The sequence below is a fragment of the Melopsittacus undulatus genome, chromosome 6 (assembly GCF_012275295.1).
Source record: "Melopsittacus undulatus isolate bMelUnd1 chromosome 6, bMelUnd1.mat.Z, whole genome shotgun sequence".
Classification (NCBI taxonomy): Eukaryota; Metazoa; Chordata; class Aves; order Psittaciformes; family Psittaculidae; genus Melopsittacus; species Melopsittacus undulatus.
This window is the reverse complement of record NC_047532.1, coordinates 21020847-21309204: the sequence shown is the minus strand read 5'-3', so window position 1 is coordinate 21309204 and position 288358 is coordinate 21020847. Positions and strand designations below refer to the sequence as shown.

The 288358-nt window shown below is 38.0% G+C and overlaps 1 protein-coding gene and 1 long non-coding RNA gene across 2 annotated transcripts; one reads left to right on the top strand and one right to left on the bottom strand.

The window, feature by feature from the left end:
* Positions 1-52023: 52023 nt before the first annotated feature.
* On the bottom strand, positions 52024-276943 carry ST6GALNAC3 (ST6 N-acetylgalactosaminide alpha-2,6-sialyltransferase 3). Its single transcript, XM_005151244.2, has 5 exons — positions 276781-276943; positions 172942-173136; positions 123099-123508; positions 54482-54589; positions 52024-52238 (listed from the first exon to the last, which is right to left on the bottom strand). The coding sequence occupies exons 1-5, from the start codon at positions 276796-276798 to the stop codon at positions 52052-52054; spliced, it is 918 nt and encodes a 305-aa protein (XP_005151301.2). The 5' UTR covers positions 276799-276943; the 3' UTR covers positions 52024-52051.
* LOC115946854 (uncharacterized) lies at positions 276113-278492 on the top strand. The gene is made up of 3 exons (XR_004080870.2): positions 276113-276196; positions 276995-277078; positions 278215-278492. It is a non-coding gene; the product is annotated as an uncharacterized lncRNA (long non-coding RNA).
* Positions 278493-288358: the final 9866 nt, after the last annotated feature.

Sequence of the window (288358 nt, the reverse complement as noted above, 5' to 3'; positions counted from 1 at the left end):
CAATTAGATTCATAGAAAGATCAGGGCCCCTCTCTTAGGTGATTCCCACAGCTGCATTTGTAGTAATGATCCTGCTTCTTAGACATCATTGAGAATTTTCTCTGAGCTCCATCCTTCGTTATATACCTTATTTATCTGGATCTACAATTCACACTGCTAACAAGAATCCTGTGCCAGTGGAAGTAAGACCAGCTGGAATTTCTGCACACAGAATTATATATTTAGCTTGTGAAATATTCTACTCATTTGAAGCAAAAGCTGCAAATGGCCCTTTCATTGGAAGAGAACCAAGTTCATACTCTTATCAGGTGAGCTCACCTACTTCAACTGGAAATACAGAACATTCTACCAAATAAATGAGAAATGGAATTTTAAATCTATGTGTTACACCCCTTTCATTCCTCCATTAGTGATCCTGCCTTATGAGACAGAGGTACACACCATGTATTTTGGTATCCATTATGTCTTTAATTACTGCATACTAACAGTGTCAGGTGCTTTGTAAACAAATAAGGGGACAAGGCATAACAATCCAAACCACTTACAAGTGTTGAAATGATCCCTAGTAAAGCAGCCAGAGGTGCTAAGCAGAGATTGGCCAGAGACAACAAAACAGAGCCCAGTTTCTGCCACAGAGATTTTCAGAAAAGAATGGACTTTCCATGAGTAGGCAAATATTTGATATCACTGCCATTTTAGTCTGGTTAGCAGGGTGCATACAGCCTGTTGGGCCACTCTTGCTGTGAGTAAAACATTGGCAAATACTTCTTTGCCTTCAAGGTTTAGTCTTTTGTAAACGAAGCATTGAGCTAAGTAACAGATGCAGGAATTAAATGGAGGCTGAGAGAATGTATACAAAATATTTAAACAAGAAAAGCACTACTGTTTTAATTAATGCACATTATTCTTTATTTCTATGACAGGAATCACCTCCCAGTATTTCCATTGTTTTTACCACAATATGCTGTTTCAAAAATACTGTTTGTATTTGTTTTTAAAACCTAAATCAAACTATAAATATGTGTATGTTTAAGTAATTTGCTGAACTTTAGTCCATATTTATTGAATTTTTTTAAATTATACAAAATTATTAAATTATTATTTTTCTTTTTAATAACTAACTTCCATTGTCATTTTGTAAAAGCTCACAGAACTTACTGGAGGACATTTTCCTGGAAAAACCTAAACATAGAAACAGATTAGGTACATGTGTATTCTGTACTTCAACAAACACCTTTGATAGAGAAAACAGGTGAAAACAAAACAGAGATAAAGAATTTGTGCCTTGGCAGACAGATGTGCATTACCTTATACTTTATTATTAATACTCATATTGTGCCCTGGGTTAGTCACACAATACATCCAGAAAAATTTAAAAGGCATAACTTATCAGAGTCTTTTAGTCTAAGAGATTTCAATGAGTTATATTAAATTGACAATGTCAAAATCCAGAGATTGCTCCCCATCTCTGACGAAGTTATCAAAATCAGATGAAAGCAAGCTGTGCTACAATTGTTAGGCAGGAAGCCCATCCAGGTTTTCTGCCATACTTGCTGATGAAACAACAGCTATAGCATGTAGAGAACATTTGAATATTTCCATGTGTTATACTAGTAATAGCTTTCCCTGTAGAGAAGTGTCTCTTGCTTCCTGCTACCAGCAATGCTAGCTCCCTAAAATGTGACAAATGGACTGCGTTCAAAGTTGACTAATTGGAATCTCAGTAGTGTGGACGTGACTTTTATTGCTTAAAGCTATGACAGTTCATCTGTTCTCAAGGGTAATTTAAATAGAAAGCACAGACTATTCTTTTGTCATCCATTGCTATATGCTCACAAGTGCTTGCTGTCACAATTGTCAATATACTCAAAAAGAGAATTATTGTGAAAATAGTTTCTATGCATTCTTGAAGAATCTGACCTGATTCAATAAAAGGCCCACAAACATGAAGATAAAACAGGTTGCTTAAACAGCTTCTATAATATTGTTCTTGAAGCCTAAAAACAAGATAATATTGTGCCTAATTTTGGAAAGTTTAGGATTTTGGATTGTCAGAAGTATGCAGTAATTTCCATTTATTTTGGATTCTTAAAATAAATACCATTTTGCAAAAATACAAGTTGTAAGATACAGAGGAGCCACGCTTAATTACTCCATTTTATACCATATTTTCTCCTAAAATGTGTGATAAATGTTGTCAATAACTGATCGTTTAGATTGATTTTAGACTAAGCTGAATGTTCACTCCCCTGACTGCTTTCAGATGGGAAAGTCTAATGGCAAATTAGCAGACAGCACAGTCATCTGGATTATGCCTGTTCCACATGCCAAGGAATCCTCATTAACATTTGAGAGAAGCATATTTACAATCTTTACAGCCTGATAAACACTGAAAAAACTCACCCCAGTAATCTTGCTCCTGTTCTCACTTCAGTTAAGCAGTATACTTAGTACATAGCTTATTTAAGAGGTAAGCAAGCAACATCTTCAATTTAAAGGCTCCAAATGACTGCAGTTCATTTGTTCACATCAGACTTAAAGCAAGATGATGTAGGAAGCAGCTGTAGGAGTCATACAGACAACATCTGGACTTCAGATAGTCTGGTCAGTAATAAACTAATGGTACTAGATTCATGGTTATAAGCAACTAAAATGAAAATGTGAACTGGCATTTTCTTCCTGTAGCTTATATGGACTTCCCTGTAAAATCTCAGATGCAGTGTGTTAAATTCTGAGTGTCCAGAAAATTGGAAAAAAACCCAAACTCCTTTTTTTTTAAATGTAATTTTTACATCCATTTTAAGTGCTTTAAAAATTTGGTTATAGCAGACTTCCTGACACTTTGGAAGATGGGATAAACACGCAAGATACTCTTATGTTCAAACTGAGCTCCCAACTAAAGAGACTTTACAAATCCTTTTTCATAAATACATTTTAATCCAATGCTGTGGCAAATCACTGCTGAATGTATTAAAAATTCCAGTAACCACTTACATATGCAAGTTCTTTTTCATATGACTCATCACTATCAATATATCTCAGAAATGAAAGAGAAGAAAAAAGACTGAATTGATTTGTAATTCATAAGTCAGTCAGAAATAACTTTTTTTTAAAACAGGTTTTGAAACGGTAAAATCTGTCATAGTCTCAAACCAAAAAGCCTTCACCTCGTTCTAAAAAGAATAAGTAAAATAAACCTAAAAATTCTTATTTTAGAGGAGTATCTTGGCAAGCAGTGAATAAATAAAATAACCTTATTTTACCTTCTCTTCTCTATTTCAAGGCAGCAACTTCCACTTTATGTTCAGCCACCTCTGACTGCAGGACTAGTCAAAACCATATCAATCCAGCGATTTGACAAAAAGGGTACAGCAGTATGTCCTCCACTTTTTCTGAGCTGGCTTGCAGTAATCTGAACTACTATTAGGACTGAATGTAATCTAAACCATAGCAAAGCAGATCTCTTACTCTGCTTTCACATCAGATGAAACTAAGATTAAAGACCAGTTTCACTTCTAGAGTGAAGCCCAACTTCCCTTAGCATCTCCCAAGAAGCCAAACCACTGGTAATAAAAGGGCTATGAGAAGCAAAGCACTGTATCTAGGCTATTTGAGAGTATGTTTGAGTCAGATGCATAAGGAGTATTGCAAAAGTGAGCTGGCAAAGCTGCTGGGGATTATTATAACCCTTGTGCATCTATGCTGATTAAATTCTGTAAGGCATTCATGTTTGCAGAAAGCTCAGCCCTGTATGTGTATGTATATGTGTATGTATGTATCTGTACATATGCAGGGATTCATCCCAGAGATCACTGGCATAAAATACAAGTTTATATTAATTGTCCACTCTCTTATAACATAAGCACTCATTTACACCAACAATGCCAAGATCTAAAATACAGGTACTTCAAAGTCTTGGATCTGATTCTAACTTCCACTAAGGTAACTATATGCTTTTGACCAAGTTCTGGGGCTGTAAATGGTGTGTAAATCTCAGCTAAGCAGATATTTTTAAAGATTCCTTTTCATTGCTCAACAGGTGTCCAAAACTTCATGTGAATTAGAATCAGGCCCCACCAAAAAACCAGGACAGTACATACTGAGATGACTAATGACAATGGCTTCAATGAATGTCAACATATATATGAAGATAAATTTATAATGTAATTAAAACAGTTTAGAAATTCAGATAGTGAAACACTCTATTTGCAGTTTAATTCACACTAAACCAGATTAAATAGTGTTATTTTTCTCTTCTCAAGCAAAACCTTGCTGGTATTTTTTGAAGTGTCTACATAATCATCTTTTTTTTGTATATTTCATGAAAATAACAGAGGAGTAAGGCCATTTATTAACTGGAACCTGACAGCATGTAGACATGTGGTGTTATTTGCATAATAATTCAATTTAACTTCTGTGGAACTACAGACACAAGCAAGTGACTTATGTCTTTAAAAGTTTGTAAGATCAACCTGGGTTGTTTATTTTTTTCCTCCTTCAGTATTGTTAAATTTGGCCTTTTGCAAATACACATGAGTACTGGACTATGTAAATTTAAATGAAGAACTGATGCTCCTTCACATACTGGGTTTTACTGTAAACTAATCTTTACTAACTTATAAAACTTCAAGAAAGAATGACCCTCAGATCAGTATTTTCATTACATTAGAAATTAAGAAAAGAGAAACAAATCAATTCTAAAAAGAAAGTAAGAATATGTACACTCAGTTAAATGCCACTGTAGCAATTTGATAAAGTAATGTAAAAGGCTGTGTTTCTGTTTGTAGAAGTGACTATTCTGCAAGTAATTTTTACTAGTTTTGCTATTATTTTGTTATTTATTCTCTAGAATTTAGATTAGAAGATTTAAATTTTTATTCTTTTACACTGTCTTAAAGAAAGTTACACGTGTGTTTCCTGCAATGGAGATACACATAGTACAAAGGAATTCCATTTTGCTTTTTTATTTAACTAATACTATCACAGAAACTTTTTAGCTCTGGATGAAAAATCACATCTCACTGACTTTACTAAATGTCAAGAACTGTTAGGTTAATATAACAGTTTTTTAGCTGCTTGCATTTATTCTCCCGTGTATAGCTTTCACTACCCCTATTTGCCTTCATTTGATCATAACACTAGTAATAAAACTTCACTTCACCTAAATAAAACGGAGTCAAAGCATCTCATTTCATATATTTCTATTTTATTTTAAATAGACACTGATTACTGATCTGAAAACACACTGTCTTATACTGTTGTACCTTTCTGCCTCATTTTTCCATTTATACCCATTGTTGACTGTGATGGAATTATACTAGCAAAACAATATGATCTCAGCCTTGAGAAGATGTCTCTCTGCTAGGTCAAACAATTTGCCATAATGAAAATTGCAAATAGAAAATAAGTACATTCACTAAACAGTCAAGAACACTGGCCTTTCTTCTCCATGCCTCACGATAACAAATTGGCCTTGCCAACTTCCATCACAAAAACATTTTCATCTGTAGAAGATCTTATAATTCTTGCTCTGAGTGATTGCTTTTAGATGACACATAGCAATAAATATGAACTTTATTTAGTAGCCAGTGCTTCTGAAAGCTGCAAGCCAACTAGAGCAGCAGAATATTGAATACATAAAACTGCTATTAAGGAAGGTTAAGGCTGTGTCATAAACTATCTAAAATGTTATTATTATTTCAAGCTCAAGCTGATATGTGTGTGTACTGTGGGAGAAAGAAAAGAATAAAACAGTAAGAGTGAAAGCATAGTAACAGTCAGAAAAAGTTGCCATAATAATGACTTTGGGATGACTTCAACACAAACAAGAGTAGATCCACTGTGGTTACACAGTCTACACCAATGACACCATATCAAAGTTGCTCAAGACCTAGCTAACAGTCTAGAAGATGCAAGAATTGGCCTCATTTGCAATGAATATAATGTGAACAAGAACCATAATCACAGAACTGAATGTTAAACTACATTTCTTCTTTTCTGTCTCTATTACTAATGATTTTATGGCTGGAATAATAGTTGATGGTGTCCATACAGAACAGAAAACATAAAAGACCTATTAAGTCCATAAATACATAATTCAGTTGTATTAACAAGTAAAGCTTGTATTAACAAATACAACTTTACGATTCAACTAAAAGAATGCCTCTCCCACTCCACAGCAGCCAGTCTTTTCAGCGATCATTGGCTTTTAAAGATTTAAAAATGGTGTTGAGCAACCATCACTGTCATAGGAGCGTGTTCCCAGACCACTGCTGTGAGCAGTTTCATTTGCCCCCATGAAAGTAGGTTCATCTCTGCCTTTTAATACTGACTTCAGCACTTGCTGTTAGGAAAATATGCATTGTTTACCTCTTCAACAAAGTCAAGGAGAAGCCTTTTCCACAGACACAAGCCTTTATACTTTCAAATAGTTTGGCCAAAATGCAGCTTACCCTAGACATTTTTTTTTTTTTTGTATTTAAATATTGTGAAATTCTAAATCCCCATCCAGGACTCAAACCGCAAAGACACAGCACTATGATCCTCACCTCAGGTAACACTTTACCTTCACATTAAGGTTATGAACGGTACTACTCTTTCAGTGAAATTTTCCCTCTGAACTATACACTTGTGTCTTAAACAACAGGGACTTTTTAAGTGTGAAAAAACAATGCAAAAGCCTTGCCGCACTTTTCGGGTTATGCCACAAGCTAATCCACCGACCTCATAAGCCTACCTACCATTTCTTATAGGTGTTAGCACAAGCCTAAAGAATGTGGGCAACTTCAGGAGCTGCACAGCCAGCCAGGAGGAGTTTCAGGGTGTGCAGCGTTTTGTTGACAGAACTGCTGAATTCGACATACATCTGACTGTTGTGAGTTAAGAAAACAGCATGAGTAATTCCACACAGGATTGGGAAAAGTGCTATCCCTTTTTTTTTGAGCATTCATAGCCATTTTCTGATAGAGTAACATGTAAAGTTTGCTGTTCTCAAAAGATATCAACAAGAGAAACTTTTAACAGCTGCACAGCTTTCTGGGCTTTCAGCACAGAGGAGGCACCATTCTGGAGTGCACAGCTGGAGGAAGGAAGCCTCAAATTTTGACCTTTAAGCAGAGTCAGCTATGCCTGCACGCAGCTTTCTTGATCAGGACCTATATTCTCAGCTTGTTTGCTTTTCTGCTTTGCTCCAGATTTTTATTTCAATTTCATTCCTTGTCACTTGTGAGAATATCTGATGGTGAAACACAGCAAAAGAAAAGCCAGTACTCAAAGGCTGGGTTTTCAAGAATGGATTACTTGTAAAAAAAAAAAAATAATCCAAAGACATTGATCAGATGACTGCAGTTAACATTACACAATTAATGAAGACCACAATGAAAGCCTTCTATACCAAGTTATTTAATCTATATCCATTGTATGAAACATTATACTCACAGGGAGAAAAAAAAAAGTCTCCTTTTCCTTAGCTGGCTTTGGTGATTAATATAACTTAAAAGACTCTCATGGGCTTTATTCAGTCACTTCATTAACCTCTGGAGTCCAAGCAGAATGAGCATGTTGCACTCAGAGTTCCTATATATACCTTGGTGAGGTAGCTACTATGCCTAGAAACCTCTCCAGAAAAACAGAATCAGAGCTGAACTCCTTGTCCACTGGAATTTATTATGATGCTTCAGGAGTATTTGTGATTTAATCAGCCTTTTCCAGAAATCTCCACTGGAAGATACGCATTCACCCAATTTGCTTCATCCACTCATCCAGAAAATTTACATGGTAACTATAACTCACAAAGATTTTGTAAGCATTGTCTTTTCAATTTTACAGCATAAGAAATGTTCAGATTTCAGTTCAAAAATAATGTTGCATGCACTTCTTTGTTTCCTCACTGCTGGCTGGAATAAAGCCTAATGGAGTAACCTATGGCCTTTCTACAACCATGGAGCTTTTTCAGCATGTCTTGCTTAATAGCTGTGGCTGGTCCTGCAGCTAAATCAGATCCTACTCTGTTGTTCATCTTCTCCAGACAATATTTCTTGGATCTTTTTTAGTCTTCAAATGAGTCTTCAAATTAGCAATTTATCCAAATTTTCTCTTTGGCAGATTTCCACTGATCCAAATTCAAAATGCTTCCTGCAGTCTGCCCCTATCAAACAACTTTGTCATCTACCTTGTTCCTGTCATCTTTCCCTCTTAATAAGCTTCTCATTAACTCTCAGCAGCTACCTGTGTTAAGGGGAAAATATGCTAAAACCTATTTTAGCAATTTGGCTTACTCATTCGTGTTGTCAATTAAAACACAGTAATTTTACCTTCACTGTATCTTTGAAACTATATAATTTACCAATCAGTCATAAATACAAGTTACTTGGTTAATATTGATGGTCATTGGCTCAAAAACTGAAAGATCACGGAAAGAATCAGTCTACAGAACAGATGATTTCTGCATAATAGTGCTGTTGTAGCTATGATGGTTTGTAGATATAAGAGAGATGATCATCATACTTCTAGCTACTGTAATGAAAAATGTAAAAGGGAATTATTTCTAGCCCATGTGAAATGTAAACTAGATTTATCAACTAAGTTATACGGCATGCAGAATGACTTACAATTTTTATGTGAATTGTACATAAAATCGTACATGAATCTGGTTGAAATACTAAAAATTCACCCTCTGATAATCTGCTGTGAAACTCTGAACTCTGTTACAGTTTGGATCATGAATAAAGAGTATGTTTAATTTTACTTCTACCCAATTCCCAAAAGGGTTGAAAATAGGGTAAAGTTAACTAAATATTTTCTGACACTTATTTGCTTAACACCAATCACATTTTTTTTTTCCATTTTACTATCTGATAGTTTTGTTTGTGCTTTTTTTTCCATCTCTGCTTTTGCATATCCTTGAGTTTTACAATCCAGGGATCCCAGAAAACAAAGCCAGTTCTGGAGCTGTAAAACTGACATTTACAGTAGAAGTTTGCTATACCTACTTTGCTCAAGAAGCTCTCTCCCACAAGAGAACAGAACATCTGAATGGCATTTTCAACACCTTGGCATATCTAGTATAACTGTAAGCTAGTGCCAGACACTGAAAGAATTAATTACCCAGTACCTCAGTACTGAAAACATGATTATAACAAGCAGATAAATGTCATGTACACAAGCATAATGTGGTAACAACTTTCTACTTTGATAATGATGTAGATTTGAACTGCAGTCTAGAAGCAGAGATGTTTGCCTTCCTCTGTGAAAAGTCTACCTCCATGCAGGGGGGAAGCAATTTTTTTTGTGTGTGTTTTATGACCTCTTTCTGTTTCTATCCTCAGTATATGTTCTACAATATGAGAAGGAATTTGGAAAAAGTACTTTAAAGGTACTTAAATAAAACTATTTTCTGTACATCAAATATCTTTATCACCATATAATTTTATTTTTCTTATAATGTATAAGGTAGAAAATATGACATCCTTCATATCCTGATATGAAATGCTGCAATTTTAGGTTAATCACTGAAAGAAAATATAGCTTGGTAATGAGGTTAAGAATGAAAATGTGCTATATAAAAAAACCCTTATGTGATATACATTTCAAATGCAGTTTTAATCAACCCCTTATGGAGGAGTGTGAAATGTAAGTAATAAAAATTACATACAGCTCATGAGAGTTTTAAAATGACATGAAATTATTTTCTAAAAAAAGGCTGGATAGTCTCACAAATAGTGTTATTGGGCATGAGGTATCAACTTCCCCAGGAAATTGATTCTGGCTGACAATTGTTGGTACCAGTGATTTCCAAAACAACTTCTCCATGTTTGTCAGCAAAATAAACTCACACAAGTGTTAGTATAGGTGTCTTAGAACTTACTTTTTCAGTGTCATTATAAAAAGGCTAATTGAGATCAGACAGCACACACAAATTACATAGATCACGAGTGTCTTGTGAAAGAAAGAGGATTATAAATTATTATAGGCAGAGTGATAATTTTAAGGGTTTGTACTTATTTTAATAAAGTTTACATATCAGTTCCAATTGTAACATTTGAAATCAACAAGTCCCTCTCACAAAAATAAGCAAACCCTAGCATACTTATGAACAAATGTCAAGTAATGGAGCAAAGGGTATTAAATAGATCATTTTATTACCATGACTGTAGCTAACACTAGGAGCTGGGCTTCTTTTCTGACAGAGAAAAAGCCCAACAAATTTAACATGACAAAAGATAAATCAGTGCTCTCAAAAAGCTATTAAGCTGTAAGTGTTAATTTCCCCTTAGTTAAATCTTTGCTCCATCACCTTGTTATATATGAAACATTTCATAAAAGTGAAAAAATGGTGCTTTAGAAATACTGAAGTCACAGTTTTATGTCTTCTTGAATAGGTCAGGTTCTTAAACTTTCAGTAAAGGGTAGCTAAATGCAGCTCGCTTTGAAAAAGCTAAAAAAAGACGACACAGTGCAGTGAAGAGAATCTGTGAAAAATCAAGAATACAGACGTATCTCAAATAGATCTCATTGACTTTTAGAAACACTTTGAACAACAGCTGTAGCCACTGGGGTGCTGTAATGACATACCCCATTATATAATGTAACACTAAGTAAATGTAGGAGTGGAAATTTAACAATTGGACGCTTAATGGCTGCAATTATGGCAAAAGAATAATGAACCTATTAGACAGAAGAACTGGCAATTACTCTAAAGCTTATTGCAATACAGCTGTGAAAAAAGTAATACAGAAGCATGCTTAAAAATGGTTATTAAAGGGGGATAATGCATTCTGTTTACCTTGACAGAAGCAATTTTTCTTCTGAAATGAAATGGAGCTTTTTGGCTATCAGACATGGGAGCTCAGATGTGATGGATCCTGCTATTTAAAGGCAATGTATTTTTAGATATGCTTTTCTAGGTATAAATGATGTCTACACTAAGACTATAATGGCTAGATTTATCAGCCAACAAACAGACAGAGGAAGATGTTTAAGAACACACATGAATGAAAAAAAAAGCATGCAAAAATTGAAGGTACCCTCTGAGCAGTACAAGTAGCTACTCTTCATGAATGGACATGTTAAATGTTAGTTGTCTCCTATCAAGACAGATGAGGTGTGAGACCCATTAGCCAGCTTACAGAATTCCCATGTTGGGATTTAGATATAATTTATTTGGTTTGCTTAATTTTCAGCTGTACACATCCCAGAAAGGGTATAAGCAAACAGAAAGAAGTGTGGTATAGATTAAACAAGGAAAATTGTAGAAGAATTACGGCACCATATAATTTTTTAAATTTCAGCTTTCTTTAGACAGCCAGAGTCAACAAATAGGGGTAGAAAGGCCATGAAAGTCTTAGTAACTGATACAGGATGTGTTGCTTCTCCACATAATTGGCAATCTGACATAAATTTAGAGGACAGCTGTGTCAACCTTGTCCAGGTCAATGATTTATCTGGTGACTATGTCAAGCATTGTGGAAAGCTAAATGTTTCACACCAAGTCATGGCAGTCCTCCTAAAACACACGTCTCAAGGCTGACTAATAATCAATCTGTGTTCATCAGCTCTCTACTTGATTCAGGGTTTCATAAGGCATCTATTAAACACAATGCAGCTCAAAACTGAAACATGGATCTAAATTTGGATGGCAATGACTGCAACTACAGAAAGGGCCTCAGGGCCCATATCTTGTCATTTGATGCAGATGGTTAGAAAGAAATAAAAACTTGCCCTTAAAAGGCACTAAAAATAGGATCAACAAATGGAGAAACAGAGCCTTAGAAGAAAAAATATGGCGCCTTATGAATGGCTTTGTAAGGCCAGGAACCAAAGTAATCTAAAAGTTATGCAGTAGCAAAATTCTCATCAAGGGATTTGCTCTAAGCTTGCTTACAACACAGAAATTACTATGCACAAAAATAGGTTTAATCTTGGCTTTAAACAGCACGACTGGCAGTCTGTGTGTATTTGGTTCAGGTTCTGGGATTGGCTTTGGCTGCTTTATGCAGCCACGGCTGCTCAAAGCAGCTGGAAAACTGCAATGAGGGGCTATAAAAGTGTTCCAGTTTGCTCTAAATTATTCAATAGGTCATTTAGGCCCAAGGCCAGTACATGAACATGGGTACAGAAAAGCGGCTTTGAACTATGGCTGTCAGTTTCCTGGTATGGGAATTAGTTTTGAGAATGAAAGGGATGATGTCGAAATTTGACCTACTGACTTAAAAAGGTTTCTGTTTAAGAGCAACATGAAATGAGAAATCAAGCTATTCATAATGTGTATCAAATATCGACCTTGTACTGTGGTACTTTTTTGTTACATACTTTGGCTACTCTATGGAGCTAACTCATTAGTATACACGTTCCCTGCACACCTGCCTCAGAAAACGTTAGTTCCTGAAATAAGCCCCCAGTCACTGCAAGAGCAGCAGGACTAGCAGCCTAGAAGAAACACACATTTGATTCTTAGGAATGGGAATCCTACAGGCTATGGCAAAGCACATTACAGAGACAGAAGCAGAGAAGACAACTAAGGAGTTCTGAGGTAAACACAACCTCGTATTTCACATCCAGAGTCAGAATTCCATTGCTTCTGGAATGCAGGCTTTTTATTTATTTTTTAAAGACATAAATATATATACTCACAGATGACTTGTGGGTGCTATAGTGTGAAAATGCATTATAATAATTCCCTGAAAAAGATACTCTTTTTACTTTGACGTATAACATTAAGTTAGTGACACTTACCCCATCACTCCTTAAGCATGTCTGCCAGACAAAATGTCATGATACTATAAATGATGTCTCTTTTTCCACATATGCTTCCATCATGTTTCCCTCTTCTTTGCACAAGACACTGCTGTAGAGGTTTTAGACCGTACTTACCCTAGAAGTGTAGTGACTACATTACCATGCAAATTATACTTGCATCTTTCAATGTGCATGGCTGTTTTACTGGTGTCTAAATTATTAGTCTTCAGATTTCAATGTATTAGTGGTGTCTCTGGCTGGAAAGGTAGTGCTCCCACACATTTAACCCAAGAGTGACTAAAAACGTACCTTTCAAAGAACAGTCTGTTTTATTAGTGTTAATGAATGCATCAGACACTAGTAACAAAGAGAAAATCCAAGAAAGCCAGCATGAAAGAAAGTGGAAAACCCATGCCATGAAAAACTGCCATTAAAGCAGGATGTTATCTTCAGTTGTCATCTGCTGAGAATGTATTTGTTCAAGTAATAAGCAAACATATCCTCAGGTTCTGAGCTTTGAAACGATACTACAGAAAATCACATTGCTACTAGAATCAAGTTTAGGCCATTATTTGGTTTATGGCAAATAGACCAAATGGTATTAGTTAACTTTCTCTGGAAGGAATGATTCATTGCAGGAGAGGCAGTGTTTCAAAGACCTCCCTTCAAACTTAGCTCCTCAGAGATGATGTGTATTGCATGAGACTAGAGAATAATAGAGACTGTCTTTCAAGAAGCATTAACATGCAGTGCCATCTTTTAAATGTTCTAATTGCTGTTATTCAGCATTCGTATGAGTAAGACAGTCTGTTTATATAAAATTTCCCTTTCTTGTTAACTTCCTTGTTCCTCAGAATTTGCTGAGAGGAGTTTGTGCTTTTTCTCTACAAGCTGTACTCATCTGGGTGCCCCTGTGCTCATTCTCCTTCGGGGACAAAGCCCTTGCTCTTATACTTCCTGAAATATCTTAAAATATGTGTGCTTTTTGCAGCATGGTTATCTTTCAAATATTACAGAAAGTCACAATTAAAAGAATCTAGATATGATACAGAAGGATAATGTTCATTTGAACATTATCTGGTTCATTTGAAACTTCTTGAATGTGGTGATATAATTTCCTCAGGATAATGATTATTCTATACAGCTTCCTTTTTGGCTTTCCCCCTCCCCCCCCCCCCCTTTTTTTTTTTATTCTCATGCTACATCAGACCTTTTTAAATGAACTATAGGTATTCCTGGTTCATTTAGCTCCATCTGTCCACTTCAAATATGGTCTTATCACATGGTAGACTATCTACAAGTGTCTTCTTTCTACAGCAAACTTTTAAATTAAATATGTTAGCAGAGTATGAGAGCTTGCTAACCAAGGATTTGCCTTGTTTTCCTGAGAGGTTCCTCTCGAAGGAAAATTCTCTTGTCACAAAAAATTGCACAAATTCTGCTTACAATGTCAGGACACGTCAACTTGGTGCAGCAAAATACAGAACAGGTCTTTGTATTAGTGGCAATCCAAGGCTGGTGGCAGCCCCATATAGATGTAGTAGCTTGGATCTGGAAACAGAATCATGTTGATCAACTGGTTCTGTGGCCAAGTAAGAATTCTTGCTGTGGTACTGAGAGGATGAAGTGTTTTGGATTTAAGCTGCTTTGTGTACACCTATGTTGGTGTTTCTAAGCTGTATGGTAGAAACTCTACAACCTAAGAAGTATCTGTCAACATGGCTAAACATGCATCCAAACATGTATCTGTGAAGATCACAGCACATAGTGAAGTAATACTTTAAATGGGCTAACTGGAATAGCCACATCATTCTTGCCATTACCTATTCAGTAAGATGAGTGGGAAACATCAGCTCAAGTGGCTCTGTGTGACAGACACTCACAGATCTGGTCCATAATAAGCCAAACACACCCTGACACCAGACTACAGCATCAAGTTCTTAAATGGAACGACTTGTAAACTCCTGAATTCTGACTACTTGGTGGAAATAAATATGAATAATTAGATCACATGTCTTTAATGATTGTCTGGGTTTTTTTTTAGACAGTAAAATATAACTCTATGCACTGTTACATTTCTTGAAAGTGCAACTAAGCTGTATTATTTATAAGACAAGTACATTACTTGCTTAGCTTTTGGAAATCTGTGCTTTAGAACTGGTCTGACATCTTCATAGTTAGCACTGAGATGTTGATGTTTTAAAGAAAAAAAACAAATCATGCCTCCCGAAGACTCACAAACTTGAAGTACATCTGCAAACATCAGAAAATGTTTAGAAAGTTTGGGTAAACTCAAATTTCACGAGAATTGTTTATCCCTAATTTGCATGCATGAGTCATGTAATTGTCAATGAGTTATGAAATAGGAAAGCAGGTGGTAATGTCTGCACACTGGGTTATGGGAAGAGTGTTCTGAGGCAGGATGTGTTTCAGTCTGCAGGAGAATTACTGTGACAGAGTGAATTCTTTTTGGTTACCGGACAGACAGAATAGATCTGAAAAAGCAGTTTAGCAGGCCAGGAAGATAAATGCTCTGGCTATGTTAGAAAGTCTGCTATAAGAAAAGAAAGATGATTTCTTGGATGACAGATGTGAAAATATTGCAGGCTCAAAAAACACAAAGCACTCTGAGGGCTTCTATTATAACTAGCTCATCCACAGATAAGACAGTAAGGAAGATCAGAGAGAGACATTTGCAATGGGGGGGGGGGAGGGGAAGTCACACCCTCTTAATTCTGCCCAATGGCCTCATTAAAAAAAAAAAGAAAAATAAAAAATTCACCACGTTGTTATAAAATAGAGATCCACTGTCTGTGTTCCTTCACTCTGGCACAGGCTGTCATATTGCATGACATTTGCATATTCACATCAAATTTATACTGCTGCAGATCTTTCTAAGCAGCATTATACTACAAAAAGTAACATACTAAATATCCAGTAATAGAGCATCCTGTGGACTAGAAAGAAGGAAAAGTCTATATTCCTCCAAAATATTGTTTTGGAAAGTCTTAGACTACATAACTATTTTGCACTTCTGGATTTTTTTCTAACCACTAGCTTTTACATGCTGCTTTTTTGGCTGCTAAAAGAACAAAAAGGTTGAGACCAATGAGGTGGGAGTTCAGCTTCTCTAGTTCATCTGAGGATCAGTTCAGAAATTAGCCGCAGCATGATAGCTAGGCATGGATAAACACATGATGTAGTTGTAAATCCTGGGAAAGCACTGCATAGTATTTATAGTGTAAAATTCTCCACCTGTCATAAAGCAGGCAATCCTTTAGGCTTGTTGACAGAAATATATGTCAGATTACATTGGACAGAATTAAAGTTCTCTTAATTGCTAGATCACTGCAGCAGAGTAATGAAATTTAGGAGTAGCATTGCTAATTGCAAAAACATTCAGAAGTATTCTGACACTGAGATCAGCATTCCTGACTTGTCCATTTTGAAAGATGATAGCTCTGTACCGAAAGCTAAAAGCAAACATTTTGTCACTGGCTTGTTGCATGACAAGCCCCATTTAGGACTAAACCATCCGTACTGTGCCAGGAGATAGAAACCACGCAAAACACTACAAACTTAAGGGTCATCATGGGATCTCAACTATATACATCTCTTCCTCGCTGCAATACAGCTTCCTAGTAGTTAAGTCTTTGAATGGACTCTGGAAAGAAACCTGCACGGGAAAGAAGTGAAATTCTCCAGTGGCTTACTCTGAAAGCTGCAGTTTGTCTACCTGAACACTTAGCTTGGGGAGCTGCCTGAAAAGTGAAAGCCATTTTATTGCAACTAGTACACAGAACTAGCTGGAAGAAGAAAAGGCAGGAGGTATCTATTTGGACCAAGGGTACTAAGCAGAATGAGAATCAAAGGTGAAACAAGATCTATCAATGAGAATTTTCTTAGTTTCAGACTTCCAGGGCTCTAAGGTCTTTGAGAAAAAATGTCCCTAGGATTAAGACATGCTTGATTAAGACATGCTTTGCTAAGCATGTTTTTGTCATTATTACCTCAATACCAGTCCATGAACATACTGAAGCTGCCAGGCTCTCTGATGCTGTCTTGTCTTCCAGTGCATTAACAGATCAGTGCAAAGCAAATTAATTAAGTCCCATCTTTCCTTTATATGTTATGTCTGCTAGTGAACAGGTTAACAAAGCAATTCATATCCAGCAATGAAAAGCCTAACAGATTCTAGCACTTGAGAAATGTCAAGTAAATTTGTGCGCATATGTGCATATTTCTAGACACTGCAATACCTTCAGGCTTGAAAAATAAGTAGGATCACAACAGCAACAGGCTTTAGGCAAACAGACAGAAACCCCACACTCCCATGGTGGTTATAAATCTCCAGTTCCATACCTGCCAAATTGAGTATCATCCTTCTGACATCATTTGCTTAATTTATGCATACATTCATCTGGGAAGTATAAGCCTGAACCTATAAAATAATTTGTATGAAGTGAGAATTCAAAGCACCAAATTACTAACCATGGATGTTCAGTCATCTGCTTTGAGCCTTTATTTCAAGTTTCTTCATGGACAGACTTCTGTGACCAATATGCATGTGTAAAAGCTACTGTAACTGTGTCTGCAGCAAGAGCAGCACTTGGCAAATAAAGCATTCCTTGAGACAGGGTGGTTATAAAATTGCATACAGCTCTATAGTTTTCTTCTCTTAACTACTGCTTAGAAATAGTCCTCTTTGATTGTCATTAAGAAATTAATTTAGCCAATTACGGTACTTGTTGCTGGTTTATATTACATTTTGCAGATTTCCAGTTTAGTGCCACTAAAATGTAAACTTCCTCTCCTTCAATACATTAAGCTAATGTACTACCACATTAATGTAATCAGATGATCACAGCACTTCCTACCATATGCAATTTACTTTTATAGTGATCAGAGCAGAAGTCATCAAGCTTCAGTTTTGCTGTCCACTGTAATAACAATCTCCTTGCTATGTAGTTTTTAGTTCATTATTACAGTGCAGTCACACTTTCCATAAAAAGAGCTGGTGGCTATGAGAAAATATAACCTGCTGAATACAAAAGGAAAGTTAGCTTTTATGAAAAATGTGTATTTGACATATTAGGGAGAGGTCATTTCTTTCACTATACAAGCAAATACAGTAAGGACAAACAGACTGGTTCTCAGTGTGCAAGACCTTCTCCATGTGAAGATTTTCTCCCCTCAACAATACTAATAGCTGTTGTGATAATGTATATAACTTCCTGAAAACCTTGACTTATCTGTATTCTGAGATCATCACAGCAACAGTTTTTCACTACATGTGTATACAAAACTGAAACTCCTGGGATCTTAAAATTAGTTCTATTTTTTCTGTACATCATGATAAAATGGAACTGTTGGAACAAGTCCAGAGGAGGCCACGAGGATGATCAGGAGACTGGAGCACCTCCCGTATGAAGACAGGCTGAGAAAGTTGGGGCTGTTCAGCCTGGAGAAGAGAAGGCTGCATGGAGACCTCATAGCAGCCTTCCAGTATCTGAAGGGGGCCTATAGGGATGCTAGTGAGGGATTATTCATTAGGGACTGTAGGGATAGGACAAGGGGTAATGGGTTGAAACTTAAACAGCAGAAGTTTAGACTGGATATAAGGAAGAAATTCTTTACTGTTAGGGTGGTGAGGTACTGGAATAGGTTGCCCAGGGAGGTAGTGAATGTTCCATCCCTGGAAGTGTTCAAGACCAGGTTGGATGAAGCCTTGGGTGAGACGGTTTAGTGTGAGGTGTCCCTGCCCATGGCAGGGGAGTTGGAACTTTATGATCTTAAGGTCCTTTCCCACCCTAACTATTCTATGATTCTATGTTTATGCACCTTTAAAACACAATCAGCTCCTGCATGAAGACACAGGTGTGCAACACTGAAAGGGCATCACAGATATCTGATACTGGAAATTAAGAAGTTTTCCTTGTTAGAATTAGCAGAAGGAATTAGGTTTGAATGTGAGGATTACAAGAATTGAAAATTTCATATTTTTCAAAGCTATGGATGAGGTCACATGCGAGAGAAAGTCCAAAAGAGGGCTCACTGCGTATCAGCAACTTGTTCAGTAGTGGAGTCAAAACAGGTACTAGCTCCAAGAACCTTTAGGCATCTAGGCTTGGTTTGGACGCACATACTTCTCGCAGTAACAGTGATGGAGCAGTGCAAACAGGAAATGCATAATAAACTTGCATAGTTTGTAAAACTCATAAGCTTATCTTACAAGCTGGTTACATGATATATTCTCTTTGAAAATGTTAGAGATAAACTTGTGCCAGCCGCAGTCCATCAATTTTATGAAACTATATTTAATGAATGCAGCAGATTCCCATAGCACAGGAATAACTACAAAACCATCATGAATAATGAACATAATGAAAGAAATCTACCTCCAAGCACAGAACAAACTACTGACTGCATCATCAGATTAAAAAAAAAGTGACTTAAAGAGTTATTTGCAAATATCATTCTGTAAACAAATTTGAATATAAAAGCCACACAGAGTTTGTTATTCTTCAAATCTGTATAAAGAATTTGTCATCTCTGAAATGGCAATCCTTTCAAAGTACAAAGGCAAATGTTCTGAAGGTGCCAGTTTGAAGTACCAGAAATACCAGAACTAGGGCAGAATACAGCTGAGCATAAATTCCCGCTAAAAGTTATCCTCAAGTGAGTGATCACCAGGGAGTAAAATGCTTGTGCCTCCACTTCATAGAGATACTCAGGAACAATAGTGCACTTATCACTAATCAGTACCATTGCCACTGTACTCCAGAAAATTGTGTTTACAGAGGCTTATTGCTTCCTTTATTTTACTGTCCCCAAGTGTAAGACAGACATGGATCAAAAATGGTGCTCATCTTTCCCCAAAGAGAAATAAAAATACACAAAGAAAATCCCCAAATCACTTACCTCCCCATTCAGACAACAGTTGGAAAAAAAAATTAAAAAAAAGGATTTTGTTTTTTTCAGTTACTGCATACCATACTCAGGCCATTATCACATATTGAAAGATTAGTCAGCTGACAGTGTGGTCACCTCACAGAGCTGGCTCAGTTTGGCCCTTTTTAGCCATGTTCAGTCTGAGCCTAAGAAAGGCAAGGTCTGAGATTGAACCTGCCAGTGTTAAACCTTCTTGGGAAAATGTAGATCTATCATCTTGCTGCATTTATCATCTCTTTGCCTGCCTCCTCAGCTCCTCATTAAAGGGGAAAATTAACTCACAGCAAGGAGGAGGGTGAAACAAACATCCAAAATGGGATGACAGCTTCCAAAATACTTTACAGATAGCAGAGATGCAGCTGCCACAGCAGAGATGGAGTGATAGTAACACTTGAACTCCCTTCTGACAGCTGCTTAGCTCCACCTTAGTGTAAATGCAAATAACCACCAGAACAGGGCAGGTGAAAGCAATCTGGATTTGTCTCCTTTGTCTTCTGAACTAAACCTGAGCTGCACTTCAGTGAGAATCTGGGATTTAGAAGTTCCTCCCTGCTGTACTATGGCACAATAAACTGCAATTTTTTAATGTTAAAAAAAATGGTAAACAAAACAGTAAAGACTTGCCCTAAAAATACTGGCTATAAATGTATTGATGTCCTTGAAGATAATTAATAAAAACCTGGCAAAACCAGAAGAGAAGTATGCATGGTCCTGTCTGATATGAAGTTTAGACATGTGGAACACAGAGTTTTAAAGAGGGTAGTTACATCTCAGCTGAGTTTCTTGACTCAACTGATGCATTTATGCTTCTTTATACTCCAAAAGTACATATACTCTGGATAGTGTAGTGATACCCCAATTACAGACAGAAGAGTCTTCAGTTGGTTATAGACATAGTAAGGGAAAAAACCCCTGACTTTGTTTATTTGGAAGTTACTGTCTCCTGTGCAGAAATATCAAGAGGAAGGTATGAATTTATGACACCATGACAGAATGGAAAAACTGCTCAAGAAGGTGAAGAAATATAAAGAAGTAGGAGGCAAGATACACTAAATGAGCGATGAGCGTGCCAACTTGAATGCAGAAATCTTGTTTACGTTTTTAGGGTGACTAAGATGTGTTTTAAGGGATCTCAGAACTAATCAGAGGCTTATTCATGCAAAGCAGTGTTAGGCATGGAGCCTAGTCTCAGTAACTCTGCCTTTCAGTGGCTTTTTTAATGTTTCAGGAAGCCAATTAAAAAACACAATTATAAGCAATCTGGTTATGTCACTGCATTTCCTGGATGGTAAGTCTGTAAAACGGTGCTTGGACTTTGTATAATTGGGCGTACAGATGTCTCCCGGAGGAACCATAATGTACATAGAAGAGATACATGGGTTTTTGTTTGGGTTCATTTGGAATGAGAAGACATAGCCCTACTGCAAAGCATATTTGTGAATCTGGGAAAAAATAAATGAGGTTGTTGCCATCTGGCTCTTTCAAAATGATCCCTATAGAGATCTGTCTCTGTCTATTTATACTATATCCATTGTCATCATATCTGACTGTCCTGCGAGACTGCACTCTGAAACAAGGGGAACAGAAAATCACAAAATGGAATTTATAAACCTTTAGAATTAGTTTTAAGCAATGTTAAGTTCAATGGCTTTGTAACAGTAGCAGTGGAAAATTACTGAGGTGCATAATACATAGAAAAAATAGAGTACAGATAGAGAACATACTGGCACAAGATAAATCATTATAGTTGATGTGGTCTTAAGAAAAACAGTCTAGAAAAACAGGACACAGGGATAAGGAGTATCTGGGAATAGCAGGTGTCCAGGATAGGCTGTGGGTAAACTAACTGATAAGTAGGAGGATAGGGGGATTATTATGTCTCTGGTGCTAGTGAACCAATTAAACTGGTATGAGCATCTACTGCGCGTGCTTCAAAGGCTGCCAGAAGTGATGAAGATTGTTGGAAGAAGTAAACGACCCTCAGAGACCACCACCACAGTTCTGTACGCATGCGGGGAGCTTTCTGGAAAATGATGTAATCCATACGTAGCCTCATGAATATGTATGTATGCCCAGGGACTATATAAGGATGGCTTGTGTAGTAATAGAGAGACACACGTTAGGAGGAGTTATCCCCCGTGTCTCCCGGCGCCGCAATAAAGAATACCTGCTTGTCAGCTTGAAAACTTTGTTGGCAAGTTTGTTCCTGGAGTTTTCTCCGAATCAATTTGGCACCCCAGATGGGACCCTCTCTGCTCGGCTGCAGGACCCGCTGAGGACAGGGCTCCCTAGGGCCCTCGGGAGTTTTTCCCGGAGGGACCCCTCGACTCATTCGGATCACTGCGGGAGCAGACAAGGACCATCTTCATAAAAGGTATTCTTTTCTTTTCTATAGTCTGTAAGGTGCAGGGGGCATCTTGCATAAAGACTGCATTGGTAATTGGGTTGGTTTGGTATGCGTACGCAAGGTTTGGAAGCCTTCCGTAAATCGAGATAAGAAATCTCGTAGGTAAAGGCGTATACCCGGCTGCTAGCGTCCGTTTGGTATACACTCACAAGAAGCAGGGGGCTTCTTGTGGTTTGGGTCCTGCAAGATGCAGGGGGTGTCTCGTGGAAATGGTTTTGGATCTTGTTGTGGCTTGTGACATTAAGGATTTTGGTCTTGTGATTTTGGTATTGGTGACAGGATATTATAACTGTGTTATTAACTGTGGTTTGTTTGATAGAATTTTAGTCTCTGTCTGTTTCAAGTGTTGTAACTGTGTGGAGTGTGTCTGTGGGATCCCGTGTGTGTGTGAGTGAGAGATTAATAATGGAAAATCAGCAGAGTGAAGAGATCATGCAAAAGAGTCCTTTAGGGTGCATTTTGGCACACTGGAAAGAACTGGGAGGGTCTCCTGGGGGTTCGCTAAATAAGAAAATGTTGTCCAGCTGTTTTGAAAAATTTTGTAACCGATGGTGGCCTTTGTATACTTTGGAAGATCAGGAAAAATGTTCTAAAAATGGAACCTGAACTATAATACATTGTTACAATTAATGTTGTTTTGAGGCTGCAAGAAAAATTGCATGAAGTAATGTATGCCGATATGTTCTTCACTTTAAGAGACCACGTGGAGTGACAGACGCAATGCAAAATTAATATGGCTCCACCAGATCCCTTAATTTTGGCTTTGGAAAAGGACAGGGAAAAACTGAAAGTTAAGATGGAGAGATGTTGTTCAGCCCGTGATACTGGGGAAAGATGTTTAAAGTTAAAAAACAGTAATCAGGAAGATAGGCTGTAAAATTATCTATCACAGGTACCTCCAAGGAGCACCCTCTGCATCTCTCCTCTGATATTCGTAAGGAGCGAGAGATCACTGTCACTGGCACCAAGCGGCAGATGCACATTCCGAGTTCAGAAAGGGTTAAACCAGCAGTGCTGTTGCAGAGGTATCTGCAGCCCCTGCAGAGCAGGGTGAGCAACTGTAAGGAAAAAAAAAAAGGAAAACCAAGGGGGAAAGGAGGGGAGCTCGCGCAGCTCCTGTGTTTGAGCGTGGGATGCTGGGTGCTGGGGCAGGCAAACAAGTGGGAACAGACATGTGCACGGACGGGACTGAGGGGTTGTTGAATAAATGTGGACAGGAGGAAGCATGGAGAGCGTATAGGAATCAGGAACGAGTAGAAAAGAAAAAGCCGGGTCGTGCTATAGCCACGGCTGCGGTGGTTGCTTTGAAACTGCGGGGGGAGAGTTCGGACGCTGGAAGCGAGACTGCCCTGGGGGGGGTAGTGCCATAGTGTGGCTCCAGCGACTGAATTGGAACCAGACTGACAGGGACCTGGGGAATCTACCCTGGCAGATCCACTGGTTAAATTAAAAGTAGAAACTAAAGGAAATAAAGTGGAATTCTAGTGGATAGAGGAGCAACTTATTTGGTGTTAAATCTGAGAGAAAGGAATTTGTTACAGATGTGGGAGCTACTGGCCACCAAGAAAAACAGAAAAAAAAAACCAAAAAAACAACTCACAAACAACCCGAGGCATCTTTCTGAAACCCTTAAAGTACAAATTGGGAAAAAATAGGAATGCATAAATTTTTATGCATGCCAAATTCTCTAAAATATTTCTTAGGGTGAGAAGCAACATTTAAAGAAGGCAGAATGGAATTTAGAGTTAAAAACAAACAGTTAATTGCAGTTTTGAGTTTATCTTTAATTCAACAGAAAAGCAAACACGAGAACCTCCCTGAAATAGAAGAAATCCTTAATCAGGTATGTCTGGGAGTATGGGCATCTGAAATTCCAGGTAAGGTGAAAAACGCTTTGCCTGTTAAAGTGGAAATAAAAAGGGGGGCCTGCCCAATTAGAATAAAACAATATCCCTGAAAATTAGAAGATCAAAGGGAATTTTTTAAAAAAAAGGTCATTGATAAATTTTAAAATATACATTATTAATTGAATGTGAATTGGAATATAATATTCTGGACAGTAAAGAAATAGAATGATAAAAGTTGTAGATTGATTCAAGATCTCAGAGCAGTCAACAAAACTGCAGAGGATGTTTGTCCAGTAGTAGCTAATTTGTATGAATTATTGACTAAATTGAATAATAATCAAAAATGTTTTGCCATCTTGGATTTAAAGGATGCTTTCTTTTGCTTACCATTGGCCAAAGAAAGCCAAAATTTATTTGCTTTTAAATGGGAAAATACTGACACAGGAAGGGAAACTCAGTTAACTTAGACAGTATTACCTAAAGGATTTAAAACAGTCCAGCAATTTCTGGAAATCAGCACGAGAACTAGGATCATGGAAGCCACCTGCTCAGATGGGGACTCTGTTACAATATGTGGATGACCTATTAATTGCTACAGAAATAAAGGAAGAATGTATCCAGTGGACAGTGAAATTATTAACTTTTCTGGGACTGAATGGTTATTGGGTATCCGGGCAAAAGGCCCAACTAATCCAAACCCTAGTTTCCTACCTAGGATATGAAATAACAGGAGGACAGAGAGAACTTGGAGCTTCTAGAAAAGAAGCCATCTGTCAGACTCCACAACCATCAACTGGCAAGGAGCTCCGGACATTACTGGGAATGACTGGATGGTGCAGACTTTGGATCCATGATTACGGTGTTCTGGTAAGACCACTATATGAACTGTTGAAGGGAAATCCTCCCTCTTTAGAATGGACTAATTCAGCAGAGAGGGATTTTAGAAATTTAAAAACAGAGCTAATGAGAGCTGCAGCTTTGTGACTTCTGGATGTAACTAAATCCTTTTGGCTATATTCCTATGAAGAACAGGGAATAGCCTTGGGTGTCCTTGCTCGAAATCTAGGACCCTATAGAAGGGTAGTGACGTTTTTCAAAACAGCTGGATGAAGCAAGCAAAGGATGGCCCAGATGCCTAAGGGCTGTGGCAGCAGTTGTCATGAATATTGAAGAAGCTCGCAAATTCACCTTGGGACAAAAATTACTGTGCTAATGTCCCCTGTTGTATCAGCAGTCCTGGAACAGAAAGTAGCCCACTGGTTATCTCCTTCATGTTTTTTTAAATACCAGGCCACCCTTGTGGAACAAGATGATATAGAAAGTGTGGTCACTAATGTTGTCAATCCAGCATCCTTTTGCAGGAACAATTGACAGAACCACTAACACAAGACTGCTTGGCCACCATAGAGACTGTATATTTGAGCCGACCAGACTTGAAAGAAAAACCTCTGGAAGATGCTGATTCTTGGTTTACTGATGGTAGTAGCTTCATGAAGAATGGTAAATTAAAGGCAGGATATGCCATTAACACCACTTCACAGGTAACAGGGGCTAAACCTTTACCCTCGAACACTTCTGCCCAGAAGGCAGAAATAATAGCATTAATGAGAGCCCTGGAATTGGCTAAAGACAAAAGGATAAATATTTGGACTGATTATGTACATGGTGCTATCTAAAAAGAATGAGGACTTTTGAACAAACATGCTGCAGAAATTCTACAATTACTGGAGGCTGTTCTGCTACCTGAAGAAGCAGCTGTTATGTACTGTAAAGGACATCAACAAGGTGACTCTGATCAGGAAATTGGAAATAATTTGGCCAATTCTGAAGCCAAACAAGCAGTTGAACAATCACAAATCATGTCCTTAATCCGTGATGGCAAACTAACAATTGAAAAATCTAAACCTAGGTATTCAAAAGGGGATAAAAATTGATTGAGGATCTAAAAGGACAGGAAAATAAAGAGCATTGGGTTCAGATACCTGATGGGCGAATTGTAATCTCCTATAACCAACTCTGGAAGTTAGTTCAGGGAGAACATAATAAAACTCATTGGGGTAGCAACTCTTTATATAAATATTTAGACAAACAAATTGTAGGAAGAAGTCTATACAACACAGTTCAATCAGTGACAAAACAATGTCAGCTATGTATTAAGGATAAGCATAAAACTGAAAATAGAAATCAAATTGGGACAATTGTAAGAGGAAGTTTCCTGGGACAGCAGTGGCAAATAGATTTTTCTGAATTATCAAGAAAAGGGGGTTATCAATATTTGTTGGAGTTAACAGATACTTTTTCTGGCTGGCCAGAAGCATTCCCTTGTAGGATAAATAATGCAAGACAACTCATTAAAACATTATTTAATGAGATAATACCTTGCTTTGGAGTACCAGCAGCAATTTCTTCCAACTGAGGTTTGCAGTTTAGTGCAAAATTGTTATGAGAAATAAGCAAAAATTGGAAATTGATTGGCAAGTACATGCTCCATACAGGCCTCAGGCCAGTGGGCATGTAGAAAAGATAAACCATCTGATCAAACAACAAATTAGGAAAATATGTCAGGAAATGAAATTATATTGGCACCAAGGTTTACCACTGGCTCTATTAAGAATTCGAACTAAACCTCGGTGGAAAGAAGAGGTTAGCCCGTTTGTAATTTTATATGAAAGACCATAACAGTCCCAAGTTAAAGGAGAAAGTCTGCAGGAAGTGGGGGAAGGCTATCTCTGACAGTTTTTGGTCAATGGGAACCAATTTTTTTGGGAAAAGAATTGGAAGAGATAAATAAGAGAGTAGCAGGGACAAGAGCAAGAGGTTTGGATTATCTGATTCACCCCTTCAGATCTAGAGACTGGGTTTATGTTAAGAATTTTTCAGGAGATCCTCTACAGGACAACTGGAGTGGACTGTACCAGATATTACTGACCACCTTTACAGCAGTGAAGATAAAGGAACAACTTGCTTGGATACATTATTCAAGAATAAAGAAAGCACCAGAACCAGAGAAGACGTGGCAGATGGAACCTTCAGTACTCTTACGTATGAAATTGCGTCGGTGATAATTTGGACTCATATGATAACTGGTGCATAAGCTTGAGACCAGAATTTATACCTGAAATTAATGCAAAATGTTACTGAAGTTTTAATCGTAGTGACTGTCGGGTGTGTGCACAGTTGCCTAAATCAAGAGAAAGCCTGGAACTCCCATTAATTAGAGTTCCAATTCCTAACACTGTTTCATGGACAAATCTGTGGGTGAACACTAGCAATTTGTATTCAAGTGAAAGGTTAAAGTTTGGAATAGTTAATCCTAATCCAGATAATAAATATTACACCTGTGCACAAAGATGTATTACACCAGGAACCAGGGTAGGAGACTATACTTGCTTAAATGCCACAGATGTAGGTCACCGTTCAAATTGCAATTACACTATTAATATAGATGGTATCGTAGTTCAGTGGTGGCCCGTTCCTAAAGGGAAAGGATGGTATTGGTTATGTGGAGAAAATGCTTATAAAACTTTACCCCCAACTGGAAGGGGGCATGCACCTTAGGTGCTATAATACCCAATTTTGCTATTATCAACAGGTATCCTTCCGGAACCTGGATTAGAAGTTTTGTTAAACGGATTAAGCAAAGGTTTAACCCTATTATTGAACGGCACACTGCATTTCATAGTTTTGCGAGAGGGCTAATTCCATCTTTGGGAGTAAGCGAATTAGAGAAAGCAATTGTAAATATCTCAGCAACCATAGAGGAAATGGAAAGTAAAGATATTGATATAATGCAGGCAGAACAACAAAACATAACGAGCCTATCTAAAGTGGTATAAAACCGAATGGCTCCAGACATGTTATTGGCATCAGAAGGAGGAGTTTGTTCCATAATCAATGAAAACTGTTGTTCCTACATAGACCAAAGTGGCAGAATTGAAACATATCTGGAGGAAATTTGGAAACAAACTAAGATATTTCATGGGATGGCCATGGATGACACCTCCTATGGTTTCGAAGAAATATGGAAAAACTACATGGTTACCTAATCTCTCCTGGTTGAGGCAACTGATGGCAAGAATATGGATGCTAATTATTTTAATATTGTTTACTTGTGGTATGATACAATGTTCCCTCTGGTGTTGTAAACTATGATAAATTATGAAGATTGGAAAAGGAATGAAATTAGGCACCGAGTAGAAATGGGAAATTATTTTAAAGGACTTTTGATGGTAATGGTAATATATAAGATGTTGCAAAAGAATTTGCAAAAGGACAGAAAAAGGGGGGAATTGAAACAAGGGGAACAGAAAATCACAAAATGGAATTTATAAACCTTTAGAATTAGTTTTAAGCAATGTTAAGTTCAATGGCTTTGTAACAGTAGCAGTGGAAAATTACTGAGGTGCATAATACATAGAAAAAATAGAGTACAGATAGAGAACATACTGGCACAAGATAAATCATTATAGTTGATGTGGTCTTAAGAAAAACAGTCTAGAAAAACAGGACACAGGGATAAGGAGTATCTGGGAATAGCAGGTGTCCAGGATAGGCTGTGGGTAAACTAACTGATAAGTAGGAGGATAGGGGGATTATTATGTCTCTGGTGCTAGTGAACCAATTAAACTGGTATGAGCATCTACTGCGCGTGCTTCAAAGGCTGCCAGAAGTGATGAAGATTGTTGGAAGAAGTAAACGACCCTCAGAGACCACCACCACAGTTCTGTACGCATGCGGGGAGCTTTCTGGAAAATGATGTAATCCATACGTAGCCTCATGAATATGTATGTATGCCCAGGGACTATATAAGGATGGCTTGTGTAGTAATAGAGAGACACACGTTAGGAGGAGTTATCCCCCGTGTCTCCCGGCGCCGCAATAAAGAATACCTGCTTGTCAGCTTGAAAACTTTGTTGGCAAGTTTGTTCCTGGAGTTTTCTCCGAATCAACTCAGGGCAAGAAACATGGAGAATGATACTTTGAAATTATGGAGATGATTCTCAGTGAAAATTGGCATAGCAAGATCAGTGAATGAAGTATCTAGTTTATGCCAAATGAGTATCTGCCCTTATGAATGAGCTGCCTGTTGTTAAAAGATTTTAGAAATACACTTGTCATGGCTGTTCTTGGTGTGCTCATCCTGTCTCAGAGATCAGGAATAAGGTAAAATGGATTTTTGCTTTCCTCTTCTGATAAGCATTTCTATGTTTGTACAAATGTAGCCCCATTCATGCTAGTATTCATGGACCCTCTCTAATATGTATTTGTGTGTGAATACATTTACGTAAGAAAAGCTTATATATCCACCTATGACATTCTAAGAATCACTGCTAAGAGAAGCTTGGAGGGGTCCTGAAGAGAGAACAATTAAAGATATATAACTGTAAATTAAATACAACTACTATGTAGCTAACAATGAGGGTGGGTAGATAGTATTCGCTATTTCATATCTTAATTCATGATTTCAAAAAGAATACCATGCTGCTCTAAAAGCTCTTCCATTTGTAGCTCTTGCCTGTGTATCTCCAACTGCTCTTACCCTTTATGCAACTGTCTTTCCTTTTTATAAGCCAATAAGCCCCCTAACAGGCCCTACCAAGGCTCAATTTCTGATTAAAAAAATTGTGGGCATCCACTCAAGGAAAAGGCACAATACCCCGGGTTTTAAGCATCCATTTACACCATTCAAGTGTTAATTATTCACAGTAAAATTCCATGAAGAAGCCACAAGAAAATGTGTTAACAATATCTTAACAACAAAGGTACTAACAAAAGACACCCTATCTGGGGTAAGGAGCTGGTTTCAGCAATTAAAACGGGCTACATTCAGCCAATGGATTTCTCCTTTACTCACTTCATAAACCACCTAAATCATAGAATCATAGAATAGTTAGGATTGGAAAGGACCTCAAGATCATCTAGTTCCAACCCCCCTGCCATGGGCAGGGACACCTCACACTAAACAATATCACCCAAGGCTTCATAATAAAGCTCTTTAAAATACTTGATCAGCCAAGGGGAAAACCCCACAGAAACTCCACTGACTTTTTTGGTACAGTAGAAGAAATGCTGTAAATATCACATGTTTATAAGTGAGTGTTCTATCAGTCTTTGTAAACTGCACCACTAAGCTTCAAAAAACCCCAAACAACCCAACCTCAAGAAAACCCCCACCATCAACCCTGACGTAATCTTTAAAGCTAAAAAAGTGTTCTGAAATGTTGTTCTTTCTTATCAAATCCAACCTAACACAAGGCAGGGGACACTGACAGTTGCATTACTCACATATAACATACTTCTCCCAGTACTAACACCAGGAAAAGGGTCTCTCTGCTTAATAATTTCTGAAGGCTTTCAAACTGGCTTTCTGTTTATTACCACAGACTTAGCATTACAGCTGCTTAGGTATGTAAATACAGCATAAAAGTTGCTAGATGTTCAAGTACAAAAGAGCATCTACAGCAAAGCAACACTGAACAGCTTAATTCTCTCCTTTTTAACTCAACTGAGAGCAGTAAGGGGCAGTTCAGTGCTGATTTCCACAACATGCCTTAAACCACTGCTCACTGCTGGCCCAGGACCACTGCTAGTTGTTTCGACAAAACACTACTATGGAAATCCTTGCTAAGATACAGGAGCTTTCATTGGGGTGAAGGACTGGTGGGAATGCACCATTCATCCACCAGGATTTTCACCCTAATCACAGCTGCCAATTGAAAAAACAAACACCAGACAAACAAAACCTAGTTCAGGGAGTATGAAATAAGAGAACAGCAATAGCTGGCTGATACAGGTGAACACCAGGTTAGTGTTAAAATCTTCACAGGACCTACTCTTGGAAAGGCTGTGAAATGTGAACCTTTATCTGAGCCTGGATATGTACTTACATAAAAAGTCTCTAGTATATTCATTTTTCTTCAGCATTTTGCTCTGCATAACTTTTCTAGAGAAGCCTGGTAGCAGATTCTCTACCTTTCAGCCACCTCTCAGAAGAGCTTCTTCTACTTTCTATTCTTTAGGGATCACTTCTGTATTTTTTCTTCTAATCACATCTAGCTCCTTTGCTGGAGGTTGATTTTCCTTTCACATTTATTTCCTCAAGGGAAATATAATTTTTCCAACTACACCTTTTGTTCTTTGCTCTTCAAGTCACACAACTATCATTCTACATCTCCCTGTAAAAAACTTTCAATTTTATATAATCACTCAGAGATCAAAATAGAGAATGTGTTTCCTGATGGTTTTTTAGTGGTTTTGATAGCTATATAATGAGAAGAGGCTTTGCACTATACTTCTTGTGTCCTAGTTGGATATTATTTGTACTTAGATCTTGACACAAGCAGAGCTTGAAAATAATTTTCATCAATATTTGTAGTAAAAAGAGGAGACATTTGAAATGATAATATTTAGATTCTATTAATGTGCAATTGACCAGCTTGCAGACAGTAGAACAGAGGCTCAGGAAGAAATTACCTAAGATCCCTGTAGGACTCAACATTCAGGCCTGATTCTCCATGTGGCTTCAACAGAGCAATGCTGATGTACTCCCACACAGTCTGGGCTTGTCCTCTGCAGTGCTGCTGCACACAGTACTCTTTTTAACATGCTTGCCTTTGTCTAACTAAAGCTTATTTTCCTTATATTCAACCAACTCTATTAAAAAAAATAAAAATCTGTGTTTTAAAGCTCTAAAATGCAACCAATGGACTCTGTGTCAGCCTCTTGGTTTGATGCTTTTTGGTTCAGTCTCTATGTGCAAACTGAAAGACCTTCAATACCTATTTCCTTTCTGATTCATCTCCCACAGATGCATAATATTCCCTGGAAACTCTTCCAGAGATGAATGTGCTGAAGTTTCACTGTGTAGGGGTAAAATACTATATTATGTAATGCTGAATTTTAGTCCCATATCAGAAACTTTCATCTGGAGATATTACAGAACCCAAAATGCAATATTCCAACTTCTGTATTCAAGCATTAAGTATTTAACTGCCAAATAAATGCTTTGTCAGCTGGACCCCTGGGACCTCCAGTGATATCTGGAGCTCACCAGATAATTCTCCGAGTATTCTTTTTATTGGGAATTTCTGGGGGAAATAGCTCAAGCTGGACTGTGCCTATATAAAAGCAGCAGTCTGAAAGTAAAGCAGTGCTTGCATCCTACATGCCTAGATGAAACATCTTCATGGGTTTATTGTCCAACATTCTGCAGTAACAGAGAGGAGTGGCAGGCAAAGCCTGGAAATTAATAAGATGCTTTCATGCATGTATCTACGGGGAGTCTTCATTAACACTAAAGTTGAACCTCTTTAGAGATGGTTAGACAGTTTGCATGGTGCTCCTCCTGGCCCATTACTGATGGTATTTTATTAGCATTGACACCAAGATTTTACTTACAGATAAGAGTTTATGACAGCACAAGTGCTTGTATGAAAGGACTGCACTTCATTAGAATGTATTTTCTGACTCCGTGTATTCTTCATTAACTTTTAAACATTTTACTAATTAGATTTTACTTTGTGAAATGGACACTAAGTAGGATGGCTTTTATTCTGGCTCCTACTCAGTGAAGAAATTATGGGATTGCAGGCAGCAAATGTTAATTGAATATACAGCTATTGCTGAGTTTTGCTGCTGCCTTTCTCTTCCTGCTGCCCTTTTCCCGACTGAAGGCTGCCATTATTTTTTCATTCCTTTGACCTCAATAAGGGCAGCTCAGAAAGGTCAGGCTGCTCTTTTATTTCCTCTCCTCCAGATCAACTGTCAGTCCAGACTTCTCCAAATATCTTTCCATAGTTTCCTATTACACATCTCCCTGTACACTTTTATTGTCACCTCTGGTTTATTGGGCTAGTACTAATACATCAAAATTTAGGTGCCTCCAGGCACCTAGGCAACCTCTTAAAAAACAAATTATTTAAGGCTTGCCATATGATCAGATAGGAGCAAGAAAGACACCTAAAGTAAAATGTGATACAACCTTCCAATAGTTTCACCAAAATTCGTTTGCTGCCTGCCCTCAGCCTGTCTGTCTCTGTGACCAAAGGGGAAACAAGCAATCTTGTTCTGAAAGTTCAGAAAGATGTCCATAGGAATGGTGAGCCACTGCCTCCACCTTTCCTTTTTGTTTAATCCTAATGACCCATTGCAGTCGAAGCTTACATGATCATAGACACTGCTTGCTTGCAAGTCTGTCTGCCTCTGCTTATTAACTTTGTTTTTTACTGGGTATAATTTAAAACTAAGTTCACAGAAAAACTGAAGTCTCAAATATAGCACAAGTTTCATGAAGCTCATGAAGCTCAGCAGCCAACTAATAGGAAGAGATTCCCTACTAGCACTTTGTATGTAGGAAAGGCAGGAGCAGTTTAAACTGTCTCTCATTTGCCCAGAGTTTGTAAGGAAGTAGCAAACAGGGGAGTCAGTACACATTAACTGCACCAGAAATCTACACATAACTATAATCAGCCAAAACATACTTTCTTTTGACCATCAGATGGGGCAGAGGTTGGCAAAGAATATGGGAAGGAGCTCTGAAGCTATCTTCAGAAGTTACTCCAGTAGAAAGTGCATCTGGGGACACAATGGATAGGGAAAGTGTGGAAAAAGACAAGTGGACACAGAGATGCCACAGAGTAGAAGGATTTTAAGGGACATGGGGGAGTTTAATCAGTGGAGAAATGCAGACTGCTAATCAGACTTCATTACTCCCAAAACTAGTAATAGGCTTGTGGCTTACATCCCATCACTGGCAGTAAGTACAGAAACCATATTGACAAGAGCTTCTTCTAAGGATTCACACTGACTATTTAGCATTCTATATCAAAGACAACATCTTAAAATGAATCTGGAAGACAATGGCATGAGTGGCCTTATGGGGTAACAAGAAACTTCAGCTTTTATGTATATCAGTGAAAGGAGATGCAGTCACATAACCTTCAAAAGCTCAGGCAAGTCTAGTTATTTCATTATAAATGAGTGTATCAGCTCTTGCTCTGTTCAGGTGTCAACATTTTTAGGTAGAGATAATATACAGAATTTTGAAGTAAAACTTTTACTGTGTTATCTTTCCAAACAGCCTGATTCCAGTATTCATTCTGTGCCCTGAAAGCATAGGGGTTCCAGAGGACACTTGACCAGGCCTAATAAAAGCATTTGTAAAACTGTCCATAGAAATCTCTGCATATGAAATCAAGCTGATCCTGGACAGAAATGGCAATGCCTTTATTAAGTCAAGCATTTTCTTATTGAGAGATTTTAGTACTCTCATTAACATTAATAGCACGAGAGCAATGTCTTGTTCAGAGGAAATACAGCAAAAGAAGAAAGAATGCTCCAGAGAGGAAAATTTCCATGGGTCTTAAAGATCCTTGGCACAAGATGCAAATGAGAGTGACTTCTGTGTCTCTGAAAAGTTACATTGCTTTGCCGACAGAAGAAACACGTCTGACTCTGAGTCAATTAAATATCGCCCCCAGTCTTGATTCCTATAGCCAATGAGTTTGATGTTAGCTATTCCTCATGCATTCGAAGCTATGAACAAACTGGTTTTGTATAATTTGGATGTGAGCAGCACTGCTTTGGAAAATCCAAAGCAAGGATGTTGTATGAATTTCTCATGTATCTGAATACAATTTGCTTACTTGTTCAACAGAAACATATATCTGGAATAAAATTCAGGAAAAGTTACAGACTTTTCATATCCCAGCTCACATGCATTTTCAGGCAAAATATTATTGAGTTAAATTAGACAAGTAAATGTGGATCACCAAAGTAAGAAGGCAATCTTTATCTATCCTGAATGATCTTTTGGTTTCCAGATGTTTTAAATCTTTAATACTGGAAAAACCCAGCATACTGGCAACTGGGCATACTGGGTTCTGATGGCATCTAAGCTAGTGTTAGTGCCCACTGTACCCATATCAAACATGACTTTAGGAATACTCAAAGGTGTGGCATGGGAGGAATTAAACTTACTCTTTCATGTTGTTATAGCTTTATAGCTACTACCTTCTATCTAGTTAGTAGGTAGACTGATCAAATGAAGAGTGTTTAAATACTTGGTGTCTTGTCATCCTGGGGCCTTCAACTGTTTTAAATGGTAGATTATTTTCAGACAGTTGCCACTGTTCAATTATGCATTTTTGTTTTGTGATGCATATAATCAGCCACCATATCCACAAATACAAGATTTCCCTGTAGAAACAGTTTTAAAGATAGGACTTCTATTGCTTTCATGCCATATCAAAACAGGGACAAGCAGAATGTTTTCAGCAACAACTGTCTTACAAAATATACTTAAGAAATAAAGGTTCAATCCTGCCACTCTCAGAAATTTTAGGATTTACTGCTACTGATAGAACAGTTAAGGCAGTATGCTAAATCCAGATCACTCCACATTCCAGGCAGAAAACTGTTTTGAGGGAAAAACCAGGGAGGTTATCAAACTCCAGAATAAAAAGGTAAGACACGCAAACCATTTACTCAAGAAGAAACATTTCTTTAATTTAAACTTTATCAACATTATTAACCATTTCTGTGACCAAAGCAGGAAGAAAAACCTTTATCCAGGGCTAAAAAACTCTCTTCCTAAATACTAAAAGAACCTCTTCACAATCAGGAGGAATGGACAGTTTTGCAGGTGTCCATTGCAGCACCTGCATACCCAAGCCTGTGACAGAGTCCATCAGCACTTACTGCAGACAGAATGGTTGCAAGCCTTCTCTGGGAGACAACTGACCTGCACATACCTCCTCTTGGCCCTGACAAATCTTCTGTGTTTTAGGTGAAGTAAAAAGAAGAGTTGCAGGAAGTTCACCTACATGTGCCCCATGCATTCCACCAGAAGCTTACGTTCTTTTGATATATTAAAACCAGAAATACTTTAAGTCTCTGACAGACTGCAAGATAATTGTTGATATGGAGATGTATAGTGATGTTACATCACTAAGTGCAAACCATCGGCCTTTAGCACGCTGGAGGCAGTCAAAATAGTATCTTAAGATTCCAAGCCTCACAAAATGTAAAACAGAAGAACACCAAAACACAGATCTAAGCTTTGTTTGTACATATGCTTCTATTAATATTGTGTAGGAATATTCCCACAGGACAATGAGTATGGCAAAGCTCTGCTTATACATCACTGCCCAGAGGATACAGACAGTTTTTACATTTCAAATCTTTGTTTTGCTTAACTTCAAAGTTATTTCTAGAGCCCGCCTGTGAGAATCAAGATATCATTAAGCTGGGTGCTGAACAGACAGCTGGTGGCCTGATTCAGGCCTGAAGATTTTCCCTTCCCAGACAAGATTTATGCGGCCAACTTTAACAATAACTTTTCATGCAATTCTTTTTGATTAGAAGTGTGCTTGGAAAATAGTCCATTAAAACTGAATGAAAGGTCAAGTCACCATTTGGGTAATTACATTGTTTTCAAGAGTGATCAGAGAGAGCTATGGTAACACACTGTGGATTAGTATCTGCCACCATATGGCACTTCAGAATGACAAATAGAAACAACGCATATACTTTGTTAAAGAAGCAAATGGTAAGCAATTTTATAAATGGCTTTACAAAATCAACCCTTCATATTAAATACAGGAAACTCGTGGGATATTTTGTTGTGTGCATCACTGTTAAGTACTGACATATCTGAGACCATCCAAACCTGGGTAATTCTCTTGTTACATCTGACTATTTGAAACTATTCCATTTGCATTATCTAAGAAATCTTTAAAGCATCTCTACCCTAAGGAAACACTTGAGTTGCTTAAATACATGCTTAAAAGGCAAAGCAAAGACATCAAAGTACCAAGGTTGAGTACTTAGTCCCATTGAGAACAGAAAACCAAATGAAATCCTAGAAATCTAAATGACACACAATTTTCATATCAGAAAGGCTTACAGAAGAAACCCCAAGCTTTTCCTCTCCCTACTGCTTCCCCTTCCCACAAGCCATGAGAGAGGCTTAAAAACTTGGAACACAAAAAGATACAAAGGTATTTTTCTCTTACCTCCTGCTTTTGAGCTGCTGAAACATACACAGGTCAGCTCAGAGGTGCTTCTGCAAGATGAACTGCATTTTTAGATGGGGGGGGGGGGTTGAGGGTTGGTTTTTTTGTTGCTGGTTGGTTTTTTTTTTCTTTTCTTTTTAAAGACAGTTCTTGTGTGAACCAGCTCTTCAGGAAACAAATCACAACATGATGCGAATATGATGTCTTCAAGAGCTCAGAGCCATGCGCATCGGTGTGCCTTGAACAGGCCTGGACAACACCCACCTGGAACCCTTGAGCTCCTGCTGCTGGGAGATGTTAAGCAGAGATGGAAGCACTCCAGCACACAACTCTGAAGGACAAGTAATGATGTCTCCTAAGACACCATGTCCCTGGCACTATCCTCCCCAGCTGTGCCCAGGCCAAGAAAGCTCTTCCAGGATAACTCTTGTCCTGTAGCCTCTCCAGACAGAGCTCTGGGGTGGAAATGACTGCCTGGAACTTTCCAGAACAACCTCTGCTGCCCCCGAGACTGTCAACACACCTGGACAGCCCCAGGGCCATGGCAACTGCCAATCCCGTGCCTCCCTTCAAGAGTGACACTTCTCTACTCCAATGAAAACTGGTGTCTGGCAGGGAAGGTCCCTCCCCAGTGTCAACTGGGCAAGGTGCAAGGGTGTGGCTGGGCTGTGAGGCTGCTTTCTGCCTTACCCTCTCCACTCTCAGCTTCACCTCTCAAATTCGGATGAAGTAACTGACATACACAGAAAGTTCCCCCCAGAACTCAAACAGCTGCTTCAATCAAAAACCTATGAGAACAAATGGTGTGAACAATCGCATGGAAATCATGCAGTCTCTCTCCTACCTTATCATTCCAATTACATTCTCCTAATCTACAAAATTGAAAGGTAATGAGCAGTATTTCCTTAAAACACATTAAATAACACTGTCAAAATGCAAATTTATTCATTAAGTATAAATGAGTGTGTTAAATATTCATGAATTGTTGCTTGCAGTATATAATTAATCCCATGGTCTGTGTGTCCAAAAGCATTTAGGAGATAAAGAGTTGTGAAGACAGTGCTGTAGAATGATAACATTTAAAGCATGTTTTTAAAAGCAGAGGTCACAAGCCCTCTGGATCCTAAATTATTACCAGTGCTTATAATTCATTGTAATACCTCTTCATTATGTACACATGCTTTCATGATTCAAGGTTTGCATCTTCAACCCTTGCTGTCTAATAATCTATTCAAGGAAAGAAATACTTGAGAGCGGAAGGTGCCATTAAATTATCCCATTCACTACTGATGCACTCAACACGGTACTATCCAGATTTTAAAATTCCCAAGGATTGCAAATCTGCCCTTGAAAAATTACGCAGTTTGACTTTCTGGCCCTCCTTTCTCTGAAAAAAAAGTGCATTCTGACACGAATTTGAACCATCACTGGGGCTGGTTGCATTTCATATAATCATAGAATAGTTAGGATTGGAAAGGACCTCAAGATCATCTAGTTCCAACTCCCCTGCCATGGGCAGGGACACGCCACACTAAACCATATCACCCAAGGCTTCATCCAACCTGGTCTTGAACACTTCCAGGGATGGAACATTCACTACCTCCCTGGGCAACCCATTCCAGTGCCTCACCACCCTAACAGTAAAGAATTTCTTCCTTATATACAGTCTAAACTTCTGCTGTTTAAGTTTCAACCCGTTACCCCTTGTCCTATCACTACAGCCCCTAATGAAGAGTCCCTCCCCAGCATCCCTGTAGGCCCCCTTCAGATACTGGAAGGCTGCTATGAGGTCTCCACGCAGCCTTCTCTTCTCCAGGCTGAACAGCCCCAACTTTCTCAGCCTGTCTTCATACGGGAGGTGCTCCAGTCTCCTGATTATCCTCGTGGCCTCCTCTGGACTTGTTCTAACAGTACCATGTCCTTTCTATGTTGAGGACACCAGAACTGCACACAATACTCCAAGTGAGGTCTCACGAGAGCAGAGTAGAGGGGCAGGATCACCTCCTTTGCCCTGCTGGTCACGCTCCTTTTGATGCAGCCCAGGATACGGTTGGCTTTCTGCGCTGTGAGTGCACACTGCTGGCTCATGTTCATTTTCTCATTGTCTAACACCCCCAAGTCCTTCTCCGCAGGACTACCATGAATTTCAAATGTCATGAAAGATAAAACAAAGTCTTTAGCACCAGAAAAATACTGGTGTCTTTCTCTGTGCTTTATAGTCATTTGTGGATACACAAAGTCTTCGAAGGTTGATGTAGGAACTCCCATTGATGCCAATAACAAGTATGGCACGTAAATCACTGGGATGTTATAGCTCAATGTCCTTAACTTAAATATTCACTCTTTTCTCCTGTGTTTCTGAAATTCTCACTGCTTCCTTTCATGTAATCAAAAATACTTTCAGAAACTCGTTGCCAGTCTACTTCATACTTTGTTTTTGAGAAGAATCTTTGAGGTACTGATGAAAAGAACTGATTTTTTTCAAGATAGCTTGAAGAAATAACAGCAAATAAAATCATTACAGTGTTTGTTGTAATTCCTTCCACAATGACTTGATGATCTCAAGTTGCTTACTGTACACAGCTTTCATCTGGCTGTTCAAGTATGAACTCTGCAGTCTTGCTTCCTGCCACAACACTTCCAGAAAAACAGTCCATGGCAGTGACTTATCTATGATGTTTTAGTGTATCAGCTTTCTACCATGTTGTTTTGTGTGTGTATGTATGCAAATTAAGCATCACAATACAAAAAGTGATTCACAGTTCCAAGTAACTCAACCTGTTGTTCACAGTCAAAGAAACTAGACATTTAAGATCTGTGAGGCTATGCTCTGTCAATTCTTAAAATGTTTTCCTTGCAAAAATCTAAGAAATTGTATGACATTTCTGTGCAGACATGTTTTGCTCATTCAAAGCCAGCAAAAGTATCTCTGCATGGCATTGGCTTGTACTGTACCATGTGGACATATCCTGCAAACTTTGGTGCTGAAGAATTTTCAGTTTCTATATGGTATCTTCAGGGAATACATTTGCTTAGCTCTCTTCCTAGTTCTGCAGAACTAATACATAGTACAAGGAAGCAATCAGACTTTTTGCTAGGTGACATCACCATATATCAAGTGTCTTTCATCAATCAAGGCTCTAAGTTGATGAAGCAATGCAACTTGTAGTGCGTCAGGACAATGAACAGAACATCTTTTCTGAAGTGATGACAAAAAAAGGCAATGTGAGACCAAATGGATTTGATTAGTCTTATTTCAAGGCCTGAGCAGTAGGGCTTGATGAAATACAAGCACTGTAAGAATGGGTTTGAAGGAAAAGTTGATCATAGAATGCAGGATAATGTTTCATAATTTCTATTAAAGTCATCAAACCCCATGGCCAGGCAACTGCAATCCAAACACTGTTGACACTTGGTTTACAAGACATTTGTGATAAATGCTTTTGTTGTAATTAAAAAGCTGTGCAAGTTTACCCAGATGTGCTGTAACCAGTAACTTATCTCTTGTACCAAGATGAGGACAGACCTCACCTGTCAAAGACAATTAATTTAGATAGCTCTCCTCTGGGCAGAAGAGTTGATTGGAAATTCTCTTGCAGAATGTTCTGCTTTTTTCCAGTGAAGACTCCTAGTTGATTGTCATTTAAATGCCCCATAGAAAGATGGACATTTTGATCAATCTTCTAACAAAACAAGCCAGTTCTTAATGATTTTTTTTTTGACAGTTCTTCTGCTCAATTTACATACTGTGTCAGAACCTAGACTCTGTAGTTCCCAGATTCTGCCAATCCAGGAGAGAGATGGGAGCTGCTAGCCGAGGGACTAGACTGCCTATGGAGCTCTGGTTTCTCTGTGCAACAATAAAAAGAAGGGCCCAAGCAGATGTGTTAGAACAGCCTACATTTTAATCTGAAAACAGACAGCATTCCCCCATCTCTGATTCACTCCTGCCCAAATTTCAGAATCCCCCAGAAGCAGAAGTGCTTTTCAAAAACGGACAGTTAGGGATCATAGCCAAACCAATCTGGGAAAAAGCTGGAGATACAAAAATCATCAGAAAGACCATTTTGCAAAGGAAAAGTAGGTAACAGTCCAGTGTTCCTGCACAGCCTGGACTCGAGGTATGTTTTTAATATCGAACAGTCCAGTGTCAGAGAGCAAGGATCATCAGTGATTACACATTAAACATTAGTGACTCTGCTTCACAGGTGATTGTCTCACAGATTTTAGACAAGTTAAAGGAACCCTGAATGTTGCTTAAAGAGAATGTCTGGATGATTCTCAAGGATGCTTGCCTGGCAAATGTAGGAAGACAGGAAAAAAGATTCTGAACATGAAGCATCTGTCTTTTGATGCTGGTGAAAGGGTGGCACAGTTTGAGTGGTCTCCTGTTCAGTACAAAGGCAAACAACCTGCTAGGGAAGAGGCTGAAAATGAATTCTAAAAGGGATTTGATGTAAAGAAACCCAAATACAACCAAGCAGAAAAGAAGGTGAGTTGTCAGTCAGCATGAAATCAAGACAGCAAACCCAAAACTGGTCAAGGATATAAAAGTAGTAGATTTTCTACAAAGCATACTAAAGAGTCTGGGTAAAAAAAGGAAAGTAATCAGAATTGTCTATTTATAAATTCAGTTTAGCTGGTATTACTCGTAGGAGACAGGAAGAACTGCATAACTGGAACATTAAAATCAATGCTTATAACCTATTTTGGAAAGATCAAGCAGAGAGAAGGGGAAAAAAGAGTGGAACTCTATGGTAAAAAAGATATAGTCTGTTTTCAGGACACTGGCAGCTCAGAAGCAAATGATCTTGAATGCAATGGATCAATACTCTAAAGAATAAAACACTAGATGGGATAGTAGCTGTTGCTGCAAATCACCAAATCATAGAAGAGAGTAGAATGACTGGATGCCTTTGTACCTTCTCTAATGTCTAGGAGCGAAAAAGGTGTGCTATCATCTGAGATTTCAGTCTGCCTGACACATGCCTAAAGTTTCATGACACTGGTACTAAAACCTCTGCAGAATTTCTGAACATCACACACAAACATTTTTTAACCCCAAAAGGGAAGCTCAAAAAATGAGAATTTTATGTGAGATCTCATTTCACAAATAATGAAGAGATCATAGGACTTGATAAGAGAACTAAATATTAGTGGATATGATAATAGCTTGATTGCTCTTTATGGGTGTAAAGACAATGAAACCCAAGCAGTAATACGGATAGTGCAATCTTTTTATCAAACTGAAAATTCTTGTAAAGGAAAATCAGCTATGAGCGAGAACTGGTCAATAATTAGAAAATACAAACACTCTATTTGATAGCTGCAAAATTAGGAAAGCTGTATGTGTTAAAAAATATCTAGCTTAGGGGGGTAATGAAAGCCTCTACATAACTGTAAATCATTGAAATGAAGGAAAAAGTTGATAATGTTGAATATAGAGTAGAAGTAAGGAATTACATAAATAATTCTTCCAATAATTGCAGCCAACAAGAAATTTATGACCAGAAAATTAAGGACAATATTTTTCAAATACATTAGGAATCCTGACAATGGTACCAGTTCTTTATCAGACTGAAGTGGAAGATTTGCTAAGAGTAATGAAGACAAGAAAGAAGTCTTCAATAAATACTTGTATTTGGTATTTAAGGAAAAGACAGACAATTGGTGATGTTCTATGAGGATGATGAACTACCAGGCAACAACAACAACAAATCAACAAAGAAAAATATTAAATGGAAGCTACTGAAGTAAAAAAAATATTTGCATAGGAAACTTCAGATAATTACTGTCCAGGAGTTGTTAAAGAGCTGACAGGAATCTGTTGTTAGTACTGCTCTTTGCCAAGTCTTGGAACAATTGGGAAAGTTCCAGGAAGATGGAAGAAAACTTATGTTGTGTTAATATTTAAGAAGGATAAACTTAATGACCTAGATAATTACAGTCCTGTCAGTCTGAAATTGATCTGAAGCAAAGTAATGGAATGGCTGACAGGGGACTCAATTACTAAATAATTAAAGAGGAGAAATATGGTAAATGCCAATCTAAGTACGATATGGAAAATAGATACTGTCAAACACATTCGCTGACTCTTTTTCCAATTGCAACTAAAAGTGAAACACAACACTGTTGATATACTTTGATTCTATATGACACTTGATGTGGAACTCATGACATTTCTGTTAAGAAACCATAATAATACAAAATTGACATGTTGCACATTAAATGAATGGAAAACTGGTTAACTGACATTTCAAAACATGAATTTAAATGAAGAATGATCACAGAACAGGAATTCTGCTGGGATAGCTCCCTGGGCATTCTCTAGTTAACATTTTTATCAACAATTTGGAAGAAAATCCAAATGTTTACAGAAGACTCAGTCATTAAGGTAGAAGTTGGTAATAAAAAGATCACTGAGACCCATTGACAAGGATTATGGGGTGATCTGGTGCAAATTAATAAAATAAGATCTAAATGTAAAGCCACAGGAACAAAAACTTCAGGAGGATAGGCTGGCTATTCTATAATGGTTTGAAAAGGTCTAAGGGGGGTAATTCAATAATTAAACCACTTTTTATCTGGAGTATCTGGGGAAGTGTTCAAGGCCAAGTTAGACAGAACCTTGGGCAACATGGTCTATTATGATGCGTTCCTGCCCATGGCAGGGGAGTTGGAACTAGATCATCTTGAGGTCCTTTTCAACCCTATGATTCTATGAAAAAGAATTGACTAAATTTGCATTCACAACCCATGTCAATACTATTAAGTATGAATGTATTTCAAGAGTAACATACTCCACTGTCCTGAATTCAAAGAAGATGAAGTGAACCCATATTACATCATGCTATTAATACGCAGTCACAGCTTATGGTGTAATGGTTCTGAAGGGAACATTACAGTGTATTTGGAGAGTATGTCTGAAAAATAACACACAAGTTCTTAACAAGCTCCTTGGCAGCATGTAAGATTTTAAGGACCCTCAAAGCTGAGCATGTGATTGGCATTTTTTCCCTTCATTAGTTTTAAGTCTTATCACAGAAATTCTTTTTTCATTCCCCTTGTTGTGGTGGTTGACAAAATAGCCCACTTAAAGGAAAAAAAACTCTGTGCCATGAGTACCTGAGTAACCAGAATCTGCCCCCAAATTAGTAGCAGTTGCTGCATTATATATGCCAATGCTGACAAACACACCTGGAATCTCCAGTCCTTTTATGAACCCAGTTAATCTATATATGTTTAATTCAGCACACACTGACCAAGTTAAAGTTTACACATTGAAGCCTGTTGCTTTTTGATGATGTTATAAACTTAGACAGCTCATGAAGCATGTGCTGGATGTCCAGTCCAAGGGGTTACAATGACAGGATTTCAGAGAGTGCTATGCTCTGAGATACTGCTTGAGGGATGTACCCTTTATGGATAGGATCTAATGTACCTTTCCCACAAATCTCCATTTCTGTGTGCATGAGTGAGTGCAACATGTATTAACACACAGAAATAAAAACATGGGTTACTGTAAGTGTAGATTTTGTGGCTGAGTTTACCCAACATTACTTGGTATGTTAAGGACAGATGCCTTAAAATGTCTTTAAAGTCAATTAAGAAATAATTTATGTATAGTTTATATTTGTGTGCAGAAGATTTTGATAATTTCTAGAACAGAGATCTTTGTTTCTTTAAGTGAACTACCAGGTATTGTTATAGTGGCATAGACACAAACAAAAATAAAAGTGTTTAGCACAAAATTGTGTATAAACTATCTCAGATGATTGAAAATTGTGTATATTTATTCATATTTCAAAATAACCCAGGCACAATTTTGCAAGTACACAGAAGCATATTCTCCAAATGGGAGCAAAACCAGAGAAGCATATAGAAGAAAACACATGGCAGAACATCTGAAATAAGTATAAATAGTATGAAAGTTGTCTAAGTCTACAGTGATATCTACTATGAGTACACTTGTCAGCATTACAAAAAGGCAACCAAATAATAAAAGCAATAAATAGCATAGCATGAACTTTCTAAATAACTTTATGTTAGCAGCATATAGTAGCAACTGTTCAAGAACAGAAGAATCCTTGTACACTGTATATAAATCCACATATGTACGCTTATATGGATACAACTGGAAGGCCCCAAGAACAAAAATACCCCAGTAAAATGATCAAGGTAATTTTTATGTGTGATACAGTACATAAAAAACAATGCATGCATTGTTCCAGCATGTTAATGATAAAAATCACATCCACAGGTGGAATCAGAGTTAACTCTTCACCAAACTAAGCACTTTCCATGCTGTACCCATGCTGGATTATGCTGTCCTATACCACATTCCTTCTTTATGGACCTCTGGATGCTAACTTTAGGAGGACTCAGAAGTTGTTGATCCCCATGATCTGACAGTAGGAATCAGATCTCAGATTTGAAAGAAAAATACCTATGAAAAAAAAAAATACCCACACAAAACCTGAGTGAAAGGGGGACACATGACAACAAAGGGCTTCTATTCAGCCAAAAGACGGATTAAGAGGAATGTCACTTTTCTGTGGGGCAGCCAATACAGTGAGCTCACTTAGCAAGCTATAGTTTGCATGATGGGGTGGTCCCGAGGGTATGAACTAGACTCCTTTTGGATGAAACTAAAAAATGTGCTCCAGTTCCTAGTGTCATTGAACCCATGACCCAGACTAAAGACTGTGCATGGCATGGAGATCAGGTCGTTAGCACCAACTTCTTTAGGCTGCACATCTGATCCAGCTGAGCCAATTCCACACAGACATAGGCTTCAGAAATCTACAGAATAAACATGAATTCACAAGTACTACAACCTATATTTACCATATAAATTAGTTTTACTTGTTCTTGCTTGCCACTATTGGGAAAAAGACACTATTTCTTTATAGATGTGTGTGCATGTGCCTATGTATGAGGAAGGGATAGATGAACAGCCAAAGGAGTAGTGAGCACTCACTTTTCTTTTTTCCTTTGTCCATCCTCAGAAATACTATTTTCAGCAGCAACAATATGAAAAAAACTACAGGCATCTTTGCCAATCTTCTGCCATTCCTGTTAAGAAGATACTCCTATAAATGTCAAAAATTGGTGATGTCTGCCTACCAACATCCTGACACTATCTGTGTCAATAAAATCATTCCCAATGTTTCTCTCAGACATGAGATTCACTTATAACAGAACATAAAGTTTGTGACTGTTAGCACTAGAGCAGGTTCACAAAAGCAAGCTTAACTATTTCTACTATTCCAGTGAAAAATACCAAGTTTACTAAATATTTCCTGACTGGTTTCAGCAATTTATTTCCTGTCTGCTGCTAATGGCACTTACAGAGCTCCAGCAAAGTGCTCCATGCAACACGTGATATGAGATAAAGAAAAAGCACTACTTAAGCTGCTTAAACTAGGTTTGCACACAATTATAGTGTGAGAATAAAATGTGTAACATGCCATCATGCATAGTACATGGTAAGAGCATGCATTAGTTCAAGTTTACAGTCTCTTTCTGGCCAGTAAATCAGAACAACAGTGGCAGATGCTGACAGCTGCTTATCTTGAGGAATTCCCAGATATAGCAGCAAGTGATGCAAAAAAAGGCGCAAAATCAGCTATTTAAGACACCCATAGAACAGTCACTCTTGGTGAGTTAATCATACAGACAATAAAAAAACCCAGGGATATCTTTCCCACCACATTCAAAGAAACTGAATTCAGCACTTGGAGTGAGAGTGTGCTCCAAGCAAGGTTATGCTGCTGACTTGAGGGAGCATTCCTGCTCTGACACACATCACATTTTGCCCCCAGGTTAGTATCACCAATCCCCTGGCCTCACTGAAGGGGAGGATGAGCAGACTTTGTGCAGAAAACAGGCTCCATAAATCCACTGGAGTATGCACTCACCCCATGGGGCTGGAAAGGGCCCAAAGCTGTGGCTGGGTGAGGAACCTGTGAAAGATGGGGAGCAGGTCTGGGTATACCACACAGATTGTTCCAGCTTCTGCAGAAGCCCTGTCTTTCAGTTAGGAGAGACCCTCTGCCCCTTTCTGGAGGGTTTGCCTAGGAGACTCTAATCCAGAATGAAAACATGAGACTTCTGTAGATAATGCAATAAAAGGTTTTCAAAGACCTTACTTTTCTCTGTGTCACTGGCTATACATCACAGCAAGAGCTGGATAAACACACATGAATCTGGTGTTTGGCTATTTACCATATAATTCTTCAACCCCCCGTCGTTGTCACATTGCTGTGCATCTTCTTAGGAAAGACTGAACAGAATGAGACACATCTGCTGAAAATTAAACACTTTCTTCTCAAAAGAACTATTCCTAGTCAAGAAAAACAGACCTATTTTAGTAAATACATTACTCTGTTGTATGTAGTACTTCCCAATACCCAGAAACAGCTCCTGTGTAATCCTTTGGCACTCAGAGTTTCACTGTTCTGGGCACCCTAAGCTTCATCACAAACAAACCGCCAAGAAAAAGTCATCAAAATAAAGTGCTTCTGATTTTCTGCTTCCTAATGGTGACATCCAGTTATAATTTATGAATGAAACTTGTTTAATTCTTACATGCTTGGAAATGTCCTCTAGTTGAGCAGCTGGGTTCTGCTGCCAGGTATCTTTGTGTGGGCTTCTACTTTTGTCCAGCCCGCAAGCAGGTAAATAAAGACCGTCTGCATCAGCACTCCAAGTGTGGGATGGGCTTCTATTTATTAACTATGCAGTGCATTATGTGCATATGGTATTTCTGAGACAAAATGCTCCTTACCTTAGTATCCAGGAGTGCAAAGGTTTTACTCAAATGGGTGCTGTATTCATAAACTTGTTAAAATAATTTCCATTAGTTTTGAATTGAGTTCTCAGAGACACCTACATCAGTGAGCCTTCAGTTAATTTGTGTCAGGCTGACTTCTTCATCCGTGGTGTTGTCTATATAGAAATCCTTAACAACACAGAATTTATCTCTACTTTGGCCTGTAAAGCGCATTTTTTCCCCATGTAATTCCTACTAGAGAGGTAAGACAATAATTCTACAGAGGAGCTAAAGGTATTAGAAGAATCAGAATACTTTGGTAAAGTATTTCTAGGAGAGAACAATGAATACTCCTCTCCTAAAGCACTTTAGGGGCATTTTTTAGAAGTTGGAACACCATCTGCTCCTAAGTAGAACTCTTACTCGGTCCTTCCTACTTACTGATGTAACTGATACAAGCAGTCTGCAGATGGAGCCTCCCAACACAGATGGAAAGGGAATTTGGCTGGATACAGAGACTATGTTTTCTTTCTGTGAACGTGCCTCAATATAAGCTAAGGGATGCAATAGAGATATCTAGTGGGGTTGAAAAGGTTGGGAAAATGTGTGCTATATCTGTTTGGAAAAACAAAGAACAGGTTTTTATGTTACACAGTTAATTACTTGCAAATTAGTAATTACCAATCAATAAGATGTGTCTTTTTTTCTTTTCCCCTTGGGAAAAATTCTGCTCCTATTTAAAACTCTTTTTCCTTGAAAAAAAACCAAAACAGAATGTAATTCACATAAAATATAAAGTGTATTAAAATTTAAACATTTATTAAAACCAAGCCTACAGCAAGCCAAACAATAAATGCCTTTTTTTTTTTCTTCAAGAAGTGTATTTTAAATAACTAATTAAATAATTAAAGAAAACATTTGGTGACTACTTAGGTGACTGATGGCAAAAAAAAAGCTCACCAAATTATTTGAGAGTATTCTGCTATTAGTAGCAATGTGAAGATCTATTTTGAAAACCTCAGGTAAACTCCCTGCTTATTCTATACACAGGAGTAGTAGATTAAAATAGGACTGCTTGAATGAAAAAGCAATTAGGATCTGATTACATTCAGGTAAACTGTAGTAGGCTTTATTTTAAAGAATTAATAAATGACTCTCAGCTGATGTCTAAACTGCTCTCAGGTCATCAAAATCTCTTACTGCCCAGCCAAGTACTGAGATTCCTTCTTCATTGTAACAGTGCTGATTTTTAACAGATTTCAACTAAGTAATTTCTTTGTAGAGTTTTCTTTAACACTGTGGTCACAGTTCCTTACCCATATAATAAAAATCATGCAAATATGTGTTTAGTTTATGCTAAAGACAGGCTCATTTAAATAAGGGAACTGATGTTCATTTACTCTAGTGTGAATGAAGCCTGCTGCAATGTTTCTAAAAGTGGATCTGCTCTAACTGCAAATCCAAGCAGAGAGCAACACTTTTACTATGCTCTGTGGCAACTGCACTCTAATGATGTTCTCAATTTTGCTGTACACTTAGCTGTTCTTAGAGCTGTAGTTGTCTTAGCCAGCCTTTGCATGAGATATTGTTTCATACAGCGTGCAAGCACTCTACAAGGAACTTCAGTATGAAGCACATATTTTACAAGAGTTTTATGGTGATCTGGCAAGTCTTAATTATCTTAAAAACTTTTGCAGGATTAAAAACTGCCTTTCATATGAAAACAACTTGCTGGGATGAAAGACTGTACTTCATGAGGATGCTTCTCATGTAAATGTGCCCAGCCCAACTGCACTTCCATGTGCAGCACTTTCATTGTAGTTTTTTATTAACCCAATGACCTTCTAAATGCGAGCTGAGTTTGACTGATATTCTCCTTCTCAGCTCCTCTTCCCACAAAGGAATTATAGGTTTTCCCAGGCTGCTCTGGGCAATACGTGTGGAACATTGTCTGTGGTTCTGCATGTCCTGCATTCTTCAAATCCTGCATTACAATATTTTTTATTAGCTTTCCATCTATACAGCCATCCATCTGGACTGAAAAGTTGCATATGCATATGGTGCTAAATCTAGCTCACTGTCTTTTGCTGCTGCAACTCTTCATCCATCCATGAGCCTTCCTCCTCTTGATTTTATCCCATGCTATATTAGCCTACAATTGATTTTAAACTCCAGGGACAAGAAGCAGCCAGTTCAAATTATTTGTATAATATAGCAGTGCCTGTAGCCTTCAGACACTTTGGGCACCTCTCCTGCAAGGCATTATACAAATACATTGCAAATGAGAATATCTGTCTCAAGAGCTTACAGGAAAGTCAGTCAAGACAGGGAGTAGAAAATACTGTTTTCCTTTTCCAAACAGAAAGGTGAGACATCAAGTCACTCAAGAAGTATGGGACGGAGCCTGCATTTAAATATAGATGTTTACACAGGATCATGGTCCCAGTCTGTCTGACAGCCAGCATGAACACTTACAGCGCTAAAGTAGGCAGTGAAAGCTGAGCTATATTGAAAATAAAATCAGAAATCTGCATTTACAGTAGGAAATAGAAGAGGCGAGAGAGATGATACCCTGGCATCACCTACCAACAGCAAGAAGAAACCAGTGATCAGGAGGAGGAACACTGGTGAAGAGATCTCCTCATCCTAAGAGTTGCAGCTGCTGCTGAGAGAATACATATGCCATGAACATAAAAAATATAGATTTATATATACAAATATACAATAGGAAATAGTATACAAATACTTACATGTAAAAATAGCTTTTAACTTTCCCCTTTTCATGATTTACAAAAGTATACAAAGTTTCCTGTTGGTTAATGTTTAAGTAGTGTGAGTAAACCCTGTGTGTCATGTTTCACACATAATTCTTTCAAGTGTTCACAGTATTGGCTATTACAGTGTTGAATCTGACATTCCAGATGTTAAAATATTCATAGGACACATTCTAAACTTAAAGCATTAATTTAAATACAGTTTAAATAAAACTTACATGTATAGTTGAATTATGGTCATATTACAAATGAGTCTGCTGCAGTTGAAAACATTCCATGAAAGTAAGCTTAGAAATACATATTTCAACTAGAGATGAGTACATTTTAAAATTCTTGAACTACCTCTTGATGTGCAGATAATACTGCAAGGGGGTGAGGTTTTTCAACTCCATTTGAAGCAATGCAAGCTGAGAGAACCCAGTATTACAAATTATGCTCAGCAGGAAAGCAGATGCACAGAGCAATTCGTCATCAGATCCAGACACACTGTCACTTTCTTCAAATTCCCAACAGACAAGAACAAATGACAGGTACCATTGTTTTTGTGTTAAGAATAAATGCTCTGTAGCATTCTTCATCAGGAAAGTGCTTTATGGATTTAAATTAATCCTCACAACTCCCTTGTGAGGTAGATAGGTACTATCCCTGCTTTTAAAGATGGAGAAACTTGAAATTTTAAATAAATGATGATGACTGCCTAGGAAATACTGTCAAAATACAGGTATTTGGATGTTGGAGCTACTCAAAGACACAACTGGAGTAGATGGAGATGTTTGTGAGAGAACACTAGCCAGCTTGGGTATCGACAGTAGGGCTGGTAAAACACCCAAAGGTTCAGCATGGACTGCAAAACACAATCTTTGCTAAGCGCCATGCTGCTGGAGCTAAACTGCGGGACAACAGCCTCCAAAAGTAAAAATCACATAATCCTATCAGGTGCAGCCTGACCAGGGTGGAAGAAAGCTGTATTTCAGAAGTTATGAATTAATTGTGAGCTTTAGAGAAAACAGCATCTTCTCATTCAAGAGTTGTGTACAGTTCAAGAACCATGTTTAGCTCATCTCTAATTTTACCATATGTGCAGGTGCTTACATGTGTTCAGGTGTTTTTTTTAAATTAATTCACTCATAGACTTTGGAGGTCTGTATTTTACCTCATATTTCTTTTGTGGAAAATTTCTACCAATACCAGCTGTAAATATGAATTTTAATTACGTAAGGTGATGAATAAGTTTTAAAGGACCATCACGCCTCCTGTGTGCACCTGCATATACAGGAAATCTCATTTGTCTTTAATTGCTACTGCCTTGAAATTAAATCCAGTTAAAGTATAAAGTGCATTTTGTGGAATACAACCCTAAGAAATAACAAACAATGTGTTTGCCTCCCACAGATGATTAATTTGCTTAACAGCTGAACCATCACCCTCTTTGTCTTCTGGTTTTTAGTTTAGTGTTACCTAGGCTGAGAAAGGCCAGCCAGATGTAAGCAAAATTGTAAACTGAGACATTTTTGTAATATGCTGTTAAGGGAGTGTTAAGAAAACCAGTATCAAGACACTGTCCAAGTGGGGTGTGTAAATATTATTGTGTGTTTCTTGGCCCATTTAGCAAATACTTTCTTTTCCGTGATAAACCTATGGCCTCCATATGGAGCATTTTCATGCAGAAAATATTCCTCGCATTCATCTCTTCCTGGCTCGTAATAGTGATAGGGAACTTTACGAAAGCCTTCTGACCTAGAATAAAAAAAAACAAACAAACAAGAATTATTTCCAATAATATATATATATTTCCAATCAGTATATATATTAATATATACTGCTTCTCAATACAGGATATAAGCATCCTGGCTTGTATCAGAAATAGTGTGTCTAGCGGGACTAGGGAAGTGGTTGTCGTATTTCACTCAGCACTGGTGAGGCTGCACCTTAAATAATGTGCTTAGTTTTGGGTCCCTCACTACAAGAAAGACATTGAGGTGCTCTGCCTGTGTCCAAAGAGGGGCAGCAAAGGTAGCGAAAGGTCTAGAGAACAAGTCTCTACCACCAAAGACTCTTCCTCATACAGGAACGGCTGAGGGAACTGGGGTTGTTTAGCCTGGAGAAAAGGAAGCTCACGGGAGACCTGATTGTGCTCAACAATTGCCTGAAGGAGGTTATAGCAAGGTGGGTGTCAGTCTCTACTCCCAAGTAACAAGTGACAGGTTGAGAGGAAATGGCCTCAAGTTACGCCAGGGGAGGGTTAGACTGTATATTAGGAAAAATTTCTTCACCAAAAGAGTTTTTAAGCACTGGAAGAGTGGAACAGGCTGCCCAGGGAAGTGGTGGAGTCACCATCCCTGAAGGCATTTAAAAGATGTGTAGATGTGGCACTTAGGGACATGTTTAGTGGTGGACTTGGCAGTGCCAGGTTAACAGTTGGACTCAGTGATCTTAAAGGTCTTTTTCAACCTAAGTGATACTGTGAATTATCGGAAGTCCTTTCTATGTGTCAGCACCTGAGCTCCTTCACAAAATTATATAAGGGCTTTCATTAGAACATGGTTTCAATTATTTTTTCCTACAGAAAATGAAGGTAACTGTATATCTCAACTGTATATACACCGGTCTTATCAGCTAGTAAGAAGCCGATGGGCTGACTCTTATGGGTACCGCACATTTTTTTTTAACCAGTGAGAACTCAGTCCATAAGGCTCCATCCCTTATCATACTGTTCTCATTGGATAGCCCCAGCTCTTGAAACTGGTTCTTGAACTGGCTGAATAAGACAGTTATAAGAATATATATAATTGCAGCTCTACGGAAACCCGTCATTCTCTGCTGCCTACAGACTGGAGTGCTATGATGCTGTTTACTGGTTTTGCATCAGTGCTATGCAATGCCAGCTTGGCTGAACTCTGCGAGGACAACTTTAGTCCTGTCACCCCTCATCTCAGGGAGACTAATGTGTTTTCATAAACAAAGAACAACATATGTTCGTTCCATCTGGATGACTCAATCAGTGAGATCTGCAAGTTCTAAAAAGTCAGTCTCTAATGTTAAGATACCCTAATTAAATAGATGTGACTCAAATCTCAAATTCTTTTTGTTAGGGTCTGCCAGGAATGAGTCCCACACTGGAGTAACAGAGAATGAGGGGTGAGGGTCTGCACAAGGACTGTAGGAGTTGAGGACCCACCAAACTGATTACATGCAAGACTTGAACCAGTCTAGGTACAGAATAATAGATCTGTACTAATATCATGCACTGTTTATGACATTCCCTAGTTTTCTGAATAGGGAATAGTTACATTTTGTATTTTTATACCATATACTGTAGATTAAAACATTTAACTTGGACTTTTAAAGACTGTGTTTAGTTACACTTCTGACAACAGGATTAATCAATTGTCACTGTAAGGTCACCAGCAGTAGTTGGTTGGAATTTATGTCAGTTTACTGCGATAAAGGTTACAGGACTTGTTTTATTATCTAATTAGAAACATGCTACTGCTCAAAACAAGTAATGTATAACCTAGAAAGTTCAAGCAGGTTTCTCAATTGTGGTGAAACGTAATTTCAGGTAACTATCCTGGGCTAACCAGTTTCTTTCATTTCTAAGTATATTTGGTATTCAGAGAACCAACATATTAATATTTTCTCTATAGATTTGTTTTAGCAGTAGAAGTAAGTACTAGAAAAGTAGAAGTAAGTCAGAAAAGTATGAACATACTCTGTTTCCATGTAATTCAGGAACTGCAAGAGATCTTTGATTAAAAATAGCTCCTTATGACAACCAATGTTTGATTTTGTAAATGTTTTTATCAACAGTAAATGCCATATCAGGACTAAATATGTTGACAATACTGTCATATCAATGCCAAACAGTGGGAAATGACTGCCTGATCCATTCTAGGGATTCATGATATTAAAATAAATTGTGAAATTTTGACAAGACATCAGAATTGTAGATGCATGAAAATAATTTCCTGTGATCTTACTTGCAGTAGGTGTCATTTATCATCCCATAGACGTGAATTCCATAGCAGGCATCCATAGCCAAAATTAAGGTAAACCAACCCGTACTGAGATATGAACCTGACTGGACCCTGTAAAAATATAAAATACACAAAACTATTGCAATGAGAAATTAGCAACACTTTGCCAAAGAAGTATGATCTATTGTCTGGGACAAAAGGCATAAACCAACTTGACAATCTGTCAAAACAATACAACTATATTGAATTATTTATAGATATGCTCTCATTCTTCCCAGCTTGGGGCCTCAAGCAGTTGTCCACAAAAGAGATACCATATTAAATATCTGAAGCCAAACAAAGCATCTCCCATAAAACAGAAAATAATCTGGTTTTACATGTGAAGGATAGCAATTAGTAGAGTGTGTAAAATGAGGCAAATTTCACTGGAAAGCAGACTACTGGCAGAGTCTGTGCTGTGTGCATGTGAGTATGCACCAGCCTCTTCCACAAGTAAAACCTTAATTTGCAGTGGACTATTCTCAGTGTGAAAATTCATGCAACAATTAAACTTTTAAGGACATTTGGACAGAAAACCATTAAATACAAGACTCTGAAAAACATTACTCTGTGCATATCCCTTTACATAAGTTTGTGTTATCATTCTTTAAGATAACACAGCAGAGAGAAAAACACATGAGGACAGTGCCCAGATTGATAGCCTTTAATCAAATAACTAGGTGCATGAAATCATTCCTAAAGTATTACCTGGATGAGTGACAACAAATGATGAGTAAGGATTTGGCTCTCACACTGACTATGCGAGCAAGTATATGTTCTGTTAATTACAGATCAAATCCCATTCAGTCTACTGACACAAATGTTCCCAGTGGGGAACTGGAAGACAACAAAACTACTCATGTAACCTGGGCAAGCAAGACTTACTGCCTTAAAATCTCATAAATAATAAGAACACACTTTTCTCTCATTGCTTATGAACTGGTTAAGTCCAGCTTTGTGCATATATTGCTTTCAGTTTGATTGAAATAAATGAAAATAATTGTCTTAAAATTATACATAACTTGTCAAATTTCCAAAGAAATATATCACAGAAGTCATAAAGTCATCTTAATAGAGCCCCAACTTTGGCTCAGTTTGAGAGAGCTGAGTGAGTTAATAGGAAGGGGTAATTTAGCTTTATGCCACATCTTTTAGCTCTTGTTTTTTTGGGTACAGCAGGGAGCAGTCTGTTCTCCATCATAAGTCAAAGTAGTGTAAGGTTTGCACACAGTTAAGTTTTGTTGCAAAAGAACTCCCAAGCAGACCTATGTATGAATCTGTTATCCCCATCAACAAAATCTTCTAAAAACATTTTCATCATGGGGTAGGAATAAAGCTTTCATGTGGAAAACACACTATCATACAGCAACTTATGCAGCCTATAAAACCCGACTATCCTGTGAGACAGAAGAAACAACCTCAAGTGTTTCTTGCTGTTTCAGAGCAAGAATGTAGTATAGTCTCAAGCCTCTCAGGTAAATCTCCCAGTTAGCGGCTTTTGGCTCAGATTCTGTGTTACTTCCTTGCTCTTTCTTGTTGAAGTTTGACTAAGTACTAATTAGGATGACTGGTGAAAAAGTAGTTGTACAACCTTCATAATGACATTACCTGCCACATACACGACTGAGATTCAGATTCCTTCTCTGATCGATACGTTTTATTATGGATAGTAGAAAAACTCCAAGGGATTTGCTTTCCTAAGGAAACTCCAGTACGCACCAGTTTAAACAATTTTTACTTTTTATTTTTAATTGAAAAACAATTACCTCATCTCTCAGAGAGTTTTATTGTACTCAAGAACACTGAAAGTAGTTTAGCCTACAACTTTTCTTTCTTGCCCATGTCTGTCTCCCTTCATGGGTTAGCTGGTGTAAACTGTTATCCCTACCTCTCCTGAAATGTCCTTTTCTTTGGGAAACTCCTAAATTAAACTGCTTTTGTAAAGGACCATTCTGGAAATAATAAATAAAGGGTTAACTTAGTACTGAAGAATGAAAAGTGAAAACAAAAGACAGGATGTCAAATACCCATGTTTCATTAAGTGAACACCAGTTATAATTGTGCTTCTTTACTTGACACTTTTATAGCCACAAAACTGTACATCTGTTTATCTGTCCTGTTATGATCTTCATTTCTTCAAACAGAATTTTCTGTTACTGTCTAGCAAAGAGAATTCCCAATCCAGTTCACGTTATCTCTTGTAACATTCTGCCATGATAAAAAGCTTCTAACTTGCTTTCTGCTCTCACACCAGAAGAACACTAGCCTTGAGCTTTTAAAGCCATTTAGAATCATAATAATCATTCATAAGAACAATATGAAGATTAGGAACCTCCAGATAATAGAGGTTTATTGGAGAGTACTGTATTGACAGTAGTGTCTGAAATTTGCTATACTCAGGAGGAAAAAGGAATTTTAAAAAAAGAATTAATCAATATTTCATGTCTTGTTTTAACACCATTGGACCTTAGTCCTCTCATCTATATACTACACTATCAGGATAAATAAAAACTGCAGAGTGAGTTCCCAGATATATTCCCTTGGAGATGAAGTACATGACAGAATACAGATTATATGCTTTAAAACAAAGCACATTCCTCCCATTTTTTCCTCTGAAGATAAGTAGGGAGGCAAGGGAATATACTTAAGCAGTGGGGAATCTGGATGATTTGGTAACACCTTAGAATTCAATCTGATACCATAAACATACTTTCAACATTCTAATGAAAACAATATTAGAAATATGAAAACAATTTTAGCTGTCCCCAAAAAGTCATACATCTCTGCATACCTTTTAAAATATTATCCCATAAAACTGTAGGGCAAAGCTATGTCTCAGCCCTTGCTATTATGCTAACACTGTGCACCCAATTTATTTCTCTACAGGAGAGCTTTACATGTTTGGGCAGGACTTTTTGAGACTCATTAGAAAGAGTTTCTCTTGTTACTGTAATTGAATTCAGATTTCAAATTTTACACACTGAAAGGAATCCTCCTTATGTGTAGCATAAGACTATGTCACTGCACAAATCTGAGGGAAGGAGGATGTTAATCCCGAAATAGGGAAAACAAGTTTGTTAAATGGCATCCATAGAACTACTATAGGCAAATTTATTGTGATATATGTCCATACAGCAAATCCAAAATTGTTCCCTATAGCTCACAGTGACTTTTTCTTATACTCTAAAATTAATGGGGCACCAGATCTAGGCAGGAAATTGTCTCAACAGCTCAGGAGAGAATAATGCACTGTTTTTCAAAAAATGCATTTTTAAGATGTCTTTTTCTTTCACAACATGATTTACAGCTGGATGCAGCAATAAAAAGGCAATGCTCACAAAAAATTACTTTGTCTGTTTATCTTGAAAATGAAAGCTTATTTTGAATACTTCCTACATTATTAAGATTCTTGAAGAAATGTTAGAGTTGGGATGTAATTCATTCTGCTAAATACCATCCAGCATTTCAGAAAAGTACACATCCATATGCTTAACCTTCAACATATGAAAAGACCAATGGAATCAACATTATTCGGATACTTGAAAAAAAGTATATGCTTACCTATCTTGCTCTTAGGGAAGGTTTAAGTGCTTAAAATGTCATTATTTCAATTCAGAACGTAAAAGTAAGCTCCAAGATTAATATTTATTTGCAAGTTTCAAGTCTCAAAACATAGAATTTGCATTTTTAGAAATGCTTTCCATAAACTGCAGTAGAAAGAACTGATTACAGTTTCTCATAACTCCTCAAAAAAAGAAAATCGCCTTCTATATTTTAGAAGATAGTAAAAAATGCATTTAGGAATGCTAGAATTGTAATGTGTGATACATAAAGCTTTAATTAAAAATTAATTAAAAATAAAAGCAATTTAGACAGGGTTCATTAATCTTAGCTTTCCAATATTCAACAAAAAGCATAAGAAATTGATATAAAGAAGATGGAATAGAGAATGCCTTATAAAAATATTGGTGACTGAAATTAATCTTCTTTGACATCTATAACCATGCTTTGATGTAGGCTAAATGAAGGAAAATCTAGTTCCTTCTCTCATCAGAGGAAAGTGGAGGAACATCAAATATTTTTTTAATGATCAAGGGTAGGTGAGTTCAAATTGGTTAAAATTTTTATTGTCACTGGAGTTCTGATTTTACCACAGAATTCTAGGAAGTTCTTTTCTTTCTTCTGTTGTTTCAGGATTTTTTATGTGCACAATCAATTCTAGCTCTATGGTTCAATGCACTGTAATTTCCAGTGGGGACTTCAGTGGTAGAAAAATAAAAAACTGAAAAAAAGAGAAGTTTGTTATCCCGAGATGATGTGTAGACCAGCAATTTGGTGTCATTCTGATTGCAGAAAAGAATTTTGAAGCCTTTTTTTTCAATTCTTTTGGGAGAAATTAGGGAGCACAGAAGGTCAATTAGGAGTGTTAATTAAGATGAAAAACTAAGAGTTGTAGGACTTCAAGAAGCTATGAAGTAATAAAGAGCTTGCCAAAAGCGTTAAGTAGACCCTTTTTTGCTTAATTTCAAAATACTGCAGTAAAATAAAATTCAACAATGACAGATTGAAATGACAGGATTCTCCAGGGCAATTAGTTGAGAAAAAAATTATCTTTTCATAAAGGCTGTTTATAGATTCTAATCCTCAGATGACCCTCCTACCAAACTACTGAATCAGAAGCAGCTTTATTTGCTTTTATTTTTATTGTCAGGCCCCTTGATTAATAAGTAAGTATAAATAAGGGTGCTGGTCAGAACAAACTAAGAGACCTGTAATGCACAGAGTGGAGGCTTCATAATATGAGATGTCCTTCTGACATGCTAAAAGGTTTTTACAAATGATTCAAAATAAATAGCAATATTTTCAAGAACTGTGCCAAGCTTAGCTTAAACTGTGTTCAGGTAGACATGTCACTGGTACTTATCTGCAGAGCATCAAGATACTGTCAATCTGGGAAGGGGTTTTGCCTGGCTTTCTGCCACTTGCCCTGTGTCAGCCTTGACTGTGACTGACCCTCGGGAATGAGGGTGGAAGATACATGTTCCCTTTGCACTCTCTTGTCAAAGAAAACCAACTCTTCTCCCTGGTTACTGTAGGTTTTTGCATTGCCAAATAATGGTGTGTTTCCTTACAGCTAAAGATATAGAAAATTGATCTACCAGCACAAACTGGTGATCAGTTACTTAATTCTACTTGCTATATCTTCTTAATCTTCTTAATATTCTAGCCAAATCAATGTTACTATTGTCCTTATGTTGACTGAGATTTCTTTTTTTTTCTGAGGAAGCATCTCTGAATATAGGTAATATTTCTTTGAAAAATTAGATGCCCACCTAAGTCACAGGTTAAGTCTATGCTTTCCTCTTTGTATCAAAAATAGAATTGCAAATGACAGATTAGAATGAGCTGACAGGAAAATGCCCCTACTTCTGAGGGAATGGCAAGGTCCATTTTCCTACCATCTCTATTTTGAGGAGCACATACATTTCTCATGCCAGAAAGCTGTTATCTTGAGAGGAAAAAAGGAAGGAAAACATTTGTACAGGTGAAGAGTAAGAATCTAAATGTTGAAGAGTATTACCTCTAGCCTAGGTTTAATTCTGTTTTCTGTACAACTCAGTGCTTTGTTGCTAATAGTTTCATTATGTACTTTCTGGGGAAAAAAAGAAAAAGGCAAAACCGCACAAGAGCAATGAAGATGCAAGCACAGAGAATTGATTTCACCTGGTAAAACTGGTTGCTATTCCTGCACTCTAAAGATACCTGTTAGGCAGTTTTTTATCATAATTATTCATTCTTCATACGTGTGTGCATGCACGCATGTGCTTGCTTTGCATTCCATACTGATGCAGGACATCTAATAATAAACACCCATGTCCCTCTAGCAGTGAGCAGACCGTCTCACACATTCAAAAGCCCACACCATGCTTCAGGTCATTTTGAAAAGTGAAACATTTATATATAGACAGATGTTTTATTATCCGTCATATATAGCTTTATGCAAAGCTTAAACAAATGGAATGCATTATGAATAGCACAAACCACATTCCATATTCAGGCAGTGGCTCTGCCCAGCAAGATGTACCTGGGAATGGAGAAGTGTTGCTAGCCAAGACTCTTGATAGATCATCCTTACTGCGAGTTCTGAAAATAAAGTGTGGTCAGGTGGCATACCACCCAATTAATCTCCAGAAATACAGGTTTCCTATCTATATTAATACTGCACCAGTAGAACACACAGAACAAGTGCCTGTTTCAATTGGATTTGCTACAAACCCACAGTAAAGGCTACTCTTAGGTCACAAAATAGCTCATGAGAATCTGCCCTCACAATTTGATTTAAAAAGAGATGCAACAACTAATAAATCCTATGTCAAAATGGCCTTGGCAAAAAGATAGGCAGGGCACTTCTGAATGATCACAAAAGAGAACAGAGAAATTGTGGCTTTAATGTATGCAACTGCACCTAATTAAAAAAAAAAGTACAACTATTTGACTTACTATTTACCATTTTTGGCAAAACAATATTAGAACTAAGGAAGAATCTGTTACTGCAATTACTGAAATCTATGCGGCATCTGCTTGGGCATATAATTTATGCATCTAGTTCCAATCTTTGTGTTGTTTATATGTATTTTTTATGCCTTTATTTTCTTTCTCTGCTCTATTCAATATACACATGGAAATCTGGAACAAAGAGAGAGAGTCAAAAAAAAAAGGCAGCTTAAAGAAATTGACTTCTGCTGCCCAGGTTTCTGTAGTTTCCTTATTTCTGATTCCTTGACCTGACTTTGATGCATCTCAGCTCAGTCGTGAACTCAGGCAACAAGAGAAGAAAGTTATTTCATCCAGACAGAGAAGGCTCCTTCAGATGCCTTTGCTGCTAAGCTCAGAGAAGAAAAGAATTCCTGTTTATCAAGAGTAATCATAGAGATCCAAGTTGCTGCAAAGCACAAAGAAAAGAAACAAGACTAAATAATTATAATTGTAAACTCTGCCTTCCTGATGATATATATACATATATATGTATTATTTTGAGGTTACATTCATGCAGAAAAGCCTGTGCTAATCTTTTCAAGTTGAATGGCTTCCCCTCTAGAGAACAGAGTTGCTAGCTAAATTTTTTACTGCTACTGGGCTTCTGGAGCTCTCACTGACTCTTCAAATACAAATTGTGCACTTGGTGAAAGCTGTTTACAGAACAGTAAATCCCAAACCCAATCTTTTTTTCTTCCCCACTCTCTTCCCTCTTTCCAGAAATACATATTCTTGGTTTGTCTTGAACCAAGAATTCTTTACTTCCCTTTCTTAAGTACAAATGGTGGTCTGAGGCACAGCCCATGCTATTGCATGTGCTCAAGTTATTAGTTAAAGATGCCTTTTGCAAATGGTGCCCTGGCTGCGGTTGTCAACTGGAATCTAAAGTCATGCAGTTTATGCATGATTACTAATAACCTTGACCAACGAGAGGTGTACTGTGCAGAAAAACAAGCATGTGACTCCACACATATGCTTGGATTTCCCTGGTGAGCAAATGAATGTTTAAAACAGAAAGGGATCCACACAATTGTCAACTACCACAACCATGCAATTATGACTGGAATGAAAGGAAGCTAAAGTCACATAAGCACATCTGAGGGCTAAGCTGCTGGTATCTTCATATGGCCATTTTTCTCTTCAAAAATGACCTGGGTAAAAGTCATTCCACCCTTACAAAGACTGAATTTATCAGGAAACGCAACTCTTGTGGTCTATGCCAGCATAGCACTTGCTCCACAGTACTACTTATGCTTGCAGTAATAGATGGAAATGGGAGGTAATGCCAAATCTACTTTCCCTGTACAGTACTTAAGTCTGCAAGTTAGTTGTGAGAGCATGGTGCATGCCTATCCCACCATTTTCCACTTTCTAAAATTTACTGTAATCCCCGATGGCTGTGACAAAGGGAGTGGCAGCTGAAACCTTGACAAAGGTTTCATGACTTGTGCTGCTGGCCTCTATAGGGCAGTTTTATGTGCACTTCCCTTCACCAGCAGCTGCATCCAGTTTGCTAAGCACTGATTCAGCATTTTCCCACAGGATGAAAGGTAGTAGAGAAGGATTTAGATTATCATCCTTTGTAACCAAAAATGAATCAAAACTCAAAAGTGTGCCAAGTGGAAGAAAAAGAGACAACTTTTTTCCCATATCTACTTTTAAATCAATACTTGTTGTCTGGGATCTGCACATTTTTCTAAAGGGAGGATGCAAACTAAACAGAGCTGCAGTTAATCCAGGATCCCCAAAGAGATTTAATTAAGCAGACTTTCCCACCCTTTTATTATTAAAGGGCACATACTACTCCTAGCTGCATCTTTCAGTGAAATCTGTTGTAGGTGAATACAAAAATTTCTTGATTAGCTCTTGTCAAGACAAGATACTGAAGGGATTTCATCTAACCTTGGCTGAAAGCAGCTCACATTTTTCAAAGCAATATTTTATATTAGTTTGAGGGGGGTTTTATGTTTAAAACAAAAAATGTGAAACAACTTTATAAAGGTGCACATTGTATGCAATGTTGGGTTGTGAGCAAAGGCTTTTGTAAAGGTATTTTACTTTACTGCTATGGTGAAAATGAAAGAACAGCTATCACAAGATTGTACCTTAACTCTTTCTTTTGAGTGGGGAGAACACTGGACCAGATACTCAGCTCCCATAAACCACACTGATGTAGATCAGATGATATCCTTTAAAATTTTTGACAGTCTGCAGTCACTGTGTAAGTTCAATCACTAGCTCTTTGATGTTAACATGGAAGTACAATGTTACAGTTTTCTCCATTTATACATTTTCTACATTTCACATTTATCTGAGAACTTTGCTCTTCATCAGGATGGATGCTCATCCAAAAAAGCTTATGGAGAGCCAACCATTATATTAATGGGAAGTTTCATGTCTGAAAGGAAAATATTCACTGAGAAAAGAGAACTCAAACCCATAGATAAGGCCTCTATCAGGGCATATCCCTCTATCAACTTGTTTCTCACCAACTATGGTATTCATAAGAGTATTTCCAAGTAGTCTAAAATTAATTCCGAATTTGTTGCTAGATTACTGACCGATTACTTGCATTACAGTAACATGTGCAAGGCAGTATATACTCACATGTGAAAATCCCTGACTCAAAGAGCTTAACTATCAAATAATAAAGAAAAACAGATTTTTTGGAGAACGTACATATTCTTATACCTAGTTCTCACCAGGAAATGACACACACTAAGATTTCCTTCCTTATATTTAAGGTATGTAAATAAGTAGCAATTTAACATGCACGCAAAAGTCTCTCCACCAAGTGTAGCAGGTAGGATGGAATGAAAAAAATTGCAAGCCCTGGTAGTACTGCTCCATAGAACTTCCTACACTGCTACATTGGGTTATAAAGCCACATTCTCTGGAATTTAATCCCAAGCCAAAGTGCTCTTCTCGACACTTCCTATTTGCACAAACCAGAATTTCCTTTTAGATATGGAACGTCAATATTTTTAGCAAAAATTAATGAAATCTTAAATCCAGACAAATTATTCTGATGTGGAAAAAATAAGAAAAATGAGGTAAAAATAGAATTTGCGTGGTTCTGAATTTCATTCAAGTGCAAGAGGCCATAATGTAACCCATCAGTCCAGCGTTGAAGATGACTGCTAATTACCACAGATGTTGCCTTCCATTTTACTACTGTAACTTTCTCAGATTAACTTTTCCTGAAAGTAAAAAGGAACAAAATATTTCTCTTCCCTTTCCTTTTTTTTTTGACATACAAATTATCGAAGCACACATATAGGTTTCATATTACCATCTAGTATCAATATTAGGGTCTTGCTTACTCTCTCTATTCCACCCAAATGTCTCTTGTCTTTCACTGGTTTCATAATTAACTCACTCTGTCCAACTATCTGGAAAGAATCAAATGATCCTAGCCTCTGAGCTACTAAACCTTCGCTTACCTTTTCCATCACTCTGTTTACATAATAGCTGGCTTTCTGATGGGTACCTCTCACTGTTGTATATTGTGGGCAGAAGAGGTTGAGGTCCAGTTAAAGCCTCATTTGAAATATAGGGTCTTAAATCCTCAGGACATGCAAGATTAGCTTTCGTTTTTCCCCTTCTGCTCACCAGAAACTGCCATGTTTATGCAGCAGGGTCTTCTGAAGGCCCTATGCCTGCAGCCACTGACAAAATATTTACACTGAAGGCAGCACCTTGATTGCAGACAGACATATTCAGCATGACAGACAAAGAATGGTGCATTTTTCTCTCTCAGATGGCAGCCTTTAGAAAAAAGCATGATACAGCAAGCAAGGTAGTAAAGCAGAAGACTGCCACAGACAAGCTCCGAGGAACAGGATCTATAGTTCAGAGTAGATTCTTTTCTAGCCTACTGCACACTTCCTTCAACATGGGACAATTTCAAAGTATTCCCATATTAATTGAATAGACTGCAGGAGGATAAATGTACAAATGAAAGCTGGGAGAAAAGTGTTCATGCTTATTAGAATGACGGTGAAATGCCCTAAAGGATAATTTTTACAGCTTTCCTATCAACTGAAGTAGCAAATTGGTTACTTTTCTGAGTCTTTCATAGTCAAGCTTTTTTGAGAATAGTAAACTAGAATGATTGAACTAATCATCTAACCAGCTCACTACCAGAGTAAGCTAAGGCCTAGTTATCAACTATGGTGAAGAATTCAGCTTCAGGAATTTGACATTTCCAGTGAACCAAAGTTATTAAAACACATTCATGAAGTAGGACTGTAGTCTTTTGCTCTATAAATAAATACTCTGATTTTTCTTCCACATATTATATCGCTATTAGTGACAACATCTTTTCAGTGGCTCCCAGGATTGGCTAGTTAAGATTTGGATATGTTGCCAATGAAGCTCTGCAGGCAAGCAGCTCTTTAGAAGGCAGCATACATCCGAGGATGCTGTTGCTGCTCCCTAGACTTCAAAGATCAGAACATCACAGTTAACTGAATTCTTATCTGTGAAACATGCAGACATTAAAACAAGCTAATTAATGACAATTAGAAACTACAGCCCACTTGTTACAATGTAGATGGCTCAAGACTATGTCTTTTTGGCACTAAACTGTAAAATTTAAAACTGCCAAGAGTGTGGTATATAGTTACATTACAGAGAACCACAGGTAACACCAGTAGCTACATTGCTTGGAGGAAAACCAGATTAAAAATTAAGAGTTCAATCACATACAGTACCAGAGATAGTGTCACAATTAGCTTTACAAAACAACATCATTCTGTATGAGGCTTTTTCTTTGCCTCTTCATGCTATTGGCCTGATAAGCCCTTGCCAACAAAGACATTATACTAATTACAATTAGTTCTACAAAGTGTGGGACAACTAAAATGATTTATTGATTTTTTCCTCACAAAATAAACCTTATTTTGAATTCCAAATATAGGGTAAGAAAAATAAAGCTGAAGTCCCATATGATGTTTATTCCAAGCATGTATGAATGTGGAGATATTTATAAAGACACTCAATCCATTTAAAACTTTAATCTTACAGTAGTTCTTTGGGAAAAAAAACCCCAGTGCAGAGTGTGTTTTATGCAATTAAATTCCTTTTCCCCTGAACAGAGACATTTAAGGTACAAAGCCAAGCTCTGAATTGTTTTCGAGAATCTTAGAGATAAAAGGATAGTCCAACAATAATTAAGAAAAAAAAATAAATCCAGACCAACAAATAAAAATGTGCATAATGTTTTCACGCAATATTAACGCAGCCGTATGTTTGCATTTGATAGAATCTAATATCCACATGCAATCTGAAAAGCAGAAAGAACCTGAAGCTGTGTTAAATATCTTTCTGCATTTTATATCAAAGCATGGAAATAATAAAGGAATGCTTTTGCTTCAGCTCTTTGAGAACTCAGTCTTAAGCATTTTTACAAGAACTTCCTTTGTCCTCCATCCTGCAACATCATGAGTACCCCTTGAAACATACTGAGATTTTGCTCATCGTGTGAATATCCTCAGTTTTGAAACGCATTTCCATGAAGGATGTGCCTGAACTGAGAATCTGAGCAGAATACAGCACTTGATCCTTCATGGGGACCTTCCTCACAAGTCTGTATCTTAAATTCCTTTGAAGTTCCAAAAAAAACCACCAACCAACCTAGACTTACTAAAAAATGAATAGCTGATCCAGTTTGATGTTCTCCCAGTCCTTTTTATATGTCCCATCTCCAGAGCTGCAACCCACTCGAGCACTTAGATGTAACCCTTCTGTAATACACACAATGAATATATACAAGTAAATAGGCTTTGGTGCAACAGCCCCACTCACAAACCAGCAGGTTTACTTCCTGATCTTTACAGTGCCTTTTGCCACTACACTAGCCATTCTGTCCTCAGTCTTGAAAAGAGAAGGCATAGAACTTATGGTCTTTGAGTCAGCCTTATTCGATTAGGTCCACTTCCTATGGCTTGTTCAGTCTCGCTTATCAGACACACTGGAAAATATTCCCAATAATAAGCCATAAGAAATCTGTCTTCATATCTGGTGTCAGGCTACATATAACAGAAATGTTTTCTTTTTAGTTTTAAAGTTTTGCTTCATTCAACAAGCCGACTGCTGGCTGACACACAATCTAACCTAAAGGCTATGGATCAGCAGATAAATGCAGAAATTCTATTAGTTTTCAGAACTGAGGTTTACGCATTTCATTTCACATGAAATCAAAATCCTACACGTGAATAGGTAAAGCACAGAGTAAAGATCCTTTCTTAAAACCATCCATTGCCTATTACATGAGTATGAAGAAGAAAGCAGTTTCTGCATCTTGTAGATACTGAATATCTTGTGCTCAATGACTCTGGCAAGGGTGGTAAATAGCAGACATGAAAGAGATCCATTTTGAAGAAAAATTAAAACCATGACGAACATTGTATTGGGCAATGTGAAATCCTTCAAAGGTACAAAGACAGGCATATAGAGATATGCTTGGTATTAACAAAACCTCTCCAAGCTTGTATAAATTGGACTTCCTCAGCTAAATCCAAATTTAAAAGTCATAGACAAACTTGTCTATGCTTTAGAGGTTTGAATATATCTTGTTTTCCAAAATGGAAAAGAAAAAAAAAAGAAAATAATCCTCAAAGAGATCTCATTTCTTCATTCCTTCTATAAGTGTACATCCTCTCATTTCTTTATTCCTTCTATAAGTGTACATCCTTTTAACACACAACCAGATTTCCTACCCAGCTTTACATATAAATAGAAGAGATTTATGAATGATTGATATCTGACTTCATTTTATCATTTTCTCTAAAAAGGTATTTTCACTGGGAGTTCTCAGAGCACTTGCATCCACATTTTGACAAAGACTGAATCCCCATGTTAATAGCAGTGAGTATAACTCACTTTTGGGGTGGTCAGGCAGAACTTTACTGAAGTCACTGGAATCACTTCTGCTAGATTTGAATTTCTCTGTGAGACTGTATACTTCTCTGGTATAGAGGATGAAGTACCTTCTGGAGATGAGGCTTCCTAGTAGGGGACCCACCCTAAATCTATGGAAAAGACACATCTAGATTCTAACTTTGTGGCTCAGACATTTCTTTATTATATATATAATTTCTGCGTATATACACAATGATTGTCTTCGAGCATGAAAATCAATTGTGATTACACTAATAGTGGTTTCTTTCTTTTGTTATTGCATGTCTCGCACTATGCCTTCAATTAAGGAATTTGTTCTATGGTTTTGCTATTCATTCAGGAAAAAATACAGCTAAAAAGCGTGACTTTTTCTTCTTTGAAAATCAGCCTTAATATTTGTCTTTAAACACTAAAGACTCAGCTTGCCGGGCTCTCTCTTTCTCAATATACAAGCCTACTCACATCTTTCATTTGTGTTTATTTGTATTTAATCTGTATTTTCCTCTAACAATAGATTTGATAACCTCTTGTTTCATTTTGCACTGATGATCACAAGTGAGTTGGTATTCTTTATCAGAGCTCTTAACTATTACAGTATTCATTCCTCACATATGGATTTCCCATGCATTTTCTCCAAGAGAGGTAGAACTGTAGCTGTTACACAAAACTGAGAAGAAACAGAAGTCTGCACAGTGTGAGATTTCACCTTACATGTTCAGTCATATCAAGAAACATTATGTCAGTTGGCTTAGAGTAAAAGCAAATGGAAACATCAAGATGTAATGTTCAGGTCCAGCTCTTAGTTAAGTCAAAGAAGCCAATTAAATCACAGCTTACAAAGGAATATAAAAATAGTAATGATCATTCTGTCTTATCTCACAGAGGGTGATAACAGAAATGCTGGTTTATCTTGCCCTTCTGACAGCTGTGTGCATGATTTTGCATAAGAACTTTTGACAAAGAAACAGTGCTCTGTACTGTCCAGTCAAAGTCTGACCTCCATGGTGCTTAGAAAATTAACATTCTGTTGGGATATATTAAAATCAGAACTGCATAAAGCTAATTTAAATATAGCATCTTAGCTGGCACCATTGCTCATGTAGTACCTTTCATCCCAAAAGGTTCTTGGTAGACTATATACACTGACAAATGCAGCCACTTGTGGGGGAATATGGAGGTGTTTAACAGCATGGCAATAGTAAAGGATAATTTAGGATGAGGATGAAGAACAGTATATCAGGTGAACTCCCCAACAGCACGGGAGGTGATTCTTCAACTCTGGCAAGAGAGGAATACTGATATGGAGCAGTCTCCTAATGCATTCTTGTATGACTCATCTAAGTATTGACCAGATCTGACTACGTTTAACTTAGAATCATAGAATAAAACAAAAACTTGTTTGATCTGATGAGATCAGATTGTGTGGCTGCAAGTTTGTGATAAAAAGCCAGTGGTAGAAAGAAACTGCAGATCTCTGAAAAGCAAAGCCAGAAAACCCACAACCCTGAACTATTCATATGGAAATTATTCAGTATAAACAGGTAATTTCTTCTTCAACTGCTCACATAATAGTTTATATTCATCTATCATTATGAAAACTACATGGATACACAGATTATTATCATGTGAAACAATGCAGACATCTTACATCTCCTCATAGGTTTACTAGCATTGCTTGGGGCTTTGCTATTTTAGAGTAATGTCATTATCCTTTATGCTCTGTAGTGTTGTCCACCATTGTGCAGTATTTATTATTGTATACTTTGTTATGCACTACATCTGCAGATGTATATAATGTACACAGATGAAGCTAACCAATCTATTGGTACCATAGATGTACATTGCACTTAGATATATCACTGCTATTCCTTATGCTTACAAGACAAAGCAAACGAGTTATCTCTTGTATACTAGAGGATCTCTCTTTGTAAACGTTGAATGATTTTAGTGGCAACATTATGACTTTGTTTTCCTTCAATTTGGTCCTAAAAGGATGTAAGAAATAAAAATTTACTGGTAGGGGGAAGGAATATAAATTAAATTATTTTATGAAGAGCATTGCTAAAATGACTCAGACAATAAATTTTCACAATTGTTCAGGAACAAAAGCTTCTGTAAGTACCTGAAAACAGCAACACAGGTGGAGGAAGAACAGAGAACATCTTCAAATGAGATCATTCAGGTTTGTCATTTACTTGTACAAGCAGAACCAGAAAGCTGCTCTTCAAATAGGGCGTCACTTCTAGGAGCCTTGAGTGATGCTTTGCTCTTGTTCTACCTTTGTTTTTTTATCTGGTTTCTTTAAGTCCATGCAAAGGGTCATTAACCATTTGAAATAATGTTTTCACACACTGTGGAATGAGTTGCCTGTTTCTAACTCAAAAACTGCAATGCAGACTAGATACTCTCCATAACATTTAAACAGAGTTTATAGAGGATGTAAGAAGCAGCTGGAGTGGAAGTGTTTTGTACAAAGCAGTGTTTGAAAAGACGTTAGATATTATCTCCCCCATTCCTCAAATACCATAGTAAATGAATACATAAGAAACCTTATTTCTCCCAGGAAGGATTTTTTAACTTACTTTCATAGACATTTCTGGAGTTTTCCTTTAAGAGAGTCTGGAATGAAGGCACAGCACATACAAAATTATCTCCTCTTGATAACTTATTTCAATACTGCATAAATTGTATGAAATGCAATTCTGTATTGAGTGAATGTGTGAAAATTAACCATAGAAAAAATGCATTTTATACTGCAATCCAGCACAGAAATATACATTGCCAACTTGCTCATTTCTAACAGTTTAATACTGCAAGTAAACAAGACCTCACAGCATTAGGCAAGATACAAAAGAACAAATACTACCAATAAGCAGAAAAGCTAAGACTCAGGTGGACAAAGCTAGCTCTATACAGGTCAGCTAAATCTATGCTGAGCTTATGTACCACTCATGCTCATGCTCAGCAGCCTTTTAGGCACTGCCTGAATAGCGCTGTGAGATAGGTGGTGTTACAGCTCCAGCTGTTTATCATCACCAAACAACTGAAGGTTATTGATCCCACAGTTCTGGCAGCACATGGCGCAGGTCTCTAACCTACTCCAAACACAATAACCAGACTAGACTAACTCATGTACATTGGAAGCATAACAGCAGACAGATGACTTTGCACTGGCCAGTTAGGAAGCAGCTGTGTCTCAAAGCAGTCCAGCCAGGAATACGCACTTTGAACCTTCAGGAATATGCATTCATCACCCTTGATAGAGCAGCTTCCTAGAATTTTCTATTAACAGGAAATTGGGAAAAAAGCGTGAGGAGAGAAAAATATCTGATATTTTGATTATGGACAAGTAAATGGCTTCAAAAAGACTTTGTGCCTATAAAGATAAGTACTGGAACAACATATTTTTCAAGCCTGGATTGAAGCATGCCTAGTATACATATACAAAGATCATTGTTGTAATGGTAATTGCTGCTCCAGGAGTCCACTCCAGGAGACTGAGTAGTAGGCACAGGTGTGATCAAATATAATTCAATTCACCTCTTTGTATATTTTACCTGGCACTACATTGATATTTACCTGAACAGTGGTTATAAAGCCCCAGAATTCAAATATTATACAATGCAACAGAGTATTGCCAACTTCAGACAAGACCACTAGTAAAGCACTCCTTCCTAAGCAAGTAACATTGAAAGCTTTTCCATATTTGTGTTAGGTTCTTAACTTTGTTCAAAAATAATCATGAAAAGAGGCAGAAAAGATATTTGACAGAGTGGTTAGGAGAAGGCTTACATTATGGATTTTCATTTAGCAGCAGCAGATAGATGAGTTGAATGCACTTTCTAGAAAATACTCTATCCTTTTTTTTCCTCCTATTTGTAAAAAAAAGAAGTTTCAATCCAAATTTTTTTTTTAAAATGCCTTAAAAGTGAAGTTTTAAAATTACTTGTGTTCTTTGTTATTGCTTTTGAGTTTTGGTCTGTAAATTAAGTAGGCATTCTGACTTTTAAACAGACACACAGAGAAGCTATGCGGGATATCTAAACGTCTGCTCTTGCTCCCATTGAAACTGCCATCAGTACTCTCACTGTCTTCAGAGTCACAGTATCAAACCCAGAAGAAGCAGCAAATTTACAGAAGATAAATCTAGTTCTCGATAAGTTGCATCAACAACTCATAGTAGTCTACAGGACAACAGGAAGACGATGTGCTTGGCAAACACAAGTAACAGAAAGCAATAGTTAATTTGGCATATCCCACAAGGGGTACACAATTGGTCCAAGTTCTTGAATGTGGCCCGTAAAGGTAGGTAACGTGACAGTAACAATGCAATTGTTATGGAAGATCAATCAGAGGGCCATTTAAAAAATAAAAATCTCTAGCTGTTTCTGCTCCTGAATCTGAAACAGACGTGATAAACCTGAGGACTCCTTGTTAGGAAAAACATATTCAACAAATTATCATGAGTAACTAAGGGGGTTATATGTTTAGTTTTTGTAGACAAAGAAAAACCTTAAAAGCTTGAATGTGTGGAGAACTTTTCAAAATGCAGTTTCAAACAAGATTAAACCCCAGTAAATCCTCTTTCACTGTGGCTCACTGTGCTGACTGTCCTTTCACTGAACACAGGCTTGAAATATGGGGAAGTTGGTTTCTCAGACTGCCATCCTTCATTGGCTCAAATTCTCCCAGAGGTTTGTTTTCTCAGCCAACCCTGCACATTCCTCCCACTAACAAGTGTAACCCTGCTACAAAACAGACATAAAAATTATTGCCATGCCACAGAATCCAGGCTCCTATAAACAGGAAACAGACAAGAGCCAGATATTGTTCAACCACATCTCACAGAGTAGTGCAGGATTCACATCAATAAATTGACCTGGTGTTCCTAGTGGTTTTGTATTTCTTGTTCTCCATCTTTTCCAAAATATTCTTTTCAATAAAGTTTGACTGAATCTTCAAAAATTTCAATGAACTGCTCTGGAAAGAGCAAGCAATCAACTTTGAAGCCAAAGGAAAATAACAATTTTTCATTACAGAATTTATATTTCACTCAGAAAGGGTGTCTGAATTTTAACCTATATGTCATCCACAAATGAGCTTGAGCCTCACCTGAAATAAACAAAATCTTGCTGAAAAAAAAGCAACCTACCAATAGCCTTTTCCCCAAGTTCTAACAAAAGACAGAATTATTTGGAAGGGAAACAGTGCAAGTATTGCAAATACTGCAAATATTTTTTTTTGTATGAAGCAAGAATTATTTTACAACTTTCATGGGAGGAACTGTGAAACCCATTTTCTTTTCCCTCAAAGAAAAGTAAAAATCTTCTGAAAGTTTGCAATTGTTATACTCCAAAATATGTATTAGGCACAGAGATAAACTTTCCTAAGAAAACAGTAAGGAAAAATCCAGTCAAAAGTTTCTAATCATGAAAATGTACAACATTGAACTTCTGGTTTCTTCTGGAATAAACATTAGTATCACAGTGAGTAAAAGGATGAAACCCAGCAATTAATTAATTATTTGTAAGGTCAGAGGAATAAAATCCTCAAAAAAACAGATACATTCCCATGGATTTTGCTGAGCCACTTTACGCCTTCTCAGGCCTCTGTCAAGAAAAGCTCAGTTGAACTAATCTGTGCTTATACCTTGGCATCTCCATTGAAACATGTCTCCCCACTGTGGAGTTATTACTTGCTGCCTATGACACTAAGTCTCAGAAACAGGCTAGACTTGATCCTGAATGGAGGTGTGGCTGATGCGTCTTTCATAAGCCAAAGAAATCTATACACTGGGTGTCTCAGGAGACTAATAGTCCAACTTCCTTTGGAGTAGTTTCCTCTTCTCTCTGGCTTTCAGAGCACTTCTTTTCCTAATACAGTAACTATAGAGAAGAAAAGGGACCATCAATAAAAGTTCAGAGTCATAAAATTAACTTTGTGTGACAAAACTAAAAGGAAAGTAAAATGTATTTGCTTATGTTCGTTTACTCTGAAACCAGAGCTTAAATATTCACTACTAGTTGTGAATTCATCTTTAACTGTGAAAGCACAGCCTTCCTGATTGGGTCTCAAAGGCTTTTGCCACACAAAGCCATATCTTCATAGACTGAGCATCCTAAAATCTCACAGTGAATGCTCAGCAGCAAACAAATGAAACAACTTGTCACAGGATAAAAGCAGCTGTAAAAAAGCCTTCATGTTAAAAATTTGCTGTCAGCTGACAACTCCATTCTTTCTTCCTATAGCTTGTAATACCCAGAATTTATCACTATTTACCAACACCACTCTCTCAGGTCGCAGATCTTGGACCAGCTACAATTACCACCCACTCCATATTCATGGAATACATCTCCTTCTCATACCATCTGTTCTTTGTCCTGGACTAATAATGATATATAAGCCTACCTGCTCTGAACGCTGCTCCTAGTTATCTTACTATAGGATCCATCAGAACTACAACTTTGAGGCTGTGCATGTTGTCTCTCAACACCCAGTGGTTACTGGAGCAGAAAGGCAAGTTTTAGGATTAGTACTGCTTCTTATGCTGTTATCACTCCTTGTTCAGTGTTGGAGGAGAGATTCTCTCTGATTTCTTACCACTACTATCCTTTAAAGCTATATTTGGTGCAAACAAACCTAGTTGATACTGGCCGCTGTTGGATAACACAGGGTCGTGTTTTGAAATTGGACCTTGAAAGGACTCTTAAGATTTCCCTCTGAAAATTAGGCTTTGATTGGTCTACTGGGGAGTAAGCCTGGTTATCAATGCTAACACATGCATTTTAGATTCTTAAAGAAGCCTGACAGGTGCCAGACACAGAAATTATCATTTTCCTCTGTGAGTCTGGCTCCATTACACACATGTTCAGATCCCATTTTTGTTAGCCAAAGTCCTGTTTAAAAAATCATTTTACAGGTTTTAAGAAGCCTGTAATGATTTATTCAGAATTTTCCCCTTTTATTTCTGTCAGATATTAATAGAACAGAAAAGAAAAATGTTCCTCTGGTTTAAAGAACACATTTTCCTCTATATCTGCTTCTGCTTACGTGAGAGGGGGAAAAAGCTGTGATAATCTACAGTACAAGCAGAAGAGGTGACAAGGGAAAACTTATCTTTTAAAATGCTTTCCTGTTTTACTTCAAGTGAAACAGGCAGTTAATATGCTAGAGGCTGTTTTCTGTGCAGCCTGGAACACTAAAAAGAAGCAGCATGCTAAATAACATGTATACAGCCGGCATCATAACACAGCAGCTTAGTTACTGTAGGAAAATCTGTGACAACCTGAGCTGGATGGACAGGAATAAAGATTTAATCAGCTTTTTAGTAAAAAGTTAAATACCAGTGAGAATTTTTCTTACTATCTGTCCAATATTAAGAACACTAAATAATTTGAAAAATGACAGCAATGGTAATATATGCAGCAAATCACACAAGACTTTACCCTTGCAAACAAAGTTCAGGAGCATTTTTGTTCACAGGAAAAGCATCTCAGTTTGAATTTGTATGATAAGTAAATATTCCCACTTCTCTGCTGGTTTGGAAGAGAGGTTAATAGAGGTGAAACATTCAACTACCATCTCTAACATACACATTTTTTGTGCAAGAAATCGCTATTCCTGATTCATGATCTTATCAGCCTGGATGTAAGATCTGCAAAATGGAGAAAGGTTCACAAAATTTAAAAATTACTTTTAGAGCAAAATAGAATTATATATTTATGTTTCTGGTCTGAAAGTAAGCTAGGGCAGTCATTTCATTGAATAAACAAAGATGAAGTCACCACCTCTCTCTGCTATGGTCAAAATAGGGATTTGCAGACCTTGCCCACTGAGACTTGGATCTTCAGACTTATCCAGGCTGGTAAGATTCAATCCAAAAAATAGCAACATTTAAGTAGATTCTATTTCTGTTCTGCTTGAATTAACTGTCTGAAAGATTCATTACTTACATTGTTCAAGGCTCTGAACAAATCTGAATTAACTTCAGTGGTTCATTTTCTTAGGACAGAGTTAGTTTGTACACAAGTGTAATCTGAGTTTTACCAGGGATTTAGGCCAGCTTGATATGCACAGGACAAAAAAAAATCCTGAGGTAATTGAATATGTTAGAACCTGATTCCCGTAATTCACATTAAACCCACATGTATAGAGTACTGTAGCTTGAAAATTTTTTGATGTTAATAGCACAAGTGATAAAATATGGGTCTAATCAAAATTACTCAGCATTGCACATTAAACCCTGCAGTACCCAATTACTCATTGCTGTTTCTGGTGAGAAATGTGATATTCAAGGGTGTAACATAACCTGCAGCCATAAATAACACATATATTAAAAAGAACAGGTTGATGGCAGGGCTACTAAAAGCTGTTCTTTTACTGCATGATCTTAGCTTTGAACCCATCTGTAGTAGTAGTACAATAGTTATACATTACCATTTTATTTAAAAGTAATCAGGTCCACAGACTCAGAAAAATCATAAAGTGGATGTGCTTGTCAGAAAGCAACATTAATAAGCTTGGGCTTGGCATGGGGATGATCTTCCTTTAAGAAAAGGACTAGTGCATTTTGTTTCAAATTTGTCATTTTGATTTTTCTGTGAGTCTCTTCTTGATTTTTGTTGAAAAACCAGATGAAGGACAGAGAGAGACCTTTCGGGGATGTCCTGTCATGTGAAAAGTCTTTATCTTACTGTCCACCCAGTTTGCTAAATAAGCAACCTGTCATGCTTGTATTAATTCACTCAGGCCAGAGCTGAAATTAATTTTGAAGCTCCAATTTCAGCATTTTTCTTCTTGAATCTGTTGAGCTTGTTATGTACAAACACCAAACACAAAGCTGTCTCTCATAGAAAGGGAACACAACTAAAAGAAAAGAAACACTCTCTCCCCACCCCCCCATATGCTTTAAGTTGTTTCTGTCCTCCCCCTCCCCCCCTTTCAGTTCAAACAAGTGTCTGGTTTGTGCAGCAGAGATTGATATAACACCTTATCCGTTTCAAAAGAGAGACTGCTTTATGAACTCATGGAAAATGGTTATTTCATACAGCAACTTGCAGATATGATCCTCTGACAAGCAGCGCTCATTAAAAGAGCATCAGATGGCTCAAGCAGAAGTCTTGGTTGTTAAGGAAGTAAGTCAGACCCTTGGGGATTTTACCACCATTTGTTCAACAAACAGTTTCATTCTGTGTAGCAGTTAAAAAAAAATCCAATTTAAAAGTAAATCTTTTGTAATGGGCTCAAGAAAATGTATGGGATGGGAGGATTGACAAGTTATCTATTATACAGGCATTCTGTTCACATCCAGGATGATTCTGCCTTGATAAACGAACAGTGACACTATTGGCAAACCTGGGATTTGAAGTAATGGTTCATTAATGCAACTGCACACTAAGTAATGTACTTGGGTGTCAGCATTCTGCTGGGTTTTCTTCCTCATTGTAATGCTCTTTTACCTCCTGGATATGCTTAAAAATATCCTGGCACTCCTGTCAATATATTAGTTTGAAAAATGTCACCATGGGCCTGGAACTGTTGTGTGTATATATAAGTGTTCAGTGACACATGCATTGGTGATGTGAGTTCAGTCTCCTGTAGAGATCCAAATTATGATACAATTGCATTGAGCTTATAGAGTTCTCTCATGCTGGGATGGAGATGGTGTGAGAAACTAAATTCACAAAACAGAGCAACGTGCTCATACTACATGGTTTGAATAGCTCTTCCAGCAACACGCAGTGCACATCTTACTTTTCTTTAGAGGAATGTAGAGATTAGATAACGGCTGAGCTGGGGATGCGAGGTATTCAGTTTTCCCCTCCACTAACACAAACCTTCTTCTGATCAGAGCTTCCACTGTTCCTTCCTTCCCTCTTCTCTTTTTATTTCAAATCATATTCAGCAATTCTCACATCTACCTGTCAGTGACCAAATGCCGAATATAACTGTTTGTATAGTCCATGGCTCTGTTCCAACAGGGTGAGTGCTCAAATGACCTGGCAAGAATATTTTAAGGTGTCATTTAGGATTTAGGATCTGCTTTACAAAGACAACTGGAATCAGTACTATAGGTAAGACAGTTTTAAAGTACACAGAGAGTAGGGGAGGATCCACTATTGAGGGGAATGACATCCAAAAGGGACAGACTTAGTAATTCTTTCAATCTATCACCTACAGAGGACAGAAATTTGATTAAGCCGTCTTTCTGTGATCAGAGGGGAAAGCCACATTTTCAGCACAATTATGTAGCATCACACTTAACTATTATCATATTTGTCAGAAAGAATTGCCAGTCATTGGATGCCTTATATAAATTTATTGTGTGAAAAAATCAGAAAAGGTATGTGTAATTGTTTCAAACACAATTCATTAGATTTTAATTTGTAGATGGATGTGACTAGTGCAGAATAAAGTGACCCCATGCTTCCTGCCCCAGGAAATTCTTGGAAATTAGATATTTCAACTCAGTGGGATTCACAATGTATTTTAAATTACAAGAACTGAGTCTTTTGCTTGCTGTTGTCCATCTGTGTTACATTCTTTGATTTACTCCCATACACAGAATGTATAGATTGCTTCTTATCTGCACAGCTTAGTGCATCTCACACAGAAAACTTGGGAAGGAAATCTCAAAGGCAATTATGTTGGAATTAAACAGCTGCAAGGAATCGTCAAATCCATTCTGGCCAGACCCAGAGGTAGTGTTTGAAATAGTTTGAGCTCCTGTGCAAACTCCCCTCATGCAGAGTTTTTGAAGGAAGATACAAGTTTCTGGTCAGGATTTTAAATTTTACAGAATTGCTCAGTTTTTCCCAGTCCTATGAAGACATTACTAGAAGTCAGCAGACTTCGCCTTTGCTAGTGGCTACAGACTGTAATCCCTTTCCCCTGCCCCCGCAAGTAGGGAATGTGAACACATATCCACTGAAGTTAATGGGATCACCTTAAATCCTTCAGCAGCAACAATCCTACTCCATTAACCTGCTGGGGACTGGTTGTAACAGAGGCCAGAGTGTGGTTCAATTCCTAACCTATCTCAATTGCCACAATATTTCTTAGGGCACCATTTACCAATGCATCTTTGCACAAAAATGAGACTGAATGCTCTGAATCAATGAAGATTACCTACTGTTCCAACTGTAAAGCATATCAAGGAGCATGCTGAACTAATTCCACCAGTGGTATAAGATCGTGTCATATATTTGACAGTAAGCACAGTCTTTCTATCTTGCCCAGGGGAACCTCCACTCATCATTTTGGCTTTTGATGTGCAACACCTAGAGAACAAAAATACTTAGCAAATTGCAAACATTAAGGGTGCACTTGAAAACTTCTTGTTCCAAGCCCAGCTATCTGATATTGAATGTGCCTGTTGGCACAATCCAAGTCAGAGCAATCTTAAAAACTAAACTGAACATACTATTATTGATCTGATTTTGTCTGCTGTGCGAAACTGTCAGCTGTTCCCCCTGAGGTACCTATGCAGTTCACATGGCTGAAGGCCACTGAACTAGAGAACAAGCTGATTGATTTCCTATTTGAGTCCAACAGCATTTTAGTAGCATTAAATATTATTTAATGCACTGATTGCAATTTAATAAAATTACCAAAAAAACACCTCGACCACAACCAGCAAGCACTACCTCTCGCTTAACCAGAGTAGCATTTTTCTATCTCTGAAGCAAGCACACTGTCTGGTTGCATTGGAGGGTCACATCTTGATTAAGCAGAGTGCCAAGAGTATTGATAGCATCTTTTCAGTATTCTTGGGAGCAGCCATCAATATAATCCTAACAGACTAGAAAGATTTCTACTCTCTTTTTATTACTCATGAAAATATATTTACAGTTGGAGCAGAAGAGCATTGTACAGAAGTATCAGTCCTCTCTGCTCACATCCACATTGCAATCCCCTTCCATTTCATAGGAATTGAAGTCTAAAATGGAAGTCAGTTCACATGAATCTTCCTGTTGCAAGCAATTATTGTTACCAGAAATCTTCAAGGAAAATGAAAACAAAGCTCACAGGAAAATCAAAATGACAAGTTCAAAACAAAAGCCCATTAAAGCTTAAAGAAAGAAAATAGATCTATTTCCTTTACCAACTCCAACTTAATAAAGCAGATTCTGACAAGCATAGTTCTATTATATATACAGCTGCCTGATTCCACGTTGCTGATTGTTTTATATGAAACCGTGTCAAGAAACTACCTTTTCAATAGTACTAAATGGGAAACATCTCAAGTGTATTTACTTTAAAAATCAAATGCAAGTGAGCAGGACACAAATTTAATTTCTTTTTTTTTTTTTGTGGTAAGATTCCTCTCTCATTTCTGGGCTGCAGCTCTTGGTTTGTTGCAGACTGACTTGTCCAGAGGACGCAGAATGTGGACAGAATCTCAAATTTTCAGGGCTGGGAAGAGAGGAGAAGTTTTCTGCTGCAGCTCAGCAGTATGTGGTGCAGGTCAGACAGGCAAGTTTGCCTCTTCATGAAAACCATGCAAACAAAAATCTTTCCCCATCCTATAGGGAGAAACTGTTTCTGGAAAGAATTCACTGCAACTGCTCTCTACCTGCTGAGTTACGTGTTTTACCAACCCCAAGAGGTGCAAATCATCTCCTGGGATACGTCAAACTGCTCATGTCCCACTAGGGTATGCAGATTCCTCATGGGAGGCATTCAGCATCTCACGTGATTTGGCTCTTAAAGCGCAGAGGCAAAAGAATAATAATAATAAAAAAAAATAAATCACTTGCACAGTTGAGATGCATGAAATAAGGAGTCCCCCTGAATGCATACTGCAGAGGGTGAGCAGCTAGTGAGATGGAGCTCCTATGCAGAAAGGGAAAAAAAGTTCTATTTCCTATGTCAATCCCATGGCAAATATTTGCAAGGGCTAAGCAAGCATACTTAATTGGCTACTCTTTTTGTAAGCAGAAGCCACAGAAGATGTTTATCTTCAAATCTGATTTCATACCTTTGCTGTCACTGAGGAAATTAAACATTCAGCAAGTCACTCTCTCTGTCAAATATGGAGACAGTTGGCAAATGAGGCTGTAAAGCTAGAGATTAATTACTGGCTGTATGAATTGTTGCTGTTTTCCTCTGTCAATTACGTCATGGTTAATCATGAAGTGAGCTCCTGAGAGTTCTGTATCATTCCTCCCTGCATTTTTCAGAAATAAAAAGTACACAAATGTAACCAGAGGTCATTCTAAGATCTCTCTATCTGCTGCCGGAAGAAGTTCTGGCAGTTGCAGCACATCTCGCCCTGAAGATTAATATAAACATTTTAATCTCACAAGGTGATTTAAAACTAACAGACCAGGACATGTCATGATTTATTTTATGAGTTTGAATAATATTTATGCACACATTTACTTCTGGCAAAAAAAAAATCTGATTACTATTTGTAGGGTTTTCATTCTTTTTTGGGCTCAGTACTGTTTACTTTGGGCTACATAAGATTTGTCATAAATGGTCCAGAGCAAAGAGTGAAGAGAAAGGGAAGAGTGGAAGGAGCGTATGTAGTGTAAGCCAGTCATCTTAGTCATAATTACTGAGCTCAGCATTTCTCCCTGTGAAGTTACTTTGGACTGGTTTCCACCAGGAGGTCCAACTATACCAGATTAATGCTGAATTTCATTTAAAAGTTACTATTAAAAAGGCAGCGTATCAGTATTCCTCTAACACTTTAGAAAAGACAAACATCCCAGTTTGCTCCACATAGGTTTGGTGGGTTTTTTAATGTGTTGTTACAGTTGAATTCCTTAAATAAAACTAGATATCAACATTAGACAATACGCATTTCCCACAGGAGATTAGATGAAAAGAATGTCACCAAGGTGCGTGGGTAGGTGAGGGGGTGAACTCTTCACAAATACTAATGTAGGACACTAGAAGCATAGCTGAAAATTTTGCCTTAGATCACAAGGGCTATCTAATCCAATTCCCATGTGATTTAAGGAGTCTCCGTCCATCAGCTTTGGCACACAGGACTAAGTCTACCATAAGGAGATAGAGAACAAAACTATTCACCCTCAGTACTGTTACCCAGCATTTCTTTCCTTCCTACAGTGTTATGGTCATACTGTAATTAGCACAATCTCTATCAAGACCCTTGAAAAGACTCTGAAAGATGAAGGATTATTCTCACAATTACCTTACAGATCCATAAATACTTTTACAGAAGTATTCTTCTCTCTTTCATCTGACAATAAGGACAGAAAGCTAAGAAACCTGCTCTGGATCAAATGACAGCTCTTGCTGTCAGAACTGAAGAAAGGCCTCAATAATTTTGATTTCAAATACAGGAAAGCCCTGTGTACTACACTTCACTTTAAAAATTGTCAGCTTAAATGTGTGCATTAACTAGGAAAAAAAAACAAAACCAAAAAACAGAACCCATGAACAACTGCATTTAATTACCTGACCAAAAATATCTTTAAATGGGGTATTTGATTACGGTTTGTGCTTGGCATTGCTCGGTGATATAACTTGGATATAAGACAAGAGTTTTCACACAGTTCTGTGTCAGAACAAGCCATTTGTATAATTTGAATTGACTAAGAACAGATTTTTAGTCTTATAGTGGAAAGACTGGCAATGTGTGAGATAAATAAGATATGCTGCTCAAATAAAGAATAAAAACTAGCAACTATTGAGGGCTTATAATTCAAGTTTGCTAGACATAAAACTGATTGAGTGCATCACTGTCTTTCTTTTCTGCATCATAGAAGCTAACTGGTGTAAGATGTCTGTTGTTTCTTGTCTACTGATCCAGGGATATTGTATTTCCAAACAGTTAGGGAATAGAGGCCAGCAAATACACTTGCCTTCATCTGGAAATGAATGTACTGGAATATGTTATACACATACAGCTGTTGCAGAGCTTGTACCAGCTCTGTGGGTGGGAGGAAGAAGACATAAGAAAGGACTATCTTTATGCAAACATATACTAAAAACAGGCTCACAAAGTAACAAAATATTTGCTAAGTTTAGATACAAACTTACTGCAGTACACAAACCCCATGTTTTGCTACCTATATTTCAGTCGGTATCTTTATCATCTGGCTAGTAAGCTCCACTGCCCTGTGTGGGACTTGGCAAGATTATGGTTCTCGCACTTGTTTTCCCCTAAGGGAATCATAATCTGACACGAACCTCCTTTTTGTACCTACCTACTGTCTTTAGTGATTACAATTAGATCTAAACCTCCCTGCAGCTGTTTTAGAAATTCAAACCTTAGCATAGGTAATCAAATCTTACACATAATCTTTTGCTAAAGACTGTAATTCCTGACTACATAGAGACTGATAACCTCGATTTATAGGTGCATACGTTTTAAAGAACATAATTAATTTGATTCTTCATTAGAGTTACTGATAACTAAATAAATAATGGGTAGTTATGCATTTGGAGTAAAGAGACAGTAGTCTGGGCTGTGAAGTATATTGTGATACCCAGTCACTCCTGTGAACTGCATATCCCCAGTTTAGCATGGCAGGAAGTATGTGTAATTCAGGCTACAACCAAATGGAGCCTGGAGTATTCCTGTGCATGGCGTTATGATGTAAAATCAATTAATTGCTTATTAACCTGCAAAAGATAATCTTGAACCAATAAGATTCTTCTAGGTGGACTTGAGCCATTCCATTACTTACTCTTCTGTTTACAGGGAACTGGGGACTACTGCTACTCACCCTACAAGTCTTTATGAGAAAATCACATTTTCCAATCAAGCTATTATGGTTACATGGTTTTACTTTCTCTGTTTACTGACAGTATGAATTACTATAATACTGACAGAATATATCCTTTTTTGTCTTATTTTAACAATTGGGCAGCTTTCAGATTTGGCCATAGGGCTATTAAAATTAACTGCAATATGACAATAGATATCATGGAATACCATGAAAAGATCAAAAGCAAAACATGGTAATATCAGGTAACAAGGATGAATTATTGTGGTAAATTTATATTCATATGCAACCTGAAAGTGATACCTGACTGGTTACATTCCTGACAGGCTTATGCATAACAAATCTTCAGTCCATGGTGATGTACACTGGTTATTTCTAATTCATTTCAAATTCTGAACTAGATCCATGCAATTATTTGAAAACTGTGTCTGCACTAAGCTGATTGTTTCAGCACCTATTTCTTATACAGAAAAAGGGGTGAAAAAAAGAAACAACAAAGAAGTGACAGTTCTATAGGATGGCAAGCTTACACAGCCATCACAGGGATGCCTGAAAGGCCAAGCACTTCGCTTTCCTTAGTACAGATTAATTAGCCAGCTGTGACTCCTAGATCTCTATTTTTAAATAATGACTTGCATAAATCTCTGAAGACAAGAATTTAGCACTGCTACATTATACACCACCATGGCTGCAAGATATAACTACCAGTGCAAATTCAAGTTTGCAGAAAACTAGTGTAACATTTTCCCATGAAGAGTAAGAAAATTAACCCTGACCCCTACATAAACTGACTTGGTCTCACCTCACTCTCTGATATAACAGTACAACAAATCACATCCTCATATGTCTTACACAGCCATGGAATTGGAATATTAAAAAAACTGGCAAGGTGCCTGTGTTTCAGCTAGAATTTATACTTGTGAAAAGGGAAAAGCTTGGAAAATGTAGTTAGCAATGATGAGTGCATTTGTCCCAAGGCTCGTGAAACCCCTGTTACACCCATTCAGACGTGGATACTCAGACCTTCAGTGAAGGCGAGAACTATTCTGCCTTTTTTCAGATTGTTTTTGTATACTTGTACTTATTACCATTGGGCTCACAGCTCTCATTCTGAGCAGATGCACTGAAGTAGGTTTAACTACCTGCAGGTTTCAGATAAGAGTTGTTCCTTTTTCCAATTCAGGTTTGAATTCCCACAGTTCATGTAAAATTTCTCTCTGCAGTCATGGTAAAGACAAAGTGTAAGATGAAAGGAATAGCTGCCTGCAGAGTGATCCTCGATAACTGCATACCACAGGATATTGTCACCAGCTGGAACAGCATTCAGGATTCAGGTGTCATTGATGAAAGTGATTTTTAAAATGATAGTCAATAGAATTGCCATAACATTACAGTGGGGAGAAGGAGAAGACATGAAACACTCAAGAGCTGATCTATGCTGCAATCTTAAGTGAATTACTAGCATTCTGCAGTAGGCTTGTCTCAAGAAATACCAAAATAACTCAGCTTTGAAATAGTTACTTAATAGGTGCAAAAGATCAATGAATAATTACAGTGTATTTTGGTAATTACAGTAGATATGATTTATGGTATATTTTAATTACTACAGAGAGCCTAGCATGAAGGACGAACACTTAAAAGTCAAGATAAATATGTGAATGTGTTGCCTCTAAAGATAAATTCATTAAGTAACATATACTTTACTGATACTTGCAAGAAACTGCAAGACTACATAAGAATAGACCTTTTCCATTTGTTATGTAAATAGCTGATGAATTACAGGATCATCTCTCACTGTTTGCCAGATTCAATAAAACGTGTTCCTCATCATGAGCATATACCTTTAAGAAGTCCAGAGGAAAGAAAACACTCTATGCTTCAGTTTAAATAGGTGACATCAAATACTATTTTCTTAGCATTATTTCAGTTATGCTAATGAATTCCAGCACTGTTGTAGGTGAGTCTCTCCTCAATTATGCAAACTTTGGTCTTTAGTATAGAGGTCATTATGTGACACACAAAAATTGTATAGTAATGAGGTTATTCACATTCTGTTACAGTGCATAACAATTGAAAACCAAAAGTGAAATTAACTTTCTTCCTGGTCTTTTTTTGTTCTCATATATTCAGGCTAATAACACTGGTATGGTATGACTGGGATACGGATATTTTAGAACACAGCATCATACATATCAGAAAGCAAACATCACAGTGAGGAGTATTGCATTAACACCCCGCTTCTGAGTTCGAGGAGATGAATTTCATATATAATACAGTGTGATGTTTACCAATTAATTACAATGACCTGGCTTGCTACTTCCTCAGAAAACTGCAAAAAGGAAAATGTCACACATATTTGCATTCAGGAGGTTACCGTGTATCACTGCACACTTCTTGTGCTGTCTAAAGAAAAGTCTGTTTTCTGCTGTCAGTCTAATGGCTCAGCTGCTAACCCAATCTGAACTGCCTTTGGGAGGTATCAGGGGACTCAAGATACTGCTAGCTTGAGGCATAAAGAAGATGAGGCTCTTTGTTCCCCAAAGAAAAGCTACTGTCAGGACAGCCTGTATCTCACAGGATCTTCTTCTGGAAGTTATTGGAATAAGCTGGAAGTGTGACTACAAGCAAGGAGAGGTAGCAGAGAATGCCTGTCTTGGAGAGCTGGTACTAGGTTGTGCAGAGGAAAGGGGTTTGAATTGGTAAGAGCAGGATTGAATATTAGGGAGCTTCCTTAGCTCAAGATGACACAATACATCTTCAAGGAGAAAAAAAAATATTTAGTGCATGCATGGATATAACCTCCACATGCTGGTATCTCAGCTTAAACTCTCTCTGTTTCAACTTACTATTTTGTTGGATCTTTTTAAACATAAAAGAATGACTTTACAAAATATGTGTATAACATATGGTCCTGGTGTCTTTAAAATACATCTTACTCTGTAGCTATCAAAGTAATTGGATTAAGACAAAAATAGGTTTAGTATTTTTCCCCAAAAAGGTGTTCATTAAAAATCTGCTGAAATCTACAAAACCAAGTGAAGATCGTAGCTGTAATTCAGAGTGGCACTCTAGTCTGGACAAGAAAAACTGCCCAGCGCTTGAATTTTATGGAATATCAACAGTGGTGTAGAACATATATTTCAAAAGAGAAACAGAAGACCTACGGTCCCCCGTGAGGGATATGAGGTCTTTCTGGGAGTGATGAGAGTGTGCTGGAAGAAAAAGATAGGGCCAGAATTTGCTTTCCATTTTATGGGAATTTTTTGACAGTTGAAAATTCAATTTCATTGCAAAATAATAAAGGTAATTTCCAAAGCAGAATGCTACAAGCTGTGTCATCAGCCATTTTTTATACTTACATTTCCATTTAAAAATGAGTTTTGAATTTTCATTCACTGTTTTTCAGTAGACCAGCAGTAATATCTGTTATGAAGTATTTTGAGTCTACTGTACACATGACCTATAAGAATCATTCTATATTCAGAAAATGGATACAGATGATTAATACTCACTATTCCTCTGCTTTTCTGAATGAAGAATACACCTGTGTAGCACTAAGTGTTCAAAGCAAAATATAGATATGCAGCTAGTGGAGTGAAGTGTAAACAAGTTCCATGTCTCCTGTCTGCATAGTAATAAAACAGTGCAAGAAATGTCTATCCAAGAAGCCTGACCTTCTGAAGTTATGGACACCCCACAGCTACCAGTGAGGTGGGTGTACGTCAGAATTCATTTAAACCAAAGCAAGTTATTAAGGGGAAGATTTTCACAAGGAAAACATGCAGTTATGGGAACAGAAATGCCAGATGTACCTTGGGAAATCTTATCACTGTCAAACTCCAAAGTGAATATCTAACTTTTGGTACCTAAGTGTGCAAATCTTAGTTATATTTTCACTGTGCTTTGTGCACAATGGCTGACAAATAAAAAGTAATTGTTAATTTGTGGTGACATTTAGTAACTCTAGCCAGAACTCCTAATCCAGCATTTATTCTCTCCCCATTTCTCCCTTTTTTCCCCTTGCAGAAGATCTGTTGCCCTGCCAGCACGTGCAAAAAACATCACAACATAATCCTGCTACACAAAGTGTTCTTTAAAAATTTGTTATCCCAAAACAATCTCTTTTGTGACTTTCTGGAAGTCACAAAGGGAAGAATCCCATCATGTCTTAATGCACCTTCCAGAATTTCTCAGCTTTTGGGAGATAATAGATGTTCTCTGACTCTTTGTCTGAAACGCCAGCACATTTATGTTGAGATCCAGGGTCTGGGGTTGAAGCATTATACAAAAGCAGCAAAGTAGCAACAAGTTTTAAATGCAATTTTCTGTCAGACAGAAGTACATTTTGTTCCACGTTTACATTCAATGATCTTTTCATGCTGAATGCAATACCATTATCACATCTATTTGAATTCTTTTTGTGCTATAGCACAAAAGAAATAATTCTTAATCACATGGCCAAGTTAGACTTGCAAGTCATTAGGAGACCAAAGTTTCCTTCTGAGCTAAAAAGGCTGCATCATGAGAGATGTGGATGTGAAGGAGAGCTATTGTTTAGCTGCAGGACAAATCCTGTACTCTGCACACTGCAGACTGGCAGATTGCCCGGCACTGGGCTGCTCTGCTAGCATGATCAGTTCAATGCAGTTTCAACCTGAAAGAATTATTCTGGATCCAGAAAAAAAAAACTGTTAAGTCTGTGCCAATTGTTTAGTATCTTTAGGGTGGTGCTGAATGCGCCACTAGTGAGTACTTGAGGTCTGGAGCAACAGTGGATACAATGAGGATACAAAATTAGTTGTCTCACTTAACTGTATTCTTTACCTTTACTTGGCCCAGGCAGGCTAGAGGAGGATTCTACTTTCTGTATTTCGAAAAAAGAATCATCTTCTATTAATAAATAATGTTTGAGACTGGTCTAGCCTGTTTATTCAACAGCAGGTACAGCTGAAATTTAGAAATGAGAGAATGTGCTGTAATTGCATCCAACAGTGAGCGAAGGTCTTCCAGGGAAACCTCTGCCTATGAGGCACCCTTCCAGGGTGGAAAGCAACAGAGATTACAGCCAGTGACTCTCATTGCTCTCATCCCTAATGATTTTTGTCCAGGAGTCTCAGAAGGGACAGGGTCTCTGTTCTGCACCAGGAAGCAAACATAGCTTCACTAGGAAGAAATCCTGGCATAAACATGCTCTGCTGTAAAAAGTAACTTGGATCAATGTGGCTTTCTGTACTGTCAAATAACAGCAGCACTGCATTGCACCATTTTCTATGGGTGATCCAGCACAGGCTGGATGCTATTTTGGTACTACTAGAGGTAGAATTAAAGATAATGGGCCATAATGATATCACGGAGGGAGGGGGCACAGTGGGGACAGGGAGGTCCCCTAATGAGTGGCTTGAGAGCTTCTGAACCTAAATGATCTTTTCCCTGAATCCGTGGGGCTGGAAGGCATAAAGCTTATCTACTCAGAAATTAAGGTACCTTCCTCATCAGAGACCTGTGCTATACACTATCTATTCAGTGGCTTCTCAGCTTCTCTCCTTCAAAGACACTTCTCATTCCCTTCCTGTACCTAGTGCTAAAGCTTCAGCCTTATGTTTCCTTAATATCTTTAATTACAGGTTTTGGGTGAATAGGCTTAGTAGCCCCTGAGCCTAAAAACTTAGTTCAAACTAAGTGCTTGTTTGGAGGAAGCATTCTCTGTTCAAGACTACTCTTGGGGGGCAGTTTCATTATATAGTTGTAAGAGTGCAGTCTTGAAACTTCTGAGATTAACTCTTCCCCATAAATTCTGAATTGCACCCCAATAGTGGCATTAACATGCAAGAAATATGCTGCAACATACAATTTTTTTCACAATTATTAATGAAATGCAACATCATAAACAATAAAGTTTAATTGGTAACTAAAGTGTCTATGGCAATTAAATAAGAAGGAAGTGTTCTAGAACACAGCAGGATGGATTATCCTTTGAGTCATTTACATTGCAAATGGATTTTAAAGATGTTATTGATGGAAGTTTGAGTGAAACTAACATTTTTAGAAAATAAGACATTGACTCTACAGCACTTAAGAATGCCCATCTTGGCTTAACATCAATGTGGTAACTTGAACTGCAGATAGAACTAATGGGAGCAGCTAATAATATGAAGTATACTGAAGACAAATGTAAAAAAAAGCTGAAGAGAATTTAGTGCAATGGCATGACTCATTAGTGTCAGGCCACACTTAAAATTGAAGAATACATGTTCAGTTATATAGTAAAGAAAAAATGTGAATGTATTCCATGCCTGCGTATTTGAAACTGAACACACCTGCTTCCTATACAGTCATAACTCTACCTGAAACACTGTCATGATTTAAGAGTCAGAGCAAAGGTCCTACTCCAAGACAATTTGTGAATAACTTAAGTGGACAAGTGGTGGAACACTGTCGCCTTGTTTCAAATCAGTTCATTCCACCTGAATTATTCAGGCTACAACAGCAAAGCTGGATAATCGGCAGGAGGAGGCTGGGTAAGAACAAAAATAAAGAGGAAAAGAGCCAGACAGCTGTGACTTGAGGCCAAGATTTCTCCTTTGCAACGGGAAGGTAAAGAAAGCATTAGTGTTCACTTGTTTTCAGAGAAGCCAGTGAAAGCTAAATAGGGGAAGAATTACCACTGGCTATTTCACTGGGAAAGTGAGCTTTTGGCTTTGCACAGGCAGACCTGGAAGCATGTAAATCCCCTGGGTTTGCAGGAGGACAGGTCACCTCCAAATCAGGCTTGTCCCCATGCACCTTGCTACCCAGTCTGCATTAAGACTCACTGTGATCCCCCAGGGAGTGGGTGCTCAAACATGCTGAAAGGAGTCTTGGTACAATGACTGTGACTTTGCAAACTGCACCTGAGAGCCTCACAGAGGCTATTCAGCTTTTGAGCTACCCATGAGGATACATTTAGGAAGAGGCAGTTTAGGTGCTTCATCTGCAGGGTAGCGAGACATGACCTGTTCCCACTGACAGTAGCTATATTATGGGCAGTTGAAGTTTCATTTTTATGGTAGTAAGAATGGAAAACTATTAGTGTTTGATTCTTTCATTTCACAGGTTTCCATGAACATGAAGTGTTTTGCTTTTCAAGACCAAGCTAATCTTTAAAACACTGTCTGTCATCTCTAACTGCCCTTGTATTCAGGGCTTTTTTCTGTTGTTTTCTCATGTCTCCTCCACTAACCCCTGTTCACCATATCAATCTTAGTGAAATTTAAGGCACAAAATTTCAGATTTTGGTGCAATATTAAAATTTCAGTTGGTTTCATAAAGATCCTTGGCATTATCTACTTTCTCATTGAGGGAAGAAGTGAATAAACAGAACGAAAGGTATTTGTCAATAGGTTCAGAAATAAAATCCCTTGCACTTCTGTTCCTACTCTCACCCCTCTTTGTTTGCATGTTTACAAACATCACAGCATCAAAAGATAGGATTTTCAAAAGCTCTCAGGTGACTGTGTACTTTGCTGTTAGAGCAACAGGAAGTAAAAGTGTCCCTTACCTAATGGGAGCCCTGATCAGCCTTTGCTGATATTAAATCCCATCTCTAAGGTTTTTACTTTCCAAGAATGTTTGTGGAATAAGCACTCTCAGAAGCTCATATCTTAACCGTGGGGGTGTCACTCTCCCTGGAATATCTGCTGCTTCCCAGTGAATCACAGACAGGGTCATTTCTGCTACACAGCCTTGGCAGGTGAAAAACTTCTCTCTCTTGCTCCTTCGTATTACAAGGAGACCCTGCTAGTACCTTTCTTCTGTTCTGAGGTACAGGGGGCAAAGCAAATAGCCACTTATGTTTCTGAGAACTGCTTTGCACTCCAACACTCACTTCTCTGCAACATGAAAGAAATGCAAAGGCATAAAACAGTGAAATCAAAAAACCTGAATGCTATTCAAAGGCTTGAAGGTTTTACTTTTTGCTCTTCTAATAGAGCTGAAATAAAATGACACTGGATCTTTTAAACTGCATGCAGAAAATCTGTTCTTGCAAGTGATGGCTGCTCCCCTGCTGGTGCTGAGCGCTTCTCTGATCGCTTTAGAACTCGGGCGTTCAATTCATGTGCTGTGTACCTGTGGGGCCAACCTCATCATTTATAGTTTTACTATTGCAAGGTGAAAGAAAACCCTGAATTCTCAGAGTTTGTATTGTTAATGTGTGGAGTGGCCATGGAGCTGAATTTTGGAGCAAAGCTTAGCAGCTGGAGGGCACATGCAAATGTCTGCATACTAAGTGGCTGGGAGATTGTTTTTGCTTGAACTCAAACTTCTGTTAAAGGACATAGCATATGGAAATGGCTTCTTCAGGATTGACTCGTTAGTGCTCTTAAGACCTCTGATTCACCTGCAATTTTAAATGTTGAAACTTCCACGAGTTTTGTAAATATTAAACAAAATAATGGCGTGTGCGCACAAATGCATAGGCAGGTTTTCAGACAGCTTGGGAGAAAAACACTATGTTTGATGTAACAAAAAAGCATCTTTCTTTCACTATGAATGTCAATTTGTTATGGGTGGTGGTGAATTCTTATACCCAGAGATAAATTTATGCTTACCCAGCCCTATGTGGACAAGGAAAGACAGCGATATATGAGATCTAAACCAGGGATTGTTCACATTTTGCAAAGGGTCTCGTGTCTTTGAAATGAGACAAATCTAAATCTTCACTCTGAAAAACACGTGCCTTTGAGATATTTGCTAACAGGTAGGCTCAGATCAGAGGTCTAGAGTTTGAAATTTTTGTTCCTGATACCTGTGTTTCTTCCCTATGCATAACAATGCAACAAACAGGGAAGAAAGGTTGGTTTATAATTAGAGCATAAGATAGCATGAGGAGAGAGAATATTCACACAGCTTAATTGAGACACTTTTCCTGAGGCTTTCTACAGCCATTGAAGAGCAAAAACTTCACAAGACAACTCAGAGCCCCTAAGTAGGCCTCTATTTTTAATCACTTCTCTCTGATGACTCTCAAAAGGACTCCAATAGCTGTGAAAAGAGGCTTTCTCTCCGATGAATTCAGAAGGAGCAAGAAAGCTAAATCTCCTAATGTAGGTTTCTGAGTAAGATTTTAAATCTCTTCAGTTCTGTTGTGTATTGCACAAGACTCTGGGTGACAAAAAAGCAGGTGCCTCAGTTTTCTCATCTGTAAAATGGGAGAGTTGCTGCCCATTCCATCCACCAGCTCCAGGGCTGTGAGGCTAATGCTGAAACATGAAAAGCACTGTGGCTGTGCAATGGGAATTCAAAAGTCAGAACAGAGAGGACAGGATGCTTCACATTGCAGCAGTCCAGATTCCATCTCCACAGATGGAACTCCATATTTCCAGCAGACCTCCACAGACAACCTAACTAAAAGGAAAGCAGCACTACCAGTCCTTAACATGCAGAAACTGGAATTTGAAGAGGTACTGATATAAATGCTATGGCACAGCTATTTTAAAATCTTTTATGATTTTAAAGCATCATAAAGGTCAAAGTTTAATAACTGTGGTGTATAATTCCCTCTACCTTAAGCTCTACTCTTCTAGTGTTATTAACTTATCCACAGTCTAGACATAATATGCAGCGAGGCAGTCTGAGCAATGCTCTGCCAAGCTGACAGGATCAGCTCCTCAAGGGATGTAAGGGTAATTCTACTCCAACTTACTTACTGAATCCTCTTTGGACAAAAACCTGCTAGTTGAACAGAAGGTGCCACAATGTGTTGTATAGTACAGCATATAAGCAAACATTTGTGGCTGAAAATACACAGTTGAGTGCAAGAGGAAGGTAGCTGTAGCAGGACACTGCCTAAGTTGGGGCAAACCAGCTCAAATTCCACCTTACTCATGTAAATTACCAACAATGAAGGGGGTCAGGCTGTTTTTATGACTGAAGAATGCTGAGACCAGTCTGACTCAACTCCATAAAATTAAACCTAACAAGGATATGAAATTGGATGTTTCCTGACAGAGGTACCACTGAATGGTGACAGTGGCTTATCCTAGTGAAAGACAGTTTATCTTTGGATGAGTTATTGCTACCATTCATGTTTCACTGAGCTAGTAAATCTAGCCAGGTAACAAATGACTGACAGACAATTGCTATACTATAAAAGCTTAGTCCTACATTTCAAAGGAAGATATTTTAACAGGAGTGTGTAGAAATTCCTCCCTTGACTGGGGATGCCCCTCAAGATTACTCCTTAAGCATAAGTGAAAGAGAATTGTCCACGATCATCAACATGGATATCAATTTCTACTAAATAATTATGAAGTTAGCTTTAAATTATAGTGAATAGGAGTTATAGGCATTTATACCATGTAGTAGCTGTTCTGATTAAAGTCCTTTAGCCTCATCATAATTACCTATCATTATTGTCATTATCAACTATAAGAAACCCTTTATTTTATAAATAGTTTACCAACTTTAATCCTGAGGACAAGGTGGTATAAGGATTGATTACCCATATAATAGACATAAACTATTGACCAAGTCTGAGATTAGGTCTTGATCCAGCTACACCTAAACTCCCCTCTGAGAAGGTGTTTAGAAAGCAAGGGAGCCTTTTCTGAACCTTGGGACTCAATGTAAAGGTCTCCCTAACAACTTTGCCTGACGTCCCACTCTGTCTTCTGACACCAGCTGTATTTCAGAAAATGAATGGGATGATTCCACAGGTATAAATATCAGTTGTCAATGTCATCTGACTCCTAAGAATAAAAGGTTTGGTTTTGCTTCCCCTGGAAGCACATTCAGACTCTAAATTGATAAAGGTAGCCACTTTGGTAGAATTACTGTAAGAGCAAAACATGGCCCAACTCAACATGTCACTCTGGAGGAATCCACATTCTCACAGCATCAACACAATCAGTCCCCCAAATTCAATTAAAACAACAATTTATTCAATTAACTTGGTCTTCTTTCCCAGAGTTGGATTTTCTCAACTGCATCCATAAGGAGACCAATCTGAAACACACCCAAGCCAATGAATTACTACTGCTGGCTTCAATAGTTTTAGATTAGTACCTGTTTAAAAGAACTTGGACAGCCTTTTGCTAGAACAACTGGTCACAGATATTTAGCAATTAAAAGCTCAGCATTTTTAAGTTGTTACGTAAAAAAGTGATTTTTCACACAGGTCAGACAAACTTGTGTCTGACCCACATCTAGGAGAGCATTAACATGAATTTTTATGCATTCAGAATTAAAACTCTGCTCCTACAAAAACTCATATACCTGAAATATCAAAATTTACTTTCTGCAAACCTCTATACCAGATGTGATTGCTTGACTGTTTGCAGAGTTAATGTGAGAATATGAAGTAGATTAATTTAAAAATTAAAATGAATATTCATAGAAGTTTTGAGTTGACATTATTCATCCAGCTTTGTTTAATACAGAGGCCAAGGAACAAATGTGTGAGGAGGCAAGAACATACCAGTGTCCTTTCTTTTGCCCCAGTCTTTTACACTTTCTGGTCATAGTCTGCTGCTCTCTAGTTCTGGCATCAGAAAAACCTTCATTAGTAGTAACATTTATATTTAAAATAAAAAAGAAAGAAAATAACTTCATTTTGTTCATCCCAACACACAATGTGGAAAAGAATGTGGCATTTCTTAGCTGTACAGGCATTGTACTGGGGATAACCTCCCTTCCTGTGCTTGAGTCTATCTTTAGAATTAGTATTAATGCTGTGACACTATGCAACAGAAGTGTTGTTTGTTTCTCATTTACCAAACAGATAAGAATATGGAAATAGTTTCAGTCCATTTGTTTGATGAGCTTCCTAAGCCAGTAATAAACAAATCAATACAATTAGTTTTGGCTCATCATCATTAGAAACCTTCACTACTGGGATACAATTTAATTATACCTCTTGTTCCACAGCAAAGTAAAGCCTTTGAAAATGGACTACTTTGCCAACTATTGAACCAGGAGGGAGGAGCGAGAGGATACATCAGTGATGGAGGAGTTATTATCTAAACAGGGTGTACAACATATAAAGCATATTGTGCAATACAATTTCCCTGATTGCAAGTCTAAAATATTCCTGCCATTAAGTGCTTATGAGCAATCCAATGTGAAATCCAGCTGTAAAATGACTGTGTATATGACATGCTTCATGTGAATGCTGCAATTAATATGGCATGCATCAATCACTCTTGGACTTGATTACAAACTGCACTAATCCTAATTGATTAATTAAGCTGCAAAGTTACATACAGTAATGTAGGTTAAAAAATCCTCACCATATGTGCACTAATGTCCCAAAATACATTTTCATTGTGGAGATTAATGTCGTTACTTTGCTCTCAGCTGTGATTCTACAGTCTAACAAGAAGGGCTTCACTAAACATGGATATCACCAAAACTAGAAATTATTCAGTAAAGGAATGCAGCTACTCATAACAAGAGGTAAGGGAAATAAACATTCACATTCAGAAGCTCAGGAATGCCTTGGGGAACAAAGAAGAAAAAGGCTGAAATCTAACCATGAGTTTCCCGACGAACCCCTGAACCACAGTTCTGCTGTGGGAATACCTACTGCAGAACAGTCCTTACCTCAGGGGGGTAACAAAAAAATCCCAAGTTTTAGGTGCCCTGCATGTATACTTTGAGTGGCAACTCTCCAACATATTCAATCAATGCCTCAAGACTTTAATTGTTATTTGTGCACCGTCTCTTTGGGCCACAGTTGCAGTCACTCTTCTCTAAACTATGCTTGACAGGCCTGAAAGCAAATATTACTCCAGAGAGGGGGCATCTGGGGTAGAACAGTGCCTACCTGTGTAGGGAGAGGGACCCACATAACCTGTGGCTGGAGACGAAAGAGCTACACAGGAGAGAAAAGAAACCTGCAGCGATCTCCCCATCATGTTACCTTATCAAAGGCTAGGTTTGCCAGGCTTTTATGTGCCACAGTTCCAATCCTCCAGGGAAAATATCTTTGCGAAATTTAAGGTGACTTGGTGCATACATAATGTAATTGGGATCACTCAAAAACCATTATATGCACAGCGCATCCAGTGCGAAGCTCACTATTGTGTTTGTAACAATACATCTTTGGATGACACATTTTAGATCGACTTAAAAGAACTTTTAACACAATCAATAAATGTTATCTCCAAATTAATTGCTTGGATTTTCAAAAGTGTATTCTTTCTCAGTACCTAGCATCAGGCATGGTAATCAATGCATTCTACTGTATAATTATCACCCTATTTTTCATCTTATTTTTGAATGTCACTAAAATGTGGGGGGAGAGAAGTGTTTTTAAAATACAGGAACTGCTTCATGTGTACTTTGTGAAACTCGGGTATATTTTATCTATATGAAGACTTAAGATGCTAACTTTAGATAGCCTTTTTTAGGTATCTTGCTATAAACAGACATGTAAACATTACAGTAGGTTGTTTTAAATGAAATTCAAATAAGTGTCATAATGGCAATGCGAGCACTGTAGCACTGTGGTCCATCTAAGGCTCTGCTTCCAAAGTATATGAGGTTGATTTTCAGTTTCAGCTGGTCTGCAGTGTTATTGGAAAGGACTAATTCATCCTGGAAGATAGGTGTAAAAGGAAATTACGCTAAGGTTCCCCAGTAATGCCAAAGTGACACAGCCAATTCAGCATTTCAGCGGTACAGTCCCAGAGTGAACATCTGAAGATTTCCAGAAAATAATTGGATTTTTTAAAAGCCTCTTATACAGGCCCTCACATTTTGCTTGGCAAAGTCTTTGAAAAATAATATGGACTGTTTCATGTTTGTTTATGGCTTCCTTTGTCATCAGGATGTGAAGCAGTAATGTATTTTTTACTTCATACATGTATGCCTTTGTCCTTCCTAAAGTTAACACTTTAGCTTCTTTTTCATCAGGTCCCTGGATCATAATCCAAAAGTAATGGTCTAGTAGCACTTAAATTGTCATCTGAGTACAAAGCTATTAAACACAGCTGAGCTGATAAAAGGAAAGAAGCTACTACTGGTGAAATGTACAGATGGTTGAGCTCTGTAACAAATTTATCAGTCTCTTCTATAATGTATTATCACTAGGAACTGATGCAGCAGAGTGGATAGGGCACCGTGTTGTTGGAGCTATTGAAAGCCCATTTTATTTTCCAAGGAAGTCCAAATTGAAGTGTTCCACTTTGCTATATTGTCTTCGCAACACCTTCCTCAGCCTCACAGGACATGACAGTGACTGCAAGCCAATAAAGCAAACTGTACAAGAGGTTACAGTTAAGATGGAAGGGATGTGAGCTTGGGGAAGGAAATGCAAATTTATTAGCATAGTCATGCCTGAAGAGCATGGGGAGTTGAACCTTTGGCACAGTTCAAGGATCTCTCAACAGGCATGTTCCTGCCTCACTCGTTGCCTCTACTGATTGTCCAGGGGAAAAGTCAGCAATAACCTTAACCCAGATGATCTACAGTGAATAAAGGAAAGTTAATCAAACACAGGCTGTTACATTAAAAATGTAGCAAGACTGTTTTCCAGGATGTCTTATCCTCTGCAGCATGGTAAACCACCCACAGAAATAGAGAAAAACTTGATCCAAACGTATTTTGCTTCTCCAAGGCTATGAGATTTTACAGTTTTATTGCAAGTAACTACCATTCTTTGAGCCTTGCTTTCTGGAATCACTGACTAGATGGGAGGTTTCACTTTAGGTAAAAAAAGCAGATATTGTCTAGCCATCATGATTTTGGAAAACAGCTGGAAAACATAAACTCTGGAAGCCCAAGAACAAGAATACAAAGTGACAGAATTCCATGTTTATCCTGAAATCTTATTATCTAGACTCCAGCCTTGAATACCTGGGAATGATGGCATAGACACTTTACTGACACCTCAAAACCAAGCTCCTGTTCCTGACCTGGAATCTATGCAGGCACTCAGAGGAGAAGCTCATCTGTATGTGTCAATACAGATGCAATGATGAGTACACATGCCATTTCCAGAGATGCCTTCTTGCAGCATCTGGTGTTTTTTCCAATAGCATTGTTTCACTGCACCAAAGAGACAAGGTTCAAAAAGCAAGAAAACCAACACACTCTGGGACTTGAAGGTAAGACAGCTGACTGAAGCTGTGACCTTGCATGTCAGTGAAAAAATGTAAGGCTTGTTATTGCATGTCTAGAAACCCTTTCTGAAAAGAAAACACAAAGGCATTTGTTTCACTGGGCATTCATTCAATTGAATGCACACATTTTGTGCTTTTATCTCAACATCTGATTATACACATGCAAAACAATATTTGATTCTGTCATCAAGTGGGCAATTTTGTTGTTTTATTGTTTCTTCTAAAATAGATAATAGCTGCAAACAGTGCAAAATCAGGCTAAAAGCTTTAAATGCACAAAAGCTTACCTAGGCATTTTCTATGGTGCATCACCATCTGACAGCTTTTTACTGATCGAGTCATTCAGCTCTACAGTTACAATGTCCATTAGGGTCTTGCGGTGAATTCCACTATCCGATTGTTCTAAGAGCTCTAAGAGGATAAAGCAGTATGGCCAAATTCTCTATTTCTAGAATGCAGTTATAATAATAGGCCCATAACTCCTACAGGAACCACTTAGCAATATTCAAATGCTGTGAAATACTGTAGCTAGAAAACCTAACAGTCATAACTTTAAGACCCCTCAAAATTGCTCTGCTTTATGAAATTTAGCTGAGCTTATCTGGGAAATTCATGCCAATGGGAATCGGACATGTGCATCTGCAGATGCTAGTTCAAAGGACAAGTCATGATTTCAGAATATATTCTTCTATTCTAATTGAACCCAGGATGTTGAAAGATTGCTGAAAAACTCAGTCCTTGTCCAGTGTCATTATTTTCTCCAACACTGAGTGGTTAGAGTGGTTGATTGTTATGGAAATGAATGAAAAATGTCAAGAGATCCTGAATTTTGAGTGTTCTGCTCCTGATATCAGATCAGACTGTACTGTGATATGTAATTAACAGTGTATCTGCCCAGTGTACTTAGTTACACTGCTTTTTATAAACTGAAATAAATATTTCTTGTATGTTTGCACCCAGACGGTTAACTTATATTAGCTGTACAACCCATAACTTTTAGTATCTTTACATGCAGTTAAAATCTTAAGCATACAGTTGCATCACCATAGTTCCTTGAATTTAATATGATAATAATTCATCAAGTCACTTAAAAAGCATTTGGGGTGAGATTTTAAAAACTAATCATTTCACCTGATCTAAAGATCCAGTAACAAGTGAAAGTTGTGGGTTTATAATCTCACTTCAGAAGAGAAAGTCTTTCACATAATCACTCAAAATTTTAATTTCTCTGCACAGAATGAAATTCCAAATGGTTTTTGACAGTGGTAACTCTTACGCAAACCTATTTCATTTTAGCAGCTGAACATCAATTCACACCATAATGAAAAGCAAATCTTCAAAGTTCTCTCTCTTCCTTAGCATTTAATACAAATCGATGACACAACGTGACCGCTATCACAACATCTCTCCTGGAAGATTATTTTCATAGTTAGCTTCACACATTTAATCAACTATGGTAAGATACTAAAATCACTTTGCTGCCTTTTTTCAATTTATCAAGACTCAGTCTCCCTCCAGCTTTCAGTCAGCATGCAAGTTAAATAATACTGGTTGGTTGTGGATTGATCTGAGGGTAACAGTTATATGTGGAATAGCATACACTGTGTTTTAATTTAGTGATCTAATTTAAGCAGAAGAATTTTTGAGTATATGAATCACAGATGATGTGGTAGTTTATCTTTCAATAGGTCTCTTGCTATAAACTGTAAACTTCACTCAACAAGCTCAGTAAATCATTTTGTATAAATAAACTGACTCCTAATTGTGTACTGACATTCGTGATAGTGCAACAGCACCACGGATCTTGCTATTTTATTGGGCAAAGTACTCTTTGCAATATCATTTGTTCTCTTGCTCTCTCAACACATATAAAGGTTTAACAGGGGCTCCAGGATACACTGCACATGGTCAAAGAATTCATCAACAGTCCGGCAACCCCTCTGTCACTCCTTCTTTGCCTGACTTTATGAAAAGGGTTATTAATTCAGTGTGCAATACCTCTGTCCCGATGCTGCTGGAGTGATGGCCCTGTTTCCTCCTGCACTTGCACTGTTCTAAGTCTGCAATAGCTCCAGTGAAATAATCAGTAAAACTGGTCTTTGTGAGGAGAAAATTAAGCCCTTTATCTTTCAGTGGGTAAATGTTCTTTCTTACTGTAAAGTAAGTGCTTTTTCTGTATTGAAGCTATTGAAAATGTCAGGGTGCATCTTGCAATGCCAGAGACACATTTTACTATTATTGACTAAATTCCAGTTTGAATAACTACAAGAGTCAGTTAAAAATATGTTTTCAACAAAAAAGGGGCAACATTTTCATGAAAACATTTCCCTTCCATGCTGCATTTTCCCCACTGTCAAATGCACATTTGTTCTTCCCTTTCACTCTTAAAAGTCTATATGCTGTTTAGCAGCCACTGCATTTCATCCTAGAGGTAACTGCATTTCACAGTGGATAAAAGAGACTCTTTTATAAATAGTAAAGTTAATTATTTCAAGTTATTTCTTCATTTCCACCAAGATTAGCTGTTATAAATAAATACATTTACAGTCATCAAATACTACTGTCTAATTTCCCATTAGGTTCATTCTCTACAGTCTTTTCCATAAAATCAGACTCAGCTTTTTTCCTAAAAAAAGGCACATGATTTTTAATTCCGTAAGGATTATGTCTTTGGGTCAAAGCATAACTGCCTAAAATAAATAGAAGCATAAAAGGGTGACTTGGAAATGAATAGACAATATGCTGGACCTGTTTAAAAGACATCTGGTGCCCCAATTCACCGATAGCAATGCTGAAGGGCATTTGTTTTCCCCTGCTATGTGAAAATTCAATTTCCTTTGAACTAGGGGGAAATCATATTTTTATCGATTAAAGGGAATGAAAAAAAGCAGACAGAAACCCAATTTTGTGAGTATCACACAGAGCATCTCTGGCCTTGCATATGGTATACTACTGCTTTAAATAAAATACTGTTGCTCTTAATTTCTTTAGACAGCGGCCAGATCTAGGGAGCCAAGTATGTATCTGTGGGAAGATCAAAGGAGAAACAGCTCTGAATCTTTACCTTTAGAATTAGCCTCGGGCTCTATTATTTAATAGAGCAGCTTCCAGGGAATGTATATAATGTTTTGTAAGGTAAGAAAGGGTCTCCATTCCCCACCCTGGCAGCAGATGTAACTAATAAACTACAATTAAAGTAACATTTGTTCTATTCACAACACACTAAAAACTAGGGGGGGATGTGGGCTTAGCATCGCTCTGGAAAGGAGAGGCAAACAGAGCTTTTAAAATCCCAATAACTGTGTGCCAGGCAACCTCTGCACCACTCTCACAAGCTCTGAATTGCCCTGAGTTGCTGCAGCTGTCTACCACTCCCTAAAACACCACCAAGGAGCTCCTCTTGATAATGGCATCCTCGCAGTGGCTCCTGGACACACATCTGGCACTGACTGACTGAGCTTTGCCCAATTGACTTTCTGATCCCTCAAGGTTATTCACATGAGGGGAGTAAATGTCTTTTCAATCAGCTGTTGAGCTGCTGCGAACAGCTGGAAAAATGACAGCCTGCTAGAGCTACATCTCTTCCATTCAACTATCCTACCACTGTGGCTACAGCTGAAGATCCCAAAAGCATGGGAAGGTGATGGCAATCCAAGTATCCCCAACTAGTGTGGAGCAGCTACCACCCTAATGGCTACTACAACCCAGCAATGGGTCTGCATGATGAGGGGATGGGTGGTAGGAACTCCTGGGCCACCTGCAGAGAATGCAGCAATGTCATGAGGGTTTACCATAAGCCTTTCCTGAGGCCCCAGCCTGGCCAGTGGGCACACTCTTGTTAACAGCTTTGGCACTGGTGAGCAGCAAGAAACTTTTGAAAGAGTAACATTCAGAGCTGAAATCCACTCACAGCAGATGGGAAGGTTAATTCACTCCTGAACAGGAGACACCACAAAAGGTTGCTCGCAGGCATAGGCCTGAGCAGGCACTGTAAATCCAGTAGATCATCAGCTTAAGGTATCTTACTTCTTTGCAGAGTTTCTCCTTTATCATTCTCTCCAGTGGGTTTCTTGCTCTGCCCTTCATTCCACATATCAGGGGGAATAGGTAACAACATTAAGTGTTAGGTAGAGTTGCAAGGCAGTCTACAGACAAGTCTGACCCAGCTACAGCTCTGTAAGTCCCACAGGGTAAGAACACAAGGTCAGGAGAAAATGTGCTACAAAGAGCACAAGCTCCTTCCTCACTCACATTGCCAAATTATCAACCTACTGCTGCACTAAAGACAGTGCAAGTTCCTAAACAAACACACACTTCAGCATTGTTAATTCAGTCTTTCTGTTACAAAGAAAAGGCATTCCCCTAAACAAACACAATTAGCTGTCCCCCTTCTCTCAAAAAAGAAAATACAAACTTAGTGAAAAATAGTCAGTGTCTGACCGATGCTCTAAGAACTGAGAAGACCAAATGTTATTGTGCCAACGGGAGGAGTGAATTTCAGAAGAAAAAGCAGTCAACTGCAACTGCCAACCGTGTTCACATGCTTAAGTCCACAGTAGTGTTGCCTTGAATGTCCCAGCTGAGATTAGTCACCACAGAACTAGAACAAAGCAATTTCAGCCATTTCTAAACGCAATTTTTGCACTGGAAAGATTCCAGATAACTTTGGACAGTAATCTCACTGCAGTGAGATATGTCAAGACTTTTCTATATCCAAGTGAACTCTAATACACCTAGGATGTTTGAAGGGCTCTTTTATAAGAGTTAAAAGATTTCTGATATTGTTCACTATAATCACCTCCATGGAAAAATACTTAACAGTCATCATTCCTACACTTGGAAAAGGCACTCCAGCTGTCTAGCCAAACTTACACTTTTTTTGGTACCTCACTCACTTTCCTGTGTCATTTTTTTCCTCTGTCACAGGGTGGAATTCATTTTCAGACACAGTTTTATGTTGTCAGAAATAACTAATTCTTAAGAACCAAGATGGCAGCTAGACCAGAAAGATATAGAAGATGAACTTTATGCTGTACTAAGAGCATGAAAGATATCACCTCTTTCTTGCTTTTACCAAAACCTTGAACTAAGTACAGCAGCATGCTAAATAACTGTATAAACCTATTAGAAGACATAACACATAACCAGAAGAGACTTGCCTTTCGATTAGCAAAGGAAGGTGAGGTAAATAGTGTTTAAGTGTCTAGGTCAAGCATCTAGACTCTCTTTAGTCAAAAACGAAGGGGCAGAGAATTCACTTTACCTGTCTTTAGACAACCCTTTCAGAATAGATGCTCACCAAACCTTTCCTGAAGGGAGGTGAGGGAGCTACCTAAACCAAACACCTGTTCTTCACATTGCCAAAGCAACCCACTGAGTCTACCTGCATCAGGGATTTTATATATCATTATGTCATTTCAATGAAGTTCTTTGTATTTTATATTTAATATGTTAAGAAAACACACTCAGCTATATTTAACGCAAGCCTTTGGTTTTCACTGGATTGGGAGCTCTTGCCTACAGTAGCTATCTCCTTTTACATTAGCATTCTGTGTCAAGAAGCTGCACCCTATGACATTAAGGGTCTAAAAGTTTTATGACTATAGTCTGTAGCACTAAAATCAAAGAATCCAAATCAATGCTGCAGATCACAGAATGCATCACTGGGAGTTTCTCACCATTAAAAAAACATGTTTCATGATCTATGTTGTAAATACACACTCAATCAATTTTTAAAACATATATTGCTCTGAGTGTGTAGTGATGGTAATGGGAATGGCAAGAATGTCACTGAGATATTCTGCCCAAATGTCTCCCCTGAGTGGAAGAAGTTTTATTGAACTGATATGTGAAACTATCAAGATAGTCGTTGCAAATACAGATGCACACAGTTTGTTAGTTACAGCCAGAATCTTTCATAGAACTGGCAACTAAAGTTATGACCTCTAATAATGCTAAGAAACTATTCTGTAAGGCAGTTGTAAGGCCACTACTTCTATAATCCATAACAGTGCACATCACATGATGAGATACAATTTATCTTCATATAATCTTCCATATAGAGGCTTATAAATACATTTTCCTCCAATAGATAAGGTAACGCTCCATCAGAATTCTAGCTTTTTCCAGAAATGAAAACCAGGCTATTGCATTAGCCTTGATATTACATGGGTGATTACAGGTGATTTCTTAGGAACCCGATGAGAAAGCAGAAAAGAAAAACCAACCCATAATCTAGTCTGAATAAAAGTAAACTATACCATTTTGAATTCTCTTGTTCTGCTGCTATGCACGTACAAAATGAAAGCATCTTAAGTACAAGGTGGGAGAGGCTGTTGATCACACTACTTAGCATCCAAAGGGCATGAAAATAAGAAGTGAAAAGGGTCTAAACTTTCTGTATGTATCTGCAGCCCACTGAGTACTACTCCGTGCTAGGCTAACACAACTTCTTGAACTGTAACAGTAAAGTAATTCGAAGTTCAATTGTACTTCAACGGAGAGGGCTCCTCTAGGAATTAGAAGAATCAATTACTGCATATTAGACATCACAGACACAACTTTTATGTGAGCCTTTAATTTGAAAGCAAGTTTGGGCCTCAGCAGAAAAGCATGCACTTTGTAACCTTGACTTTAAACAGTATTTTCTCAGACAGTTTTTTAACTGTGATTCTTTCTCTTATATTGCCATCCTACTCACTCTTTTCAATTCCTGGCTTTTGCACGCCAGAGACAGAGTTACACTTTGGAGTCTTCCACTTTAAAAGTAATGGCTGAGCTGTATATATTGCTGCTGCAGATTTCTTTAAAAGTTGTAAAGTATTACTAAGCAATAAACCTCTACAATGGTTTATTATACCAGTTTTTAACCCCAGAATCTTCAGGTCAAATCTAGATTAGACAAACTGGTATAACTTCTTAGTTTCACCAGTTTGTGGCAGTGCTTCATGTACATATTAAAAGACCAGTTCATGTTAGTTGGACAAGTAATCTTTGCTCAAGAGGGAAGACAGAGCCTGGGACAGCAGTGTCACAGCAAACTCACAAAACTGGGAAGGTTTTACAAGGTTCTTGTGTGTAACATTTCTCTGTCACTTTAATGGGCACCCAAATTATTCAAGCTATTTATACAAAAGTGAAGAATTTCAGAGTGTGAAGAAGGGCACAACTTGCCAAAGTAAATCAGAAACCTAATCCCAGTTTGTAGGGACAGAAAGTCATTATTAATAGATGGCTGATTGAGTCCAAGAGGAACTGTTGTCTGTAACTGCAGAAAGCAGAGAGTGATCATATCACAAAATTATCATGCCTCTCAATAGCCTGAAAGGAATGAAGGGGCAGAGAGACCAAGACACTAGAAACAATGTTTAAAATATAGTAGCTAGATAGTTTAATGCATCATTCTGCTATAATATGAGAGTACATTAATTTTAGACGTGGCCAGGATACACTGAGAAGCCTTAATCTTCAGTATATTCCCAGCATATCCATCTTTTATGTACTGCTTGTAGCATTTTATAATATTAAGGTACCTACAACGTCAACAATCATGCAGAACTTCATAATCCTGTTTAGGAAAAACAGCACAAAGTTTTTAAACAAATGTTACCAGGAAATCTCTGCTTCTTGAACTAATGAAAACATCCTACGGTAATGTTCCTAATTCTGCTTTCTAGATATTTCATGGGAATTCCAAGTAACTTCAGTGAAAAAAAAAAAAAAAAGAAAGAAAATGTCCAAATTACTCAGGGAACTGTTTGATTTTCAGATTTAATACAGGCAATCTGTTCAAGGAGGTGCTCTGGAAAATGTTTTTGCTCTATATTTGTGCCATGCCCACTTATTATAAACAGTAGTTACTGATGATCAAGAAATCTAAACAGGAATAAAACACAAAGAAAGCTTAGCTGCCAACTCTCACTTTTCCTAGAACTAAAACATTTTCCTCACTGTAAAAAGATAAACCAGCTCCTGATGATGCAACATGCCATGTAGCAATCCTGTCTTGTGAACAAAAGTGCAACACAATGTCTGACCTCCTGACTTTGGTGGGGATGTATTGTTGAAAATGAGATTAAAGATCTGCTGTTCAGAGCAGGCTTGGATTTACAGGGATTTGGTGGCAGTGAGGAGAGGTGAAGAAGGTGGTAACGGCTGGCTGAGAAAGCTCTAACACTCTTAAATTCACAGTGCAGGTGAAAGGAAATCTGCAGCACACAGCAAGCACAGCTTTCCTACCTTTCCCGAAACAAAAGTTTGCACCAGGTTCTATTAAAGCTATCTGGATGCCATTACAAAGGCATCTGCGCTCACAGTCTACCATGTTGAGTAAGAACAGCAACATATTGTGGACTATTTTCAGCTAATTTCATTCCTCTCATGCTATAAGATCATTCATAGCAGCTCAGAAATGCCTAATGAAAAGTAGTGTATCTGACTCCAGTCATGCTGTTCTAAGGGAATTAATCGGAGTCATCATTACCTTAAACACTTCCATTCAGAGTGGGGTTTATGACGAGCTCAAGAAAAGTAAATGCTGTTTCAAATAGGTACCTCTATATATTAAATCAAATAAATGAATTATAAAGTGCTGGCACTTTTTGGCTCTAATCCTGTTATTGCTTAGAGCCATTTCTAATGCAAATGAAGAATGATGTAGCAGAGCTGTTTAGCAATTTTCTTTGATGGGCAGTGCTGACTGCTGGAAACCAGCAGGAGAGCTCAGATGCAGAGTGTTCCAACACATCTTGTAAGATTCCTTCCCAAATCTAATAATCACCCCTCCCTCCTGCAAAGTGTGATCTTTAAAGAAGGCTCAGCTGAGCAACACAGCCCTTTGCAACACATCTTTGCACAGAGACCAGGACACAAGAGCTGGGTCTAGTCATGCTGAGGAAATGAGCAATTTCTAGGGAATTAGCTTAGGAAGTTCCACTTCTGCCTGTTTACAGAAATGCACTTGAAACAGATTTGATTATCACTTGGTCACCCAGGACTCCCTCGCAGGTAAGCATGAACTCAGATAAGCAAGAATACATTCTTGTGCTCTTTGAATGTCAGGGTAGTGCATCAGGAGCCATTTGGGAACCCTGACTGGAAGATACCTTCATAATTCTGCCATAGACTTGCAACATGATACCTGCGCACAACTTGACAAATGACTCCCTGCATGAGCTTTATAATCAGGAAAATTGGGAAATTAAAGTTGATTTAACATCCTGCAGTGCTTTAAAGTCTGTGGATTATATGCATTATGAAATGCTAAATGCTATTAATGATATTTAACTGGAGGAAGAACACTGACTTTAATCTTGGGAAGGAATATGGGCCAGGGAACTGTCCCTCTCTTTAAAAAAATGTTTCATAAGGCCAGTAGGAGGTTGTCATTAAGTAAAAGCTAACTATGAAATGTGGTATATTATGTGTCTACCTTAAATTCAAGTACAGCAAATATCTTCAGAGACTGCAAACTATCTGGACAATGTGAAATGATGCATAGATATCAGCTTTACAGTGGAATAGCACGGGTTCTCTTCAGGATATATACAGAAAAGAATAAGCCACAGCTAACCTTAATTTCTTGGGCTTTTTTGATGCGTATCACTCATGAATGTGGGATGTGGCACTGACTGGAAACCCTGAGCTACCAAGATGCAACACTGCAGGCTGCAGCCCAGATCCCAGACCTTCAGACCCAGTAAGACAACATCAGAAGAGGTAAAGTATTACAAAGAGGTAGTGAGGAATAAAGAATAGACACCAGCCACCACCAAACCACTGAACAGGCATCCTGCTAGCAAAATCACAGAAGAGATGAATCCTTTGTAGAGTGTGTGACTTGGAGCATTCAGAGAGACACCCAGATGTGGCTTTCCCCAGTCCTCAGCACACTCTGCTACATACTTAGGGAGATCAAAGGTATTTATAGTGTTGCATCCAAGGGAAATGTGAGATGTGGCATTCCGAAGTGAATGAAAACATCAATAAAACCACTTCCACTAGGATAGCAGAAGGTCTGGAGAACTGGGCAGACCTTACTGAAGAAAATGGCCGTGGGAAATAAAAAACCTCAGAAAGCTGTTTTCCAGTAAAACTGATCAGGCTACTAAACAGCATTTCTTCAGCAATATTTTTGTGGTTTGCTCAGACTTTTCCACCTGAGGAATGACTTCAGAAATGGAGAAGCAGGGCTTGCTGAGATCCATAGGCTGCGGTGAGAAGAGATGTAACTCCAAGCTTTTTCCACAAGATTGGGCAGGGCAATCTGTCTTCAAAGGGCATATTTACAGGAAATCATCAAAGATGAATTTGTGGTTTCCACTTTCCTGATTGGGGCGGATGGTACTCTATGATTGCTATTCCAGGTCCCCAGATTTCCTGCTGTTTTCAGTATTTTGCACTTTAAACTGTTTCACAACTGACTTTGGTCTTTTTTTAATTTATTTATTAAAAAAGCACTTCCATCCATTTATGTAGTTGATGCTTTCACAGCCCTTTGAAGTTGTAAAGCACTGCAAATTTAGAAACTGTTCTTAATAATCATTTGGACAAATGGATCCAGAAAATTGCATATTGATGGAAGGAGTTTATGTTCTTTGCAGTCAAATATTTCCTCGCTCGTTTCATGCAAAATTGCTTGGCCAAACAGATTTTCCCAAGGCTCTCACAATAATGAATGTAACTTTCTTTTGTTTCTGGCTCTTCTCCGAACCCATCAGGAAAGGGTAAAGCATAATGACACAGGTCTGTTGTCTCCTGTAAACCTCTGGGACTGTTTTCTCTAATGTGATTGTTTGAAAATCAGCAGTTTTCTGCCAGGAAATAAAATAAGCCATTTTCCTTCCAAGCAACACTGAAAAAACCTGAATGCCACAGAGTCTACTCACTCATGCAACATTAATTTTTAAAAGAATCAATTTTGTAATCTTTCAATTATGGTTTATTATAGTGATAATAATCACTGAGAAATCAGGGTTTTTTTCCACTGCTAGTGCTGGTGGCTGTCATCAAACCACTTTCAGCAATGCTGAAAACACCTGGACTAATAAACTAAGCATTATTTATTTATAATTTGGTTTTACTTATTTAGAAATATATTAAACATCAATTCCCTTAGCAGTTGGTGATGTTACAAAAACTAAAAGCAAATATATCATATCTGTAGTGCATAAGGACCTAAAAGTTACTGCCAGTCTGGCTGCCTTTCACTGTCAGAACTGACAAGTACTTACAATGCCCAGACAAACCACATGGACCTTCCTCATTGCTAATGCTATGGAACACATAAAGTGAGTCTCCATGTGAGCACCTCTTGTGCTGGAAGCTCACAGAAAAGCTGTCCTGTCTCAAGTCAGGCAGTCACATACCAGACCCCTTTGCTTTTCACGCTGAAGTCACATGGTACTGGGTGGTTGGTACATTTGTGTACCAACATGAAACATTTATGATAGATAGTACATATACATATGTATAAATCGCCATGTAACAGCTCCAAGCATTTACCAAGGCTTGCATATACAGAGCTACACACTTGTGTAACAGGGAACACACATTGTTCATACAGCAGATCATGCCAGAGCTTAGTATTTAATAGCATGAGCACAATGGGTTTCTATTAAATTCACATTTTACAATAAAAATTGCACAGTTAAGTCACGTGGTTTCTGCTCAAAATCTGAGCTCCCTGCTGCTTTAATTCCTGTAACCAACAATCATCAATAAATAATCATGCACAGCTTCTGCATCCCACTGTGATATTTTGTTTTTGTTTTAAGTACAGGATGTACTGAGTTGGGATCTGCAATTCCAGATCAGACTCTCAGGTGTTCTGCTCCAGCATTCATGTGGAAGAGCAAGGACAAGGACATAAAAAGCAGAGCTGATCTTCATCAGATACCTTGCAAGTCTGTGAGCTGTTTTAAAAGAGATTGTGCTGAAAACAGGAGGTGTATTTGAGGCAGTATGTTTCACAATAAAAGGACTAGAGGTTGAAAGAAGAAAGCTGTATAGATGACATAGTTACAAACAATGAAGCAGGAAATCAGAGGAAAAATGTGGAAAATATCAGTAAAGTAATGACAGAGAAGGAAATAACATATCTGAAGGAAAGCGAGAATTGTGCCAAATGAAAGCAAGCATCCCATTAAAGAGAAACATGAACAAGGAAGAATTTGTGACTGAACTATGGTGGCAGCGCAACAGCCTGCGATTGGAAGGATCTGAGAAGATTCTTCCAAAAGCACAAAAACTGGAAATGCTTCAGGACTTACTTGGGGTCAGGTCTCACAGACAATGTGCACCTTAGTATGTACTGAGCTCTCCTGTCAGCCAAACAAAGACTCAGACAGTAGCCGTGCTCTAAGCTTTGCTATACAACCATGTATGCTGTGCCTCCCAAATTCGCCCCACCATTCAGCTCACTGGAACAGAAAATTAAACCCTGCCTTTGCAAAAACACCTACAGGGAGACAGTCCTGTAGCTGGATGCATCAAATAACTCAGCCGGCCTCCAACCTTACTCTCTTCTGCAGCAGCCTGGAGGTGCCTCAGCCATCTCAGCTATGGGCAAGAGCAACAGGAAACGTGGGAGAAAGGTGGAAGTTCCCAGTCCCCTCCCCTTAGTGGGAAAGGTTTCTCTGCCTCCTTAGAGGGGAGGCCAGGCTGCCATTGACTTCTGGCAGTGGTGAGGTTGCCAGCTCTATCTGTGGCTCACCCTCTTCTGTCACCATCTTTACCTCCCAGTCGGTTCTAGAGCACTCCGTGGGTGTGTAGGGAATAGTATACTGAACAGCGGAGGAATGGCAGAAGGCCAAGTCATTCATTCATTCACTGAATAAAGAAATCAAGCCATTTGTTTCTGAAATGTAGGCAATTAACATAAGCTAATTAAATATCACACTGTTAGACCAAAGACATTTTCTATTGATGTCATTTAGTATATTACCTAAATGCCTAGTTTATAACTGCTTAATTCATATCTCTTAATTCTGTTTTGGTGTGAAATGTATTAGATGATACAGCTCCCACTTCCATGAGTGTGGCATTTAAAGGTAACATTCAACCACGCAATTATGTTTAGAAAATATGCACAGTATTGAAAACATGAGGACAGTCTTGTATCTTTGAAAATCAGTGTAGTCTGATCTGGATATACAAATATCAAAATTTTGGTTAATGATCTTGTCATTAAGATAATTTGGGAGCTCTCTCCATGCATTCCTGAACTAAGCACTTTTAACTTTGAGCTCAATATCCCAATACACAAAATGAGAGATCTATCCATATCAAAGTACTGGTTTTCTATTTGTTCTTGCATGTTCCACCTCTGTATACAATAGAAAAAGAGCTTGCTCATATGCCTGAAATACAATTCAGTTGTAGACAACTAAACCAAAATTGCCACAGAAGATAGGTAGTACATACATTTAACATTTCTCATTCACCTACAGAGAGATGGTGTTCTATTGACTGACTCAGTATCAAACTACCTTCATTTTTCTAACACATCAAACCTGAAGAACCTAAAATTATCTTTAGTTTTGTTCAGTGCAGCCATGTTGCAAGATTTGACTATCTCTAATAATTTAATTTCAAGAATGTTCTTTATGAAGACTATAAATACACATTGATAATAATAAAAAAAAACCCAGCCCCAAACTTGTAACAATAAAATGAAATAGTATTAAAATACATTCTGAAGTTCATGGAGAATAGACACAAACTTAACTGAAGCATGGAAATCTACAATTCTGTGCGAATTGTTCTCTTAGAAGAAGTACAATAATATTGTAAAATGTAATTAGATATAATCTTCCCTGTTTTCATTACCTATGAACATTATGTAAAGATAAACTAAAGCATAATGTGTCTTTTCATTACCACATAACTGTTATTTTAATGGTTACATTACAAGTAATATAATACTATACATACTTCCACCTCTCATATTAGTGGGCAATTATTTTGAAACTTTCTATTATAACCTACCCTCAGAGACCAATATATTAACGCCACCATTTGAGTATAATAATGACCATGGTTTTGAAATCAATACGATAGCCTCAGGGAAAAATGCGAAGTAATAATGAGGAAAATGTTTGTATTATATGCCAGTCCTTGTCCTGGTACACAGACAGAAGTTTAAGGAAAACGTGGAGCTGCTGCTGCTGTACTGAAATTGATTGAAAACATATGAAACATGTTATTGTTTCAAAACCAAGGAAAACTTTTAAATTATCCACAATTAGAAGCTTGGACATAAAACTGGAATAATTCTTTCCTGAATATATCATCCCTGAGTACCATTCTAAATCATATTGAGAAATACTGCCTGAAATACTCAATTTCCCACTGATAAACAATGAATTGGCTTTAGTTAGTCACCTATTCACCACCTTTCTCTAATAACCAAGTAAAACAGTGTAGCTTGGCAAGAAGCCACTAGTGCTTAGACAGGTCTAAGCAATGCATAAAGCTTGAGATTATCCTGAGGATATCCTGTATAAAGCTAAATGAAATTTCGTATCTGCAAGGCACCCCATGAGCAAGACCTAAAATACCTCTAGGAGTGAGAAGGCTCTGGGATGCCACTGCAGCAGAGAGTCCCCAGAAGAATCTGTACAGTGGAGCTGAAATCCGACTCTGCTGAACACTGTGCTTACTTGAAAGAGGAGGTAAAGGCAATTTAAGACCATGAAAAAAAGCCCGGAGGAGTTAAGGACCACTGCTTTCTTCTACTCCAAATACGAAACATATTTCAACAGTGTCATCACTAATACAAAATCAGAGTGGCACAGAATGAGACGGTAAAAAACCACAACCACTAAGCTCCAGCAAAGACACAATTCTCCCTTGATAAAAGAAAAAGCTACACGTGAAAAATGCTAGTCACATTTCTTAATGTACTGGAGGAAGGTGTGAAAAGAAAGTGAAGACAAATGAACATAGGGTAGGGAAACAAATAATACTTGAAAAAAGAAACTAAAATTCTTATTTCAGAGGAATACTGCTTTGCAAATTTCTTCGGATTATTTTATTTCCCATATATTTTGATTGATTTTAAAATGTCAAGAGACTACTGCTAATTTAATGTGGAAGGAAGTGCTGGAAAATTACTATGTTTGGTTGAAAAGAGGTTATACAGAAACTGGTTCCATTTTGCAGTTACAGATCATTCCAAACCAAAATTAGCACTAAGAGACTGAAATGCCTGCATACAATATATGTACGTACACAACATTCAAAAAGCCCTGTGATTTCTGCATGGAGATAGCTCCTGCTTTCCCCAGCTCAGGGAAGTCAAGTTGTAAAAAGAAGATAAATATTCCTTGCCTCACAAAGGCATATTGAGACTTAAGTGATATCTGCAATATTTTAGGAAACGTTCTTACGGAAGATGTTTGGGATGCTCTTCAGGGACAGGAGCACTAGCATCTCTAATGAAGGTACTTCAAGGAAAACTCCAAAACAACATATGGAGAGCAAACTGAACACAGAGCACATACTTCTGACATTTATCTTTGTTTTTATTGTACAAAGCATGCTGTTTGTTTCTTAGGATTTCATCTGCTATCACTTTCTTTCCTTTGTCTGTGTCTTATTCTACACTAGTGACATCAGCTGCAGTAATTTTTAAAGTTTTGCAGCAAATCCCATGCTTTGAAAGTTTAAGTGAATCATGTAGAGAATGTTATTAGACAGGGAGTTCACCCCTCCTTTCTGTAACTAGTATGGCTATAACGGAGAGAATACGCTTGCTGGGATGGCTGACTTTTAAAAATAAAAACAAAGAGAAAGAACTCTCTGTGGACCAGGATGGCATGATAACAGCAAACTTGCAAAGAACAAATATCAGCATTTAGAAACCTTTTCTTCTATAGCAGTTGCATGTCTACTGAATGCTAATGTACTGGGTAGCATTGCTCAGGTTCTGAGATGAGTGCTGTCTCTGGTATGTGATCCCAACTGTACTGAATGTTACTACAAACAAGACTTGCTTACAAAATACTGAAAATAGAATGGCTAAATCCTTGAACACCTGTGTAAAAGAGTATTCTCCTTTATACCCAAACTAAGCTACATGCCCATCAATATCCAAGACATCAGAAAAAATTATTTGAGGACATTCCTCAAGACTCAAAATAAATGCCCACAGCTCTAGATGTGTTTTTCCAAACTCTTATAGCTTCTAAAGCCTCCTTAAGGTGTGAATGCCAGAGAAAAATTGCACATACTGCTCCTGTGTATGTTACTCTTTAAATGCATATCTGCCTCACTGTTAGAAGCTCAGAGAATCTGAGTATCACAGGAACTGAATAGGATGCAGTCAGCGATTGTTTTCTAAGTGCGGTGTCGTGGTTTAAACCAAGTCCCCCAACTCCCAGAGAGTTAGGAAGAAGAATCCAAAGAATGTAGCCCCCACGGATTGAGATAAGAACGGTTTAATTGCTAAGGCATAACACAGAATCACTATTGCCATTACCACTACAAATAATAATGATACAGCAAACAACAAGTGAAGAGAATAACACCCCACCAGCCACCGACCCATAACTCACTCCACCCTGCCTGGCCGAGCACCATGTGCTCCCTCCTCCATTTTCCTCTAGAGCTCTACCCCTCCAGCTTTCTCCTTCCCAGTATGCATCCTGGGCATCATGTGCTATGGTATGGAATACCTCATTCCCTAGCCTGGGTCAGGTGTCCTGTCTCTCCTTCCTCCCGGACTCCCCTCCTCCACCTGGCTGGAAAAAAACTTGAACAAAAAACACCCTCAAAACATGCTCAAACCATGACACGCGGGTTGTAGCATATCCCAGTAGGACATTAAATTCTCTGGGAAGCACAGCTATGAACCCTAGTTAGCTTCAAAGATATCTGTTATAAATCCATGTGCATATATATATATATATCTGTATATTTCCACTGTTCTGAAATTGCAGCCTAAATTCTTTATATGGGACACATGATAACAGATACATAATAAAACAAAGTAAAACATCTGTTTTGGTTTTATATGGGTAAAAATACGTATTGAAGATGTGCATAAGCCAGTGCCTGGTTAACACCGAGTTTTAAATCAGTTTAATGAGACACAAAATTTCACCATTTCCCCCCATTTTTCCTCCCACCTATGTGTAGGAGGTCTTACACAGCCTTGATTTCTTACCAATTAAATTTTTAGTGCAGTATTTGTTTACTAATCTTTCTACATTTTAGGTAAAATACTCTGACATCAGTTCAAGCTAAACTATTTCTACTTTCAAACAGTTTTTCTCTTGCTGTGTTGCCTACTTGTTCAAAGCTTTGAGAAAACAATCTTTAGAAAAGATCAGTGAGATATTTGAAATTAGTTCTCAAACACCTTTTCTTATAGAAGTCTTTCCTACGAAGTTTTACTACCTAGTGGGTGGAGAGATGTGCAGGAACTATTCTCTGTCTGAAGCAACAAATCACTGTAGTGTTTTATTCCATATCTCCTAAAGCTGCTGTCCTCAGTTGAGCAGCAACTCTGTAACACAAAATCTCCCAGTGCATTTCATGCAGCTTGATCGCAGCCTGTTGCCTTTTGCTCAACACTGTAAATACAGTTCAGTGCACTTTAGGGAGCTTCCATTAGAAAACCCAGTTACCAATAACCAAAAGGTATCATACAAAAGCAATAGCACCATTGCACTTATTTTCTAATTCACTTAATGTACCCTAGAAAAGCATTGCTGTATGACAACTGATGAGAAGTAGAGACTTCAATTGTAATGGCTGTTTTTAAAGACAGCTCTTTCACCTGGCAGCAAGGCTGAGTTACAGAAATAGATTAATATCTTGATTTTTTTAAAAGTTAATTCTGTTCCTTTTGAATTTTAAGCTCATTTAGGAAAATCAAGGTCTACTTTAAGCCCTGTGATCTGAAAAATCAAAAACCTTGAACTACAGAATATGATCCAGTTAAGCTCCTATGAACACCAAAGGCTTAAATCAAAATCTATTCCTCTGCTAATTTTTCCCTACAAGATTTCTGCCTTTGCAACTATAAGATATCTTCCCTACCAGCAGCAAAACTGGAACCACTGTGATCCACAGTGCTACCAGGATGGCTAGCATATGAATCACTGATTTACATAATCCTTTCAAATGGTGTATGCTCACAGGATGTGAGAAATGTTGAAGCAGAATCTCATCTACATGTGCAATCCCAGCGTTGCTCATGAGAGGTATCAGCAATACTCTCATGACCATAAAAGTTATAGAATATCTGAAAGACTGGAGGGAAAAGGTGTGCACATAATTAGAACAGTACCAAACACTGTCTAAAGATTTAACACACAGTTTGTCAGGAGCAGAAAATTGATTCAGTGGCACTTAAAGAACATGTGATAAATTAAATACAATAGGTACTGGATTAATTCAAGGAAGATGTGAAAATGCACAAAGATAAAGTAAATCCTGATTATGTATTTCTTGACTTAAATCATTAGGTAAAAAGAAATAACTTCATGGCTAAAGTCAGCAACCACCAGAGAATCAATAGGTCTCTGAGCCCACAGCAATCTATATGCAGCCACAGTTTTATCACAAAATATTAGCTAATATTGATATTTTTTAATAAAGTTTCACTTTACCAAGTAATTAGTGTAATATAGTAGGAGCTGTATTTTTTAACAAAAGGGCTGGTGCTTTGCACAGCATTTAGTGGCATGCTAATAAAAGACGGACTTCTTCTATTGAGTTCCATCTGCCTAATAGAGAAAAATGTTCATCTTAATTAGGAAAATCTTCATAAAGAGATATAAATGCAGTTACTAATGGGCTGCAGGGAATAAATCTAGGACACTGAGGAACAACTGGTGTTTTATCAGGAAATGGAAGAGTGAATATAAACCCCAAAACAATTGTTAACCGTCTGGTGATTGACCACAAACAGCAATAGATGTTGAGGGTTTAAGTGTTTTATAATGAAAAATCTATTTATTTCATTAAGGTTTCACGCTTTAGACCCTCGTTTTTTTCAGGTAATAAAGCAGTCTTAGCCAACAATGAAACTATTTAAACCCTCTATGAATTAAGACAGACAAATCCATTAGCATTTTTTGAAGGAGTTACTTTATAAAAAGAAAGAATGGAAGCAACGGTTCAAGAAAGATCCACCATCAATGATCACTATATGAAGCACATATTTTGGGGTTTGCTATGATGCTCACAGGCAGTTGAGAACTTTGTGATGCCTATATTGGTCCAGCAGCAAACACTACATCATGATGATAAAGACTATATCAAAATGCAGACTACAATTCATTTTTGACCTTAACAGTGTTTTGACATTTTTAACAAGGCATTATACATCATTCTGAATTAGTTTTTCCACTGTCTTCTTCCAAAAGTTCTGTAATTTAAGGATGCTGATTTTCCCTTAACTCTGCTCATGTTCCTTTCAAAATTAAATAAACTTTCACTCATCTTCCAGAATTTCATTATTTATTATATTATACTTTTTTTCTTTTTTTAAAGCATGTTGATACAAAGCACTGATGGAAAATACTTTCCAAGTCCCCAAATCTGAGCCCATTCAGGGTCAGTGTTCACTGCTTTCCAGTGAAAAACTGCTTTCTGCAAATACTACCTAACACTAGCTAAGATTTTATATTTTCTCTGAATTGCCTTGATAGGGAAACTAATATGTATGTGTAAGGAAGTGCAAAAGTGAAAATAACATTAGTATATCATTCAAGTTAACAATCAGAAATATGGCATAAAACTCTGACATGCCGACCACTGACAGCTTTACTACCTCAATTCACAGAGAATATCACCAAATAGTAGAAGTTGCAGCTACCTGAGCCTCAGGGAATGTAATTTCATTTATTCATTTCAATGACATTTTTACTAGACTAAAGCTTCATGTAGATTAGTCAGACACATCAAAAATCACATATTAGCTGAGGTGAAGCTGTGATGACTGCAGTTGTCTAACAGTGTCAATCTGAACTTTAGATGAATATAATTTGATAGCTCTAAATGACAGAGATATAATATAGATCTTGTATAGCACCGACATAATGTATAATTAGTGAGCAGAACTAAGTAAAATAGCAGGTTGAGCACACCCCCAAGTTTTGAATGCAGAAGTCAGTGATCAGAACTATCCATCTTTCTGCCTTGAATGATAACACAGCTTTCTAACAACCCAGCACATAGCACCATCTGACATGAACAGAGGAAACGAAGAACTTGGAAGTGGAGCACAAAAGCAATTTAGTTTCTTTGGGATGATCCAAGGTATTAACAAAAATTCTTCAAAACCAGCATCTGACTGCAAATGTGGGTCAGTGAACTTGTCTCGTGTAGACATGCTTGTATGGCTAACAATCTTACTAAAATGCTGAGTTCATTGATAAATGTTGAGTTGAATTGTTTGGGTATAAGATGAATATTGTTAGAGTTAAGACAGCCTGTGTAGAAAGTCAATTGTCTACCATACTGGCTGCGTTGCAGAACATTATCTCGTGTCTCTTAATGGGAATTCTAGGAGCTGAGAATACATCTCCTTGCAAAGCTCAGCAGGCTCTTCTTGATAGTTATTTATAAGAAGAGTGACTACAAACACCAAGTTAATCCATGCTTTGAGCAGTATCAGCACATGCGTTACTGGCTGTTTGCTGGGGCTCAGCATCCTCTGTGTGCAGTGGGACAGGAGTATCTGATCACACCACCAGCCCCAAGAGGAAATATGGAGTTGTGTCACCAACGCACTACTGGAACATCTAATGCTGAGTGGATAGCCTCAGATGTTTGTAGTATAAACACAACTGGAGTCTGCACTCTGGATGGTATTAGACTATTTTACTGATATCAGCACAGATTTATTTTATCACTGCTCTTTGAAAGTGACTTTTAATGCAGACTGTTTTCTAAATGATCCTTAAAAGATAGTCTTTTCTTCCTCATCACCTTCACCTAAGGCAATAACATCCAGTAGCATTGATCTATTTGCTGCTAGTTTTCATTAATTTTACCCTCCCTAAGGGTGGTACAGCTTTGGTGCCAGCTAATTAAAAACTATTTAGGGCTGTTCAGTGCACTTTATCAGACCAGAATTAGCTCTGCTGCTTTAATGAAGACTACAGTTTTCCCTGTTATTACCAATTAAATGTTGTTGTATCATATTGCATTATATTTCTAATGCATGCAAAGATATACATGGCTTTAGACCCACTTATCTGGATTGAGGTACATACAAAGATGTCACATTTAGTAATTACCTAATGTTTCCTTAAATCCTTTCGCTTGACTCAATACATATACCAAAGCATTAATGAAGTACAGGAAAATGCTGCCAGGTTTATGCTCCCTCTAGGGAAGTACCAAGTAAAATGCATTAATGAAAAATTGTGAATGCCTGGTAATGACTATTATTTATGTACAACAATTATTCAAAGAGGATGAGCATTCACCACCTTGAACTCGAATGTTTCATTGATGGAGACTCTCAGAAAGAACATGTCCACCGGATACAGAACACCACATGCGAGGTTCATTCTCCAGCATGGATAGACCACATCACATTGTACTGCTGTAGAATTAAAAAATGCTAGAATTAAACTGCAAAATAAACAAAGTTGTTTGTTGGAAGCTATTTAAAGGCAATTCTTGCTTCTTTCATGAGCCAATGATAAATCATCTGTCAATATGAAAGCTGTGCTTTTTGAACCTGCACTCAGTGAACTCAGGGATGAAGCACCCACATCAGTGATGCAGGACCAGAGCTTTTCTGAAGTAGAGAAGTGACTGTGGCACATACCTTTTAGCTGCTTAACATTCGTAAAACTTGAGTACAGATAGGATGAAACTACTCAGAAATCCCACTAATTACCTAAAAGATGGTACATCACAAAGTACAAATAGAAAGCTCATTAAAAGCTTGACAGACTGGAAATCTGTTGCAGTTTTACTATACATTAGTAGCATACATTGTACATAAGGACAGTTTTCTAAGATTAAACTAAAATAAATGTGGTTACAATCCACTCAGTACATTTTAAAATGAATTGAACTTGGTTTCCTTCCAGAATTTTTGCTGGAAACATGTTGAAACAGACCTCTGTTCAATCTAATATTGCAAGCAAGAGTTGATGTTTCTCTTAGGAACTGCAGGAATATTTGGCTGACGAATCTGAGTCTGTCTGAGCATCATAATAGTCTGGCACAGCACGTGAAACTATTTTCATCACCCACAAATCTCCCGTGCTCTCTCTTTACTGCCTCCACAAATGCCACATACCTATCACAGCCCCATGACTCTTCCTAGAAACAGCAGATGGGTCTTGTGAATTTAAGATGTTACAGAAAATGAAAGTTTCCAAACTGAAGTCCCCTGATTAGTAGGGAACTGCAGAATGTTTTCTTGTGATAGAGAAGGTGTTGGCTGGTGACACAAATTCTTTCTCTTGTTTCTGGCTGACAAGTGCACTAAATGATGTTAAAAACATCACTTAATATTTGACATCGAAAAGTAGGACTAAAAATGAGACTTGTGGTAGATACAAAGATGTTATCTGATTGTCACTGTGAGAAAATATAGGGTTTTTTTCACAGTGTTAAAGGGAGGCATGTGCAAACAATGTGATGTAGGTCATGAGGCAGGAAATTTGCTGTTGTTCTTGATGTGAAACGTAGTTATAATGGATCAAGGAGAAAGAACTTTGGCCACTTTGACAATAGGCTGCTTGAGAACTGTGCTCATAAACACTGGGAGAACAGAAGTACAATCTGCCTTTGATGTGAAAAGAAGCATTTGTATTAACTGCATAATAATAAAACCTTGAGATGTGTTAATTTGCTGAACAGGAATGAGTTAGGCTGGAGATGAGGATGCTGTAAGTTTGGATTGTGAGATTTTTTTGATAGGATATACTAAGGCCTGGTCTCACAATAAGGATTTAGATGAAGTATTGTAAAGTCATTGTGACCTGACTGACTGTTAATATGAAAGAGTCATAAATATAAGCAAATTTATGTTTAGCAATTCTATAATGTACCCATGATCACATTTATCTTGATTAATATGCAAGGTGGATGACCTGGATTATTAGAGGGCATTTTTTGAAGAATGGATCATGTGTATTTTTTCTATTAGCCTCTGTTCATCAGCTTGTTCAGTGAAACTAAAGAAGCCACGATAACCTTGACATCTTTATGACACATAGGTGCTCACTCCAGTTCCAGAATCACAGCAGCAACATATATACATGGTGAACCACCTCCAGGATAAGTTCTTACCTATGTTTCAATAGTTTTAAAAAAGGAAAAATCAATTCTAACCAAATTCTGACAGTTCAATAGCAAAGTGAATCTAAGGAGAGAGAATAAGCTCTTCTACTTCCAAAGCTAAGTCAAAAGTTTGGACCCAGTTAAACTGCCGGTGAATATAGAAATATTTATATTATATATATAGAATATATAGAAATATAGAGAAATAGCTGTATTTTTAGTTTGGTCAGAATAGCCACAGTCCTTCAGAACTTCAAATTCATGATATGCTGTTTCCAAAATTATTACTAAGGCACAGCAGTAATCTGGAAACTCCTTCCTACTTAAGCTCCAGTGAGTCTGTGGCAGGTGCTCTTCTGCACCAAAACACAGAGGATCAGAATTTTTGCAGCTTGGTTATAAAATCCTGCAATTTGTGACCTTAATTCCACAAATCCAATTTCTGATTTGAACACAGTAGCCAATACAGTGGCCCTTACACTTTCTTCTCCTTACAGCCCCCACTCATGGAGCATAAACACACGTTCTTAGGCATGGAAAATAGAATTCCAGCATAATTCTGGTAAAAACCTAAATCTATTACAGTATCGCTGATAATCCGTTTTCACCAAGAAACAGAAATGATGCCTAACCCTGAGGTTTGTGTTTGAAGAAAAGCTACAGTGAATCTCAACAGAGAATGAAGTACAATATCCAGAGTTATTATCCTGAGGTTGTGCATTTGAAAATGTTGTTTGTGTAGGATTATCCTCTTCAAATAAAATGTCAATCTAATCAATAGTAAATTGAGCTGAAAACAACACACAGCTTTGAAAATGTTTCAGGAAGACATCCAATATTTTTGGGACTCACGCCAACAGAAATGGAATGAACAGAAGGTAGCGTAGGTGGGGTAAATGGGGCCTAGCTGCTGCCTCATCAAGTGCTTATAACGGTCAAAACCATATAACAATCCATTAAAAACATATCTGTTGTTTCATTTACTAGGTAGCATCCAGCACAGACTTCTCTCACATACCTTTTTTCAAACATCATAATTGTTCTTTAGGACAATAATTGGTCTTTAGGACTTACCGGTCTTTTCCTGTCTCCTTCTTAAATACTGCATCACAATAACTCATGCGCTTTTCTGTTGTCACATAGATTTTGGCAGTTGGGTAGCTGTCAACAGTTTTCTTCAGCATGTTGTACACAATGCCATTTCCATCCTTCCTCATGTTTCGGAAAGGTCCCCAGATCACGTAAACAGTGTTGTTGGTTTCTTTGAAAAAGTACTCAGGATTCTTGAGAAGGAGAGGCACGCTTGTGTGAGAGACAACTCTTACAGTTGTCCTCTTCCCAACATCCTCCTCATAGCCCTTTGTGGGAGCATTGTTCATCCTCCAAATGCAGGAGGACTTGTCTATCTCAGCTCCCAGCTTCTGGCCAGTCATCTGTCCTGAGTTTGAAACAATGGCACAGAAGTCACAGTCAAGTTGTAGGGGCTGGAAGAAAGAAAACAAAAAATATACATCGAGTCTTTCACTGTACAACAGCGAGGACTGAGAAGAAAAACAGATTGATAGCAATGTTTCTCTTTAAGCACACTAACAACCCCCATGTGATAGAGCTGGTGGAAACCCCTACAACTACAGAGCTCTGGATGCAATCCTTTTTAGTGAAATAGGTGGTTTCAATCTTTTCCTTTGTTCTCTATCTTGCAAAGCCAACTAGAAAAATAATCTTTTTTTCCTTTCCTCTAAATCTTACTCTTCCCAGTGGTAAACAATGAAAGAAAGAAGCAGAAGAAAACAATATTTAGATCAGTGCATTCTTCTCTTTTAACATGGTGTTGTCAGCAATAGTAGAGAAAAAGTAATGCTGGAAATTTAACTACACACTGACAGTATTGAGGCATCTGAATGAATAGTTCCCAAATCCGTGGTAGAAGTCAAACATGAGATATAACTCTAGCAGTATGAAAATCCTGCAGTTGGAAGGGAGATGTGGACAGAAGAATATATTATTCTCTCCAGACAATGGTTATGACCTATGAAAAATGAGAGGCAGATGGAATGGTGACACATAAACTAGGAACTTAATGCTGGGCAAAATGAAGACAGTCTTTCCTGACCATGTTCTAGGGTACTATTTCTCCAGTAAGAATTGAAAATAGAAACAGTTGTCTAACAGAGTTATAGGGACCTATTGAATGTTCCGTTTGTCAGAGTATAAAGAGTAAATGTCCTTTGGTTCTTTTTTATCAAAAGACTAAAAGGAAATGCCCTGTCCTTAAGTTCAATTGTATGAAAAGCTTGGTTAGAGATCTAAGTCAAGGGAAAACTACATCTATTAAAAAAGCCCCAAACAACCAACCAACTCCCCTCTCTCCCACCCCCCCCCCCCAGACCTACAGAAGACAGTCTAGTCCACAGGTCATCTACAGTTCTTTGTATGGTCACAAACTTGATCTTTTGTCCAAGGGACTTCAGTTTAACATTTGTTACGTATGATTCCCTCCATGTTCTTTGGATATTTCACCTGACAGGGTGCTAGGTGCTTTTCTGATCAGACCTGTGGTTACTTCCCATCAAAATCCCACTGTATGTAGTGGATAAATATTCTGGCTACATTTGACTACTATAACCTTAGGACATAATGGCTGACAAAACATCAAATTTCTTTGATAATTGTACACAATGCAAGGATAAGAGATAAACATCTGAAGAGAGCCAAATTATAACAGTCAGAAGATTTCATCTTTGGATGGCAAATATTGCACTGAGCTAAGGTGCATTCTGAAAGACTCCTGAATAAATCTCACAGCTGCAAAAGTTTGATTTCTGTACTGTGATTCGTTTGGTTTCTCTATTTGAGTAGTTCATGAAAATGTTCTTTCCTCGTTTCATCAGAAGTTAAAGATGCCTGACTGCATGCAAAAGCATTGGCAATGTCTCCTTTACAGAGAACCATGTATTGTTTTTGTAGCTGTTGTAGTTTAGAAAGCTGTCCTGCATAACTCTCTGACAGCAGGGATGAAATCCCAGGAGATGCAGTTGAACACAACAGTCTTTCTGTTTACTGCTTAGTTACAGAAATCCTCTCTAAGATACATTATGAGGACATGGCTGTGTGACCTAAGCGAACCCATAAGCATAACTCACATCCTAACATGAAGTGAATTGTTAAAGTCCCAGTAGATTAATTTATGACTTCCAGGGTAAACTTTCAAACTAATAAATGTTGCATATGAAACTGCTAGATAGGAAAAGCCAATTTGTTCAAGAATCTAGTCCCATTTAAATTTGTCTCAACATTGGTGTTGTTTTGGGTTTTGGGGTTGGTTGTGTGGTTTTGGTTTTGTTTCATTTGCTTGTTTGTTTTTCTCTCCCCACAATATTCCTTCTTCTTCATTAAAATGGAGCTCCTCTCCAAAATTTGGAATTGTTTGATTTTCTGACCCTAGTTACAAATGCATTGCACATTTTCTATTCACAGAGTGTAACTGTTCTGCTTGAATAAACTGAGTACACTCACTCCTGCAATTGTGTCCCCTGGTTTTCTAACTCTTTTGTTGTGATTCATTTATCTTGTTCCAATTTATAAAGCGCTTTCATAATATTGAATGCCTGCACTAGGTCAACATATAATCTGCTCTTCTTCAATAGAAGCAGAAGCTTAACCCCTCCCAGCCCTGTCTCGAAATAAATATTTTTTACAATGTAGAGAAATTGCACATGTCCTAATACTCTTAATTTCACAACAGAGATCCCAGAGAGATTTAGGAGACTGACTGACACCCATGAGAGACATTCCACTGATGCCAGAATCATCCACTGACTTCAGTATCCTTTTTGCATCATATCTTCCTCAACATATCAGAAAACACACATCAACTTTCGTTCACTGAACCCCCATATGGAGACAAACTGGCAGCTTATGGTGTTTGTAAGTGTTTATAAGTGTCACAGAGAAAAGGGGCAGTTTCAGTAATCCACATACAACAGCTTTCTCATTTTCCTCACTTAACATGACATTCCTGTTTGTTACTACACCATACCTCAGAAATGGCTGTCCATCACGTTAAGATTCAAAAGCTGCTAAATTGTAGCTCTCCTGCCAGATGGCTCCCACAGGAGCTATTCAGGCACAGGGATTTGGGTCCCCAATGGGCTGGAATTGGGAAGCACCTCCTTAATTGTGGCTGTTGCTTCTGCTACTGAACTAAGACACAGCTGACAGCTCCCTATGACTTAAGGAATTGGAGTTATGTGCTGTTGTCTCACCTCACTCCATACCCTTGGGTCCCACATCCCATATACAGGTTTTTGGTTGTAAGGTTGCCCATGATAGCCCTAACCTGCATGAGAAACTGCTACTTTTCCGTTTAACTTGCTGCACTGTTTGTATTAAGGATGAACAGAAGCAGAGAGACAATTCTTAAATATAGAAACTGTAATACACGGAGATGAAAGCTGGAGAATTAGAGAAAATGCATCTTTTTGGTGATCTGTTTTGTAATTAACAGTAACTGTTTACAGATGTCCACACCACAAACACCAGGATAGCAATTGATGTGACACTAACACATCATGAGCCTTATCAAAAAAACCAAAAGCTCATCTGTCACACAGTCCAGGCTGCCCTCCCATCTGTAAAGATGGTCCAGCAGCAATGGGATTGATAAAGATTGGCAAGACCATACAGAAAAACCTGTGCTGTTACAATTTTATGATCTCTGGACTGAGATGGGGAGGAAAAAGGGAGAGGGGAGTTAGCAAGCAGCTGCATGGTTCTGAGTCACTGGCTGGGCTTAAACCACGACACCTTCACAAGATCTTAATTCACTTGCACTATAGATATATTAGCTAAAGAAAAAAATTTAAAGAACCATTCACCTCTACTTCCTTTTTCATGTATTTAGACATGTATTTCACCTCTACACACCACCAGGGCTAAGCTGTTATTGCTTCGAGAAAATTATTCATTTTGTCGCTGACCAGAAGGGTGTAGAAGTCCTCAGCAGAGCAGCTGGGCATGATTCTGACAAATTGTCCCATCTTTTACCTCAATGATACATTGTAACTGTTGAGGAGCACTTATATTTTAATCAGTAAAGAAAATGAAATGTCTGACCTTTCCATTTCCTGTGCAAGCTTACAGACAATAGAAAAGATAATTAAAATTGTGAATTAGAACTTGCAAAACAGTGCTGTCTCTCTAGCAAAGAGAAATAGCTGTGTAATAAAGGTCACTTATCAAACAGTTCTAGTTATTAAATCTTTGCATTTAGCACTGAAGTGGCTTCACAGAATCAAAGGTCAAATCATTAAATAACAAAACCAGCCAGAATTAGAAAAGGTCACAAGCAAATCTGACTGAAACTGGTTACTTTACAGTTTGTAACAACACCTCTACCACATCAAATGTCTCCACCAAAAGACTGAAATTCCAGTTACAGGACCATGCATATGAGTGGGTTTCCCAGTGGCTCAGGTTTCCCAGAGAACCAATTGCCAAGTTTCCCAACCAGAAACCTGTGGGTCTGCTGAAGTCCCAAGAGGAGATGATCTTACATCACGTCTATTAACCTCTTGGCTAAGACTTCAGCACAAGTGTCCTGGTTTCAGTAGCTTGAACCACAACAAGTCAGTGGAGTCCAACAAAACCATGTTTTGACATACCAGTCACATGTGAAGCTCTTATCTTAGCACATACTGGCAGATTCACTCTTCAGTTGGACCAAATCTGGCTCAGGACCTAAGCAGATGTAATTTATACTGATGAAAAGCTGAATTTCTCTTGTGACTTCTTAGCGCTATAGGCTGGTGTTGCTCTGGAGAGCTCAGTCCAACCACTAACTCTGTTTGGCTCTGTGAATCCCACAACTAATCATACAGATAGTTAGGAAATTCAGATTAAACTTTCCCAATTGTTACTTTGTGATTTTAATTTTGTAAATTGGACTCAATGCCCATTCGCTACATAATGAGGCAATTATTAGCAGCTTGCCACATATTAATTTGCTCCTTTAATGTTGAAACAAACGAGATCTTTTCTTATAATCATCTTATTTGAGTGAATTCTAACAAAGCTGATTGAACAAAGCTCTAGAGAGACTTTCTTTATTTTAGTGCCATTTATCCTTCCACTCTTCTTGGACGTCTTTAGAGTTTTAGAGGATACAACATTTATAATGATGCCAATGGGGAATAGATGGTGCCTTTATTCTTCTTGATGTTCTTTTGAGGTCTTTGAAATGAAAGGTACAAGAGAGGCATTAACCGTCTGGCATTGTTTTTATTGCTTTTCTCTACTTTACAAGCATAAAACGTATTTTAATTTTTTTCTGTGTTTCAGTGACGATCAACCAAGCTGGATTTATCTGTACTTCTACACTTTCTTCAGACCTCTAACTGGGAGGAACAAATTGCCAGGCTTATCTAAGGCAAAATTTAGTGCATTTAAAGAAAAGAAATGTAGTACTTGCGTGTTCACCCAGCAAGAGCTATCAATTTAATAGAGCACTCAGAATCACTGTATATAAATCACATTATATAACTAACATCAAGTGATAAAAGTAAAAATGGTAAAACCCACAAGTCTGATTACCCTGAGTTTGTGGTAGCTCCCCCTTTGTTCCTGTGGTAGTGTTGTGTTTTTCTAGTCCTCAGAAGTTAATTTTGGTCCTAGCCCTTGGCATCACATCCCAACAAACATCTCTGTCTTCAAAAAAATTAATTTTAACATTTCATAAAGATTGTGGCATTTTGACATTATTTTTAAATAAGCCCTATGTCAACATGCATCCCATTTCCAAATAAATAGAATATGATCTGCCTCTTCATAAGACTGTTTTTGAGACTCAAGTGCCTGGGATATTTTATTTAGATCACTGTCACTGATAAATACATAAGTACGAGCAGAAAGGTTTTATTTAAATTGAGTGAACTGGAAGGGATTGCATAGGAGCCATGTAATGGGACTGCTCTTGCAGTAAGAGACTGAATAAATAACCATCACTGCAATTCTTTCTATATAGATCGACCCAGTTGTTACAGAACTACTATTCTTGATTTGCAGTTCATGTTACAGATCCCTAGAAGGGCTGCATCGGCCCTTTAATTTAATAAGTATGTTGTGGATTCCTGATGTCACTGGTAAAGAGACAGAAAAGAGAAGGATGCATGGACTTTGGTAGAGGTTGAAACTTGTGTGCCAGACTCTCCAGCACCATGTAAACTTTAATTTGGTAAATGTATTTTTGAAACATTTCAGCTTGCTTTCTCATGGAAAGGGAAAAAAAACCCTATAAACCCTACCCTTCTGAACATGAACCACAGTGCAAAGTGATGCGGTGTCATCTTTCTCACTTTCAAGACAGCTCCAGTAACTCCATGCCAGCTCATAACTCGTTCAAGATATAGCAGAGCAAATGCTCACCAGCATGTTGATTTTGTTGCTGCTATTGGGAACAATATGGACAGCTTTGAAACAAGGCAAGAATCAAGTAAACCTCACGATGGTGAGAGCTGAAAAATAAATGCCTCAAATATATGTAAGAAAACTCTAGAGTAGCAAGAGTTGAGTGTCTGACTTATAAAGAAGAAAACCAGACCTTTTTTATGTATTTTCTTCGATTCTAATATGAAGCAGAAACTGAAAAGTCAAAAATCATATCCCCTTCAATAATCCTATAGAACACAATTTGTAAAAACTGGCCCAGCTTGATCAAAATATTTTAACTGCCTATTTATTAAAAATCATATTTAAATAGTTTTCTAAAATGGAATTAAAATGCTCCTTCATTTGAACATTTTTCTGTCTTATGAAAAGATTAAAGCATGATAGTTCACATTAACAGTCCCTTCTTTTTTTTTTTCCTGATTTCCAGTTGAAACTTCGTTAAAAGTGACACCTTTTAAATAAATCTATGCTGGTATTTTCTGCTGGAATCATAAACTATTGAAAGATTCGTGATAGCTCTATTGGTAAAACAGATGCAAAAATAGAAAGGTGGTGGAGAGTACATAAACAACAGGAGACATTTTTCTGTCTCTGTGTGGAGGGTTAACAAAGGAAGGAAGTTGCCAGATTCAGTGTTTCAAGTACAAAAGACCCAGCAGACCAGCACTGAAGGACTGATGGTCAACAGCCCTGTGGGACTTTGAACACTGGAAGAGAGGCAGGTGAAGAAAGTTTTGGCTTAAGGCATTGCCTGAAGGATGCTCTCAGTCAGTAGAAACTGCATTTTAGTTTGCATCTCAGGTGGATGGTAAATTCTCCTCTCCCCAGGTAGGATGGCAGAAGGGACATGCTCTTATTAACATGAATGAATGTGTCACAAAAAGGGAAGGAAGCAAATGGAAGCAGGATACCAAAAGAGAGGACAGAAAAATATCAAAGAAATGAAACAGGCTATGACAGAATATAGTTTAGTCTTTAGAAGAGGTACATGTAAGTGGAAGCAGGATTTGAGAAAAAGTGAAGTACTGATATATAGCCAGTATGATAAAATCTGATGCTGGGGAATGAAATCTAGCAAAGAGAAGAACCAAAACACCTAAAGATGTTTGTTAATATTTTTGTTGTGAAGAAAGCTTTATCAGATATGTCAATCAAATATCTCAGGATTAGGCAGAGAGAATAGCTTTTGCCCTATAATCCACAAATGCCCAAGCAGATAAATAAGTTCATTCCAGCATATAGTACTACAGTTTGTAGGTAACCAGAAACCCTGACATCTGCAAACATACAGATGTCTACAATTCCAGACCAATACAAGCAATGCTTCTCAAGTAGGGTGGAGAGGAGGGATAAAAACACAATCTTTTTTGATACATAAAATATCAGGATGAAGTACAAATATGCCCAATAACATATGTAGAAATGTTCATGTCAAACACAGTTGAGGATTGAATGCCTAATTGTTATGGGAGGGAAGCAAACTCAATCATACAAACCCTACGCAGGAAGTTCATAGGGTAGGCACTAAATAACATTCAATCTGAAAAATAGCCTACGAAAAAATTCATTTCACAGTTGTTCAAAATAGAAAACCAAACACACTATATTAGTTCTAGAGCACTAACTTCATCCCAGTGCTTTAGCTGATGACCATAAATAACCAAAATGTCTATGACGTTCCATCTATCGCTCATTCGCAAATACACAGGCTTTGAAATATTATGGCTTTGTAATAGTTCAAAAGCAGGAATTCTTCCAACCAAATGCTGCTTGCTGAATCCAACAAGTCATTTATCTTTGAATTCACCACGTTGCTCACTTGCCCTTGTTAGCACATGATAACTCTTGAATTTGTGCACAAAAGTTACTGGAGAAACTCAATTTAAATCAGATTCTGTCCATCAAACTTCATAAACAACTCCAAACAGAAGACAATTAGCTGATCTTAACTATGGCACGCCTTCTGTCACTCTACTGAGAAAATGTATTTGCAACACTACATTTACTACCAGTACCTGATCCAGCAAGTTATCTGTATCATAATATTTAGTGTTACTTTATCTTCTTCAATTCTCAGTTTTATTGCATTTTTTCTCTTCTTTTTCTTTTCTATATGGCAATAAGGAAGATAAAATTTCTTCTCTATACAGGCATATTTGTTCAGCAAACAATATAAAGCACAAGAAGGTAAAATGTCACTTACAATTCAAGGAGACATAAAAGGTGGGAATGTGCTGTTAGCACATGGACTGAATAGTGAATGAATCACAGTATGAAAGGACAAAAACAATTTCTCACATCCAGTAACATGGATGGCAGTAGAGCACATATAAAACATAATCCTTCCTTGCAGAGTGGACTTTAGAATGACATCCTTGAAAGCAGCCAAGGCCGAAAGGAATCTCTCCACAAAAGGCTTTTTTTCATTGCAAATAATAGTAAGTATCTGTGCAAAAACACCAAATGAGAGTTCTTCACCGTGAAGTTGCCTACTATAAGACTGTGTCTAAGGATTTCTTTGTCACATATGCAAAATGTTGATTACTCTGTAACTACTGATTTTAATTTGTATTTATTATAAATACCCACAGATGGCAGTAAAGTATATAATGTATACAGCAGATTTGTTCCAAGTTTGCTTTCTCTAATAACCTATTATCAGCACTCACCATTAATCATGGGCCATTATCTAGCAACTTATTTGGCTGAATCACAGAGCAGGAATGCTTGTTAGGCCTTTAATCTAGACACATTTGAAAAATTTACACTCATAAATACATTATGGGACTTCTAATATGACATTCGCATCTTATTTCAGGTCAATTTATTTGGGATCTGATATGGGAACATTGTATCAAGGTAAGCAACAAAAAACTGTCAGAAAAAATACCTTGTACTTCCTTTTTTTTCCCATGAAAATCCACATAGCAGGCTGGAAAACCTAACCCCTAATTTATTTCTGTTCCATGCTGTCTAGACCTATTATTTAATTTTGTCTCTCTTGGTGGTCCATCTCTCAAATTATTTGTATGCATGGGAGGAAAGTGATAAGCTAAAATGCTAATTACCCATTTTTCTGAAATTAAAAAAAATAATATCCATGCCAGGCATAACAATAAGGTTTATTACAACAGCATTAAAACCAGTAACATTTTTCATTTGACAAAATAAGCCTTAAGAAGCTTTCTGAGTCCAGTAATTTTAATTGCAGGATGTCTTATCTAAAAGAGAATACATACTTCCTTCTGGCCACATTTATTTCTTTTCCCTTTACTGGCATTTTGGGAATATTTGCTGTACTACTTTATGACTGTCAGCTTTAAAAATGCTTAAAATCTTCTGTAAAAATGTTATTTGAGGTTAAAATTTTGCTTTAAGGTCCTAGTTCAAAAAATAATTTGTTTTAAATATGTTTTATTTTTAGATATTGAAATCATTTCAACTGCAGACTGATACAAGGTTAAATCAACATTTTTCAGATTCCTGAATTTTAAAATACAATGGTACTGGGTGCTAGGATAGAAATTTAAAATGGATTGAAAAGTTCTGCTTAAATAATTAGGAAGATTTAAGATCTTTTAAGTTGCTAATGGAAGCTCTTGAGGCATAGCTGCATGTTTAAAACCTCTAAAGTTAAATGTCTGTTTCAAATGAAAAAGTCATCGTACATATACTCTCTTCTGATTGCTTTTACATCACTGCCTCAGTGTGTATGTCTGCTAACCAGTTTTCATTCAGTTCAGGTTTCATTGCAAGCGCTAGTTTATATCATGAACTAACACTATGTCTAATAATTTTACAAGCACTCTCAAGTGGGATTTACTGGGTTAAATGATTTGTAAATAATTTAAAGATCGTTCTGTATCAGTTCTCCTTATTCATAGAGCTTTGCAATGTAGTTTCTCCTACTACCACAACCCACATCAGCCCAATTTCCCCCTCACTTTAAAGCCTTTGCTAAAGAAAAGCCCCTGAGCACAGTGGCCTCTGCCGAATCTCACTGAAGTCAACAGGGCCTGGTGCAGGACTATGCGTCATGACTACAGAGCTCAGAACAAGATCAAGGCCTGAGGAGGTGCTGAATAACACATGCACACAAATGTGCCGGTACATGAGGAGGTGAAGCATGGTAGAAGCAATTGCAAAACAAAATCTTATTAAAAATTGAAAATAATAAATTCTATTAATCTTTTCTCCATGATAACAGTCTGGCCTGACAACAACAGAGTTGCAAGATATAAATAACAGTACATCCAAAATGGGTAGTTATAATCATATAGCTCTTCTACCTATAATTTAATTTTTTTAGAGAAAAATTAATTTTTAGTATTGCACATATCTTAAGAAGAAAAATACCACTTTAATGTACCTATATGCTGACTTTCTAGGAAAATTGTTCATAGCCTCCATTACAAAAGCAAAACTCCGACTGACACCATTGGAGCCATAACTTCACCTAATGTCTGAATTTTGGAAAGAGAAATTTGGATTCTCAGTTCACAAATGGAAAAGGTTTTTCTCTGTAGACAGACTCAGCTGAAGGAGAAGAGGAAGAGCAAGGAAACATCTCATGTGACATGTCCAGCTTGGAGTGACAATCTGCAGGGTTGGACCCAACAAGACATATTCTGCTCTGAAGAATAAATTTAGACATGAGACCATAAAATGAAGTAGCTCAGAAAAAGTTTTCTGTGTGATTACAAGACCATGGTGCTGCTCATTTGCCTGGACAGCAGCAGAGGCCTCTCAGCTATGATCCTGCTTCAACCTGTGAAAAGGATGCAAGGTATTTCCTTGAGGCAAGCTGCCTACTCAGAAAGCCAGATGACAGTCTTCCCTTTTTGTATGTGAGCATGTATCCTGTTGTTCTGGCTTACCTGGTGACTAGTGAAATTATCCCTCCTCACTCCCAAGTCTACTTCTGGGATGGAAACCTTGGAGGTCATATTAGCTTCCTGCTCTTGCTGGCATGAAATGAGTTAAGCCAGATTTGACATTTCAACCCTGCTTGTGAGTGGAAAAGCGTTCTTGTTTTTGTTTTTTTTTGGGGGGGGAGGGGGAAGGAAGGGGAAGAGGGCTTGTGAGGTTTTTTTTTAACCTATTGACTTAATGAAGCTTGTGATTCCTTACGTTTCTAAGGACTGCAGTGACAGCAGGATCTTTATTATTTGACAACTTGAAAAGCAATCTTAAAAGTCAACACCAAAGCTTATCAGCTGCTCTGTAAGTCTGACTGATACAGCAATATCCACCACAGTTCTGACAAAACAGCTTCTTGGGGACAGCAACAAGGAGGAAAACTTGGCTCCCTCTGATAGCATCTGCCTGCTGACCACTTTGGTTTGCTGGATCTATGAATATGACAAAATACATGTTAGCTGATGTCCTTGCAACAGAAGAGATAATGCAAGATTGACAACTGCTTTCTAAAGCAGATTGTGCCTGGTTTCTCTGGGATACAGTCAATTTTCGTCTTAGTGGCTGATACAGTGCTGTTCCTCCTTCTTCCAGAACAATGCTGCTCCATGCTCCATGATTGGTTACATCTCTAGCTGTCAAGAGCTCGCAATCACACACAGGGAGCTGGTGAGGCTAAGTTACACCTCCATGCTAAAAAGAAGGTTTGAAGCACTCTAGTATGCAGCTAAGTAAAACCCAAACCCAAACATATACATACTGAAGTCATCAACTAATTCTAAAATAATCATCCAAAAGAAATGCCCACCCAGGTTGCAGCTGATGTTGACTGAAAAGCCCAGAGGACAGCAATGAATCTTGGCTTGCATAGAAATAGCATTTCTTCATTTCCATGAACTGTATATATTGTAAAACTTTTCTGTAGTCATGTCAGTTCTTGTCTGCTTAGTGACTTAAAGTAATTAAATGCATATATATATATGTATTAGCAAAACTAAAAGCAGCAAGATATATACATATGAAGAGTTTAGATGATGTATTAATTTCATTATAAGAAAATATTTACAAAACAAATGTGAAAGTTTTGGCATCTTCTCGCTGAGTCATACTCCTGCAGAATTATAGATGCAGTATGTAGAAAGATGTGTGTGTGTTCAGCTACCCCATCATACAGAAGACTCTGCCCAGAAGAGCCTCCATCCCTAGAGATTTGTAAAGGTTAGCATGGCACAGACCTGCCTTAACTTTGATGTTACTCTGTCGTGGGTTCAGCAGTAGCAGTAATTTTTTCTGCTTCTTGGTAGCTGGTGCAGTGCTGTGTTGTGACTTTTGGGCTGGGAATGGTTGCTGATAGCAAGTATGTTTTGAGTTACTGCTGAAATGTTTGGTTTGTCCAAGGCCTTTTCTGAGCCTCATGCTCTGCCAGGGAGGAGAGGAGGCCGGGAGGAAGCAGAGACAGGACACCTGACCCAGGCTAGCCAAAGAGGTATTCCATACCATAGCACGTCATACCCAGGAGGTAACCGAGAGTTACCCAGAAGGGCTGGAGCTCTGGGGGGATGGAGGAGGTATCGGTCAGTGCTCAGTCGGGCAGGGTGGGGTGAGTTATGGGTTGGTGGCTGGTGAGGTGTTGTATTCTCTTCACTTGTTATTTTCTTTCTCATTATTATTATTATTGGCAGTAGCAGTAGTGATCTGTGTTATTCCTTAGTTATTAAACTGTTCTTATCTCAGACTGTGGGAGCTACATTCTTTGGATTCTCCTTCCCAACTCTCCGGGAGTTGGGGGAGCAAGGAGAGGGGGGAGGGAGTGAGTCAACGAGCTGTGCGATTTGGGTTTAAACCACGACATACTCCCATTTACAGATGATGTTGGACAAACTGAATTCCAGAAGTTCTTTCCAACCTTTGCTTTTGGGTTGGGTTGTTTTTTTTTTTTTTTCCTCAATAATTCTATGATTCTATCACTTTAGAACCAATTTTAAAGAAAAGGATGACATATTTTTAATAGTGAGGACTATTCATCACTATGGGAAAACAAAAAAAAAAAACAACAAAAACCACCCAACAACCAAAGTCCCCCAAAGCCCAAACATAAACCAGCAAATGATTGAAAGTTGAAAGATTAATGAAAAAATATTCTTTTACTTGTCTGTTCTTTCTACTGTTTGTCACACACAAAATCACATATAAAATACAACAGGAGAAAGAAACTTTCCTAAAATGAAAATAGGATGTTAATATTTGATCTGCATGTCATATCACAATCCTGCACAGAACCTACACCTATTAAATCTTATTCCCGATAAAACATTATTAGGCACAGTTACAAGACTGGAATTCCCACTGACCTAAGATCATAACCACAAGTGCACTCCAGCCAGTGTAGCACAGGTTATGGCAGGTAACAATGGAGTTTCCTTCCTGGCATATGTGAACTAGGTCCAGGGCTGTTAAACTGGCTGTTTCAAATAGCTCAGGTTCATTACCTCATAGGATATTTGTAGAGACTGTAAATTTTAGTTCAGCCCTCCTCACAGGTCTTCTTTCTAAGTCCTGTTAATGAATAAGCAATGAATATAAGGTGATCTATAACATGTCATGCCTGGAGACCAATCTGTGAATTTTCGTTACTACTTTTATCTCTACTAACAGTGGTGCCTCCGTCAGTACTGGAACATGGCTGAGAGGCAGAAGCAGTAGCTCTGACAGACTCTGGGGTTATGAGATGAGTAAAAGAAAGAAAAAAACCCGCTGACCCAGAATGAATAAATCTTTTCCAAAACAGAGGTCAAGGCTGCTGCCATGTACTAGTGACCACTGAGCAGTAAGCTGTAGCTTCACAGACTGGGACAGAGGGGAGGAGGAGAAAAAGTATGTTGCATGAAATTGAATGTACACTGAATCCTAGAAAAATGAGGAAACTCCCAGATAATCAGACCTGCAAAGCTCCAACAGTCCAGCAGTTGGACTGCTCCAGCAGTCCAACAGTCCAAAGTCCAGCAGAATTATAGGGGCTACAAAACGTAGGAAGATGAAAATAAATTCTGAAAAAGTGAATACTGCACTTATCCCCTCCCCTTGGAACTGCAGCAGCAAAACCATTGCTAGTTCTGTCACAAGATCCTTGCAAAAATCCTGCAGACCCTGTTTTTCAAAAGAGCAATAATTAAAAAATAAAGTCCTGTGGAGCTTTTCCTCTATCAGCTCTGTTTATGAATTCATAGCACAGCATGAAGGTTATTAAAATCCCATATGTGAGAACCACACACAGCACAAGAAGATATGAATTGGCATTCCACAGAGATAATGCTATCTAATGGGCAAAACAAGTAGCATGGTTTCATTCTTATTCAGAGTACGTTTGGAAAGGGCAAAGCATATGGCTGCTGCTCATGGATACTTGACTAGACACCAACCATTTCTTATTCTTACCTGTTGATGAATAAGTAAATGTAAAGAGCATAGGCGCTATCTTGCTGGGCGTTGAAATTCCCATAACACCCTTTTACTCACAAACCATTTCATGTGGGGTAGATTAAATGTTATTGGGCAACCCAGACACAGTAAATAATAAACACATTGCTGTTTACTTCCACACACAGGCATTTCAAATCAAAATGTAATTAACTGTGGAGATAACCAATACACCTCATGAATTAATTCCAGAGGCCTGACTAGCCAATAATTTAATTATTTTCCAAAGTTATTTATTTATTGCCCACTTATCGGTGAAACAATTAAAACAGTTGATGCTGTGCTCTATTTTACTGCCAAAAATGTTTTGATCCCAAGTAGCAGGAGCCATTTTGAACACTATCAGTAGCTGAAAAACTTCAAGAGGAAAAAAAAAAAAAAAAAAGAAAAAATCAAAGCAACTCTTTTGGAAAAAAGGTTTATGAGGGAACCCCAAACTAACAAACCATAGACATGCATGTAAAGTTTCCCCAGTTTCCAAATGCCCTGAAACTTTAGTTAAGGAGAAAGCAACACCCATGATTCTAAAAAACTTGAGTAAAATTTCATGTCTAAAACTCTACTTCAGGACAATGATCAGCGGCTTGCAAGGCTGTTTCTCTGATTTGCATGTATAATCAATGAGCCATCACAGTGAGACCACAGGTGTCTGATGGCAGTCATCACTAATGACAGAGATAGAAAGCACTCCAAAATCGGAGAGGCAGGATCTGCCATGAAGCAGCATGAGACAAAACCATCTTCTGGCAGGATTAAAACCATGTTCTTGCCTGCTAAGGAAGGGTTTCCTTCTCATCCATATCTCTGTGATCACACACTGCTCCTCACTCTCCCCCACCTGAACAATCATGGCTGAAATTCAGAACTGGGGTGATGCTGTGAAGTCTGTGTTCAGATTTGAACTTTCTTAATTTCAGGAGTGTTCAGATTCAAGATTCTCATTCATACCAAACTATACACTCTTCCAGCTGCACCATACAGTCTTGTCACTATTTGATTGGCCCCATCACAATACTACACCATCTGTTTCAGCTGTTGGATATTACTTACATGCTACAATCAACATCACTGTCAGAAATTATAACCTCTATCAATATTTTACAGAAGTAAAGGAGGGAAGACAGTGAAAAGAAATTAAGTTTCATAACTAATGACTCCTGCCTTCTAAGGTGTCTTTCTTTACGCATGAGACTATTTGGCTTGGGATTTGCTACCTGACTAGGATTAGCTACATACTTTAGAACAGAAGCCCCACAATAAGACATACATAAAACTTAATAATAACTGTCTGTACCGTGGCATTCCAAATATAGAATTCTGAATTATCTATAGGAATTATATCCATAGGTAGAATAGTTGTCCTTCCTATTGCTCACAACTAAAGCTACAGTCAAGTATTTAATACTGTTCCACAAACCATATTGGGTATGACACATGCTCTTTGGCTTGTATTCAGCATGCAAACATGAGACTAGTGGCTAAATATTTCAGGGTCTTTGTCAGCAGCCAATTCTTTCCAGTTTGTTGGTTTGTTTGATTTTTCTTTCCCATAAAGAATGGGTAATAACAGATCTCAGGCAAGAGCTTGATAACATTCTGGTTTGCACCTGAGTGCCAAGCTTTGTAGATGCTTCCATGATCTTACAAGCATTGCCTCATCATCTCACAAATGCTGATATATCCAAGGCCAAATCTAAAAAAAAAATATCATTAGGTGACAAATCAAAAAAATGCAAATCTGACAATCCCTACTACTTAGCACACATTCAGCCTTAGTTTTCAAGGTGTCTTCCTTTTAGACTGGAACATCTCTTTGGTTGCTGAAGTTCCAACATGACACCTAGGCTAGGATTTTCCCGTGGCATCAATCTGAAACCTTCATCCCACAGACATCCAGGAATGAGACTGTGTTGCAAAACAATTGAATCCAGCAGATGAAATCAGAGAAGGGATCAGTCAGTGATCCTTTTGGATCTTATTTCTGTCTTCCTGACACCAAGTAAAAACTGACCATTTGTTCTCGGTTTTTATTTGCTGTTACATCACCAGCTAGCTTATAGGATAAACTTCCCTGTGATGCTGAGACTTCTTGTTTTCTTCAGAATATTTAGGACAAAAAAAACCTGATTGTGGTGAATATTTTTGTCAGTTTGTTTTGAATGTCTTCTGATAATGCTTTCTTTGGAGGGCTGGGGTTGGAGAGGGAGGTTGGTAAATTATGAGTCTGTGGTGTGGATACTGATTTGTATTTAGAGCACTGTGTGAAATGTAACAGCTGACATAGGCAAACACGGGAGACCCACTGATATTGGAGCTCAGGAACACAGTTCCAAAGGCATTTCATAGTCTTACAGAGGTATTCAAGATGCAAAGTGGATCACATCACGTGATTAATGAGACATCTAGTTTGACCTTGGTGTCAAAGAAAAACATGTTTATATCTGTAAATATGCCAACCTGAATTTCAGTCTTGCTACATTTTTTATTTGCACGCAAGAACTTCACTGCTCAACACAGAAATTTCTGAACACTTCACCTTTAGGACATGAGTCTTTATTTCAGTATTTTTACTACTCCAATCTTATAACACACAGCATGTTTTTCTTACTGTGAAGTATTCTATAGTTTCTCCAGTGACAGCTCATTGGATACAATACAGGGGAACTCAGAGCACCAATGCTAGGACTTTGTATTCTTACACAGTAGTCAGGAACACAGAACTACATAAATCTTCAGCTGTCTTGAAGGGAGAAGCAAAGAGAGGAATCCAACTATTCCTAATCTTGGCTGCAGCTAAGGAATGGTCCAGCTTTACCTGTAAATTGGAACAGCTCAACAAAAGCTTAATTCTGAAGACGTCTGGTGGGAAAACCAGGTAGTGACTATTATATGGAGGGCTTGGCCTAGGAATATATATGCCATGCATTTATTCCATAGTGGTGCCAAAATTTTATTGCCTGACTATGAATTGAAAAGGATGGTAATGATAAGTAATTTTTTTTTTCCAGATTCATGAAGGAATAATATGTGGTTTAAAAAAGGCACAGCTACAGTGTAATCACATTGTACAGTGTCAGTCCATGCAGGTTAGGTCACCTTCTAGAACAGTGTGAACAGCTCTTCTCAAAGAAGTAGATAAGAGACAAGTTCTTCAGGGCTGGGGAGATTTTCTGTCTGATTACCTTCATGTTGGAGGATATTGTCTCTGCAAAATACTTACGGGTGATGCCACAAGTCATGTCAGTTTAAGGTTCTGATGCTGCAAAATTTTTAAGGTCTGCTGTTGTTTTGGGGGTTTTTTGGGGGGGGGTTGTTGGTGTGGGTTTTTTTCTTTTTTGGGGGGAGCTTCCCTTTTATTGCAGGTTTGGTTTTGGTGTTGTTTTTTGTTCTTATACTACTGGATTATTTTTGTTTTAATCACAAACTCAGAGTTTTGCTCTATGATGAAAATAAGAGCCTATCCTTGTAAATTCTCGGTGCTGCTGTTACAAACCTGAGGAAAATAACTCCATTTTATTTTTACCTTAGCTCCTCAAAAGAAGCCTTACTGCACCTCTATCAAATAAGAAGAAAAAAAAACAACATACAAATGAAAAAAAAAAGCAAACAAAAAAAAAAACAAGGAGAAAAACTGACTTTTGTTCTCCTGACCTTGGGAAATAACAATTCACTCGAGCTTTCCTTCATTTTCCCACTTCATTTCTGCCAAGTCAAGGAGCAAAATAAATATCCAAATGAAAGAAAATCTTCTATCAGTTTTTTGAATACTTTCGGGACAAAAATCACTTAGAAGGCATGTGTCAGGGCACTTTGTTTTTTCCTCTTCTTTTCTCAGTCTAGGGAAGGTATTGAAAGAGCAAAAGCACTTATAAGTGCTGTTTGGAGCATAAAATCCCCTGCCATGCATCTCTCACTAGGACAAATTTTGAAAAGAAAAGCACTTAGAAATCTCTTTTTGTCTCCATCCACATTATTCTTTTTCTCAGATGTGTTTTGAAATAAAAATAGAAATGAAATGCTATTTTCACTGTTTTGATGTTCAAATCAGGCATGTCTCGTCTAATTTCTTCCTTTTGCATTTGCTCTGTAACAAATACTGGTTTTGGTGTATACCTCATTTGGTTTTTCCCTCTTTTTAATCTCAACATCCCCCTCCCAATTCAAGTAATGAGATTATGATGCTATAATCTTGTTCTGAGCATGACCTTTGATTTCTATGGATTTCTATTCTAAAAAAGATACATCATTCTGCTGGCCAGATGACAGCAATATGAACTTTTAGCTAATTTAATTGCTGCATTAACTTTCTAAAGCAGGGCAACCTTCACTGACAATGGCAATCATCTTCTGAGCTACAAATCAAATGTGTGCTCAGTGGCAGCAAAATCATCAGTACAGTTTTTAATAAGCAAAAAAGCAAACATAATCCTGATACATACATAAAGGGTTTTGAAATTATCTTTTCACTCTATCCAGCAGCAATGATAGTAAATTCAGTCTGGGCATTTGAATTCAGCACAGATTTGGATCAGCTGCTGAAAGGCCTGAAAAAGCAAAGAGAATAATCCATGCCCTAGAAAACTTATCCAGCAATGGAAGAACTTGGTTAGTGCAGAGAAGAGAAAATGGAGGAGATGTGATAAATATGTAAAACATGCTGCAAAGGATTCACCATGTCTGTTCTACATGAGCAGAGCAAGAGAGGTTTGGGTTAGACTTTGAGCAGTTTTCTAGCAAGTGATACGCTAAAACATGGTTATAAACAATCTTGCCAGGGGCACAATTACAAACTAGATAACTCCTGAGGTCCTTTCTTATCCTGTTTTCTGTGATTCAGTTAAGTTTAGTAGGCTTATATACACACAGCACTTCTCAACTTAGTCTTCTTGGTGACATTGAAGAAAAGTGGTGCTATTCGGTACAGTACATTAGCGGTGTGTAGCTCAGCACTGCACTCTGCACTACATGGACTCCAGGCATCCTTTAGCAAAAAGATAGCTGGGCAGATACACCTATATGAGTGTGTGCATTATTAACTCGTGTACTAGTAAAGCAACCTGCATTTCGACAAACCTTAATTCCCAGATAATCAGCAAAATGAGAGCTAGCTGACCATAATGTAGTAGCAGCAATAATTGCAACTTCTAACTTTTGAAAAAGTTGATAATATTCTGCTAAATATTAATGGTTGTTTTAAAACACTGCCTGACTTCAAAGTTCAAGCCACAACAAAATGAAACTGAAACGGAGGTATCACTAACTCTCTGCCTTTTAAGATTTATAATGAAATTTTTCTTAAATGCAAGAGGAGAGTTGCATACAACCTTTCTCTCCTCCAAATCTACTCAAATGTTACCTGAAGTGTTCCTAGTAAACTCCTGCTTCTTGATAAGAGTGGACTGAAAGCTGTCTGAGTAAAACCGTATTTCTTTCTAGTTGAAAATAGCTTTTGACTTGCTATACTTTTTTTTCTTCTTTCAGTAGAAAGAATAGGAATAATTGTGGAATAAAGTACCACTCATCGTGAGTAAGGATGTCACATTCCTTTCTATCGTAAGCTCTGTCAAATGATAAGCAATTAGATGCTGCTTTCAAGGTTGCTTAAATAAATAATATTTTGTACGAGTAAACATACCACAGTCTGGAATAGGGATATGTCTACACTGTCTGTGACTTTAAATGCATATTTCAAGCATAAGAATTTCTATTTATGCAAATAAAAAAGAGTTGTTTTTAAAGTCAGTCTGAACGTGTGCATTTTCACGTTTCTGATCAGCTCTTCATTGCTGCTTTTCCAAATTCTTTACCATATTGTCAGCATCATCTTCATATGTAGCTGCCAGTGGAAAAGGGATCAGATGCCACAAATTGCTCAGGGCGATGAAGCTTTCCGGAGAAAGTTTCTGAACACAGAAACTAACAGAAGACAGAAACAGAGCCTAAGCCTGCTGTGCTCTGAATTTCCTTGGTGGGATTCTCCTGTGAAGGCAAACACATATTTCCTTACTGCAGAGGCAGAAAACATGTCCTGTGGTAAAGAAATGATAGTCTGTGGCTACTGTATTCAATAATTTATTCAAGAAAAATATAGGTATGTTTTAAAAATGTTGCTAAATGAATAGTATACTGACTTAGAAAACATGGATGAAATCTGTAGTTCATGTGTTGTTTGGTTCCAAGTTCTTACAAGCTTATGTGCTAATGAAGTAACTCTCTCGCTTGAAAAAAACAGATAATGGGGTTCCAGTGGCACCAAAACTTGATAAAACATGAGTGAATTGCATGTAATTTCTGATGCTCCCTTCATCACAGAGGCACTGTGAACCAGTGACATTCGGCTTACCATCAAAGAAAACCCATCACTTGTGGAAACAAACATGCAGAGATTCTGCTGCAGCAGATTCCCACATCCATCACAACAGCTGAACTTGTCCAGTGAACTACAGATTGGCCTCAATATATGCAAAGCGGTTTAAGTACTGAGCAACTCTCTCTGGAGCAGACAGACTGATCTCTGTCATTTCCCATATGGGAAGCAAATACTGCAGCCACTCAGAGCTCACTGGAAATAGAACCACTTACAGCAACACAGCAGAGGGGCTCTGCTACAATCGAAAGAAAAGGTTATAAGTAGACTAAAGACTACAAGCTTTGGAAAGACAGTCTGTAAAAGCCGATGTGCTTTAATTATTGGCAACGGGATGTGAGAGCAGATTCCTAAGTCTCTTTCGTGCTGTCTTTGACTTTACACTTGTAAATACTAAATGTAATAGTACAACAAGGTCACTCCATTCCACACAATGATGATGAGATTTTCTCTAAGTCACAACCTTTGGACCACTGTTCAATTTATTTACTTATTGCTTCAGCTGGATTACTCATATGTCCAGAAAGAGCTAGATTTATACCAGCGGTAATTAAAAATAAAAGTAAATCCTGACTTTGTACAAGTCTGCTAATGCACACAATTTCATTGCAGGGGAAAGAAACAGTGGGCCTCATTCCCTTTTCACACTAACATAAACCTGACATCCTGGGTAAGCCACTCATGTCAGAAGAGGAAATAAGAAACCTGCCCTGTGAATTGTAAACCACTATAAAGAGATCTGAACACAGGGAGGTAAAGAGACTGTGCAAGTTTCTGCTGAAAAATTGCTGTGCTGAGGGAAGATACTGCTTCTGGTTTATAAATGCACTTTTTCTACGTTTGCCCTTGTTGATGAGCACAAAAAATAGCAGTTCTGTTCTTCAAAAGCATGATACATGAGAAATAATTAATACAGACACCTATTAAATCAAGATCTGCTTACTTAAATGACCTTTTTTATAAGTAAGTGGTATTGTTAAAGGAGTATGTAAGATAGGAGTACAGATGAAGTACACACATTTCAGTCGGTTGAGCTAACGTAGTAAGAGTGGCTTTTTTAGATTTAGGAGTCTGAACAATGGCAGCCATATCAATTTCTGAACTTCTAAGTTGGTGGAGCAGCCATCAGGGCTACTTCTGATATCGAGTTATTTTTCAAAGAAACAGAATTTTTTCTAGTCTTGTAGCAAATGCATAACAAATAATGTATAACTAACACTCCCTTGGAATCTAAGCCCGATAATGTTACCTTAAGTAGCACTTCCTTCTGAATAGGCCTTCTGCAGACAATAGCATTATTCTTCAAGTGAGCTATTGCTTATGTTCACTAGACCCCAGAATATTGTAGTTTGAGGCAATATTCATTTTGATGCAGTTTTGTTTTTGCTGTGTAACATTTGCTCTCTCAGATGGGCAGACTCCACAAATAGGTGAAGCGAGGAAGAAACAGGAACAGAAGGTTAACAAAGCCAAAGGTGGGCAGTGACAACAAAGCCCATTCGGAGCCAAAGTCTAAATCACAGTTAACAATATGTTCCTTGCAGATTCTTGCCCAAAGGAGCAAATCTGAAGTGACAGTTTTTAATGGCAAGACCGAGACTTTGTCCTGTTCAAGGATCTGGTATAAATACCTAACTGTGATGGGTGAGAAAAAAGAAAGCAGAACCAGACTACCCAGAGTGGTGCCCAGTGACAGGACAAGATACAATGAACATGAACAGAAATACAGGAAACTGTTCAAACATATACAAAATTTATATATTGTGAGGATGGCTGAACACTGGAAGAGGTTGCCCAGAGATGCCATAGAGCTGCCATCCATGGAGATATTCAAATTCAACTGGACAAAACCTTGAGCAGCCTGCTAAAGCTGGCTGTGCTTTGCGGAGAGGTTCACCTAGGCAGTCTCTAGAGTTTCAAAACCAGAGGCAAATATCTTGATCAACCTCAACTGTGCTATGTCTGCAGGAAAGACAGAAAGATCAGTCACAAAAGCACAAGACTTCTCTCCCCCCTTCCCACCCCAGCAAAACAGGAAGGCTGTGTTTAAAAATCTCACTGTTCATCAAGGAAAAAGGAGCAAGGCTGGACATATATTTTCTGGATCTCAAAAATGATTTGATACTGCTTCATCCAACAGATTGATTTCTAAAGCAGGAAAGAATGACATTGAGAAAGACAGAAAACAGAGTGGGTTATAAATCTTTCCATAGAAAAGAAAACAAGGATGTCTATTAAAGGAACATTTCAAGGTTTTAGTGTAGAGAATGTGTAGTGTCAATCGGGTACCTACTAGAACCACTTAAGCTTTTTTTTCTATCATTTATTGCTATTACAAAGAAAATAAGAGGATCTAACGTAAGACAAGTATAAAAATAGAAAAGGATAGTAAGAATTTTGTGCTAAGGAGAAACAAATGAACTGCAACCTGCTATGCTAGCCGGTGGTCTTTTCTTAGACATTGCAGGATAATTTCCAATCTGACAGACAGCCCAAATAGTACCATCTTCTCTACATCCACAGTGTAGACAGTGATACCAAAACAATGAAGAATGAAGGGTAACAGTTTGTACAGATTGATTTCTATTATTTTCTTTGATTGTTTTGTGGGGTTTTTAAATTTACAGTTATGCATAGACATCAGCCCATGTTCTGGGAAACTAACCCAGCATTCAAAATACATAAAGACCACACATATCCAGGTTTGTTTTGACAGGTTAAACCATTTTTTACAAAGGGGTTCAGAAAGAATGGTACAGTGAAATGTGAGCTGAGATGGAATGGTAGTAAAAATCCTATAGTTTAAATCATAAAATGAAGGAATGAAGAGTACAACACCCAGAACAAGGAAAGGATTTGGAGTTTTTGATAAATTACACACTAAGCCATGTGCTCAGTATATTTCCAGTTGATGTCACTTTCTGAAATCACTAGAGAGCAGGACCACATTAGAAATATTTTAGTAAGCATCCTGAGCATTGTTATTTTCAAGAAGGAAGATTACTGTGGAATAGGGTATATGCTTATGTAGTATAAATGTCTCTTAGCTTCACAGCCTTTGTTGTACACCCGTTGACTAGCTCCCCCTAAAATTTTATCTATTACCAACTGGTGTAATTCATCCAATACAAAATGTAGTATGTGCTTAAATGTTTTGGGAACCATCCCAAAACACATGAAAAATAAATGTCTTTATCTAGATGAGACCCCTGTTAAATATATCTGGTATTAACATGAGCTGAAGAATTGTGCCAAACAAGTATGAGAGAGAATATGAGAGAAATAAGCTAATTTCTGTCTGCATATAAGCACTTAAACACTACTAATCTATCTTAGATACCAAGTTTTAAACAGTGTGAGGTGAAAGCATTTGAACACTTCAAGAATAGCTTGTTGAAGAAGCCTAAATGTAGCAGCAGAAGTTCTGAATAAGCACTGAGGTTCACATGTCCTTTGGCTTGACCTGTCATCTTTATTTATTATCATCTGACCATCTATGTTCTCCGTGTTTCTGATTTTAATTCACATGAACAGGGTGTTACAGAAAAATGTGGCTTTACAAATCCCTAACTAGAAAAGTGAAAAAATGTGTCACAAAATTCAGATATGGAGCTGAAAATAACAAAGGATCTGAAAAGCTTCTGTTATTTACATATGTGCCAAGACTGTCAGAGCCTGTACCAACCTAAGTCTTAAAAAAAAAGATTCCAATGGACTTCACAATATGAGATAAACCAGTAATTTTAGGCTATGCTATAATGTAATTCATTGCCAAATGATTTCCATACAGTTTCTAAAGGAGAAAACTTTATAAGAATAGAAAGCTTTTTAAAAGTCTGGTAAAATTGATATAAAAACTGTAATCAAAGATTCAATATAATTTCAGAGTTAGTTATCTATCTTTGGTACTACTTCAGGTATTTTGTGGAAAGCTTTCGCAGTCTTAGAGATTTTTTTTCATGCACCATTCTTCATTCTAAACAATCAAAAGAAAAAAAATGCAACTAAAGACAATTCCCATGGAAGACTAAAACAAATATTAAGTACTTTTTGCAACTAAAAGGTCACTTGCAGCTTATTTTCCATCATAAAAATAAAGTTACACCATGTTTCTTTTTTTCCATTACCCTATTAAAATTCATTTCCTTAAAGGAAAAAAAAAAAGAAATAAAAATCCCTTCATTCCTGTTGAATCTGTATTTAATTATAGCATGTTCAATTGTAAGTTCAAGAACTACTGCTTCTGGACAAAAATACAAATAGTGCTTAAAAGATGATGTCTGCATGGCTTGATGTAGATAACTCCATTTATGATTTATTTTTCCCATGACAACTTTTTATTTCAGATAAAATCTTAGAAAAGGGAAAGGAAATAAGTGTTTGTGGAGACAATAAGCTGAAAAAAGCACAAGTTTTTCAGGCTTTCTAATCCTGAACCCTACCACCTGGGTTTGTATTTTGATACTACCACTAACGCTGAAAATTACCTAACAGCACCATCTGTCCCTTTGATATGAAGATAGATATAGTATGAGCAAAAATACAAGAGCGTAGTTTCACAGGGAAATGGAACTGCTTTAGCTCTGCATGCTCTTAGGGACAGACTGGGAAGGTGGACACGTACAGGAGTAAAGAAGGTGTCTTTAGGAACGAATGTTGACAAAGGTGGCTCCAACTCAGACATCTTTATAATCAAACTGTTGCACCTTTTCTTTGAAAGGTAGGTGAAGGGACCTGGCATCTGACAACATCAATTTAGACATCTGGGCATCTTGCCTCAACTGGGAAGCATAGGTAACAAAGCCCTTGCTCGACCTTTGATCATATCCGTGTTCAACTGAGGGCATATTTCAGAATAACAGCATCTTACTTCAAGTAGACCACTTACAGTGCAATTGTAGATGCATAGCTCAGGACAATAGCATCACTGAAGCACAAAAGTAATTTATTTGTGTGCCCAAGACAAAAAGTCTGGATAAATGTTCTTTACTTTCCTATCATTCTCCTGTCCCAGCCTCTCTGTTTTTCCAATTCAATGTTATTTTTTTTTTCACTGGTATTTTGAAAAACTCCAAATCACACAAGCAGTTAATGCCAGTTAGAAATCTGCACTTTGGAGGTAAAATATCTGGTTCCCCATAATATTTTAACCAAAAGGAGAAATGAATGAAATAAAATTATCTTCTAAAATGAGGGATATAGATAAAGACTACTCATACTCAAGGGAGAAGAGTCTTAAAAGCACAATCCTCATTAAAAAGAAGTTTCATCCATACCATCATCAATAAGCCATGAAGAATAAATGTACAAGCAGAACTAGAAATAACATAACACAGTGTGTAAGAAAAGAGACTGCACTGAAAACATAACTAACTTCTTGAAAATTATTAAGCAAAGAAAACAAATTCATCACCACTGATGTAAACCCTTCAAAGCTCTGACAGCCTGAAGCTCCCTGCTCTGCAGCATGATGTCCAAGGTTCATTGCAAACCCCTGTTTATCCAAGTAACTGCATTTCTCAGTAGTTCTACCTCATTAACAGTTTGACAATGAAGAAGGCAATGGGGAGCACATATATGTAAATACACCAAAAATATGGTAAGGAACATTAAATGTGTAAAATCAAGCATTGAAAATTTAGGGAAGTGTCAGAATTAAGATTGCTGTGCAGCTCTAATTGGGCAACCTTGTGTGCACGCGTTATGATACTGTCTTTAATTACCAGACCACCTACTATTTTTTCCACCGGACCCCTGCCTGCACTGACTGACATAATGAGCAGCTATTCAATGCCTTTGTTTTCTTGTTATTAGTCAATGTGTCCCCATGCCTCATTTATTGAGCACTATTCACACCCTGCTCTGAGACTTATTAATTTCTGCCTGGGCTGTCAGAAAGTACTTACAGTAGCTCCTCACTTCTCAACTACCATTCTGAAGAGAGACACAAAAAGGTTATATTAGTCCTTTTCAGCAAAAGGGGTCTGGGAAATTAAGGGGAAAGTTATAAATTAAATTAAGAAGTATACACTCACTGACACACGGAACCTACAGCAATCAGAATTCTTCAGTAATTTGTATATTCAGATAATTTTCATTGACTTGAGCTATCTCCATAAAAGATGAGGGCTTCATAAATCAGACCCAAGGGTCTCAAACTAAGCACACAGAAAGTAAACAACACACAGTTAGTAAAAACATGGCTTGATTAGATTGGAATCATACAGAAATTGTGTAACAGAGTCAAGAATAGAATCTAGCAGCTAGCACCAATGCTTAATCATGACAGGGTGGCCTTCCATTCCTATAACATCCTTCACACCTTGCCATTTCTTCAGCAAATGAGGCAACAGTGCTAGCAAACTTCTCTATACATTTCTGGCTGGCACCAGAAATGGTAAAATCTGGACAATAAATGAGGTTGAAGTTATCCCACAATGCACCCCCATAAGTACATCAAATAAAACTGAATTAAAAGTGGGCAGGTTATTTTATTTATGGCATCTCCCAGGTCCTTTGCAACCCTACTGGTATTATGTCAGCTTCAAAGGTATGTAAACATACCAAGAAATGCAAGAAACCTGCCTACAACATGACAGGGACATCTATGGATGAAGCCTTGGGTGATATGGTTTAGTGTGAGGTGTTCCTGCCCATGGCAGGGGGGTTGGAACTAGATGATCTTAAGGTCCTTTCCAACCCCAACTATTCTATGATTCTATGCTGTCCATTGCAAGGCCAGAACTTTCTTATCCAGCATGCACATTTCAGTCAGTTCATATTTTCCCTGACTAATAAATATTAAACTTAATTTAAGAAATTAAATATTCATATTAAAGAAGCATCCAAAATTTTGAGCCTAACAGGCAGTCATATTGCAAAATTCATTATGTAAACTAATTAAGAGGTATTTTACAAGATTATGTTCTAATTTGCTTTTTGTGCCTTTCATCCACCAGTTCTCCTTTCGGGAATACAAATTATTCATTGGACATACATACCCACCACACTACAAGCATAGCGAAATAAAAGTCTAGAGGTCAGCACAGTCACCTTGGAATCAGGCAGCCTGAGTAGTGGTCTGATCTGCCACTGACCTGCTTTGTGATCTCAGGTAGATAAGGTCTCATTTTCCCAGTCTGTGAAAAGAGACTGATACTTGATCTCATGAGGAACTGCATGGACTTGTTATATTACTGTTATTGAAAACAAAGGCCTCCCTACATCAAACCTCTCCACATCTAAAACTGAGTGTGAAAGCAAAGTATTTAGCATGGTCCATTTAGTTAGAGAATTATCGTGCATCCTGCAAAAGCCCCATTTACTCCCCACACACGGAGATCAGTGGAGTTGTGCCTCTGACCTTCAGGCATCACCCTGCAGGGACTGGCAAACAGACAGGCAGATTGGTTCCAGGGAAGCACAGCAGGGGAAACCTGGAGCACTGGCATCAGTCACATTTAAAATGAATTAAAATTTCTTTTTGCAAAATCCTCTTAACTTGTGGATTTAGCTACCAGTCAGCTACAGACATAATGCAAGTAAATGCAAGGATTCTACAATGGAATTCTGGATAAAGCCTTTCCCAGGTGCCCACTTCCTGTGCACAGCAGGTGCTCAGATATTAGAACTGGAAATTTCAAATGGTGGAATCTAAAAATCTGTATAAATATAGGTTCTAGAGGAATGATTTCAACTGACTATTCGAAAACATAAAGAGGTCATCTCGCTGCTAGGAAAACATAATTAGCAGAGTGACAGGTTTTTTTCTCCTATTAGCTCTGCAAAACATATTAATTCTGAAAGAATATTTCCTTTCTGTTTTGCATAGCAGTGTGTACAAATAGAAATGTTAACTGCCAGGACATAATTTTCAGTGTGCTTGTCTTACTTCAGATACGTGTTTTCTGTTTGGAACACAGCTGTTCATATTTCCCAACATGAGCTTCAGCGCTGTAAATAACTTCTCTATTGAGGGCTACATTCCCAAAGTACTGCACAGGGGCCACAAGTACAAATTCTGTTAGTGCTAATGTAAGCTGTGTGCATGCAAATCCATGCACAGCACTTAGAAAATGCAAACCAAAGACCTTGACCCCACTACTTTGCCACTGAACCAGAATTGCTCTATTTAATGCTGTGGCTGTGACATAAATCAGGTTTTTCAAAAGGCTTTTATTCAGCTAAAAGAACTCGTCTGTGATAAAATTTAAATAGATCATGCTGCAGAACTGCATTAATGAAGAAAATTACTCCCAGCAACCTGGAAAACAAAATTATTTGGAAACTGAAGGCTTATTGACACGTATTTTTCAATAGTAGAAGTCTGAGTTGTGTTTAGCTCAATTTCTTTACTTCTGTATTTCAAAAACAAGTCCTTTGCCTGTCAGCATAACACAGCTGGCAGCACTATTGCCTTTACTCTGGAAGGTCAGAGATGCACATCTCTGACTGAGACATGGGCTTGTATCCAGTGCTGACACTGCAACAGAGCATTTGGGGGATGTCACTGCACAGTTAGAGCTGCCTGCCTTCAGATGAGACATTAAACCAAGGTCATTTCTGCCCATCAGTGGGGACCACCTGGGTGAAAGGTAACAATCCCATGGCAATTTTCACAACAGTAGGACAGAAGCATGATGGTCTTAGCAGTATTTGCTCAGAACAAATAGCTTCTGGTATCTGAGATTCTTTGAAAGCAATTGTTAAGCAAAATAATAGAAATCCATGGGACTTTCTAAACCATGTCAACAATACTGTCCTCCTTTGTAAAGCTTTCTCTGTTTAGGAAGAAGGGTAGCCAACTACTAAGCTCAATGAGAGTGCCAAGTCCATGTACACATTAATACATTTTGTATGAATGTAGCATATACTTGTAAGTTTTTTAAAACATGGATACATAAATTTCCAGTTTCCCGGTGGCAAATTTACTACAATGATTATCAAATTAGATTAGTATCATTCAGTAAGTCTGCTGCTTTAGGAAGAGAGGAAAATGCAAGGAATGTAAGAGTGTAGGAAATAAAAGCTATTTCTGCACCATTTTCCTCTGAGCCAAGCAGGCAAGTTTATTGTACAGCTGGTGACAAAAGGGGTGGTTGGTGGCCATCTGCCCCCTCTGTGGCTCAGCTTTGTGACTGCAGGGAGAGGATCTGACAAACAGACATGGGCATTTTTTAGCTTTTATAGGACTAATCTATATTGTAAGGTCAAGAGCAGAAAGAAAAGATGGTACAACTACCTATGGATGTCAGGCTGTCATTCTGAAAGTGTTGAAATATCACATCTTTTAATAAGAGCTAGAACAATGCAGAGATAATGTAATAGGATGGCATGGAAGCATGGTGTGGTGTACTGAACTTGGGGAACCAGGGAAGTCACAGAAATCTCCCATTCTGATGAGGGATTTCAATTAATCATCATGGAATATAATCAAGCAAGAAGATTTGTGGGTTTTTTTCTTTTTCAGTCAGACACTGCCTGAACCAAAGATGAGGGGGAATCAGGAGCCTATAGAGAAACCTTTGGTACAGAATGAGATTTGATGAGAAAAATATAATAAGACTCTGAATTGATTTGCAGGCAAGAAATTATAAAGCATGCTTTTCTTTCTAAGGAAGCCCTCAAAAGGAAATTCAGATGACTTGCATCAGGTATTGACAAAATAGGACTCTTCATTGTGTTAATTTGAGCAATCCTAGTCAGGTCTCAAGTAAGGAAATATGCTGCTTTATTCATCCATGTGACAGGAGAAATAAGAATGGAAGGATATCAGATAAAAGGCAAATCAGACTAAAGTTATCTTTGACCACAACTGAAAATGAGAAGCAAAAACTAATATATACGTAGCTGATAGTGAAATTAAATTAAGCATACAAGTAAAAATGCTGATCCTATAAAAATAAGGAATACACATGTACTTAACATCTATCACGGGAATAATTCTAGTGAAGTCACAATTGGATTTTGAGAGTAATTTCAGTAGCAACCTGTTTCATTTCTATAACACTATAATGATTTCATCAGTAACAAATTCTCTAGATAGTATCACAGTGGAAGGTTTAAGGATGGCACCATTAAATAGAATCCATAATTGTTACAATCAACTGCGTATTACACAAAAGGGTGCATTTGTGTATGAGTGTTAAATGTACCAATTTGCACTTTAGCATTTTGCTGAAAGTAACACTCTGAGCCTTCAAGAGCCTATCACCTATGGACGAAAGCTCATGTCAAGTCTGTTTTCTGCTGCAAAATGAAACCGGGCATCCTTTCACAGTAGAATTTATATTGCAGCCACATATACTATTCATTACCATAATCTGTTCAGTTACAATGAGGCAAAACACAGGCTTTTAAAATGCCACTGAGCTTGGTATAACAGCTGTTGATACACAGATGTTTCTTCACCTTGTTTCAGCCTCCTTTGCTTTTAAACTATTGCAGGAAGTGGTGCCCAGTGCTTTGCAAAGGGCGACAGAATTTGAGCTCTGAACCTGCCAAAACACCAAAACTATTTAACAGAAAGTGAGTCTTGCTGACCCACACACTGGTTCCACAAAGCATGAGAACCTGAGGTTTCATTTACAGTGATACTGGGAGCAAACTGAAATATGCAATCTGGAAAAACCTTTGTCCTCCCAAATCACTTAGATCATTAAATAATAGACACTCCTTCTGCACAGAACAATTGTTAAAGATTATCCTCTCTCAAATATTCCTAGCATCCAGAAATATCTAATGGCTTTGTATAGAGATACTCATAGTGGAAAGAAACAAAAATGTTAATTCATGAATCCACTAGCAATTTAAAATTTCAAGCAGATTTTAAGATGTATTATGTATTATATCTACTCACTCACATCTAACGTAGAAATTCCTGTTAGTGATATGCAGTTGCTAAAATTTTATTTACGTTTATAAAGATCTTGCCAGGCAAACTAGGTTTTTCAAAGCAAAATGACATGCCTAGTGAGTGAAGGGAAATTACGAGAGGCACTTTTGTATTTGTAGACTGATAAAAAGACTGATTTTCAGGAATTCGGAATACAACTTCCTAGATAAATAGAAAATTAATCTGAATGTACAAGAACGACAAATATATACACAATTCAGGTGCTTTGAATGTAAAATGAGCGGTTAATTTCTTAACAGATATGACACATTCCATTGGGAAAGCTGTTCCTCTAATGAATAAACATTTAAACTTAAAAGACTGCTACTGTAGACTGAATGGAAAAAAATAATGGCCAAAAAGCCTACTTCTAAGAATAACTCAAACCACTGTAAGATTTTTTACATGGACTGAAATAAACAATAAAAAACCCAACAACACAAACCTAAACCAAACAAAAGATATAACTTTGATTTTAGTTCTAAACCTTTTTTAATTGGTCTCATACAACACACATTTTTGTGATCTTTTCCTCATTATATCTGCCTTATCTTTATAATCTTCTGAGAAAATAAATGCTATTTGCAGAAAGAGTGGAAATGGATGAGGAAAGTAACAAACTGGGCATAATCTTGGGAAATCATCAAGTGATTCATCCCACGAAAAAACATCCAAGACGCTTCATGAAAAATAAATCCCAGGTAATTTGATATCTAGAAATAGAGGTAATGTTAGGTCATCTTCCCTCTTCTGTTACAGCTGAATCCCATGCTGAGTTACAGGAAACAAGAGTACAAGAATAGAAGAGGTGGTGAGCTTTTCCTATGGATGAATTAGGAATAATAAGGAGGGGTTTTGCTTGATTATGTGGTGAGAAAGGTTGAATTGTATGTGTCTGTATACACTGGAAGGAAGAAGAGAATGAAAAGTGGACACAAGTTCTTTAAAAAAGCAAGAACTAAAGAGGTATAAACAACTGTGGTATTTTCCTTATTCAGTCTAAGGAAAAACTGAAGTGGTGAACTACAGTCTTCCAAGGGATGTGGGCAAAGGCCCAAGAACTGTAAATATAAAAGCAGACAGGTTAAAATCTGAGTTAATGTGGGATATGGGTCAATCACATACAAGCAGGGAGATGAGTAGCCACTTGTTTTTTTCAGCACTGGATTTTATTTTTTGTGTATGCAACAATTTAGCACACACTGAAACTAGCAGGAAAAATATATGCGTTATTCATGCCACTCATGGTAGATGTGCGCATGACTGGAAGTAATACTGGAGGAAATAGAGGTCTTAAAGAAAGACACTAATCTCAGAGACCTCAGAGTGTCACTGTAATTTCTTTTAAGGATTCTGTTATGATAGCAGGTTTGCAGAAAATTATTTCTGCACTGTTGAGATGAACAACCTCACAGAAGAGCATTTATTCCCCAGGAAATGAAGAGTGGATAACACCCACCAGAACTGGAGCAAGCTATTTAAGAGCAAGTGGATGGAGCTCCACAATGCTGCTTTCTATGTAATTATCAACAGTCTGAACATAACAAACGTTTTAGATTTCATGACAGAATTTACCTTGCACTGTGGTCGGCAGAGTTGGCAAATCATTTTAAACAGGAAACAATATCACCCCCATTCATTGTTTGAAAATTACTTCTTATCTACAATTATCTGTCAGTTTGCCTTCTCATTCTCAGCTATCACTAACCTCCATAAATACAAATGTTCATTTCTCCTTGATTCTTGTGCTCAGCTCCAAAATAATTTATTAGGAGTTACACATGCTTATCAAAGACAGACAGAATTCATGCAGAAATTAATGGCAGTCTATGGAAGTTGCTATGTATCATTATATAATACATGCCATCACTGCTGTCACAGTACCTAGATTGCCTTGTCCTTTGTTGATCAGAATAAAGCATTAATGTAGTGCAAAAATGATTTTTGTTGTCCTGACAAAGTTCTGGCTCCAATGCAATACTAATAAGTGATACTCTATCAGGGATAGTCAATCAACCAATCATTTTACGACAGCAATCCAACTACCCCCCATTTTACTTCTTGAACATTATCAGAAGTGACTTGATCTACATGTGACACCTGCTCTTGATAAACAGGAGCCTTTTACAAGCGCGATGATCCTGAAGCAGAGTACTTTGGTCTATGCCAGCAGCAGGACAGAAATTGAGACTAACCTTTAAGACTTGCAGCCTGTTCTGATGCCCGTTTTCTTCAGAGGACATGATCAACACTAATTATCATTATTTGCCTCACAGTAATGTTAGCTCCACCAGCGGTCATTGATACTGGTGATGACAAGGAGCACCAAGGACCAGCTGGACATGGATAGGACAACTCCAAAGTGGACTCACCTGAGTGTGGGATCTCACAGGACAGTCCCTCTACCTCCAAGACATTCTCTTGTGGGACTCTCCAAAGGTCTACCATTGAGAGGATTAATGAAGAAACACCATCTACTATGTATTTGAGAAAATTACATTTCTCTCTCTTCTAACTAGAAGCTTAGCCTCAAAAACACTGAGAAGTGCCTGTAGTCAGCCTTTGGGACACACTGGCATGGCAGCAAATAAACCATTTTGGGTCTTACTCCATTTGAGAAATAAGTTATGATTGTAAAGACATTGGAAAGAAACTTCAAAATGTATGTGAACTCTGACCCAAGCCACAATTTTGCAATATCCTCTTCTGGTTTGAAATCTGTTCCCAGTTGCTTTTCCAAAGCCTGTCACTTGAAGGCTGAATCAATATAATGCATTCATCTTGGGGCTCTCCTAAATCTCCAAGCTATGCCTTCAAAGTATAGTAGCATATGTGGAGGAAGAGGTAACCTGATGATCTAGTAAAAGAAATTCTGGGCAATGATGGGCAAGCCAAATCAGGAAGAAGGCTGAAGAAAAAAATCAGCAGTTTTGGACAACATACAATGGATCTATAAAGGAAGAGGTGACAAGAAACAGGATAGGCATCACAAATCTTTTACATGCTAGAAACAAGATGACATGAGCTACAATACAGTAAGCTAGAAAATGTTAATAAATCGATAAAAATAATTACACAAAAACCACCGGAGAACATAATTGTCAGTCATTGATCAATTCCATAATATACTTTATGTCATCAAATACAGATTGTTTTTTTTTTACCTGAAGGCCAAACTTTATAGTTCACCTTGGTGATTCATTTATATAGTAGGATATTTGCCAGTGCTGAGCTAAGCTTTCGGTGTAATGCCCTGGAACTACTCTGGGATGACTCCGTGCATGAAGTCAGGAATTTCATAGGAGTCTGAAGGGATCTGAAGAAAAGCTTAGAAACATTACTTTTTCAACATGATGCACTCCAGAAATAATATTTTCTCTTTATGAACATGAATCCTAGGAACCAGTACTCAAAAAGGCAGAAGGGAGGGAGGGTGGTAGCATCACTGCACTAGAACCAGGGAAATCAACCCAAACCAACTTGCATTTTGGCTGGTGTAATATCAATATGAGGCCCTTGAGCATTCTTTGCCATCTCTAACTGGAGCAAGTAGATTCTGCCCCCTAGAGAAATATTGATTTAAGACCTGTGGCATTTCCATCAATTTCAAATTCAAAACTCTGGGTCCTTACTATAACAGACTCTTAAAGACAAATTCAAGAAGCTGTACTTAGAAAAATGATGCTATTACTTGCAGAAAAGAGGACCTGACTGGTATGAACAAGGCAAAGGCAGTAATGTGCACCCCTGGGGTTGGGGAAAATGGACGATGAATTGTTGTTATTAAGTGGACAATCCCAAAATCACTCTAGTAATTTCTCTGCAGTCGTTTTGGGAATTTCATTTAACACAGTATTTATTCATCTAACGGGCATGCCAACTGCTTTTCTGAGTGACAGGAAACAACAGATTACTGTAATCTCTGACTAGCTGAATATGAAAAATATATCAAGTGGAGAGAAGAAAAAATAATGATGAAGGAAAGAAATACTGTAAATAACACAGAACTTCATTTTCTCCCCATCCCTCCCCACACTAAACTGCTTTTCATTTTAGGGTGCAACACTATGGATGCAATTTACTATGAACTTTTCAGTGTTGGTGGTAATATCACTTATTGGTTTAGAGGTAGTTCAAAAACAAGTTATGAGGAGTATACAAAATTTACAGCTATACCCACAGAAAATGTAGCTCCTTGTTGCAGAAGTTATAACTCTATCAAGTAGAGCTCTAAGTTGCACACACTGTCAGTGCAACAACACCAGTAAGAGGCACGAGGTTTTTGGTATGACAGTTATGCAAGCCCTTTTACAGACCAAATAATGCATATTTAGTAGTATGGATTAATGTATTCAGCCAGACAAGAGAGACTATCCCAAGAAAAGCAATTATTGCTGGCGTGATCTGCATCTGCTCTAAGAGGGTCTCTCAGCTCATTTCTCTCTATACAGCAGTTATAGCAGCTCACCTGTTCCAGCCCGGTCTGAGAGCAGAAAGCACAGATTAACAGCTCAAAATGTATTTAAGGTTCATATTTTAATCTAACAAAAAGCCTAAGAGAAAAGGTTCGTGTGCAAAAACTTTCCACCAACTCAGAGAACAACAAAAAGACAAAACTATGTATTCAATCCACAGAGCCTTGCAGCAGAACCTGAAGCTGCCAAATGCAGGCTATGACAGATGGCCATGGGAGCAAACTTGGAAAGCAAAGGCTTTCAAGGAAGATGGCTGCGGCTTTAAACCGAACTAGCAATTGACGTGACTGTCAGTGTTAGGAGTCTGTCTCCTGAGCAAGTTGTAGCCGATGTGTTTACGTGCGCACCCATGCACGTATGTGTGACTGTGTGTGTACTGCTGGCACGTTGCTTTCCTGCAGTATTAATAGCCTCGGGTCAGCTCAGTTCTGCACATCCCTGCCAGAGTAACTATGCTGGGCAAGAGCTCAAACAGCTAATACCACTGATTGCCATAGCCACTAGAAGCCCCTTGTGTAGAAACAATTATATGAGCAAAATTCCATTTTCACAGGCTCTTTTTACTCTGGAGTATTTTATACACCAGTGTGAAGTGTACCTTAACTGTCTTCAGCACATCAAAACTAGCAACACTGCAAAGGATACCTTGCGTTTCTGTGAGAAACAGATTGCAGGAACAAACTCAGGAGGGTGACACTGAACTTCCTATGACAGAGGCATCAACTGTTAAACAGCAGTAGCTCTTTAATATGCTATCATGTGAGTACATCATAGGGCACTGCTCTCCCAACTGATGAAATGGAACACCAAGAAGACGCTTTGGTAAGCTAGTAATGCAAACCAACTCATCATTCATTTAGCAACTATTTTTGACAAAAGCTGAAATCTCATCATGGTAATAGAATTTAGCCGCCATCCAGAATAAAAGGAGTAAGTTTTTCCTTCCTTCCCCTGCCCACAGACTTCACTTATCTGCTCATTACACTTGCACACCTTTCCTGTCTTCCCCAGTGGTATAGTCTCATTCAAGAAGCTATTACACCAAGCCTCTGCTTTATTCTTTACCAGCCCAAAATATACCCCATTCAATTTTATAGAACCACAGAATCATAGAATAGTTAGGGTTGAAAAGAACCTTAAGGATCAAGTTCCAACCCCCCTGACATGGGCAGGGACACCTCACACTAAACCATGTCACCCAAGGCTCTGTCCAACATGGCCTTGAACACTGCCAGGGACGGAGCATTCACAACTTCCCTGGGCAACCCATTCCAGTACCTCACCACCCTCACAGTAAAGAATTTCTTCCTTATATCCAGTCTAAACTTCCCCTGTTTAAGTTTTAACCCATTACCCCTTGTCCTATCACTTCAGTCCCTAATGAAGAGTCCCTCACCAGCATCCTTATAGCCCCTCTTCAGATACTGGAAGGCTGCTATGAGGTCTCCATGCAGCCTTCTCTTCTCCAGGCTGAACAGCCCCAACTTTCTCAGCCTGTCTTCATATGGGAGGTGCTCCAGTCCCCTGATCATCCTTGTGGTCCTCCTCTGGACTTGTTCTAACAGTACCATGTCCTTTTTATGTTGAGGACACCAGAACTGCACACAGTACTCCAAGTAAGGTCTCACGAGAGCAGAGTAGAGGGGCAGGATCACCTCCTTTGACCTGCTGCTCACACTCCTTTTGATGCAGCCCAGAATATGGCTGGCTTTCTGGGCTGCGAGCACACACTGAAGCTGGCTCATGTTCATTTTCTCATTGACCAAAAACCCCAAGTCCTTCTCCTCAGGGCTCCTCTGAATCTCTTCTCTGCTCAACCTGTAGCTGTGCCTGGGATTGTTCCCACCCAGGTGCAGAACCTTTCACTTGGCACGTTTAAACTTAATAAGGTTGTCATCAGCCCACCTCACAAGCGTGTCAAGGTCCCTCTGGATGTCATTCCTTTCCTCCAGCGTATCAACAGAACCACACAGCTTGGTGTCATTGACAAACTTGCTGAAGGCACACTCAATCCCACTGCTCATGTCACCGACAAAGATGTTAAACAAGACCGGTCCCAACACCGATCCCGGAGGGACACCACTCGTTACTGGTCTCCAGCTGGACATTGAATCATTGACTGCAACTTTTTGTGTGCGGCCATCCAGCCAGTTCTTTATCCACCAAGTGGTCCACCTATCAAATTGATGACACTCCAATTTAGAGACATGGATGTCATGTGGGACAGTGTCGAGCACTTTGCACAAGTCCAGGTAGATGACAACGACTGCTCTACCCCTGTTCGTCACTTTTGTAGCCCCATCATAGAAGGCCACCAAATTGGTCAGGCAGGATTTTCCCCTAGTAAAGCCATGCTGGCTGTCACCAAGCACCTTGTTGTTTTTCATGTGCCTTAGCATGCCTTCCAGGAGAATCTGCTCCCAGACTTTGCCAGGCACAGAGGTGAGACTGACTGGTCTGTAATTCCCTGGGTCATCCATTTTCCCCTTCTTGAAAATGGGGGTTATATTTCCCTTTTTCCAGTCATCAGGAACTTCACCTGACTGCCATGATTTTTCAAATATGATGGCCAGTGGCTTTGCAACTTCATTCGCCAGCTCCTTCAGGACCCGCGGATGGATTTCATCAGGTCCCATTTACTTGTGTGCATTCAGGTTCTTAAGATGGTCTTGAACCAGATCCTCTCATACAGTGGGTCCAGGGTCTTTATTTTCAGTCTCTGCATCTGCTTTCTAAGACTTGGGTGGTGCGGTCAGAGCCTTTGCCAGTGAAGACCAAGGCAAAGAAGTTATTCAGAACCTCAGCCTTCTCCAAATCCAGGGTAGTCAGTTCTACTGATAGTTTACGGATAGGGCCCACATTGTCCCTAGTCTGTCTTTTATTTGCTATGTACCTATAGAATCCCTTCCTGTTATCTTTCACATCCCTAGCCAAGTTTAATTCTAACTGGCCTTAGCTTTCCCAGCCTGGTCCCTACTTCCCGGACAACATCCCTGTATTCTTCTCAGGCCACCTGTCCTTGCTTCCACCTTTTATAAGCCTCTTTTTTCCCCTTGAAGTTTCCTCAGCAGCTCCTTATCCATCCAAGGGGGTCTGCTGGCCCTCCTGCTGCACTTCCTTCTAGTCGGGATGCAACACTCCTGAGCTTGTAGCAGGTGATCCTTGAATATCAACCAACAGTCTTGGCCCCCCCCTGCCCTCTAGGGCTATATCCCATGGAACCTTACTAAGCAGGTTCCTGAAGAGGCCAAAGTCTGCTCTCTTCTTGTCCAGGGCAGTGAGCTTGCTGCATGCTCTTCTCACTGTCCTGAGGATCTCAAATTCAACCATCTCGTGATTGCTACAACCAATGCTGCCCTGGAGCATTACATTTCCAATGAGCCCTTCTCTGTTGGTGAGCACAAGGTCAAGCACCGCACCTCTCCTTGTTGACTCCTCTGTTACTTGCAGAAGGAAGCTGTCTTCCACACAACTGAGCAACCTCCTGGATTGCTCGTGCCAGGCCATACCATCGCTCCAACAGATATCAGTGGAGTTGAAGACCCCCCATGAGGACAAGGGCCTGCAAGCGTGAGGCTTTTCCTATCTGTCTGTAGAGTGCTTCATCCACAGGTTCCTCTTGATCAGGCAGTCTGTAACAGATCCCCACAGGAATGTCCCCCATAGCTGTTCTCCCTTTAACCCTGACCTACAAACTCTCTATGGACTGCTCACCTGTCCCCAGACAGAGTTCCATACACTCCACATAACTCCATACACTAACACAAATAGCAACTCCCCCCTCCCCCCCCCGGTCACCTTCCATTCCAACACTTCAGTCATAGGAGCCACCCCACCATGTTTCTGTGATAACAATGATATCATACCCCCATAGACGTGCACACATCTTAAATTCCTCTCGTCTGTTCCCCATACTACAGGCATTTGTATAGAGGTATCTGAGCTGAGCTCCAAATGAAGCAGGCTTATTAGCTGGAGTGGCTGGACTATCTCTACATTACTCTGAGCATTTATTATAGGTGTGGGCAATTGACTGGGAGTGTTGATGGAATGATGTACCCCTCCCCCAACACATCTAGTTTAAATTTTCCATATAACTAAAACGAATCTCCACTGATAGAAGATCTGTTATCTGTTATCTGCTGGCTAACTGCAAAACAGGTTTGGCTCTGTTTTTCAAAAGGTCTCAAGTCAATTTTCACAGTGCCATGTCTCTGATTTGGACAGGAGTTGTTTACACTTCTCACATGGAAAACAAAACTAGCACCTTTTTGTTGGGAGTCTAACATATTGATATAAACCTCCCCTCAGCTAGAAGGAAAAAATATCCTCAATAAGGTGGGAGAAATCTCTGGAAATTACATAAAACCAATGTGGATGGCACCTATGACACTAGGCACCTTTTCCAGTATAACCTATAAGCTCTGCTCAACAGACCAATCCAGCCCATAACTGTGCATCATAGGCATTTATTTTACCAGCCCAGATTCCTTAGGGATTGACTTTTGATGGCACAGCTCACTGGCTGATAGTAATCTCTTCTCAAGTCCCTTAGCCTTTTTTTTTTAAAGCAGATCTGCCACAGAGGCAGCATCACTTGACTCATCACACTGAGGCTCTGTGTGGAGCAGATTTAATTCCTTTGTATAGTATACTCAATATATTTATCCTAGCACTTGACTTTTTCCTCATGAGACACCATCAGAGTTGTGACAGCTTTAAAAACCTAAGCTAATTCCACATATACAGAAGCAAAAAGGCTGAGCTGGCAGGATTTACTCTACTGAGGACACACATCATCTGTGCTCCCTTCTCTCCTGGAGGTTCATAACAGCCTGAGTGGTTTCAAGTGGACCTTGCAGCTTATTCTGATGGTTCTTTCTTCTCCCCAGCAAAAGGCAAATTGGAAAGAAGAGGTCAGTGGGGACTCTGGTGATAATTTGTTTAGTGAGGTCCATTTCAGTAACATAAGACATGCTCCTGGAGTTGCTCATTTCATGGTTAAAGTATTTGGCAGGATTTTTATTTTCAAGTGTGTGCCTAAGGCTCCCAGGGAGGTCTGGTATAATAAGTAGAACACAGAGGAGCAAGGGGACAGGGACCAACAACCCACCAGACAAATCTCTCTCAGAAGTGTAACAAGCAATGTGATTGTCATTAAAAATGTTAAGTAACTAGTGCTTCTGTAATATTTTCATGAAAATACATTCCTGAAAATTTATACAGCAGAAGCAGAAAAATATCTGGAGTAATTCATAGCATGTTTAGTTTTACTTCCCATTATTATTACATGATTACTAAGGCTGAAATGATGTGAAGTGAGCAACTGATATAATGTTGTGTCTCAGAAGGGATATAAATGATAAATGACTATGAAAAAGATGACCTTTTCTTAACAAAATATCCTATGAATTCTTAAACTATAACAATGAATTAGATCCCAAAGACAGGATGGAAGTTACAGATGTGTCAGAAATTAAATACTAAAGCATATTCTGTCACAGTGAGTTCCAGTTTATGTAGCTTTTTAGTCTCTCTACAACACAGTTCTTCCCAGCAAGAAGAACAAACATCTCTGAAGTCAGCTGAATATACCATGCAAGTTCACAGTCTAGTATCTTCTGTTCTGAAATGAAGCCCAGTGCTCTTCTCCAAGTTCCTTTTCATAGTGTTATTCTGAATCCATCACTAACAGAGGCAAAACCTAAACCTTCCCAGGTTGATCACTAGTTTTATTTATGTTTAGTATTCTGTATGAAAACTGCAGTGCTTTTTTAAAGTCTATCTTATTTTCCATATCTGGAAAGAAACTGATATTAAAACATTCAACATATTCTTTGCCTTCTTTGTGCATTTTTTGATTTAGTTCTTCAAGTTTTAGAAGAACAAAGTCTCTTGTGGTTGGTACTGGTCCTTCCTCTGATTATTCCTAACATGTTTGACAGCTATGCTATTACTATTGTTGAAATGGTATGTGCCTTATCTGACAGCCAGATAGCACATCACATCTCCTTATATTTCACAGAATCATGGAATGGTTTGGGTTGGAAGGGACTTCAAAGACCATCTAATTACAAACCCCGACATGGGCAGGGATAGTTTCTGCATGGTATGTTTTTTTTTCCTCCATATGCTGTTGGCTTTTAATGCAATTACTCTATTCTGTATAAAAATAAAATTAAAAAATGAATACACAGATATGCATAAGATCTGTAGCCTCCTCCTGTATTTATTCATATCTGGGATATTTCAATGTGTGGAAACTTCCACTCATTTCAGTTGAGTTATACCACAAGACTTCTGGCAAAAAGATTTAAAAGGAATTATGTTGTATGTTCACAGATATATGTAACTGTGTGTGCCACAACTGGGAAACAGTTAATGCTTGCATAGTAATTTATACTAGTTTTCTCAGGTTAAGGGCAAAATGGCATATGATAATATGATCCAAATTTATTTCTTCAGTATCAACACAGCATTGATGAGTTTTTCAGTTACAATAGGATTAAAAAAAATAAATCCAAACTGCTACAGTGTATTTTCCTTTTGTCTAGAGCTCATCATTATACTGTGAGATTCTTCAATGTGCATGACACAAAGGCTCTTCTCTCCCTCAGAATTCATTTTAGATGAAGCCATTAGATCTCACAGTTGCAGTTTAATGTAGGGATTTTAGGTCATCTCAGAACTTACCCGTTTCCAAGAACAGTTTTAATCTTCATATAGTACTTGAATATGCTTTTTATAATTATGTTTCAAGTGTTATTGCAGCTATATTTCAGATTTTACGTAAGAAAATGCTATATTATTTTAATACTGACAGTAGAGTAAAACTCTATTCAATATTCACCTTTCAGAAAGCACAATCAAATATCCAAGAATACTATTAGACTTACCTAGCATAAAGTTTGAAACTGCTAATGGGTTTTAAATTGATGTCATAATGCTGCAATTTAAATACATGATGTTCATTAATTTTGCCAGAACTCTTTGTAGAGAAGGAGTGGTATGAAAGAAAGTAGGAAGGTTTTATTTTCAATACCTGCTTCTTTTTATCTCCTTGCCCTTTTTTGTTACACAAGAAGAATCATCATGTCAGCTTGGTGTGAGCGGTGAAGTTTACTCAAATGACAATAGGTTTCAATTAGGTAACTATTGTGGACTTGTAGCAAAGTAAAATTTTCTATGAAAATACCAGGAATAGGATAAAAGTAACTAACACATGATAGGCATGACATTTCTTAAGGATGGATTTCAGGGAGCCTATCACTAAAAGTCCATAGGTACAAAGTGGAGGAAATGAGGGACTGAAAGGTCATTTTGTCCATACACCTCCTTTTCACTGAAAGGTCAAAATTCACGTACTTGAATGAGAGAGCAATATTGCAAAACAGGCAGCCATAGTCTCTTGCAAATCTCATGGAGTCCTCTCAGATGTGGATATAGAGAAGGGAAAAGAGATCCCATTGCAGAAGACTACCAAGTGATCCTCTTCTCTTGAGGGACGCAAGGACAAAAACTGAATGGAAATTTTCTAGGTAAAGTTTCATAAATTTCAGAAATATCTCAAAAGTCAAACTAAACTGTTTCTAGATATAATGGGCCGGTATAGTACAACACTTCACATCTATTTATACTTCAAATATAGTATGTTTACTGTACATAAAGTCATTTTTTTCCAAAGCTGTTGCTATAGCTACAAATCAAGGAAACCATAGCAACAACCCTGTATTATGTACAGCCTGAATTAGGGATTAAGTTGTGTCTCTCTTTGCATTTTATATTAAATACTCCCATACAATCTAGTTATGGTAATCTTAAATCTTTTTCATACTTTTTAATAAAATAAATTCCATAGTACTATACTGTCAAATACACAACACCCTTGAAATATGACTTTACATCATAATTCTCATACATAATAATATACATGTCGCTGGTTTTTTTCTTGAGATAAACACAGATGTTCATATCACCATATATCCCGATCTTCTTTAATACAAATCATTGATAATTTCACCTTTAACCACAAAGTAATTGCTTTTCCATCATCTCATAAGGTTTTCAAGTTTCATCCAACTCAGCCTTACCCCAAAAGAAATCAGCTTCTCCTAACTTCAACTTTTTTCATATGGATTAAAGCCTTATGGTTGGTTGGTTGTATTTTTTTTTTCCACAGGAAACACATTTGCAAGGGAGGGACAGAAAAGATAGAATAGTAGTTCATCTACATTTTCTAGCTTCCCTGTTATGTCAGATGACTGACTGGGTTGGTGGTAAATTACTCTAATTACTCTCTCTTGTTGACCTTGCATAGGTACTTTTTAAGTACACTGAGAAGTTGGGATTCAAAAGCCTCAGCATGCTGTATGCAGCCATGCTTCAGAGTGAAGCCCAAGAACAGGTAGAGGAAGACAGAGAATAAATGTGAAGAAAAGGAGGAGGATGTTGGAAGTGGCTGACAAACAGGAGGGACTGCTATCAGACAATGACCCAGCAGTATGACAGGCTTCAAAAGACACTCTTAGAAGACTATGAACACATTCAACAGTTGTGCAAAGATTCTCTCACCAAAAGAGAAATCAGAAAGCCAAAATTCATAGAATCATAGCATAGTTAGGGTTGGAAAGTTCCAACCCCTCTGACATGGGCAGGGACACCTCACACTAAACCATATCCCTCAAGTCTCTGTCCAACATGGCCTTGAACACTGCCAGGGATGGAGCATTCACAACCTTCCTGGGCAGCCCAGTCCAGTGCCTCACCACCCTCACAGTGAAGAATTTCTTCCTTAAATCCAATCTAAATCTCTGCTGTTTAAGTTTTAACCCATTACCCCTTGTCCTATCACTACAGTCCCTAATGAAGAGTCCCTCACCAGCATCCTTATAGTCCCCCTTCAGATACTGGAAGGCTGCTATGAGGTCTCCACGCAGCCTTCTCTTCTCCAAGCTGAACAGCCCCAACTTTCTCAGCCTGTCTTCATACAGGAGATGCTCCAGTCCCCTGATCATCCTCGTGGCCTCCTCTGGACTTGTTCTACCAGGACCGTGTCCTTTTTATGTTGAGGACACCAGAACTGAACACCGTACTCCAAGTGAGGTGTCACGAGAGCAGAGTAGAGGGGCAGGATCACCTCCTTTGACCTGCTGCTCACACTCCTTTTGATGCAGCCCAGGATATAGTTGACTTTCTGGGCTGTGAGCACACTCTGAAGGTGGCTCATGTTCACTTTCTCATCAACCAACATCCCCAAATCCTTCATGCCTTTAAAAGCCTTCTCTCCTATCTTTCCTGCCATCACATAATTTTTTGGTAATTCATTATGGTATAGTTTTCTCAGCCTTTGGTCCTTGCGCATTGATGAGATTTCATGTGCCCCATTTTGCAATAATCTTGCCATGTTTGTTTAGGGCATTAGCTGTACTGGATCTTCTGTTTATGTCCTGGTTTTTCTGAAACAGTTATTTTATTATTTCTCCTTCCCAGTAGCAGGTGCAGGCTGTGTTTTGGGTTTCATCTGAGAACAATGCTGATAACATACCGATGTTTTAGTTGTTGCTAAGTTGTGCTTACCCTGATCACAGACTTTTCAGTCTCATGCTATGCCAGTGAGAAGGGGGCACAAGAAACCAGGAGGAAGCAGAGACAGGACACCTGACCCAAACTAGCCAAAGGGGTATTCCATACCACAGCACATCATGCCCAGTATATAAACTGGGGGGAGTTACCCAGAAGTTGCAGATCACTGCTCAGGTAGGGTGGGTATCAGTCAGTGAGCGGTGAGTAATTGTATTGTGCACCACTTGTGTTTATTGAGATTTTCCTTTCCCCTTTGTTTCATATTCTCTCCCATTTTTATATCCCTTATCATTAGTAGTAACAGTAGTAATAGTTTTATATTATACTTTAGTTATTAGGCTGGTTTTATCTCAAACCATGGGGTTTACATTAATCACCAGAATGCTATAAACATATGCTGTGTTCCCCGTCACTGCCCGGAACACTATCCTGGGCCTTATGTAGCCATAAGAACAAGTCTTATGCCTACATGGCATCCCAGAAAGAACTGAGTCAGGCAACGAGACTCATTTACAGAACAACCTTATAGACACTGAGCCAAAGACCATGGCATTGAGTGGATACATCACATCCCCTATCATGCGCCAGCCTCTGGGAAAATCAAAGAGTACAATGGGCTGCTAAAACCTACACTCAGAGCAATGGGTCGTGGGACTTTTAAACACTGAAATACACATTTACCAAAAGCCACCTGGTTGGTCAACACTAGGGGATCTGCCAGCAGGGCTGGCCCAGACCAGTCAGAACTTTTACGCACTGTAGAGGGTGATACAGTTCCAATGGTGCACATAAAGAATTTGCTGGGGAAGACAGTCTGGGCTATTCCTGCTTCAGGTAAAAGCAAACCCACTTGTGGTATTGCTTTTGCTCAGGGACCTGGGTGTACTTGGTGGGTAATGTGGGAAGATGGGAAAGTCTGGTGTGTACCTCCAGGGGATTTCATTTTGGGTAAAAACAGCCAATGAACTCAATTATATGCTGTTGACTGTTATATAACAGTCTACAGCAGCTAAATACCCATCTCTACCTCTCTGGAGTTTGAAAAGACAGTATATGCTCTCATGATCATCAGCAGAGCATAAAGTTACGGGAAAAGCCAGCAGCAGGAGTCTCCCAGTACTGTCCTCAGATCACCACTGACTGAAGCCAACTTCCCTCTGATCATCACCCCAACAAAGAATGAACTTTGATGAAACCAGATGAGCTCAGCAGTGACCAGACAAGTTCAGAGGTGGCATCAGCAGGTAACAACACTACACACTGTCTCTCCAGCCCTGAAGGACTGCTACAAAAGATGGAGCCCGGCATCATGGACTAAATGAGGTTATCTTATGTACCATAGCTGCATAAAAAATAGAAAAGAATATCTTACTTCTGTGAAATGAACAGAAACTCAATGTATTTGCCATTTACACAGAAATGAGACATCTGTGGTTTTAATCTCTATGGTTTTATTCTCAAATCTCAATTTGAGAACTGCTGGTAATTTTAGTAAAAATTGTATTAAAAAGCTTGTATTATAAAGTAATCTGTATTACAAAAATTGTAGTCTGAGAAAGCTATGAGTGTGAGTTAAGAACATGAGCGGTGTAAAAGCTTTTCACATGGGCTGCACAATGAAACTTCCTTCACACAGGGAATAATTAAGTCAAAAGATAGTGCTTTCACAATTAGCAAGGCATGTTCAGCTTCTTCATTACCATTTTAATTAGCAAATATGAATGTAATCTGCAAATACAAGGGGGAAACAATTAAAATTACTAAGTGTAAGGAGTCCTTCATGACCTAAGCTAAATTAAGACAAATGTCTTATTGATCAATACTGGTCACTGACTTTCAGGACATTCATTTCCATTTACTGTTAGAACTTTCAAGTGTGTTATCAAATTTAAGAATGAATTAAGGCTCCTACAAGCTAAATCTAACCTCTCATGAAGGCAGTGGTGAATAAAAATGGATTAGCATGCTCCTCTCCTCTCCACTTATCAGTTCAGACTGATAGTGATCAAGTGACCATGGCAGCTCTACCTCATTCAGATTCCATGCCTGCCTCTGTGGCAATAACAGAGGGACATACAGAACACAATGCCCTCTCATTTTTAGTGTGTTGCTGGTCCTTTTCTGCTTAAGATATACTGGTGAGAGACTTAGTCCTTTTGAACTCAGCAGCAGCTTCCATTCATTTCACTAGGACTAGGATTCACACCTTGACTCAAAGAGATTTCCTTTTAGGTGCTTGCATGTTTTCTGCTCTGTAGATATTGTACTTTGCTCCCCAATATGCTCAGTGCTGCAAATTAAATGGACAACAATTAAAAGCTACAGAGGATCATAGAATCATAGAATCATAGAATAGTTAGGATTGGAAAGGACCTTAAGATCATCTAGTTCCAACCCCCCTGCCATGGGCAGGGACACTTCACACTAAACCATATCACCCAAGGCTTCATCCAACCTGGTCTTGAACACTGCCAGGGATGGAGCATTCACTACCTCCCTGGGCAAGTTTCTATTTCATGGTAAAAGGAATTGAATAATAAGTGGTGTTACACTGACTCTCTAGATTTTTCTTTGATCATTACTTGTAAAACCACCCCTGGATCTTCTCCAGGTCCATAAATCAATAGTCCAATTTTAACCTCTTCTTGTCTGGATTCCAGATAGTTAAATTGACAGGGTTACAAAAATGGGCTGTGCAATAGCAGTTAGAGGGTATTTAGGTAAGGAATTAAAAGAAGCTGCTTCCTAAAAATTATACCCTCTCTCATTTTGATTTTTGGACTTAACACTCTAAAGCCAAAATAACAACTATCCTGTCCAATACACTTTTAGGACTGAATATCCTGAAGTAAACTGTTGTCATTCTCTATAAAAGCTGTGATGTGAATGAATTTTATTCATGGATATAATAATCATGATTTTATAACAAAAAATAAGTAGCAGGAAATGGGAGTCTGATGGTATTTCTCATGACTGACAGTGCTATAAGAAATAACTTCTAGAAAGACATGATTTTTGTTACCTTATTTTGCACCTGTTATAACGAGTATGCAGAAAGAGATAGGAAGAATCTGGGGGAAAATCGCTATCACCAAAACACAAAAACATCTTTAGGTATTTTGCCAACTAAGACAGCTTAAAGCAGGAATCTCTGTAAAATCTAATTTTATCACACAAGCAAGTATTTTGTAAATCAGACACTGGCCAAAACTTTGTAAAATACAGACTGGAAATATCTGACTTTTGAATAGCCACAAAGTGTTAATGTCACAGTTTCAGAAAAATCCAGTAAATGTCTAGCTTTACAAATTTTCTACACTCACATACGTTCATTTCACAAATCATTCCCTTTTCCTCTTCCATGGACATATAAACACAAATAAGCTACTTTGTGCTTGGGTCTCCCACACAAAATTAAGCATTTTTAGAACTTTATTGCAAACACACAGAGGAAAATCTCTTTTTGAGTTAAAGGGACTGAAGGCTTGAAATCAATCTAAAAAATTCTCTTACTGGTATAAATACCAGTTTTCGCTGCAAACAAGCATGATTTTGAGGCTAGCTCAGTTCTCTCCACTGCAGACATGGGAAAACTTTAAATATTCAATGGTAGCACACTTTAAAAAAGACACTTTGCTCAGAAACACTGGTTGCTCTAAGTTCTTACACTAAGCGGGGTAGTAGAAAAAATGATACATGAGATCAGAGAAAGAGAAATCTTTTCATCCATTTTACTGTGCTCTTGATACCAGGGCTTACCTCTTGTGTTTTCACATTTATATATCCATAATGAGTTCTCAGAGGCTGCCTTTGGCCATTAGAAAATGGTATCCATTTGACACTGGTTTGTCCAAAGCAGTTCAGGATCAAAGGGAAAGTTACTTCATTTGTGAGACGAACAATGATCAGACAGAGGAATGCAGCAATGAAACTCACAGCAACAATGGACTTTCTCTGTAATAAAAAGAAGAAAAGAATTATTCAAATTAAGGATTGGTTTTAAAAAAAAAAAGCATACTTTCTATTGTAGGATGAAGAAAAAACACTTTAGAAATCTTTATGTGAAATTATTTTCATGGTAGCCACCTTACAGCAGGAACACAAGGCAACAGGTGACTGGATCATTTTGTTTCAATTTGCATTTCAGAGGGTTTTAAAGTTTCTTTTAGAACTGGTTGGAAATAAATCCATTTTGATTAAAAGAAAAAATCAGCCTTTTTTTTTTTAAGTTTCAAAAACCATCTATCAGTTTTACATTTTATTTGTATTTGGAATGAAGATTTTATGTAAACGTCCACACCAAAGTCTCCATTCCAAATCATCAGTGGTCTAGACACAGGACAAATACACAATGTAAAAATGCCATCTGCAGCCACACCACACAAAGTTTAATGTGAAAAAGATCACTACAGATTGTATTTATTGTGCAAGAGAATTCCTGTGCAACAGAACACATGCTATAACCTTTCATATTGTAGAATAAATGGTTGGTGAAACCAGTACAACATTCTGCCTTATTCCAGGTTCATGAATTTACAAACTGAAGTATTACTATCTTGGACAAGTTGACCTCCACTGTTAATAATGCAACAGATCTGAAGCCTGGGTGTAATTAGCCTTTGTTTTCCACCTATAACCAATCCAATTGATTGCACTGGTGAATATAACCACAGTAAGATATCAAGTTTTTCCTAGGGTAACTCCCCAGTTTGCAGGAGGAAAACATCCAAGAAATATGATGTCCCCCTCATTTTTAGATATTTTCTAATACTGTAGTCAATTACTTTCAGAAAAATTACTCAAAGACAAAACATGTTATTTTGCATATGTAAAGATTCTAAGTATGATACTTTATCATAAAAGTTATTTTTAAATTCTCCCTGAGAGAATGGAACAGTGATCGTTTACAGGTGTTTTTACTGTACTTTAATTACATTCTAGATTTACATAACTTGCCACAGTTTAATGACCGTACTGAATGTAATTCTATCCCTCTAAACAGTAAAATATACAGAAAATAGAGGGGAGGGGGAATTATTGGCCTAAGGGCCTACATATCTATGTAGCAACACTTAATGCAGGATGACAGAATCTGATCACCCCAATTCCTGTCCATAAATAGCACCAACCAACAGGAATCTGCAGAATGTACATTTAAGAACAATTCTGTACACGATGGCAATGAAATCACTGAGCTACAATGATGATGAACAAGTGAAAGGCATGCTCTGATTGCAACCATACAAGATGAATCTGTTCATTGCCTGGAGGTTCATTTGACAGTCTACAGAAACTAAAATTCAACATGTTGAACAAGAGAAACAATTATATTTACCCAGCAAACATATTGAGAAAGATGTAGAGAAAGTTTTACTGAACTTGTATGCACAGGGCCTATGTGCCTATGCGCCTATGCCCAAGGCCTAAGGGCACTGCTGCCATTCTTTGGTTCAGTTCCTGAACACAGAAACAGTGAGAATCACTGGGAATATTTATTCCCACACACAACAGTTAAGCAAATAGTACATTAAGGGGGTCAATTGGAAGGCTTTATCTGTTTTGATGTATTAGGAGCCTGCAATTTGTAAGATAGAAGAAGTGAAAGACTGAGATGGAAAACTTGGGTGAATGAGGTCACTCTGAAGAGAAATGGAAGAGGATGATGAAGAATAGTACTGTGGCAACACAATTCAGTGAGAAATTTTAGTCAGCTAATGGCTGTGCAATGTAAAATGAAACCCAGCAAATCTTCAGAGGGCAGCACAGCAGCCACAAGCCAATCACAGCTTTCAGAATTCATGGAAGCCACTGCACTTCATCTGCATTATAACAGATTTACATTAAATTGCAATAAACTGGCTGGGGAGCCCTTCTGTGTCACTTCTCTTTGTACCAGATGGAGTCGGAAATATTTAGCTATATATCAGGGCCTTGTAAGTGTTAAGAGCAGCCATGATGTGCAGCGCAAGTGCTAATCATAAAGCAACGAGGAGGAGTGTGGATAAGTAATATGATTTATTAAAAATCAGAATTATCACAAATATTTAAAGGGGAATATAGTCTCATTCCACTACAAGAGCATGCTTCAATCAAAATGTCCACAGCAGGAAGCAGCAATACTGCCCTGTATACCTCTACCTACTCTCCACATATTCTATCTTCCTGGTTTGTTGAATACCTTTTCTTCCTTTACTACTTTTATTTTGTGCAGATATGTTCTGAACTTGAAAACATTGCAATCAGCTTTGTGTGCTTCTCACAGGGAACTGTTCTAAAGGGCTTCTGCCCCATGAAGAATGCAGACTGTGCAGATAGATTTTGTGGCCTTCATGACAATGACAAGTGATTTTTTTATTTCCTCTCCTTAACTTCACTGTACTCCAGGATACAAGAAAAAAGTGTGATCTTTTGTTTTTTTATGTGAAAATCTTGTTTGAAAAAAAACAATCAGCAAAGATTTTTGTGTGTGTTGCTTAATCAGAACAAAACTGCACAACCTAGGAACAGTGCAATGAGAAAGGCTTTTTTACAACAGAATCAAAGCATCTGTTACAATTGTTTTGGAAAAGAAAATATAACCACACCCAAACACAGTGTCAACTTATCAACTTGGACAAAGGAAGCTTGTGTTGAGTATTCAGTTCCCCTGTAATTTTTGTTAAAGCCATGAGATCCAGCAATATGCATCCTCTAAGGAAAAAAAACATTGCAAATGAATTTCAGTGGCTCCATAAGTTTCACTGTAACAAAAACAACAAAGCACCTATTATCATAATTTTAACTTCCTTAAGCATCAAGTAAGACAGCTCGCTCAGTGGCCAATAGTATTCTAAAGGGCACCTTTAAAAGTAATTTGCTCTCCTTAAGTTCCTCCATCCTTTACCTGCTCAAGAAGAAAAAAAACCCCAAACCTGCTATTTGTCAGTAAGCACTTATTGAAAAATCTCCCTTTCTGAAGATGAATGGATCTTGCTATCCTTCCTCTGATAAAACTTAAAATTCAGCATTGGAGACACCAGGAATTCTACATGACATCAGGGTATGACAGAGAAGTATGAAGCTATATGCAAGGATGGATACAAGACTAACATCTCAAAATTTGTCTGCATCAATATTTTAAATACTTACACATCCTACCATTTGGGAGAGCTAAACCTTAATTTTCAGTTCTCATGAATGCAAATAGCCTCTTGACAAAAGAAATGTTTCCTTTAATATGGAAACATCCTCTGCATAAATCTCCATCGATATTTATATTTTTCTAGCTAATTTAATATAGATATTTTGATGTTGCCAACATTTAAATTAAAAATGCATATTCAGTTATAAACATGTTTTATACATCTTGAGTACACAATAAGATATATTTTAAACAGTTTCTTAGCTGGATGACTTGCATGGTATATTGCCTATTAGCTTTTGTAACATTTTATTTCATTCACTATAGTACATGACTAGACTAGATGACAGTTTCAAGAAGAAAATGACCATACTTATGAATGCAGGATCCTATAGCAGAAGAGCGATGGAGTTTATGACACTAACTACCTGCTCATTCATGGTTTCAAAAGAAATAATAATAATAAAAAGGAGATAAAAGTGGACACCTTCAGATCAGAGGACCAGAGAACTTCTCCTGTGAAGACAGGCTGAGAGAGTTGGTGTTGTCCAGCCTGGAGAAGAGAACGCTCAGAGGATACATTAGAGTAGCCTTCCTATACCTAAAGGAGACCTACAAGAAAGCTGAACAGGAACTTTTTACAAGGGTATGTGAGGATGGATAAGGTCCAGTGGTTTTAAGCTGAAGCAAGGTAAATTTAGACTAGATATTGGGAAGAAATTCTTTACTGGGGGGTTGTTGAGCCACCGGTACAGGTTGCCCAGAGAAGCTGCCAGATGCCCCATCCCTGTAAGTGTTCAAGGCCAGGTTGGACGCAGCTTGGAGCAACCTGGTCTACTGGAAAGTGTCCCTGCCCATGGCAGGGGCTTGGATCTAGATGAGCTTTAACGTTCTTTCCAACCTGTGATTCTATGATCCTACGAATACCTGAAACCCCACTGGGAAGAAAGCACACACTAGAACTAAACAGTTTCTTCTCAACCCTTTTTACTCAGTCCCCATAATAATATAATCCCAGTTTCAGTTATTTCTCAGACACCAGGCTCATTCTGTTTGGCATGTATAAAAAATCAATAAGGAGTAGGCATGATTCACACTTATAAGGCTTCAATTTCTATTTACATTGTTAAAATAAGAACTGAGATAAAAAAAAAAAGCTGGTTAGGATTTCATTAAAAAGTTATTAGTGTATATATGTATATTTGGCAGCATGGTCCCTAACACTATTTATAACCTTCATATCATCTGGTTTTGGCTATTTGCCAGTGCAAGGGTGATTCCTTAACTTCAGTTGCTAGGAATGTGACAGCCTGAACAAGTTTAAGTCATTTTTCTTTCATAGTCTACTAAAATGTGTGAGATGAGAATTTTTTATAGTTCAATAATGCCTGATAGAATAATAAGACACAAACATTTTTTGAGTTGTATATAGTTGTCTAGTGGGGAGGAAGAAAGGAAACATTTTCAGCATAAGAAGAGAATTTCCCGAGTTGTAAATTTTACTGAGGTATGTACTAAGTATCTTTACCTTCTTGTCCAAGTGCTACTCTCTGCCACTTAGAATGTAGTGTATGGCAGACTGTCAAACCTCACAAACAGTAATAAATCCTCATCCAAGTGAGGTTAACAATAAAAGCCCATTTCACAGATGCATAAACTGAGGCTGAAAGCAACTTCCCTAAGTTCACAAAGAAATAGAAGCTACTCCTAAACTTTTAATCAGAACCTGTTTCACAGGTTTATTGTTTCTAGTATAACTGCCTGAATTTGTTGAGTGCGAAAGCTGAATATGATATTATGGAGGACTCCAGTAAAGAACCCTTGGAACCAGTGAAATTCCATGATCCAAAGAGTAACTGAAAATAAACTTTTTTCCAGAAACTGATTTTCTATAATATCCATTTTTTTGTTATTTTCATGGATACATGATAACACTGCACTTGGAAGGACAAATCAAAGGTAAAGAGTTTACATGAGGGCTTTGAGTCTCTCAGATGACACAGTACGCAGTAATATTGTATTAGTTTCACAGTTCATACCTTTAAGAGCATACTGAATAATGTAATCACTTTTTTAAATATCTCTAAACATTTTACTACATTTATTACAGGACTGATGAAGAGTTTTAGGTTTTTTACTCAACTATAGAATCAATTGAAAACAATAATGGCTACACTTACTGAATTTGTTTCATTTTGTAGACCACTATATGTAAGAGGTAGTTTTATTTAACTTTCTCTTTTGTAGTCTTGAGCATCCTCTTCAAATGCTGCTTTCTGTTACAACAGAGCATAAAATGAAATTCTTTCAGCACACTAGTTGAGCATACCTTACTGATTTTGCTGGTATTGGAAATAAATATGCCTTCCAGCTATTTCTTTTCTCCTGAACCTCTCTTTAACAGGGCTGCTGGAGGGATACTCAGGCAGGGGTCCTAGAAGTTTTCAAAGAGCGAGTAAGACTACATAGCAAAGATCCTTTTAGAAAGAGACACATGTCAAACAACATTTACATAAAATCAGTAGCTGCAGATTTACTTTCTTCTCCTCCAGAAGTGGAAGTTAACCTGAATATGTTCCAAGGCTCCATGGGAGATGGCTTGTCAATGTTTCTCTCTCAGGAGAAGAGAACAAAGCAAGTGAGGGGTTATATCAGAAGTAAGATCTGGTTTGGGTTCAAACTGGATTCAGGTAATGGGTTAAAACTCAAACAGGGGAAGTTTAGATTGGATATAAGGAGAAGGTTCTTTACTGTTAGGGTGGTGAGGTACTGGAATGGGTTGCCCAGGGAAGTTGTGACTGCTCCATCCCTGGCAATGTTCAAGGCCACATTGGACAGAGCCTTGGGTGACATGGTTTAGTGTGAGGTGTCCCTGCCTGTGGAAGGGGGGGTTGGAACTAAATGATCTTAAGGGCCTTTCCAACCCTAACTGTTCTATGATTCTATGATTCTAAACACCAGTAAATTAAGATTAATGCAAGTTGTTGTTTGGGTTTTTTCTGAAAACAGGAAGGGCACCTTTGCTAAACTGGAATGTATGCAGGCAGGAAGCTGAGGAGTAAGAGCAGAATTAAAAATAGACAGAAGAGGTATGATGAAAAACACATGATTTTTAGCCTTCTATATGGCCTGGAAAGTATTTCTTCTAAGCATGTACCCTGATTCAGGACTGTGTCCATAGCTTACAATGTTTGAGAAGGCATGAAGACACATTACTTCATGCATGCCCCCTCTGTAGGAGCTCTAGCCTTCTTTATAGCTAGGGCAGCTGAAAAACTCTCAAAAACACAGCTCATTGTACCTCTTTTATTGTTGTTATTTTTTGAAAATGTTGCATAATTCAGTTTTCCCCATGCAGTCCCATACAAATGGTGGTGTACTAGGTTCATACAGCTTGAGATAATGCTTTGCAAAGCAACATAAAACATAGCTAAACACCTTAATTAAAGCCAAAAATCTGCAGTGCCCTCAGGCTCAGTAGGGTAAGACCTGAGCAATGAACAAAATAAGGAGTTGGCATGGTACTGTCCAAACAAGTGATATAGCAGCAGCAGTCTATCTGAAAAGCCTTTGCTGCTAACGTATAGAATTATTGCTATTGAAATTTAGTCTCGGGTAACTGCCTAACTTTATTGCATACAGCATTCCCTTCAGAAATAGCACACACATTTGGGTAATAACATGAAATTATGTAAAGTCAAGAACTTCAAATTTTCAAGGAGTGGCTGTTGAAGTGTTCTGAAGGTATCCCATATGCTATCACGCATTAGAAGTTACTACATTTGTAAAGTGACGGTGATTCTGAGTCCTGCAAATTGCAAAGCATTGCCAGACTTCAGGAATTAATCTGTGCCACTGTTCTCTCTTGCCCTAAACCTAGAGCCTGACAAGGAACACTTTTTTTTCAGCTGGTGATATTCTTAGCCCTTAAAGTGATTTCAGGCTTTCCAGCACTCTGAGTTCTCCATATCATACAGTGACTGTTTCTCCCACTCATTTCCTGCATACTCAAGGCTGGTTTTTTATTTCCTTCAGCAGCCTACTTCTGGCCTAGGGTTCTCTATGCAAACAGCCTCTGCTCCCAACAAGGCACAAAAACATCATTAGCACAGATCTAAACTTCACAAACCACAAAGTCACAGTACTACCAACTAAACTTCTTAGCAAGGCATGCCTTTGGCCAGTCTGCTACTTCTCTTTATACTGCAACTGAAAGTTGTCAGGTAGCATAAAAGATCTAGCCCATTAAAATGCCTATGGCAAAAGAAGCACATTTCAAATAAGGCTGTTGATTTTTCATTTTATAAGACCTGTTAAGAATATTTAATCAAAAATTGCTGTTACTGATTCATCGATGTCCTTCACAACTAGGGTGAACTTCTTTAGTAGCTGTAGATGTGTATAATATAAATACTAATGTAGTTATGTAGTTTCTGCATGATAAAGTAATATTAGAGGGGGGGGGGGAAGCCTCTAGAGTACAGCTTTCTTTTTTTTTCACTCCGGATTATTGCCCAGCTCTTATCAATAGCTTGGCAAGCTTTGAGACACACACACAGGTTGACATACACTTCCCTATAATAGAACTGCTGGTACAAGAATTTGTGATCTTTCAACCTGGCAGTTGGTTGTTACTACTTATTGAAGTGCCACCTGATTGTAGCTATTTTTCACCTGCTGAGAAGTTCAAAGAAAAAACACCTATATGTGAGTATTAACTCTTACTCTGCCAGATACACCTCACATAGACGACCTCTCTCCCTCCTTTAAGAAAGTATATAAAGATTCATGATAGGGCAACATCACATGAATGAATCCCTAATTCAACAGTTTTCACAAGCATTCTAAAAGACACCCTATAGGTGCCAACATTTTCATGAAAAATCCCTTTGAAAAACTTGATTCTTTCAACCAGAAATAACCTCAAAAATGCATAAACCAAAAGCAAAGAAACAACATAAAGCCACACGGATGCATCAAGAAGGATTCTTAGAAAACAATAAAATACCAGATAACCTCTGGTCTGCAGATCTCTATGTATGAGAAAAAGATGTAGTTATTAGAAGACTATTTCTTTCTTATTTTATATGAAATACAAGAAGTATCCAATTTCTTGTTTCAAAAACTCACAGGAAAGGGAATGTCATGGCAGAAAGTGAGATAAACTCAATTTCTGCTCCTAGCAGCAAAAGTATCGATGCGGTTGATACGCAGCAGGACAAAACGATGCTAATCACGTCCTATGTGTTTAGCAAACACTACACTGGGATGTAACCTCAGGAAGTACTAATGCTAGATAAGAAAAAAAAAATAATCAGACAAAATTAAACATATGACAGCAGCTTGGGGCAGAAGAAATGAAACTAAATAAAATGTTGTAACCCCATATTCTCAGGCTGCACATCTGTGAAGAAAATGCCTTTTGCTGGAAACCTTGACTTGCCTGCAGCTTCTTTCTACCTGTGGGGGAATGTTTATTCTACAGAGCAAAAGCTGCAAAATCAGGAATTAACGTAACTGAAATGTAATTGTTTACACCATCTGGACAAAGCCGAACTGTCTCCATTGAATTTTCCTCTACAAATATCCCTACCTGCTATGCTGGACTTGAAGCTAGCAAAAGTTGGCCACATGCCTCAGTTTCCTTCTAAAGGCCAGATAACACTGGAAGACAAGAGAGACTGCTCAGCTCAGCACTTGGCAGGACTCCTGCTCTGGCCCTTCACACCAGCTTCATCCCAGACTGTTCTCTGGGAGGTCAGCACTTTTGGATTCTTCTCTATGCTCTCTGCCACAGTGTATGCAGGGCACCTGCTATTCAGGAGCATGAAAACAGAAGCAGGTGGCCATTATTCATTTCAGTCCTGTGTTAGGCATCCTCAGACAGGCAGTGCACCCTAACACAATGCAGATTAATGTCTTGTTCCAGTGGCAAGGTTGCAAACACTGTTTACTGTGAGGAGGCATATGGGCTCTTTCAAGGTCTGGCTGAATGGTGGCTTTGCTCTGAAATACAAGTACTGAATATAAGGGCTAGAGACCTTCTTCACAGCCACCAGGCAAAGGTCCAAATTCAGAGAGCAGAAAGACAAGCTTTTTCAAAATGTTCTTCCCAAAAGAAAGGAGGATCAGTGTGAATTAGAAAGAAGCTATTCTTAAGAGGAGATAATGCTCTTCAGCCAGGCTGAGGGGGGTCTTTTGTTACTTGAGATGTGTAGTTTCTCTTTATTCCTTTGTTCTTTTTTACATTTGACCAAGAGACTCTCCAGCACAGCAGTAGCCACATTGTCCTGGGTTGGCAGTAGGAAAGAGCAGCCTCCACAGACAGCCTTTTACACAAACATTTCTCTTCATCAGACTCAGAAATCTCCCTGTTCTCATTGGATAAACCTGCGCTAGCTTCCCTCATCCATACATAGCTGCCACATGTCATCAGAAAAATAAAATCTATCATTCTATGCCTCCAAGCATTGTTTGCTTGTTACTTGGAGTAACATTTCAATAGGCATAATCACTTATAGCTGATAAAAAGCAAGACCTAATTACACAGAAGTCTAGGCTGAGACCAGCTATTTCATAGAGGAAACTTAAAAATTTCTGCCATATAGCTGGGAGCACACTATTTTTAGTGAGGAAAACACTTTCCCTGCTTAATTCTTGTTCTTTTCTTTATGCTGTTTTCTCTATTGAAAGCATTTAAAAAAAGGACTTTGGAAAAAAAAAGATTGATAAAGAAACTAGACACCAGTATGGCAGTGTCATCTCTGAGGAGAACTTCAAAGCTAAGATTTAGATGTAGATTTTAAACTATTTCTGTGGAAAAAAGACCTTCAGGGCAGCAAACATCTGAGCAAACTTAAGCTTGTGAAGGATGTAGTATTTGCTGGGGTGGTTGCAGTAGGGTTCATTCTATCTGATGAGTTAATTTTCCAGTGCAAGAGCAACATGCCATCTGTAGGATATATAGTGAATTAATTTGTAGGGTGGGTTTTTAGGCAGTTGGTTTTGGATGAAGTTGCAGAATTCAGCAAGGCGCTTTTGTAGTACACGTTAATGATCATATTATTATCACAGCACTACAGCTTAGAGCTTTCCTTCTAGGATGCAGATCAACTGCATTAAACACTGTATGCTTATAGCAGCATTTCATGTTCCAAATGAAAAACAGAATGCAGGCCTACATTTGTAGGAAGGGCTGCACTGGGCAATGCAGCATCTGTACTCACACAGAGGGGCAAATGAACTATACATTTTTGACAGAGACTTCCTTTTCAAGTACAGGCATGATCTGACCCTGCTTTACTCATTTTTACTGACACAATCACAGGAAAACGTTGCAAAGCAGCAAGAACTTAAACAGAATTTCTTGCCTGTTGATCACAATTGTATTCCTTCTACATGCAGGAACCAGCTTCTTATTCATCTTTGGATAATATGAGCAAGAGGTTATCAGAAGTTGCCACAAGGGAGACTCTCCAGATAGCAAAGAATATGCAGCATTATAGTTATAGAACATAATGACTGCTCACTCACTGCTCAAGAAATTGATGACATCCCTCAGTTGAATAAGGAGTGCCTTAAATCAGGGCACCAAAACTCAGTAAAAGCACTGATCAAGGTAATGGCCTCCATTTAATTATGAGCTTTATTATGTCTTCTCTTTATTACATAAAAATAAAATAAAACAAAATTAAAGGTGTCCATAAAGCACTGAGCTTGCAGCACAGCCTGGTGGGACAGTGCAGAACAGACTCCTTGGTGGTTTTGACAAAACCACAGAACTTTGCCTTTTGTGCTGACCTCTCACTTCTAGGAATTGGGAAGATAGTTTTATATGAACTAGCTTTCATCAGAGGAAGCAAAATACAATTTCACGTTTACAATAAAATCCATGATCTGAGACCTGTTTTTTTTTTGAATACACACAATTTAATGGTGTACCTGCAATGGAATAGCGCCCAAAAGCCACAATTGGGAGCCAATCTCCATTGTACTAAAAGCTATAAATTCTTTGGATTCATTATTTCTGCAGAACATCTCAATAGGAGCTAGAGGAAATAATAAAAATTGATAGTTTTCCAAAAGAAATTCTTTCAAGCAGTAAAGTTTAATATCTCACTGATCTGTTATCCTGATAGAATAGTACAGGGACAGTAACATATATTCTACCCAAACACACATTTTATCATCGTATCACACTCCTCTCATGCTGGGTGAGGTAACTGAATTGAACTTGACCTTCAAAGCCCTTGGAATGCAACAAAATATCTTTGTTTTCTGACATTTATGGGTGGCGTTTCTGCATGGCCGCTTTTATTGCCTAGAAAATAATGGTGAAAGCTGTGTGTACAAACCTCCTATAAACACTGACAAATCACATGAAAGGAAGACAGATTTATTCAGTGTAGATTACTCCAGAGCTAATCTAATCAAAACCAAGATTTACATTTTTAAAGCAGATCAAAAATTCATAGAGTTAGTATTTCAATACAATAGATGTATTTTATAGTATTATTTTAATCTGCAAGTGTAATTGAACTTATTAGGATTTTCTGTGCTTTTATTATTGTTTAATAAGGCTTTATGTGTTTCACATGAAAATGCATCATTAAACTAGCACATGCACAAGGAAAACACTGTGGAAAATTCAAACAGGAAATTTCAATCTCTGCTTAATAAAGGTTAGATAAAAATACATTGGGACATGAACCTACATTAAAAACCAAAAGTGCTAGGTGTGAAAAAAGTATACCCTATTCATGGCTTTCTTAAACTTGAAAGAAACCACTCCCAGCCACTCTGCCGGAGCTGATCCAGAATATTTAGATAGAAGAAATGTGACACCTAGCAAAATTTTCTATCTTTTAGTCCACAAAATATAGAAAACTGTCAGGTGTCAAGATTTATGCAAACCCCTGTTCACTTCACACCCATTACATTTATTAACTTATAAGAAACAATCAAAAGTAATGGAAAAACTCCAGAATTCAAAATGAGCATAATTTTTGTATGGTTATAAACTAAAATGAAGTGGCAACACTGCCTCATACACTCTGTGGGCTGTCTCTAGAAGACAGGATGGGCTCATGACAGAGAGAATGCACCTCTGCTATGGGACAGACACAGATGTCTCTTTGTTCTTCTGCCTGACACTGGGCAAGTTGCTGTTACCCTGTTCTTCAATTTCATTGTCTGCAAAAGTACCCTAAAATTCAACAGGTCATTTTGTTTTGGAACAACAGCAAAGCTTGACCCAATTAGAAACAAGTATTTCATTCAAAGATAAACTACTGTCTGATTATTCAGTTTTATGCCAACTAGCTACTTGCACTGCAGAAAAAAACAACCGTTGAATTCTCTTCCTCCTTCATTTAGAGATACCTCTAATTGATTTAAATGAGAGCAAAAGAAAGCCAGAAGCACAATTAAATTTGAAAAGGAACCGCAGGAAACATATCATTATAAAATCTTACTTGTATTCCTTTCCAGGGCCTTTGTGTATCAGGTATTTAATTTGCAAAATCAGAATCCTTCAACTGCCACTTCAGTCAAGTCTGGCATCACCAAACCCAGCTCCTAAATATTCTAGATGAGATCTGTGGGACTTAATATTCCATATATGTAGCTCATATCCATAACGAAACTTCCTCAATTGCCAACTGTACAAGCCTTGACTTGGATATGCAAAACAAGTTCTCATCTTCAGTTTTGCTGTTAAAGCAGGAATCAGGCTCTGCCCACAAGCTTTCTGTAGAATATAAACCTCTCCCACACACTAAGAGCTCACAGGCCATTTATTTTCAATGCTCTTTAACACCACTCTGGTCTAAAACAGTTGAATAAGGCTACTCAGACCCTAAAACACTCACAGCAATGTCTCACAGGTTACAAGATAGTGCTTTACCTTCCTGTCAGGGAAGATACCAATGGGATCAAATAATGTATCCCAAGACCCAATTTTCCTGAAGTTCATTTAGAGTCAGAATCATATTCTGTTATTTATAAAAAAGAAACACTATTTTTAATGCTGGAGTCTCTAGGATCTATGATACTAAAAACCATGTGCAATGAGAGCAGTTATGTTACTCTTACATCCACTGTTTTATCCATTTTCAATATTTTCCATTATTTTTCTCAAAGGTCTACATTTCAGGTAATAGTTCTCAGTTTTATCTCCAGCTTTATCCTGGTGCTGTTTAAAAAGCAGTTACCAGTAAAAGAATGAATCTGGACAGGACTGAGTTCCCTACTGTCCTGTGGCCACGTGTGACCAACCGTCTTTCATGGTGTCCACGTTGTCTGTCAGAGTACTTGGATTTGTAGTAATTGGTACAGTCATTGTAAGTTATGAGAGTTTATGATCTGTTTCAATCACTACAAGTCATGAAAATTGTTTCAGTGCTCTAAAAAAAGCAACACAAGATTTTCTCAAGGAACCTTGTCATTTAGCCATAAATCTCAGCAAATAATGCTGTTTGTTTAATTTAACACTGCTATACAGATTAATGAGACACACTGTCCACTACTTAGGGGAGGAACACAAAGATCCATCCTAACTTATTTCATTTCCAGCTTTATTCATTGCAAGTGTTATATGATGTGACATTCACGCATTACTGAAGAAGTTAAAAGAACAAAATGCCTATCACTAATCAGTTGATTTTTCATTTTATTTTAGATGCCAAAATTAATGATGCCCTTCCTTTTTCATTAGATTTTTTTATATACTTTGTTCCATTAAATCAGAAACAGAGTAAGTAAGCATTCAGAATATTTATCTGTGCTTTCCTTGCGTAACTAACCCCATAGTGTTAGAAAATATATTTAATCTGTTTAAACCCTAGGTCTTTTGGAACTCCAAGAACTTTTTTGGCTAGAAGACCCAACTTCAGATGTTAATGTTCCAAGACATTAAATCCTGATATTTTCAATTTCGCATTCTTAGTTATTCAGCATTCACCACAAACGTCACCAGCCAAGTTTCAGCTGGTCTTACTCCATTTATTCTTGCTTGAAAATTTATTACCTCATTGAGTGTCACAAAATCTAATTTTATACCTTCTGACCATTCTTGGATATTCTAATCCTCCAGAAACTCATGCAGCACTTCCCATTTTGCTGTGCTGGGTATTGCCTCTGCTTCAGCAGCTCCCTGCTACCAAATGATACTGTTTTAAAAATTTTCTCTTATCATAGGATCATAGAATAGTTAGGGTAGGAAAGGATCTTAAGATCATCTAGTTCCAACCCCCCTGCCATGGGCAGGGACACCTCACACCAAACCATGTTACCCAAGGCTCTGTCCAACTCGGCCTTGAGCACTGCCAGGGATTGAGCATTCACAACTTCCCTGGGAAAACTGTGCTAGTGCCTCACCACCCTTAAAGGAAAGAACATCTTGCTTGTATCCAATCTAAACTTCTCCTGTTTAAGTTTTAACCCGTTACCCCTTGTCTCATCACTACAGTCCCTCCCAAACATCACTATAGGCCCCCTCCAAATACTGGAAGGCTGGTATGAGGTCTCCATGCAGCCTTCTCTTCTCCAGGCTCAACAGCCCCAGCTTTTTCAGCCTGCTCTTTCAGTGACCTTAATTATTTGCTGGTGGTGAGTAACTGTATTGGGCATCACTGCTTGTTGGGTTTGTTGTTTTATCTCTGTAATTTCCCTTTTCATTGTTATTATTATTATTGTGGTAATAGTATTGTATTATACCTTATTTTAATTATTAAACTGCTCTTATCTCAACCCACTGCTCTTATCTCACCCACTGAGGTGGGTGAATGAGTAAATAGGTGCATGGTACTGAGTTGCCAGCTAAATGAAAGGCCGGTATACTAGAAGCAGGTTTCTAAATAACAGACTGCATTTGACATATCCAAATAGTCCTATCTGTTCTCAGAAATTTACCTTAGATATGTCTTCTTGTATCTTCCAGTAGGCAGTCCTCCATTCTTTTGATACACTAGCTTCTCAAATCCTGTTCTTCTGCTTTCAGGTCACCTCCCTTGATTGTAGGCATCACACTCAGTCTTTCAAAAAGGATCTTACCAGTGTGAATGTATCAGCTATAAAACTTCCCTGAATGAAAGGTATTTTATGGTTCAATTTTATCTAGATTCCTGGTCATCTTGTGAGTCATCAGCATACCTATAATAAGCCCTATGTCATTTGCTTCCACCTGATGACCTGCCAGTATATCAAGCATGAGAGCTGTTTGCTTCCTTTGGTTTTCTAGGGCTTGTATATTTGATTTGGTTTTTATGTTCTTTTTTACATTGCAGAACATCCCTGAAGTCTTCTGTAACTATAGCTTTGGTATTAACCTTAAGAGACAAATGACCTCCAGAAAGCAGAAAGCTTCTACAAAAAGACTTTCAGAACATCTCAGGTTTCAATAATGCCAGGCAGGAGAGAAGAGGCCACAGCAGCCAGAATAATAGGAGTTGTTAGGTTTAGGGTCAGATATTTGCAAAGCACTCTCCTCTTTCTGTCAGAGAAGTTACAGAAATGGGTCCTAAAAACAGTATCTCAATTAAGTCTCTAGATGTGACTTCAATAACAGTTTGCAAAGGCCAGCCTTAATTCATATTACTTTGGAAGTATCTCAAGGAAACACACCATTCACAGGTTGTACTGTGACAAAAAACTTACCACAGTCAGGTCACTTTACATATGAATATTTATTATACTTTTAAACAGACTTAAGAGAAATTTTCACACTAAATGATTCAGTCACTCACATTTTGACCCAGATTGTACCAAGGAATGTCAAGTATTGTCCACTGTAGGGTAAAAGCATACAAAGCATTCAAGGATGAAGTAAACTACTAGGGTTACGCACATTTTATTTCACCCTCTGCCTTCTTTTATTGCTGTCATCTCCTAAAAGCCTCAGACTGTCAGCCTCTAAGAGACAGCAGACAATAGATCTCTTTAAAGTGAAAGGAAAAAGAGATTTTGTGACATCATAAATCTGAGGATGATAAAAATCAGTTTAAGTAACAATAAGTACGGAAAGACATTTTCTGTTCATCTTTCACTTTTGTCTCTTCTTGTTATTGGATACTCACAGAAATGGAGAAGTAATGAAGCCTACATCTTACACCCAAAATATTTCCCTTTGGTGGTCCAAAGGCTACTGAAATCTGTAGGAGAGCTCTATATTTGTTAAAAACTTTAGAGTTTTCTGTGTCTTCCCTGACCATAGGATAGATTGCCTACATTATATTTATACAAAAATCAAGGACAAATTGCTAGGAGAAAGGAGAATCAGCAATTTTGACAAATCATATCTGCAGAAAAAAAAACCCAAATACAATAATTAAACAACCAGTCCTGGTATACAAGCTCAGTTAGACAATCTATTCTTAACAGACACCCCCTCACCACCTGCAGCAAACACATGTCACAGCAGGCTCCACTGCTGACCTGGGTGAGATATTGTTCCTCTATTATATAGAAGTAAATGGTTTGCCCTTGGTTTAATCACATTGTAAACCCAATACAAGTGCAAACAAAGCTGCTCTTAAGAAGCAACAAGTTCAATAAGATAAACTAAAAGCCCATTAAAAATTGTGTCAGAGGGAAAGAAATGATACAATAATAGTCCTCTAAGGCACAAATTCAAAACCAATCTGATCAAAAGCAAAAGAGTTCAAAACCTGCCAGTTACTCAAACTACCTAAGATTCAAACCAGGTAAGGTAATCACATCACTTAGAAAGCAAGATTTGATTTTTTTAATTATGCTATTGTCTTATAATGAATAAATCAGGTTAGATTCATTTTATTCTCTCTTTCTACACAGCACATTTACAACACTACTGGAATGAGATTAAAAAATGCCATTTAATCTAAGTTTTTTAATACCTATCTATGATATAATTTGATTACCAAATGTGATCTATAATGATATTAATAGATAGAAAAATCTATAGTAGAGTCCATTATTGTTGAACTTTATCATCTTTTTAGAAAGTACAATAGTAAAATTATCTATTAATTAGATTAATTTCAAGGAAGTGTAAATCATCCTCAGCCATGATACTTGCTTGCTAAGCTACTGTGAGAGAATAATTAATAGGCAATAGTCCAGGAATATTATTCTGAGCAGATGTGAACCCTGAACTTCCAGTCACTAGACTTAAATTCTAACTAAGAATACATCATCCTATGGAAACTTCAACATCTTGGAGAGCTGCAGGAAGGAGGAGAAGAGAAAAAAAAACAAAACTAAGTAAATTGTTGTTGCTATATATAGTCTGTATTATTGCTTAATAGGACTGCGAATTAAAAGTGGATGCAAGTAAAAACCTTTGAAAGTTAGAACTTTAAGGTGAGAAGGACTATGCCACACAAACAATGGAGATACGCTCATAAAAAGAACACATCTTACAAGTAATTTCATTTGTAACCTATTCTGCTATCAAACTGTATGGCCTTGGGGCAAGTATTTAACCCTAAGCAGTAGATGGCAGGAAATACATACAGTATGGAAGACAAATAAAACATGCGTGGGTTTGCAATTTTTCCTCACCTTTCCATCATGTGAAATCAGTTTCTACAGATTCTGGATTAGATCAGATACATGCCCCAAACACCTGATTCTTAGGTCCTAGGTCTAAATATTAAATTTTAAAGTCTTTATGGCAGCAATACCATGCACTAAGCAACAAATGGAAAGCAACCAAGACTAGAATCTTGAATTCACATGTAGAGATTTAACAGAAATTAGTCACTGTGTTTTCTGATGAGCTGTATGTCACATTGCATTATTTGTCTAATAAATTGTAAAAAGTATTCAGATGTGATGGATAGAGCTCTTATTTGTAAAACCTCTTTATAGTATACTAAGAGGCTATCAAAATATTATTTTTCAAAAGCTGAAGACTGAATGGTTTTCATGCACATGGACTCCCAGGAACACCCTGTAAGCAGGGATGGATGGAAAGCACTGTTCTGCTCTGCTGCGGCATTCCCCCATGTGATGATTCCTGTACTCTGTTTTGTAACATCCAGGCTTTTAACACAAAAATTATGCAGAATAAAAGCAGATCACTGAACTGAAAAACCTAGAATCATGCATACCAAGATGTCAGTAAAGATCAAACTGAATCAATGTACATTGATAATATTGGGACTAAACAAGGAAAGGGTGAAACAAAGACAAAAAGAAGCTTCTTCCCATTCCTTGAATCCCTGGTTAGTTTTAACTCCTATGTAGTGCAATGTATTGAGTAACAGAACATGATAAATACTGCTGCTTTAGCTATAATTTTGTGACAATTTATAGCACCAAGGAAGAACACTCTTTTTCTTGGGGAAATACTGTATTTTTCTGACAGACTATTTAACATAAGCTAAGTGTGATGCATTCAAATGAAATGTGTGCACCAGAGGGTCACTGGAAGAAGGACTTCACAGTATGGCCCTTGATCCCCAGTCAGAAGTATTTGGTGTGGCATTTAGTAAGGCCTGGAGTTCTTTCATAGCAAAGCTTCGAGAATAAACTCCACCAAAACCACCACCCATACTCTGCTATCTCTCTGGGAAATCTAGTGAAGTGAAATTGATTTTCTTTTTTCATTAGCAAGGCTATTAAGCATGAGGCACCAAGAGATGAATGGAGAGCAAAGCCACATAGAGACAGAAGCATCTGAAAATGCCTTTTATTTGTTGCACAGTTGCTTTTTGAGAAGAAATGCCTGTATGGGTGGAAGATCAATCTCTGTCCAGACTTCACTGGCAACACACAAAGGAGACTGCATGCATTCAGAAACCTTCAGGTGCAATAAGTGACCACTACAGAGACCTGATCCTAAATTTGTCAAAATAAAAGAACATTTCTCTTACTTCTGAGACATCCTAGCTCACTAGAGAGCATTCTAATAAAAGCCACATATTGCTGGTAGCCTACTTTGACTGTTCAGTATAAAGCAATTTGAAACCGCTGTTTGCAGATGAGGTTGAGAAACTCATTATCCACACCTCCCCTTTCCCATCCTTTTCTTTTAAGCTCATGTCCTCATCACTTTTTCTTTGATTTTCTCCTGCTTTGATCATCCAGAGCTGACCGTACAGATTTGTTCCTTAAGTCATCTTTCAACAGAAGTAGAAGTGGTAGGAGAGCTGGAAACCAGACTTGAAAGGTGTTGGATAGGAGCACATTGCCACTGTAAAACAATGGGCCCTTATTCTGATCTTGTTTATTCCTGATGCACTGGTTTCCTGACTGGTCTTCCAGACAGTGTGATAAAAACATTGTAGGGATAATGTTTTATTTTCCGGTTGTAGAACAATTTGGCACACAATGGCAAAGAGAACAAAGAAGGATATCCCCACTGCCCTCCCCAACACATGCACAGCTTAAGATGCAGTTATGGTCCTATGAGAGCAGAATGAATTCCTATGAGCACAATTAATAGGCTGCTGTGTTCTTTAACATCTGAAGAGGGCAGAAGTAAAAGAAAAATTGAACTTAAAGTGTCTTTTCTTTCAAACAAAAGAAGGATATTTAAACAGGAGAGTCTCACGGGAAAGATTTCATACCACTACAAACAGTGCACTTGTTCAGAATTTAACAAGAATGATAACATTACTAATGGAAACAAGACATCCTCTCAATTTTCATGTGGAATGTGAATTGCAAATTGGAGAAAAAAGTGCCAGAGCTAGAGATCTCCATGTATGCATGTGCATGAACACATACACCGCTCACCCTTTGCAATTACTTAATTGTCATGTCAGATCAAAGACAGTCGGAGTACAGATGGATGATTTCTCATCTGCATCTAGCTGTGGACTTGCTGTTTGTCATTGGACCTAGGTGGTAGCATGAACCAATATTATACTCATTAATCCCTGTAGATTTCTGCAGTTTGTGATCAAACAGAGATGAGTTTTCCATCTTCACACTGCTTGTATATCATTTAGCATTACAAGATATCCTATAAATAATGGAAATAATGAAACTACATCTTCCAAGACACTCTCCCCAGGCCAGAGACAGTATAGACTGAACTTATCAGCAAATTATATATATGCGGTGACTAGCTGGCAGCTGCCATCAAGCACAGTGTATTACAGCTCAGCCTTGCCTGTCTTTCCTTCACCTGTGACCTTACTTTTCATCTTCCTCTGCTAAATGGACACTAATGTTCATAAGGCTTTTAGGAATGTAAGTAGATCTGAGATGATCAGTAAATCAGAAGTAACTTGGAGAAGATGGGTGGACAGACAGATGAACACCATGGTTGTATACGCATTATTGCAAATAAAACTGGAATACTGACTTCATGTTATTTCCTTGTGGTGCCTGCACTTCATAATTTTAAAATAAATGATAAGGTAAAGACAGACTGAACAACTTTTAAGTACGGATCTTTCCCATTTGTATATAAACGAGGGCAAAAAAGAACATCAACACTCTACATGTTCTTCACAAGCATTTATGAGAATTTCTTGGCAGACTATTTCTTAGGAACATGAAGATGGGATCCAACTTACCGAGTGTTGAATATTTTTTGTAGTACTTAAATACACTGCAACAGCAGAGGTCCTTTGGGACTTATTTAGTAATGTAGGCCAGAATACCCTAATTCTTGGTCCATGCTGGCTTTTGTAAATTCTATAACAAATCCAGGGCCATGCAGAAAATCATTGTAACTATATAGAGGAGAATGGCAAAACAAAACACTTTAAAGCAACTGAGATGGAATTTAATCCTTCCAAGCAAAAAAGGATTTTTCTTGAATTGTCACCAAAACTTAGTGCATGTTACACAATTTTAATTCCATTTGTTGGAAGTATAGAAGCATTAAGTACTTCACTGTTACAGGAGAAGTAGTATCTACAGGAAATAAATATCTTTCACGTAAGAACTCCATGCTGAAAACATGCTAACATTTGATTTTTTGGGGGTGGGGGATGTCCTTGTTGATAACTTGAACAGGGGAACTTGTCTGCTCTCCTCCCTTTCTCGTCCTAGTAACCTAGGTATGCATTTGCAAGTTTTGACAAAATCAGAAAGAGTGCTAGGCTGATTTCTTATCTCAGAGATAACTAAATTCAGAAAAGGAAAAACAAGTAGCTGTTCAGATCAGCACCCACACAAGGTCAGATAGGCACAACTCAGCTACTCCACATTTTGCTTGGCGTTCTGTTGACTGGCCAGCATATGCACATCACTCCAGACTTAACAGATCATTTGCCATCTCATGCACATCACTCCAGACTTAACAGATCATTTGCCACCTCATGCACTAAGAGTACAGCAAGGGATAGCAGGTGAGCAAGGAGGATAAAGGGCATGTTTGATCACCACTCAGAGAGAAAAATTTATTTACTTAAATATCACTGTTTTTGTAAAGAAATTCTAAAACTCTCTTGGTATCTCATCAGACACAGCTAGCTGAAGTTAGAAGAACTCTATGTGCCATTATACATGCATAGCTCAAATTTACTACAGAAAATGCTTTAATGCCACAAAGCTGGGAAATGCAAATATTTGTTCAATCATGTAAGACAAATAATTCCACAACCACACCGCACTTATGGAGCCTGATTTTTTCTTCATACATGCCAGCTAATGTGGTGTTTTACAATTCTTGTCAATAGAACTATTCCTCATTTTCATCAGTGTGAAAATAATTCAGTTCAAGATTAAGCAACAATAAAGTTTTTTAAAATCCTGTGAACTAAATAAAAGGCTGAAAGATGCATATACTAGAGGCTTTAGTAAGTTACTGATCTTTATTGGACTGTATTATCTTTTATACCAATGGCAAAAGTTACAAACTGATAAAAGGACAAAAATACATTGTTAGGCAATCATGTTATTCTGGCACCTCACTAGAGATGAAGCTCTGGATGCATGGGAGACTTACACAAAAAAACAGTGTTGGCGTGAAGGTGAACAAAAGGAAAAAAACAATAGTCCTGAAATTTGGAGATATACAATGCATGTGGATAGAACTACACAGTTTCTATTCCCTGGGATGTGCTTAAATACATTCTCAAGGCAGCAATGTGATTACGATGAATTGGTGCATTGAAACATTTTGAGAATGGAAGCTGATCCAGTTCAAACAAGTGAGAAATGAGGATGCTACAATGTCGAATATTTAATTAACTGAAGAAAAACAGAGAAGATTCACTAGAGACAACTGTTTTGCATTCCCGGGCTTTGGCTAGTCAGCTTGAGAAACGTTTCCATTGTTAGAGTCAATTAAAAGAAAGGAAAAGGGAGAGAGGTGTGCGAGAATCTGATACTTTTCGGTTAACATTTTGTTTAAGATTTTAACAACAGCATCTTGAAAAAGACCATTTAATGAGTAGGAAAATGTCTGTTCCCAATTGGTTTGGTATGTTCCAGAAATTCTGTCTGATTAGACTTCAGCCAAGAAGATGGAGAAAACTGTCTTCAAGGATTACAACCTACAGACTTACATTTCTGATTTGTACAACTGCTGGAGGGAATCATTGAATGAAAGCATTTTGTAAGGGTATCGCACAAAATGTGCATCTCGAGAAATCTGATTGGTAACAATTGTGCCATTCCTCTGAAGAGTCCACATGAGTATCACAGATGGTGAGATAACTTGCTGTAATTTTCTCACCAAAGAACATTGAATCAGGCTTTCAGCTTGAGTCAATATTTTCCAATAAAATTCACTAAAGGATGTGTGGGTTTTTGGTTGGGAGGGGGTGGTTCAGTTGGGGGTTTGGTTTTCTTTTTGGTTTGGGTTTTTTTTTTGGGGGGGGGGGGATAGAGAAAGAATTTTGTACTTGCACTTCTCAGATTTTGATTATCCCAGCATCCATGTCTCTGCTGCGATGTTGGAATGCGCTACAAGCAGCAAGTTGAACGTTTCTGCCCTGGTGATTCTGAGTGCACGTGTAGGCTAATGTCAGATTTTGACAATGATAAAGAACTCAAAATATGGTAAAGCAAAAGGTAAACCAGCATAACTATAACTGACTTAACTAAGATGTCTGGAAGACTGTAGGACCGAAGGCCTCATCTAATAATCACAGTGTAATATCGTTACATTATACTGCACTAGCTGGCTAATGCAGTGTCATCATGTCTTGCTACTCTGAGCCTATTGAGAATAACTGGATTCAGTTACATTTACAGTGGATTTGTAGGATGAGGCACCTAAATCTACAAACAAGCCAACCATATTTCAGTATACCAAAGGATTAGTTAAAAATAAAAAAGTAAAAAAAAAAATCAAGTACAGTATCCAAGCTACTCGGTTGCAGCTATCCCTCTGTGTTTTAGAGTTCTTACCGAATACACTGGACACAGAATGGTCAAAGGAGACTGTTAATTTGCAGGTGCATTGTGGAGTGTAAGGATGTACAGGAGTGTCCTGTAACATATAACTAGAAACAGACAATTATGGGCCTTCAAAACATGCACCACTCTGGACTTCAGACAGCCTTCTGCAACTGAAAAAAAAATAAGCCTTCTGCTTTGGTATTTCATTCCTAGTTCTCTAGTGAGCAGCCCTTCCCACTTCATTTATAACACCTGCCATAAGGTAAGGTCATATCAAGCCAATCATTTACTTCCACAGGCTCTTCACATTTTCTAAACTGTCAACAGACAAAACCACCAGTGTCTAGCCAATGAGTCAGGAAACAGCACACCCAGAGTCTAACATTTCACTGGACTTGTGTATTTAGTGTGGTGAGAGAATACTATACCAGCAATCATAGATAGTCTGGGTTTGTTACTTGGGAGATAAACATAACTCAGCCCTTATAACTCAAATGCTCTAGTAAACTTGCTCCCATGAATCTCATACTGTCCCTGGATAGCACAAAACCTGGGAGTGCCGGAGTTTTCCTGTCAGTGTTTGTTTCACTGCTGTATCCCTCTACTGCCTCTTCAGCTTTCCCACATGCTCCCTCTTCACACGGAGCCCTAAAATCTTTTCCGCTGGAATATGCACAAACCTGGCTGCTTGTCCGCAAACCTCCTTCCTCTGCCAATGTGTTAGCAATTTGTCTGAAGAGTCTGCTTTAATTCTGTTTCTCACAACTTTTATTTACCTGGCATTTAGTTTTGTTCTCAATGGTTTGCCTCTGGAGATCTTTTTCCCTTGGGAAGAAATGCTGCAGCTCCATTGATCGGCCCATGCTCTGTATATAGCAATTTCACAGGAGTAGACTATATTGCTTGAACTCTGCAACACATTTTCCATTGTTTTGCAACAGCTTTAAGGTTCTCAAAATGGGCTTATCAGCAACACAATTATCTGGTTAAAAGGCTATATTGCTCTGAGTGCTGTCATTCAGTAAGCCCACCTTCACTGAATAGAATAGCATCCTTGTTGCAAGTCTAGATCATATTTGGGGTCTTGAAAAACAGACAATACTTAAACATAGAGCTCCAAGAAAATCACCAAGGCATCTTTTTAGCCCTTGCTGCTTTTGCTTGGAGCTGATAAAATGCCAACTACATATTCTTCCCAGAAACACAGCCTGGGAATTTGCTTCTACTGTGGCAAGTTCAAAATAGTTTCTGCTATGACAAACTCCTGCACAGAATCCTATTCAAACTAAGACGACTATATTTCTAAACTATTTCCTGTGTAAATCTCACTTTCAATTTTATGAAGCAAATTTAAAAGTGTTCATTGGATAAGGATCTATCTATCTATAATTTTTAAATTCGTAAAGATTCTGTTCCCAGGAGTGGAAATATCCAATCTTCCACGCAAGCCTGGCTTTTCATTTCCTTCCTGCTTTCCTGCAGTTGTATTTCAGACACCTTTTTCATAACACTGTTTCTGAATTATCTATTTTTCACTTGTGAAGTGAATCTACCCTTGTTACACTAGCACTCTTATGCAAAATACATGGTTTTAAACTCCCACAGTGCACAGTCTCACAGCTTCTAGACTGAAAAAGAATACTCTTTTATTTTCTTCTTGTAGTCAAACAGTGTTTTGCTGTGAAATGCCTAAATCTTGTCCCCCAGCTTTTCTGCCATTATCACTTTTCCTGTAGAATAGAAATCTTCCCACCAAATGAAAGGCATTGGTCCTTTTGTAACCACAGCACTTGCAAAACTGAATCTTCCATGGCAGCTGCAGTCTGCTATAGCCTATAGGTAGATTTTTGGAAAGGTCAGATCTTCACATTTAGCTTTTTCTGCTGTTGTTTTTTGGTTTGTGGTACATTGTGTTACAAGGGTTACACTCCTGTGCCAGGAAAAAAAAATATATTAAAGCTAGTATCCAAAATAACCAAACAGCAATAATAACTGTTTGCAGAGGAATGTGAAAGGTATATTATTTCATATTTCAACAGAAATGACAGTTATCAAGTTGATATCTAAATGAGCAACATGCAGTTGGGCACTCCCAACATTTCTGTTGTTTCTGGTAGAACAAATTTCAATGCCAATGTTTCTTATTGACACTGGCATAAAATTGGCCAGCTGAGCATTGAATCCTTTCAGCAAATGGTAAGTAAGGAGCATATTTAGAAAGTCATGAACAAAGAGTTAAACTTTGACCTGTGGTCATCAGGATAGTAGGGGATAAAATATGCAAGCAAGAAACATTAACTGCTAACTGAATCATCAGCAGCATCTATCCATAATTATATTCACTGTATTAGATGTAGCTGTACATAAACAACAAAAGCACAGCCTGAATGGATCAGCAACACAAGTGATCTGCAGCCTTGCCTCTCTGTCCAGCCATTTGTGTGTTGCCCAACCACAGAGACTTACACTCCTGAAGGAGTAGAAGGTTCCATCTGCCTCAGGACCCTAGCATAGCAGAATGCTCTCCTTCCTATTAAAGGTATACTCAAAGAACAGACTTTGATAGTAATGTACACATGAAATGAATGAACTGCAGATATTAGCAGGCACATGTCCATTCTATGGAGCAGGCAGACCCTTCCTCAGTGCTGTGCAAGTACAGCCCCAGTGTGCCTTGTGAGGATCGTGGAGACTTTTCAGAGAGAAACAACATTGCAGCATCACTGATACATAGCAGTACTCACAAGTTTCCAGCTTGCAGTGCGTTAAGTTTTGTCACATCAGCCTGAGAAGGCAAGAGATGCCATTCGGAAGCTGCAATTTGATTAATAGTTTTCTTCCTTTGCAATTGAGCATTGTTGTTTCTAAGGCAAAATTTTCAGCCATGCATGCAACTGTGCTGAGGAGGTATTTAATTGACCACTTGTTCAAGCATTGTCCATCCCAAACAAAACTGTTTGGTAGAGTTTCAGCATACCTGTTTATGTCCTACACAGAAGCACAGAGCTTCCACAGAGGCTTGTCCACATGGTGAAAGTAAAAAGAAGACCTTACACCACTTGAGTAGGGCACTGATAAGACTGGCTTCTATGTTTCTGAGTAGCTGTCTCCTATGCAATGATCCAGTTTGCTGTAATGTTTTATAAATCCTAGCCACCAGTTCTAACTGCAGATAGAGAGTAAAGGGGTTCTTAAGAAATGTACTTACCAAAAGTCAGAAACTGAGCTACCAAAGTCTGTGTGTGTGAGTGGGGAAACATCATCTATTATGAAAGCTCAAGTTTTTCTCTGACTACTTATTAAGAACACAAAATAGTTCTATTTCATATTTCTAAAAAGATGCTCCAGCCTTTGAGCCCAGTTCTTGTTGTTAACAATAATGCCTGACAGGCAGATGGAGGTTATAATGGCTCCATTATAAAGGAAACCCAAAAGGATACAAAGTTAAAGGTTTCACAGCTTACAATCTCTGTCACTGCTTGATGTTTCAGCTTGTGAATTCTTGTCTTTGGCACCTTCCTTTTAACATTTTATAGGACTTTCTAGCTGGACTACCTATTATAAAGCAGCTGTGTTATTTGTCGCTTTTATCTAACAAAAGGCTCCCTCTTTAAAACAAATAAAAATAAATGCAACAAATGTGTAGTTCTACTCTTGCCCTATTGATTTCAAATCCCACAGGAGTTTCACTATTGTATTATCACTTACAGGATAACTCAGAATAGAAATTGTTCAATGAAATGCACTGAGGTTCACCTTGAGATTTTACCCTGGTTGGGCTCTATCCTCCTGCATTTTCATTTTGCCTTCAAACTGAGTATTCATTTTTAAACTGCACCAAAGCATACATATGGCTCACAAGAAAATTCGCAAGAGGAGGCCCACTAGTTTTAGGAACAACAGTGGAAATGATATGAACAGAGCAATATGAAAAGATATCTCAGCAAGGCTCTGCCCGACTGAAGTCTCTTCTGTATTCAACATTTGAATTTTCTACATTATTTATTGCCACCATCAAAAGTTTAATCCTTAAGACATCATTCTACATGCAGTTGCCTTATAAGCACATGAAACCCTAGGTAGCTTAATTCCAATACAGTTATGTAAATTATTAACCTCATCTCCAAATTTGATGTGCATTTCATCCAAGGAATTGTATGAGTTCCAGAACTTTAGTGTGGAGACCAGATTTCTCACATTAAAGCTCATTTTTGAGAGCTGTGTTAAATGAACTTTCATTTGAAGACTATGGTGTAGACAGCACCATTTTGTAAATTGCAAGTAGGACCAAGAAGATATCTCTAAATCCAAACACTTACCTAATGGATTTATATTTTCAACCTACATTTCTGACTTTTTTCTGTCTAGCTGACCAAAGATTCTAAACACTTGCCCCCATCCAACTAAAAACTACAGGCAGATTAACCTACAGTTGTGGCTAATTGTAAGGTACCTTGAGGTAACTTGCTACTTGGAGTGCATCAAACATGATAACTTAGGATGTGACAAATCTCAGAAAAGAGAACTCTCTGCAAGCAGCACTTCTATTATTCATTCCCTACTGTCACCCTGAGTGTTCTCAGAAGAATTCTCCAAATGTCACCTTCCCACTAACTTTCACATAGCTACATACATGTGGCTAGAAATACTGCTTCAAGTATATCCCAGTGTAAACGCTCAGTTTCCACATACACAGAAAATGCATTAGTTCTTTCTAAAGTAAAAAAAAAAATAATAAGAAGAAAATAAAAGTTGTGTCCACAGAGCCAGTACATTCTTCTATGTTACCCTCAAAACTAAAAGTATATAGAACAATTAAAGTTATTTTTAACATCACTAGAACTCTAAAGAGCTTCCTCCAAGGGTCACTGAAGTACACAGAAATGCATGGGCTGACTTCTTTCTTCAGTGGTTTTAACTTTGTATTTGCCTGTTCAGTTTGCCTGTATCAGTAATTCAGTTGTTATACCCAATATTTCATTCTAAAATTCATATCTGAGAAATAGCAACATTGTGCAAATAACTGTACTCTTGCACATGAGGAAATATGTATATTCTTTGTTAATATTAGTTTTTATTTCTATTTGAGAAGTTTTAACCATCTAGCTAGGAAAAAGAAATAAGATAAATAAGCAGTTGTCAAATAGAATACTATACATCAGGCAAGGGGCTGTTTGGCTAAACTACTGATAAGTACCACTGATAAATCAGCACAGACCAGTATTCAGTTTGCCCAAAATGGGGAGAAAAAGCTTTGCATTTTGTACAGGTGAAAGAAAGCACCTACAATGTGTAAGTATCTTCTATAAATATCCTCAGATTTTTTAATTGGAAAAAGAGAAAGCATTCTAAGATTTGAGAATGAAAACACTGATGACATCTCAACTGAACCCATTTTAGGATCTGACCCAGAGCTCAGTAAGTATAGGTACACACAGTGCATTTCCACAAGGCATTAAGCTGTTTTTTTCTGTAGGCAATCACCAATAACATTGCTGCTAAGTAAGAAGTGGTTGTGAAGGAGGCAGCACATATCCAGAAACTGCACTGCCAATACGTGCATTTAATTTTTTATTGTATGACACATTTTGGACATAAATTTTGAGAATCCAAACATTACAAGCATTTTAAGTAGACTTCTGGGTTTCTTGAGCTAGCCTATTGAAACAGTATTCTGCCTGAGTAAAATGGCCCACTTCCTCCACTGATTTCTTTTCACCTTTGTCTTCAGACAAAAGCTCAGATTCTCTCAGTAGCTTCCACTACAAAGATCTTGAATGCATTTAAAACTATTTACAACATGTGGTAAAGTAAAAAATCCTTCTTACAACCGAAGCCTTCAGGAACAGTTTTAATTCTGTTCCATTCCAGTCTTTCTGATGTGCATGTGTGTATATATATTACAGTCTGTATTTTGAAATGAAGGCAACTAATGCAGATAGGTTAAGTAATCCAGATAAGGGTGGACATCTGAGCACACCAGATTTAGCACACAAACCACAAGATCTATTACAGTTTATTAGTTGAACTACTTTCAGCACAACCTCAGCTACAAAACTGACTTGTAAAACTGAGCAAACACCACTGATTTCTCTTGCATATTTTTTATTAAAAAAATAAAGAATACCCTTTTCCTTAGAGCATAAAGGAAATGTGCTTCTTACAGTTTGCTTTTCATTAGAAAGCAGTAGCATCAACTTTCCTAAAAATTACCTTTGGAGGCCACATCTGGTTAGTTAAATTCTTCAAAGATTGCCTTGCTCTGTCTCCTTAGCTCTTTTTTCTCTGTCATACATTAGCTCGTTTTATGTCTGACAGTTCTTTTATTACCAGATTTCATTCTGAATCCGATTTCCCCCGTCTCATTACTTCTGTCTTGCTCTCTGTTCTCTTTCTCTTTTCCTGTCTGACAATTCTCTTATTAGTGGATTTGGCTTTGCTTTTGTTTCATGCTTTCTGGTTTTATTCTCTTGTGTCTTATTTTTGCCTTTTACTTATTTTTCTCCTGTCAAGGCTTCCTTTTTTTTCTGCCTATTCTCTCAAAAGGTATACACTTTTGTTTAAGGTTACCGTATTTCAGCATGCTGTGGAATTGGTTTATCATTAGGTATTGCCATGCAGAAGGAACCAGGTTTAAATTCAGCCTTTTGGTCTAAGAGCACAATCACTAATGTGAGAATCAACTTATTTATATAGCCATTAGCTCTGCTTCTCGGCTACTACAACATGCCTTATATCTAAACATACTGGGTTAAGAGCAAGGGCCCTGCTTTTAAATTTATTACTTTCTCCCAGCATTCTCCATAAACTATTAGGTTTCCTCCACTTAGTACAGAGAAAAGGCAACACACAAGCTTTGCCTTCGCTCTGTTCCTCGCAGGTTCACCTGCATTAACAGGCACCAACATTACTTGTAGTTCCTTGTGTCTCAGCTCCTCCCAATGAAAATAGTTGAGCATGCACTTCACTCACTCTTCCTGCAAGACGTTTCAGAGGGGAAAATGAGAGCTTTTGTGTTCTTCGCTGGGGAAAGGGTGGGACTGTTGCCTTTAGTGGGCTTCATCCTTCTTTAGTGGTCTCCTAATCATTTAAAGATCTCACTGTACAGCCAAGATGGCATGTGTCCTAGGGGCTAGCAAGTGCTCCCTGGAGCAGAGTCACCATTTCCAAGCGGTCTGTTTCACTCAAGTTCCCTGAGTGAAAACCAAGGAGACCTTATTTATTTGCCACCTACACCACTGATTTGCTTCAGGTGCCAGAATTTGAGGCAATACCAAGAAAGCACTACTGGGACAGGGGGCTGATCTGAAAGGAGATGCTTGGACTATACTGACACATGGGGAGCCTCTTATCAATGGGATACTTATTTTTATAGGAGTAGAAAACACAGTTGGGTGAACTTGAGTTAGAACTATTCTATGATTCTAACTTGCTGCCACTGGCTGCAAGGAGAAGGAGAGTATTGGCTCACTGCCCCTTCAATATTGTTGTTCTGGTGTTTTTCAAATTAAAATGGACGTATTGCAGTCATAAAGTTTCTCTTCTATGTCTATGGATGGATAATTTCTGCTTCCAAAGGCACCAAGAAAAGGAGCTTTACTAGATTTCTGGGTGAGAGCTCAAACTGATTTATTATTTGTCAAGAGACACATTAAATAAACTTGGCCTTTTTTGCTGTCATCAGCTGTCTGAAAGACATGCTACAAGCATTAGAGTTTCTTTTAATGCCACAGCACTTACATTACAGAAAGCACAGCTGAAGCATCTTATACCTGGAGGGAAGGTATGGTGTCAGGGATGACTACTACTTGCTGAGGCTCTTTGTTCCCCAGTGGGGGACCAGTTCCTGTGCAGTGTCCCCTGTACATGTTTACACCTGGGGTGAAGAAAGTGGCAAATTATCTTCTGTAAATTAAAACTTGGTGAATCAAAAGGAGAATAAAGTGCCATGTCTTTTTCATAGCCTATAAAGAAGATCTCTATGAAGTGACTCAGAATTCCTTTAAGGTCATTACTGCCCAAGTGCAAGGAGAATACTACTATTCAGTTATTTTCAGAACACGGCCTCTCTATTGCTGCTAAAGGAATTTTCATGTCATTTTGTTATTGACAGCTCACAGGACTTTCTCACAGTTTCCAGCTCTGCAGACTTAAAAATCAAAAGCAGTACTCTATATAAACAGCAGTGCAGACCATCAAGACAATGATTTCTGCTTAATCTTCCAACACTAAAGAAAAAGCAAATTGTGTGTCATGCACCGTGGACTGGGCATACTAACATCCTGTTTCATTTGTTAATGAAATACAGGCAAAAGGATATAATGCATACAGAGATACGGGGCACTGTAACATAAAATGTAAAGGCATGCAGCCATGGAGGATTATTTGTTGTATTTAAATCCTGTGGGCATACTAAAAACTGTATCTGCATGAACCAGGTACTAAACCTTCCTTCTTATACAGAAGTTCTGTATTCTTGGACCGGTATCACATTCTTTAAACTGAGTCCAGGAGGAGAAAAAGGAAGTAAATAATGAAAATGCTCAGAAACATCCTTTTGGTAGGGCAGGCATTTTTTTCTTTTTTTATTTTCTTTAAACAGACACATCTGCACCACTTTCTCAGACTAAATGGTATTAATCACATTACCACAGTAAGTCCCAAAGCAAAGATGATTTATTTGATCTGCTGATAAGGAAAGCCATCTCTGTTCCTGCAAAATCAATTCTTCTCTGGCAAACTCTACTCTTCTCCACATCACTTAAGTTATTTATCTTATGATTTAAATAGAATGGGGACTAGATTGCACACCTTGATACAGAATTTCCACTAAGATTTCAATAATTGTTCACCACTATGCATAAAAGCTCCTATTAGTGGTCTTTGAGTGCTGCTGAACTCGACATAGCACTAAACTGCAGCAAGCAGGCTGGGATTAGAAATTTCAAGACCATTTAGATGCCTTAAAGATGCACTGTTTTAATCTGCCTTTGGGAACGATCTGCCCTCATCGCTCAAGCTACTGTGTTAGCAACATACTCAAATTCCCACAGGCTCTCCTGAAGCCTAGTTATAGCTACCATAAGCCCTGTTTCAGCATTCTCCACTGTCTATGCTTTATTTAGTCACAAGAAACACCCCATGCACCCTTTCTAGGACAGCCAGAATCAGGTATCTGTAGACACATGCTGCTTTTAAACTAGAACTATGTGACAGACCTTCCCTTTTTTCCAGCAGCTAGAGAAAAGGAGCAGTCAAAAGACATAATAAAATTCATGAAGTCAAACCTGCACCCCACAGAAATTAGAGACTGATCTGCATTTGAATGTAAGACAAACTCTGCAGGCCAGCCCATAAATCTACTGTACCTGTTAGCCTCGTACTCCATACTGGGACTGGCAAGAAACACCAATATTTGCCTGCAATTATCAGCAGAATCCAAGCAGCCCCAAATGGAAGATGCATAAGGAATCCTGGTTGCTGTTTCTCAACCTTTGTTGCTTGAATTCAGGCCAAAGCAGTGACTGTTTTGCATCTGAATGCTGAGCTGAAGTCACAAACTGCTCCTAAGTTTCTGCCTGGAGCCCATCTATACTGTGTTCAGAATAACTGCACATGCCAGAATCACCACAGACGCTGCACACTTCTGCCAAAGCTCTATCCACTTCACTGAAACTTAATTTGGCCCACAGTCTGAAATTACTTAATTCAAACAGCATCTTGTTATGAATTTGCTAGGAACTATCTCACAGTTATTTATCAGCAGGAAGGCAAAAATTTAAGATACAGCTTATATTTTCAAAGGCCAGGAATTGCTGGCTTTATAATAACACTATTGACTTGTAAATAAACAGTAAAAAGGAGGGTAAAAATCTATTAAGCAGGATAACATCCCTCTCAAATACTCAAATCATATCTATCTAGCAAATAAAGAGGCAAGCAAGGCTTCTGAACCACTTAACACTTCATCTGTTCAGAGAAACTGTTGGATATTGTTAGCAGATAAGAGATTACATCTTATGAAATGAATATTTGTTCATTTCCTTTTCACTTACTTCAGATTACTTGAGATAAGAGTAAATTACCTCAAATACATCTTGTTTCCTTTATCAAAAAAAACCCAAGGTTGTTTCCTTACTCTTAAAATATATATTTTCAGTTTGTATTTCTTCCCTTCAACTATTGGAAAAGGTGCACATAGTACCAGTACTTTCCCTCCTGTCCTCAAGAAAAGCCTAAGTGCACAGAAACCAAGCATCAAACAAGGACACAGTTGAGCCAAATCTACGTGTCTTGATTTTTCACCATCTATTTGATCAAATACCCCCAGAGTTCCAAAGTATTTAGATGCAAGTGTCAAGTTAAGGCACATGAAAAGAATTCTTCAAGGAAAAAGGAAAGCAACCTATGGGCAAAAACACTGCACTAAAACGCACACAGATTTCAAACCATACTTCTGGAAAGCTCTCCCTCATAAAGGCTTGTGTTTGTCATTGAAAAATGCATCCAGAAAGTAAGCAAACTCAACTGTTTCAGAAGCCAAAGACCAACTCGCTGCCAATTTCATAGCCTTGTAACTTCCAAGCAGGAACTTTCCTGGCTGAAATACTTTGTAAATGGATAGTATTTTTCTGCTATAGAAGCACTTCATTGACGCACTGAGGTGAGCACAGCAGGCTGACTCTGAAAGTGTCAACCTTAAATGAGTTGACTCAGGTAGGCATCCTTTCCAACTTCACAACATGGCTTTTCATCATTGTTGTTTTAAAAGTTGTTCCAAAAGTTCAGTGGATTGAGAAATAAATGCTAACAGATAGAAACTGTAAAGGAAGTGGAAAGGCTATATTGTTACTATAAGACTAGATAAATTGAAGAAAAAACTACTCTCCATTTTTTATATTCTTACTATTTTCAAACAAATCCCTTAGTCTTTGGTGGAACATAATTTCTGATCAATCAGTTCTCATCAAATGGTTCGAAACCAATGGCTGAATTTTGTACAAACCACAAGAAGATTGCCAGTGGTTTATACAAAATTCCATGCCTTACCCCTTGTAAGGCTATTTCATGAGCAGCTATATCCTGCAAATCTCATCTAAAACTGAGCCCTGCCTCTCAGCTATTTAAGATTTAGATGAAATGTTTTGCTACTGTTTCACTGTAATTCAATTAAGATGAGAGCTTAAAGGGAAACAAAACTTCAAAATGCAACTCTGCTTATACCCATCCTTATATTGCTTAAAATACCAAAGACCACTTGCAGCAAAAAATTTCAATTGCTACAAAAACCTAATGGGCCTTAACATTTCATATTTCTACAGAGCCAAACAACAACAGACAAACTGCGGGTTGATGTTATTTAGAATACTGTAGGACACCAGAAGAGCACTCCAGGGTAAAAAGCTCCCTGATGTTAATATTCAATGTTTGAGCTGACAGCAGTGACATACATATATGGGGTGAGAATTCCTGGGGACAAAGCCACGATACAAATGAAACAGTCTTCAGAATTTGGAGTCACAGATTTGCTGGTCATGTCTGTTGTGAATTTGCATATGTACATTCAAATGAAAAAAGAAAGGTTAAAAAGCAAAGTAGGCTGAAAATTGTCTTGAGAAATAAAGAAGTTGAAGCGTGAATTCTCAGAAAACAGAGAAGGAAATACCTGCATACAGTGGGGAAAAGGAAGAGATGGTCAGAGAGAGCAACCACCTGGCCCATTGGTGGCTGTGTCATTATCTTCACACTTCACCTGATTGCTTAAGTATAAGGAAAGCTTGTGAGTCCTATCTAGCCCTGCCCTTTCTATGAAACCATCAGTTACAAAAACAGATCTATCAGTACCACCTTGTCTAGTACAGAAGGCATTTTATACTTGCATGAAACAAAAATAGGAACTTATTGAGTCTGCAGTAACATATGAGATTCAGCTGATGGGCCACTAGATGCGGTGACCAGCATGCCATTTTTTTTCCATCATCTTCCCTCTCAGTTGTTATTTTTAGGTTTCTGTTCTAAGAAAAGAAGTCATAGACAACTATATCCTGCTTGTTCATTCATCATGTTCAATAACCGTATTTCCTTATCAGTTTTGTGCAAATCTGCTTCACAAGGTATACTCAAAAGTTGTCCACACTCAGTGTATTTCTGGTCCATATACGCATTTCTGGTCTGAATACATACACACTAACCAGCTACCTGGGGCTCCCATAGCTCAGGGTCTGTCACAGCACTGGTGTAAGAGAGCCCTGCTATGAAGGAAAAAAGCTAGAAAACAGAGATTTTAAAAAATCAGAGTACTGCAAGGAGATGATGTTTCACACAGGCTGAGGGGAAACAGTCGGAAAAGAAAGAGATAATGTGAGGGGGAAGGAGGGAGGTAAACATACAATGATGTAAGATCCCCATGCTGAAGCAACCAGGTCATATCAGTTCTACTGCTACTGATGGAATGACTTTTTACTCATTAAGAAACTCACCTTAGACTGTTGGTGTCTCTTTTGATTGTTTCCAGAAGAGAGAGATTCATTAAGAGTGTTAGATAACAATATGCCCATAAGATAAATGAGTCAATATAAAGGTGTTTCAATGTCTGCGTAAGGTCACAAGTAAAGAGCTCAGACTTCTATTAGTGTTGCAAAAGCTGTTGAACACGAGCTACCACAAAGCAAGTTCCAGCAGCACCCTGTGCATACAGCAGCCATGTTCAGTTTGTACCTTGGCCCAGCATGAGCTAGACAAGACTGCTAAGGCTTTTCCATTAATACATTACCTATTATCTGGAAACAATATGCTTCCATGGAGAAAGTGTAAGATTTTTGCTTACAGAAACCTTCAGACATGAGAGCAAATTCACAGAATTCATATTTCTGATACTCCTTTTTGACAGAATTCATTAGCCAACTTTGGAGTCATGCAGTTTATTTTGATTAAGATGAGAAAATTATGATAGAACCAAGTATCTCATACAATTCTGTCTGCTAAGAAAATAAACAAAAACAACTACAAAAGAATCCCACCAGACTTGCCTTGAACAAAGGAAATCAAGATAAAAAGAGGGATTTTTTTGCTACTCAGGCAGTGTCACCCTTCTTTCTAGCAGTCAATCCAAAAGGATTTTTGGCTTTTCCTCGGGACTAGACTGCCAAAGATTTTGTGACTCTATCCAGTGATTTAAAAACAGCCCTCTCTCACTGCCCTAGTACTCTTTCTACCTTCTCTCACCCATATATCCAAGTCTTCCTAAAACGATATGCAATTAAACCTTCTGCCCACATGCACCCTGTGCTTGCTCATGTTTGAAGTGGAAGCTGCTATCCCTCTGCCATCTGTTCTATAAAAGAGCATCTCTGCTTCATAACGGTTTTTCCAGATGAAGGGAAACTATTGTTTCCCCATTGGTAGCAATAGTTTTAGTCTAATCTAGAACAATACCTACTAGATAAAAAAAAAAAAAAAAAAGAAGATAAAAATACTGCAATACAGTCCAAAAAGTAAAAACAAAATATTTTAAATAAAGCTGCCTGGAGAGCAGCCCATGTGGGTCTGCCCTGATTTAAGCCTTTTAAATGAAGCCTTTTTGATGCTAAAGAAAAGCGATAGCATGAAAGTGTTTGTGGTAAAAGGCCAGCTTGAAATGTCCTTGGCTCAAAGGCCATCCAAGGCCACCTGTCTTTGCCTTTTCTAAATACAGATCTCCACACTTTGTTCATTTCTTTTCAAAGCACAAGTGGAAGTGCACCCCGCTTGTGGAATAAATTTAATTTTAAAAAAGCATTTCAATTTTGAGTATCTGACCCTGCAACTGCAGTGTCCTTATCAAACAATCAATTAGGACAGCTATTTTTTTCCCCTGCAAAACAACTGCTTTTCAGTGCAGTGTTGTGGTGTTTCACACCCACACAACCATATTTGTCTCTTGTTCAGGCCAATATTTCTGTTTAGCCTCCATGGCTTTCCTCTCTGATCCATGAGCAGAAATTATGGATTCCTTGCACTGTGTGTTTGTATTCTTTGGTCCCTAGCTATAGACATGAGATTTTTTTCTTTTTAAAATTTTCTTTGAAAAATTCTGATTTGCTGTCCATTTTTAAGGTCAGGCTTACAGAACACGCACAACCAACCTGTGCTTGATAGAGCTTGTTAAATATTTTATTTGTGTTTTTATTAGCTGGATACAGCCCTCTGGGGCACTTTTCTGAAGGATGCTTTTGAAATGTAAATGTGATTGATTTGATATTACAGCTTATATTATTCTTCTTGCACAGTGCCTTTGGGAACAAGAGAATGGTGTTTCTCTTTTGACTGATGAAAAGGTCCAATGGTAGGTATTTTCCTCTTCTGTACACAAACACAAAGAGCCTACTAATTTCTAAAAGCTGTTAGCAGTGTTCATATGCTCATGTCAGTCAACTTTTAGTGCTTCTTCCATTTTCTGAACTGTTTTGTATTTAAAAAAAAAATCCAATAAATTTGATAATCCCATTTAAGAGGCAAGTTAAAATCTACACGTGATGCAGACACAGCTCCATCTTTAATAGACTGAACAGTACAAACCAGACCATTCTTATCGCAGTTGCTAATGGAAAATGCATAATGCAACAGAGCTAAGTGCTCTAGAATATGCAGCTTTGTTTGCCATCTTGAAAGAAAAGGTGTAAGAGCAAAAGTTTACAATACCCTATGCTTACTTACTGGTGTTGTGGGAATGCTTTGGCTAGCTTTAAGTAGTTAAATAAATGGCCTATTTCTTTATGTAACACCAAATCTTTTAAGAAGAATGCATTCCAGAAGAATATTCAAATATCTGGAATTGATGGGCAAGCACATGCATTTGAAACATGGGTGGAACAGACATAGCAAACATATTTTACTGTGGTTCAGCAAAAAAAATCATCTGTAGTTTCAAAGGAAGCACATTTGTGCTTCTACAACCTATCAAATCCCAACAATTTAGCAGAGATACTTTTGGCTGTAATAAACAGTGGAAGCCGCTTCAAAATACTGATGCATTGTCTGGGGAGATATTAAAAGTTAAACAAGTAACTAAGAAGCTATCTGCATTTCACACGTACAGTATTAAAATACACCCACAAGAACAAAAGGCATTTGTGTAAAATTTAAGCAATATTAAGCATGCAGTTTTTCCAGTGAATTGGTAAAGCTCAGAAGATGTAACTAATTAGAACAGAAGGCTGCAACAGTTAGACTATTTCAGAAAGAATAGTTAAGGTACGTTGCCATATGGTTCTGAAAACTCATTTAATGCAATCCAAATAGAAGAACATGTGCATACACCCCTGTGAGTTACCCAAGCATTAATACTGCCTCTTAACTCAGCCATTGAGTACAAGCACAACTGCTACTGAGCTTCGTGACTTTAGACAATGAAGGTAAAATTAAACTGGGAAAAGATTTCAAAAGCTTTGAAAACAGCATAAATCAGAACAAAGTATATATTCACCTATGTGTTATATGACATATGATTTTCAATTCTGCTGAAATACCTACCAATGTATAGCAATAAACTTTATAACTTCAAAGGAGTAACCGTATCTTTGCACAAACTCACACAGTGGTTAGGATAGTGTGGTCACACAATGGATCCTGAGGTAACAGACATATCTATATAATATCTCAATTTCAAAGCTACATGCTCAAAATACAGAGCCACAGCTAGAAATCACTACTAGAAAAGGCCCTCATGTTCAAAATGATCAGGTGCTATCTGATCCTATTCAGGTGTGCTTCTTGAAAAAAATTGAAGTTTAAGAAAGAAGCTGGCATGACATTTCTGAATCCAAGAAAGAGACAGAGTTAGAAGTTGGGAAGATAACATTTAAGACCTTGACCAGCAAAATCTGGCTGCAATTCATTTCTGTGAAAATGCAAACCCTTTTTTACTAACGAAGAAGCAGCACTGTTGAAAGTCAGTCCCACTTTTAACTAGGATGTTGTGCTGTTGATATTGATCCAGATATAACCCCAGAACCAGAACTTTGGCCCTCACTCTGTCAAACTTGGAGAGAGTCTGAACTTCATTTAAATACTGAGGCTTAGTTCAGCACCTAACAAACTGTTCATCCTACTACCCAAGGAAAGAATGAAAAATAAAGAAAAATACAGCAATGAGTAGTTTGAAAACCTTATCTCTTCTGCTGAAGCTATTTTCTTATCCACTGTGTCATAATCTATCATCATATAAACTCTTTGACTGTTATTTATTTTTACCATTGCACTTAGCATGTTTTTGGCATCAAATAAGACACAAAATACATCCCTTTTTTAATCCAAAAGAAGAATGGCAGAACTTTTTTGTTATTGTTTAACAAACTGTCTCATATTCATACTCCCTGACTCAGTCTTTAGGAGGAAAAATATAATCCCCTGGGCGGTTTCAGTAACAGGGGAACTGTGCTCCAGTTCTGTAACTGGTATTTGCCTGCAGTGAGCTCTGTGCTGATGCAAGGACACCATGCACAGGAATAGCTGATCTGATAGGATAATGAGCCTGTATTCTTACCTGTTCCAGTTCCTGAATCATAATCACCTGGGGCTGAAAACACTGCCTTAATTGTGTATATTTTACAAACAGTCAATGTAAAATTAATTACTAACTTTTCCTGTCTCCAAAAGAGATTTTAAAGGATTTTTAGACCTATACATTTTTAAAAAGCATCCTCCATTAATCTACATCTCTGCCATAGATCTGTGTGCTGTTTTCTGTTCCCTTCAATCTGACTCTTGAAAACAAGGTACCTTTTCTGAATCCCAATGCCTAAATGTATTCACTGACATTTAGTAATATGTTTTACTGCTCTGGCCTTTGAGTATGCTATATTGCAACTACCTGGTCACCCCATAGTTTTCCCACAGGTCAATGACACTTCTAAGGAGGGAATAAGCAAAATGCTATTTGAGCTGATGGTATCACTTTCTTATTGCAATGCCTTTGAATTAAAGGTTGTAAATAACAGTAACAACGCTAGGCAGCTCATTGCTTTTGGTGTCAGCTCTCTTCAGAAACTACCTTATTGCTATCAATGAGGCCACGTTCACGACAATGGGCTACACAAGAAAGCTGCATTGCCATTATTTTTAAGGAGACAATAGGTTTTGCAGAAAATTAATTCTGAAAACAATGTGGTTGTGAACAAGATTTTGTGAAAGCTGCATCACTTATTTTGAAGAAATCTGTGTGAGACAATACACAGGGAAACTGCAAACAGCATTAGCTTAACAATCATTCCTCAATGTCATTTCCCTGACTGGTAACTTTTAACTACTGTGAAACGTAGCTATTTAAAAAACCCAGTGTTTAAATGTGCAAGACAGATCACAGAAGATTCTTACTTTCAGAATTTTGCATCATTGAGCAGTCTTCCAAGAGAACATAAATATTATACATGAATTTATGATTTATTTAACTTTATCCCAACTGCTTCAGAGACTATATTCTTGTAGCATGTTGAAATCCAGTCATCTCTGTAACAGAGAAACTAGACATCCATTGCCCAAACCAGCACACACTGAGAGCAGAGGGAAAAGGGCCAGAACACTATGCAAAAAGATGTTACAGGGATGTCAATTCTATAAAGTGAAAGATACACATATAGAAGTTTCATCTGAAAGCCTTCAATTTTGTAGGAACAGATGCAATGAACAGAAGCTATAAGGGCACACGTGTTAGAGCAAGGGACAGACTTCTTAATTCTAGGTATGTAGCTTATATGTACAGTGATCAGACCTTTCTTCCTTGAAATCAGCAAGGGAGTTCCTATTGACTTCCATGGGGACTGCCTTTTCCAAGTCATGTTTCAACAGGGGAGACCTTCAGGAAGGGTGAATAAAAAACTACTTCTAAGTGGAAAATGCCTCTTTTGAAAATAATTATTAAACACTCTTCTTTGTCCTTATATCCTTTTCATTCCCTCTCCACAGAAGAAATGAAAATCTGGTTTTTCATCTCAGATCAGCACTGCCTTTTGTTACAAATGTACTAAAGCTGACTGACTACCTTTGATTTTTCAATCAGCTATTTTCCGTGATCTTTGTTCTGACAAATTAGCTGGACATCAGCTACTTAAATACACATGCATACTACCATTTTAAAAGCCTTTATCTGTAGCTGACTTTCCAGGAAGGCTGTGTCATACCTACCAGTGGAGTGTGCATGTTTCTGTTCTTCCAGAACACATTAAATGGCACCAGACACCACATTGAAGCATCTGAATCCCATTGTTCAGTACAGACCTTCCTGAAGCAGGAAATATTAGCTCATCAGCTGGATCAGGACAGATGAAGAGGAAGCTCAGAGCTTTAGGTACTTTTGTATACAGTTCCACTGTTATCCTTAAGGACAGACTCCCCAAAAGCCATTATCGAGCTTATAGATTTTATAGTGGTGTATCCCATAAACTCGCTTGGGTTTACACCTTAGTCACTGCTATTTTGTAACACTAGATGGTTATAGTAATACTATTTCATGTTGTTTCACAGTTAGGGAAGATAGAATAATTATTTGGGAATCCACAGGCAGCCAGTGAAACCAAGTAAATGTTTTGCTATTCAAATTGTGGCATGAAAGCAAAATTCTTCATCAAAAGTGCCAGTATAGATTTTTCAAAATCTCTTTAAATACCTTTCCTACAAGCTCTGTAATTATATGTAATACTGTTTTCTCCTGACTCCCAATTGTGAAATTAATCACTGAATTACTTAATGATTTCTCAGGAACCTTTATGATGCTTAGCACATTCTTTCTACACCTGATTTGTCTTTGTGTTTTAGAATCGATTGCAAGGAAATATTTTAAAATATGCATTACTTGGAAAATAGCTTTGATAACAACAGAAAATTATCACTTTCTGCTAGCAGGAAAACACTGCTACATGTTACAATAGCTGGACTGAAAGTTGAAGCGAAGTTTAGATGACAATATTCAGACTTGGGCAGAAGAAAGGTGGGTGAATCAGAAAAGAGGGTAACACAAAACATCTGTGAAGAAGTCAAGGAGTTTCTTAAACCCCTGTTCAGAAGTAAGCTTGGCAGCTCCTTGAAATTTGAATGTGTGTTTACACTAAATGCCAAATTGCAATTTGGCATGTGCTCTTTAGGACCAAAACACTCCAACAAATTCTTCTAGAAGAGAAATGTATTAAATCATATTTCAAAACATTTCAAACCCTCTGTTCTCTCAGATGAGGGAGACCATGGTGCTCTGTAGTAGTAGTTTTAGTGCAATTGATTTACTTCCATAGAAATCATACATCTATCAGCACAGAAAACATAAATGTCAAAGCAGCTATAATTTATGTGCACCATTAAAGTCATCTGTTATGCTTGCCTTTTTTTCTTTTAATCCAGCAAATAGGAAGCATCTTTGTTAACCTTCAATAGAATTACACATGGATTTTTAAAACAAAATATCACTGGGTGACTTCCACCCAGGAGTCCTTCTAAGGGAACAAGAGCCTAAGCTGCAGATCAGTAACCAGTGCCTTTTCTTGGCAGTATCATCTAAACTTCCTTGCCTCAGATTCTTAGCATGGAATCATAAATAACAGTGTCATAATGCTGATGATCTATGAGGCAAACTTATTCCCATGGCTAATACTGTCAATAAATTTAGCTATAAAGTAGTTCAAAAGGAAGCGTATGTGTGAAGAAACATACACACACACTCCCTGACAGAACAAACGATCCACAAAGAAGCACAAGTCACGTCCTCCATTTTTTCTAGCTGCTCCCAAATCACTTTATTCAAATTGTTCAACCATCTCTAATTAATTTTCCCCTTTAGTAAGTTGACAAGATTAAAGCAAACAAACAATAAGAGAAAAAAAAACAAAGCAAAGCACCACAAAGATGTCTCTGTTCAAGATTTTTATGTCTCTGCAAAGCAGGGGGCAGGAGGGAGAGAAAAAAACAAAGTACCCAAATGAGTAGCTGTATGTGATGAGTTGATAGATGAAGTTAGAAAGTAATAAAGAAACCTATCACTAAGTCACAAGAATATGGCTCTAGCAAGGGCTTATCACCCATGCTCTGCATCATTAGGTATTCCAGTAACAGTCACATGCTAAAAGGTAGGAAACTTGGAAAAGAAAACCAGTGTGATCTGTCTGCTTCTGAGCATGACTTGATTGAAGTGATGGAGAGCAATGCAAGTTAATGTTCTTCAGGAGGGGACCCATGCTTGCTCACAGACTGCACTCATGAACCACTCTTAGCTTGACTATTAGGTGATACCATCCCCCTGCTCTTTGCTGATGATACCGTCCTTGTTGCCCACACAGAAGCAGCTCTGCAGTGCTTAACATCTTGCTTTGCAGAGGCAGCTGACCTTTTTGGGCTGGAAGTCAGCCTGAAGAAGACAGTAGTTCTCTACCAACCTGCACCACAAGAAGATTACCATCATCCCCACATTACCATTTGCGAGTCAGAGCTTAAGTCAGTTCAGCAGTTCAGCTACTTGGGAAGCATTATTTCCTCAGATGCCACGATCAACAAAGAGATAGATAACAGAACAGCAAAGGCATATAGAGCCTTTGGAAAACTCCATAAAAGAGTCAGGTGCAATAAACACCTGAAGAAAAGTACAAAGATTAGCGTCTAAAGAGCCACTGTACTGCCTACTCTTTTATATGGGTCTGAATCGTGGGTTATCTACCACCATCACCTGCGACTCCTCCAACACTTCCATCAGCACTGCCTCCTTACAATTCTAAACATCTACTGGACTGACTATGTGACAAGTGTTACTGTCCTTGAACAGGCAGGGGTCACCAGTATTCAGGTCGCACTGCTGCGCTGGGAAGGGCATGTCTCCAGGATGGACGATCACCGACTTCTAAGATTGTGTTTTACGGTGAACTCTCCACCAGTTGCTGCAAAAGAAGTGCCCCAAAGAGGAGATACAAGGACTCCCTGAAACAATACCTCAGCCTTGGCCATACTGACCACTACCAGTGGTCTGCCTTGGCCTCCAATCGGGAGACTCGGAGACACACCATACATGCCGCTGTTGTCTCCTTTGAGAACACGTGCAGAATTAATCTCAAGGAGAAAAGACAACTTAGAAAGAATCGTGCCTCACCTATACCACCCAAGGAGACTTTTCTCTGTGCTTTTTGTAACGGGATTTGCCTATCCCACATTGGCCTTTTTAGTCATCAGCGCCCTTGTAGTAAGCATGGGTAAAGCTCTTCCCAAATCTTTGTTCACGAGGTCAAGCCATCATCATCACCACCATCCCCCTGAGGCAGGAGTCTGTGGGATTACATCCTATGTTTAGTTTGAGATCTTGTTCACCAACTGAAAAGAAAAGACAAGAAAAGATGGACCAAAAGATGAGACATGCAGTAGGAATGTAAGACTAATAGCATTTTAGCAATCTTTTTCAAATCTAGACTTGAAAACTGGGGGAGAAGCAGCTTATATATCTGCTGTTTAAATAAGAAATCTTTCTCAACATTTGCTCTGACACTCTATAAAAATAGACACTAGACAGCAAGTATATAGTAAGGAAGAAAATCCACTTCAGAAAAATATTTTAATATCAAAGTTCCATTTATGTCTGTGCAATTTAGACAGCTTCATATTTTTGGTCTAAGTGTTCTTACTACCAAACAATGTGGTAATCACAATTCAATTTATTCCAGGATCAGTGGTGCTTGTAAAGCTCTCAGTTGGTAAGGATCTCAAATTTTGTAGTAGACTTGCACACATATGTAATACAACAGATGTTAAAGAGAATAAAAACATACAAACCAAGTATAGCAGAGGCCAGAAAATCTATATGCTGAAAAACAAAACAAAACAAATGCATTCTTTTCAGAAGACATTACAACTTTATGCTATGTGTTCCCTCTTATTGCCAGACCAAGAGGCTGCATGTTGAGCCCAGCAAGCCTGGGGACAGAACAGGGAGGGAGAAGCAGCACAAAGGCATCAGCGACCTGTAGTATGAACATTCAATATCACAAGTTGTTACACAGAACTTACTTGATGCTATGATATACTGTTCTCTTTAATTTTCACTCCATTATACTACTATGGCATCTTACTGTCAACACAGAACGCCTAGAATGTATTTTTACCACTTTCATAAAGTTTTGTTGGGGATAAGACCCCACTAACTCCAAGGTAAAAGCCACCTCTGTCTAGGATACTCTTTACAGAAACAGTGGAAGTTTAAATAAATCTTCCACAAGTGAAAATAGATTTTTAAACAGTTTCAGCCAATATGTTGAAATTCACTTAGGCTAATCCTGTTCCAACCTAATTTAGTATTCAAAATCCGCTTTAGCAGTCTAAGAACTAGTGTCTTTTTCAACACTATCAATTCTTTCTGGTATGCAGCTTCAGGAAAGCTCCTCTGCATCCCACAAGATCATACCAAAAAGCTGACTTGATAATCACAGCCATGTATACAAGAATATGCGAGGCACAACATAACAAGGTATTTTAAATATCTATTTTTATCCTCAAAGGATCTATTCAGAATACACTTTCTGACAGGAATAGCATAGCTACAGTGCAAAACATTATGGCTATCTAGGAATCATACAGTATTGGGGAGATTACTTTCATTGTTTCAAACTAAACCCAAAAAATGCTAGCAGGAATAGCCTGTGTAATGGACCTCCTGGTTGCTGACAAAGCAAACAGGTCCAAGTCACTGTAAGGTTAATCTTTCTTCACAGCTATTTCATCCCTACAAATCTGCATTAAACACCTTCCAAATGACAAAACAAACAGGCACAGCTACAGCAACACAAACACATGAAAAATATAGGTTCTTCCTTTAAAGTATCAAGAACATGAATTTGAATTTTGTGTCTAAGGCCTACACACTGTAGCTTACAGGAACATTAAAAATGTATAAAGAGAATTTGAAATAGCTTGAAGAGCCACAGAACAACACATCTATTATCCAAATGGAAAATATCTAAAAAATTTAACAGTTTGTGGAAAATATTTGCTTTATCCTTTTGCATTGTACACAATCATTGTATGTTCTTCCCTTCTAATTGAGTCCTCTAAGCTATAAGAGTTTAAATAAACACAAATGTCCAGTCATGTCTGTTTATATCAGTCTTTGATCAAGCCTAACTGCAACAGTCTTTAACTAGTAATTAGCAGCATTATTACAGAAGAGAAACAAAATACTTGAATAGTATATTCTCTCAGACCAAAGCTACCAGCTGTAGAAAGGGAAGATCATCTCAAACTGCTTTTGAAGACCTCACATCATGTAAGAGCATGAATTGATTTAAGAAAGTAGCAGGATAAGAAAGAATACAGTATGCTAACACTCATGCTAAATTCACCAGTTTCAAACATTAAGGTGTTCTTGATTTAGCATTTCCCAATGTACTATGAGGAGGAAAGACAGGCATGATGCCAGTGAAAAAAAAAAGACTGACCAAGTGTAACCACAAAGGCAATACAGCAGGAGACATACCATATTTTACTGCTTGCCTAGGTTCCATTTTGAGGTTGTCAATACACTGAAGGAACCCACAAGAAAATTAATGTGATGCGGCAAACCAATGAGAAAGGTGTATTTTTCTTCTATGTCTTGTTCTGCTTCATTAGCCAGCAGGAGTAAAGCTTGGAGTATGTAACTGAGCTATTTGTCTGTTGTCTCAAAAACACACCAAACACACTCAATAAGCTTGAGGAAAAAAAAAAAAACACCCCCTAAAAAAACCTAAAAAAAATATGTTTGACTTCTCAATTGTTAATCTGCATCTGACAAGTCATGCAGTTTTCATGCATCTGTATCCAAACAACCAGGGAAAACTTGATGTCCTTGTCCTCTGGTGATATAACCAAGTCTTTCCATTATTAAATATATATACATTAAAAAAAAATCTAGAACCAGGGCCATGGATCAAAGAAATGACAACCAGTCTTTTCTATAGCACATTGCCATTTGACAACCAAGGCTGAGAAAGACAGTACCCCTTCATGAAAGAGCAGATAATTAATTTCACTTCCACCAGAAATGCTCTTTCCAGGAAGAAATCTATTTTTACTTCTTCAAAACCATTAAAATATGTCTACAGCCAACTCTTATTCAGAGCTAAAGGCAGTTTCTAAATTACCAGTTATGATGTTAATTCTTTGCTAACACGATTTGTGATTTATATAGCAAGCACACTTTAATGTAACTATAATTCGCCCTCCTGCTGCTAATTGATGACAAAGCACTACATACTTCTTTTAAAGTTTAAAGAAAAATTAAACATAATTTTCTAGTACATTGTTGACCTTTATTGTACCCAAATTGCTTGAAATAATAATGTTATGATGATCTACAAACCAGTTCTATAACTTCCATACCCTGCATACATGTTACACACCATCAACCAATTAATATAATATGTCTCTTTGCAATGTAAATATTAGCAGGGAAAAATGGAAGGGTACTAAAATGTAGAACCAGAGTAATGTGGGTCTGAACACGTTTTCCAACTTTGAGCTTTGTTATTTGTAAATTTGGAAAAAAAGACAATTTTTTTTTTCAGACACTGCTAAAAGAAAAAACTTTTAGTTAGTTTACACATATTTCTATTCCCTTTAAAGCACTGCTTTTTATCTTACCCATCAGAAATTCTGGTGAAGGTAGCCAATGTTTGTTCCCTGACATTTCTGTCAAGAAGCAAACCAAAGATTTGCTTGTCTTTCTCTCTGAATCCACAGTACATGTCTGAGAAATAATCAGTAGATCTCAGTTAATACTGCAGAATATTTCTGCAAATAATCACTGCAGTTGCAATACTTGGACCCAGATGTCAGAAGGTCACCTTTGACTCTCCTTTCTTGTTTTCAGTGTCTCAAAACTATTTCCTACACAGTATTTCCAAAGCACATTCTTCTGTTGGGTGCACATCAGTACAAACTAATTTGGATACATATTATTCCAGTTTTAATGATTTTTCCTTCCCACAACTGCTAAAAAGTTATTCATTTCAAATGCCCCCAAAAGCTGCTACAAAATTTATTTTCTAGTTTCCCCAAAGCTTTTATTGCTATGATTATTTCCATTGGAACCCTTTCCATCCAAATGAAGCAGCAGCTATTGTTACACCCCTCAGAACTCAACTTCATCCTCTCTGTTCACCCCAGGTTTTCTTTCATAAACATGCTGGCAGCAAATTCTGTTACCACTTTCAGTACATCTGACCATCATTTCATTCTCTTCAGAACTCCAGGCAGCTTTGAGGCTGATGAATGTAGAAATGAAGTAAAGCATCTTCCTTCTCTTTTCAATACCCCCAATTTGCTGTTCCTTGCTCTGCCTTTACACAAATACTGAAATAAGCCACCCTCTAACCCCCCACTACACAAATAAATTAGGCCAGATTTTCGCAGCTTTCAATTTTAATATAATCATTTCAACCTCATTTGGCCTCCCTTTGGACTTTTTGCTTCCTGTCAGAATTTCTGAGATTATTCACAGAAATTTTCACAAAAAAAAAACACCTGAAACTGCAGTTTTAAAGGTTACAGACAACAGAGTTCTTTCAAATCGCAGTCTGCCTTTGCATGCATGCACTGGCATGCTCCAGTGGTCATAGGGGCAGAGAATGAAAGCGACACCATGTAACTGTTCTGACAACATACACAAGCTATAGATAAAACCTGAAAATAATGTATTCAATAATAAATACTTGCACAGAACTAAATGATCGCGTCCAGGGAATATTCTTAAGCTTCTTAAGGTTCTAGAGTTAAACATGATTCTTACCACCAACTCAGTTGAGGTGGATTAAAGCCTTAGCATAACTATATTAGTTGAGAACTTACCCCTACAATCCTACAGGATACAGAGATAATATCTTTAAAATATAATGCTTCATGTAGTACACAGTGGGAGAAATCCAGAAAATTACAAATGACATTGACATGCTTGCAACTACATGAAAATTGTGTGGCCACAATCAATTAGGCTTTTTAACTAAGACATCTTTGCATAACACTGGTACTTACTTAACAAGGCAAGGTTAAAGCAAATGACTTCAGTGGGAAAGGAAGACATCCCAAATTATTTCTAGCACACTATTGAAGACATCATTTGAAATTAGGGGGATATCTATAGAATCACAGAATCATAGAATAGTTAGGGTTGGAAAGGACCTTAAGATCATCAAGTTCCAACCCCCCTGCCATGGCCAGGGACACCGCACACTAAACCATATATCACTCAAGGCTCTGTCCAATCTGGCCTTGAACACTGCCAGGGATGGAGCATTCACAACCTCCCTGGGCATCCCATTCCAGTGCCTCACCACCCTTACAGTAAAGAATTTCTTCCTTATACCCAATCTAAATCTCTGCTGTTTAAGTTTCAACCTGTTACCCCTTGTCCTATCACTACAGTCACTACAGTCCCTAATGAATAGTCCCTCACCAGCAGATTGCTCATACAGTTCAGAAGAAATATTTTTTGTAAACAGGCTCAGGTTAAGAAATACTTCCAGAGTTAGTGATAAGTGTAATTCTATCACACAAGCTTACACATATGCCCTAGGGAACTACAGAGTTTAGACAAACTCAAATCAAGGGAAAGAGCTCTCTTAAGATCTAAAAAAGGAAAAACAAAATTTAATTTCCTTGATTAAAACAAATTTGATCTATTTCCTGAAGGGAAAAAAAGCTTGTCTCTGATCAATTTAGATTCTTTGAGGATATTGCCAAGATAAAAATCTCAATATAACTCAACCTATTCATTTCTAACAGAAAAAAAGAAAAGGAAACATACCTCTGAAGCGAACTTTAAGGCAAGAGCTTAAAGTGCTTACAAAGACAGGGAATTAAATTGAAGAATAACTTTAAAATCTGAGTAATGGTCAAAGGTGATGAAAGAAGTAAACACTTAGGAAAACCAACATCTCTTCCTTTCCCATTTATGTCCATAGCCACAAGTGGAGGAGAACCTATACAGAATCAGTCTTGTTCAGCAGGAAATGATTGGGATCAGGCAGCCAGGTAAGGTTTAGTATAGGAAGGTAGAGATCCACTGTCCTCTCCTCACCTGCTGCACTATCATCAGAGCCGTTGTACATGGAACACACACTTTGGGCCACATACTCCAGCAAAAGCTGCCTATTTTCTCCTGTATGTTGCAGTTGCTATGGAAGATGCTATGCCCTCATTCAGCAGGGCACAAGGACCTTTGGACAACAGCTCTCATAATCCTTAGTGTCAGCTTGGCCTTCAATCCAAGGCAAAATTAAGCCGAAATCAGTGAGAGGTCTGGGTGGAGCTCAGAGTAGGCATAGTGCCTGGGAACTACTGATGACATGGGAGAGCTCATCGGCAGGACCCTGCTAGGAACTCTGGGGCTCAGCAAGGAGAACTGGGCACACACACTTGAACAGACTCCCACTTTACATGCTGGAGAAACCCTGGACCTTTCTGGAGATTAACCTACACACAACACGATCCAGTAGTTCTGCGGAATCAGGATCAATACTGTCAAGAGGTATATCAGTGTTAGATGGATAACTAGTAGGAGTAGAAGAAGATTTGACTTTTTAAATATACTCAATGGTCATAAATAAGTGAGCACTGCAAATTATATCAAACACAGATGAAGGCAGATCATTTAAGAGCAGACACATAGGCTAACAGATAGTAAAGCAGTTCAATACTGATGAGCTTCAACCAATATATCTTACAGCAAAAGCAGAAGAAATTCTTGCAAAAATCTCTCCATAAACAGATGAAAAAGGAAAGATGCAGGAATGTACCTCTAACATCCCTAAATCAGCAAAGGTGGATGGTGCAGATTACAAGGGAGTGTTACAGCTATTGGAACAGAGCAATAGGCTACATGGACCATTGGTCTAACAGAGCAATGTATTCATATTCTGTAAAAAAATGCAAGCTGTTGCGACTTGAGTGCAGAAAGTGTTCAAGTACATGCAAGAAAGGGAAACAACTCAGTGTGCAGCTGCAATAATAAAGCTGACTGTGAACAAAGACAGCCACCACTACTACCAATTTGGCAGTTCAATCAAGTTTTTCATTCCCAAGTCCCCAAGGATTATACAAATGTTCATTAATGAGCTAACCAATCTCTTTCCTACTCATTTTCAGATGAGTTAACTAAAAAAAAAAAAAAACAACCCATAATAAAAGCTAGTTTCCCAAGCTTGCTGTTTTACGATTATACTGCTACCCAATAAGAGATTTTATGGCATATTCACTTATAAGGCAACATCTAGACAGCTCTGCATTTAAAAAGTGCTTGATGAGATGGGATAATACATAAACAGAAAGGAAAAGACCTCTTGGCTCCATGCCCTTTTATTCTCCCACAATGAACTTGGTGACAGAAAGGAATTAACTCCTTCAGATACCTACTATCGGGAGCTAAGAACACTGCATCTCCCTACTGCACACAAAGTGCAAACAGTGATCATGACAATGTACCAGAGTCCTGTCCCTGAGCAGGCAGACATGAAAAGAATTCAGTTAGAAATTGGAAATCCTTCTGATCACAATGAAAAATTGCAGTGAAGCTTGAGAGAGGAAACTGGAATAAGAGCAGCCACATTAACATCTGTAATGGGAAACAGCCGCCATAGGGTACAAACAGCATTTGGATTTTTCAGCACAAACTGGAAGGATCCATATAAAATTTTTGACGCATTTTGAATCAGCGGCATCTGTCATACACCAACAAAGCATTATAAAGAATTTGGAGAAAAGGTAGATTGATAGGTTGTCAATCTGCACGAAATGGCCAAGTCACGCTATTATGAAATCTTTCAAAGATGAACTAATGTGCAACAGATTAAAAAAGGGAAATTAAAATATAAGAAACAAATAAGAATACTCTGGAAGTCTATCAGAGACCTACAGATAAATGCAAAGTTAGTAAGCAAGGCAACATCCAAACAGAGATTATATGTAGTATAGGCTTAGAGTCCATTCATCCAATGTTCAGAAGGTAAGAAAGCAAGCAAAAAGCAAATGCACAAGTACAAAAACCAGATGAACTTAGTGCAAAGATGTGTGAAAATCAGGAAGAAAAATACCTAAGAGAATAAAGCAATGTTTTACGCTTTAATTTGAAAGATACTTTAAAGCAATGTTTTAATGACTTTAATTTGAAAGAGACTACACTTTAGATATGAGGAAGAAATTTTTTACTCTGAGGGTGGTGAGACACATTGACACAGGTTCCCAGAGAAGCTGTGGCTGCCTCATCCCTGACAGTGTTCAAGGCCAGGTTGGACAGGGCTTGGAGCAACCTGCTCTAGTGGAAAGTGTCCTTGCCCTCTGCAGGCGGTTGGAACAGGATGAGCTTTAATGTCCCTTCCAACACAAACTGTCCTATGCTGCTTTGAATGTTTTGCATAACAGGTCACATGCACAAACTGTGGTAAAGGCAGTAATTACACACAGCATCCATACAAGATAACAAAGCACCATATTGAAGTAGGGAGCAACAGGAATCAGTGGCTTGGAAGAGAACATTTTGCATGTATGGCATTAATGCCGTGCCCTATTTGCAAAGCAAAACCAGCACTAGCATAGAGAAAGACACACATGCACAAAGTCCAAATAATTAAATGCAATATGAACATTAGTCCATGTAAGATATCTACACAGATTTCCTCAGAATTGCACAAGAAAAGAATGCAAAGATACTGTCAGAAAACCAACCAAATAATAGTGAAACTGAAGGAAGTGCACAGGGCTTAATTATATACAAAAACCACCAAAGAATAAATATACACACTGAAGTTTCAGAAGGTACAGACAATACAATAACTGCCTTCTGTTAAAACAAGTGAATGGGTGCTCCTAGCAAGGCTAAACCAAGCAAAGTATTCCTATGAGAGATGCAGCAGATGAAAAATAAAGATGCAGCCTGAATATGTCTCTTTCAATGTGATACAGCCATCAGAGGTAGCATGAAGCTTATTACCAATCATCCCACCTTGAAGCACTACGTGAATGAAAAGGCAATCACACGATGTGATGCCAGTGAGATGGGGCTTGAAGGATCATGCCTATAAAAGGGACAGTCAGTACCTTGTTTGTGAAGGTCACTATCACTGGAGGAAAAATATACACCCGACAAAAATGTCTTGCAGTAGTTTTTGCATGTGAAAAGTTTGGTTCAAGGTCAGGAAACCATTATAGTGGAAATATCATAAATCACCAAAACTGCCTTTTCTTTTTTTTCTTAAAGTAATGACAAGAAAAAAACACAGATATACAGAACTGACTTCCTATTCAGTACAACCTTGCAGTATCAAAATATGGCAGCTCAACAGCAATATTAACTCTTAAGTTTGACAGACTACTGAAACAGTTTTATGCCCATATCAAGGGAAATGCTAGACGGAATCAAAGGAAACATGAAGAACAAAATTTTACTCAATCTTACTCAGTCTTTTCAGGATGATGCTCCTTCTAAATAATACAAGTTCCCAAGAACAGAAAGAACTTCCCTGCCTGCCTACCAGAGCTATGAGGTGAAGGTGCAAAGCACAGTTAAATGTGGTGGTAGTTGAATCTCAGCAAGAAATTATCATCAAGAAATTCTCTGAATATTGAGAGAAATTCTCTAAATATTCTCTAAATATTATTAAATATCTATTACTTAATTCTCTAAATATGTTTACCTATTAAATATTTTTCACATATCTTTTGTAATACAAACTATGGATGCTACACAGACTACAGGCATGACAAAAGATACCTGAGCCCAGTGAACAGCAACAAGTCCTATAATAGTGTCCAGTTTAAGCAAAAGGAAGACATCAGCACAAAGCAGGAAGATCCCTACAGATTGCTAGTTACTTGGTCAGACATTGCAAAATTGCTCTGTAATAGGCAAGCAGCAAAACAGAGCTGAAAATTAGAACAAAAATACATATTCTTTACATTCCTTTGTTTAAACGACCTTTGAAGACAGAGTCATTCAAGGCAAAATGCACAACAGCAGAGCCACATCTGTTTAATAGACAAGAATTTATTCATAAACAAATTACAGAGGACTGGGATATATTTCACAAAACTGCAAGTAAATTCATTCATGACAAACCAAGTCATAACTGAGAACGCTGAACAGGACAAAATATGCTCTTGAGGCTTGATCATCAGACCACAGAAAGAAAAAACCTATCAAGAATTTCTTCTTGTCTGAAAGGAAAGATTCAGAATTGCTGAAAAAAAAATGGTTACAAAAATAAAAATTTAGGTCACCAGCAGATCCAAACACAAATTAAACTGTGAAAGATTAGCACACTCAAAATCAGATAGGTTTCCAGCCATTAAAGTGCCAATTTATTTTGCCTTTCCTTGACTTGCATATAATACAAAAATATACAGACAAATTTTAAGAGCATAATTAAACCAAAATGAAATACATATTCGTTTGCAGCATTTCCATTTCTGATGAAACAGAAAGGTAGGACAGCTTCCCAGCAGAGGGTGTTGTAGAAGAACAGTCTGGCCACAATCACGGCAGGGTACAGGTATCCATTTCCAGACAGGGCTCAATGATGGAAAAGCATAAATCCCAACTATTACGTGGTCATGCCCATCAGTGTATCACCATGGCAGGTTGTGGATCACAGGTGTCACTGCACCTCTCTTTGAAGCATGGGTCTCAAAATTGCGGTCGTATCTTCTGCTGTTGGCAGGGGTTAGCGATAACCACTCACTCCTGCTAGAACTCCTCCTGTGCTTAAATTGCACAGATGGTGCTTTGGGTGCCAGAGGTCCCACTTTAGTCCCTGCTGACTTGCATCATGTCTTTTCTTTAAGCAGCTATGGTTTATTAGTCATCACTCTGCAGGGTTCTTCTGTTCACATCTCTGGCTAACTATTAAAGCACACTAATATGGAAAATGTACAAGAAAATGGACTTTACCTGATTAATGCTGTTTTTATCCAAGTCAGTAAAGATCTGCTCTATGCATTTGTAAACATTGTGGGGAAACCAAGAAGTCTGGCTGTGTCCCAGGGATGTGCTTATAGCACTAGAGCCATCAAGTTTAAAATCTCATTTTCTAAGTACTCGCTTAGATAAATACTGTAGCCCACAAGTGGAGAAGGTTTTATCCCAAAGCTCTTCTATAATGTTAAAATGTTATTTGCTGAGCAAGAAACCTCGAGTCTGAGGAAGGCCAAGTAAAGCAAAATAAAATAAAATTATGAAGTACCTTGTCATACTTCCCAAACATACCCATGTAAAACTGTTTAGGCAGAAGCAGGAGTTAAAGCATAAGTAGCTTCCAATGAGTCCTCCAGCTTCTGCCTGCAGCACAACTGTGAGAGGACTAGGTCTGAGAATTTTAACAGCAGAAGCATCAACTTCTTCATGATTCCTATCCCTTTAATGTTATTACAGTGTTAGAGGATCCTCCTCCTTTTGAAGCAATTTGGTTCTCATCCATTCAAAATTGCTTCTGCAGCGCTGGAAGAAAGAAAAGTCCAACTTCAGAAGCAATGTGAAATGTGTAAGACTCAGTTTTCTGTTTGAAAAAGTTAAATGGCTTTCTCAGCCTCTTTGGTTGATAATTTAATCCCTCCAATGGCAGATTTTTTCGGTTAAGTTGTCGGAAGAGTTGTTCTGCTTTACAGTCGGGTGGAAAACAGTAATTCTTTGAAGACATCCCAGTGTGGAGAAACCACAGGCAAAACATTAACTTAGTCCTTGGGATCATGGTCAGGATTGGACGCAGGGGGGTACTTGAAAGAAACTAATTCTAATTTCAACTGCCTGAACACTGAGAGTCAGGCTTGTAAAATGTTAAATTCTTTTTCATGGGAAGGAACACATCTTGAATTAGGCAGGGCAAAGCAGGTCTTTTCTGACCTCTACGTCATACACAACTGCCATTTACCCGAATAACCTATATCAAGCTGAAAGACTTGAGTTATGCATTTTAATTTAGGAGTGAAATCCTTAGTCTACCATAACTACAGAAAATAAAAAACCAAAGCACAATGTTACACAAAGCCTTTGCAACGGGCAGGAACTAATGAGCAGAAGGAAGTCCAAATAGTTCCAAAAGCCAAATCACACCTTTGCAGCACAAAGTTGAAACTCTCACACAGTTCCTGCCAGGCAAAGCCAGAGGTAAACCCTGAATGATCACAGGCCTGAAAGCAAATCACTGCAGAGACAAGTACAGGAATTCTCTGCACCAGCTTCCTGGAGATCATGCTGACCTGACCTACTTATTATCATGATGCCAGCTACAACATAGTTTTGATGCTCACAATGAATCCTGCTTCCACCAATGTCAAAATATGTATGGGAAACAGGGAGAGAGCGCAGAAGAGGAATTAATTCCTGGCAGGCAATTAGCAGAAACCATGATGTATGAAATGCAATGTAATCATCCTATTAATGCAGTGTTCTATTTAATAAAAGCTATCCCCAATTTCATTCAGGGTTCACTGAAGGAAAGAAACAGGCCAAACCTTTAATTCTGCACCTCCTCTACATTCAGGTTAAAAAGCATCTCCCAAAACTGAAGTAGGTATTTCAAGAGAAGCAGCCAATTTCTTCTTAAATACTCATGGTGATGCAAGTCCACCATCTCCCTAGGGCACTGTTCCAATGTTCTATTCCTTGAGTGCAGTGAAAACTAACAAGAGTCACTAATGATACATTTACTACAAAGGCTAGGTCTGTTCTTGGTAATATTACTAAGCTTATTATCAGCACTCGTTACTGTTCAGTAGATCCTGCTGCATTACTGAGTAGTGCTGATCAGTTATGTACAGATAGTTCTATTCAAAATTGGCTGCAGTCTTGCTTTTAGCTGGTAAATTCATGCTCTCACTTTGCTGGGTTTATGCACATAGCTCACTTCCCACATTGATTTTAAGGCCTCAGGGCAGGACATATTTCTTTTATGACTTTTACTTGTTCTACATGAATTCATATGCATAGTTGTAAAGTGCATCTGAGATGAATATATAAACACATTATCTAGTAAACTATGTGAGTGCTAGCAAACTATGAGCAACCCAACTGAAAAGTGGCAGCTCTGACAAGTATCATATACATATGACAACTTTCTCAAAGTCGTGTCTCATTTAGTTTCCTATCTCTGCTTTCCTACTGTTATACTGCCACTAAATTGCCTCACTTCAACTCCCACTCTCAAATTCTCTAGCTCTTTCTCCTCTTAGACTCAACCAAAAGGCCATCTACCTATCTCATGTACTGGTCTCACAGCTTTACATTGCCTTTCATGTTTCTGCTGCATCAGTTACCACTTAATCTCTGTAAGGACGAACAGAGCCAAAGGCACTAGTGTGAAATAACTAAATTGAGAAAATGGAACACAAACACACATACACAAAAAGACAAAAAAAAAACAAACAAAAAAAAGAAAAAAAGGATGATAAAATACCCTTGGTTTTACGTGAAACATGAGGCAGCTAAACTCAGCACTGTGAAGTAAAGCAGTACTGACATCTGTACTTTAGAATACGTGGTCTAATCTCCGTTGGAATCCCTGGTGCTTAATCTGTCAGTCACCACACGCAGATTTAGTATTTACTGCGAGATATTAATTCTCGACTGTTTCAAGAATAAAAGTCAGCAGGGTGGACAATACATCTAAGAAAACCTCTTATCAACTCTTTTCACAGAGATGCCCTACCTTGTTTTAATTAGTAAAAAAGCAATCTTATTGACTAAAAATTTAATCTTATCCTAAGTATTTTGCCAGTGTGACCACAGAAATCTCTCTGAATCAGACTCTAACATGAGGCTAAATTCTCAGCAGGAACAAAACCAAAATAAACCTCACACAGTGGCAGATTAGAACTCTTTTACTGTAAGTGGCAGAGGACTTTGGCAGGGAAAGCTTTGGGAAGGTTTTTCACCTCTGGACTGTACCAACTTCTGTTGCATTTTAACCCCTCGGTTCCTTTGATCACTCTGGATGTAGATCGTAAGTTATAACAAGAGTGCACTACTTAGCCACCTCATTCATGTGTCCACTGACCCTGAGCATTTGCAAAACAAAGGTTTATCTGTCCTTCCTAGTGTTCTTTTTCTTTTAGAAAGTAGACGAGTAAGTAAAATGAATGGCTATATAAAGGAAAAAGTAGGGAAAGATTATTCCCTTTAGGAAGGACAGAAAACAGTGAATCTGAAACAAACGTAAGGAATTATCCCCAATCTCCAAGTAAGTAAGATCTAAATTACATTCTGTTTGATGGGTTTCTTTGTTTTTCTATTACTAGTGTCATACAAATATTGGGCCAGAAGCCCCATTCCTCCACGGAGCTAACAAAGCATTGACTATATTAAGTGTGTGATGCACTGAGCACAGCTCATTGAAGCCCACTTTTAAGAACCCAAGATTAAAACAGTAGCACTTTCATAAAAATACTGGTGGCCCATGATTGTGTGATTGATACTGATGGAAATAAATTTCCAGGTCCATCACCACATTCGAATCTCCTAATTTCCAGGATCACTTTCCTTAGTATTTTCCTGAACTATTTATAGCATTTTTGAATGCGTAAATTTAGTTGATGCACAGCCTATATTTGCCAAACTAAGACCTATACATTTATGAATACTGCCATTCAAGGAAGCAGAGTATGCAAGACAAGGTGTTTATTTTATTTTTATTGACAATAATGTTTCTGTCTGATGGAAGGCTAAGAGCTTAAATAAAAAAAATCTCCTTGAAGTGAAGGTCAGAACAACCAAATACTTAGAACTCAAGGCTTAATTCACCATATGAAGGTTAGTAAAGGAAACCATCAGAGACTACTTTGTACAATGTTATAATATGGAAAGGCTGGCATACCAATTGCAGCAACAGACTTTTATATAGGGTTGCTGAAATAATTAGGTCAATTTAACCATCCAGCATCCAAACAATTCTAAACAGCAATCCTGAGCAAGATGGCTTGCTAATTGTGAGCTAACACAGAACCCCAGCATTGATCCAGGCAAACAGACCTTTATCATCACTAGAGAAACAAGACAGAATATTGTAATCTTGGTACCTACTGAGGAATTATTTTCCTTGGTTTGGACTGGTATTTAAAATCACATGCATTTTAAAAATTATGAAATAACTGTATGAGAGTTACAGGCATGAGCTCAGTAAACACTACATTGAAAGTTCTCCTTCAAACACCCTACACTTTCAAATCAAATTAAAAAGTCATGCATTTAACTCTGCTCTGAAAATATTCCAAAATCATTATCAATCGTATGCAAGCCAGATTTTCACAAACTTGGGCTAGTGCTGTATATAACCAACGGAATAGCAAAGAAAAATAACAAAGATAAAGCTTGGAAGAGCAAACATAAATAACAATGCTGTGCTTCAAGATGTCCCAGGACTTAGTTACAAATTAAATAATACATCACCTTCTTCAAGGAGAAATCATGTAGCTAGAATTCCATGAAATGTTTGATCTAGCTACAGACTAACTGCAGACAGACATCTCTACAGTGTTATTGTTATTGACAAAACTTCCACAACAGGGATGCAACCTAATAAACCAGAAGGATCAATTATTTTTGCACTACATTCTTTACCATCTCAGTTCTCCAAGCCCTTTAAGTAATTTCCTTAGGAGTAATTCAGAGCAATGGCAAAGAGTCCTTGGAAAAGTGTATTTAACTTTGTCAGACTTCTGGAGACTTCTGTGAGCTAAGATCAGGTATGTATCAGCATATTCTGTACTCTGTATAGCACATGCTTACGTTAAGTACCAGTTTCTTTTCTCAGCAGTACTCCCAAGAAAAAAACTTCTCTTTTGATGTCATGGGATCATTTCATCACCCCGAAGAACATCACTCCCTTCTTCCCCACTTCCTTTCCCCTGCTTACATCCTCAGAAGCTGGATCCAGCAGAAGCACAGACCCAGTGCAGCCCATGCATCGAGTGGTAAGACTGATTAATCAGTCCCAGATTCAACTGCTTCAGACAGCCACTGTGCCTGCATCTGTATGCAGATGCATTACCTCATTGAGAGCTCATTCAAAAGGAAAGCACTGATAAAACAGTATGTCATTAAATACTTGTCTTTGGAAAGGTTTCTGATCCTACTCATATAAAATGCTGACATTTTGTGCCAGTATGTGCTAGTTGCTCCAAACACTTCATTAGAAATACAAAGATATTAAAAAAAAAATCATTTACAAATCCTTTCTTGCACAGTAGACAATTCAGATCACAGTTCTCAAACATCATCTTTTATCAGTGCACTAATTTTATGCCTTTTTTTAACCAATAAAATGTGGAGGCCCTCTAGACACTGTATTCACTGTCTCTCACAGAAGACAGCACAGTAGACAAAAATTTTCTAGTTTATTTGAAGTTGTTATGAAATTAATGTGAATTTGGTCAACATATCAATGAAAGTAGAGCTGATTGAAGCAGACCACCTCCCACGCTCCAGATCTGATCACTGGAACATCCACCCAGCAGTAAAATAGCATAGTTGGAAAGACTGGAATCAGGAAGGAAGTTGAACAACACACGCACAATGGATCTTTGCAGACATCCTTCTGGATGTCATGAAACTTCAGCAACAACGTTTCTGATCTTTGTAAACCCCAGAGGGAGAATCCTGTACCAGAGTATGTTAATTAAAACCTCAACTGATCCTTTCTTTAATAGGGGCATGAAATTTGCTTTCTTTAACCAGTAAGCCAAGGTGGGTATCTAGTGATGAATGTGTTAGGTATTTGATACTCCTCAGAATCACGAGCTTAGATCCTATCAGCAGTCTCATAAATATACTCAACTTCCTGAAGTTTACTACAGAGAATCTTCCAACAGAATCAAAAAAGTAAAAAGAAGAGGGGTAATAAGAAGGTCGTTACAGAAGGAAGTTAAAGAAGTTGCCATATTTTACCCAACTTAAACCATCATTCTTCTCACACTATGTAAATGAAATAAATAATTGATAATTTTCCTAACAATGCCCAAAAATTATATTGATTGTGCTACTTAAAGAGACAAAAAAAAGCCATCTTAATTCTTACAGTGAACATAAAGAAAGAGTAATTACAGAACTACTGGATGGAAAACAATCACTGTATTTTAGTTAAAGCAGCTGAGACTAAGTGGTATAATGTACTCATCTGTTGTCTGTCATAATGAAGGCAGCAATTTGTTCCAATACCGTTTAAGTATCTTAAATCATTTGGAATGCATGGTAAACTCCACAACGACATTGCAAACATTTAAAAAGCTGTAATTTTGTTGGGAATCTGAGTTCAGGATTAGGGTGGTAACAACAGGGTGTGATTAAATTGAGACACTTTCAAAACTTCCAGGAGGGGTTCAGGGTCAGGGATAGGGATGCTGTTTCCCTTGGAAACTTGTCTACGCATATAGCTGCAGTGTTTAATATGGATTAGATGGCATAGTTACTACTAAGCACGTATAATTATTCTTCTTTAAACTGAACAAATCCAGAATACAAAGATTTCTGATCTTGAAGAAACATAAAGGGATGCTCCATAGAAAAGGTCAAACAGCAAGAGTGAATAACCAGAGCAGAAGAGGTCACCAGTGTTCAGGCTGTAAAAGTAATAAATTTCATGTGGGTCCTCCTTTGTGAGAATGATTGCCACAAGCACAGTTCAATCTTATATTTGTTTGTTCTCCCTACAGTCATTATTGGTAGGGTATGTTTCACTTAACATAGGTCTTGGAAACAGGCTGCATTTTAGTAGAGCAAACTCAGTTAAATGCTTTTTTGTTAACAAATACATCTTTTATAAGGGCCACACACAAGAGATTTACCAGGAAGCAAACTTCCAGGAAAAAAAAAAAAGTATTTATGAAATATTGGCAAAATATCCTCATTTAACTGGATATATTTTAGCCCTGTAGGCTAAATCTGCTCCTGACCTGGAACACACTTATGAATGCCCACAATTTTATGATCACTAGAGGTCTCTAATGTCAGCATAAGTACTGCAGCAGCCACTTGCCCTGCAGACATGCATACACATGCTTAAGTCTTTGGATATGCACTCAAATGCAATCTCCACAAAGAACACTAGTGGAAATCAGCTGAAACTAAAGGCTATAGCTAAAGGCAAAACATCTCATACGGTTCACACTGAAGTCAACCATAAGAAAAAAAAATGCACACACAGATTTAATCTTCTCACCTGCACATTACAGGAACCAAGAAAAATGATATGATCGGAAAATCACTGTGGGTTTTTAAGAACTTGAAGCTATTACACATCCATGAAAAAAGTGACAGAAAGGTAAAGCTGTTTAGGTTTTATGTCAGAGATGGATCAAAGTCAGTCCTGGATTGAAAGTCTGTTTAAATCAGCTCTTGATAAACTAAATTAAATTTTCAGATATAAAATGTAAAAATTCAATAGAAAGATTGATCTATGAAACCAGATCTGTTACCTGATATTCCCTGATTACAAGGCACCTAAATAGATGTCAACTCTCTCAACAGCTCCATGTTAAAAGAAACATACTTGTGATAGAACAAAAGCACCACCATCACATTAAATCCAAATTACAAGCCTGTACACAACTAGCGCCTGGACATTCCCCTTCTAAGACCCACAGTTATTTAATAGAAAGTGTTTGATAAGGAAATACTGAATAAGTACTACAAAAACAACTATTGGTGACAGTTTGTTCACATTTTAAAATTAAATTTCAGCGTGGAATTGCTTTTTTTGTTTTCACTGATCAACAAAGTATTATATTTCAGTGCACTATATTAATGGTGCCAAAATTCATTAGATCTTGCCTTATGCAAGAAACTCCATGAAACAACATAAACAATATACCTCAGGATGTGGAAAATATTCTTGATAGTCCACAAAAATTTGAAGTTTCCTATTACAAGCTAAAAAAAAACAAAAAACAAACAAAAAAACAAACACCCCCCCCAACCTTTATTATAAAGTGTGCTGACAAAAATAAATTCTGAATTTAAAATTAGTTCTCTATAATCACAGGATTCATCAGTAAACGTTAATATACTTTTAAAAATTGCTGGCTTTTAAGCATAAACACTAAAATCTAAATGTAGCCAGGTAAATGTTACAGACTTGCATAATATTAAGAAAGTCTTTGGCATTATTTAAAGCAGCTGCTGGAACAGGGACATATGAAACCTTTCTTTTGAGCACAATCTAAACGGGGTTATTGTCCAATTTATTTATTACTGTTATCATGATATATGGTAGCGCAATGATTGTCCTAGTCACAATGGACTTGTGCTGCTAAAGAAAAATAGGATCTACAGTAACTACACATTTCTCCTTTTTAGCAGTGATCTAGGACAAAGTCTTCCTACAGTATAATTCTTGCAAAATACAGCACTGTTGATGTCAAAATCTAGTGCAAAAATTTCCAGTGATCAAAATTTAGTCTCAGATTAGTAAGGAGCTCTAAATCAACTGAACGCTCCCCTTAAATATCTATAATTTAAAAAACAAGATAACAACATGGAGGAAAACCCTAAGATTTATCAAAAGTAAATGGGCTTGAAATAGCTTTGATACTCTTTGCTCTAGAAAGATAGCACTGAGATGGAGATGTCATATATAAAAGCAGAGCTGTTATTTACAGTTGCACCTACTCTAGATTTAATGCTCAGCCTTCCGATGCAGAGTTGCCCTTTTCCCTCTAGTATGGAGACTAGAAGGGATTTTAAAAAAATATTGTTCTCCATGGAACATGTACCTTTAGATCCTGCTCCTTTGACATGCCCATGCCCTCTGGTTAAATCCAAAACAGCAGGTGACATCTCTGCTGCTGGAACAATAGCTGCGTTTAAACAGCAGTTTGTTTATTCCAAATCTAGATAATTTAATTATCCCCCAGGATAACGAGCAGAATTCAAGAGACATTATTAAAAATAAAGTCATAAAGTCACAAAGATGGTACATCTGAGCAAGACATCACTTGCTTACAATGATACAATAAATTAGCAGAAAAGACGGTATTTCTGGCAATAAACGGCAATGCTCTTCTGAAGGACCACATAAGCTCAGAGTTTCATTTCTTTCTCATTCTTAAAACATTTCTGGTTTTTGAGAACAAAGTGGAGAAGGTAGAAGAGAGGTTACTAGAGAAGCATATAAACCATTCCAAATTAATTTGTCAGCTATATTAAAGCTTTTATCATTTATGTATATGCAGATATAAACAGAAAAAGTTGAGCCTGAAATTGTTTTGTCTTCTTCAGAATTCTAGAAGCATTTCTTACTATTTTGGGTTAGAATCTTACCACACCTCTCATTCCATATCAGTCTGTAATAATGTCATTCTGCTGATTGACATGTAGCGGTAGTAAAATAGTGAAAGTAATGTATCAAATGAAAGCATTTATTAAAAATAAAGGTAACTAAAGCACCATAACTTACAGGTATACACTGAATACAGAGTAACTTACTACCTGGAAAACAAAACCAAACAAACTGACTAATCTATCAGTCAATAGTAATCAATTAGGTTTGCTCTCTAGGGTTTTTGGTGCTGTCAAAAGCACTTAGGACAAAATCTCACAATGAAGCCAGAGGAAACCCTTCCACCTTGCCTGTCTAGTCAACACATCTCAAGTAGGAGGCAACCAAAAACTTGCACAGACAATTTGAGTTAAAAGAGCACATAACTACAATAGACAAACAATGGACAGAGAAGGACAACAAACAGAACAACAACCATTCAGGTGATGTTCCCTATACCTTGGTAGCTCACAATGAAAAGAACAGGTTTTTCCAGCTTCTGGGATCAGGATGGGGGGAACCAGAAGGCCCCTAAATAAACCCTAATACAAATGGTAATTATATTTTTTGTTTGTTTGCAACTTCATGTTTTCTTTAGATACATTGTCTCTAGTTCAAATATGAATCAGCTTTTACTTCATAAAATTGGAAGAAAATTTCTAAATTAGGACATTTCAAAAATAAAACATTTTTGCAAAATTTTAAATTTCATGGGTACTTTTTTATGCCATCTCTCCTCCTACCCTTCATTTCACCATCCCACATCCCTTTGGAAAAACCCATACAAGCTCATGAGTTATTTCATTGTCAATAAAAACGCAGTTTTCAATTAAAAGTCAGCTTTCAGCAAAAAGCATCCTCTGAAGGGAGCTACAATTGCAGGGAATTCTGGATAAACAGAGATATCCCTGCTTTTCCAATCTTTATCTGTAAGCAACACAGTTTTCTCACTGGTGCCAGGGAATAAAAAATGCTTCTCCTTACAATGCCTGGAGTAATATTTGAGGTTGTGCCTCTGCTTATGTCTTTTGCTCTCTTCAATGTTCTTACTTCAGCAAACCTCCCACTGGTGTCAATTAGAATTTTGCTTGAGTAAGCACTGCAGGGTATGGCCTGTTGGCATTAAATAAGTCATCATTTCTAATTGGCATTTTAAGTTCTGTCAAACTACATACTACACGTCACACTGCCTTAGTAAATGTTTGCACAGAGTAACAATTTGGATCATGTTAATATTCACAAGTGATCCAAATATATGCTGTACAAATACTGAGGTTATGTGAGACTTCTTTCAGAACAAAAGATATCTAAATCTATTCTTCTTAAATTAGTACGTACTTTGAAAGTCATAAAACAGCCCAAAGTTATTTATTTTGGGGCAGGCACATATTTCTTTTAGATCATTTGGGCCAGTGCCAGTACATACTGAAGACTTTATAAAAGTTGTTTTAGCAGTAAATTCATCCTCAGTTACTTCTTAAATGCAACATTATTCATCTTGAAAAGGCTGCAACAGCATGCTTACCATTTTTTGTGATTACACTAGCTACTATCAACACACCTCAAAATCTCTCATTATTGGCATTTCTTACTGGAACTTTCTGCCTGATATCACTCCTCCTCCCATTTCAAAACAGGTATTAAAACCAAGCTTTTCATCTGTTGTGCTTGCTATATTATTCTCTCTGGAGGCTAATCTTTGAAGCACTTTGGGACTAGCATTAGTATGAGCCTCAAGAGATGCTGTAGAGTATAGCATCAAATGATTAATTTCTTTTTTAAGATGCTGAACCACTTCACATAATATCATTCTGGATACGTAGAGGACAAACTCCACACTGATGAATCACCCATCTTGCAATGCCAATTCACACATGTGCTTCTGTTAGCTTCTATAGGAATACATGTAGGACCCTAAGTTCTTCTAACCTTCAAAAGCTAGGTTTTCAGCCAGTTTCTTCAGAGGGACGCAGAGACTTTACTGAGTCTTATGACATATATTTCAATCCAGAAAACACTGTGTTTTTTCCTGTCCTGTTAACCCTTTTGCAAGCCTAAAACATACCAATTTCTTGGAGCACTGATCTATATTTCAAACATTGCCATGCTCAATTCATGATGCATCTTCAGGATTAGTGACAGCTAAAAGACAGAAAATACTGAGTTTGTGTAAGATTAAGTCATGTTTAAAGAGAATGGGTAACTAGAAACTGAAAGGAGCACATGAGCTTATGTACACTATGCTTATGTAAAGGCAGAACAAAAAGTGAAGAGAAGACACCTCAAGAACCAAATCAAGTGGATTGTTTCTGTAGCATCCTGGAACTAAAAGGCAAATTACAATCAGTACCTAAGTGAAACTGAATTTGACATCTCTTTTCTATTGAGTATAGGAATTATCATTTTGCAAACCTGCACTTTGGAGCATCAGTGTCAGCCTGTCTGGGATGTAATTTAGATTTTTCAGTAACATAAAATGCCTACTCTTCTGTAGTCATTAGTGACTGGAATAAACAGTCTGACAGTATTATAAATGAAGGCCCTGACAGTTTGCAACACTAATCCAATATTTTGCCAGTAGTTCTAGAGCTCTCTGAGAAGAGGGGGAAAAAAACCAACCCACACCTCTTTAATCAGAATGTTTTGGGTTTGCACTGATGGCTTGCAAGACCAACCTGGGTTCTGTTGAAGATCTAGAAAACACACGGTGGAGTTAAGACTTACAAACATTTATGCACATGCTTAATGTTCATATGATGGAAAAAGATACAGATTATGAGTTATTTTTCATAGATTAATCTAAAGCTAATAAGAAAAATGTTTCTTTTGCAAAGGAAACAGTTTGAGATCTCTCATTCCCTCTAGTGGCCACTGGAGCATAGGCTCCAGCTTCAAGAATGTATTGGAAGTGCATCCTGTCACTTGATATATGTAACTAGACTGAGCTCTGCCGTGATGTTGCATTTTAAGTGGAACTCCCTGAAGAAATCAATTGGGAATTCTGCTTAAAAACCAGTGGCATGTTATGGCCTATAGTTGTTTAAGGAAGATTTCTTCCCAGCAGGGACAAAAATGAAGGTCATTCTCTAGGAAGAGAGAGCACTATCACTGGACTCAAAGTAATTGAAAATTACATTAACATTTTGATTGTTTCTCCCTTGTTGTGCTTGCCTGGGCCTCAGATCAGAAAATATAAAATAAAGATTTAGGAAATGTGAAACAAGAGAGAGCTGTTTCTCGCAATTCAGGGCAAGAAGCAGGCAATGTAAAACAAATATGAAAAGACAAGCTGGTTTTTAACAACACCTACTTCGATCTGACAGATCGAGAAGTTGGAAAACATTAGGTCATCTGCTCCTCAAAAAAAAGCACACAAAACATCATTTTTCATCTTCTTGCTACTTTTAAAAATTCCACTGAAAAGGAAATAACAGTAGTCTAATTAAAGAGTAGAGTAGCAACATGTGATTATAGCATCTAATGATCTAGGTTAAACTAAGAAGTCCAGGTACTACAGAAATTTCAATCACAAACTCAATACTCCCCATAAAAAGGGGGAATTTTGAGGAGTGCAATGTATGCAGAAAAAAAAGTAATTAATGTATTATTGCTAACTTTCAGGTTAATCACTAATGCTAAGGAGTGATGTGAGGGGGATTTTATGGCTCCTGGTGGATTAAAGATAATTATCAATTTACATTGTGCAAGTGTGGCAGCTATTGAAAGTATTAAGATATTATTAAACTGGTAGCAAATGGTACAAAGTTAGTTCTGATATCCCCATTTTAGAAGAAATAGGAGAACTGTATCTCTATGATGGAACGCATATAACTGATTGAGACACATGGGATTAGCTGGTTTATAAAGGAAACCTAAGACCGGACTCATCAGACTGGCAGTTTGATGAAGAATATGAAAATATCAAACCTGAAATATACTTCTATTAAGAAGTATCTACAAAATATTTTGTTCTGCTGCAAGACTGTAAAATGACAGTCAAAATATAATTCTCATTTCTGAGCATAACTCATCAAAAAATGGAAATTAAATGAGGAATAAAGACAATGATCAGCAGTGAGGGTGATCAGACCAGAGATTTAAAAAAGGATATCAGGAAAGACTAGGATAAATACTTCAATTAATTCAAAGGAGAGAGGACAATGTGATATGCTTCAAATACATAAAAGGCTACTGTTCTTTGTGCCCATTAGACAGTACAAACAGTAAAGGGATTAAGTTTCAGCAAGACCAATAAGGAAAACATTTTCAAACTTTAATGAAATATGGTATTTTAGCCTGCAAGATCTGCCTTAAGGAAGGTGTTAAGAACTAGTTAGACAGTCATCCATGCAAAGGACCAGTGTAGCTAATCTTGCCCTAAGGCAAGATCAGAGGTGATCACAAGGTCCTTTCCAGTCCTGTAAGTCTACGAATAGGGGAAGAACAAGACCAGTGACTGAATCTGAAAGACAGAAGATAAAGCAAAACAAGTGAATTAACAGCAAGCACTCTTAAACACATTAGCTTACTAGGCCACAGAATTCATTACCAGGGGAAAATAGAGGTTGAATGTTAAATACCATAGTAAAAGCAATCACTCATTTTTATAGACACTGAAAAATATCCTCAAACTTACCCGGACTGTGTAGTTATAGCACTAGCAATGTGATTATTTATGGCTGTTTACACAGTAATTTTGCAATACATAGAATAGTTCACTTGGAAAGTGAGTGAGGATGAGACTGATCGCCTCCACAGTTCCCCTAAAAGACAGGGCACCAATCTGCATGTCCAGACATTAAGAGAAAAATATTGCCTGTCTCAGTACTCATAAGAGGCATAATCCTGCATTCCAAAAATAATGCATTAGCATCTGCTTTACTATCATTTGTACTCTGTTTAGCAAATGTTCTCCCTTTAAAAACAGTGTAGGTAGGAGCTAAGAAACTTATAGGAAAGTGTTGACATTTCTGTAGAAGTGGAAGAACCTGCTCTCATAAGCTCCAAAAAGCAAGAACCAGATTTAACACATTGGTCTTTCCAGGAAGTTGGTGTTCTCTTATCATGTTTTCTTACCATGGAAATGGGATATCAGAGGGTGATGCTAATAACCTACACTGCCTTTCAGTTTCATGTCATCCAGTTTGAATCATAACCAGACTAGTGAGCATTAGAAAACCTAAGTGACAACAGATTAAATGAACTCAGTAGGAAATGAAATTTCCACCTTTCACTTCACTATCACCATATTTTCTTATTGCATTGCAAGTTCTTCATCAATAAGCCTGGCCTCCTATCCCATTTTGACTGAAGCCAACACAATGGTCTCAACTGAACACACTAATGTGTTTAAAAATAAATAAATGAATAGATAAATAGATAGATCAGATAAATAGGTAGATCTCCTTACAGAACAACCCTCCCACTGTGGTTTTTCTTTGGAGATTCTGGTTTGTCACTGGGGTTTCTCCTACATTAGCTTCAAAGCGGATACTTTCCTCCATGTACTAGAAATGTAGTAATACTTTCCCAATATAAGGACTTGCTCTGTCAGTAAACTAAAACTAGGTCATATTTCTGAATGACACTATTCAAATATTGCATCCTAAACAAGAGTGATCACCCACTATTTACATGGTTGTTATCAAAATCTGCATGTTTGTGCTGTTCAGCTTTGTTGCAAATCATCCGTTCTTACAGAGTGCATTTAGTGGTTAAAAGTTGCAATAGGAACGGTTATTTTTGTATTAATCATTGTGAAGGTAAACATAGAAGGGAGACACCACTTTCTAAGGTTCTGAGGCAGAACCTTGGCAATCATGACAGCTTGGAAAATGACATGTTAAAATATACGTGCGGGTAAAAAAGGCTCTAATAAAGCCTACTATTTCTTTTAAAGTTCCAAGAGCGCCCTCTTGTGTGCAAACTGACAGACCTTGCTCTGTGGGCGATGGGGAAAGGATGTTTTAAACTCTGCAACATCATAACTACGTTCTGCCTTATCACCTCGTAACTTTGCCTATTCCTAACCCATATTTTTTCCTTCCATTTTTTCATTGAATTTCTGTTCTCAGACACATGAACAGGCAAAGTCAAAATAAAAATCAGTGCAAAATAAGCTACTCTTATCTTGTCTCATAAATACAGTTTCCTCCAGTGTTTCCCTACTCAGCTCTGCAGAAGTAATACTTCCTCCAGGCTGCAACACTGACACATACCAGACCTGAATAAAAATAAGATATCAGTCAACACATTCAAGCTGATAGGAGAAAACTCAAAAAACCTAACTAGAACAGCGAGAGGCAAGTGAGCTGGGGACTCAGCTTGCTTTGCATTGTCCACCCTCAAATCAGTTTGAAATAGGAAATTTACAGAAAACAAAGGCTTGTTTACACTGGTATGTCAGTAAGAAAGCATCATTTGGCACAGATGTTGAAAACTGAAAGGCATCACAGACACTTGCCCGGAGACAACAGATTGACTAGTGCCACAGATTTCGGATTGACAGGTGCTCATTAAAAGCCAAAATGCAAGCAGGCAGAGTGAAGCCAGATTTACTAGGGAAAATGCTTGTTGCCTGTTAAAGCTGCCATAATTACCCAAAGTAGAACAGGCTCAGGAGTGCTGAGGGAGAGGGAGTAAAAACAAATAGGGAGAAAGGCAGGAAAGACCAAAATCAAAGGTAGAGAAATGAACATGAAACTCCATGACTTGTGTTATTTATTCTTTTTAATCTTGTGCTTGTCTTCCCCTAGCAATTACACTGAGTATCATAGAATGGTTTAGGTTGCAAGGGACCTTAAAGATCATGTAGTTCCAACCCTCCTGCCATGAGCAGGGACACCTCTCACTAGACCAGGCTGCTCAAAACCCCATCCAGCCTGGCCTTGAACGCTGCCAGTGATGAGGCTGCCAAAATTTCTCTGGCCAGCCTGTTTCAGGGCCTCACCACCATCATAGTAAAGAATTTCTTTCTAACATCTAATCTAAATCTACCCTCTTTCCATTTTAAGCTATTCCACCTTGTCTTATCTCTACATTCTATTGTAAGAAGTCCTTCTCCAGTATCTTGTAGGTCCCCTTTAGGTACTGAAAGCTGCTATAAGGTCTCCCTGAGCCTTCTCCAGGATGAATAACCCCAACTCTCTCAGCCTGTCTTAATAGGAGAGGTGCTCCAGCCCTTGAGTTATCTTCATGGCTGCCTGTCTTGACCTGCCAGCCACACTCCTTTTGATGCCAGTCAGCCCAGGATGCAGTTGGCTTTCTGGGCTACAGGTACACATTGCTCAGTCATGTTTTACTTCTCATCACCCAGTACCTCCAATTCTTTCTCATCAGGGCTGCTCTGAATCCAATCTCTGCCCATCCTGTGTTTGTGCCTGGGGTTGCCCCAACCCAGGGACAGGAACTTGAATTTGGCATTGTTGCACTTCATGAGGTTTCAGCCTGTCAAGGTCCCTCTTGTGGCACCCCTTCCCTCCAGTGTGTCAACTGCACCACACAGCTTGGTGTTGGTGGCAGAATTGCTAAGGCTACACTCAGTCCCACTATCCGTGTCACTGACAAAGATGTTGACCAGCACCATTCCCAATACTGACCTCTATGGAATGGCAGTTGTCATTGGTCTGCACTCAGACATCAAGCCATTAACTGTAACTATTTGGGTGTGATCAGCCAACTCCGTTTCAGTCAAACCTATGTCTCTCCAGTTTAGATACAAGGATGTCATGAGGGACAAGGTCTTTGACAGTCTGTCTTCTGTAGCAGCACAGAATTGAAACTAGACATCAGCTTCAGTCCTTTATGGTCCCCCCATAGTATATTAATTTTCTGATTTGGAGATTTATGGAAATGCTGACATTCATCTCTTGGTTAAAATGCTAGAATATTGCTCATAAACACAGACTTTTTCTTCTTTTAGATAGAAGGTTGACAAGAAAGGTTTAGCTGCTTTCTAATCATTATCCTGCACATGATAGGCTGTGAATTTTATAAGCTTTATCATCTTACTGCTTACAATTCTAAAAGCATCTGGCCACAGACATGCTTTTGCTCTCTACATTCTTTAAACAACAGTAATAATAATTAGCAACTGTGAGCAGCCTAATTATCACATGAATGGAGAAACAACAGAAAATGTAGCAGAATTAGGACCCAACAAACATCTAAGTCTTTAAAATCACAGAATCTTTAGCAACAGATGTCATTCAAAAGTTTACCTGCCACCACATCATTACACTGAATATTATTAACAGTAGGCTCTAAATTGCATTATGAGACTTGAGGGTTGATTGAAGAGACTTCACAGTATTGATGACCTCTTTCCATCTGTAGACACTTAATGAATGACTGAACCCAAGTTAGCTTCCAGCAGACTTATTTATAAAAATATATACTTTTATCTCTGAGATAGCTTTCTTGTTTGTTCTCAGATACCAGAAAATGAATCTTCATATGATCAGTTCTGCACGTGTGTTGACAAAACAGCTGAAGAAAACCCTTGATATTGTTAAGAATCTACTGTTATTAGAAGCATGGTACTGTCGGTTGAAAGTGAAAAAGGAATGACAAACCATCATTACTTGTATCTTAAAAGAAAACTCCTAAGACACATGAACTAGAATGTTAAGCTGTCCTACTCAATGGCAACTACCTTCATTTCTGCCTTGTGCTTCAAGGGGATTCTAAAGTTTAAAAAAGATCCAGCACTCTTCATAAACCCAAATATGAAACACCAGTATTTCTACCTCTGCTTTCATTATCCGCAAGAGCTAAATGGGCTGTTATGTTGCAGAACACTGATAATCGGTTAAGAAAGACTAAAAGAAAATGCTAGTTCTGTGATTGCTGACATTCACCTTTGTAAAAAAGCAAACCAAAACACAGGGAACACAGACTGGATTTAATGAAAAATAAGGCACAACTTCCCCAGAATATTTTGTGATATGAGCATGTCTGTCACCAATGGGATTCCCAGAGAGAAAATGCAACACATAAACACCAAGGTGCATTAAGAGCTGTTTAGAACAAACAGTGTTATCTATTTTACAAGTGTCTCCATATGCCAGCCCCACTCACTGCCTTCCCAGAGTCCTACTTTAATAACGCACAATTTCATTAAATATTCTGATAACTGCTGGCCATAAGCCAAGGCAGAAAGACATTCCTCTCATCCTGCAGAGGAATGAATCCTAACAGAGCATGTGTGCAACTGTTAACCCATCAACAGTCTTTCCCATGTACCCACACCCTCAGCATTGCAAGTAAGCTAGAAGTGGGCTGGGATCAGACCAAGTATTTACATACCTTTCTTTACTGCATGCTTCTCTTCCAGACTATGGTAATATTTAGTGTTCCCTGTGCGAACACTGAGAGGCAGATAATAGCGTATGTAAATTATTTCTGACAGAAACAGTGAAACTTCATTTTTTATTAGTGGATTTATCATCTTGCCTTTTTCCACAACCCAGAAATTTAATCCATTTACCAAACTATAAATTATGTTCTTGGAACTTGCAAATTTTGATTGTAGAGGTATTTAGTCACCTGAGAGCCATAACATATTTTAAGATACCTCTGAAAATGGCTTCCTGCTTTTGCTTACAGCTTGGGACAAAATCCGAACCACAACAAAAAGCACCAAAACTCACTTTAAAAAGGCAAAAAAAAGAAATGCAATGGGTCCTACACATGGTAGTTTGTGAGTGTTTCTTTCAGCAGTTGGGTGTTCTCATTCCTCTCACAGCTTTAGCAGTAGATAAAGGGGGGTGGAAGGGAGACACCCTCCAACACAGCAGTTCTGGAGTGTCTCCAAACCCACAGTAACATTCCTCCAGGACTTTGGGGACTGACAGACAGCACACTGCAAGCAGAACCCACTGCTTTTTCCTTTAACATTATTAAAGCCCAGCAGCACCACTGTCACCTGTTAACATCCCAATTGCCTGAAGAACAATTTCCTTGCCCTCCAGTCTCCTGCCACACAAGGCACAGAGCTGTCACATCTCTTGCAGGTTTGCTGCCTCGACAAATGCAGTTTACACTTTTGTTTATTTCCTAAATGAAATCCAATCTGGATTATTTATAAAGGAAGGAAAAATTATGTTAAAAACCACCTGAATTTCCCTCTCCTGATAATACTCTGAACAAGGAGTTAATAAATAATTTTCCCTTTACAAAAAGGAAGGAATTTGGGGCTTTAGTAGACAGCAGTATAGATCATCCCAGCAATTAATCCCAACCAGCAAAATCTAGGTCAGTGGAACTGAATGGACGTCAGAAAGCTCCAAAGAGTGAAACATTCAATTGTTAAGAATTATGGAAAAAAAATAAGATCTGGTTAGGATAAAGGTCATATGAAAGCTGCCAAATGGAAATACAAGAGTTATCTGGAAAATAACCTCCTTCCAAATCCTACATACAACAATCGACTTAGAGAGTTTGACTTGAAACAACAAAAGTGAGACTTCGCCAGAGTGAAAAAATGCAGCCATTTTGGATCTATAAGTAAATATTTATTGCAGTGATCACAGGCTTCACCAAGACCTTCTCTGACATTGTATCAAGATTAACAGAATTAGAGCCAGTATTTTACTGAGTTATGTAATTTCTGCTAGGACAGAAAATAGCTGCTGTTCCAGATAGGTCTCCCCTGGCTTTACAATGGCCAGAAGCAATGCAAGACCTGCAAGTTAAAACACATTACTTATGACAATAATATGCATTACTTCATTTTCCTGCCTGCTGCAGCAGGAATACAAAACCTTCCAATTCTGTTTCACGTAAAGGATTGCAGACTGCTCTGCAGAACTGTTCCAAACAGTCTCTGCTCAACTTCTCCAAACACAAAGCTCCGGCTGACCTACAAATCCACATGGATATTGCGTATCTCACACTGATCACGGATTCAGAAATGAGAGCTGCTAAAAGGACTGTTGACAGGACATCAGCTACTGGAATTCTGTTAATGGTCTGAGTACCTTTAGGGATTCCTTGCCCCAGAAGGTGAACTGAATGGGGTAACTGATAAAATACATATTATTTAGAAGTGTCCTAACTGGTCCTTGCAGGCCTTTAACAATTCTGAAGCATGATATGGAAACAATGCCATGCCCACCACTACTCCACCCCCAGTTATACCTACCAGTTACAGTTAATTGCTTATGTGTGCTTTTTCTTGTGGGAGCATCTATCTACAGCTATCTAAGTTTTTCTGATGGTATAATGATACCTCAGAAAAGTGCTCCCTGCAACAGGAACAAAGAAAAGGTCTGAACTCCAAGCACAGGATGTACAAAGGCCCTGGACTGCCATCATGGAGTTTGTTCTGTTTACCACATTGTCGTGGTTTAAACCAAGTCCGCACAGCTCGTTACTCACTCCCCCGCCCTTGCTCCCCCAACTACCAGAAAGTTAGGAAGGAGAATCCAAAGAATGTAGCCCCCACGGATTGAGATAAGCACAGTTTAATAGCTAAGGCATAACACAAATCACTACTGGTACTACTACTACAAATAATAATGATAAAGCCAATAACAAGTGAAGAGAATACAACACCTCACCAGCCATTGACCCATAACTCACCCCACCCTGCCTGACCGAGCACCGACCGATACCTCCTCTATCCCCCCAGAGCTCCAGCCCTTCCGGGTCTCTCCCGGTTACATCCTGGGTATGACATGCTGTGGTATGGAATACTTCTTTGGCCAGCCTGGGTCAGGTGTCCTGTTTCTCCCTCCTCCCAGCCTCCCCTCCTCTCTGCAGATCATGAGCTCAGCAAAAGGCCTTGAACAAACCAAACACCCAAGCAGTAACTCAAAACATGCTTGGTATCAGCAACCATTCTCAGCCCGAAAGTCAAAACACAGCACTGCACCAGCTACCAAGAAGGAGAAAAAATGATTGCTACTGCTCAAACCAGGACACACATGAAAGCAAAATAATAAAGCCTGTTGTATTCCTTCTCCTTCTCCAGAGCACAAAACAGGATCTTGATGGCCATTTCTCATCAGAGGCCCTGTGACACCTCCAGAAATCCTGCATCTCCACTGCAAAGATAGATTAAAGGGCAGCTTTTCTTGAACCCTCATTTTATGTATCATAGAGAAAAGCTTTGGAGTAGGCTAGAAGTGAGAAATCTGGGTCACACCTTGCAGTGAAAAATTTAGACTATTTAAGTGATAGAAAGACTTTGATGCATTCCTACTGTTTTAAACCATGCCATTCTGTATGGACTCCTGGGAAAGATCTTCAGCCAGCTCATGAGCAAAATGGAAAGATGTTATTACTTGGCACTGATCTTGTGCTATTCTCTCAAAACCCCTCAGACATTTGCTTGGGGGTTGGGGTTTTTTATTTTGGTTTGGAGAATTTTTTTTTTAATATTGCTTTTTGTGGTTTGGTTTTTTTGGGTTTTTTTTTTTGTTGTTCATGGTGGTGGGGTTTTTTTTCATCTCAGCATTGTCCTCCAGTAAGGACAGAAAACAGAAATTTTGAGGCCAAGAAAGATCAAGTCATTTAACCTCATCCACAGAGATGGGAACGGAGGATGCCTAGAGCTGTATTTTAATAAACCTAAACTTGTCATGATATTAAAATAAATGCACAGGTATACAGTGTTAGTGAACTGGAATGGAGAACATTTGTTGTGGACAAGGGAGCACCAGAAGTATAGAGATGGCTCTGTTCAGCTAGCTACAGGCCTTCTGCATTATTGCAGAGACATTCACATAATTCTTGCTTCTGGATTGTATTTTCATCAATAAAACTTCTTCCAGGAGTATGATCCAATGCTAACTCAATACAGTACTAAAGATCAGTTTCACAGAAGTTTAATTTTTCTTATATGTCCAATAACATCTATGAGCTGAGAATGCTTAGAAAAAGATCAAGAAGTCAGACTCTTTAACACATGAGAAAATACAAATCTATTTCCTAGACAACAAGAGGCTATGAACCACTGCTCACAAGCAACAGATATTGATGGGACTTGAAGAGACAGCTTGAAGGTTGCAGACACTCCTTGTAAAAGTGTTCAACATAATAATACCTTTTAAAATATTCACTAATATTTAAATGTAACTGACTGCCTTTGCAGTGCTTTAGTATTTACTACAAAATCTTCTTGATACAGACATGCAAATGGTTTAACATCAGCATTATTTGACATCTAAAAATGAACAAAAAAAAAGGCAAAATTACTCAAGGAATGCTCTTACATGTTTATAAGACATTGACTGGTTGATTCTCATGGTAAAACAGTATTATTCTTTAAACAGTATTTCAGTCTTTTTAAAACTGAGAGAAGTGAATAAATGCACATTGGTTCATAGTTAAGAAAGCAACCTGAGCAAGGATTAACATGCAGGAATTCCGATCTCCCAGCTTAATGCTTGGGTAATCAGGATACAGATAAGCAATAAAGAAACTTCACATCTCTAATGGCCACATTTGTGGTTTTAAAGAGCTACCAACCTCTTTAAACAGAAAATTTCTACGTAACATCTAGTGATGTTATCCAGATGGCCACCATATTTCATCATATGGAACACTATAGTACTGTTTTCTACACTCAGAGTTTCCAAAGTAGTAAGCCTTTAATCAAAAGAGGAGCTTCACTTCAGGTAATGGTGGACTTCTCTAGACTGCACTGAGAAGCTATGCTGAATATCTTCTTTCCCTAAGTAACTGGGGAAATAGTATTTGAAGTGGCACAGAGAAGCTGAGGAGGGGTAAGTTTTCATTGTCACTTTCAAAAAAATAAATAGGAGACACCAAGTAAAATTAGAAGTGTTTTCTGTTCATGTGGCTTATTTAAGCTTGATACCCCTTACCACAGTACATAAGACTATGTGGTTTCATGAGAAGACTGCTCAAGTGCATGAAAGAAGTTTGTTTAGTAAAGAGAAATCACAGCTGGCACAGCAGGTCTCCCCTCCCAAATTGTTGTGAGCTTGGAAAGAGTGGAAGAAGCACTGACTGATGCTTGCTTTGGTCTTTTACTTCTGCAAAGTATACCTTTGGTCTCACCTTTCACAGCCAGTCTCATATATGCATTAGCATAATTTACATGTTTATCATTACAATGATATCCAAATATCCTCATGAGGATCTGAGCACCATGCTGGATGAACACAGGACTAGAACAGCTTATGACATGAAGGGGATCAATACCTGCTGGTAGCCCTAAAGCACCTGCACAAGAAGTGGAGACGAGAGCACTCAGATCTCCAAGTCTCACCACTCAGAGCACCCCACACAGCAGCTGCAAAATACTTCATCGTGTCTACAAGTACCTATTTAAACTGCCTCCTTCAAAATAAACATCACTTCAAGTAAGATACTTGAAAAACAAGTCAGAGGCTTTGAGATCCTTATAAAATAACATACAGGCTCCTATGGCCTAAATTTTCACTGATATCAAAGAAACATAAATCAAGCACTGAGTACATTTCTCATTGTGTGCCCAAATTCCTCAACTGCTTTCCAAAAACAAGACTGGGTCTCAGCAATCCTGAGTTTTATTTTTTTAAATCCCAGGCTTGACAAGCTTTTGAAATGTTACCCTTTGGGCCAACATAATGCCATCTCCAATATTTGATGCCTAACCTTAACAGTCCTGGCAGGGACCTGGCTTCACAGCTTGCAAATCTGTGCAGAGACAAACATCTGGCAGCAATCTGGATGTGGCTCCTCTTTAACTGCCTGATTGACAGTATGCACTGGATTTGGATAGCCGCTGTCCCAACCACCGCCTTATGCCTGTAAACCAGACTCCCTGGGGGAGGACAGGAGCAAACCACAGAAAAAAAACCTATCCATAGAAGTGTCTCTGGAATCGATTAGTCTTTTTGGTCAATATTCTTCACACGTAAGATTCAGAGCCTGATTCCTGTTGGCCTAACAGCAACACATGCAAGGCTGGTAAAAGCAGGTTCAAAATAAAGGAAAAAAAAAACAAACCTATTGCTCCAACTCTCTCCACGACTCTTTCCACCCATTATCTGGTATCAAGACTCTCTGGTAAAAATTGCTGATAGATTATTGGAGAACAAAACCAAATGAAAGACCACTGCCAGCCACCATCTGGGCCATTCTACAGGAGAAGGGAAGCTGTTATGGCACAGATACACATCTACTAATAAACAGAAAGACAGAAATAATGCAGATTTTACCACTATACTGTATGGAATAGGACCTGAGAGCTTTCAAATGATGGATGTCAGCATGCTCCTATGTGGTGTCTGCCATCAGGAATCCCAGAGCCTTTTCTCCAAGTCATCACCAACTGGTTAATTCCCAGGTTGTAAAAAGTAGGATTCACAGGGTTTGGAGGGATTTTTGTGGGGTGGAGGGCTGGGGCTGATGTTTTTTGCTTGTTTGTCTGGTTTTGATAGAAACATGGCAAGTAATAGATATACCAGATCCAGGGAAAAGAGCAGGGTGGCTGAAAAATCAAACTGAAAGTGAGAGAAGCCGCAAGAGAGAATGGTCTTTAGAAAACAGGAATCTTATTGTAATATCTGTCAATACCACACATTCTTAAAAAGGGAAGAAAGCAAGGCAGGAGCATAAAAAAGGGATCAGAGGTTTCTGAGATGGATGCAAAGAAATGAATATAAGGCGCAAGGCTAAATCTAACCCAAATAATGTCAATGCACTGAGAAGAATGGTGCACACATTACTGCTGACAGTGCTGATAACACAAGCTGACAAATCTCCTAATATATTAGGCACAATTTTTTTCATGCAATATCAGACAAGCATGACTTCTTATCCCATTGATTTCATTCCCTTTTCTACTAGCAAAAGGATTGAGTTCAGTCAACGAGCTTTTTTCCATCGACTTTTGTGCGCTCTGGCTCAAGCCCATACTTGTCAGGGGCAATGCGTGGTATACAGTATTTGTCTTGTCCCTGTCCAAAGAGAAAATAATTTAAGTGTCTTGCATATCCATTTGCTGAATCAGAAGGAAAGCAGATTTTGTGAACAGCAGTAGAAAATAGCTGGGAGGAGAAGAGACAGAATTAATTTTGGGCCTTAACAAGCCAAATTACTGAGCCATTCAGTCAGTAACTGACATGCTAGAATATACTTGGTATCAGTCTCCTTCAGGCTGGACACTGTGTTAGTGTACCAGAAGTGAAATAAGATGTTATGAATTAATTATAAGTATGACTAATATGAATAACAACAGGTCTAATGATGTCCCGTTTGCTTAGAGACTCAATAAATGCACCATAATGCAGTTAAACTAGAATGCAGAGGTCTGCACAAGAAAGAGCATTTCTCCTCCATACCTGAGCTAACTCATCAACTTAGAATAGGAATCCAGTCTTTTACAATGTTATTATACTGAAAGCTCTTTTCTGTATGTAGATTTCAAGACACCACAGCCTAGAGTCATTAGTTTAACAAAGTGTGCAGAAACACTGTACTAGCAACACTGTAGAGCAAACTGCTTGTTTGAAATGCAAAAAAGAAGGAAACTGAAAGGAGAGCAAAAGCTACTGAGCTACTGAAGAAGCTGCTACAAACACACAGTGATTAGTTGATGCAATCATGAAGGGGTGGGTTGGTTTGATTTTGGAGCTTTTTTGAGAAACCAGAAGATACAGGCAAAAATCTTTAATGCTTCATTATTCTGCTTAAATGTATGGATTGTAAACCACCTTTTTTAGCACCAGATGGTGTTCAGATTTGTTTTGCCCACCTGTGATTTGTATTCTAACATAACCTGCCAATACAAACATCTTCACTTTTATCTTAAAGAGTGAGCAACCTCCTGCTCTTCCATACTCTCAGTAATAACAGTGCAACACATGATGCTTCTAACACTATCACTGTCTGCTGCCTCTCTCTTCTCTCAAGGCAGAGTTAAAAAGAGAAAATTATTTTCATGTTTACTCTTGTTTCTCCTGTCATGCACCCAGCATAGCATTTTACACTTCCAATTTTGCATGCTCTCTCCAGATATAGTCCTTGAGAAAACATTTTGACATTTGTTTATGTTTCCATGCTACAACTCTGAATGAATTTTCATTATATTTTGTTTTTTTTCTTTAAAAAAAATAAAATCCCACAAAACAACCAGGGGGACAATCCACATGCAGCTGCACATTCTGAAGATACCTTCAGCTCAGCTTTCCAATTATAAATTATTAAGATGTGATCCTCCACCACCAGTTTGCAGGACAACAGTCAAAATACAGTTGTGGGTTTTTTTCTATTTTATAGGCTGCTTGAAAATATCCCTACTTGGCTCTGTAGTCCTTTATCCTTGCCTCTGTCAAGGCCTTTCAGAGGGTTTTATGATGTCCACAAAAATGATTTTTGCATCCACAGTATGATTAAAAGCTCTATTTCAGATGCCAGCCCCGCATACAAAATCCCATTCAGAGCTTTAATCAGTCTCAGTTAGCCTCCACAGTGAGATAAGGGCACACTGGCACTGTGATGAGACCAACTGGCTGAGAACCAAAATAGTTTGAGGGTCAGCCAAGGAAAGTAAAAATTGAACATGTTAATTCATGACACTGCTGGAAAATGAAGCAAAAAGCCACAAGTACTAGAAAGGAATAAGGACCTTGGCCCAAAGCAGTCAGCAGGCAACTCCTAGTCCCATCTTCTCCTTGTGTTTTTGTCTAATGGCAAATTCTTTGCTGTTGGTTCTTATTTCCTTCACCAGTGCAACTCTGCCACACAAACTACATCTTTCAGATATTCACAGCCTAGCTAAGGGTAATACTAACAAGAACATGATGATCAGCTTTAATTTAGGAACATGCCCAATTTATTCTTTAACTAAAGATTGCTCCACCAAAAAGCACAAAAGCAAAAAAAGAGAAACCCCTCTTTTCTGACAGACATGCTGTAAAAAGAGAGAAAAGGAAACTATGCACAGAGAAAGGTAACAACCACCTCCAAACCACAGTCTTAAAATATCTTAGGCTGGAATATAAAGCAGGATAATTTCAAAATGTCATAGTGCCACATGCACTGTTTTCCTGTGTGGATGTTTCCTATGAAGTTGGTTTTACAGTCAACTTTTCTGCATGCATTGTTGAATTCATTGTTGCTGCCTAAAAAAACCAGCACTATAGTATCTAGGACAAATCCCCACAAACTATTCTTATCAATAAGCATGAGCTGCAGAAAACACCATACCCCAACAGATTGAATGCAATGTTTGAAAAGTTGTCTACAATGGCCTCTAAGGAGCAGGGCATAAATAAGTGTTTTCTGATGATGTTTCAGTAACTTATAAACACTGTTCAAACAATTTACAAAATGTTAGCAATACTAAGCCTTACTAGCAAGGCATTCATATTAACTGACAGAACATAGCTTACTAAACTGGTTTACATATGCTCAATAAATCATTTACAATGAACTGTGAAACCCTTGCAAAAAATAAATACAATAAATTAAGTTCATCTGGTAGATACAGCTATTGAATAGCTATTTAATAAAGTAATCATAACAGACCATATGAAGCATCTGTCTATAGCACTACATCCTTACTATTCACCACTGAAACAGGCAATCTTTAATAAAAAACACTAAATTTAATTCTAAAGATTATTGACCTGTTCTAGTTGTTAAATACATCATTCATAACACATTTAATGAAACATTTATTCCAAGTTATGCAGCCCTCAAAACAAACACATTTTCACAGCTGTTGAAATAGCATCAATGTTCTGTGCAGTAACTACTTCATAGCTTATGAGAAATGTATTAACAATTTATAGGCTCTCCTGAGTTAAGGCAGAAAACATTAGAGAGGACATATATTTGGATATCTAGCAGAACTGAACACAAGAGGCAGAGAAACACCATGTCAGCACCATGTTTTTGGGGACCTCCAGAGTAAATCCCTGCTTGCTTTGGTCCTTGAAGAATCCTTTAAAACTTGTGTGTGGTTCTTACATGTCTTTGAACTTCTGCAACGACCTTAAGTCTTGCTTGCTTCACCTGCATCTGTTCAAAGCTTATCTTCTGTTTCTACAGTGTATTTATACTTTAGCAGTGGACAGTGTTTTGGACTCAGTGTGAGAAAGCGAGTTGGTGCAGTATCTTTAAAGAGGTCACTTACATTACAGTTAAAAGTTCAAGATACCAGCAGTTTCAAACAGCTTAAAAAGCAGAGAAAATCATTTTTCACCATCAAGGAAGGCAGAATTAAACATATTTTTTTCTGATTTGTAAACCTACGATGCATAAAATTATGCAACATTTCCTGATTATTGACCACCACCCAGTCTGGCCTTGGGACATAGCTTTCTCACCACATCTGATTTCAATTCCCCTATGCTTTTTGCCTGGAAATGCTGCACAAACCATTAGCTTGTTACTTTGTAGCTTCAGTAACAGCAGAAGCTCTGCAGAATTTAATTCTATTTGTTTTTACTCCATTGAACCCTTGCTGATGTTAATGCTCCCAGAAATCTGGTTATTGGTAACAAATAAAATACATAAACCAACCAAGTTATCATCTGCATTTTTAAGGAGCTCTGTGCTGCATCATATATACCATGGAAATGTGTTCTGGGTTACAGAAGCACCCAAGCCTGTTTGCAACACATCTGTAGGGTGAGTCAGACCTGCTCAAAATACCTGCCGTATTTATGTCTCTGTCCCAGCACCATTCTTTTCCTGTTCTTTTCCTATTTAAAAAATGAAAACCCACAGTTTACTTGAAAACCAACACAATATAAAGCAGCTTCACACTCCTGCATGGCTAGTAAAATGCTTCAGAAAAAACAAACTCCCTACACCAGGACCACCAGTAGTCTTGTTACTGAAACTAAAGAATCCTCCATATTTCTGCCCTGGAAAGTCAGCTGCAGGAAGACAATCCTGATAATACAACCATTTTGAATAAGAATCATCAGAGCATCAATTAATCTTATTTTTTAATGGATAGCACTGCTCTATTACAGTACTCCTTTAAGAGCATTGCTTAAGAAAGAAGATCTTTTATTGTAGGCAGCATAGGTCAAGCTTCGCAAGGCAGACTAATTAATCCCCTTTGAGTGCAGTCAGAGCTGACCTCACACAAGTTTCATAGAAATATGCAAAAGCCTGAACAATTCAAATGAATAGAAGAGCCTAAGACTTCAAATTCTTGTGACTGATTTGAAGTTTGTTATTGTTCTATCGTTTGCAGTGAAAAAATTCTTTGTTACATTAGGAAAAAAAATGTAAATATCTGCAGTTTCCTATTTTCCTAGAGTCCAAATTTAACAAGATGGCTCAGAAAGCAGCAGATTATTAAAAAAGACCTTTCTGATATGTTGTCCTTGTAACAAGATGTCTCAGAAAGCAGCAGGTTATTCAAAAAGACCTTTCTGAGATGCTGTCCTTGACAGCCAACTTAGACTTGCACTTAACACAGCCACTTGGCATATTACCCCAGACTTGTTTTGCTTAGATGAAAACCAAAGACAACAAACTGGATTTAAGACAGGACATTATCCTTATTTATGTCCTGTCTCTGTTTATTATTTTGTCAGGGGGATTTTTAGTCATTATTCTTTAAAGTACCAGAGAGTACCAAAAGAGACAGCAGTATTGTTCAATCCATGTATAAGTTAATGAAGGTGACAGAGCTGTTGCAGTTGTCCCTTACTTAATATCCTTTCCTAAAAGGAGCTATTGAAAGATTCTGGAGAGAGGAAAAACAGGATCAAAATGGCTGGCTATAGCTCCAGAGGAGAGAACCCAATAGGGAACTTTGCCTTAATCCAGAATAGAAAAATTCTGATCCACTAAGCACAGCAACAGTGACTATACCAACAAACTGACAGAACTGACTGTTTATTTACATCTTCTGTAAGGCGGAACCTTTCAGTTGAAAACTCTGGAATATTTTGTTGCTTTTGAATGAAAACTGAACTTTATTCTAGTCATGTGTAGTAATCCACTTATGGTCTCCAGTCTATCAGACTCAGAAAGTATTAAAACATTGTGTTCATACCAGACGATGTATAAGAAAGAAAATGTAGGACCTGGGAAAAGTATTGAAGAGACAGAAACTACACTGAGAAAGAGGATATGAGGTACAAAGTCTGTAGCTGCCTTTGCGCCCTTACCCTTTGTCCACCAGAACATGGACATGCATGCAAACACACACATACTACAGCAGTCCTGCAAATGGCAGTCTACTTAAAACCATGTGTATTTAAGATTCCCTGTAATAAAGATCAATTCTGGGGCTGTGGGATGCTTGCAATAAACTCTAAAGCTTGCGTATTTGTTTTCCATCTTTGTACTGAAGCAAAAATATGTAATTTACTTCAGGAGTCACAGGATCCAAAGCATATGACATCCACCATTTACACAATTTGGCTGAGAACCTGGACTAAGTTTAGCCTTGAATCCAAAAAGATGACACATAACAGCATATTAGATATAGGACAGTCATTTGAACCTTTTCAGATGAGAAGCAAGCACTACTAGCAGGAGGGCCAAATCACATTGAAGTAAAGAAATGTGACTGTAATGTTAGAACTCATTCATTTTACAGGCATCAGTGAATTGACCTTTGTCTCCACAAATATTCTAGGATAACAACTTTACCAGTGAGTATTTTAGCAGGCAGTTGATTTGAAGCTATGGTGAGCAAGCAGCAGAAATAAAAATAAGTTTGACAACACATTTGAATCATAATCCTCAAGAAAAATGTCAGATAAGCACAAAGCAAAGTATTTCTTAAACTCCTTCAAAACCCATCAGAGTATGCTTGGGCATATCAACCAGACACTGTCCATGAACAATATTGTACATTCTACCATTCTATCAAAAATAATGTGAAATGCAAATAGCAGTGTCTTAACATCCAGTTTGTGCGATCAGAGCTCAAGGTTTCTCTGCCTGCACTACAATCCCTGAGAAACAAGGAAAGGTGTGGATTTCAGCAGAAACAGACCGCTGGAATAAATCACTCCTGTTCATCATATTTAGCTCTATTAAAGGCACATGTATCAAGCACTCCCTCACCAATCCTTAATGCCAAAAAAACCCTATATAATTTGCGTACCAGTGGTAAGCTATAAACCTGATTTCAGGTAGTCTCTCTTGTAATTGCATAAAGCTTACTTTCTCAGTGAAGAAGTTAATAACCCTGAATATAGGTTTTAAATGGGGTCTTTGGGAAAAACAGAGCAAGATGAGTCAGTGAACTACAGAAAAAAGAGCTGAAAAAGAGATGGACCAACTTCACACTTGCTGTCTCACAAACCAGATTAGTAGAAGCTTATCAGTTTAGCTGTATTTTCCTGTCTAGTTGAACACAGGCACAAAAAGAAGAGTTACACTCCACCACTTCAGAAGATTCTCAGCTGAGTGCATTATGTATGAAGAAATTACATTTAGGCTCTAGCACAAAAAAACAACTGCCACATTAAAGTTTGCTGCCAAATACAATTCTTTAAGCTTTCTTAAGAGTACTGCAAACTGTAACTCCTTTCAAGAGAAGCCTGCACTTAATTGCAGGGACATTAACAAAGCATTAAGAATACTACATTCAGGATAACTAGTAAGTAATTAATTCATGCCCCAAGCCAACTGGTAAATGGTTCTTCTGCTTCATGACTGAAGAGCTACCATTTCCAGCTCTTCAATCCATCCCTCTACAGGTAAAATAATTAAACTTCCAATGTTTTTAGTTCTGGAGGTAACACTATGGCACCTCAGCAAGATTAAAGAGAACCAAAAATGTTTGACCTGCTCACAAGGTGAGGATGATTCTGTTAACACAGCTATTAGACACATTTCAATAAACCTGCTACATATGGTGTACTACAATTAACATTATGAATAGCGACGGCAGCAGCACCGTAAAAATCATAAAATAGCAGAATAATTAAGACTGGGAGACCTCTAGAGATCACCCAGTTAAACCTCCTGCCTAAAATAGGTCTAATTTCAAAATCGCATCAGGTTACTCAGGGCCTTGTCTTGTTGAGTCTTGAGTATTTCCAAGGCTGTTTATGCCAGGCCTCTGTGCCAGTATTATTCCAGTCTTAGTGTAAATCTTTTCTCCCTTATATTTAGTTGGCATTTCCCTTGTAACAACTTGTGGCTGCTGACATTTTCCTTTATGCTTCTGAGAAAAGCCTGTCCCCATCTTCTCTAACCCTTCTGGAGGTAGAAGACTGCTAGAAGCTACACCCTAGATCATTGCTTTTCCATGCTAGGCAAACCCAGACTCTCAGGCTCTTCTCATAAGATTTTTCTTTTCTAACAACTAGGGCATTAGGGGGTGGTTATCTGCCTCCCACTATGCTTTGCAAAGGAGAAACCTCAGACTTTGGGAATTTTCATTTTTAATTTTAGTTCCTATAGAAAGCAAGCATGGACACACCAAGTTCCCATACACACAAGTACACTCACTGTTTGTTCTAGTGGATGAGGACAAGGGACAAACTTGCCTAGCATTTGATCCAACAAGTCCTTTCCATCTGCTTTGTCACTCTTTAGAATTACTCTTGGCCTATGGCAGGAAACGAATAGAGGCAAGCCGTGATCTCCCCTGGGTGCCTACATTACCAGGGAATAGAAAAGCTTTAAAAATCCATACAGTAGTTAAAGACCTCTCTTTTGAAGAGAGACCTTAATTAAGCTAGATGACAGGCTGTCATTAAACGAAATACATTCAGGCACTTCACTTCTTCATCCAACCCAGGTGCAATCCATTGTTGTCTTTCAGAGCAGCAGCAATAGCCCCATGGTCCTGCTCCCATGTCAAAAGAGCACTGCTGCATGCAGATCTCTTCACACAGGCAAAGCTTGTGAGGCAATTCTCTGCTGTCCCTCAATTAGCCCTCCTACAGCTGGCTTTCACTGAACAATGTTTCTCTCAGCAGTACAAGAAACAAAGTTTTTTGAATCCTCTTTTTGTCAACCAAAAGAAACAAACCAACCAACCAACCTACTATTACAACACAGAAAGGAGAAGCCAACTTTACCTTCCTCTCACAAGAAAGACAGAAACACCTGGTGATGCAGTCTATTGTATTATGCATACATTGTTATAAAATCCCCACCTGTGGCATGAATTACCAAGAGTCTAAGACGCAAATGAACCCTAAGAAAACATTCCATGTGCAGTCCCACTTGCAGTGCTGCAGTAAATCTTACTTACCCACACTTGTTTAGCGTTTCTGTCACAACAAAGAAATTAAAACAGAAAAAAAAAGCCCAGACTACCATTCTGTTGTTTCTTCCTTATGGTAGACATCTTCCAGTCTGTATATGTATGGTTTATTACATTTTGCCACTTCTGTGGTGGAAAAGTCTGTCTCCTCTTCCATATGCAGTCAGGGACAGCCCCTGCTTTCCTCTCTATTCCTACCACCACTTGAACCATCAGCCAAATTCAGAGGGGATTAGCTGTTTTTCACAGCTCTTAGTCCCATATTTTTCCCCCATTGTGGGTCTGAGAAGGAGAAGGTATACTCACACCGAGCTACTTTGGAGTATGCCAGAGCAGTTAGCCAGTTGAGATACTTATTTTTATTTAGAGTCACTGTGCAGGTGGAAGGAAATTCTGAAGCACTAAATAGTAAGAAAACTAAATTTCTAAATGTTCAAGGTTCTCCTGCTTGCATCAGATCTGCAAAGAAATAAGGCATGTGTGCTGTAAAAACTAATTTTATCTTACCTGGTTTTTAGGCAAATTTCATATTCAGTCCCCCACACGAGCAACCCACATGTTTTCCTGTTTATTGCAGAAATAAGCCCAACAAACTCCTGATGTAAAACCAGCTGGACCTTTAAATTCCATAAGAATATTACAGTACAAAGATACATGAAATCCTACTCCTTCTCAAGTAACTTTTTAAAATACAGTATAACTTGATTTTAGATTTATTAATGTAGTTTTTCCTATAATTTCCAACTGAGGGCTTATGACAGCTGCTGATGAAGTTGCCATTATCGAATACCTTCAGGGATAGCCCAGTTCTATTGCAGATGTTTGATAAGATGCGGACAGCACTTCTGGGATTTCTTTTCTGATTGGCAGAGTGTAATGAACTGGGAAAGTGACATCTCTTATCAAAACTTATCCCAAGTCTCTATTATTAGACCTCATCTCCAGACTTAGGTTACACAAGAGTATCATAAGGTAATACTTATCTATTTGCAGGCTAGCATTTCAAAGCAGGCATTGCCTAAATCTGCTTTAAATTAGTTCTTTGTATATGCTATTATGCTTCAAAGAAATTAGTTCAATTAAGTTTAATCACTTCCTTCCACAGCTTTGGATATAGCCCTTATTATATTTCATTACCTTTCTTCCTGGACTGCATGGCAATAGATGCCTAATAAAAGTACAAAAACAAAGAAACTATTAAGCAAGTACATTGCATACATCTAACAATACTGTACATGTATTGCACTAATTAAGTCATCAGAGTCTGCATCCAAAAATGGAATATTAGGAAAGAACTTTTCACACGAGATCAGCAAAACCGGGCTCATTATCTGAGGTTTTTAACACCTTTGTTACCTAAACTATAAATAGCCCTAAATTCCCAAAAGGAAGCAAGCCCACTAAACCACAAAAATAGTTTTTCTTTATACACAAGAATATCATAGGATGGTTTGTGTTGGAAGGGACCTTAGACATGACCTAGTTCTACCCCACTGCCATGAGCAGAGACACCTTCCACTAGACCAGGTTGGCCAAAGCCCAGTCCAGCCTGGCCTTGAACATTTCCAGAGATGGGGCAGCCATAGCTTCCCTGGGCACCTGTGCCAGTGCCTCAGCACCCTCACAGTAAAGAATTTCTTCTTAATACCTAATCTAAATCTTCCCTGCAGTTCAAAGCCAGTGCCCTATGTTCTATCACTACATGCCCTTGCAAAAGGTCCCTCTCCAGCTTTCTTGTAGACCTTCTTTAGGTACTGGAAGGCTCCTCTAAGGTCTCCCCAGAGCCTTCTCCATGCTGAACAAGCCCAACTATCAACCTTTCTCCATAGCAGAGGTGCTCCAGCACTTGGGTCTTCTTTGTGGCCTCTGGACTTGCTCAAGCAGGTCCATGCCCCTCTTGTGTTGGGATATATTGTAATATAATATCAAGGCAATAAGTCAGATGCCAATTCCTTTGTACTCTGCTTGCTTAATAGTTATAGAAGCTTGTAAAATAGCTCTATCCTTTTGAGTCATCTGGAATACTATATCCACGATTTAATATGGATCCTATAATCTCACTTTTTTTTCAACTACAGATAGTAGGGAAGATGAGGTAAAACAGTAACTCTACTTAAGTGAAGGAATTCTTCTCATTTCATTTGGATGAGAAGGTCTTAAGTAATGGCTTGAAAATCAAAGCATAACTTATTTATATAAAATTGTTAATGTCCCATCTAAACCAAGGTTAAAATAATCCTATGTCAACTAAAGGGAAATACTAGATCAATGTTATCATAGCATTTCTGGTCCAAGCAATGAGATAACCTTTAAAGGTCCCTTCCAACCTAAATCATTCTACAATTCTATGAAAACAGGAATTTTTAACCATTAGTAATAAAACACTGATAAACAATATAACTAACAAAGTATACAGCTGTTTATAGAACTCTTTACTGAGTGAAGAAATATGTGATTAGTTATCACACATCTCAGGCTGCTAGAGCTGTAGACCTTGAAGACTGATACAATTATACAAAAATACAATTTCAAAACTCATTTTCATTTGCTACAAGAAAATAAATTTTTCCTCCCAGCAAATAATTTTTAAATTAATTGGATATTTGGGGTTTTATTATATTTTAGCTCTACACAGACACCCCCCAAGGAGACTTCCCACAGTTTTATCTGAACTACTGATGAATTTTCCATTTGCCCATTTTACAGGGATATTTCCATAGATTGATTACATTTTACTATAAATTTCTTTAGATCACGTTCATGCAATGCTTTCCAAGACACTTTACAAATACAACAACAGTGGCTTAATGGTGCCATCCACAAATTATGAGAAGTCATGGTATCTTGCCTTGAGGGCCAAAAGGAAATTTGACTCTGGCTTTTTTCACAAGGGGACAAAGACTTCCCTTTGAGAGCAAGATTTGGCAAACAGAAAAAACTAAAAAGCAGCAAGTCTGTCAAAAATCAATTTTCTTTTCAGTGTTACTGATAATGTTTTCCTGCAGATTTTGAAGCTAAAAAGTAGGTACAATCCTTTTCCGCATGTCTGTGACCTGCATGATATCTGTCTTTTGGGGGATGCACTTTTCACTGTACAATTGTTCCTCACTGCAATAGCCTCAGGCAGATTTGAAACTGATGATCAGAGGTAAAAGGCAAAATAGAAATCTGCAGCTCTAACAGCTCTTGCAGTTTGCATTCAGAACAAGTACACCAAGTCAGCTTTTCCCACCGGAATCAATGAATGGTGAGTAGTAATAAGGTCTCATGCAAGACCTCAGTGGGGAAAAAAGCACAGTCTTCTGGTTAATTCATAAGTTCCATGAAGCGTAACATTAGTTTTAGCAAATACGGAAGGCTGAATTTTCAGAAACATCCATTTTCCAGCCCTCATCTGAAATACCAGACACACCAAGAGGCAAAACAAACAAAGCTTTAACAAAATGCCAGCTGAGCTTCACCTCGGTACCTCAAAAGCAGAAGCACCCCCTGGAGACAGCAGATGAACTAACCCACTGCCTTCCAGACACACGGTCGAGCTTGGAATGCAGACTGCATTTTGTAAAACAACAGGAAACAAAATATCTTCAGAGGCCAGCAAGATGCTAGACCACAAGCAGTTTTAATAATCTTTATCTGACAGACATACAGTATTGCTCTTTCAATAAACACCAACTACAGCACAGTCACTCTTGTGTCTTGGTCTTGCATGGAAAATTTTGTCTAGTCTTGTTTGGCCACATTATACAACAAACAAATAGAGTGGACTTTGAACAGTTTCATTAAGATCTGACTGATGCAGTTATGGATAATCATTCTTTTCAGTAAAAATATTTGGCTGTAGGACAAAGTGATAGAAATAAAATCTATGATCTGCAGAAATAAGAAGCAGAAAAGAACCAAAACCATTTTAGGGAAATATATATATATCTATATATACCGCGGAAAGGACTCAGTCAGAGACCAATATGATCAGACAAAAAGCCATTTATTGCAAAGCATTAACTCCTTATATACTATTGCTTACACACACCTACAGCAATTTGGCATACCATGATTGGATACTTGTCTTGAAGACCCTTAGTGACTAACATATAATTGGTTAAGCACAGGTGTGAGAACTTGACCTCGAACGCTTGCCAACAGTCCACAGTTCTCATAAGTCAGTGAATTACAGCTTCTTATCTTGCTTGCTTAGGCTTCCTCGGGCCTCCCACAGCCTTGCTGTAACCCTTGGAGTTATTTAGAGCTCATGTACCAAATATTCATTTTCCTGTGAGAACACTGTCTCCACATATATACACACTTAAATGCTGAGTAAAAGACCATATCTGAAGAAATAAAGGGCTTAAAAGCATAAATACAACAGCCGTGGTCACTGTCTGTTAGAATGGTTGAGTACAATTACTGTCTAGAACTACTGTATTAGTGCTATCAGAATACACTACTGCCTCCTAAATCATAGAATAGTTTGGGTTGGAAGTGATCTTAAAGACCATCTAGTTCCAGCCCCTCTGCCATGGGCAGGGACACAGTCAAATGTAGAAGTTAAGCAATGCAAATATTTTGTGGCATGCAGAGTTTGTGCAGGACCATAAGTGAGGAGGTGCTGGCACATACCGCTGTGCTGTAACAGAGGGGAAAGTGAGTAGCCATAGATGGCTCAGAGGTGCCAGTCTTCAAAGCCAGAGCCACACTGAGGAAAGGGATAGTCATTGGCTCCCTGGGATAGCGACCACACATTGACTATCTGGTTCTTGGATTACACATTTGGTTCTGGGATCTGGGTCTGTTCTCGTGGTTAAGGCAGCGGTTACAGACGAGGAGACTAAGTCTCTATATTTAGTATTGTCAAAAGGAAGTGTGGTTACATGGGGAAGCTTCTATGACACTTCCAGGTCATCTGTTCTCCAGTTTCATCTGAAGTGACTTGGTAAAACCACTAAGATACCTTAATTGGTTTAATGCGGTATGAGTGGGGAAATGGCAGCAACCACAAAGGAAAAACACAGTATGAATTACACTTCATAATAAAAGTTGTGAACTGCAGAGACAGACTGCCAGGTCTCAGTAGAGCAGTTCGTGCTGGCTAAGAGAACACGCACACTATAGTGAGGATACAGTTCAAGAAGTGTAAAGATGCTGTTTCTTTTATCTTGTTTAGAATATTCAGTGGCTTTTTTCCCCATTTCCCTCCTGAATAAAAATGTTTAGTAAGGTAAAACTATTTTTTCTGTAAAAATACTTTTATGCCCACCCCATGGAAGGAAATAAAAGAATGATAGAAGAGGGAGAGAGACCCACACCAACACAGCTGTCTGAAACCCTCTCAATCATATGGAAAAAAAAAAAGTTACAGCTTTTCTTCTGGCAAAACTTCCATATCCAAATTACAAAAAATGTGTCTTCAAACAGCTTTTTTTCCTCCACATTACACATTTCACATCTCCTGAGGATTCGATGAGAGAATGAGTCAGTCTCATTCTCCATTCCCTTTTTTAAAATGTAAAGCACCTTTTTTCTCCCCTCCACATCAGAAGCACTAGTAGGAAGCTCTCTTCTGTTAACAGTTAATTATTACCTGACTAGCTTGCCACAGATGAATGCAAACACAGGAAAATTACAATAGATCAGCTGACAGGCAGTAACTTGTAAATAACTTCTTCGTATGCCTGAAAGGCCTAAGCTAGGAACGTTTATTGAAATTCCTTATTATTTTTCTAATCACATAAGCCCCAGTGTGGACACACACAAACTGGGATTAAAATCTTTATTCCTCTGACAAATCAGTGCAAACAAAACAGTATAGGAACTTTACTCAAGTGTAACTGCATCCCACAGCAAAACACAGCATATTAAAACATGAAAAACTTTTTGGATTAATCCAAAAAATAAAGTGACTTCCACTCCTAAAGAAGAGCTAGAATTTACGAATTTACCCTTAACCACAGAATCATAGAATATCAGGTTGGAAGTGACCTCAAAGATCATCTAAAATCAATATTTCTAGGCAAAGCATAACCAGACTAGATGCCCCAGCACCGTGTCCAGCTGAATTCTACAAATATTTAGTGTTGTGTTTCGTGTCCACCACTTCTGAGATTATTCCAATGGCTAATTGCTCTCACTGTGAAAATTTTTCCTCTTGTATTCAGGTGGAATCATCCCCAGGATTAACTTGTGCCTGTTACCCCTTGTCTTTTACATGCAGCTCCTTGTAAAAAGATAGTCTGTCTGCTTTGTGCCCACCCTTTAAATAGTGGGACATGGGGATAAAGTCACCCCGAGCTTGCTCTTCTCTAGGCTGATCACACCCAGTTCTCTCAAGCTTTTTCTCATAAGGCAGCTTCTCTGTACTTTTGTCACCTTTATGGCCAGTCTCTGGACCCTTTCCAGCCTGTCCACACCTTTTTTATATAGTGGGGACCAAAAGTGAGCAGAGTACTCCAGGTGTGGCCTGACAAGAGCTGAGTAAAGTGGGGTAATGACATCTTTATCTCTGCTGGTGATATCCTTGAAGGAGCATGTACATAAAGCACAAACACATAATTTCATGATCTAATGTAAAATAATATAATAATAATCATTCAAAGTACATCAGGTGATATTCTACTGGCCTCAGTGGCTTTGAAATAATACCAGTATGCATATTAAATACCCATTCTTATTTCCTAAATGTAATATCATCGAATTACATTCAAATCTGAGTAAACAACAGAATTAGAAGAAACAAAACTGATGATTAACAAAAGGTTGTGAAGTTTGCAAGAAAAAAAAATAAAGTGGTTTTTGGTTTCTTGCTTTTCTCATTAGAATTCAAACACCAAACCTCATGGAATGACGTCTCATGTTGTTACATGTGCAGAAGGGCATCCCCTTTGCCGAAGACTTGGCAAAGTCTTGCTAGCAGTGAGATTATATATAATTTTAGGAAAAATTATTTTAGAAAGAGACAGAAGATAGAAACCAATCAAATTCACATGCAAGGAGTATCTCGTTAGAAGATACAGGATCTATAAATAATTCAGCCTGCATCTCTTCTCTACAAATTGCTATTCCCATGAAATAAACATGTTTTTCTGATTACTTCCAACTTCTCCACACCTGCACCTTAGCTGCCTATGCTCACATTCCAAGCCTTTTGTTAATGCAAATTGCTGCAGAATATACCTTTCATAAGAAGCTATTGCTTCATTTCATTATTAGTGAGTTTGGAGCCCCAGTGATGATTTTACGGTGTTACATATGCTGTACAAATATACAAGAACTGCTTAACAGGACTGCCTTTAGACAGCACAAGCCATTACTCCTGAAGAGTATCACTTCAAGATTTGATCTCCCAAATCCCTCCATTTCAGTTCCTGCCTCAGTTTTGTTCTCTCAATAGTAAAGATGAAAAAGAATACCCAGCATGGTATTTCATCCAATTTCAGAGTATTAAACTGAGAATTATCATATTTTCCAGGTGCTTCTGCTAAAATGATCAGGAGCAGAATAACTGTCATTATTTTGAATACACCCCCCATTTATATAAATTTTGTCCTGATAACATGATTTCAGTTGGTTGACTGGTTTTTAAAATATAAAAGGAAAATAGCACACCTGTACACCTCCTAAAAAGCATATAAATGCACCAGCATATCCTACTCAATAAAACTTGTGACACTACTAACAGAAGCATATTTATAACTGTATAAAGGCAATATTTGTATAAATGTTCAGTGTTCTTGAAGGGGGGAGAAATATGCAGAGCATATTCAGTTTAATATTTAAAAGTTCTGAAATGAGATATAGAAATTCACCCCTCAAGCAGCCATGTTTCATTCTGCCCTCAGGGACACAACATACATCACAATTACACATTGTCCTATTTTAGTCCAAGTTTCCAGTCTGCAGAAACCAATGAACCCCTAAAAAAGTGCTGATCTTTTTTATCTCAGCAGGGCAAGGATTATTTACAAGAACCACCACACAAAACTCAGTAGATGCAAGTTTTCTTCCAACAGAAATAACAAATTGATCCCACATGAGTGATTCTGACAACAGTGAGGCAACTGCTCCCTCAGGCTTTAAGAGATGACAGGGCACAGTGTAGAGCTTTACCTTATTTCTTGGGAATACATCCAATAAATAGAGCATCATTTACCCACCTTGCTCACAGATCTCCACAAAGATCAGTTCCTGGCTCCTAAAAAGCAGTCTCAGATACTAGCAAGATAAAATACGCCTCCACCTCTTCTTTGTTATGTATGTGCACAATTCTAACATTCTACGCTATGAATCAGACCATGGTTGTAGAGCAATCGGTAGGCAGAAGAATGCACTGGGAAAGTGTCATGGATAACAACCACAGAATGAATTATCAGTTTAATATCTGAAAGTCAAACTAAAAATCTAAAATAAGTTTACAAGCAATTCCATTTTTCTTGCACAAAAAAAAACCTCTTTATTCTATGATAAAAACCACTCTGGGGAACAGCTTAGTCCAGAAATTATATTAATCCAATAATCACCATTAAGATAAAGAAAATCTCCTTCCATTCCATGCTGTGAGACCCTTTGACCTTTCTCAACAAATACACAAAATCTCCCCCTCTCTTCTCTCTTTAAGCCACAGACAAAAAGTCCCTCTTAAAAAAAGTCCCACCTGCTGCACAAATTTGCTTCCTTGGGAAAAGATGAAAGAACAAATCCTGGACAGATCACCATGTCCAGTACTACGTATACTTCTGGAAGGTGCACAGATACTGCTGGAATGAAACATGGCAAAGGAACAGAGAAAATGCTGAAAGCTCTGCCTTTTCAGGTTAACTGCAGAGATGTTGCGACTAAAACCTAAATAAACAGCTAAAAAAATGGATACTTTAAGCTGCATTTCAGACGCCCTTAAATGAATAGCTAATGTTTATAGCTACTGTCACAAAATAGAGTATGCTTTCCTCTGAGCTGACGTCTCCCAAGAAATAAACAGCACATCTCTCCTATATCTCAAGGGGTTTGATATGTTACGTCAAAGAATTTGCTGCTTCCTATGATGTTTTACGTCATCCTATGACATGTCCTCTGGCATTCATGACATGTCAAAATGAAAACTGAAAAAAGAATGAGACTTAAACCACTGAAGCTCACATGTAAATCCAAAGAGGCTGAATTATGAGATTACTTTTTATAGGCGATTTTGTACCTGTGATAATGTGCACAGCAGTTGTGTATTCTGTGTCAGGGGGAACCTAAAACATCTGGGTGACGCCTTTCATTGCTAAAAGATGATCTACAAAACAAAAACCTTTCCCCCACTGCTGCTGTATCACATAACTATTTAAATGTAAAATTCCAAGCATGATACAGCTCCTAATTTCATGGTGGTTTTGTGGTTTTAGTTTTTACATCTCTAATGAATTTTAAACCAACTAAGGTACGCTTACACTGGAGATTGTCTTGGCTTAGCTACACAGACATCAAAATCAAATCCATTCAGCCATAGCAAGCCCTCTTGTACGATTAAACTGACTAGAGTGCCACCTCCTTCTGCTTGGGAAGGAGCAGATATATTGTCTTTAATGTATAATCAAAGATTGTTGGGAGAATGAAAAGTGATTTTATACTTCTTTAAATTTAAATCTTCCTTATATTTTCAAGAAGCCAACATAATAAAAAAAAAAAAACAAAAAAAAAAAAAAAATTACAAAGTTCCATGTACTACACTCCATAAAATCCTAGATAGTAATTAAACATCAGTGGACCATGAAAGAGCAAATCCTAGCCCTGCACATTGCCGGATTGATTAATGCAGCTTCATTCACTTTGGAGCAATTGAGAAGTAAATAATGCACAGCAGCAACAACAAAGTATTTTAGTTAGAATCAGAATAATTTTAAGAAATGCACTGAAAACAGAACTATCCAGTGTAGAAAGAGCATCAGAAAGAATTAACTGTGGAGTTTTACTAGTTTTGCTGGGGTGCAGCAGGGGAAAAATCAGCCATAGCAAATAAGGATAGAATGATCCAACAAGAAACCTGGTTACTGCCTCAGAATGAGGCAGTAATCTCAGGATTACTTCTGTTCTGTAACTCTTTGTTGTATCTGCGTGTTATTTTCCAATTCATCTGTATGTACCTCATAAAGGGCACCTGTGTGTATTTTATACCTTCCATCCCTAGAGATATTACCACATACTCCTAGGGATGATTCTAGTCACATCAGATATACCACAGACCACAAACCTATTGATCATCACCAGGTTAAGAGAGGCTGACAAGAGTGTTCATATCCCAGTGAACCTGCAGCAAATTTAGTCTTTGCTGGGAAATGGCCCACAGATGGGCATACTCTCATGAGCAGGGGAGGTCACCTTTGTTCCTTTCCCTAGGGTCTCGTGCACAGCACAAGAATCAAACAGGATCCAAGTACAACTCTCAGCATAGGAAAATGGACGGATGTCATGCATAAATACTGCTGCAGACAATTTAGCAGTCGAGGCCGTATGTGAATTATCTTGGAGCTGATTCAAGCAGGATATAGAGGTCATCTCTATGGAAGACCCTGAATCCTTCAAATCCTAGAGTGATCCTAGCAGCAAATCAAATTACGGTGAAATACAAAGCCTACCAGACAAAAGAGAGCAGAAGTAAAACAAGGAATGTGCTTTTGATGACACAGAAAACTGGGAGGAAATATCTACAATCTCCATCATGTGCACAGAGGTTAAAAAAAAATCAGATTAATTACCAAATATCCAGAATGACAAGCATACAAACAGCGGCACCAGATACTTTTAGACCCTTCTGCCTCCTCCCTCTGAACAGCTACTCACCAGGGTGGAAAACTTAATGTAACAAGATCAGCTTTGCTATCAAATGTGCAGATGAAGCGTAGATAGTAACCTTATCTGTATTACTGCAGTGTCTGAAGACCACAATCAAACATAGGCCACTGAATACTCAGAGAAAACTCTCAAAGAAAATTCCTGCCAAAAATAGCTTACCATGTGAACTAAGGGGAATGCAACCTGTGGATTTAATTAAACCAGCTGAGATAACCTGGCAAGAAAACATGCAAAACAATCAGGTGAACACACAAGTATGATCAGCTTTGACAGCATCATGCAGAAAACTGTTATGGGCATGTGTTGAAGGGGTTGGTTTGGTTGAAACCTGCAAGTTACATTTTGCAAAACAATCCTTTCAGTCTTTGAATTAGATAAAAAAATGAAACTATCAAAAAGGCTACAATTTTATTTGGCCACCTGTTTGCTCTAAGAGAGCTCACAATCAGCTGTGGTAATAAGAACATCACCTCACATTATACAAAGATTTTTTGGGCCACACGATTTCACTGAAGGTTTCAACTCACTTGTGATCTCTACTGGCCGAAAGTCACTTCATGTGCCTATAGACTGGACATAAGTGTCTTTTTCTACTTCACAGTGAATACAAAGCACACAAACAAGAAGAAAACCTTTCCTCATGCTTAGTCCTTACTATATGGGCCCATCACGCACGGAATTCTTTTGTTAAATTCTACCCCATTAAGCCTACACAGTTAAAATTGTACTATGACAACAATATAATCCACCTCCATCATCTTTTTCAAAACCTCCATTTAAAAAGAAGAGTTTGTAAATCGGGGAAGCAATAATCCCCCTGCAAAGTGGAACATGTGTGAACTAAGTTACCTGTTTTGTTTGCTTTAATAGTATCCTGGTGGGGAATATCAACATTGTACAGAGTAACATTATCATTCACATTGCATCCATTGTAGGAAAACAGGTAAATCAAAGTATCATTTTTCAATTATGTAAAAAGTAGCATTTCTTTGAAATAATTTATTGAGTAACATTTGTCATCATTTTAAAAGGTCAGTGGCTGGTACAGTAGAAGTTGAGGACTTCAGCATCTTTAAAGTTAATACTGACTACCTAAATAATAATCACTATTAATATAGTAATCAGCAAGGTGGCATGTAGCTACCATAGTAACAGCATATGATCAACTGTTTGCTTCCAAGAAATGCCTACACTTCACTCAGCTCCTCTGCCACGATTTTTAAAAACATGATGGAAAAACTAAAAACACATCCTGCATCTTAGAACTTGCCTCTTTCTCTGCATTTCATCAGCAGAAGAGAGAATTCATCCTCAGAAGAGAGTTTCAACAGTTTTAATGAGGTCTCAATACCCACTGGGAAACAAAGCCTCCAAAGCCATGCTCAGTACCAGCCCCACCAATCTTACCTGGGGAGAGTGCACACCACCAGAGACAGCACGTGCCCTAGAGAGAATCACCTTCCCAAGCATTTCTACAAGGGTTACACACAGAGATTATTTCATGCAGCAGTCACAGCAAAAGGAGGTCTTGGTATCTAAAGGTTACACACTTTTTTTAATATGCTCTCAACCACTGTAAGTAACTCCAGCTAATTAATAGCCACTTCTGTTCTTTGCACTTTACAGACATCTCTGTCCAATCTCATTTATATTAAACTCTCACATATACAGAACTCAAACATCTGACAGGGACAGGGAAAGGCACAAGGCAGGGCCATAGAGGCACTCAGGGTTGAAGGGGTAAGGACGCACAGTTGTTCTGGCTTCCAATCCACTGTACCACCACTTACTTAAAATCTATACCTATAGCACAAATATTTATTATTATTTTATTTTTAATGTTTCAAACACAGGCTAGTGACTGAATAATGAGAAAGTCAGGACAAACCTTGAGAAATGTGGGGGCTGTAGCGAACAGGTTTATATTTTTCAGGAAGGAATTACCCTGGTGTCACACAAAAATATACATATTCTGAATTTCCTTGTTATGGTAAAAGCTTGAGGAGTACCTGTAGGCGTTACATTAAAACTTATGCACTGTTGAGTATCTTGATCTAGACATTTAAATTACCCCTATGGGATGTCTGTCTGAGAAAGTCCAGCCTGCCTTATGGCAAAGCTAATCCTCACATAGCTGTTTCACTTTTCATCCTTGCACCTGCCTGTATTAACAAGATTAAGAATTAAGCTCACAGAGGGATGTCTGTCATGGAATACCAATTTATCTATTAATTTAATCATCAAAACCACAACCAAACAGAGCTCAAGGCCTGGGCAAAGGGAAGGTATTTATTGTGTTATAATGCAAAGTCTAAAAGGCAAGCCCTTCAGAAGTCCTGCTTATGGCAGGCTGTCTCACCAGACTGTGCAGAGGATTTTCTTGTAAAAGGATGTTCTTATTTAACTGTTAGGGCCGGAGGGATGATTTTGCATGTGATTTCTCCACATAGTTAGAAAAATATAAAGAAATTCTGCCTTCTGAATCATGGGCAAATCCAAGCTAAGTCATTCAGAGAGTGTTTAAACAGGAGTGCACATGCTTATTTTTATGAAACCAGGCCTCATTCATGGAGCTCGTATCTCCTCACCTCAAGCCACAACTTAATACAGCACAGTTGTCAGTGCTGTCTGTTCAAAGGAGTTTGTTACCATCTATCTCCAAGCAGAACCTGCTAGCTCAGAGCAGTTTTTGCCATCCTTATTAAATGCCACAACCTACATGCTCACAGAATAAAACTCAAAATCACCCATGTACCAGAGACCCAAGAGTAGAGAATGAATGAAAGGGGAATGCAGTGCAGTAAAATAAGAAGTTGTTTTTAAAGATGAATGCCATAAAAGAAGTGGCAAGAATTAGGTCCAAGGAGACACAGGAGTGTTTATTATTTGGGTACTGCCTTGAAGCTTTGCAGAAGCTTTTTATTTATGATTATTATATATCAATTTTGCTGGTATGCTGAAGGTGACTGCTACAGGAGGCCATCACAAAGTTTGGGATAATCAAGCCTTTGTTAGAAGATCAAACTGAAAATACCAAAAGTTTCACAGATCAGTTTTATTTACTAAAAGAAACAGAGCAAAAATGTATTCAAAATATACACTGTAGGAAGCAAGGCACACTGCAGAAGAATCCAAAACAAATCACTTTCAACAAGCCAGACACAGGAGAGTGACTCCCTGCAAGTGACAACACTGCAAGGAAACAAACGCTGCTTGTTCTCAACTGACTGCACTTCCGCCTCCTCCCCTTTCATTCAATACTTAGTACTAGTGATGCTCCCTCCATCTCCATGACATGCTGGTTGCACATACTTTTATCTCTGTGAGGAAAGCAGGCTGGAGAAAGCATACGATCACATGGTAAGTTTATACTTATATTTGCTGGCATGAAGGAGAAAATCCTTCCGTGAAATAGGTCGTTTAATTAGCAAATGCAGTTAAATATGAAGTATAATTGTGTGGAGCTTGTGGATCTTAGGTAAATACAGCAGGGGAGTGTGTGCTTAAGGAGCAACTGGGACAGCTGTATACATCTGTAACCTTTGCTCTAAAAGCAGTAAATGCTGCACAGTCAGTGAAAAACAAAATACCTTCCTGCAGTTCTCTCCTTTGTACTAGGAAGTCTGTTGCCCGAATGCTATTGATCCTGAAGGAATTCAGCTCAAAGTCAGCTGAGACAAACCAGAACCCCTCACCCCCCCTCCTATTATTCAGTACACACTTCCCTTCCCGCTAGCTTGCAGTTCTGACAATGCAGGGAAAGAGAAGAATGGCAGAGGGAAGCAGAGCACAGCTGTACGTTGCAGAATCTCTCCATATTCATTTGCCAAACAAAGACAGTATTCAGAAAGACAAGGAAGATGCAATAGGACCATACCGAATCCATGCCTCTGAGCAGCAAGGGGCTCTCTAACAATGCATTCAAGCAACAGATAGAGATTTACCTTCAAAATGCAGGCCATGTTCTTTCTCTATCCTTCCTGCCACAGAGCAGCAGGATTCTACTTTGTGAGCAGCAGTTCCAGTGTCAGGAAAAAGGCTGGTAGAGCTGCAGAACTGCTAGAGCCTACATTCCTGTAGATCCAAATAAGGGTACCACGCATCCAGGATCCGTTAGTCATATTAGTCTTTTTATGCTCCGTTTGTTCCACCCATCAGCTCCTACCACTGGCTGGGAGCCAGCCCAGTACCTCCCCTCCGTCACATGACCGAGTTTGATTCATGGCTCCAGCATGTATTTCGGTAAGCTCCAGGATGCTCTCGCACAATACTATACGTACAAATGGCAATCTATAGCATGCAGATGTTTTGCAACAGCTGGAAATCAAGATGCATGTTTATAATTAATCCCTGTGCAACTCTCTACATGTTCTCAGGAGACAGCTGCTGCCAGTCGATCAGGAAAGTTCAAATTCTATCTATCATTTGGGCTCTAAAAAAAGCCCTTACACTGCTTGTTATGAGGCATCATTTTAGGTTCAGCACTTTTCATTGCACGGATGGCTTCCCTATAAGAGAGAAACGTTATCAGCAACAAACACAAGTATCCCACCAGAGGTGCCTGTGTTGTGATGCATGTACCTTTTGGTGTAAAGGCTGGCATACGTCAGAGGGAATGGAAAGTGTGGGTTGGTGTGGGTATTTTTTGTGTTGCAGGGTTGGGTTTTGCTTGTTTTTTGTGGGTTTTGAGGGTTTTCTTCTTTTTAGGAGGGGGCAGGTATAATTTTTTATTTGTGCAAGCCTGATACAGGCTCTCTGAGTTTTGTCTGGACTTTTCTACACTGTTGTCAGATTAACTGCAGATTAATACATACAGCTGTTGAAGAAATCTTTCATTTTGCACCATCTCATCAAATTCAAATCCTTCTCTTACATACTATGTACTGTATGAATACACACTATATATATACATACAAATATGACAGTTTTACTTCATATTTGTCACTTCTCCTGCAGTCTGCTTCTCCCCCTTTTTTGCTTTCCCAGTACTTCTCATTACTACATCTTGGAACCCTCTGCATTTTCTGCACTTGGCACCTTCTCTGTATTCCTTGTGTGCTACATTGCTTCTCTCCTGCTGCTTTAACACACACCATCTCCCTCTCCCTTAATAAATTCCTTGCAGTGGATGTCTTCATCGTCTCTGCAGTGACTCAGGGTACCTGTTTACATGCAGCCAATACACTCCAGTTAACATTATGAAACTGCTCACCACAGAGCTCCTTAATATGTGGAATACAGAAGGAGTTAGCACTGGGCTGCACCTGTAATAGCCAATTCTGTTCCCTGTCTGGCAAGCCTCTATTATCCAGGTGCATTCTCTCAAGACAGTAAGTAGGTTGAAACTAAAGGAACTAACTGTCCTCATTTCCATGCAGGGGCAAATCCTCCCCAAGGGAAAAACAGAAAGGGGCTGGGGAGGCTTTCTCCAGGCCACACTCCTTGGCTGCCTTACCATGACCTTCCAAAGGAGATTCCAATTTGTCTTTGGCCTTTGCATCACCCGTCCATAGCACTACCATTTTACACAGGTCCTGCAAGCTCCTCAGCATCTCTCACCACTGGAAATCCACCTCTTTGCTCAACTGAAATTTGCTCCAGCTGAAAATTGTAGTATTGTTGGGGAGACTAATAAAAACAATATTGAAATTTCTAACTAGGAGTTGTGTAACAAAAGGCAATAATTAAACAATGAATCAATGGAAGAAGCTTGTGAGAAAGGGACCACTGGTCTTCTGCTAGAAGCTACCACCAATCAGTGTTGACCCATTCTGGATTGCAGATTACTCTTTAAAGAATAGTTATTCATAAGGAGTTATCCACCAAATCTCTGATTTATAAGAAGATACACAATTTTTTTTTCTATTTTGTTTCCAATTAAAAAAAAAAGGGGGGAAACAAAAAAGGGGGGAAAAATAAAATTAAAAGCCTATTTTTCTCTCCAGCAGTGAAGAATCCAGTTTTTCTGGGACTGAAACTATTCCTTCCCTCTGTGCAATGGGCTTAGGAAACATTTCGATCTGAGACAAATGAAAGATACTCCACCCCCTTCCCAGCTCCAACCTTACCAACTCTGTAAAGGGCAAAAGGAATGAGACTTGGATATAAACTGTCCTGAAAAGTTCAACCATTTTAATATGTCCAAAGCACTGAGGGATTTCCAGTGAATGATATTCCTTGAGGAAATACAGAGATATGGGTAGGTGTCTTAAGTATTTCTCTGACACACTTTGATTCCAAACACCACATCAGACAAAGTATGTTGACCTTTTACTTTTAGTCTTTCTGTAAATGGACATTAATCTTAAAGATATTTCATCATTACTTCACTCCAGCAACAGTCACCCTTCCTTCCCTCCCGCCCTGTGACTCACCACAATCCAACCACCTCATATCCAGCAGCCTGCTGAGATGTCACTAGGACACCTTTTTAAATGACATAACAAATGTAATTTCTTAGACTGCCCAACAGGCAGCTACAGCCCCTCTATAAAACTTAGAAATACAGTCAAATAGATTTCCTGGAATACTAAAAGTGCTCCAAGTGCCCATGAGTGCACCACGTGCAGAGGGTGCCATAGATGCTATTGGCCGTTTCCAGCCAGTAGGGACCCTTGCAGCAGCAGCAGCTAGTGTTTCAGAAAATGCTCTGCTGCTGCTTGTAAGCACAAGCCATAGGAAACTCTTGTGTTTGTTCCCTGCAAATGCAGGCAAAGCTTGAATTTTCTCTTCCACAATTTAATGTAGAGAAAACCTAAATGCATGCCTTTTAGACAAATACACACTTTCCTTTAAGGAAGGAGATTCCACTTTATTTGCTCCTGAGGACAAGAAATGAAGGTGTGACTCCAGCTGAGATCACCATAAAAAGCAGCAGAAAGCCCAGTCTTCAGCTTACCTAATTTCACTTCAGAGAAATGGGGAAATGCATCCACTAAATGGAAAAAGCAAACAAATGCTGTCAACACATCTTTTCCAAGAAGTGTTTTACTTGAACTTTAAACACTCTTGAAATCAGCTTTAGGTCAAACACAGCTCACACAAATTTCAGTCACACCTACAACTTTCTGTACAAAATTAACATGGTTGTTTTTGCCTGCTAGGGATGTCAGAGGGATCACGAAACTTCCTTTCAATTCTGAGTCATCATAACACTAAGACATTACTGCTAGTCCTGAGGACAAACACCTTGCGTATTTGCCATCTTGTTCAAACCTTTCCAATACATTCCTATGGAGGAGCAATCTTAGGGAAAATATGGTTGCTTGGGCAGCAACCCTTTGCAATTCTAGGTCTTAAAAGTTAATTCTATCATAATAAATCAATCCTTTGTGGAGAAGGCTGATTAAACCCCCATTTGCAAAGATTAATACAGCTACACAATACCAGCATTCAAGTAAGAGTTTCTCTGTACTGCCAACAGGGCAAGTTCTGCAGGACCAGGCTGTGCCATGAGTACTACCAGATTGGTTTGCTAGGTGAAGGGACATCATGTAGCCACCACTTATAAGAACTTCAAAGCCAAACCCTCACAAATAGGTAACAGATTTAAACATAAAGTTAATTTGTGAGAACCATTCTCTCTATTTTAAAAGTGAATGCTTAGAGAAACTCTGAGAGCTATCATCTTCTCACCAACTGTTGAAATCAGACAGTGGCTCATCTAGTGAAAATGCACCCAAAAGGAGGAAACTATTAACACTTGCTGCCTCAATAAGTTTGTATCAGACAGGCACAGCAGGACAGCATTTCTCACCCTTCAGGTGCAACCTGAGTCAGTGATGGAGTAACAGATCTGCTCTACTGTTATCTCATCTTCCCAGTCTTCAGTATCAATTTTGCCTTACCTTATGTAACTTACCGTTAGAGGTAAGCAATCTAAGTTACTCAGCAGCCCAGTGGCATGACAGAGGTAGAAGATGAGATGATAGAAAGACTGCAGCATATGATTTGAACAGGAAATCTTATCAGGTTATCCAAATGTTAAATGTAATTTTAATTTAAACCTTTTCATGACCCTGACTTTTCAGGTAAGAAGAAAAAGCCAAATTCAGAGATGAGCTCCTGCTTCACTTTGTCTGGAGCCCAGAAGCTGAGGAGAACACATGGGAGCTGATACAGCCCAAATCCTATATTTACTTTTCAGAAAATCCTTCGAGCTTCAAATAAGCATGCCAGATGCACATGAGTGAAAGAGCCCAACTGGAAGTATTTTGCCCTACCCAGCTTCCTTCTCAGCACAATGCATCAGTGCACATCATGCCACATTTGAAAAAAAGAGAAACGCTTATGTCATGGTTTAAACCCAGAAACCATGCAGCCATTCACTCACTCCCCCGAGCCACCTCTCTTCCTCTCTCCGTTCCTGGAGGGATGGGGAGAAGAATCGGAAGAATGTAACTCCCACAGGCTGAGATAAGAACAGTCCAGTAACTAAGGTATAACACAAACCACTGCTGCTACCACCAATAATAATAATGATGATAAGGCAAATAACGAAGGGAGAGAATACAACTGCTCACCACCCACCGATCGATACCCAGCCTGACTGAACAGTGATTTAGCCCTTCCAGGTAACTGCCCCCAGTTTATATAGTGGGCATGACACACTGTGGTATGGAATACCTCTTTGGCTAGTTTGGGTCAGGTGTCCTGTCTCTGCTTCCTCCCAGATTCCTCTCCTCCCTGGCAGAGCATGAGACTCAAAAAGTCCTTGGTCAGAGTAAACATTACTGAGCAGCAACTAAACACTAACTAACTAACTAACCAACTAACACAGCACTGCACCAGCTACTGAGGAGAAAAATGATTGCTACTGCAGAACCGAGGACAGCGTAGTTGTGAACTATTTCTCTACTTCTGCATGTTCTACTGGCAGGAGACAAGGGCTGCTCAGGACCATTAATGCTATTAGAAATTCAGCTCATCACCTCACTATTATTCAGTGTCATGGTAACAATTTAGCACAGCCACAAAGCCCTTCCAGACCTTTCATGTTCTTGAGTTCCCCCTGGCCCCTTTCTAATACACACATACAAGCACACTCAAATACTTACCTCCCAACTCTCTTTCAACTGAACATGCTTTAAAAAGAAAAAAATAAACAAGTTTTGGACAGACCTGATAGTTTAGGAAAAAGATTTCCATTTATTCTCTGTCACAAGACAAACCTTTGAATAAGGTAAATGCTATTTAGTATCTATAGGATAATAAAGTATATAGTCTATTGTATATCTGTAGTATATAGTTTTTATATAAAGTACACAATAAATGATTATGATTCAAAAGTAAATACAAACCAATGTTTTTAAATGCATGAATATTCAAATGTTAAAACTCAAAGGTCTGTAGAAGTTCCTGGAAGCAGAACACAGCAAACCCTACAAATCAATAATCTTTTCAGAACATTGCCATTTTATTTTCAATCCAACTCAAAAAACTTCAAGTTTCTTGTTTTGAAGTTGCTTATTAAATAGCGATAATTTACACTAAACAACAGACTGCTATAATTAATATTAATGAAAAAAGTGTATGTCATATCTCTTATTTGAAAGTTTGTTTTAACAGAACAAATGGAATTTAAAATGCAGCTAAAGAAGTGCTCAGACAAGAACACCTTCCATCTGCCCAGGCAGCTTTCCTCCAGTTAAAGCAGCCTAAGCAACTCTGAAGAGTGCTATGTTCGCTTTATGCCACCAGCTTTTTTGCCTGAATAAAAATAATAAGATAAAGAAATGTATAACTAGGAAGTCTACAGGAGAACAAAACCCACCAGTAATATTCTGAAGGGCATTCAAAAGCTAAATGATGTGTTTGAAAATGCACTGTCATTTAAAGGTAATGTTGCTGATTAGAAAACGTGGCTGGCTGACAGGCATTGCTTGAGAGTTCTTCAGCCAAGGACATATTTGGTTTTTCCACTGTTCAATTTTTACATTTTTTGCTTCCATTATCAATGCCTCACACTCCTGTTATTTTTATAACGTCTAATTCTAATATCACAAAAACATTAACTTTATTTCACACTTGGAGACATCTGTGTCAGTTTGCCCTCTAATGAGATTTTATCTTGGAGAATACAGCTGTTCACAGAAAAGGAGCTTAGGAAAAGCAACCAGCAACAACTTCAATCACAGTATTGAAGGCTCTAAATTGGAAGAGAAAATTTAAATCCAGCATTTCAACTTAGGAGAATACCTTCTCCTGAACCGTAGAAGAGACTGTCCCCTGCCATGCTTCCTCCAAAGATCCACTGCTGTTACGGGCTAAGCTCTGTAGCTATCTAAACTGCTATCTTTTGTAAAAGGAAAAACAATAAACAACACACAAAAATCCCAATCCCTATCCCTTCCTGAGGCTTTATCTAATGTTTCTTTGCATTTGAAAGGAAAACCTTAAAGGCACAGCAGTAAAGACAGATTTATTTAATACAGGAATTAATTAATTTTGGGTTAGGGACAGAAAGAAGTGCAGGAGGTTTTTGACCACTCTCATGTGAAATACCCAAAGGATTTCAGCCACAGCACTGTCAAATCTGAGCCACCTTGCTCAACAACAGCCTGCTACACATCATATCATTACAAAACTCTGAAGCAAAATGCCCTATCTTGGTCTTGAAAGAAAAATTTCCCTCCAGAAAAAATAAATACATTTGTCTCTATGCTGAGAATTAAATGGGAACTTGAGAATCGTTATTTTGATACAGAAGGCAGAGATTGTGGAAAACAGGAACCCATATCTACTTCACAAGCTGGAAAATAGGGGAAAGACAACTTCTGGCACTCACCTTGCCTATCTAGAGTGCCAGAGACTACCTTTTTAAGGGGCACTGTGTAGACACTGTGATGACTGTCAGCATCTTCTGAGAGTTCTTGAAGGTCTTCCCTTACTCTGGCTGGCAGCAACAAAGCTCTGTGCAGGGACAGCAGCAGCTACTGTTCAACAGTCTGCTCTGCCATAAACAGAAAGCCAGAGGAAGGTGCCATGCACCACCAGGGACAACAGATTCTGTATCCCACATCATCTGAGGAGACACAGAGAGCAGCATGGCAGACAGGATAAGAGTCCAGGACAGAGTTCTGCATATGGCTGGGGTCCAGAAAAATATGATCCTGAGGGCAGATTTGTCCAGAACTTTCTATTTCTAATTAAAACTAGCACAATAGAAAACCAAAAGCAGTCACATGACTTTTTTCTAATCTCAGTCTCAGGGCTTAGAATTCATTGTAGTTACAGGTTTACAACAGGACAACAGACAAATATAACCAGAAATAGGTCATATTCTGCACCAATTTATCAGCTGCACCCTCTCTACTAAGGCTAATACAGGATATAAACTAACACAAAGCATAACTTGTGGTCTTGTTTCACTGAGCATTATGAGTTGACATTATTTTCGTATGCTACAAATGGATATGTAAAATGATAACAATAATTTTAGGAATAAAATCTGAAACGCTATTTCATTCTATTATGGCCTTGATATTTAGACACGCAATAAAAAAGAAATGTGGTTTATATACCAGAAAACTAAGCAGTGTTTTCTTCTTAACAAAGGTGACATAGAGATTTACAGAGATAGAAAGTCACTAGAACCCACATGCTTCTTAAACCTCATTCTGCACTTGATTCCTGAGTTATAAAACCAATTGAACTATCATACTGAAATCCATTAAAATTCCTTTAATGAAATTCCCTTCTTGGCATATTTAAAGTCTTACTTAGCCACTGCTTGAGAAACAGAAAAACTAAAATCTGCTTTCAGGTCCTGAATCATGAGTTTTACTCCTCTGAATCCAAATAAACTGATACCCTACACTTATATTAAATTCATACCCTTCTTGAGGTCTTTAGAGGCACGAAGCAGCTATTACACTGTGTCCTGATGGCAACAGACTGCTCCACTGGATCTAAAGAGAAAGAAATTTCTACCTTATTAAAGCTAAGCTACCTTACCCATGCAAAGTCCCAGCAGCAAAAACTTCACTGTACTTTGAAGAATCCATATCAAACTATAAACATATAAAGGCCTTTTTCCTGAGCATGTCTTCCAAAACACTGATTGTTGTCATATGAGATTTTAAACAAAATATATCCCATGTAATGCTTTTAATTAAACCACAATAGTAGAACTTTATAGCTGACAAGTTTGCCTCTGAATTTTCTGCACTGCTGTGTAATACTAGCAGTGAACTAGAAGATAAAAAGCTGTAGTTATAAGGGAATTTAAGGTCCTTAATGAGTTAGCGAACTTTTGGGTATTGCCTCATTGGAACAACCAGAGACCCTGACTTTAAGGGTTTAGGGTTCCAAACACAAGAATTGCATCACACCCAAATTATATTATTCAAAAACATGCAATTAAATATTTAGAATTTAACACGAGAATAAAGAAAAGCAGGAATTCAGACTGGGAATACAGCTCTCTGAATTTTTAAATGACATGATCACACAATTCTTTCCCCAAAGGAAGTTTCTGGGTTGTGGGGTTGGGTTTTTTACCTTTTTTTTAAATTTTATTTTATTTTTATTTGGTTTTCCATTTCTACTTCAAAAGGTGGAACTTATAAAAGATGAGAGTGAATCATCATTACATGAATACACTGTTTCCTACAGGATCACTGCTTCACTTACTGGAAAAAATTATATAGCAAATGAGAAATGGTTTTAAGGAAAAACTGCAGAAGTCATCTGATTTAAATCATTGAAAGACAGCAGCTGTGAAGAGGTAGGATTCTGAACTTGTCTCCAACATAAAACCTCTGCAGTGGTCTCTGAATTAATAACTAGGCACTAATATTACTTCCCTCATTTTCTAGGCTCCCAATTTCAAACTATAAGGGCTTATTCACCGATGCTTTTGGTACTTACAGCTGCAGTTGAAGGTAATAGGAGTTATATATTGAGCACATTAATTGATACATAATGCCAAGTACTCTGAAAAATGAGATCTTAGGCACCTATAATGGACAGCAGCATTAATGGACACTAAACATTTTTTTCCTGTGACTGTCTCTCCTATGAAATAGTAATAATTTTTAATGTAGATTTGTCATATTACAGTGAATAGCATAAGAGCATCCATTAGGAAATTGGGTATCCTGTGTTCAGGAAATGCTTTCACTGTCATGAAGCAACTTGTGGCATAGGGCCACACTTTGGCAAGGAGGAGCAAACAGAATATTAAATACCTGCTCTTCGCTTGCAATATCTGGCCAACCTCTGCACATGAACAAGTCAGGAGCATTAGAACAAAACCAAATCATGTTATTTAGAGTTCTGCAAAATATTTAGCAGATAATTTAACCAAATTAAGACTGCAGAGAAAATCAGCTTGGCATTTAACTTCTGAGAGCCAAGGTTTGTTATGCAATACAATTTTTCAGTATCCCAGAAACCAGAGGCACAAATTCCATCTCCTACCATTACAGTGACACTCAACAGGATTACCAGCAAAGCTTTCTAGCTCAAAGGACCATCCAAGACATCACTCCTCAAAACCCAGCAATTCACACAAAAGCAGCCACTTTGAGACCTAGAGGACAACCTTTCCCTAATAGGTGTTAGCAGCAGAGAGAGGCAAGATCCTGTCCCCTGACAAACCCCAATCTAGCCAATGCTGACTGCTGAATCTACCATCTCTACCATTTAACAGAATACAACTTAAGTCATCATTACCAATGAACCCTTTCTCAACTCAAAGCTCCACAGAATGTATGTCATGGTTGTGCTAAATTCGAGGATGGGAAAACCAAACCAAACAAACAAACAAAAACCAATTTTATTTTAGGAGTTCAAATAACTTCAGACTCAAGAAGTCTCAGAGTAAGTCCATTTAATGGTACCTAGACAATAAGAAATGTGGCATGTTTGTTAACTTTGACAATCTATGACCTCTGTTTATCCTGATGTTTCAGTAAAAGTCATTTTAAAGTTTTCAGAAAAGCTTTAAGTCCTCTGTTAGGTTTCTACAGGCTGAAAGTGGAAGATGCCTGCATCCATTACAGAGGTAAAACACAAAGATTTGCTGGTCTGACTATTTTTAAAAAAACAGGGTTTTGAGCAATTTAATAATGCCATACGTCACTCTAAGCCAGTGAGGGTCTTCACTGACTCAGTGGCCTTTGGTGTAAGATACCAGGTTTTGCAAAGATAATTCAATTTGCAAAGTTTTCATTGAAAGCAAGTCGCGCATCTCCAGGAGAAATTTGCCATGTTTTCAGTCACACCATCATTTACAAACCTTCATATCTACCATTCTTCCCTCACCTCTGTAAAATATTCTCCTCAGTTTCAGTATATATTTATTACTATCACTGTATAGTCGCAGCCCACATCCCAATAGCATAGGAATCAGAACCTACAGCCAAAAGCATTTAAGAACATTTAAGTGAAATATGTTCATAATGCAAATTTTAATGTACAAGATAAGTAAAGAGCTTTCCCTGCCCCTATATTTTCAGGATGATTACTGGCATATCATTTTTCTATGTCTTTTCTTATTATTGATAGCATGGCTGTTAATGTTTGCAAATCACACAATACCCTGATTTTTTTACAATGAATGTGAGAATTGTATGTGAACACCAAAGAAGGAATAAAATAAGTATAAAGAGACATATTTTAAATAGAAAACATTTCAGAAAGAAAATGCTTTTAGTCATCCTCAGGTGGGTAATGCTCCTCATTTCATTTCCCCACAGGGATTTATTACTATAATTAGTGTTAATCTCAATAAAACTACAGTATTTTTGTTAATTCAGCAGGAAGTATCAATGTTAAAAATAGCTTGTGATTTATCATGCACACCATAATACAGTTTATAACATTTTTTTATTATTTTGAAAGCCTTCCAAGATTTTCCTTACCAAGATGTGACAGAAGTCTTTCCATAGCTCAGTTGTCTCTTTAAAATGATGCAGTATATGACAAAGTAAATGCTTTATAGTTGGAGATAAACTTACTGTGCTTTCCATTGTAATAAAATTTACAACAGCATTTGGATAAACTGGTTTCATCAACTCTGAAAAAGAAATACATTCTAGAAGCTAAAACTGACTTTATGCCCATTCAGGCATTTTGTATAGCAGTCATGGAAGCAAGAAGCTGTCAGAACAAGATAAATTAAATCGAACCAGTCCTTAAAAGCCTCAGATTTTAGAGTCCACATGCAAGCAGGATGGCCGCTAACACCAGAGTGTCAGAGTACATGGGTGGTCTAGTTTTTTTCCTGTGAGACTAAATGGAACACTTAGCAGCAAACGCAAAGTTCCTCCATTTTATTAATCCAAAATACAGTTGTCTTTTGCCATTAAAGACTCCTAAAGGTGCATAATTTTGGAGATGGGAGTAGAGAGAGATTTAATTACATTGGACTAATCCTCTCCTTCAATTCCCTTAGTGAAGTATCATTCCCGAAATGGATGCACAGGAGAAATGGTCCAGTTCCACTGGAATTTATCAAGGACCATATTTATGTCCTTCTTGGTATAAATTACAATCCTGAGAGAGTTTTCATTAAAA

Coding starts and splice junctions, on each gene's coding strand:
- ST6GALNAC3 (XM_005151244.2), bottom strand. Junction 123,509..172,941: donor TAAATGTGAAAACACAAGAG/GTAAGCCCTGGT, acceptor TCTTTCTTCCAG/CCCCTACAACTTGACTGTGA. Junction 54,590..123,098: donor AAGGAGACAGGAAAAGACCG/GTAAGTCCTAAA, acceptor ATATTTTTACAG/GGTCCAGTCAGGTTCATATC.